The following is a 288,358-nucleotide window of genomic DNA, read 5'->3' as shown; positions in this document are numbered from 1 at the left end:
ATATGCAGTCAGCCCTCTGCATCTACAGATTCAACCAACCACAGATCAAATATGCTTCCAAATATACTTTGGAAAAAACAATAAAAATCACGATACAACAACAAAAAAATAAAAAATATATATAGTATAGCAACTATTTATATAGCATTTATATTGTATTAAGTATTATAAGAAATATGATTTAAATTATATAGAATGTGCCTAGGTTATATGAGGATGTACCTAGGTTATATATAAATGCCATGCCATTTTATATGAGGGATTTGAGCATCTGTGGATTTGGTACCTGCAGGGTGTCCTGGAACCAATCTCCTTCAGATACTGAGAGACTACTGTATATATGTATGTCATATACATATATATCAGATGCATATTTGTTCATATATATATCATATACATATATTATATACATATTTGTACATATATATATCATATACATATTTGTTGAACTCATCACCATCATATATATGTATATTTTCCCCCCCTCTATTCTCCCAATATAGTTACATTTTAATTGGGGGTTAGTTCACATTCAGTGTTTATAGTATTATTACTGTTCATCCTAATCTAAATGAGCAACTTTACCAATTTGATTCTAAGGCTTTTCTTCCATATTTTAACATCTCTGAAAACAGGATATGTCTTTCAATTGCTATTAGCCAGACAGTCATTGTAATATAGTTGTCATTGCATATGTACATGTTTGATCAAAACTACTGATAGTGTCATCACTTCAGTTAAGCTCATGCATGGTTGGCACTACACATGTTGAGTTTAATTGCCACGTAAAATATCTTCAAAAATAATGGGCATTAAAATAAGATGTTATCGTATACATAGGCAAACAACAAGAGAGCACTAATTTTTGTAGTAAATATTGTAGTAAATTTTGTAGTAAATATTTGATATTGGAGGAAAAATAGTAATTCAATATCTTTTCAATTATGCTTTTTTGCAAAGCATAATCAATGCTTTATGAAATCTAAGAAAAAAGATATTCACAAATAGATGAAACTATGTTATGTTGGTTAACGAGACTATAGAAAGGATTCCCTATTACAGCTAATGGAAATGAAGATAGGAAAATTCACCAAATTCCTCAGTATAGGTGGGAGAAATTTCAAAGCAACAAGAGACTGATGTGACTGACTCATCCATCACACCGTACTAACATTTAGTCATTGTGTCACTAGGTGATTGCCGAGATTTTTCTTACTTAGTGGCATTAATACATACAATCTTGGTGCATTTATAATTCAGGACATCTTAGAAGTCAACAAAATATGAAATTTAATATGCTATGTTTATAATAACTGTGTTGAGCACATTGTTTTCCTGGAGCAATTGTTATTTTTTATTTGGATTATTTTCTAAATGCAGATTATAAACTCACCCACAAAGTGTTCTCTAAAAGTATAAATCTTCTCTGAAAGAAGGTAAGCTCAGGAATACTCCCAGTTTCATCTGACTGGTTCTACGCTGCACCAGGTGCTCTGTAGGCCCACTGCACACCTGACATTCCAGAATCTTCCTTCACTGCATCCTAAGATATTTTTTTCTCCCTATCATATGTGTCTGAGGTGCCATGTCATTGCCCTCGATTTATTTCTTGGGATTACCACATCCTCTAGTTAGTTCCAGGAAAAGGAGCCACAGATATCACAATTTTTGAGACCTTGCATGTCAGAAAATATCTTTACTTTGAAGAATAGTTTTGCAGGAATAAAACTCCAGGCTGGAAATCATTTACCCTCAGAATTTTTTAAGACATTATTCCACTGTCTTCTAACTTCCAGCGTTACTATTGCTAACTCAGACACCATTCTAACATTCTATGTATGTGACTTAGTCCCTTTCCGCCTTCCTCTGAAAGCTTTACAATTTTCTCTTTCTGTCCAGTATGCAAAAATTATATGGTTAAATCTTATAATGTCCATTATGCTAGGCTCTTAGTGGATTCATTCAATTAGTAATGGGAAATTTCATGAATTGTTTCTCTGATGATTTCCATCCCTTCTCTGATGATTTCCACCCTATTTTCTCTTTCTGGAACTCCTATTATTGAAAAATAAAAATACCTAGACTGATCCTCTAAATTTTTAAAATATTTTCTATTTTATATCCTTGGCAAATTGTTCTATTTTATTGGAAATTTCCACCATTTAATCTTCCTCCTTACTTTTTCATTTTGATGAAATGTTAAATTCAATGGTTTTTAAATATTCTCTGAATGTTCTTCTTTTATAGCATCATGTTCTTGTTTCGTAAATATAATGATTCTCATATATTTCTGACACTAGTTTTTTCTTCACAGTTTTCTTCTCTCCACATGTTCTTTATTTTCTACAAATTTCTTTTCCTGTTGTTTGGTCTCTGTCTTTCCTGTTAGAGGCTTCCCTCCAATATAAACTAATCTGTTTATATTTTAAAATGGAGAACTAAAGAGCCGATTGGGAGTTGTGAAGGGATAAGTCTTCATGAGTAATGGACTTCACTCTCAGATTATTTTACTTGGCCTTTTCATCACTGGATCTTTTGCTATCATCACTGGATCTTTTGCTATCTTTTGCTATCTTTTGTGCTCTTGGATTAGTCTGATTCCTCAAAGAAGGGATTTCCAATCTTTTGCCTGGCATTTTGGGAGTCTGGAAAGGGAATGGAATTGGGTTCTCCTTTCTTACGGTGTAGACTTTTACCTGATCATCCTGTTTTTAGGAGGTTATCCCTACCCTCCACTACCCTCCACTGTGCTTGTGTCTCCCAGTCCAGAGACCCTTCGGTCCATGTCTCCAGAAAATAAATCCCTCTTTATGATATGGTATGGAGGAACAGAACAGGGGAGCCATTGCCCATCTACACAGCATGAGAATACTGACCTGGGCTTAACGGATTCTTTAAAAAACCCACCAACAATTCTCTGTTTTCTGCCCCATCTACATCTTCACTTTCAAAGGCACCTCCTCTTGCCAGTCCCTGAGCCTTTTGTGGTTCACAGGCTCAAATCAGATTGCTTCTGCAAATTTCCATCACAGGCTTTCAGTTTTCATGACTTGGAATTTGTCCATTGCCTTTCAGCTTCCAACATTTTGTTGCTGTTGTCATCTCCCCAGATGTGTTCTTTGTCCCTGAGAATTTATGCCTTTAAAAACACCTTTACTTTCATTTTAGTACAGCTTTGGGGAGGGAACTGTGGTATTCACACATGTTCGATTCATCAACTTGAGTTGAAAAGCCCCCATTAAACTGTGACATAAATACAATGTCTCTCTTGGAATCACCCATGTAATGGAATATGAAAGTGTTAGAAATAGGCTTCTATCATAAAAATTTGTTCAAACGACATCAGTGACACAGAAGTGTTGACATAAAAATGATGTTTATGTAAATGTTATTCTATATTCTGCTCTAGTCTCAGGAAAAGAAAGACATTCTCTATAGACGCAACACAGCATTTGTTTATACTGGCTAATAGCTAAGGAAAGAGGAAAAGCTTTTCCTCTTATGCATGACTCCTAAGGTTTAGTTCAGATTTTTCCATAACTAGACACAGCCAGTTTTCTGTCATTATCAAATGGAGAGAGGCCCTGAGAGAGAAACAGCAACCAAGGTGAGGAAGCTAAGTCTCAACAATAAATCCAAGTGGATTGGATTTAATCAACCCAAGCATGAGTTGGTTTGCATCACCTGGGTGACCTGGGCCCCATGGGGGGGGCACTGCAGAGCCCCTCCCCAGCAACCATGCCACCCTCCTGGGGCACGTGGCTCACAGGGCATGACCCCACCGGTATCTCCAAAGACGAAAGCAAGTCAAGGGAATCCCTTTGACTGACTGCCAACGCATGCCATTCTCCCAGCCACAGGAACTGGCACTAAGCTCAGATCACTTGTCTGATAATTGAAGGAGGGCATTCCTTTTCTTTGGGCACTTTCAAGAAAGCAAAACAGCCCAGCTATTTTTGTCAGACTCTCCAGGGCTGCAAAGAAAGGTAGCTTTGGGTTGAAGGTAATTTGGATGGCAGAGCAGAGAGGCAGGAAAAAACAAACAAAGAAACAAAACAACTAGATTCTTGATCAACAAACCCAGAAGCCTGGTCTATCTCTGTAATTTCTAATATATGCATCAATAAACTTCTTTATTTTTTAAAGTTAGGTTTAATTGGGTTCCTCTTTACTGATAAACCTTATCACATGCCTATACCGTCTAGATTGTCTACCACAATTATACAGTTTATCGTGGGGGGGAAAATGCCCCTGAGCTGGCCCACATTTACTCAATTTACTAAAAGAATGTTAAACTGGGTCCGAAATTAAAATCCAAACCTTACTGATATGATGCATTTTAGCACATGGGCTTATTTGCAGTTCAGTGAACTCCTTAATTTCGCCAGTTGTTTTATTAGATAAAATAACAAATATATTTGTATATCTTTTTCTAGAGACAGCATTTCCTTCTCTCTCAGTCTTTGCTTAATAGCAGCTCTGCTTGGGCATAACTTTTTTTTTGAGCAGAGTCTCACTTTGTTGCCCAGGCCAGAGTGAGTGACATCCACCTAGCTCACAGCAACCTCAAACTCCTGGGCTCAAGTGATCCTCCTGCCTCAGCCTCCCGAGTAGCTGGGACTACGGGCATGTGCCACCATGCCCGGCTACTTTTTTGTATATATATATTTATTAGTTGGTCAATTAATTTCTTTCTATTTTTAGTAGAGACGGGGTCGGGGGGGGGGTCCTCGCTCAGGCTGGTCTCGAACTCCTGACCTCAAGCAATCCACCCGCCTTGGCCTCCCAGAGTGCTAGGATTACAGGCGTGAGCCACCACGCCCTGCAAGAACTGTCAAGTCATAATCATTAGAAAAAGAGAAACTATCATATTCCAAAAAAAATTTGATTTTAATTCAGAAAATACTCACAGATGAGGATTATTCCCCCTGGGGAATCACTTGAAAGCATTTTTGAACTTTACTGTCCTAAAGATTGATATAGTATTGATTAAATAACACAAGGATAAAGCAGCTCAAAATATAGCTGTCTTAGTATCTGAATAATGCAGACATGGGTAGAAAATCAAACCCAGATAACTGGGGAAAATTAATATACTTTACAAATTTGTTTGATTGACTACCTTCAGTAATTTGGATAATTGTTGATTTTTCCTTTTATTTTGTGCAGTGTAATAGTTTTCTTAACAAAATGAGAAACATAACAAGTATAAATGCATAAAGCAATAATTCCAAGGGCATAGTCCTTAATACCCTTCTCTTCTCTATCGACACTCACTATCTTGGTCATCCTATTCAAGCTCCTGGCTTTACATACGATCAGCACACCAATGACGACCAGTTTTAAAGCTCTCGCCCTGACCTCTCTCTAATCTCAAGACTTCTGTATCCGGCCACCTTTATGACATCTCCATCTGGATGTCTAACAGCTCAACCTCATCATGTCCAAAACTGAACTCTTGATCTTCTCCCTCAAAACCCCACTCTACCCTATCTCGGTGTATAACAACTTCTTTTTTCCAGTGGCTCAGGATAAAAACATTGAGTCACCCTTTGACTCATCTCTTCCTCTCAAGCTCCACATCTGATTTATCAGTAAATCCCTCCTGCTGGCTCTACCATCAAAACAAATCCAGAATCTAATCACTTCTCTCCCTCACCAATTCTACCAGCCTGTGCTGAGTCACTCTCCATTGCAATAGGGCCCTAATGGAGACCCTGTTCCCACCTACAAGATTGTCCCCCTACATAATGGATCCTTTTAAATGTTAAGTCAGATCATGTCACTCTTCTGCTCAGAGTCATCCAGCGCCTTCTTGCTTTATTTAGCATGAAAACGAAAGCCTTCAGAGTGACCTCTATGGATTCATCCTCTGCTTCCTCTCTGACTCCGTATTCTTCTCCTCTTTCCCTGTTGCTTACTAAGCTCCAGCCACACTCCAAACATGCTCTCACTTTACCGTCGTCTTTCCCCTCTGTTCTCTTCCACCTTAATTCCAGGTGCCATGAGGTCATATTCAAATGAAACCTATCCTGGGGATTCTCTTTAAAATCACAAACCCTCTTTTCTGCAGCCACCTGCAGAATTTCCCACTATGGTGCTCTATTTTTCTACTTTTCCTTTCCTTTTTCTACTTTTCCTTTCTAACATTTTCTGCACTTTACTGAGCTATATTTGCTGTCTCTCTTTCCCACCAGAAGGTGCACACCATGAGTTCAGGGATCTTGGTTTACTCACTGGTATATCAGCACCTAGATCAGTACCTAGAACACAGCAAACAATCAATACACATTGGCTGACTCAATGGGAAAGGCAGATATATATATATATATATATATATATATGCCTTATTTGTTGATGACAAAAATAGAAGAATTCCAAGACTAAAATTAGACCTTTTTAACTTTTATAAAGGGATTTATAATTTGCATTATTTATTTTCTGTTGGATAGAAACTTGAATTTTTTTGAAAATATATACTAATGTATATAATACCTAGTACTAATGGAAAAACACTAATAAATAAGCTTTAGCAACCCATGCACCCACACATAACACCTGTCTCCAGATTTCAAAGCTTGCCTAGCACACCTCTCCCATTTGTCCCCACTTGGGGTGGTCCAGACAGACACATTGGCTCTATCCATGGCTGGGTCTTATTTTGAGATAAATAATTATTTTTCCTCTACTTTTTATACTAAAAATTTCAAAGTTAGAAAAAAGTATTAAAAAATAGTATCATATAATGAAGTTCTTTCTTATACCATTTACCTAGTTTTTAGATTTTTAATATTTTGCCGCATTTGCTTTCCTTTTCTTTCTCTCTCGCATATATTTTAAATTTTTCCTGAACAGTTTGATAGTAATTTGCTGATATCATGATATTTTACTCCTAAACAGTTCATTGAGCATCACTTAAGACCAAGGACATATTCCTATATAACAACAATAAACAGAAGAAGAAATTTAACATTGGCTGGGTGCGGTGGCTCACGCCTGTAATCCTAGCATCTGGGAGGCTGAGGCGGGCGGATTGCTTGAGGTCAGGAGTTCAAAACCAGCCTCAGCAAAAGCGAGACCCCCGTCTCTACTATAAATAGAAAGAAATTAATTGGCCAACTAATATATATAGAAAAAATCAGCCGGGCATGGTGGCACATTCCTGTAGTCCCAGCTACTGGGGAGGCTGAGGCAGCAGGATTGCTTGAGCCCAGGAGTTTGAGGTTGCTGTGAGCTAGGCTGATGCCACGGCACTCACTCTAGCCTGGGCAACAAAAGCAAGACTCTGTCTCAAAAAAAAAAAAGAAATTTAACATTAATATGCTTATCCAATATATAATCCATATTTGAATTTTCCTAATTTCCCAGTAATATTTTTTTTTTTTTTTGAGACAGAGTCTCGCTTTGTTGCCTAGGCTAGAATGAGTGCCGTGGCGTCAGCCTAGCTCACAGCAACCTCAAACTCCTGGGCTCAAGCAATCCTTCTGCCTCAGCCTCCCAAGTGGCTGGGACTACAGGCGTGCGCCACCATGCCCGGCTAATTTTTTGTATATATATTATTTGGCCAATTAATTTCTTTCTATTTATAGTAGAGACGGGGTCTCGCTCTTGCTCAGGCTGGTTTTGAACTCCTGACCTTGAGCAATCCGCCCGCCTCGGCCTCCCAGAGAGCTAGATTCCCAGTAATATTGTTTATAGCTTTGCTTTTGTTTTGTTTTTAAATATCTAGGGTCTAAACCATGAACAAAGAATCATATTTAGTTGTCATATTTCTAGAACATTTCTCCACTTGCTCCTCCTTCTCCTCATTAACTTTGCCTTCTCTTTCTTTGTCTGTCATGTCCAGGCCAACTGTTTCCTCATTACTAGATTAAGGCTAAAGATTTTCAGCAGAACCTCTACCCCAAAATTGGAGTTTTAATGCACACCTGAATAGCTGTAAAAGGAGAGGCAGTACAGCAAAGTGATTATAAGCCTCGTCTATGCAGCCAGAACTACCTGGGTTCGAATGTGTCTCTACCACTCATGCACTGTGAGAAATAATCAACACTTAGCAGCCCCTTGCCTCAGCCCCTCTGTTTCTAAGATGGGGGTCAACACACCCCGCACCCGACAGGGCTGTTGTGTGGAGTAAATAGGTTAATCTATGTGACGCACTCAGAATAGTACCTGGCATGTGGCAAACGCTTTGTAAGTGTTAGCTCTATTTATAGTTTTAAAACAACGTTGACTCATTTCTATTTGGTGGCTGAGATGGGGAGGGAATGTGGGGGGGGTGGCGAGAAACACAGGACTGAGCACAGAGCAACTGTCAGTGGCCTAGCTGGGAATTTTAATTGTATTATTATTGTTGTTTTAAAGCCCAGAGTGGTTTTGCCTCATCCCCTTTTGACAAACGACATTTATCGGATTCAAAAGGGGGAGGAAGGGTGGCCTTGCCAAGCTAGCCACAGGCAGGGCTCAGAGATGAGCTGTCTTGACCCGACACGCCTCTAGAGGGCAGCAGAGGCAGGCGCGGCTCTCAGGCTCCTTTGCAAGGGAACCCGCTTGAGTCACTCCCAAGCCATAAACAGGATGGCAGGTCAGCTTGACTCAGGAGACTAAATAGGTGTGTCACTGTGTTTACTTGGGGAAGATGAAGCAAATAACCACGAGTAACACTAGCATACATTATCTTTTCGGTAATAAAATCAATCTTAAATTGAACTGTTTCTGAAGACTAAATATATCACACTAATGTGCTCGCCACCCACAAGCCATGGTAACATGAGGCTCCCCAGATCTGGTTCCAGCAATGTAATTCTCAGCAAGCAGCTGAGTATTGAGGGCGACTTAGTGATGAAATTGCTGCCAGTGCCAGCTCCCCAGGGGCAGGGAGGACCGTCAGTTCTGTGCAGAGCAGAGAGTTCCTCTTCCCTGGCTGCCGTCTCTTACTCTTCCAAGTTTCCAAACACACATAAGAGTTTTCTACTTCACACCAACTCTCAGGCCATTTTGTAAATGTTTCTTGCCACCAGAACTCAAGTTTTCTTCCATAGTGTAGCTATTACTAAGGGTTGGATAAAAATTGTAAAATTACAGAGAATTCAGAAATAAACTACAGACGATTATTACAACTTTTTTTTTTTTTTTGAGACAGAGTCTCGCTTTGTTGCACAGGCTACAGTGAGTGCCGTGGCATCAGCCTAGCTCACAGCAACCTCAAACTCCTGGGCTCAAGCAATCCTCCTGCCTCAGCCTCCTGAGTAGCTGGGACTACAGGCATGCGCCACCATGCCCGGCTAATTTTTTTCTATATATATTAGTTGGCCAATTAATTTCTTTCTATTTTTAGTAGAGATGGGGTCTCACTCTTGCTCAGGCTGGTTTCGAACTCCTGACCTCGAGCAATCCGCCCGCCTCGGCCTCCCAGAGGGCTAGGATTACAGGCGTGAGCCACCGCGCCCGGCCTATTACAACATTTTTAGTACACTGTCTGCATTCCAGATGGGTAGCTGGGTAGCACAGGGTCATGGGTGAGAGCATGGAATCTGAAAGCTATAATCTGAGCTTGAATCCCAGCTCTGCAATTAACTAATTGTGTGCACTTGAACAATTTATTTAATCTCTCTGTGCCTCAGTTTCCTCTTCTGTAAAATGGAGACAATAACACTACCTTGTAGGGTTCATAGGAAACTTTAAAGAGTCAATATATGTAAAACTCTTAACAACAGTGCTTTGCACTTAGAAGTGCTGGTTTTTGTTATCTATTAATAGGATCTGGAAATCTTTTGTAAGCATGCAAGCCTTTTTTCCTCATTCTCTCCTCCTCAACGATCATGATGCACAGCAAAGATCAGGGCTAAATGTACCCACAGGGCATTATCCTCTGTAGGTAGAAGCAAAAAGGGAGCATTTGACCCCTTCACCCAAAATGCGTAGGAAGAAAACTGCACAACTTCTACATTTTCTACACTTTCCCTGAACGTGCTGTTCCTCTGTCTGGAGCCCTTCCCTTTCTCACAGCATCTTCTCCAAATCTGGATCAGACTTTCCTGATGCAGGTTGGGTTCCCACTTGTTTCTCGCTTGGTCTTTCCCTCTCCAACACAGCCATTCTAAGAACCTTGAGATTACTAAATCGGTCGCCCACAACTATGCCCAAACCTTCACTGTTTTTACCTAGTGAAAGCAACAGACAAATATCATACACATTTCCTTTGTTTAAAATTGAAAATCAAGGCTGGGCGTGGTGGCTCACGCCTGTAATCCTAGCACTCTGGGAGGCTGAGGCAGGCGATTGCTCGAGGTCAGGAGTTCCAAACCAGCCTGAGCAACAGCGAGACCCCGTCTCTACTAGAAATAGAAAGAAATTAATTGGCCAACTAATATACATAGAAAAAATTAGCCGGGCATGGTGGCGCATGCCTGTAGTCCCAGCTACTCGGGAGGCTGAGGCAGCAGGATTGCTTGAGCCCAGGAGTTTGAGGTTGCTGTGAGCTAGGCTGATGCCACAGCACTCACTCTAGCCTGGGCAACAAAGTGAGACTCTGTCTCAAAAAAAAAAAAAAAAAAAAAAAACTAAAAAAGAGTGGGGCAATTAAGAGGATGAGGATTAGAGAGAGAATCAGCTCAGCAATTTAAACTGAGGTTATCTCAGTGGAAAAATAGAATCTGTACAAATAAATCTTGTTAAGAAAGACTTATGGTATCACGTTTTTCTTTTTTTTTTAAGACAGAGTCTCACTTTGTTGCCTAGGCTAGAGTGAGTGCCGTGGCGTCAGCCTAGCTCACAGCAACCTCAAACTCCTGGGCTCAAGCGATCCTCCTGCCTCAGCCTCCCGAGTAGCTGGGACTACAGGCATGCACCACCATGCCCAGCTAATTTTTTCTCTATATATTAGTTGGCCAATTAATTTCTTTCTATCTATACTAGAGACGGGGTCTCACTCTTGCTCAGGCTGGTTTTGAACTCCTGACCTCGAGCAATCCGCCCGCCTGGGCCTCCCAGAGGGCGAAGATTACAGGCGTGATATGGTATCACTTTTTACATAAGTCTAGAGGATCTTGGCAGATCCATCAGTTAGAGCGGGTTGGGAGCGATACTTTCTTCAAGGGCTCCATTTTAATTTTTAGTCTGTTCTCCGAGCTTACCTTAGACTTGGGGAGCTGAAGCTTAGTTCAGCACATTATTAATGGATTTCATTTCAGACACACTTCCAGCATTTTTAGATACCTAATAAAATCAAATAGTGTATGCTACGAATATCTAGTTCCTTATGAAAATTGTAGAGAATGCATTGATAGCACCATAGCACACTGTAAAGATAAGATCTTGCCCAAAGTAACATAGTGTTTAAGCACATGGCTTTTGGAATCACACTGCAGGGTTTCAAATCCCAGATATTCCACTTAGGAGCTTTGAGATCTTGGGCAAGATTTGGTGGCCTCAGCTGTCACATAGTGATAATAATGGTACCCACCTGTAGCAGACTAAGCCAGTGTTTCAGACTCACCTATCAAACCAAGCTGCTGCTACCCCTGAGGGACTCTGGCCTGAGCTAGACCCTTGCTTGGCAGCCTCTCTTTCCCTGTCCTAATTTTCCTATCCTATTACTGGTCTCTCCCAGAACTACCTCATTGATACATCTCCTGCATTGGAACCTCATCCCAATGTCTGCTTCTGGGGACCTGGGAATTAACACTTAGCCCTTTTAGAGCTTGGAAAGAATGGACTGTGATCCTATACCTAAAGCACCTAGAACAATCCCTGCCATACAGTAGGTGCTATTTAAGTGTTAGCTACTGTCATTACCTGAAGTTGTACGTACATAAAGTATCAAGCAGAACCAAAGGAACTCTACAGGGACTTCAAACAAACGTAAACCACAAACATGCAAACTCTTGACAAATGTTGAGGGAACCGAATACTCCATTTAATTGCTTTAGTTCACATCACTGCTTGCACCCTTGGCCTTAATTACAGGGAATAAATGTCTCTGGCTGGGTTGTAATATGAAGAGGCTGCTACTGTACACTTCCACGAGACTCACCGCAGGCATTCGATTTAGTTAATAAGTATGGGTAGTGGAAGACTTGAGTGTTCTCTCTCCTATGTGCTTTTTTTTTTTTTTTTTTTTTTTTTAATAAGTGAAACTCTTTAGTTCGTCCTTTAACCGGGTTTCATAGAGTAGTTTCAAGGTTGCTTGTTTGAAGATAAGCAGCAGGAGTCTTAAGAACTTAATTTTAAGAAATTCAAAGAGCAAAGAATGCACTTTGTTCTTTGAGTTTCTTAAACCTATATTTCACATCCTTTCATAATAATTTGGCTTTTATGGATAAAATGTACACAAATCGCTTAGGAAAAAAGACATGCGAAATGACCTTGGGCGACCAAGTGCTTCTGTTTTTAAACAGCATGCACAGAGTATAATATTAAGATTTCTATATGGTAGCATTTCAAGCACATAGAGCTGTTCAGAAAGAGAATTTATTATTTCTTTATTTTTCAGTTCAAAAATAAAGGCAAAGAAACTTACTCATAGGATTTCTTTTTTTTAAGGTTTTCATTTATCGGTGTCTGGGGAAAAAAAAAACTGATATAGGCAAAATCCCAACATGATAATACCAGAACGAAAGTAATAGTGGCTGGGGAGAACTGCTAAGTGAATTATTATGATCCTGGGTCCTACAAAAATTATTCTTCTCTCTTTCTCTCATCTGACCCCACTACAGACTGGCTTTTGTCCACTTCACAGCACTTGAGCCATTAATGATCTCCTCCAGGCCAAATTGAATGTTCTCCCTTCTGTCCTTATTCACTTTAATCCATTTGTTGCCTTTGTTCGACTCAACCACTATCTTCCTCCTCCTCTATAAGCCTCTCTTCTCCTAATTTTGTCTGATCCTTTAGTATTTCTTTCCTTTTCAACTTTATTGTATATTTTAAAAATAAAAATGAAAATGATAATTAGAGAAGATGGGGAAAAAAAGAACCCAGTCCAAACACTATTATTTTATTGTATTTTTCCTCCGTTTTTTTTCTGAATGGTTTTTAGATATAATGAATAGGGTTTTTGTATCTTTCTTTTTCTGTTAAATTTTTTTAGTTATTTCACATGTTGCTGTAGAAGTCTTCATAACCTCCCTTCTTAATTCCTCTTAGTAATTTGCTCTCTTTCTCTTTCTTTGACTTTCTCCTCCTAATCTATTCTTTTTCCCCATGGGAATTCATTCCTCTGCAACCCCCAACAAATGAACTGATGAGCCAAAAACTATTTTAGATTCCACATTTTCCTCTTATGTTTAAGTTTCCCTTTTGTTCTAATGATATGAATGTTATTTAAAAAATAAAAATAAAAAGTCTCCAGTGTTCTCCACCAAAATAGTCATACCAAAATAACTACTTACTCTGGAAGTTAATCTGGCAATTTAGATCAAAGATGTGTTCTTCTGAAATACCCAAAACATATCTTTCCTCTAAATAATTCCCATGATTTTTCAGAGTCCCTAAAAAAGTAACAGGTAGATACAAACATTTACTTAATCATTTAATAGTAGTTTTTCAACAAGATTGATACTAGATTAGAGTTTTCCAAATTCTCTTCCAGATGAGTGAAATGTTAGTAGATACTCTATTTTTAAAAATGGGTGGTTCCATGATCAATAAAAGGTTGGGAAACCTTAAATTAAGCAAAATTGTAAAAGTTTCTTTACTGTCAGAATTCTCAGAGTCATTAAAATGTTCACCCCAGCACCTAGCATAGTTGGTACGTATTCAGTAAATATTCCCTGATTACATGAATGCACATTGTGAAGCTCCACAAAACAATACTACCTGGGACATTTCCCAAAAGATAAGCAGTTAATTTATTAGAGATAGTTAAACAACTATTTAAAAGATTGTTTAGACTGGTTAAAAATCTCAAGCAAATCCTAATGCTCATAAACTTGGGGTTGATTAAGCAAATTGAAGTGTGAGACTATGTAGCCATTGCAAATTATGATATAGGTCAATATTTATTGACATTAAAAGATGTCAATGACATTTGAAAAGAAGCAGATTATAGAACAGTATGAAATTTTGTATGTTATATCTCTAGATACATAGACCATATAAAGTTTATATATGTATAAGACAACATGGATAGATACATACCAAAATAGTAGTATAATGTAGTAATTATCTCTGGTTGGTGGGATTATATATGATTTTTACTTTGTATTTTATATTTTTATTATTGTTTATTATTGTTTTTATAATGAATATGTCTTATTTAGTTAGAAAAAACAAAGCTATTTCCATTTTAAATAAATAAATGAATATAAGCAGCATCAAGTAGAATTATACAGTACTTGGTGGCCATTGGTATAAAATTACAGATAATAAAGCAACTTTTTAGAAAGCTTTTCTGAGCTAAGCATTTTAACCACAAAATAATTTTTAAATAATCTATCTTGCTAATAGCATCAACAACAAAATTAAGGGTGAGACTTGTATCTTAGAGTCTACTTAACTTCTTTGCATTCAAATTCTCAAGGGTTACTTGGATATCTGAAGAAGAACAACTTGAACTTCCCTGAGCATCTTACAAGGAGAATAAAAAGAGCACCATGTCCAAGATTGGATTAGCTCTGCTCCTTGGTAGCTGTGACTGTAAACAGGATATGCAATGACTTTGGCCTCAGTTTCCTCAACTCTAGAATAAAGCTTGTGGACTAGATATGTAGGCTCCCTTTATCCAAAGTTTGATGATTTTATCTAAAATGTCTCATATTAGGTATGATGAATTTTTTCGAAATTAAATGAAATTGAGGGAGTAATATGCAATGAGTTAAATTATTCTTTCTGGTCTGTAAACATTATAATAAATAAATGTGCAAATAAATAAATGCATACATTTTTATATCAGTTTCATATAATGTATCAGGTTTTATAAATTTGTATACACTTTACCTAACAATTCTAATTGTAGGACTTAGTCTAATGAATTATCCATGAATATAAATAATTTCATTTAACTTGACAAAGATGCTTATTTCAACATAATAGGAAAAAGTTAGACAAGGAACTAGTTAAATAAATGACAGTACATTATAGAATATCACAATATGAAGCCACTAAAATAATGTAGAAAAGTATTTACTATTGGAGAGATTAGAACCTATTTTTAAGTTGAAAAAGCAGGTTATAAAACAGTTTGTACAATATAATCCTCTTTTTGCTGTAAATATATGTACATAAAGAAATGTATAGAAAGATCTACAACAAAAACTTTACGCTACTGTAGTAATCACTGGGTTTATATGTGTTTTCCAAACTTTGTAAAATTAATCTACATTGTTTATAGAACAATAAAATATCAGGGGCCTTGTGGATTTTTTCCATAGTGTGTTTCCTTAGCCCCCTGGATAACATAAATCAGTTATAGTCAAAGAAAAAAATATAATTCAATAAAACTACATCATTAAATGCTTGTTTAATATGGTAGTGTTAATAACACCGTCATCAAAGATGCCTAATCTCTTTTCCAAAAATAATGAAATAATGATAAGGACAGAAATGAATTATTTAATTGTCTTTAAAGAAATGATAGTTTTCTATTTAATTGCATGTCACCTTATATTTCTTGATCTACGGTAGTCTGGTATATTAAACAGTGTAGACATGCACTAGTGTCCATGATCAAGACCTAAAATAAATCAAGGTGTCATCATTCTGAGCATTTGGCATAAATTTATTTGAAGACTCAACAATCTGTGTTAAGGAATAACCCAGAGTAGTTGCTGTAACGACACTGTAACGCTATTCATAACATTCATGCCTCTACAAGTCAGAGACTAGTATGATGTTTTTTAAAAGGTGAGGGGATACAGAGAGGATTGGCAATTTGTATTTCGCCTAGAACGTTAAAAAGAATACCATCTACGGCCTCCATTGTTTAAGAAAAAAAAAAAAAAAAGATATGCTAACCTTGAAAATGCCTGATCTCAGATTTTTTTAAAAAGCCCTTTAAGATGAATCAGTTCAGCTTTATAAGTGGCACACTGTTCATGTTTTCTCATCTTTCTGCAGACAGGTGAAGACTTAAGCAGGCACTGGCACCTCTTCTTAAGAGGCACAGTTACAGAAAAGAGATCTCTGTAAGAAAACACCCCAAGACAAATAGACGCTGTGTATAGTTAGTCAAGCATCTAGAAAATTATTGGGAAAAAATGCAGAGGGAATAAGAAAGTGAGCTAGATATAACATTATTTTGGTGGGGCGAAGGCAGTTTTTTTGGTTGATGTTCATTTAAACAATAAAACATTAAAACTTAAATGACCTTAATGATCTTCCTTCCCATGTTTCCCAAACTTCATTCATGTCTTGTTTTTACAATTTTTGTCATATTTGCATAAAACCTTTACTATTATTTATGTGATATTGTTCAAGTCTCCATGAAAGGTAATAATAGTCTATGAAATCAGGAGTTTGATGGGCTAGCTGTACATTTAATCATTCCACCACCCAAAAGGACCCCACAAACACCCATCTAGTCTAACTTCCCTGTTTCACTGAGGAAATGTGTCAATCACATTAAGTAGTGTGTTCATGATCTTACAGGAAGAGGATGGCAGAGCAGTTGATGGATTTGAACAACAGCAGCAATGCACAGAGGCCTCTGTTTATAGCCCAATTGCCAGATTACTTATCTGTAAATTACATTTATAATTTCAAAGATGCAGGAAGTTACCTGTCTATCCTATCAGTGATTTTGCCTTTTTAAAAAAATTCTAATAGAGCTCAACACTCTGCCTCATATTTTCCCTTCATCCAACAAATATTGACCAAGCACCCACCTTGTACCAGGCATCGTCTGGGGCTACAGCAGTGAGCAAAGCAAACATCCTTGACCTCATGAGGTTTTCATTCTAGCAGATTTTTGCAGCGCTTTAAGTATATGTCATGTTTCCTCTTCTAAGAGTCTGAATTCCTAGAGGACAAGATCTGACTCCAATTTAATTTTGGCTTCTCCACGTAACCCAAGAAAGCATTTTATACAGTTAAATCAATAAATGACTGAATAATGAAGGAATGTGAAAGGTCTTCAGTCGGTTTATCCTTTGACCCTGAAAGCTACACTTACTAATCATTTTTTCTCCCACTTAATCTATATTTTTCAGTATTCTTTTGTCTGATTTCATTTTACAAAATGCTGAAGATATGAAAAGACAGAGATGTAGCCTGCATTAAAGGAAAACCAGCAATTGATGTGAGGGAAAAAATTTCATCTGCTGCATTCGCAGAGCTATTATTTCAGAAATACAAGCCAGCGAAATAAAAGCCTGAATTAAAAAAATTTCATAATCAGATAAAATATTTGCTTGACATCTCAGTACTTTCCAAATAATTTCCAATGGGCCAGTCACAGTGGCTCATGTCTGTAATCCCAGCACTTTGGGGGACTCAAATAATGATTTGGGTTTTCAATCAGCTGCATTTACAGATAATGTTGTATAAATTCATTTGTTATCAAGCAAACAAGAAATCCTCTTTTACCAGATTAAGAAAATGTGTTGGACCTACCTTAAATTCTAATTATTTCCCAAATAACAAACATTTAATGTTACTAATTGTTAACCCTTATTAAGGAAAAAAAAAAAAAACTAAGCCAAAAAAAGCCTCTTTGAAGTGTTGCAACAGCTCTCTTCTGAGATGACATCATTCGACCATGTTCAGCTTTCGCATGGATTTTTCCTCAATTCACAGTTATTTTTCAAATTTTTCCCTCCTGTGTTTTTCTTCTCTTTGCATATAAAAGAAATAAACTTTACTGATGTATTCAAATTTTATGTAAAGATGAAACCTATAAAAAAAAGGGTAGACTAAGGCTTTACGGGCTTCAAATATCACTTCTCACTTTTTTTGGTGGAACTTCTCTGCCCTCCAATAAAATCAGTGGGGATTTCACAGGAGGTACAAAGCCCCGAGAATCTGGCTTGATGGGGAGCTGCTCAAGGTCACCAGCCTTTGGAAGCAAAGTCAGATTCTGCACCCAGCCCTCCTCCTTCCGCCAAAATGACGCCACTGCCTCCCCCCAAATAAGAAAGCTGTCAGTTCTCAACAAGATGGAAATAGGCAAGACTTCTGAACTTTGTTCCATTCGGTACTTTAAAAAATTTTTTTGGATGGGGGAAAAATATAATGAGACTTTCTAGAGATAAAATCTTAAAAGCGTACATGTCTAGTTCAGGACCAAACAGCAGTGCTGGGGCTTTTTCTTACGTCTTTGTTGCCTCTTTATTCAATTTTTAGTATCTGGTCAGAGGTATTACATTGCCTGAATCATGAGGACAAAGTCAGCTTAAGCCTTTTCTTTTTTCTTTCTTTTTTAACCTCAAACACAAGAGAACACGGTGGGTAGTTTAAGAATTGATCAAATCCCGACCCTCAATGAGTTATTTATTCACGATTTCTTTGGCTTTCTTACTTCTCGCACTGATATAAATAGCTTCTTATTCTGGAAGAACTGTGCCTCTAGTGAAAATGCTGCAATGCAGCTTAGATGCTGGTGTTAGGACTGTCAATTATGCATTAGGGAATTTTGCTCTTGCTGCACTTCAGCCTAGAAGCAAAGGTTTATTTCTGTTGCAGTCCAGTGAAACGACAGAGCACTACTTGGGTGCCTTTTGACCCTGAGGCTGCATAGGTACTCCAAGCCAACACTTCCATTCTGTGATTAGGAAACTCTCATCACTATTAAAATTGTTTTTAACTACTTCAGAATAAAGATTCTGACCAATAAAGATATTGGTCTTTTTAAACTCTTCACAGATTCACTCCCTAGAACTGTTTATTCATTCTTTGGATTTGGTGTCAGAAAGTCTAGGAGCTAGGTCAAAAACATTACCAAAATCAAAGTGTACCACCCATCCAAACTTCATCAGTCCTTTCTGTACTTGAGGCACTCAGAAAATATTTCCAAATCTAACACATAACAAGTATCAAGCTATCCACTGAGATGACTATGAAATAAATACAACATACATGTTTCCCTTTGAAGATCTTTTTATTTATTTATTTTGAGACAGAGTCTCGCTTTGTTGCCCAGGCTAGGGTGAGTGCCGTGGCATCAGCATAGCTCACAGCAACCTCAAACTCCTGGGCTCAAGCAATCTTACTGCCTCAGCCTCCCGAGTAGCTGGGACTACAGGAATGTGCCACCATGCCCGGCTGATTTTTTCTCTATATATATTAGTTGGCCAATTAATTTCTTTCTATTTATAGTAGAGACAGGGTCTTGCTCTTGCTCAGGCTGGTTTCGAACTCCTGACCTCGAGCAATCCGCCCACCTCGGCCTCCCTGAGTGCTAGGATTACAGGCATGAGCCACCGCGCCAGGCCTGAAGATCTTTTAACATACACTGGGAGATACAGATAGATACGTACATATCTACATACATATATATGTATAAAAAGTTGATGGTTATATGCCAACAAGGTACAGAAAAGACTTACCTAGGAACTAGAAATTAGTATGGGAAGAAATGTTTAGAGAAGGCTTCTCAGAACAGACAGAATTCAAGCTGAGTAAGATACAAGTTGGGTTTTTAAAGTGAGAAAGGAGACCTTGGCCTTGACGAGACAGACGATAAAGGGCAACTGGAAGTTTCTCAACAAAAGTGTCATTATAAAGCAGTTATTTTAAGACAATGTGTTTGACAGCAGTTAACAAAGGCATATGGAATAGGGAGAGGCTGGAAAGATGAAACTCATCTATAAACTCCTGTATTTAAGAAACTGACAGTTTTCGTTTTGAGCCCTCATTTTCCGTGGGTGGTAAAAAGTGTCACCTCGGTTGGTTCCCTTAGGGTTGCCTGTTGCACGTGGCCGGCACCACGATGCTCGGGCATTGAGTGACTGATGGGGTGGGAACATCTCTGGTCCTTGGTCATCCGTCCACGGAGATCTCTGGGTGGTTGCCTGTTCTCATGCACAAGGGTGCTCCTACATGGTGTCTTAGTCTCTTCCAGCTGCTATAACAAAAGACCTCAGTTACTTCTCCTTATTTTGGGGAGCAAGATCAAGGCGCCAGCAGATTCGGAGTCTGGTGAGGGCCTGTTCCTCACATATATATAGCACCTCCTTGCTGCACCCTCACATTGTGGACGGGGCAACCAAGCTCCCTGGGGCCTCTTTCTCAGGGGCACTAATGCCATCAATGGATGAGGGCCCCACCCGCATGTTCTGATCACCTCCCAAAGGCCCCACCTCATAATGCTACCACCTTGGAAATTACGATTATGAATTTAGATCATGGCATATGGCTCGTTTGTCTACCTTAAGGCTCCCCTGGGTTGCATGGGAAATCACTCTCCTGCTTCCCATCAGAGGTGTCAGTCATTCCTCCTGCACATCCATTTCTATTACACAGGGATTTCGGGGGTCTCTGTGTCACTGGGATATAGTTCCCTCTCTTCCCAATCCCTTCAAATCAATAGGGATTTGATCAATTAGCTCTGTTACCCCCCTCACCCGGGGTTCAGTCTAGAAGGAGATGATGGTGCATGCCTCTTTCTCAGAGAAGTACCCCGACTTCTCTCTGGCTTTCCTTCCAGTTCTCTCTTACCCTAACCCTGGGTAATCTTTTCTGGGCAGAGGGAGTCCTTGCTCCTGCATCATCACGAATTTGCAATACTGGAGCCCTGGGTTCCCCGAGGCCTGAGGCTTTTGCAATCTAGAACCGTAGGCTTGTGAAGCCCAGGAGCCTTTTCGCTCCTATCCTGCAATATCCTTCTTCTCCAAGTCAGCGCCACTGACTGAATGGGAGGTAATGGTAAGGAGTAAAAGGAAAGGTAGAGCTGGATGCACTATCCTTGGCTAATTTCTCAAAGTATCACCCCACCAGTGCCAGTGGCCACAGCTGCTGGTGTCTCACTGGGTCATGTGCACCCCAAGTCCACTGGCTCTGAGCCAGCACAGCCACAGAAATTGCCCAAGGACTGTAGTCCTTGTGGCCCAACTGGCTTTGAATTTAGTCCAGGGCCCAGGCTGCTTTTTGTCATCCAGTGGTGGGGCTGGCAGGAACTCAGGCTTGGGGGCAGAGGAATTCTCTCTGGCTGGGCTGGTCCAAATGCTCCCTTTGTGAGCACCAGCAGCAGCATTCTGCCCCGCGCTGTGTTCCCCTGTGCCAGGGTGGCCCTGAGTTTCCATGCAAAGTCCCTCTCCCCCCATCACTTCACTCTCCCTCCTCCAGGCCCCCAGATTCTCTCTCCACTTGGTGTGCTGGCGAGGCACTGCCAGGGGACTTGGGGGTTGGCAGACAGTCTTGCATTTCCCATGGGAAATGCAAGACTGTCTGCCCTCTTCAGTGCTTGTTTCCTTGATATAACCTCAAAACCAGGTAGTAGGATCACTCATCTGATTTTTGTTCTCCTGAAGGCGCTTGCTGGTGTGGGTAGTTGTTGAATTATGTGTTTGTGCAGACAGACAATTGCTGAAAGTTTGTATTTGGCCATCTTGCTCTGCCCTGTCAGGTTCAAGTTATTTCACTTCTGTGATCCAGTGATCTTCTGTGATTCTGTGATCTTCTATAGAATGCCGTTGGGAGGATTAAATGAGAATAGATTTTAAAGGTATGTCTGGTATATAATGACAGCTATGAAAACATTTGTTAAATCCAAGAAAAGAAGTTCCCTGGATTGTCGAATTCTCTCCTAAGTCAGTGAATTTGTACCATTAGTGTCTTAAATCCATTTTGGGAGCCCCTGCCCCTTGGTCAATCTTTATTCTTCCTTCTAGAAGGAGCTAACACGTCAGATCCTCTGTGAAGCCTTTCTACTGCGCTTCGTTCATCCCCCATTCAAATTTCATCGTCCTGTAATGTGTATTAGTTTCAGTGGCTGCTGTGACAAATTACCACAGACCGGGGGGCTTGAAACAATGGAGATTTTAATAAAAGTTGAATAAATCATTGTTCTGGAGGCCAGAAGTCTGAAACTGGCAGCAAGCAGTGGGCTGAAATCAAGGTGTTAGCAGGGCCACCCTCCCTCCAGGGGCCGTAGGGGAAAGAAAGCTCTGTCCCAGCTATTAGTGGGTACTGGCATTCCAAATCATTCCAATCTCTGCCTTGATGGTCTTCTGTCTGTGTCAAATCTCCTCCTGCCTCTCTCATAAGAACACTTGTGACTGTACTGAGGGCCCACCTGGATAATCCAAGTCACCCTCACTATTACAAGATCTTTGATTTAACACAAAGAAGGTAACATAGGTTTCAGGGATATGACTACGGTCTATCACAATGGAAGCGCATAATATGTACTCAATAAATGAAATACATGTAGAGGAATTGCAATATAGGGTATAGGTCCTTTGCTCATGTTCATTGGTATTCTTTCTTTGCTAAGGTTTTATTTCCCCAGGCCAGACCTATTTTTTTCATGTGCTAATCTGTGGTTGGAAGGATATTTTACTCATGCATAAGATCAACCTCTAGGTTAGAGAAATTAAGCAAAGAGGGGCCTTTGTCATTTTAACACTTCTTTCCCTGAGTTTCAGTGAAAAAAAGTAACCAAAAAACTCCTTTCAAACTCTATTGCTTCCAAGTTATGGGGCAGAGGGAGTGGAAAAGGTCAATGGGCCCTGGCAGCTCAAAGACTTCTCTCATGGAATGTGAGAATGCAGAGTGGCCGAGTGACAAGAATGAGCTTCATGAAGAGCACTGTCATCGGTCTGCCCCAGCTGGCTTGTTGCCATTTCTTGGCTGTTTATTTTAAACACAGTTTTCTTCGTAATTTAAGTTCCTACCTTCCTATTGCTTCACTGACCATTTCTCTATCTCAAGTCACTTAAAGCCAGCACAGGGATTTGTCTGAAATGAGGCTGTTTCTTTTCTAGTGTTCTCAAATCAGTCACCTCTACCCTGGAGAAAGTCTTTTACAGACACTACTCATCTGGAAAGACAACTTAGCAGCTATGCTATTGGTTTTTTTTTTTTTTTTTTTTTTTTTTTTTTTTTTTTCTTAGCTATGGAAATCTTTCCCAGTGAAAAAGAACAAATAGTACTTGTAATTAAAAAAAAAAAAACAATACTCACACAATTAATCCTTGAAACAGCAAACTACTGTATTATAATTGCTTCTTTACTTCTATGTCAGTCTTTTCATCTTTGTGCTTGGTTAGAGGCCCCAGAAATCAGAATGTTAAAAAAAAACTAGAGTCCAAAAATGTATCCAAGATTTGCCTAGGTAGATGGGTATTCAGAAACTTCTAACAGGTTGAGAAAACTCTTTCTTTTACATGTAACTATCCACCTGTAACAAAACACAAATTGTCAGGGTCAATTTATCTAACACAGTAGTCTGGAACCTGTCAGCGGCTTTCCATTGCTCAAGTAAACTCCTTAGCCTGGCCAAGAGGATCTACTACTTCCAAACATCATCCGGAAAAACACTCTCCTTCCAGCTCTGTCCCTGTCATTCTGTCTTTCAGTCTTTTATAGATATGTCTTTCAAACAATGGAAGTTTACCCATGCTGTTCCCCCTGCTTAGAATGCTTGTCCTACCGCCTCTTCTCTTGGTTAGGTTCTATTCATCCTTTAGATTGTAGGCAAGACATTCCTCTCTCAGAAAAGCCTTTTCAGACTAGGTCAAATTCCCTAAGCTCTGCCTTAGCACTGGAGAACACTGACAGTTTGCATTTGTTTGTGTGATGATCCCATCAAGGTCTGCCTCCTGTACCAGACTGTTACAAAGCTCTGTGAGGGCAGGGGAGGAGGCAGTTTTTGTTATTATTACCAGTTCTTATCACTATCCCTGGAACACAACAAGCTTGTAATAAATAAAGTTTGAAGGAATACATCGAGGAATCTCAAGCTAGTTCTGCCCTTGCATTGTTAGGCAAGGTATTTAACTTCATGGAGTCTTGCCTTTCTCTTTAGTAAGAAAATGCCTCTTTCTTTCCAAAAATTCTAAGATATTTATGGCTCCTGTCTTGAACCTACAAGATAGATCAGGCTAAAGCTAGAAAACCAGCACTATCAGCTCTCTGCCTGCCTTACATCCTCCTACGTAGAAAAACTACATGGCTAGGCAAGAAATTAGAATTAACCCTTCACATCTCCCTCTTTCTCCCTGATGCCACTGCCTTGATCCAGCTTTCTTCACCTCTCCTTTAGGAAACTGCAAATTATTCCCTTAACCAGTAGTCGAGTTCTTTCTCTCCCTCCTCCAGTCTACCTGCAATGGTGCCAGAAGTACTCAGTCTAAAACACTGGACTGATCGTGGTACCCCACTGCTTCAACACTTTCAGTGGCTCCCCCACGGCCTCTGGGACAAAACTCACCTCTGGAGAAGATGCCCTTCCACAGATCCTGCCGTGAACTTCTGTCCTCTCCTCTGGAACCCACACTCTACTCAGAACTGCTAAGGGGGCCCCAACTACACACCCTTTGTAGTTCTCTCTGCCCAGAAAACTCTTCTTCCCTCTTCCATTCGCAAAGTCCTGTCCACCCTTCAGGCTAAGTTTGAATGTTATTCAATGCGACGCCTGCCTTGACAGTTCCCCAGGCTAAACTTGTCACTTACTGCCTGCACTGCCCCAGAACATTTTGTACAGGCCACCATAAGTACACTTATTCCAGTGAACTTGTGCTGGTCTGCAGCAGAACATTGTGGTTAGCAGCATGGGCCTCAAATTCAGACCGAATTTAAAATCAAATTCTGCAAGGTATTGTATGACCTTGGAAATCATTCTTCTTGATCTTAGTTTCCTAACGTTGAGAATGGGGAGCATGACACCTAACTCATTAGGCTGTTGCAAGGATTAAACAAGCTAATGTGTTTAATGACTTAGCAGGATGCCTGCTCCATAATGCTCAATAACTAATGGTAACTTATCAGACTCGAATGTGTCAAATGCAAGGACCTCAGGATATATTTTATCCATCTTTCTATCCCAGGTCTAGCACAGTCAATGCTTCTTAAAATGCAAAAATGGAATGGCATCCACATCCTTCTTAAAGAAGGGCCAGAGGCTTATTCATTTTGCTACTAATAAAGAAATTTTATTGGAGTGCCAAATGTTACACTGATCTAACGACACAATCCAAAGCATATTCATGTTTTCCTTTGCTAAACTAGTCCTGGAATTACAGGGGTAACACAGTTTGAGCTCATAGTTTAAAGTAGTGTTTTCTGCTAAATTATCACTTCACACTGAGTCTTTACTGCACGGACATCAATTTCAGTCTTTACATAATCCTATGTGAAACACAGATCGCATTCTTTCTCATATGAAAAGCAATAGCATGCATGTATATAGGGCTTATGTTTGGGGCTTTTAAGTGCTTTAAATCCTGTACGTGAGTCACAAAATGAAATGATTTTTCTGAGATCAGAGTTGGTGGGTGGTCAAGCCTATTAACACCACTGCAAATTCTAGCGCAGTGTTCGGGCCATCACTCTGGCCGCCGGTAAGAGTCTAAGTTCCTTGAAGGCAAGGTTATCTCCCGGTTCCTCTCGTCCTTCACAGCATGCACACTCTGCAAGCTGGGCTGAGCGCTGCACTTCCCCTTCCGTCCATGTCACTAACTTCCACTAGAGGAGCAGAGGACAAACTACGTTCACGCTAAAGCCTTGCACGGTTCAGAGACCTTTAACGTTGGGAAAGTACACTGTAACCCTCAGCACACCCAACTTTTCCACCCCGGTCCCTCCTCTGCCAGTTTCTCTCCGGTTGCCAGATCATAATTCCCTCCAGGGTCTGTGACAAGGACCTAAGAACACAGGGTTGAGAGACGTCTTTGCCCCCCTTCCGTAGGCCAAGGGTGGGTCCCCCTTCGAGCCGGGCCGACGGGCCCCCCGGCCCCCGGGCGACACGGCGCGGCCGGCGGCGGGGAGGACGGAGCGTCCGCGGGCTCCGTGGAGACGCCGCGGAGGCGCAGACGTCTCGCGCCCTCCTCGCGGGAGCCGCCGGGGCTGCAGCTCCTCGTGGCGGCCGAGCACACCGGAAACGGCCCCGAGCGCGTGCGGGGCGGCCGCCGAGGGTCCCGGCGCGGGGCGGGGCCGCGGGGTGTGTCCCCGTCCCCGGGGGCGCGCGAGGCCCGGGCGGGGCGCCGTCCCTTCCGGGGAGCGGGTGGCCGCCGCGTCCGCCGGGCGGCTTCCCACCCCGCCCCCCGCGGCTGGGGTGACGCGTCTCCAATAGCAGCTCGCCGGGAGCCGCAGCCCGGGGCTCCGCCGGCGCCGCGCGCCCCTCCGCGCGCCACCATGCGGGCCGAGGGCCACGGCGGCCTGGAGCGCTTCTGCAGCCCGGGCAAGGGCCGGGGGCTGCGGGCCCTGCAGCCCTTCCAGGTGGGGGACCTGCTCTTCTCCTGCCCGGCCTACGCCTGCGTGCTCACGGTGACCGAGCGGGGCAACCACTGCGAGGGCTGCTTCAGCAGGTAGGCGCGCGGGCGGCCGGGCGCGCGGGAGCCGGGCGCCGCCGGGGCTCGGGCCGCCGCGGCAGGAAGTGCGCGCGGGCGCGGGGTCCTAGCGCCGGCGGCGCGGCCGGGCGGGCGGGCGGGGAGGGGACCTGCCCGTGCGCCGCTGCCCCGCGCCGGGCCGCGCCACGTGCGCTGGGAAAGAAGAGCCAAGTTCCCGCCGCACGCCCCGCACGGCACGGTTTCAGAGTTGCTTGCGCAGGATGTGCACAGCCAGGAGGGCAGGGTCCTGCCCTCAGAGGGGGGCTCCGAGCCAGGCGCGTTCCAAACCTGGGCGCGCGCTGTCCACTCGGCGCATTGGCAGCAGGGCCCGAAATTTGGGCAGCCACAGTCTGTCACCTTTAATGTGTGCTTCCTGCGGTGTGTTCTATCCCGCACAGCCCAGCCCTGCCTCAGATCGGCCGTTTCCTTCAAGGAAGTTAATGACCTCATATGTCATGTTAAAGTACTAGAAGCCCCTCTTTCTTCTCGCTCTCTGCACTGGGTGTTTGGAGAGTGGGGCACAGGCCACACACCTGCGATTCCGAGCCTATCCCTGATTTGGGAGTAGGAAAAATGGTCGCTGGGGAGATTAGGTAAAATGTATGGTTGGCAACAGGATTTAATTGTAACATATCATATGTACATATGTCTATGTTCACATATATGACGTATAATATGTACTCACGCACCCAAACATAATTGTATCCTCAAGCCTTCTGACAGTTTCAGAGCTGAAAGGCACATTAGAAATCACCAAGCCAGTCCTATCTTCTTTCACTTTATGGATTAGAGAACTAAAGCCCAGAGAGGAAGAGTGGTTGTGTCTGTCCATTCACACCAATAGTTGAGGGAGGGAAGCCTGGCCTCATTCAGTTCTGTCCGTTTCCCACCTGGTCAGTTGCTCAGGAAATTTACTAAGGCGGGAGGCATGGCTTTGGCATTAGATTTATACCAGGCCTTCCCCTACTCACGGAGGAAGGGACTGGTGTCTGCTTTCTTTGAACCTCAGTTTCTTCATCTTTGAAATGGAAATTCCTGGGCTGGATTAGGCCTGTTTGAGGTCCTGCAGGTACCTTCTGACTACGGGTCTCAAGTCCAGCATACTTAATCTCCGAGACCTGCGTGCCTCATTCTACAATAAGACATAGCAAAAGAAGGGACAAAGGCTAAATATTATAGTAATCTTGCCCAGACTCCCTGCCAGAACTGTCTTCCGCTTAGGGGGACCTGGAAAGGAACTAGACACGGAATCATGCCGTGGGCAGCTTAAGGGCTGTATGTGATGTGGCTCTTTGAATTGGCGAGCCAAGAGCTAAAGGGTCATGGCACCACTTTGCAACGTTTGAGTGAAGTGAGCATTGGGTTTTCCCAAAGTTAAAAAGGCTGCTGTGACTGGTCCCTTGATCTTCTGAGCCTCGCTGTGGCTCGGAGTCTGCAGCAGCGTGGGTGTCTGCAGTGGCAGGAGCAAAGCAGGTCAGGCAGCACAGAAGGAGCCTCTGTCGGGGATCCTGGTGATTCCTGGAAGCCATCATCGTGTGAGAGGAGATCGGGGAAGCCAGGCGCATAGTAGGCACTCACATGGTAGTTGCTAGTCCTCTCGCAGTGAATTAAAGATCAAATTCCTCTGGGTTTAGACGGGAGAAGAGGAACTGAGAGATGCTTCTCTTTAGCTAATGTGAGTCTCCTAATTGTTTCTACTATGTGCACCCCAACCTTAGGGCATTAATGGATGGTCATGTGCAACTTCACAAATCATTCAGCTTCAGTTATTCTGCCATAGGTGAAAAAATTTGCTGCCCCCTCCCTTTTTTTTTTTTTTTTTTGGTATTTTTCTTATTGACATGCATTAATGTCACTAGCTGTTGCCTTAGGTCACTCATCAGGGCTTTTGCAATGGGGTGGTGCTACTGCGCGCACACACACCCCTTGTCTGTTTGGCTTAGGTGAACTTCTTTCAGCACTCATCATTCATTTCATCTCTCTCCCCAAAGAGTCATTTGAAATCAACTAAAACAATATTCAAGAAACAATAGCCGGGTGCGGTGGCTCGCGCCTGTAATCTTAGCACTCTGGGAGGCCGAGATGGGTGGATTGCTCAAGGTTGGGGGATCGAAACCAGCCTGAGCAAGAGCGAGACCCTGTCTCTACTAAAAATAGAAAGAAATTAATTGGTCAACTAAAAATATATATAGAAAAAATGAGCTGGGTATGGTGGCGCATGCCTGTAGTCCCAGCTACTCGGGAGGCTGAGGCAGAAGGATTGCTTGAGCCCAGGAGTTTGAGGTTGCTGTGAGCTAGGCTGACGCCACGGGAGTCTAGCTTGTGCAACAGAGTGAGACTCTGTCTCAAAAAAAAAATAGTCATGATACCCATGCAATTCGAGATATCTCTGTATTCCACTTTACGATTTCTGTTAAATCCGATTAATTTAAAATCAGTGTGCTTAGGTCATCATTCTGATAGATTCAGCACCACCAGTTCCTCTGTCAATGATTTGCATATGACCTAGGACAAATCATTCTGTCCAGCTGTGCCAGGGGACATATGTGTGCTTGCATATGCCTCCATGAGGCATCAAAGGAGTGGGAGTACAGTTCTGCAAATGTTGATGCATACAGATCAAAATCTGCCTCCTCCTGCATCACGCACCCAAAATAAAGCTACCCCCCTTCTTTTCTTTTGCCAGAAGTTTAATGTAAACAACATTGTTTAAGATAAATAAGCAACCCGAGATTTTTCTATGTCATATTAATTGTATCAGGATTTCATTTATTTTGAAGGAAAAAAAAAACTGATTTCTTCAGGAAGAAGTATATTCTATAAATTGAAAAATAATGGGAAATTTTCTTAAGTCTCCATAGAATGGGATTCTTATTGTTAGGGCAATTCAGGCACAGGTTTGTTTCTGGGAGTTTTAAATTTGCATCCCATTTCTCAGTGTGGTGGGTGACAGTTGGGCAGATGCGTACCTTGTCTTAGCTGCTAGAAGGCAGCTCCTAAAAATATAAATGTCTTCCAGTAGGGAACTGTCCCTATTAGACCTCTTAGATACATTTTATACACACACACACACACACACACGTAACACACAACACATGTATGTTTTGGCCATTTATCAACTATTGTGGCAGGGTGTTTTTAAAGATATGTGGGTATGTTTCAAACTGAGTATTGAACATATTTTAACGCTTAGTGTTATTTGCCTGGGAAAGGGAGAAATCTGTAACCCGGTGTTCCATCTGAATATTCATTCTGTGTGCACTTCCTCAGGTGGGCGGATGTCTCCCTTTTAATCTTTTATTCCCTTTGCTCCTGGGTCATTTAAGAGTGAGGATATTGTCTTTTCTTTGTTCTGAGTAGGGGGGAAAAGTAGGAAGGCCCACTTAGCCTCTTTGGAGCAGAGCTGTTAGAACCCAGTTTCAGGGAATTTGAATCATGCCAGGTTCACAGAGCGTGGTTGTTTTAAAAATTTAAATGTTTGCATGAGCCAAACACTGTGATGAAGATGTCCTGTTTTAGACATTATGAAGACTTTTTGCCTAATGTCCCCTAGATTTATTCTCTAGCAGTATTCGTCTTGTCTTTCCTCTTGTTTCACCAAACTGGCAGACCAATCTTTAATTGATCTTAGTCAGTATCGAGGGCCATGGGATCTTGATGCCGTTTTGCAAAAGTCCTCTGAATTAGCCCTCGTCCTGGCTTCCTGAAGTTGTACATGAGAAGGGGACATTGTCCCCAGGGCTGCTATGACTCCGGTTATTCTGAGAATGCTCTCTGAGAATTGTCTAGGGGGATAAATGGCTTCAGATGTTCTTAAATTGTCATGTTTTCTGAATAAAAAATTGGACACAGGCTCTAATAAGGGGTTCCGTCCTTCTTTTTGGGTGCATTTTTATAAAGCGGGTACTAAGGTTAAGATACATAGACAACAGATTTCCTCTAAAAAGTTACATGAAAGAATACAAAATTCAGCTTTCTTTCTATTAAGTAATAAGATATTGTTCTGTCACTTTTAACGTTTCAAAATTTCAAGTTTTCCACGTACAGGGATGCATCGCTTAACGACAACGATATGTTCTGAGAAATGCGTCGCTAAGCAGTTTCATCTCCGCGCGAAGGTCATAGAATGTGCTTATGCAAACCTAGGTGGTGTTGCTTCCTGCACACTTAGGCTATATGGTGTAGCCTGTTGCTCCCAGGCTGCAAACCTGTACAGCACGTTACTGTACTGAATATTGTATGCAGTTGTTAACATCATGGTAAGTATTTGTGTATCTACACATAGACAAGGCAAAAATATGCTGTTATAATCTTATGCGACTACCTGCCTGTGCGCTGTCATTGACTGAAACATTGCCATGTAGCACATGTCTGTATTTAACTAGAAACAGCAAAGCAGAGACTCTGCCACATTGACTGGGTTTGAATAATGGCCTTATGCCCTCCTGATGATTTGTCTTTGGGCCAGTTATCACTTAAATTCTCCCAAACTCCCAGGTTCTGTTATCTGTAAAATGTGCATACAAATACCCACCCCACCAAGCTAGGCCTGAGAATTAAACGCAGAGAGTTGAAGTCAAGTACTCAGCACGACTCTAGCCCATAGTAAGCTGTCAACATCAGCCTGGTCTCTGACTTGTACTTGTTTGGTGAACTCTGATGGCTAAATGTTTCTGGCTTAATTAAATTGCGCGATGGAATATTGTAAATTCAGGGACATTTTTATGGAGGTGGGGTTGGGGTGAGGAATACTGGGAAGGAGATACTGCAGATCTTTAGCCAGTGGAGTCACCATTTAGGTGGGTCGTTGACCAAGAGCTAAAGCAAGCGGTTCTCAACCTTGAGTCCCCCAAAGTAACAATGACTGTCTGGGATCAGTTGTTAGTATTTTTCAAAACCTAATGGAAATGATATAACCCAACTACACAGGTAAAGCTTCTCTGAAAAGAAGAGCCTTTTCCAACTCCAAAGTGCTTAGATGCTTTAATATTCTTTTAACAAGATTAAACAAGTATTTGTAGAGAGAAATGTAAGAAAACAGAAATTTTCACAGTGCTAGGATTCGTGGCTCCCCTCTGCTTTTTACCTTCAACACGGTTGTTTCAGCTGCAGCAAGGAGCCGTCTTAAAGAGACTTCAAATGTGCCAGGTGCCGTAACACGCATATTTTTCATATGCGGAGAAACATAATTTCTGTTCCAGCTTATAGGGGCTCAGTGACCAAGCTACACGTTTGGAAACGATTTCAGATGAAAGAGACAGACTAGCAGCAGGATATCCTGAAGTGAAATTCAAACCCTGGTGAGTTAAAACCACCATCTAACACCTTTCCCTCCCAAAAGCAATTGCTCAGAATCCTCTCACTCAAAAAAATCTGAAGATCCCATATAAAATGACATTTCTTTAAATCATATCGCTTTTCGCAGCTCATAAAGTATTTCCAGATACATTCTTATTTTGATCCTTCTAAGGATGGCTGGTATATGCAGGGCCTTATTCCATTTTACCTAGAAAGAAACCGAGTATTGGAAAAGTTAAGCAGTTTTCTTGAATTTCATACCTTTCTTTTTTTTTTTTTTTTGTCAAATATTTATTAAGTGCTTTCTACCGGCCAGGCTCTGTGACCTCAGGGTTGGAGCTAAATCTTCTTATTCCTGTGACTTTCCTTCCTGAACCCCTTCTAACCTTAACCTACCTTGTGGTTTACCCAGGCATTTAATCCTACTCAGACCTACTGTTTGGTTCCCTGGGGACTTAATGGGTCTCAAATATCTCCTAGAGTGAATATAATTTATAATTACCTCCTTTCTGTCCAGTCCCAAACAGATAAATCAACCAACTAATACGTTGTTTCTAAAAGTTTAAAAAATAATTTATTCTGCAGGGTTTGACCTGTATCTTATGTTAATATGGACTCAGACATATTGATTTTATTATAATGCTTTGTAATTTGTGTAAGAGCTACATATATTCATTTGTATGTATCAATTATTACATAATAAAGTGTAAAAATAAATAAGGCTTGGTCCTTTTCTACTTCATTTGGATGTTTTAGGCTTACGTCTTTGGACTTAATATCCCCTTTCTTTTTCCTGTCAGTGTAAAAACTGTGTAATAATAATTTTATGCACTTTATTTTTGCCTTCCAAAGAGGTACTCCATCTTTATAAGCATCCTTTATAGACTTAAATGACTAAATTCACTTCTCCCACCCCACACACCTTTTTTTTTGGACCTCAGGTGTACAGTTGAGGGAGTCATATTTCTAAGTTGAAAGACATGCTTTTATCTGGCATGTGCAAGACCTTTTTGTTTTTTTTTTTGTTTTTTGTTTTTTTTGGAGACAGAGTCTCACTTTGTTGTCCAGGCTAGAGTGCGTGCCGTGGCGTCAGCCTGGCTCACAGCAACCTCAGACTCCTGGGCTCAAGCAATCCTCCTGCCTCAGCCTCCCAAGTAGCTGGGACTACAGGCATACGCCACCATGCCCGGCTAATTTTTTATATATATTTTCAGTTGGCCGATTAATTTCTTTCTATTTATAGTAGAGACAGGGTCTCACTCTTGCTCAGGCTGGTTTCGAACTCCTGACCTTGAGCGATCCTCCCACCTTGGCCTCCCAGAGAGCTAGGATTACAGGTATGAGCCACCCTAGCTGGCCAAGGCCATTTGATTTTTTTAAATGTTCCTTCTAATTTCTTGTTTTTATCACAGATAGTCTCTCTATGGAGTTGGCTACACATGTTTGAATACACACATACATATATATGTGTGTGTGTGTGTGTGTGTGTGTGTGTATGTATATTCATATATGCCCAGAAGATCACCAGGGACTAGACAGACCTAGAACCAGGGCACCCGATTGTACTCTGTGGATTCAGAACTTGAGCAGATTTCTGTAGCTCTGTCGGAGGTGGGGGCCCTCCACTCTGGCCCTTTCCCCCTGGCAACCGGCCTATTCTGGGACTGAAGGGAGGCAGGGCACCGTCGAGGTCTCCTTCCCCTCTCAGGGACTTGCATTGTCAGCCCACCCACATCCCCGACCCTCACATCTTTGGATTTCCAGCAAATCTGCAGTAGTTTAGGGGTGCAGTCCGCTGGCAGGGAATTGACTGAAGTATCTGCCTTTTCAGGGGTTGAACCCGCGACCTTGGCCTCATTAGAGCTCTAACCAGTCACAAAGCGCACACCTCACTTTGTGTAACTTCTGCTGACTCGGGCCTGCCACCCTCCGAGGCTTCCTTTTCAATTGCAAAGGCGTTCACACCTACACAATAGAACAGAAGGAAATCAGATCTCTTCAAGACTTCTCTGAACGACAGAAATATGCAATTTAGCAGGAAAATAATACAAAAAAAAAAAAAAAAGTCTCGAAGGTTCAGGAAACAACTTGTCTTTCTAGCCCATGCCTTCCCCGAGAATCCAGCTGTGCCTCTCAGATTCTTCTTCAATCAGAAATTTAAAAATAGTGTGGCACTTCTTGTGCTAATTTGTTAACATATAATTTGGTGACTTGTTCATGAAGTGGAAGGTTTCAGATGACTAAGGAGAAGTATTGCATGTATATTATTAAAATGGATGGAGTTAGCTTTTATAGGAAAGAGATCTGAAAATTCATAAGTGCTTATCTTGGGCAAGTTCATAGTCCCTAGAGACCAAAATGAACACTTTCTGTAGTACCTAAGACACTGTTGTGTATCAGCTACTGCACTGAGATGCACAAGGTGTGTTGGTGCCCAGGGGATACAGAGTCGCCATGGAGCAGAGGGCAAACAAGGACAACCCACTGGAGAAGTGAATTTCACGCCAGTCCTTGAAGACATGGGCATATCCTGGGGGAGGGACTGAGAAAGAAACTCTGGCTTTCCAAAAGATGCAGCTTTTCATCCAAGCCAAACAAAAACCTCAAGGATTTTAGATCTTGGCACTTGAATTATGTTGAAATCTGTGTTCTCTTCCATCTATGAGGCCCCAGACAGATTCTTCAGGGACGTGGGTACTGGCTCATATTTTGGTGATTTTTCTCACTGTGGTGGTGAAACACTTGTTTGTGTAGGAAACACCTGCCCATTTGCCATCTGAAAAATCTCTTGTCAATTCTGCCAATCTGTATAGTAACCGTGACAATTGCTGTTCACGGTAATAACCTTGCATGTTCTTAAAATCTCAGCAGTAAAAGCCATTTAATTATGAGTGGATAGTAAACTTTTTAAGGGTAAGAATTGTATTTTTTTAACTTATTCACAAAATATTTCTATTTATGGTGCACTTATTTGGCTCTGTATTTCTGGAAAACAACTGTGAAGAAAAGGAACAAACATGCCTACCACCATGGAGCTTATTTTCCAGTAGTTTTTATTCGTCTTTATTTTACCCTCAGTACCTTGAACTTTGCAAGATTTCACCAGATGTTGTGTAGAAGGCAGTAAGATTTAGGGGTTCCTTCCTTCCTTCCTTCCTTCCTTCCTTCCTTCCTTCCTTCCTTCCTTCCTTCCTTCCTTCCTTCCTTCCTTCCTCCCTCCCTCCCTCCCTCCCTCCCTCCCTCCCTCCCTCCCTCCCTTCCTCCCTTCCTTCTATCCTTCCTTCCCACTTTGTTGTCCAGGCTAGAGTAAGTGCTGTGGCGTCAGCCTAGCTCACAGCAACCTCAAACTCCTGGGCTCAAGCGATCCTCCTGCCTTAGCCTCCCAAGTAGCTAGGACTACAGGCATGCACCACCATGCCCGGCTGATTTTTTTTTTCTATATATTTTAGTTGGCCAATTAATTTCTTTCTATTTTTAGTAGAGCTGGGGTATCTCTCTTGCTCAGGCTGGTTTTGAACTCCTGATCTTGAGCGATCCTCCCACCTCGGCCTCCCAGAGTGCTAGGATTACAGGCGTGAGCCACCTCACCTGGCCTCTTTCTTTCTTTTATTCAGTTGAAAACTGGTAGTCCATGAATGCCAGGAAGAACATTCTGTCAACCAGACTGTTTAACCATGTTGGGACTAAGAAAATGACACCCCAGGGTTTGGCGCTTTGGCAACACTGACACGTGGAACTGAGGAGCTTTGGAAGGGCCTTAGAAGCAAAGTCTCTCTGACCAGACCCTCTTCTGCCCTCCTGTCTCCTGCTCCATTTTGGTCCCTCAAGACAGGTCGTAGAAACTAGAACTCCTCTTCCACTAGTCGGGTCATGGAAACTACAAATAGTGCCCTAAGCTTCCTGCGCCTTTCTATGTAGCAGCTGGCCATGAATTCTCTGGCCTTCCCTGTCTGATAGTAGGTCATAAGACCCCCATTCTAGAAGGGGTCCTGCCCCATGTCCAGGAGGAAGGAATGCCGCACAGAGAGATCAAGAAGAATCTGAACAGACAAGTCTTGCTGCCCCCCCCATCTATTATCATTAGTTCATACCTTTTTGTCTATTCTTCATCAAACCTGAGCATAAAAATAGACAGTTTTCCCTGAGTCTTTGGGTCTTCATTCTGATGACTCCCATGTCAAGTAAAACTTTGCATAAATTTGTTGCTCTTTTCTCTTGTTAATATATCTTTTGTTACAGGAGTGTCAGCTGTGACCCTTAGGACGGATGAGAAAAAGGGTCACGTCTTTTTGCCCCTACAGCCCCAACACCCTGTCTCATGACTTGTACAAACTAAGAGAGAGCTTCAGGCAGGTCATACTTAGGGCAAATGAAATGACAGCACTCGTACACTGTGTTAAATAGCAGCAGCTCTGGGCAGACATCTTTTGGAAGTTAATGGCATGTAGCCTATCCATACACGTGAGTAAATACCTCTAAATATCACTCTTTAAAAACCCTGTAGGATTTTTTTCAACTTAAAAACATTCAGGTTAACAAAAAATTAGGGATTGAAAAACAATCTACTTATTTTGTCCAATATTTTTTAATAAGGATTTTTATTTTATTTTTTATTTATTTTTTTGAGACAAGAGTCTCACTTTGTTGCCCAGGCTAGAGTGAGTGCCGTGGCGTCAGCCTAGCTCACAGCAACCTCAAACTCCCGGGTTCAAGCGATCTTCCTGCCTCAGACTCCCAAGTAACTGGGACTACAGGCATGCGGCACCATGCCCGGCTAATTTTTTCTGTATATATTAGTTAGCTAATGAATTTCTTTCTATTTGTAGTAGAGACAGGGTCTCGCTCTTGCTCAGGCTAGTTTCGAACTCCTGACCTCGAGCAATCCGCCCAGCTCGGCCTCCCAGAGTGCTAGGATTACAGGCGTGAGCCACTGCGCCCTGCCTATTTTGTCCAATATTTAATTGATTTCTGGACATGTTCCAATTTTACAAGACACCCAGCTACTAAGTATTTGGTAGATATACAGAGGGGGAAGGAAGCCCACCTTCACCTTCTCTGTCTTTGAATCTGAGAATGGCCCTGATCAATTCCATTGCAGAGTCAGGGCTTCCTGATGGGTAAACCCTCAAGCTAAGCCTCAGCAGCTGTGTCTGAGTCCAGCTTGCCCTGCCAGGTGAGTTTCTGGCCGTCCTAAATTGCTTGTAGTGATGCACACGGTCATGCACACATGCGCACACCTACAAGCCCCTTCTCTTGTTCATTTGTCACCTAGAATGCTTTTCTCTGCAATATTTCCTTCCTTATCCTTGGCCTTCTTCCCAGGTAAGGCCTTACCCTAAGTTAGTTCATACTCAAGAAAGTTCCAAGGCCGGGCGGAGTGGCTCGCACCTGTAATCCTAACACTCTGGGAGGCCGAGGCTGGAGGATCGCTCAAGGTCAGGAGTTGGAAACCAGCCTGAGCAAGAGCGAGACCCCGTCTCTACTATAAATAGAAAGAAATTAATTGGCCAACTAAAAATACATAGAAAAAATTAGCCTGGCATGGTGGCACATGCCTGTAGTCCCAGCTACTCGGGAGGCTGAGGCAACAGGATTGCTTGAGCCCAGGAGTTTGAGGTTGCTGTGAGCTAGGCTGCTGCCACAAAACTCACTCTAGTCTGGGCAACAGAGTGAGACTCAGTCTCAAAAAAAAAAAAAAAAAAAAACTCCAGCTCAAATTGCATCTTTGATGAAGCTTCTTCTTAACTACTTCAGTCCACAAATCTCTTCATTTATTTACTACTTTACATTTATTTTACAATAGTTCACTATTTACATATATTGAACATCCTAGTATTTGAGGCATTGTGCTGTAGCCATGAGGTTTCAAAGACAACTAAGACAAAATCCTCAGTAAGTGCTGTCATCCTAGCTTCTGTGTCTTCAAAGAGCTCAGTCCTAGGCATAGCTTCCTATTCTCAATTCCATGTCATCTGGGCCATTTGGATGCTGAATCATTTTGCCTGATATTTATATTTGCCTCTGTCACGTAGGCAGGGCTTATTTCCCCAAATAGCTCTTTTTTTTTTTTTTTAACAAAAATATCATATTCCAGAGCCTAGCACAGTACATTGTGCATGGAAAATAGTACTTTTTTTAAATAGAAATTACTTGGCTATGGTAGATTAGTGTATCTTCTTACTGCCTCATGTGCAAAGTTTTATAGTATAAAAAATGTTCTTTATTCAGCAATACAAATGAACCCATAAGGATTGAAAGAAAAATGTTCAGTCTGTTTAAACAGTATCTGTTAAGGTCAAGTTCTCACAGTAAAGTTTCTCAATTGCAGTAATTCTCCTAAACAAATAGGTAATTCAATTTTTTATTATTTGTCTACAGGAAAATAAACCGAGGGGATGAAAGAGTGTAAACTCTTTAAAATTCTCCTGTAAGCATTTAAAAGGTACATTTTCCTATATGTGAGATTCAGAGCAGTCAGTCTGGTCAGGAGTTAATTTGGATCTGACCATCTTTGGGGAAATCACATTTAGCATTAGGTTATAAAGGGATTTTTACCGTGATTTTTTTCTACTCTTTGGACAGAATGTTGAAGGGAGGAATATTGTTAGGAGTATTTTAAGTTTTAAAGTAAGTTTTAAAATTATAGTATTTTGTTTTATTAAAATAGTTTAATTATAACTATTATAATAAAACAAAGTAATATACTTACTTTGGTTTTGTCATCTTTTCCTTGATATTTAATCATGTATGCTGTACAACAGTCATAGGGGAATTTAATATATCAGTATTCTTTACAAAGTACTAATGATAACATCTATCATTTACTGTACTATTGGAAGAAGTGATGGATATTATTTATTATCAGTTCCTTTACAAGAGAGCTGAGTAAAAAGAAAGGCATTAGTTTAGTTGTTTCTTTTGTTTTGACTTCTCCATCAGAAGGCATTAGAGAAGTAAAGAGAAAAGTAGCAAGGGAGTATCATTCTGATCTTGCACAAAAGTCAAGACAGTATTTTCAGAAGAAAATGTGAAATTTCCAAAGTGCATACATTCATTCTTTGAGAGAGCTTTAGCTGTTAGAGGGGGTTGTGCAGGGCCTACAAGATGAGGTTTGGATATAGGTGTCATTCAGTGTCTGAGAAGAGTAATTTAATGCTCACTGTTCCATAGACGAAATATCTCACTCCTATATTCATAGGCTAAATGATTTTTTTTTTCCTTCTAAGGCAAAGGTAAATTTCGTCTTGGCTAGAGGCTGCATGAAAACAAATCCATGTCATCATTTTATTACAAGTTCAGCCATCATTAGCGCGGCCACCAAGCCCAGCTTCCTCTTTGCAAATCACAGCTCCAATTCCAACAGTTGGGAAAAACCTATTAGTTGCTACCTTACTGCCCTAAATATTTCCTGCCTCCCCTCGAGGAGGACGTGGGCTCAAACTTTTAACAAGCCTCAGAACAAAGCCTGGTGGGACGGGGAAGGTTCAACACAGCTCTGGGAAGAAGCCCCCGGCTACGCGTGGGTCCCGGTTCACTGTTACATTGTGGATTAAAGTGATGATGCATGGAGCATCTTTCGCGATTACACAAAAACCTGTAGCCTGGGTATTATCCTTGTCCCCTGACCAGGGTTATAATAGGGTTCGGCCACAATTCCTCCAATTTTTATTTCTCTTAAACAAGACTGGAGGCCTTGCTAGTGTAACCAACCCTCGCTGGGTAGGAGGCTAACTTTGTTTCTGGTTGTCTTATTTCAACCTAGGGTGAAGTTACATTGCGCTGCTGGGCTTTTTTTCCTTTCTCTTTTTCATTTGGCTGGGGCTGCCTCTGTTCAACAGAGCATCCTTGTCACTTCTTCTGTCCCCGTTAGTTAAAAGTAATTGTTATTGCAAACCCCCTCTATGCCAGTGTCATTTTCTTTCATGGTGCAACCCACTAAGCATTCATTTCAGCAGCGGAAAGTAGGGAGCTTACAGAATCCAATCCTTTTTATCTAGCCCAACAGCACCTGCGGCAATGCATTAACTAGCAGGAGTTGTTAATTACATTTCTAACTTGTTGATCTTCATGGTTTGCGATTCTTAAAAGCAAGGAAATTAATCACTGTGTGTGTCTCCTCCAGTAGGAAATGACAGGAGCATGTGTCTTCTAAGTTCTGTTCCAGTCACTAATAATCAAATAACTTGCGTTTTCCTGTAACATTTCTTTTCCCCCTTTGTGGCTAGAACCATTTCTTAAGTTCAAAGAGCCCTTCTATTCACAGCAGGGTAGATATTTGTCTGTAAAACAAAAGCTTTAGAAACATAAACCCTCTAGCTGTGAGTCCAAGTGAGACTGTACTGAAGGTATTTCAATAGCTGACATCACTTAAAGAAAAAAAAAAAAAAACAAAGGCACAGAGACTAATTAAAAGTGTAGTGGTAGTACCCAACATTTATTCAATATTTACAGTGTTCCACGCAGCGTATTAAATGCTTCGCTTGTATAGTCTCATTTAACTTTCGTAGCAAACCTACGAGGGAGAAACTATGTCTTTATTTTACAGTGGAAGAAACTGAGGCTCAGAAAGGATTAATTACTTACTCAAGATCACGTGGCATATCAAGCACGAGAAAGACAAAAGGATTTCAGATAGGGGAGATGGGAAGAGTAACTCATCATATTCATCCTAAATTGTGAAACAGGAATTAGAAAGGAGCAGAAAGCAAGCTTAAAACTTGCACCTGGCTTCTAGAATACTTTCTGGCATAGTTAGAGAATTCATGTCAACCACTTTTTTCTTACTTAAGCATGCATCATCAAGGTGGCCAAACAACCTAATACATCCTGTGTGTGAAGAATCTCAGAACAATCTAAACAATCTACCTTGCCAAGCCCTTCGACACTATACAACAACTTCTGCACCAACAAAGCCACTCGGCCCGAATGTATTACCATAAGCCTGTGGCTCTGCATTCTGGAAGCACATGAGACTCTCCTGAGGAGTTCTAAATGTCCCAGTGCCCCAGCCCAACACATACCAGCCAAGTGAGAATTGATGGGTTCCCTGTCCCTGGCAGCCAGGATTGGGAACCACTGGGAGAGGTTATTAGTGACTCACTTTTAACTTTCCTTTTATTTCCAATTCCTTTTGGGTTATTTCAGTTCTTGTTGAGAGGGAAATTTTGTTTTCTTTATTTTGTACAATCTTTCCCCAAACCTCCTGGACAATTCAGATCAGGTTCTTTTGCAAATGAAAGATTTACGACTGTGTCCCTTGTAGGGACGGAGTTTATTCCAAATGCCTTGTATATCCCTCCAGTGAAAATGGATAGCCCATATGAAGTTTCTCTCTGGCTATAACTCCTACGTCAGCAGTAGTCAAACACTCACAGGATCTTTCTCTCTTTCTCTCTCTCTGTCTCTGTCTCTCAAGCACACACACACACACACACACACACACACACACACACACACACACACACACACACACTCTGCAGGGCCCAGCTCAGCAAATTTTAGTTTGTGTTTCAGCCATGAGACTTATGCAGAGTTTATATCTCTCCCTGGCTATGGAACGAACGGAAGCATGTATCTGGATAATTTAAACAGAGCTCCCTGCCCACCCCCACCCTACCTCATCTAGAATTGCTTCTACCAAAATAGCTCGAAGTAGATTCTCATGTTATTTACCATCAGTATCAGAAGCTATCAAAAACTGTTAGCTTTTTCCCTTCCCTACTCCGAAGGCAGGTGGGCTCAGGAGGATCTATGTTATGAAAATTTGCATTTAACAAAGTAGTTGATTCAACAAGCATGAATATAGCAATATCTGCCCTCCAGCCAGGCAGGGCTTTGAGTTTTTAGGGAAAAATGCAGCTAGAGGTTCCTAGAGGACATGATCTGGCTTGGACTCTCCCGGTGTCTGTCTGAAAAACAGGTAGGTTCACCATTCTCAGTGGGAGGAAGGAACCTTCTTTGCATGAAATCAACACAACATCAGCCTTTGTTTCCTTCCAATCTATTTCTAGTGAAATGGATTCCTATGTCACAGTTGGTTGAGACCACCCTCTTTGTGGGAACTCCCATTCCCCAAATCCCATTTTGAAAGATGGTCCTGGGTCCCCTCCGTATGGCATCTTTTGAGGCTAAGTGACATTGGTGGGTCCCCACTGGAGCTGGGACATAGACAGACCAGAGTAAAGAATGCCTCTACTTCGGTTTTGTTATTTCCATTAGCTTATGCAGATATACAGGTGATTTTTGCTGTGTGTAGTCTGTCCTCCTGGACAGTCGTCGTGGTACTCAGAGAAGGATGCTCTTGCATTGTGAGGACAAAATGTGTGAATTCAGATTCTGCCACCTATTTGCTGAGTGACCACATTGGATTCGTTATTTCACCTCTAGGATCCACATTATCTTCATTTGAAAAATAGGAATAATAATAACTTCTTCATTGACCTTATGGGACTCTCGAGATAGATGAGCAGTTTTCAGACTTTTTGGTGTCAGGGTCCCTCTATGCTCTTAAAAATTATGGAGAACCGCAAAGCCCTTTGATTCATATGGGTTATACCTGTCAATATTTACCATATTTGCAATTAAAACAGAAAATTATATTCATTTTAAAATGACAACAACCATTCTGTTAATTTTTTAAATGAGAAATATTTTCAAAGACAAAAGAATTGGTGAGAATAGTGGTGGTGTTTTATGTTTTTGCAAGTCTCTTTGGTGTCTGGATTTATAGAAGACAGCTGGATTTGCAGATATGCTTCTGAATTCAGTCTGTGGTGTGTGTTGTTTCAGTTGCAGTATATGGCAAAAATAAAGCTTCACACAGATATGTAATTGGAAAGGGAAGAATATTTTGATAGTCTTTTCACTTAAATGTGGATAATTTTATTTGATTCAACACTAAACCTTGACAAGTATCTTAAAAGGTAGTTTTGATGTGCAATGTGAAGCCATATTAGTGAACTCTGTGTACTCTCTTACATTAAAATCCGTTGGATTATCTTGCACTTTGAATGACTCTTTTAGCCATGCATAACTTTAAACACATCATACATTGGTCATTTGGAAAATATTAGATCACTACATTGTATAGATCTTCTAAAAGCTGACCCATTTCATCAAACCATATCAAAAAAATCACAATTGTTAATATCACCACCAGTCTCATCAGGAAGGTCTTAAGTATTGAGAAGCTGTGAAGCTCAGGATGCCAGATACATGCTTTCCAAAATTCAAATTTCTGCTTGGAAGCTCAAATATTATCAGTGGCAACAAATAAATGTTTTCTTGGAAGCGACAGGCTCACTTAATTTATTTCAATAATATATCTGAAGTGGGCACAGTGGCACATGCCTATATAGTCCCAGCTACTTGGGAGGCTGAGGCAGGAGGATCACTTGAGCCCAGGAGTTAGAGGCTACAGTGAGCTATGCTTGGGCCATTGCACTCCAGCCTGGGTGACAGAGCGAGACCTCATCTCTAAAATAATAATAATAATATATCCACCAAATGCTCAAGTCTGAATAGCCACAGTTTGTCTAAAGCTATTCTTTCAAGTAAAAAAACAGTATTCCAAGAAAAAAAAAATGACTAGTTTGGGTTGCACCAGTGATCACTCCAGTGCTTTTCCATGAGATAGCCGTTGGACTTGGACATAAAGCGGAAATAACCTTCTGCATTCTTCCCATTTCATAGTACAATGTCATAAAGACATGTATTTAAGAATTGAGATTTAATAAAATTAATATTTGTTACTGCTTCATCGGGGACATTCTTACGGGAGACTGACTTTCTGCCCGCTTCACTGTGAGTTCGTTGCAGGGAAGAATACAGTGACTCCTTGGTCACTTTGGTGCCACTGCTTTGATTAGTGCTCAGGGACCTTCACACCTTCTGCGGTGCCGATGTCAAGACAATGGGGAAAAGAAGGAAATAATGGTCTTAGTATTATTTCGAAAATAGTTTTGGCCTCCCCAACTCCCTGAAAGAGTCTCCAGGACCCCAGCAGTCTGCAGACCCCAACTTGAGAACCACTGAGATAGACAGTAGAAATGACGTGACATAGCACCAACACCGAGAAGCTAGCCTTTTCTTCCTGTTCTTCACGGTGTATGGCCTGTAGACTTGGTGACTAGCTGGTCCAAGTGAAGGCTGGCCTCTGGGAGATTTATTGTTCTGATGAAATCCCGCTAGAGTTCTCTCCTAGTTCCCTAGAGCCCAATTGCCTTTTCTGTCCCTGGGCTGTTAGTGGAATTAAACAAGCCTTGGTTTCTGGTTCACTTTGCTGCCAGCTTCTGTATGAGACCTGTATTATCCTTGCTTTTTTGTATGTTGTGGAACTAATCTATATATAATATATATATATATATACATATATATATATTTTTTAGGCAAAGTCTTACTCTTTTGCCCAGGCTAGAGTGCCATGGCATCTGCCTAGCTCACAGCAACCTCCAACTCCTGGGCTCAAGCGATCCTCCTGCCTCAGCCTCCCGAGTAGCTGGGACTACAGGCATGCGCCACCATGCCCAGCTAATTTTTTCTATATATTTTTAGTTGGCCAATTAATTTCTTTCTATTTTTAGTAGAGACGGGGGTCTCACTCTTGCCCGGGCTGGTTTCGAACTCCGAACCTTGAGTGATCCTCCCGCCTCTGCCTCCCAGAGTCAGTCCTAAGATTACAGGTGTGAGCCACTGAACCTGGCCTGAATATATTTTTAAATGTGGTAATTTCCTAATCTTTTACATTAGGGGGTCTTAACACTAACTTCAGAGGCTCTTCGGTGGTCCGTGTGTGTGAGCCCTTGAAATTTTACAAACAGACTTTTCTGATGTTTCTTTGGGGATAGGGGAGAAGGTGGGTTGTGAGGGAAGGTTAATAGCTTCAGTCAAGTTCTCAAAGAGGTCTGTGACCCGCTGTCTTGCAAAAACAAATATTTAAAAGACAGTTTTCATGTTGACATTCTTATGGGGTGGCATCTCCCCATGCAGTACCCCTTGTCTGATGCACCTCATTTTGGAAAGAAGTTTGGAAGCTTCCCTCCCTGGCTCTGCTCATCCTTGCTTATGCCCCAGGGCTATTTCTTCACAGTCCTAGTCCTCTAGCCCTTGCTGGTTGTCGCTTAGCAGTTGTTCTTGAGTGCACCTCCTGGGAAAGTGGGAACTGAGCCTCCCGTTTCCCTCATATCCCAAAATGCAGAGTTGGAGCTGGATCCCTTCAGAGGGTGGTGGGTATTTCAGGCCAGAGACTACACGCGGCTAAATTAGGGGGTTCCTTCTTGAACTGTTGCAATATGCAAACTCGGAATGTTTATTTATGCCTCCACCCCAAGATGTGTCTTTCTCCCACACATTTCTTCCAAGTCTGCTTCTTGGAATCCGAGTGCTGTCATGAAAGCTGCAAGGCAGTCTGTTTAGCTCCAACAGTAGCATTTTGGGAAGACTTTCTGGGTTCCGTGGGAGGAGTGTGGTGACTACCACTTGCCTACGAGAAGCAGCGGAGGATTCTGCGGCGTGACAATATGTATCTCCTGGGCTGCCAGCCCCGCCGCCTGCACCCCGCTCTTCGTGTCAGCTCTGCTGGGCTGCGGGGGAGGGGCGGAGAGGTGGCACCAGGTGGCCCCGCAGCAGTGCGGGGGTGGGGGGGGGGACGGACACCCCTGCACCCCCAGGAGTCAGGCAAGTCAGGCAGCTGGCTTCCGCGTGGTGGGTTCGAGAATGCGAAGGCCAGGCCTACGGATCGTGCTCCGACTTAAACAATGCAGTTGTTCCTCACTTCAAAAAAAGTTAAAAGAGTTTTGTAGTGTGTGGCCTAATTCAGCGGTTTTGCAGCTTTTGAAAGAGCTTTGGCTCGTCTCACACGATACATCACGCCTGCCCCGAGCGGCTGGGAAGCAACAATTTCCCCGTCCTTTATGGGAAGCAGGAAAATGATATAGCAACGGACAAGTTGCATTGACCTCATTATGAAGAGTCACTAAATAGTACACTGACAAAACAGGTGTGTATACCAATCAGCTCCAACGGTATTGTGTCCAAGAATCTGTTCTCCACGTGCTAGGCTGGGTTATTTTTAAACAGCTTGCAGTTTATCGGAGGTTTGGATAGTGCTGGCATGCTAACTTCCATCTGCATTTCTTGCAATCTGTAAGTAGTGAGAATTGTCACTCATATTGTGTGTTGAACAGTGTGGTTGTACCCCAATACTCCATCTTCATGGGGTCAAACCTACACTGCGGTTTTGTTGATTTCTGTGCCTCTTTGGCACTTGAGAAGATCAGAACATAAGAGCCTTTGACTTGCCCCACAATGCTGACTAGAGTAGCGCAGATGATGTCGACAGCCGACTGTCCCCAGGGTCCCTGAGTCGGGGCGGTTGTCCCTCCTGCTTGGGACAGCACCCTCCACAATGGTGGGGCTTGGTAAACGTTGGCGCACGTGCCGTTGGGCTCACTCGCTCCCCCTCAAGGTCGAATCTGGTCCACGTGCCCCTCGGGAGAATGCTCCTTGTCGGTGGGAGAGTAAAGGTGAGGGGGACCTTGGCTCTGCTTTCCAACCAGATGGCTTTTGTGCTTGCATGACAAAATGTGCAGCTTCACGTCTCTGTGCCTCTCGCCACTACAGTGCCCTTTCTGTTTTTAAGGAAAGAAGGATTGTCCAAATGTGGAAGATGCAAGCAGGCATTTTACTGCAATGCGGACTGTCAGGTAGGTGCCGGGCCAGCTGGCAGGGAGGGCCGGCTCTGAAGGAGGTGGGGCAAGGTGGCACGAGGCAGCTCTGAAGTCCTCTTCCTTGTCGCGGTGTTCCCAGGAGGCCCCCCCCCCCCCGCAGCCGGAGCTGGGAAGCTCAGTTGTGGCGCAGGGTACGGCTGAATACCCTTGTGTGCGTGCTGCCCCGGGCCCGACAGGCAGCCGGGGGTTGGGAGTCACAGTGTGGGGCCACATACAAGGAGGAGGGGAAGCAGGAAGGACAAGGGGAAACCATGTTAGCTACAGGCAGGGATACTAGCAAGGTTGAGCGTTTGCCCCCAAGAATCCCAGCAACAGATGGAAAATACACAGATGACAAATAAAGAATATTAAAATGCTGTCTTTACATTTTTTAAATTTTTACTGTTGTGGGTCTGTGTTTTTTTTTTTTTTTTTTTTGAGACAGAGTCTCACTTTGTTGCCCAGGCTAGAGTGAGTGCCAAGGCGTCAGCCTCGCTCACAGCAACCTCAAAGTGCTGGGCTTAGGCGATCCTCCTGCCTCAGCCTCCCGAGTAGCTGGGACTACAGGCATGCGCCACCATGCCCGGCCAATTTTTTCTATATATATTAGTTGGCCAATTAATTTCTTTCTATTTATAGTAGAGACGGGGTCTCGCTCTTGCTCAGGCTGGTTTCGAACTCCTGACCTTGAGCAATCCGCCTGCCTTGGCCTCCCAGAGAGCTAGAATTACAGGCATGAGCCACCGCGCTTGGCCTGGGTCTGTGTTTTTACGAATCTGTATAGCAGGCTACACCCCAGTCTTGGACTGTTTGAACCCAGTCTGATTGCAGCTAGACTCAGGTGAGCCCCGGCCCAGCCTCTGGGTAGCTGCTCTGAATGACCAGTGCCGCAGAAGCAGTGGTCTTTACTATGCTAGTGTGCATTATGAATTTCTAAGTCTTCTTATTTGACCCCTGCATACCCTCCCTGGCATTTTTTTTTTAAGGGAACCTGTTAATACGCCTTAGGGAAATGCTGAGACTATGAAAAGGTGGCTCTGAGGGACAGGGAGGATTTTCTCCACCTCTGCACCTCTTTATGTCGTTATTTTTTCTTCCTGTATGTGGTGTCATCCTGCCCCTGCCTCCCAGTCCCATCCCTCCCAGTCCCTTTGGCCTGCTGCTGATCACCCACTGTTTCATTCTTGTTCTTTCTCACCTCCCTATGCCGTGGGCTCTGGAAGGCCTCGGAGAGCATGGTTTAGCAGTGGGAGAGACTGCTAAGCTGGTGTCTCATCTGACCGGAGCACTCCGGTGACACTGGCTTGGGAAGCAGGGACTCTGCCTCGGCTCTGAAGACCCCACGCCAGACCCCTCCCCTGTGCCCCCACGGCACAGGCTGTGAGCCCGCAGGGCAGTGGGGACATAAACAGGGCTTGTCATTGAGTTTTCGGGGAAGGTGCCTTCTTTTGAAGAGGAGACTTCATACGTTGCTCCTCCTACCAGTTGTGGGTAGAGTAGTCGGTGCAGAATAGCGATCAGCAGGCCCCGGGAAGCCTGCGGTTTGGTTCCAGGCCTGCCAGATACGTTAGCTGCTTCTAGACGTTCGCTAAACACGTCTAGAAAAACTCACTTATTCCCTTCTGGTTCTTCAGCAAGGCAAGCACAGTAAATCGCATGCCATTCAGGTAATAGAACATGGAACAGTGGGAGGACACGGCTCCAGGGGCAGGCCCCGGCTCTGCTCCTTACTAGCTTTTGAGGTTGGCAAGTCGCAAGGTGTCTCTGAGTCTCAGTGTCTTCGAGTGTGAACTGAGGACAGTGGCGCCCATCTCGGGGAGTTACGGGCCACACGATGTGATAGATAGGAAAGTTCCATCTCAGCTGCCACCCTGTTTACAGGGGTTGCGGGGCTGGTATAAACAATAATGTTACAGTCCACGGAAAGTTGAATTTGTATAATTCGGGCCAGACCGAAGCCTGGCTTTATGCAAAGAATAAAATAAACAGAATACTTTTGATTTGAGGCACTTGCTTTTTCAGCCCAATAGAATGGCTGGATTCCAAGAACTTGAGGGCAGTAATGGTGCCATCGTGTGAGTGACACTGATTACCCTCTGAGTCCCCGTGAACGGCTGATTAATGAGGACCACCAGAGTGAGTGAGTGCCGAGTTAGTGCCAACTCTCCTGAGCGCACCGCTCAGCTCTCTTCCCTTGGGCCTTGCTAGGTGGCACTATCTTGATGAATTGTCATGTTCCCAGTTGGGATTTTGAGGTGCCCGTTATGGTTCCTCTGTCCCCAGGACCTCATCTCCCAGACGTGCAGACTCGGAGACCTCGTTTGTGAGCTGTGCGGTGAGGGGTGTCCTCCCTTGGAAGGGGGACTCACATTAACCAAATACCCCAACCTGGATGTCCCAGAACGTCAGGTTATTACTCTGCAGCAAGGAGGTGGACAGTCTGTGGATGCTCCCCATGAAGACATGCTATAGGGGCTCACAACATAGTAAGAACATTTCTTGGGGATCAAGGAACCCCATCCTTGGAGACAGTTATGGGATTCAGCTGTTCAGAGGCTGCAGGCCAAGAGAGCCTGCTGTGTGTAGACTGGAGTTGGAGAGTTTTCCCTGCTACTCACTCAGTTCCTGGGCAAGGAGCACCTTGAACCCTGGGGAGCACTTTTGCAATTCTATTCTTCTATGCAGAAGTTAAATTACCTGGCGCCCAAAGTACCCTCCTAGGAGGCAAAGCTATCAGTTGTTTCTAGAGGTGACAGGTTGGATTTAACCCTTAAGTTTCATTTTTGTTTCTTCTATCTCCCATTGCTGAAGGAAGAGGCAGATGGCCATTAAGGTTTTTCACCCTTTAGTATGAAGAACTAAATAAGCGTGGGACACTAGTGTATTATGATGAGAGAGAACGGGCATAAAGGCTTAATAAAAGGAAGTGCCTATAAATAAAGGCTGGTACAAGTGCTTCATATGGGAACTCATCAGGGAGGAATCTGGGGCCTTTGCTCCAGGGAACAGTGTATTCAGGGTTCGGCTTCAGGGAATGGTTGGGTGGGATCCAAGCGGAGGCCCTGCTAAAGGATAAAGCATGGTGCAAAACAAGGGCAGCAATGAGGAGGGTCATTGAGCCATTCTCCACCTAAGAAAGCATGGCCCCAGCGGCTTTTGCCTTCTTCAGAGGTGGAGCTCATGCCCCCGGAGTCACCAGGTGGTCAGTGCCACACAGCAGATGGTGCAGTTGTGCAGTTGGCATGGAGACTATCAAGTCCAACCTGTCTGTAGATAAGAAAACAGTGTCCCAAGTGGTTGGGTGACCTTTCCAAAGTCCAACGGTGGCAGAACCAGGATAAGACTTTAAAGACTGCTTGGGGGTGGGTGGGTGGTGGCTTTCACAATCCTTTGCAACAATGTGCTTGGGAGACCTGAGGGCCCTCCAGGAGAGGAGACTCTGTGGGAATGTGTCAGAGAAAGAGAAGAGGTCTTTAATGGATGAGAAAGGGAAGGGCGTCCATTGTTGTCTTGGCCAGAAACCTCTCCACGAGCACTAAGGCACATTGCTTCCTGAGAGTTTCCTCTTTCCACGGAGTAAAGCATTTCGGGGGACCCTAGGCACTGTGTCTAATCTCCCCAGTCCTCCTCCATCTGCAGTGCTTTGGGATTTTGCTCTATTTGACACAGTTTGGTTCTATCTTCTCCCATGTATATCACACTTGACTCAGCATGATGGTGCCGGAGGAAAGATTTTAATTGCTGTTGCATGAAAGGGTAATGGGAGGAAATATAAAAGAAACAGAATTTCCTTTTTAGTTAGGTGTGTTATTTGGTAACCTGTATGTATGTGTTAATGAACCCTATTTATTTTTATAAATATGCCTGGAAAGCGAAGTATATTATTCATTCACTTAGGGTTTCTTCATTACATTGTACCATGATAGTTTCAAGTGAATGGTTTTTAGAAAGTTATTAGTTAGAGCAATCATTGTGTAGCAGAACGTTCTAGGGTATATTTCTTGACTTTAATGAATATAGGGGAAAACAAAACCTCTTTGTGTTTTGTAAATGGAGGTGGGGGAGTGACAATGGTTTTGCAAGTAGGAAGGGATTTTCAAAATGTGTGTGAGGAGCATGTGGGAAAATTCTAGACTTTTGTCATTGACTAGAAGATAACTGAAGGATAGAAAATGTCTAATCAATGCTTGTCAGACCCTGTTATGGGTGATTAGCGAATGGGGCCAGAGTCCAATCCTGGTTAAATTTGCTCTGGTCACCCATAGGAAGCATCTTAAAATTTGGGCCACTCTTATTATTATTATTTTTTCTAAATGCTTAACTTCACCAGTAGGAAAAAACTGAGTGCCTCTCATCACTCTTTTATTGAGAATGCATAAAAATGTCCCAGTGGTGGTGGGTCAGCACTGTCAGTCATCTTTGTGTAGGGTAGTCAGCATCCACCTGGGTGCTTTTGCCTTCTCCCTCTCAGAGCTGTGGTAGTGGAAGGCAGCAGTCCTGTGACATCTTGCCCCTCTTCCACATTTTAAGAAATCACATGTGAATGTGTACAAGTAGGCTGTGTTTGTTTTGAAAGCTCCACTAGAACCACAGAGACACCAGATACCGAAGGAGGTTTCATCTTGGCAATCCAGTCTCTTACCCAAGGCAATATAGCATTTGCTCAGCAGAAAACAGGGTACTGTGACAATCACTCTTTTCTTCCAGCCTTGGAAGTGCTGGTGCACCATGAGACCATTTTGCAACTCTTTATGCATCTTTAAGCATTTTATGAATGCTTACACAGATATGAAAATCAGGCACAGCAGTTATTATCTTGGCTGCAAATGAATTAGATGTTTAAAAAGAGGATCATCAGTACAAAAACTCCCATAACTTACTCTTATATAGATTTGATTGCTTAAGTTTATTACATAAACAATCTGTGCTCACTAAAGAAAAATCGGAAAGTACAGACTAAAAGAACAGAACAAGTATTCATGACCTTATCCCTAGAGAGAAAACACTAGTAACATACACTTTGGTGTTAGATGTGTCTTTCTGAATCCTTTCCATGCATGTGTATGTCTACTATTTTTTGAAAAATGGGATCCTAGTTTACATAAAATTTTATAAGGATTGCACCAGGGCAGGACTTCTTGAATTTTAAAGAAAAATACTGGGAAAAGTTTTAGAGAAACCAATAATGTTTTTAAAAAGCATGAAGAGTTGCAAAATCACTGTGTGTACAACAAAAAAACTGCCGATATCCCAAAACAAAACAGTTAAAAACATTCATTGCTACTTCTTAGGTTAGCCTAATTTTTTTTTTTTTTCAATTTTTTCCAGTCTGGTTGTTTATAATTTCTTAGGAGCAAAAATTAGGGCAGTTGCCTTTGTCAGCTAAGATATGTGGACCATCTCTATTCTAGAAGAGAGTTTCATTGTATCAAAATATGCTCAAAACCTGTCATTTCTACTAGATGCTATTGACCTTCCTTTTTACATTTTTTTTTTTAAGAATTAAAGCTGAGAAGTACCATTGTGGTACATCTCTGCCTTTTCTCCTTGAATCCATGTCTCTCACCACCTTCAGAAAAGAAAGCGAAGCTTATTATTATTATGATAAATGTTCCCTTATGAAACTTACATGATTCTGCATTTCCTCGTTGTTATCCAGATATATCCGATTTAACTGCCGTGTGTGGGACTGTATCTAGTTATAGGTGCTCTTACTTTTATCCTGTGTTCTGACATGGTCATAGACTTCTTAAAGTCGAAAACTTTATCTCCTGACCTTGCCTCTAGGGTCAGTTGTGGGTCTCCTCAAATGAATGAATGAATGAACGAATGAATGAATGAACAATCACCCTTTGTTGAGAGTTCACTAGGTGTCAGGCGCTGTTGTAAGTGCTTCTTGTGGAGTAGCTTAGTGGATCCTTTGTGTCTGCATGAATGCCTGATTATTCCTATTTGGTCCAGATTTGTTGGTAGTCAGTCTTCAAGCTTTGTATCTGATTATCACTGTTGGAAGGTGTAAAATCTTAAGACTCAGAATTCTGGAGCTGCTAAGTAACTGGGGGATCATGTTGTTGACAGCCAAGGAGACAGGCGCAAAGGGATTAAAGAGTCCTGCGTAAGGTCAATTAGCTGCCTCGCTGGAGAGCAGGGACAAGAATGCAGGGACTTCCCTGAGTCACAGGCCAGTGTCCCCATGGCCCTCCTAGTTGACAGCACTGTGCTCTCCTCCCAGAGCCTTCCTTGTAGTTAGATTCTCTTCCCTTTGAGGACACTTACATCAATAAATGTCAACATTATGTATTATGTATAGTAACACCGGTTTTAAAATCAATGACATCAATGACATATAACACATTGATTATATTAATAAGCAATACACAAATTATATTAATAAATGTGAATATCTAGCTTCTTTCTCCCAGGAGTTCATTGTTGTTGGTAAACACCAAAGAACCCCCACCTACAGTTCAGAAAACCAATAGCTTAAAGGCCCATCCAGAAAACCAATAGCTTAAAGGCCCATGCAGGACAGAGATCCGGTCTTAACTTGGGCTTCTTTCTTTCAGAATTCCTGGGGTCATAGTGGGCAGTTGTCTGTGGTTGTTAATTACCCGTCTGTCCCCAGCTGGCGGCCCCCATTGCCCCCCAGATGTCCCGAGGGCCTGCTCTGTCTTTTCCTCTTTGCTCTGCAGCGAGGAGGGCACAGATTAGCCTGCAGGGAGCCGGACCCACCTGTTCCCACCTCTTTTTCTTCATCACCATGCTCTCTCGTTTTAGACTTTGGCTAAAAACAGATCCTCTTCTCCCCTGAGCGTACCTTGTCATTTCTGTCTCTCCCTGCTGTCAGTTATATTCGGCACGGTGTTATTTAACTCTGCGGAACATCTTGGCGCAGAACTTGAGCTAAGGGGCTGCGCCACATACTGCATTCTTCGTTGGGTGACGTTGTGTGCTTCCTGCTTGGGACCGAAGTGGAGGGAAGGGGACAGAGACATCTTCCTTCCACAGTCTATGAGAGTGCCTAGTAAAGTTCAGGTACTGTCGTAGGTTCTGGGCTACAGCTATAAATAAAACAGGCTAAGTTCCTTTATTTTAGTAAAGGGAGACCAATAGTGTAGTAAACAACAACAACAAAACACTAATAGATATGTAATAGATCAGGTGGTGAGAAGTACCAGGAAGAAGTAGAAAGCAAGGAAAGGGAGAGTGATGGGAAAGCGCTGTCTTTGGCAGGGTGACCACAGCAGGTGTCTTGAGAAGGTGACTTAGCAGCAGAGGCCGGAGGGGCGGAAGGAGGGAGAAAGCTCTGTGCGTCTCGGAGAAAGAGGGTGCTAGGCAGGAAAGAGAGCAAGAGAAAGGCCTCGAGGCAGAGCACGGCTGCTCTCTGGAGTGTTCCCTGTGGGGCCAGGGCAGACCCAGGCTTGTAGCTGGAAGGCAGCGGCGAGAGACGTGGGGGCTGCACGGGGTGGCCAGGTGGGGAGGTCAGAAGTGATCAGCATCTAGGGGGCAGAGAGGGAGGATTTGCCAGACTCCAGGTCTCTGGCCTGAGCGTCTAGAAGAACCGACTTGGCCATTGTCTGAGCTGGGGAGGGCTGGGGCTAGAGCAGGACAGTACCCACTTCCACTGTGACAGAGACGGTGTCTTGGGGCTCCCACCAGTAGAGAGAGCTCTGATACTTCCCATCTAAAAAAAAAAAATCCCTTCAACCCATCATCCCTCCAAGCCCGTGCCCTTTTCTCCCAGTTTCCGTGTCTCCTCTCATTCTCTCTCAAATCCACTCCCAGCGGCCTCTCTCCCATTCACTCCACCAAAATGATTCCCGTCAAAGTCAGTGAGCCTTCTGTGACACCAAGTGGCTTCTTGGTGTGTCACACAAAGCCTGTCTTCAGCACTCACTTCCTCCCTAGTCCTCAAAGTACTTTCTTCCCTTGGCCTCCAGAACACCCTGTGTCCTTCTCTTCCCTCCACCTTCCCCTCTCCCGGGATGGCATCTGTGCCCCTCCAGGGTGTAGAAACAGGTCACCCCTCTCCCCGGGGCATAAAAGCTTCAAGACGCAGGATAGCAAGGAGCACAGTTGTTTTAGCAAATGAATCTTTGGGAAGTCTGTTTCCTAAACATCCCCAATAGTTGCCCTTGACAAAACCCTCATTTGGGCTTTAAAAAGAATTTTTTTTTTTAAATCATCTGCGAAAGGGGCCTAGTTGCTGTATAAGTCACCTCTCCCGTATTCGCCCTGCTGGGAGAACAGAGCCCGGGCAGAACTTGGAGGTAGCAGAGCCAGATTGATGGCTGGTACCCAAATTGCTCAGCCCTGCAACTTGACAACTTGCACAGAGGATGGAAAATGTGTTGTTTGGAATAATGAGGACCTGCAAAAGGCCATGAGATACTTGATTAAAACAAAACAAAACAAAAAAACCCAAGCAAATTTTCACATCTAAACAACCTTGACCAGGCCTGAGTCAAGGTTATGCAATCGTATCTATCTTAAAAGATGTTTTTATCTCTAGCATTTGTGAGCATCCTCGTGTTTTCCAAAAGGAAACATATTTCACTTGACCTTAACTAGGGGGACTTACTGCATCCTCTCTTCTCACACTGTATTCCAGTGAGTGTGGTGTTTTTAATAAATTTTTTTTTTTTAATCTTCCCAGAAAGAAGATTGGCCCATGCACAAGCTGGAATGTTCTCCCATGGTTGTGTTTGGGGAAAACTGGAATCCCTCAGAGACTGTAAGACTAACAGCAAGGATTCTGGCCAAACAGGTGAGGAAGTGGGATCACGTTCAAGTGCACTTTATTTTTATTTTGCTCTTAAAGGTCAGAAAGATGAGTAACTGACTTGTCTCTCAGTGAACTTCCTTAGACTCCCATTTCCTGTCGTATCCATATGGACAGGGGGGTAGGGAAAATACTCCAGGCACAGTCTGGTTTGCTGTATGCCCTGTGCAGTTCACAGACTGCTTACCTTAGACCAGGAACACAGTGACAGCTGTGCAACTCTGAGCTTTTTGTGAGACAGGTTCACATAGGAAAGCACAGCTTGAAAAACCTGACTGAAAATAATGAGAGCTTCCTGGGGATCCAGGCTGGCCTGAGCAGCATTGAGAGTTTTCCCTCTTTCCATTCTGACATAGGGAGTGCACCGTGTTCCCCTTTCTTCTGCAATATCCTGTTCTCCTGTGTCTTTTTCTTGCCTGTGCATAGACAGGCAAGGAATTGGATGGAACCACCAGTATGCAAAGAAGAGGAAGAGTGGAAAAATAGAAACAGAGGAAAGGGGGTGGGCCAAGACAGTCAAAAAGGGGGGACGGAGGGAAGAAAGAGGTGCTCCTCATGGGAACAGAGGATGCCAAGACTGACTGTTGTCACCCTTGCTTGGTCAGTCCTTCTTGATTGCATGATAATTAGACACCTGATCTCTGAAGGCCCAAACTATAAAGAGGATAGGAAAACACCACAGGACCTGTCCTTGTAACCCAGTGACATAGGCAGAGTGGAGCTTAGAATGCGTATGTCCACGGAGGCCTTGATTGTCCACGTGGGTAAAGAAGTTGGTGGCAAGACCTCTGGTCTGGAAATCTTTTAATGCTGAAATTTTATCCACGTCTACCATAGGCCTACTAGACGCCCCTCCAACCTTAAAATTTTCCTATGTCTTTATCTAGGCCAAATGTGATTACAATGAGTAGCCCCCGAGCGAGTTAGGATCCAGGTCCGTGTAAACAGGAGTAGAACATTTCCGAACTCTGAGGTCATCCTCCCACTCCGTTCAGCTTGGGTCGGGTGCCTGCCGAAATGCCACCTCGCCTGCTCGGATTAACCAAAGCCATTCAGAGGCTGCCCGTGGAGGGAGACTGAAAAATCGGAATTGTTTTCCTTTAGAGAAGGTTTTAACTTTTGGATCCTTAATAACAGTTACCTTTAAACCGATGCAGAGCAGTTGGGCTCCCAAGACAGGATGGGAGGAGACAGTGTGACTGGGTGAGGTGCCCGGGTCAGTAAGCTGTCACATTCGATCTGTACACATCTTGGGAGGACGGGTGACCAATTTGCTAGTTTATTCTTTTTCCCTCCTGACTTATTGATGCTACTTATAGTGTTGTGTTGTGAGTTCAGAAGAAGCTGGTATACTTTCTGAATGAAAAGCTCTCTCTCCCAGGCGAGATGACTTATTAATCTTATAGGAATGCATCCTGTGAATGGAAGATTTCTGCTCTGAAAAAGAACTATTGAAATATTTTGGCACCAGGAGGGTAGTCTGAAGTCTGTGATGAGTTTATTCTAGTTTCATTCAACTTTTTATTATAATTACTACTACTACTAATAGTGTATTAAATGAAAGTTACCTGCCCATCTTTTCATCTCCATGGGAGTTGATGATTAAAAAAACAGACCATTTGTATTCTAGTAGCTTGCAAAGGATTAGGGGAGACAGGCTACCAAACTACCAAGGGGAAGCTTAACATGTTAACTAGGGAGGTGAGAGCGCCCTGCTAGACCACCTGTATCCCCAAATTGAATAGCCAGATTACAAAGACATGGCCTCAGGCCAGCTCCTGAGCTCTGCCTTTGAACTCTTGTCAACACCAAGTTTATTCATGTTCTCAAAGCCTAGCGGGTTTACTATTGTTAGCTCCTCTTGGGGTGTCTAGAACAAAGCCGGCAACACGTTTAAAGTGAATCTGGGCTCACAGATTCAACCAAAAGTGTTCTTTTTGAAACACAGAATTTGAGATCATTTTAGCCTATGCTTAAAGAAAGTGTAAAATGGATGGGGGGTTTGATTTTTGTTCCTTTTTAGAAGGAGAAATAATAAATAGGATGATTTGTCTGTAGACTCGGTCCTTTTAAGTAAGGGGCTCTAGAAAGTTGTTTTCTGGCCCTGTTCTTTCCCATAACAAGCATTTTTGAGCCTACTGTGTGCACGGTACCATTGGGTATTTGGAACACGGCAGATATTTTAAAAAGCTCTTTAAAAGAGTCTTTTGGATTTGGATGTTAGTGAGCCTGAGCTGGGGGCTCCTTGGGTAGTAGCTTTCTTTACTTCCTTGGGGATTGTAGCTCTCTCTTCATAGTGATGTGAAAGTAAAAGCACTACTGTTTACGCGGGTTGTTAAAATCTGTTATCTGTGTGATTTCTCCCCCAATTACTAGAAAATCCACCCAGAGAGAACACCATCAGAAAAACTGTTAGCCGTGAAGGAGTTTGAATCACGTAAGTCTTTCTGTGACCAGCCGGGCAGCTCTTTCAGCCACGGGTTCAATGTGGATTAGGGAGAATTGAAGAAAGGACGAGAGATCCCTTGTGCTCTTGGTGGGGCTGATGGCTTTTTAATTACTAGTTTTTATTTTGACGTGTGTACCGTTTTGAAAAACGCTTTTTACCTTTTTCTCTTAGTCGACAGGATTATTAGGGACTACGTAGGGGAGGTAGGAAGTCACAAGATGGATTATTGTATCCTAAGCTATCTCCCGCTGCCTCTGCTGGGCCTGCTGAATATTTCCGCATCTTTGCTGAATTGCAGAGCCTTGGACAGCTGGTGTCCTCACCGAAAGGTGTTTCATCAGGGGGCTGTCCAGTTGCTTGACCATGACACACTTTCCGGGGCCAACTGGGGGCCCTTGACTATACTGAGGCTGGTTTGGAGTCATTGCCACTCATTCCTGATGTCACTGCTAATGGTCAGGTGAAATCTCCCATCCTAAGTGACTTCCAGGTTTCCAAGGAAGAGAAGAAAGAAAGGGCGTGCTTGCTTTCCCTAGCGTTTGTCAGGCAGAGAGAGGGAGGAGTTGGGTTTCTTTTTCCTCTCCTGAGTCAGAAAAAGGGTGTAGCTGGAAATCCAGACTTTTCTACAGGGTAAATACTGGACTATGTATCCACAGATCTGGAGAAGTTAGACAATGAGAAGAAGGATTTGATTCAGAGTGACATTGCTGCTCTCCATCACTTCTACTCCAGGCACCTGGAATTCCCCGACAATGACAGCCTCGTAGTATTGTTTGCACAGGTAAGGATGCCATGGGCAGGTGACACTTAGCCTGGCCTTTCCCTCCCCAGCACCCTCCCCCAGCTCACACTCAGTGAAGATGAATGGAAACTGAACGATGGCACCTACCTGACCACAAGGCTGTGGACCAGTTGGACCCTGCGTTGCCATAGCCTTGGTGGGTGACCTTGAGCAGATCAAGGTCCTCTGTGCGCTGGCCCTCGTTAATGGGTGGAGTGTGTAGGAAATCACCTCTGCCTCTGTCGCACAAAGAGTTCATGAAAACAAAGGGGTCACCAGTGCCCTGGTACTCTGGCACACTTTAAGCTCTTTGCAAAGAAAAGACCATTTGAAGTTCCTACATTAAATTTTACTTTTCTTAAACCTTCTAGTCCGACAGGAAATGTCCTTCTATCCGTGGTGGTTTTTTACTCCTACACTGGCAAGAGCGTTGCATTGATAAAACAGAAGTGCATACAGGTGTTCTGGAGAAGGAGACCTGCTCTGATGGCCCGAGGAGGGCCACCGAGAGGAGCCCAAGTGGGTCTAGGTGCAAGAAGCCTTTCCTGATAGTCGCTAAGAAATCTTGTTTAGAGAAGCCTTGGTTTACCAAAATCGGATATAATAAAAAAGATTCGAGAGGCTTCTACACCATAGCAACCCGAGAGTGATTAAAGCATTGGAAATGAGGCCACTGGGCAAGGCAGAGGCTTGGGCATCGTTGGGACAAAAGAAGAAAGGTCCAGCCATGCTTCAGGCCAGGCACTGTCTTCCCGTTATTGCAGGGGTGGCTCTTCCTTGCTGACTTGCTAGACTGGATTTTTCTCTTTTCAGTTTTCCTTTACAAGCTGGGAAATCTAGTTGAAGGTGACTTTCCCCAGAGAGAGAATGACTATTATATAATTCGGCTTTATGGCTGCATATAGCTATGTCCCCTGGCCAGAGCCTTCAGTGTCTAGATATGTATAAGAGATACATCGAAACTTCCATGGTTTTTGTCTTAGAATAGAGTGAGCATCACCTATACACCCTCTACTCAGTAACTCCATTTGCAGGAATCTGTGCTAAGGAAATCATCAGAGATTATAGACAGAGATTTACCTACCAGTTGTTTATTGTAGGATTCTTTTAAAAGCCAAAGGAAAGAAGGAAAAAGGAAGGAGGAAAGGGAGGAAGGGACAAAGAGGAGGAGGGAAAGGCAAAAAAGGGGGAAGGAGGAAAAAGGAAATACTACAAATGGTCAGCAGTAGGAGTTTGGTTAAATAAATTATGGTATAGGCATTTAATTGAAGGTTATGTAGCCTTTATAAGTTACATTTCAAAGACTGTCTAAGGATGTGGGAAGATATTGATGATATAACATTAAGTATAAAAGCAGGATGAAAAATGTATATAATATGAAAATACACATACCATAACTTAAAAATTAAGTAGAAGTTCACAAATAGTTGTCTTCTGAGTTGTGGGAAGATTTTGCTTTTTTTTTCTGGTTGATATTTTGGATTTTCTATAATGAGCATGTGTAACTTAAAAAAATACTAAATAGAATAAAAAGGTAAAAAACATACATTTAAAAAATTACACATATAAAAGAAGCGAGTCTTTTGTCATTCCTATCGATTCTAACCCCTCAAGTGAACCACTGTTAATAATTTGATAATTTGATGAATTCCTTTATAAACTTTGTTTATTTAGATATATTTCAATTATATGACTATCATAATCAGAAAAGTATTCTATTACCTTTTTTTTTTTTTTTTTGAGGCAGAGTCTCACTTTGTTGCCCAGGCTAGAGTGAGTGCCGTGGCATCAGCCTAGCTCACAGCAACCTCAATCTCCTGGGCTCAGCTATCCTACTGCCTCAGTCTCCCGAGTAGCTGGGACTACAGGCATGCGCCACCATGCTCAGCTAATTTTTTGTATATATATATTTTTAGTTGGTCAATTAATTTCTTTCTATTTTTGGTAGAGACAGGGTCTCGCTCAGGCTGGTTTCGAACTCCTGACCTTGAGCAATCCGCCCGCCTCAGCCTCCCAAAGTGCTAGGATTACAGGCGTGAGCCACTGCGCCCGGCTCTATTACTTTTAAAAAGAGGAAATGAGTTCAAGTTATGAGTGTTAAGGAAAGATTGAAAAATCTTCCTGATTTTCATATTATATTCTGGATTTATACCATACTTCCCTGAGCATCCTGAGGTAATGGGGTTGGTTGGCATTGGAAAGTTGAAAAATTGACTTCTCTTTAATTTTTTGAAAAACTGGATACACAATTTTTCTTTTTCTGGACTAGATGAGACATGGTTATATGAGAAAGCAGAGACATGAAATAAAGTATCTACTCTTCACTTCTGGTTAGGACAAAAGATAACTTTTCTTCTAGCAGTAATCCATGCCAATAGGATTTCTCAGTGTTGATGTGGTAGATATGGGACAATGTTTTCATGACACAGAATCAAAGCACTTGATCTCACAAATAGAAGTACATTTGTGGTGGAGTAATGACTGAGTGTTTGAAATTTGGAATGACTCAAAAAATCCAGGATATTCGTGTACCTTTAAAAAAAGTATATATACACACATACACATATACATATAACTATAGGTAATGCTTTTACAGACTTTATATTTATCGAATTAGTTATCTACTCTGAGATTGTATGTGTACACACAAACATACACACATACTTTTCTCCTATGTAGATTTGAAAAGTTTGGTATCCTCGCTTAATGTTCCCCAAAAAATGCTGAAGCAAAAATGAAAAGCGCTGCTGAAGCCCCATGTCACCCACTAGTGCCACCTCTCAGCCTCTCAGCTGCAAGTCTGCTGTTCCATCCTCTAAGCCTTCCTCTGCATGGTCCGTGGGAGGCTGTTGTGGATTAAGTTGTGGCCCAGCAGCCGCTGGCAGTGGAAGGTGACTGCACTTTTCTGACAGCATCATGGTGCATTTTAATCACCGGCAACCTCTGCACGGCTGGGAAGCGTATTTTTGCTGTGCAGTCTACATCTAGTCTAAATGCTAATTATAAGAACAGCTTTCGCAAGGCACTTACCGCCTGATTTGACTTGAAAAAAAAAAGGACTATGGCCCATGCATTTTTCTTAACATGCAAGTTCACTTTTCTTCCCTAGGGATATTTCGGAGGGGAGGGAAAGCTGGCAGGAAAATTGCTATGCAATTTGGCTTAAACACCATCACCGCCTCCCCAAAAGGAGCAGTAATGACTCTTTAGCTCCTGGGAGCCTTAGCTTATGAAGAAACACACACATACACACGCTTCCACAGCGAGAGGAGGAGGAGAAGGGACTGGAGAGACTGATAGTCACGCAGTATTCAAGCCTGAAGGAGTCTGAGGCCATAGATTGGTCTGATTGGGCTTGCTGCAGACAAGACGCTCAAAGCAAAGAAGCGAGAATCCTGCCTCCCAGCGTAGTCAGGAGCTGTCTGTCCCTAGGTCCGTTTTGAAATTTGTTGCTAAATTCTCTCATTCATCCTTTCATTCTGCAAACATTTGTGGTCCTTTGTGGGTACCAGACACTCCTGAGGCATGTTAGGATCCAGCCTGGGATTATGCATAGATCATTAAGAACCTAGTAAAGTGCGGGCCACAGGGCATGCTCTAGCACGTTTTGTTGAATGAATGAAAACCTTCATTGACTTGTATCTAATGTTGGTTGATGGTCATTGGTTAATGGTTGTTGGTTTTAACGTCCCTGTGGTGGAATTGGTCAGGGTACTTGGAGTTGGCAGAAAAATTAGTATGCTAGTCTTCTTCGACTTAGAAATGCCCAAGCCCGCAGGATTTCAAAGGCCATGTATTGTTTTCCTAACCCATGGGACTCTCCCGTTTTCCTGTTTCTGTTTTGAATTGTAAATACTTCAAGTCAAACCCATTATGGCCCTTATTTCTGTGTGCACCAAGCTCTCCAAGCCTTTGCCATTGGCCCTCTAATTTTAAGTAAAATTGCCACCTTAACGTTCAGTAGATCTGACCAATTTTAGAAGAAACATGGTATAGTGTGGACAAACCAGACTTTGCTGTCAGATGTCCAGTCTGAATTCTGACTCCTGCCACTCACTGCTTCTATGTCCTTGAACAAATCACTTAATTATGGAAGCTCCCCAAGCCTCAGTTTCCACATCTATAAAGTAGGTTGCTACAGAGATGCTGGAGTGATACTGCAGATTTATGAGATGGTAACTGTGCAGTATCTAGCACGGTGCCTGGCCCAGAGCCAGTGCTCAGAGGATGCTGGTTTTATGAAGCCCATCTGTTGGGCTTTATAGAATTAGAATTATAGCAGGGGGTGTCTCCAGCTATGGAAGAGAGTGGGGTGAACCATTCAGTGTGGCTGCTTCACCGACAGAGCCTGCAAAGCACTGTGGGTCGAGCAGGCCCTCAGCCTTTGTTACCAACTGGCTTTGTGACTTTGGCTAAGCCACCGCACCTCTCTGACCTCAGTTTCATTATCTAAAGAGTGAAGAGACTGGCCGGGCACGGTGGCTCATGCCTGTAATCCTAGCAGTCTGGGAGGCCGAGGGGGGAGGATTGCTTGAGGTCAGGAGTTCAAAACCAGCCTCAGCAAGAGCGAGACCCTGTCTCTACTATAAATAGAAAGATTAATTGGCCAACTAATATATATAGAAAAAGTTAGCCGGGCATGGTGGCGCATGCCTGTAGTCCCAGCTACTTGGGAGGCTGAGGCAGTAGGATCGCTTGAGCCCAGGAGTTTGAGGTTGCTGTGAGCTAGGCTGACGCCATAGCACTCACTCTAGCCTGGGCAACAAAGCTAGACTGTCTCAAAAAAAAAAAAAAAAAAAAAAAAGTGAAGAGACTGAGTTTTCTTCTGGTTCTGAAATTTTAGATGCATATGAAGAACACCCACTGGATTGTCTCCCAATAGACTGGATGTTCTTTGAGGCCACAGATTTCGGCTGCTTATCTTTCTGTGCATAGAGCCCGGCACACAGCTTTCTCAATAAATGTCTGTGGAAAGAATGCATTTACAGAACAGTACAGAAACTGGGCACGTATAGTCCTCATTTGCAGCCTGCTTCCTCTAAGTTAAGACTCCCTGAATGGTGAGCGTTGCCCTTGGTATTTTTCAATACAGCATTTCTTCTAAAGGATGAGAAAGTGGCCAGCAGTTGGATTTGGCTGAGACATGAAAGGCAAGTTCCTAGTCCCTTAGCTCCAGGCCGTCCATCCCTCTGCCTCTCAAGTGGCAGGACAGCCATCGGATTAGATGAATCAGCGTTTTATTAGTAATATTTATCTCCTTACCTTACGAGGCTTTGGAGGAAGTGATTCCTTTCTTTAAAGACAGAGGGTCCCAGTGATGGGCTCGAGACCACACAACAAAGCGGTGACATAACTGGGCTCAGATTCGAGGCATCCTAACTCCCCCGTGGAAATAGGCAGACTTGAGTCCATGGAGCTTGGGGTTCTGTGATTTTCTTGGGCTACTGTTATTTAGTTGATAGGTAGGCTACACTAAGGAGTGCTTCACCCCTAACAGTTCTGCTTTTATTTATGTACACATGGGACTGAAAAATAAATTTTTTTAAACAAAAGATACCATGGCCAAAATAAAGGGGTTAAAACCACTAAAACCAGAACATTTTCCAAGTTAATTTGTTAAATGTTAAAATTTAAAAAATGATCTGTATCCAGAGAGAAGCTTTAGCTCATGTTTTTTTCTTTCTTTCTCCCCCTTTCTCACCGCAGGTTAACTGTAATGGCTTCACAATTGAAGACGAAGAGCTGTCGCATTTGGGATCAGCGATATTTCCAGAGTGGGCTGAGTTTGACTTCGTTTCCTTCCTTTTTACTTATTTAACACTAATTTGATTTTTTATTTGATTTTTAAATAGCCTACCTAACTGCATGTGACAGACATGAAACTCCAAGTGAATTAAAACAGCTTTTTAATCTGCCAGATTTCAAAATATTTCCCCTACAATTTAAGGATCCGAAGGTAGTAGTTAAGAGAACAGTTGCTTGTTAAGTCCTGCTAGGCAGAGAGCTGTTATTAAAGAATATTTTATAGTGTGTATAGAAGGAACAGCCCATGCCCTGCTGAGAAATTTGCTTTCTGCATCTCTGTGGTTATAGAAATCTTCGGGTTTCTTAAGCTCAAAGTGAAACATTAATTGCCAGCCAGAAATTGGCCATAGGCTTGTGTGGAGAATATATGAGCTGCTTCTCCATCTGTCCTTTTTGAAAAATACCGGAAACAGCACCATTCGGAGGGAGACTATGCTAAAGTAGTGAACTAGAGAAAAATTTCCAAGAACTGTATGTAGCATTTTTCTCTCTGCTTCGGGATGACTCGGGTGATTCGACAGAGGCTAGCCACTTGACAAATGGAGATCTCTCTAGATCTGACTTGAATAGCAAAGAATGGCTTTGCCATTGTGCCTCTAATGGAGTGCGTTGTCTTGAAAATGCTTCAGTCCCCTGATATCAAGCCCTCGCTTCACGGGTAGAGCCAAGGAACCCTTCCTGTGTCCCTGTCTGAATTAATCCACATTGTAGATTAGTTCCATCTAGAGAGAGGTTGCTTAATGTATACTACAGGGGTCTTTGGCTTTAGGTTGAAGTACAGGTGGGAAGCCCTTAACGACTCCTGTCTCATGCGCAGCTGTCTCAGGCTTACTTGAACGAGAGAGACAAGAAAGTTTACTCAAGTGACATTACTGTCCTCGAGGCCAAAACGGTGTCATCTGCAGTTTGAATTCGAACAGTGAGAAAAGAAGCTTTTTTTGGGGAGAGGCTCTTTTAGACTTTTACCCTTGGGAAAGGGAAGAAGAAAAAGAGAAAAGGGCGCATTGGACCCTCAGAAGAGGCTCGTGTTGACACCTTCAGAACTGAAATGAACTCTGGAGTGTCTCTGTTCTCTGTGTCTTAAAGACTAAAAGGAAGATTAAAAGTGGTATCGTTTGAGGTTTCACCTTTTTTTCAGCGGTTGCCAAGAGAATTAGGATACCGAGAACATGAGTTGTTTTAGGTTCTTTGCCTGAGTGCATGTCCCCCATCTCCATGAAAAAGATATCCAAAGGTCTGTCTGGAAGGGAATTCTTTACTACTTTTTCTGCACGATGGCTCTAGAAATCTGCTTTTCTTTTGCTGCACCGACCCGCTGGGCGCATTTGTTTATCAGATTTCCTAGGGCCCGATTCCCTGTGCAATCGCTCGCCAGGAAGCGGGAGGGCCTCGGTGCGGGGCGGAGGTGGCCCTCCCCAAGGACGAGAGCAGGAAGTGGCTGCGTGTTTGTCCGGGGCACAAGGCCAACCGCACACTCCGCTCAGGCCTCCAGCTGCCGGGAGGTGGAGGAGGGCCACTCCCCCGTGGCCACGGCAAACCCGGAGCAGCTCGTCCTCACCAGGCTTCGAAGCCCCTTTTGCTTTTTTGTATTCTCGGTGGGGCAAGCAGGAAGACGGGTTGTGGCCTCTGAAAAGTCAGGCGGGTGACACTGGCCACCAGAGCAGTGATATACACGTCTGCAGGTGCCCATAGGAGAGCATGAGCCCCAGTTTCCGGGCAGTTTTAATTGGGGGAAAAAAAAAATCCCTTTGGGCTGAAATCATATCGGCATTGTGATTTCAAAGGCAGCATTTTCAGAGATCAAGCACTTTTTCCCTGTAGTTTAGAAATTTCTGTTCTCAGAACTTTGACCTTGATATAATCAGAAAGCTCAAAGCACCTCGCATAGGTGAATCTCTCTCTCTCTCTCCTTCTCGCTGTCCCTGAAAAGCAGACAGTGAGCAGCAGGAGCGGTAATGTCCCAATTTTCCAGATGAGGAAATTGAGGTGCAGAGAAAGGCAGGCGTCTCTGGGTCTCTCGGGGGACCACACGCCCTCCCTCCCGTAGGAAGCTGGCATTTCTCAACATCTGAAGAAAGCATGTGAGAAATAATCCACTAATACAAAAAGCTGCTTGAAAATGACAACCCATTTGTCTTTGACAGTGTATATGGGAGTGGCAGTTAGCTGGGGGTTCTCAGAGCTGCGTCTATCAGTAGGGAATATCTGTAGCATTTGTTGTTGTTTTTATTGTGTTTTTTGTTTTGGGCTTAGATAGCACTGTTTTGGATTGTGGGTTTCGCTCTTCAATGCGGTTAAAGTTTTAGATGTTGGATAGGATTATAAATGCATGCAGAACAACCTCTTAGAATATGCTGGCCAACTATTAGACTTTTTTTTTTTTTTTTGAGACAGAGTCTCACTTTGTTGCCCAGGCTAGAGTGAGTGCCGTGGCGTCAGCCTGGCTCACAGCAACCTCAAACTCCTGGGCTCAAGCAATCCTCCTGCCTCAGCCTCCCGGACAGCTGGGACTACAGGCATGCGCCACCATGCCCGGCTAATTTTTATATATATATATATATTAGTTGGCCAATTAATTTCTTTCTATTTATAGTAGAGACGGGGTCTCGCTCTTGCTCAGGCTGGTTTCGAACTCCTGACCTTGAGCAATCCGCCCGCCTTGGTCTCCCAGAGAGCTAGGATTACAGGCTTGAGCCACCGTGCCTGGCCTAGACTTTTTTTTTAATGTCTTGCAAAGATCCAGTTCCTTTAACATAGCAAAATAGTAGCCAGGGAGACTAAACAGTGTGTCAACCTCATTTAAGAAAACTGGGTTTTTCTCTTCTGCTTGACAGTGTTGCACTGATGAATCATAGCTGTTGCCCCAATGTCATTGTGACCTACAAAGGGACGCTGGCAGAAGTAAGAGCCGTGCAGGAAATCAACCCAGGAGAGGAGGTGAGTTCCGTGGCACAGGTGGCCGTGACATTGAGCTTTAACACAGCTCTTTTAAAACGCAGTGTAGACGGATCCACACAGTGTCGGTTGACAGTGACACTAGCTGTGGATGTTTCCAGGGGTCAGGCTGTACCTGCGGCTTGGAGTCCCACACTTTGGGGCTGCCCCCTGGTGCTTACCGTTTCCATCTTTGGTCAGGAAGAAACGGGACAGAATAAAATTGAGTTCAGCTCCTCACAATCATTTATAGAGAGTGAGAGTGAAAGGAGACGGTCTGTGTATTTCTAGTGCCGAACAATTCAGTGTGAGGGGTTTTTACTGCCTGTTCCTTTCCCTGCAAACGATGCAAAGTGAAAGAGAACAAGCAACCCGGCAGTGGCTGCAGAGTGACCGATCCAAGTGGCACTCCAGCCTCCGTGTCGTGCCCATTGCACATCTGAACTTGGGGCTGGAGGTTGCTTTGTAGGAGTGTCACACAGTGGCCAGCTGTCGGCGCCGGTAGGAGAAGCAGCGGCAGTCTGTGGCCCTCCCCGGCGGAGGGATGTGGAGGGAACCAGGTGTTCCGTCACCTGCCCAGCGATCGTCCTTTCCTTTCCCTGTGATTCCGTCACTGCCTTGTAAGACGGGTCATCTCAGAAAAGCTGGCCTGGTGAACTGCCGTGCTCTTGAGTCAATCTCTAGTAAGACACATGAAGTTTTAGGAACTGTAATCACACATTTCAGGTTAAATTCCAGTTTAATAATTTGGAATGCTTTTTTTAAAAGATGCATGTCCAGATATTTAAAATTGTTCATCTGTGTGCCAAATGGTAGATGCTTCGATCTCTCTGGAAGGTGTTACCTAGTCCACAGCTGCACTGGGAACGGAGGCCTCCCTACCCCTGGCCAAGTCTGCCGTGACGAGGGGACGTCCCTCTGGGGCCGGGCGTCTAGGTGTCCTGATGCCTCTCGGAGCCTGGCCTGACGCCGCTTGCTGAAAGGGACAGTTGCGGTCAGTCCGAGCGTGGTCACCAGGCCCCAGCGCTCCGCAGGCTGACTGGACAGAGGAGAGATTTGTCACCCAGACTGGCTCCGTCTGGGCCTCGAGCAGTGGCACTGGAGTGGCCTTTGTCGCCATCTTCTGGAACCTTCTGTGTGTTGCACTGTGTGTCCCTCAGTCCTGTGGGAGAGATCAGGCAGGCTCTTGTCCCGAGAGGCCGGGCAGGGCTGGCCGCTGCTTCCCTGAGCCCTCGTGTCGTCACACGTCTCAAACACGGTCACCTCGCTCGGGAAAAGTCAGTGCTTTGGGGGTTCCTTGCCCTTCGGGGTACCAAGGATCCCGTCCCCCGCTGTTGGAGTGAGCCACGACGCGTCGCGTCCTGTCCTGTCCGTGGATCCGGGAGAGCCCCGCGCCTGTTCCTCCCCCGCCTGCCTGGCGGCGCCCGCGGTCACTGGCATGCCGGCCGCGCAGTGACACCCATCTGTTCGGTCAGACGTTCGCCTGATCATGGGACGAGCAGCCAGCGCTGTCCCAGCGAGTGCGATGATGGACATCCACATGCTGGCCTCCTCCATATGCTCCCCGTCTTGGTTGCCGACCCCGGTAGGAAAGGCAAGGACGGGGGACCCTGCAGCCAGAGGCGAGCCTGTCCCTGTCCCCCGGGTCAGGCAGCAGCCCCGTGTGCCCTGAAAGCTGGGTGTCCTTTCCGCTGCCTTCGGACCCACTCAGGCTGCTGGTCCCAGCCTGCGGGCTGAGCCGCTTGCTCTGTCGCCGGCTGAGGTGGGAAGATCAGCGGCGGCAGTCTGTGTACACTCGTGCCCGGCCCCGCACGTACCCAGCAGTGACGGCCACCAGAGCATCTTGAAATAAAACAGGCTAAAGAAAGGCCAGGGGCCGGGCGCGGTGGCGCACGCCTGTAATCCTAGCACTCTGGGAGGCTGAGACGGGCAGATTGCTCGAGATCAGGAGTTCGAAACCATGCTGAGCAGGAGCGAGACCCCATCTCTACTATAAATGGAAAGAAATTAATTGGCTAACTAATATATATAGAAAAAAATTAGCCGGGCATGGTGGTGCATGCCTGTAGTCCCAGCTACTTGGGAGGCTGAGGCAAGAGGATCGCTTGCGCCCAGGAGATTGAGGTTGCTGTGAGCTAGGCTGATGCCATAGCACTCACTCTAGCCTGGGCAACAAAGTGAGACTCTGTCTCAAAAAAAAAAAAAAAAGAAAAGAAAGGCCAGGCAGGGACAGCACAAGCCCGACCCTGAGGATGAGTTGAATCTTTGTCCAGTGGACCTTTGCTTTTGCCTCGGGGACCAAGGCGTCTACCGCTGGGACTAATCCCCAGCTTGCTGTCTTCGCAGGGGAAGGAGGAAGGGATCCTTTCAACCCCCCAGGTTCCTGTTTCAGGGACTCCTTGATTCCACGGACTCTTTCTCTTCACCAGGAGGAGGTGGACAGTAGGCGGTGGCTGCTCAGTTTAGGAATTCAGCGCGTTAAACAGGGCCCTCCCCAGCTGCGGCACTGCTTGTCCCCCGTCCCTGCAAGGGGACCGCCACAGGTGACTGCAGAGCCACAGCGCCACCAGGCTCGAGTTTACCTGCAGCAGACTGACGCTTCACCTTTTTACACCCCGTAGGTTTTCACCAGCTACATTGACCTCCTGTACCCGACAGAGGATAGGAACGACCGGTTAAGAGACTCTTATTTCTTTACCTGCGAGTGCCAGGAGTGCACCACCAAAGACAAGGTAAGGATGCTGATCCCAGGACCTGTCTGCTGAATGAGCTTCTCTGACGAACTGTCTTCTCCTTTGGTATTTTTAACCCTTTAAACCCACCATACCAAGACAGCCAGAAGGAATCCAGTTTGACAGAGTCTCTGTTCAAACCTGCTCCTTGTAGCCCATGAAAACATTTCATTCAATTGCACTGTACAAATAAGAGAAGGATTGGCCACATTACTGTTTCTTTTTTTTTTTTTTTTTTTTTTTTTGAGACAGAGTCTCTTTGTTGTCCAGGCTAGAGTGAGTGCCGTGGCTGCAGCCCAGCTCACAGCAACCTCAAACTCCTGGGCTCAAGCGATCCTCCTGCCTCAGCCTCCCGAGTAGCTGGGACTACAGGCATGTGCCACCATGCCTGGCTAATTTTTTCTATATATATTAGTTGGGCAATTAATTTCTTTCTATTTATAGTAGAGACGGGGTCTCGCCCTTGCTCAGGCTGGTTTCGAACTCCTGACCTTGAGCAATCCGCCCGCCTCGGCCTCCCAGAGTGCTAGGATTACAGGCGTGAGCCACCGTGCCCGGCCTCACATTACTGTTTCTTAAAAAGAAATGACTGCTCAAAAGAAAGAGAGAAGGAAAAAGAATTTAAAGAATTTTCAGGCTTTCTCACCTGTTCACCAGAATATATGGAAGTTTCCTTGGCGTGGCCCAAATTGTTGTTTTGGCTACGCCAGCCCTCCTCATTTTATCCTCTTGATTCATAGGTGTGTGAATATACGTATCAAACACACTCTGGGTTAAGGATTGTCTAGAAAATTAACGTAATTGTTTTTGTTTCTATAAAAAGGCAGTGGAGTATTGAATTTCTTTTAGATCCATTGCCTGATTTCCTTTCATTCTTCTGTAACCTTAAAAAAGGGCAAGCCTGTCCCTTTGCATGGGAATGTGTGTTATTTAAGAGGTTTTCCCACCACTGTGGTTTCCATGGGAGGTAACTTCTTACACCTGTGTGGACATTTCCTTCAGGATAAGGCCAAGGTGGAAATCCGAAAACTCAACGACCCTCCGAAGGCAGAAGCCATCCGGGACATGGTCAGATATGCACGCAATGTCATCGAGGAGTTCCGGAGGGCCAAGCACTATAAATATATCCTTTACAACTGTTCGGGCAGTTTGTCAATCGCTCTCCAACAAGACATGGTGGGAAGTGGGGAAGAGGAGCAGGAGAGGGGTGGGTTTAAGATTCTGAATATTGAAGGAGGAATGTCCTCTGGTAAAAAAATGTATGAAGATGCTCACCACCCAGGATGTGGTATTAATGCTGTCAAAAGTTGTATGATGTTGTTCTTTCTTGTCTCCCCTTATTTGACTGGTTTGGCTCCATGTGGTGGAAGGCTGAGAACAGAACCCTGAAGGCCCTCCCGTGTTGGGTATTTTACTTGGGGCAAAACACAGTGCCAAGAGCCTTGCTGATTTCAACTCTCTTCACAAGGACACACTGAGTGGGCGCTGTTGTCATTCTCACGTAGCAGATGAAGAAACAGACTCATAGATATCAAGTAATTTGAAACCCAAAGGACACAGCTGATGGTGGTAGATCTAGGATTTTGCCCAAGCTTTATTATCAGAATCCATGTTCTTACCGCTACATGGTAGCATTTTCTTGGGAGCTGAAAAGGGGTTTGATTTGAACCCTAAAGGGTAGAACCAGTGTAAACCAGTGAGAGGAAATTAGAGAAAGGCACTTGCTTCTCAACATAAGAAAGAACTTTGCGGCCGGGCGCGGTGGCTCACGCCTGTAATCCTAGCACTATGGGAGGCTGAGGCAGGCGGATTGCTCGAGGTCAGGAGTTCGGAACCAGCCTGAGTGAGACCCCGTCTTTACTAAAAATAAAAAGAAATTAATTGACCAACTAAAAATAAATATACAAAAAATTAGCCAGGCATGGTGGCACATGCCTGTGGTCCCAGCTACTCGGGAGGCTGAAGCAGGAGGATTGCTTGAGCCCAGGAGTTTGAGGTTGCTGTGAGCTAGGCTGATGCCACGGCACTCACTCTAGCCTGGGCAACAGAGTGAGACTCTGTCTCAAAAAAAAACAAAAAAACCAGAACTTTGCTATAGTAGGAGCTGTGCTCAGGGTCCCAGCTTGGGTGAGGATTGGGACTTAATTAGAAGACCGAGGATTTGTGACTCTAATGCACAGCGTTTATTTGTGTCAGAACTGCGGGCATATACCCTGTGGCTGACATTCTTTAGTTTTATTCAGCAGTTGAGTTCATCAGGTTTCCTCGGTTTGTTTCTTCGAGAAAAATGCCATTCCTTTCCCTTTTGCTTGGCTTTCTGCCGTTTACTTTTTCAAGGGGTGAGGGTCTGAGCGGAGCAGACAAGAATGACTCCTTGAACCATGTCTGGGGAAGTCACCCCGAAGCCTGGGCCCCATCCGCCTTTTCCTTGACTCCACGGCACCCCCTAGTGAGCTGCTGGAGATCTGTGAGCTCAGCCAGGAGAAGATGAGCTCGGTGTTCGAGGACAGCAACGTGTACATGTTGCACATGATGTACCAGGCCATGGGTGTCTGCCTGTACATGCAGGACTGGGAAGGAGCCCTGCGATACGGACAGAAAATCATTAAGCCCTACAGGTGATTGCAATGGCTGTTCTGATCCTCCTAGCACTGCATGGACTCTGGGAGTTGGGAATACATGCAGTAGCCGCGCTGTCGTCTTCCTGTCCCGTGTTGGAACATGCCTAGAACAGCTGACTCTTCTCTGCACCTGCATCTGGAGGTACAGGCACAGGCCCGGGGCACTGCTCCCCCGAGTCAGGCCTGTTCTCCCCACCACCCCGAGGAGGCAGGTTGAGGTTATGCTGGGGCAAGGCCCCTCCCAGGCCCCACCCAGGGCCCACCCATATCCATAGTAGTTAATTCAGGCTAGTATCAGAAAGCCACCACTTTGCTTCTTTTCCCGCCCACGTTTCCAAGTTTAAATGGCACCTACGAATCGCTAAGTGGTCGTCTCAGAAACTCTGCTTTTCATCGTGACCCACACCATCCCCTTCTTTCGCTTTGTCACTTGCAGCCCCGGTTTGCAAACGGGGAAACTCAGGGACCGGTGGTTATCTAATATCCTCCCACCCCAGGTTTGAAAAAAACAAGTTGATACTTAATATGTAGTAATAATGAATGTTAGCTGCAGGCAAGTGTTCTGTCTGAGAAGGTTATTAAACCTTCACGTGGTGACAGAAGGAAGTCGTGATGTCTTCTGGCTCTGACGAGCCACTTCAGGGCTGGGACGGTCTAGATCAGATCACCGGGGCACTTGTTAAAGGCATCGACTTTATGCATTTGCGGGCTCTGCCCAAGACCAAGTGGACCGGTAGATCAGAATCTCTGGGCATTGGACCCGGAAATGCCTGCGTTCCAGAAGCACCCAGGTGTTTCTCAGGAGTTTGAGAAAGCCCTCAGTGCCCCTTCAGGTTCTGAGTTTGGATACTGTAAAGTTCATCTGGTCTGAATGTCCAAGGCCCGGTCCGCCCTCCACTTACCCCACTGTGCCCTGATCGACCAGCAGGGGGAGCCCAAGGGGAAGCCAGCTCTTAGCACCTGCGCTTGGAAACAGAATTTGTTAATTTGGAGATGATCTCCAAGCCTTCCCTTCCTCCTGGAGTGGGGGAGAAGGTCCTCTCGGTTCATGCACGCTTCCCTGTGTGAGCTCTGTAAGGAGACAAACAGACAGACAGACAGACGGCATTCCAGCCTTGTGGGGGTTCTCCCAGCGGGGCCCTGCTGTGCAGGAGCCTTCCTGAGCTCAGGGAGCCCCTCCAGGGTGCCCAGCCCTGGCCTTCCATGGGGCCGGTCCCTGGGCATCTCCCAGGCAGCGTGTGGCCTCCTGCCAGGAGCATGGCCAGCAAGTGTCTCCTTCGGACTGACTTACAGGATAGACAGGGTGGCGCAGCCCAGCGTGGACACGGACACCTCCTACCCAAATAAACATGCACACTCTCTCACCCAGGAGTTGCTGCTTGGGCCCTGTTCGTAGGAAAACGGCTCTTGCCTAGGCAATCCCATGCGTCAGCCTTCACTTAAAACCTGGGAGGGAACACCTATGGCACAATAGAGAAAGATGTCTCAAAAAGAAATGGACATTCTTCAGAGAGCTTATCCTTTTGCTAAACCAACTCATATTGTAGGGTGGGGAAAAAAAACAGGTCTTAAAACACAATGGGGTGTGTGTGTGTGTGTGTGTGTGTGCACGTGCAAAAGTGCCCTTTCTACTGTGAGGTGACAGGCCTGATCACTGTCCTCTTCCGTGGGGCATTTACTTGAAAAGGTGTTTTCCCAGGCCTTACTTTGGGTACTCCTGAAATAGAAATATCCAGACTGGGATTGGATGTTGTATTTACAAATGTCTTTGTATAGGATTTCTCCTGGGGTTTTTTAGAAACACACAAACTGCACACTGCTGAGCAGGGTCTAGCGACCGGGCAGTGCTGAGCCGTCCCCACGACCCCGCCCCGCGCTCCGCCCGCTGCCGTAGAGACGCGGGCCACGCGCCCGGCAGCCCGGGGTCACTGCGGCCAGCCCTCGGGAATGCTCCGCACCTGTGACCAGGTGGCCTGTGGTCTCTTGTCTTCTTCCACAGCAAGCATTATCCTTTGTACTCGCTCAACGTCGCCTCCATGTGGTTGAAGCTGGGAAGGCTGTACATGGGCCTGGAGCACAGAGCCGCAGGAGAGAAGGCCCTGAAGAAGGTACGTCTGCGGCTCCGGGTTGGGGTCCCGGTGGCCGGACGGCCCCCTTAGCTCGCCTCCTTCATGCCCAGTAGGCTGAGGGGCTGAAATGGTGGAGGGTGACCAGCTGTCACCCACCCTGTGGTCGCAGGGCCGGCAGGGGTGGGGTCGGCAGTGGGGGGAGTGGGTAGTTGAGCCTGTGCCCTGCTTACGTCCAGCCCGGCTGTAAGGACGGGGGCGTGCACAGCAGCAGGGCTGGCCGGGAGAAGGGGGCACTGCCCGTCGCCTCGTGACGCCATGGAAGGGGACGGAGGCCACTGTCGAGCCAGCCTCCCAGCGGCCCTTTAGGATCTAGAATTGCCATGCCCGACTGTGGTGAAATCCAGGAAGTCGGGTATGGGGAGTCGCTGGAAGTTAGGATCGTGCATTTGCTGCCTCCAGAGTGCACGTGATCATCGTCACAGCTCGTGGAGCGCCAGTCCCACACGAAGACCCTCTTGTCTCGGCTTCAATTCTCACAAAAGTGAGATAGCCCGTGGTGATGCGGACAGGGAGGTGCGAGCAGGTTGAGCGAGTGACGGGCCCAGGGTGCGTGCTGGCGCCTTGTTCCGGCGCGGGGGCTTTCTGCGTTGAAAGCCTCAGTTCCTCCACGTGTGCGCTGAGCAAAGCTGGAGGCGCCGGGTCCCTGGGCAACATTTGCACAGAGCGTTTGAGGGCTGCCCCACGTGCACTGCCAGCGGGCCGGGCCCCGCCCCTTGCATGGTACCCTAGCGCAGGACCGTCATCCTGCATGTCGGTTCTCACTGCCCTTCATGTGGAAGTTGACAGTCAATCCGGTGTCATTTGGGGGACAGTCCTGTTTGTAAACGTGGGGGCCATGGACTCGGCCTGCAGGCCTGATCACTCCACATTCCCTGAAGCATCCCGATAGATTGTTCCAGAAGGTTTGGAGTAAGTCCCCACATCCCAAATGGAAGGCTCAGGGCCCAGCCAGGCTAGAAGTGAGAACGCGCAGCAACACTTGGTTTTAAACCACAGAGTCTGTCTTCTAAGATAACATTTCCCTGTCGTCTTAGGTTGGAGGGAAAAGTAACCAGTAAGGTCACAGTTGCAAAGTGCTGGCAGGTAATGAACAGATCAGGGAAGGCTGCAGCAGATCTGAGCAAGGAACGTGAGTCTGGACGTTCATGCAGAGGGAAAGGGCGGGTGTCTGAACCGTAGTGAAGGCGTGCGCTGTTGCTTGGCCTCCCTTCTGTTGGTTTGAAATCTAGGAGGAACATGTTTAATAGAAAGGAATGCCTGTCATAGTCACAGGTCATCAGAAATACTCCCTGTTTGGGAAGTAACTTAAGTTTTTCTATCTGAGTAATACAGTTGAATTAAAAAGAACAAATACATCCTTAAAAAAATTAGATTTGATATATATTTCCTATAGCCATGCACTATTTGAAACACTTTGTGCATTAACAAGTGAGAAGTAGGTATTATTGCAGTTTTACAGATGGGGGAAATTAGACACAGAGTGGTTAAGTAAATTGCCTAAGCACATGCAGCTAAGAAATTATTGAGCCCCTGGAAATGCAATCACTTTATTATACTGCATCCCTATAAAGTCACCTTATTAAGTATGTTCCCTCTTAGCATCCCCCCCTCCCCCCCCCCCCCCCCCCCCCCGTGAAACCTGCACCTGCTTGTAAGTTTTTTAGGGTATATATTAAAAGGAAAGAATCACCAGCCAGGGCAATAGTGAGACCCTGTCTTTACAAAAACTACAGAAACTAGCTGGTGTGGTGGTATGTGCCTGTGGTCCCAGCTACTCGGGAGGCTGAGGCAAGAGGATCACTTGAGCCAGGACTTTGAGGTTGCGGTGAGCTATGATCATGCCACAGCACTCTAGCCTGGGCAACAGAGGGAGACCCTGTCTTAAAAAAAAAAAGAAAGAAAGAATGCACTTTTTAAACAGGAAAGATGGTTTAGCCATGTCTTCCAGATTAGTACTGTAAACTAAAATCAAGGTAGGTTTGATGTAGAGTTGACCGGGGACTTTTCTTTTACAGTATTACCTGTTTTCTTGGTTGATCATAGTCAAATTAGTTCTTAAAGCATTTTTGACTGAAATACCTAGAACCCTGGGGCAAAAGAGTGTCATGAAATCAGTTTCTCTACTTCATCCCTCCAGCTACTACCTGGCTATTTTGACAGAATTTTCTTCTCAGCCATAGAGACTGGGTGACTAGTTGGTTACCAGATAATCTTGTCTCTTTTTTTAAAAAAGGCAGATTACAGAGAAGAACATAGGCTCGAAAAGCCGGTTTGCATCCTGCGCCTTAAAGCAGAGAGGTTGAACTTGAACGAAAGCAGGGTGGAGGTGGGCGGGGATTCTCTTCCAGGTGCTCACCCTGTATTTGTCTCGCTCTTTCCTAGGCCATTGCAATCATGGAAGTGGCTCATGGCAAAGACCATCCATATATCTCTGAGATCAAACAGGAAATTGAAAGCCACTGAACCTATGCAACATTTCAGTTTTCATTTAAATACTTAGCAGAAAAACCATAAAGAAGTTGGCTATTTCAAATCGTGCACATCACTCCAGCATTTCTGTAAAATAATAGGAATGAAAACACTATTGCACTTCAGCCTTGCACATGCCACACTCTGAGGTTGGTCTTAATCTTGAACTTTAATACCAGATTAATCTTGAATGCTTTTGTTTGCCTAAGAGATAACGGCATGGTTTCATATGTAATATACTTTGGACAGATAAGAGTTTTAAAAAATGCAATTATTTTTCCCTTCATGCCTCTTGTAATGCTCTGAACAAACTTGAATGATGAAAGAGAATAAAAGAGATAACCGTATTTGAGGTTTGTGTCTTCTTCTGTTTGTGGGCAAGATTTCTAAGTGGTGGGGTCTTGGAGTGGACGTGACACCTGTTTTCCATAAGTCACTGAGCCCAGGTTTCCTCCCTGGGAGTGGGGTCAGGCAACCACTTTATTCTGCAGTTGCTTTCATGAGACAGCACCCATGCAGGACGAAAATGGGAAGAAAGGGGAAAGGTGCAAGATGGAAAGAAAAGTCTCCATGGTGGAGACTTCACGAACATTCACAGGGCCTGCGTGCCCCTCCCAGGTGGGACAGTATTTCCAATCTTCTGTCTGGTGCCTGGTGTCCCTTCCACATATAAAGGTGCTTAGTGCATGCTCTGCTTTCTTGGCCTTTCCCCCCCCCCCCATCCCTCTGAAAGCAGAACTTTCCATCTCTCATTCTGTTGATGATTCTGTGTCGTACTCTCCTTTTTTGGGAAGACTCCAGGGTGAGCTTGAGAAGGAAAAAAATTTTTCCTTACCAACCGACCCTGTGTTGTTGAGCAAACACTGATCCCTGCCCACCAGCCTTCCGCGAGCCGGCAGCCGGGACGGCGGCAACCTGGGGGATTGTTTGTTAGCAACGGCTGCACAGAGCGACGCAGCTCGCACTCCTGAGCTCAGGGCTGTTTCTCCTAGGAAAGTGTCTTGTCGTCCAAAGAGAGGAACTTCCCCACTGGCTAACAAGTAAAGGCTGTTGGAGTTTACACGTCAATTAACGTGATCTGAAAACAGCTGGAATAGCTGTACGCCTGGCGTTTGTCTCCCTTTCTCATCTGTACACATGTGCACACACACACGTACATACACACACACACCCCTTTCATGCACAGTTTACTGCACACAAGGGGATTTAGCAGGTAGAATACGTTCTCTTGTCCAGTGGGACACTGATTGAACATCAACTACTGAATATGTGCCGATCATTAAATTCAACCATTGGCTATTGGTGATTAATTCAATCTCCAGCTCTTGACTCTTCCCCCGAGGTTGGGGAGTAGAGGCTGAGTAGAGTTCTAAGCTTCTGATCAAGGCTTGGTCTTTTTGGAGACCAGTCCCCACCCTGAAGCTATCTAGGGTCCCACCAAGAGTCACCTCCTTAGAGCGAAAGAGGCTGCCATCACCCATGTCACTCAGGAAGTTCCAAGAGTTTTAGGAGTTGTATCCCAGGACCAGGGACAAAGGCCAAATATCTTTCCGTGATGCCACAGGGCATCCCCTTGTCTTTGACCCACAGAACCCTCAAAGCATGAGAGTTATGACAGTTTATTTAAAGTTCCTGGCACATTTTCAGATTCCCATGCAGTCACTGATAGTCTAGTCCAGGGGTCCGCAAACTACGGCCCGAGGGCCACCTGTGGCCCGCCGAGGACATTTATCCGGCCCACCGGGTGTTTGTGCCGCCGCTGCCTGTCCTGCTTAACAGCCGACTCATCCCCGGCCCACAGTGCGCATGTGTGGAATGTGCCCGCACTCTCCAACGGTCTAAGGGACAGTGAACTGGCCCCTGTTTAAAAAGTTTGAGGACCCCTGGTCTACTCTACTGTCATGTTGCTTGAAAATGTCTCCCAGGCTGAGGTCACTGAGGTTTGTGGGCTTCCATGTGGTTTTGTCAGGTTCAAATGCAAGAGTGATTGCTGCAAGATAGGTCCTCACCTTTTCAGCTAAGAGACAATATCGTCCCTTTCTCTGAGCCTTTTCCAAGATCTTATTGTAATACTGGATTTTCCTTATTCCCTAACTCATTTACTCATTCCTTTGCCTTCAGCTACTATTCCTCCTTCCCTCCGTTCATACCCAAACTTTTTCTACCACTGGAAGAGACATTAGGTTCCACCACTGCGCTGGTCTAGATCACGGGCAACAGTGCTAGTCTAGCAGCCCCAGCCCCCAACCTCCCAGTTCGCATCCATTGGATGGGATGGGATCCCACAGGTGCAAAACTGGTGGGCTCTTTCTGCCCCTAGGCAGCATATCTGCACTCACTGTTAACACTAATTTTGCCAGATGGGATAGGATGAAAGCCCAGCCCACCCCATCAGGCCCTTAGGAATTCTGAAATAAAGGTTTAAAAATACAGTTCAGTTTCTGCCTTAGGAATCATCCCTGCTTCCCACACTTGGAGTCGCAGCCCTTGTCTCCAGGCTGCCAGCCTGGCTGTTCCTTCTGGAATAACCTGCTGTTATCCCTGTCTGTATCAGGTATTGTCATGCCTTCTACAGTGAGCTCTTGACTAACCCAAACATGCTCTTCCATTCTGTAGCACTCAACACCAAAGACACGACCCCTAAATTAGTCACTCTCACAATCCATTTTAGTAAAGATTTTTCAGGAAGCTGGTGATACTGATCCACAAATGAGGCAACTCTTTCACACCCGATTTCAATGGTTTCTTGGTGTTGCCTCTCCCCGTCTCCCACATAGACCACCTTCTTGGTGCCTGGAGGTCCCAGAGGTACTCTCTGTTGTCCCTGCATAATTCTACCCTTTGAGGGCAGCTTCGAGGCTAGTGGCCAAAGCTCAGACTGACCAAAATCAGAATCCATCCGGCACTCTCACTTCGTTTCATATTAGCTATTCCAGATAGCAAAGCCCAAGGGATGATATATTTTGCTTTTTTCTCATTAGTTGTCATTTCCTTATGCATCCAGGGAACCAGTTCCTCAGGAGTTAGATCCAACTCTAAATTCCATTAGTGACTTTCACATTTAGTCCCTGATCACTTAGTCCATGTGACCACCCAGGAATCGAAGTTTCTGTACCACCCACCCTTTCATCCTTTCTCTTTCCAAACCACTTTTCCATTAGCTAGGGCCATTCCAGTGAATCCCACATTCTCTGACACCAAATATCAGGTTCTTTCAAATCCCATCTGTGTGTATTTTTTTTTTCTCCCACCAACCAGTTTTGAACTCTTTGGAGCCAACTTTGTGTCCTGTAATTCAGTTCAACTCTGACGCTAACACCTAGAGTTAGTGTCACAATGCATAGGTTTAAGGACCCAGTCCCACAAGACTGCCCTCACTTCAGATGACAGTCACAAGTGTCAGGTTCCCAGGTGACCCACACTTCTGTCTGACCTGCCTACAAAGTCACGGGGTTCCCAATGACACACACCCTCCCCTTGTTTCACGTTCAGTAATTTTCTGGAAAGGCTCACAAAACTCTGCAAAACACTTTACTATCTATTACTGGCTTATTATAATATAAAGAATACAAACGAACAGGCAGATGAAGAGGTACAGAGGGTGAGCATAGGGTGACATCTGGAAGCGTCTGGAGCACAGGAGCTTCTGTTCCCATGGAGTTGTGGGGTGCCACTCTTCTTGCATGTGGATGTGCTCGCCAACACACAAGATCTCCAGACTCCATTGCTGTTTTGTTTTGCATTGTTATTTTTAAAGACAGGGGCTCGCTATGATGCTCAGCCTGGACCTGAACTCCTGGGTTCAAGCGATCCTCCTGCTTCAGCCTCCCAAGTTGCTGGGACTACAGGCATGCATGCCACCACACTCATCTTTGAAACTCATTGTTTAGGAGTTTTTATGGAGGTTCCATTGCATAGGCCATGATGGGTTAAATCATTGAGCGTTGGTGATAACTCAATTCCCAGGCCCTCTTCCTTCCCCAGAGGTTGGGGGTAGGGTTGAGAGTTCTAAGCTTCTAATCAAGGGCTGGTCTTTCTGCAGACCAACTCCCATCCTGAAGCTGTCTAGGGGCCTGCCAACAGTTGCCTCATTAGAACAAAGGAGGCTTCTATCACCCTCATTACAAAATTCCAAGGGTTTTAGGTGCTGTATGCCAGGAACTGGGGACAAAGACCAAGTATCTTTCCATAACACCACAATGGCCACTGCCCATTTTGCTATTTGTTCATGTCTTTCATAATAATTTATGAGCTCAATGTATATTGTGGTATTAGCTCTTTGTCATGTATTAAAAATATATTTTTTACTCTGGCTGTCCATTAACTTTACCATTTATGACACTTGCTATACAAATACAGATCGTTTTCATCCTTAAATGAAGAAAAGAAATAAAACTATTTTTAAGTCTTTGATCTATCTGGAATTGTTTAATAAGGTATTCTATTGTACTCTAATAACTTTAATTTTCAAAATTGCTAGCCATTTATGCTAGCATCATTTACTGAATGATTTATTTTCCCTTGCTGATTTGAAATAGTGCTGTTATCATTCCCCTAATTCTTTGGTTTATTTCTGCGTATTTCATGCCATTGAGTTGTCTATTCTCGTGCCAGCAGAATATTCCTTTAATTATTGTTGCATTGCAAAACTTTTATTATACACTAGGGCTAATTCTTCTGTGTTCCCTTGAATTTTTCTGACGATCTTCCCATGTTTAACCACCCAAAGTATCTTTAGAATCATTTAGACAAGTGCCCCCCCCCCTTGGCCTTTTCTTACCTTACCCAAAGTGCTGTTGTGATTTTTATGGGACTTGCATTGGAGTTACTGGTATACAGAGAAGTGACCTCTTCATGAGTCTCCCTACTCAAGAATGTGGTCAGTTTTGTCTTGAGTTTTGCTTCAGGAGGTCTTTATGTTTACACAAGTCTTACACATTCTTAATTCCTAGATTTTGTTTTCTTTAGCTGTTACAAATTCTTCTTTTCCCATTATATTTCTTATTATAACTGGTAAGTCTGGTGAGTTTTCCCCATTTGTTATTAAAAAAAATATAAAATCACATAGACACGTTTGATCCTGTTGTCATGTTATTGTATATTGGTGTGTTCCTTGTTACTGTTTCTAATATCTATCTTTAGTATTGGGGGAGTTTTTTTCTCTGTTTCTGTTTTAAAATTTTCTTCCCCAGCTCTGCAAGAGCTACAAGAAATAGTGTATTTGGAAACAAATAGGTCTCCTAGTGGTCACTCTTTTATTTCTAAGTTACATGATTTGATCTCTACTTTTTCTGTCAACAAAAGAAAACGGTCTATTTTACTCATGAATGAGAAAACAAATCAGTGTACCTATTCTCCTGCCATTCTACATTTCTCTCCAACAATTGGCATATTTTATTCTTTTGAAACATTACATAGTCTTTTTTTCAAGAATTATCATCGTTGTGTTGCCCCAGTCGCCATATACATTTATTTATAGTTTTAATGAGATGTGCTTGCCATCTCTCACTCCAGATTAGCTTCCAGTATTCTCACTTTTATGATGTGACACTAGCTGGGACCTCTGGTAGTCAAATGTCCCCTTGTGTGGTGACAGAGGCAGTTCAAGGGTTACTGGTAGAGTTGTTACATTCACCTGCTACTTTACCAAAGATACATAAAGTGTCCACCCACATTACGGGGGGCTCACTGTGTATGTGCTATGGCAGATACTGGGTGAACATCTGGGACAGGGCAGCAACCTTAAACCTTTGCACTGGGATGTCGAATGTGACTCAACACGGTTAGCATCAGCAGCAGCAAGAGAAAAAAGCAAGCGAGTGCAAAGGGTTAAACCTAGAGGTGGGATGAGCAGTTAAAAAGCTGAGAAGACAAAAGCAAGAATTTGGGTTTTCTCTAGCAGCCTGGTGCCTGCCTTTTCTGCATCAACAGTTTGGTACCTGAACAAATGACAGTGGTGACAGGTGAGGGGGGCCTTGGAGCTTAATGAGGGCTATCACTCATTGCATTTTGTGAAAAAGACCCATTTCTATGTACCCTTCACTGGATTCGCCTAGTGATCACAACCTTTCAGGTTTCTTCCAACCATGAGAACTTAACTGAAGCTTCAGTATGATCGGATTATGTGGGACTAAAAAGTGGGTAGCAATAAATGGGCTTTAGAAAATTAAGATAGTAGGCACTTTTGCCTAGGAAAATAATCCTAAAAGTAAGAGATATAATAAGTGCTTTCAACTAATGCAAAAATATATACAGTAAAGAGTTAGAAGACATGTTTTCTCTGAAAAAAAAAATGGTTTATTGCATGTGGAAATCAATAGATATCTTTTACAAAAAAAAGGTTAGAATAAAGATCTCACATTTGTAAAGGCACATATTGAAACATTTTACAGCAACGACAGGGGCAGTGAGAATATCAACTCAGACCAATATCTAAATAAGACTTTATAAAAACAGATAGGAAACAGTGCAAAAAATACTGTCAAAGTCAGTTTTATACACTCCTCATCACTGCGTATAAAACTGGCAAGCATAAGCTTATTTACTGATATAAAATAGCACATAGAATAGCATGCATAGTTTTATTTAAGGCTTTTAATATTATTAAATCGATAGGGAGTCTATACCAAAGTACAGTTGACATGAATATTGATAAAGTCACTCCCCAACTTAGGGAATGTCCTAGAAACCTCTCATCCCTCTCCCCCCCCATTTACAACTGCAGTTTGGTAGTTAAGAGATTGGGCTTCCATCTTGCAAGGAAGAAACTGTATTCTCAGGATCCCAAGTGCCAACCTGGAATGGATTTCTTACGGCAACAATGTAACAGGTGGTGGTTAAATTTCTAGGTCAGCCCACAAAAGCCAACCAGATCTGACTGACAGAGCCCTACACCTTTCGGCTGTGTTGGAGGGTCAGTCCGCTTCTGTGGGCTGATCCAGCAACCTCAAGAACAAACTGATTTTCTAAGTCTGGGACTTGTCTGTGCATCGTTTCAAAACAAAACCTATTCAACGTCAATTGTTTTGAACGATACCAAAAGTCACAACATTTTACAAAAACACAGAACAAGGAAAGCATCAAAAAATACTGAATGAAGTAGCACAAAAACAGTCCAGTGAAACAAACTAGGTTAGTTTGATGTAACCTAAGTTACATAAGGCTATACATTTAATAGTCATCTGCATATGTAAACCTTTTCTTTTCTTTTTCCCATTTAGGAATATCTTCTAGCAGGTTAGTTGAATATTGAAGGGACAAAGGACATAGACAGGAAATCATCTCTAATGAAGAGTAACTTTATGTTTGAAAAGATAAAGTTAATGGATTTTTTAAGATTCCAAACAGTGGCAAGAAGGTTCAAAGGAAACTGCAATAAAATTTTACAGTGTTCAAGTGTCGGGGAAAGAAAAGGGCTCTCTGATTTGCAGCCTTCCGTTTTAGGGAGCTGGGAGGCCCCCCGAGAGACACAGGGAATGCCAGGCTCTGAGGGCCATCCTAGCTAAACTCAAAGCAGCATTCCTGAGATGTTAGCAAAAGGTTCCACCCCAAGGCACAAAAAGATCCCGACCCAATCTTTTCAACTTTATCCTCAGGATGAGATGGAATCTGTTTCCATGGAGGAGGAAGTTGAAGAAGAAAAAAAAAGAGGGTAACTTACATACAGATGGAATGGACAGCTTACCCTACTTCTTCCTAGGCAGCCCAGCCCAGAGGTTTACCTGTTTCACCAGAACCCTTAGGGAACGTGGCCCAGCAGGAAGAAGCTGGAAACAACTTAGTCTTGAGTACATGTTATGAAGCCAAGTGTAGCCCCTGTGAATCTACATAAATTCACCTTGAAATAAATAATGAAATAAATACTCCTGCAATCACTGTTTTAAACAGAACCGATATTATCTTCCCTTTCATTTCTTCTAGTGCTGAGTGACAGTTTGTATCAGCAAGGGAGCAAAACAGTAGTTACGTGCAGCTTCCTGGTGGCTGAGTTTTCCGGCTATTTTCATTCTAGTTATTTTCTTTTGCCAGGTCTTATTCCTTGAAATGCTATATGCATCTTTTTAAAACTTAAAATTTCCTAATTACATAATTTGGTAAGGTTTAAACTAGTGACTCTCTATGACTAGATTTAATTCTCTTTGTAGGGGTTGCACAAACAGGGTAGGTAAAGAAAAGAGAAAGTGTGCTGTTGAGAGTTGACCCATAAAGCAAATGAAGACACGGGACGAGTCGGCAGAGCCCTAAGTGACTGAGCGGCTCTGGGAACGAAGACAGGGTTGTCACAGAACGGCTCCGTCCATTCCCCCCAACAAGGCAAGGAATGCTATAGCCACTGTATGTGCCTTCCTCCCGGTTTTTGTGCCCTGGTTATAAATGTGACTTGCCGTAAGGAGAAGACGCTCTCTAGCAGCCCCGAGGTCACAGGCGAGAGGAATCAGAGCGCGCAGGAGCTGGGTTGCAAACTCTGAGAGCCACGCGGGCAAGCAGAACCCTCCCCGGACAAGGCTGCCGGGCAAGGAAGGGCACCAGTGGCGGGCGAGGGCAGACGGTGCAGGAAAACCAGGCAAATACGATAAACCAGGCGTCACAACCCATCACAAGCATCAAGCCCCAACTCAGCAGTGAGGACACAGCGTAAAACCCAAGCCAGGGTAGGCCGGGCGCGGTGGCTCACGCCTGTAATCCTAGTGCTCTGGGAGGCCGAGGCAGGTGGATTGCTTGAGGTCGGGAGTTCGAAACCAGCCTGAGTGAGACCCCGTCTCTACTAAAAATAGAAAAATTAATTGATCAACTAAAAATATATATACAAAAAATTAGCAGGGCATGGTGGCACATGCCTGTAGTCCCAGCTACTCGGGAGGCTGAGGCAGGAGGATCGCTTGAGCCCAGGAGATTGAAGTTGATGTGAACTAGGCTGATGCCATGGCACTCATTCTCTCACTCTAGCCTGGGCAACAAAGTGAGACTCTGTCTCAAAAAAAAACAAGGGTGAAACAGATCCCAACACTGTAGGCATCTTTCCCGGGGGGGGGGGGGGGCTTCCTAGTCTCCATCACTCTGATATTATAGAAAGGGAAGGAGAAGGTAGGAGATGTTCCAGAGTTCAGAAAATCATTTGTGAATCAAAGAACATTTAGATAGCAACTTCAGTGCTGATCTGAAAACCCTTCCTCTTCTTCTCCTCTTTAAAGCTCCTCTCTGGGCAAGCTTACAGCACTTACGGAAAAGAATGATCCCAATGGCCCAAAGCATGGCAGGAGCAGCGGTGACTTTCTATGCGGATGCCTGTCATAGTTGGGCTGCCCAGCAGCTCCAGCCCTCCTGCCTTATAACTCAATGTCCTTGAATTTATTTTTAACGCGGGGAGGCTGAACAGAGCTCTGAGCAGTAGGACCTGAAGCACACCCTCCCCTTTACCGGACCAAGCAATAATACCTTTTCCAGTCTATGAAATCGACTGATGACAGATATTTAATGCCAGGTTCGTGGACATTTTAATAGGGAACTTCTTAGTTTGGCCTGGAGAAAGAAGATGTAGCTATATTAAGCCAGACAAGATCATAAAGGTGGCCTTCTGGATAAAAATTCTCACCTACCTTGAGTTTATAATGAAAACACAAAAGCTGAGAGTAGGCAGGATGAAGGTTGAGTATTGACTGGGCAAACAGGTGGTTGAGTTTCACGGAACCACCCGAACAGCAGTGACTTTGGACAACACATTTGGGTTGGCAGGAGTTGATCACCTGCACCGTCACATTTTTCCCGGGCCAAGTTGCTGCCACTTTTGACAGAAGCATTAGTGAGATCTTTTGCCCCCAAATGTCTTAGAAGCTGCGGTTAAGGCAAGAACCATTCCGCTCCCTTGCTCAGAGCTCACGGGAATTGCCAAATGCTTAAAAACTTTAACATCTTAGAACTTTATTTCCATCGTACAGGGCCAACTAGGATTATTTCCATTCTATGGGGCCAACTAGTTTATCTACCATAAAGCTGTAGGGCCAGGGGAAAATCGGTGTGGTTTCCATGGGAGTCCCAAATTGCTCCCTTTATAGGCAACGCTGGATGCGTTGTTATTCTGCTCACGAAAAGAAATCACTAGATAAGAGCATGATAAGTATCTGTTCAAACCCATGGCAATGAAACAAAACACAGCAGCAGCAGAATCCCTGGTAAGACATGGGGAAGCTGAATTATCAAGAAGGGCCAATGTGAGAACCCAACCGTGATTACGTGGTGCTTCTGGAAATGCCTCACTCTAAGAGCCGGAGAGAGTTATTCCTGACATGGAGAATGAATGATGGATAGATCATCACCAACAAGGGCCAAACTCAATGCCATCCCTTGAATCTGTGTTCCCTGGCACACATCTCGGGATGCCCCGTACTCTCTCCTGCTCGCCTCAAAGGATTGACATATCTTCCCCTAATGAACATCAGTAACTGTACAGCCGTCCCTTGATTATCTACAGGGTACTGGTTCCAGGACCCCTTTGGATACCAAACTCTTATATAAAATGGTGCAGTAATTTGCATATAACCCATGTGCATCCTCCTATATAATTTATTTTTTTATTTTTCATTTTTTTTTTTAGACAGAGTCTCGTTCTGTTGCCCTGGCTAGAGTGCTGTGGTGTCAGCCTAGCTCACAGCAACCTCAAATTCCTGGGCTCAAGCGATCCTCCTGCCTCAGCCTCCCGAGTAGCTGGGACTACAGGCATGCGCCACCATGTCCGGCTAATTTTTTCTGTATATTTTTAGTTGTCCAACTAATTTCTATTTTTAGTAGAGAAAGGGTCTCGCTCTTGCTCAGGCTGGTCTTGAACTCCTGAGCTCAAACGATCCACCCGCCTCAGCCTCCCAGAGTGCTAGGATTACAGGAGTGAGTGCCCAGCCCTCCTATCTACTTTAAATCATTTCTAGATTACTTAAAACCCCTAAAAGAATGCCTACACATCACTTCATTTGCACGAGTTCAACGTAGTACTCAGCAAGCGGCAAATTCCATTTGCTTTTTAGAACTCTGTGGAGAATTTTTTTTTTCTCTGAATATTTTTGGTCTGCAGTTAGTTGAACCCATGGATGAAGAAGCCACGGATATGGAGGGCTGACTGTACTCGTTTTTACTATTAACCACCACCGGAAGCTAGAGAGAGAGATTGTTTTTTTGACTGAGGACACGTTGGGGACCCATATATTATGTTCTACAATGAGGCCAAGGTCAGCTAATGCAGACTGTACCCCAAGAAAGGACGGCTGCTCAAGACCCCACAGCCATGTGCCTGCCAATCAAGCCAGCCTGTCAGAGCCAACAGTGCACTGTCACCTCTGTGACTTCTAAGCCCCAGAAGGCAGCCCACTCAGAAAGTGAGGCAATGGTAGCTTAAGAAGGTAGCAGGTTCCTAAAAAGAGCCAGGTTGCCCACTGCAAATGCTTCCATGCCCATTCTGGTGTTGGGATCCATACTATATCAGGGGGAAGAAAGAAACTGTACATATTAGGTTGATCCACAGGAACCTTCTATATATATGGTCAGCTGTTGGAAATTCCATATGGGTAAGCCTATATTAAGCTGGAAAAGAAAAGAAATGTAGTCATCTGGATAAAAATGCTGACCTACTATCCTCACCAGAATGGGTGTTTTTTTTGTTTTAGTTTTTTTTTTTTTGTAAACAAGGTCTCACTATGTTGCCCAGAAAGCAGTGCAGTGGTGTCATCACAGCTCACTGTAACCTTGAACTCCTTGATCCTCCTGCCTCTGCCTCCCAGGTAGCTGGGACAACATACAGGTGTACGCCAGGACGCCCTGCTAATTTTTTAAATCTTTTGTAGAGAGGGGTCTCACTCTTGCTCAGACTGCTCTAGAACTCCTGTCAGCTTATAACTGACAAGCAAAAGCTGAGACAAGGCAGGACAGGGGCTAAGAATTGGCCTGGGGTAAAATCCCACAGGGCCCGTGCCCAGCAGAGTCTACACAGACCCTGCAGCATTCAGGCTGAAGGAGGAAGGGTTCCAGAGAGAGCCCAGTGACACTTATGCAAACAATGACAGTTTAATTATAATTTAAAAGGTAGTTCCTTTTTTTAAATTGAGAACCACAAAGACTGTAAAATTCTCTCAACTTAACTTCCCCCAAAGGCTTATTACTCAAAGATTGCAAAAGAAATATCAGTGTTGGACATCTTTCTTTAATATGGTAAATCTTCCCTTACTTCCTATCCAAGGAAAGGGGTGTGTATAAATGTCAATGATATCTGTAAATGCTACCATTGGCGCTCACTAGGGGTGGTATCTCCTTAGAACACAAGGAAACCAAAGAGAGTTCAGCAGGACACACCTCTGAACTGTCCGCCAGCAGGTTCATCTCATCTCCAGGATGAAGATGTCAAATTCAGCCCCATGATCCAGGGACCACAGTAAATAAGGATGAACACCTTGGGTCAGTGTATCCAAATGTGTGCAGGCAAAGGAAACAAAACAGTTCAACTGGAAAACCTCAAAACCAGAGGCCGGAAAATGTTTGATGACTTTGTTGTGTGATGGTATCTTTTTTTTTTTTTCCCCTTCCATTTTTAATTTTCTCCCTTCGAATTCAAACTGCAGCCACAGACGCTGACAGCTCTAGCTTCAGACTGGATACAACATGGGAAAATCATTCCAAAAGCTCTAACTAGGTAACTAATTTAATACACTTTGCTTCAAGGTTTATTTGTTGGCTTGCTTCCCAGATACGAAGCATCTCTGAGCAATTATTATGCAGATGCCACTGAAAGGACTTTAAATGGCTGCTGCTAATTTAACAGGAGCTATGTTGGCATTTACCGGAGATGTGAAAAAGAATGCAAAACGCACTACAAAAACCAAAAGCGTTTGTCTTTAAAAATGAGGTATGTGGAATAACTTTTCAATGTTTTCCTTTGGGTTTCAATACAAACTTTGGCTAGGAAGTTGGATAGTTAACCTGCTTCCTCCCTGCATTGTGTGCACTGACGAACATTCCCATAGCAAGCAGTGGGAACAGTGGATGAGTTAAAAGGAAGCCCATGAGTGATGAGCTCAAAGAGATACCAGATCTACGTGCTGCCCACATGAGACATTTAACAGCTCCCGTGCCGGTGCTCAGAAATGACAGATAAATAGTGATGTTCTTCATTGTGCAATAAACCAGTAACGGAGACCAATCGTTAAAACGTCCCTTATAGAACATCCCAAGGATGAAAAAAATCTCTACGGAAAGAAAACAAACACCTTTTTGCCTGCTGATGAGCTTCTCATAGTAACAGTTAGAGGCTCTATTCCACTGAACATAGATGTGATACTCATGGTTTTCTTCTCAGAACGCACACCAAAATTCTAGAATCTACAAAGCTCAGCTGAAGTCCTACTTCTTGACCGATTCTTCACACCCTGAAGTAGGAGAGAGAGAAAGAGGAAGTCCTCCATCCTTAGATATTCTGAGTCTAAATACAGAGTACAACCAGACCACCGCTGGCCAGATGTGAGACTGGGTTGATTCATATTCACAAGTAGTTAATGGGGACTCTACTTCGGTATCTATCTGTCGGTATGTGGTGACAGGAAGTCACAAAGGTGAGCTCTTCCTGGTTGATGTGATGCCATACCTTCTTTGTCTTTTTAGCTCAAGGAGGAAAAAAAAGCAGTAATGGAACAATCATTAAAAAGTTGTAGGCCGGGTGAGGTGGCTCACGCCTGTAATCCTAGCTCTCTGGGAGGCCCAGGCGGGCAGATTGCTCAAGGTCGGGAGTTCGAAACCAGCCAGAGAGAGACTCCACCTCTACTATAAATAGAAAGAAATTAATTGGCCAACTAATATATATACAAAAAATTAGCCGGGCATGGTGGCGCATGCCTGTAGTCCCAGCTACTCAGGAGGCTGAGGCAGCTGGATTGCTTGAGCCCAGGAGTTTGAGGTTGCTGTGAGCTAGGCTGATGCCACGGCACTCACTCTAGCCTGGGCAACAAAGTGAGACTCTGTCTAAAAAAAAAAAAAAAAAAAAAAAAACTACATGTAAAAAGGAAATTTTCCAAAAATTCAGTGAACGAGAAAATGTGCAGAATATGATTTATTGTGTATTAACCAAAGAAATTCAGGCTGGGCACAGTGGCTCACACCTGTAATCCCAGCACTTTGGGAGGCCAAGGCAGGAATACTGCTTGAGGCCAGCCTGGGCAAGATTGAGACCCAGCCTCAATGAAAAATAAAAAAATTAGTTGGGCATGGCAGCATGCGCCTGTAGTCCCAGTTACTCGGGAGGCTGAGGCAGGAGGATTGCTTGAGCCCAGGAGTTTGAGGCTGCTGTGAGCTATGATGATGCCACTGCACTCTAGCCTGGGTGAAAGAGTAAGACTCTGTCTCAAAAAAGAAAAAAAAAAAAAAAAATAAGAAGGACACCAACCAATGAAATCATAAGAAGAAACTAAGAAATAAGCTTCAAATTGAGGGTAGTGAACACCAGAACTGACCAGAGAGTAGGTTATATGGAGAAAAGGAAGGAAGCAAAGGACTTTGTGAGTGACAGATTCTACCATCTTTCATCAGTAGGCCAAGATCTGGACTACAGGTTTCTGAGTGGGATGAATTCTGCTTCTGCAGGCCAAAACCTAAAGAAGACACCAGCACAGGGCGGGGGTCACACTTTGTGTGGCTCCTGGACAGGGCCCCTCTGCCTAAGTGCCAAACAGCTCCCATAAATCATCCTCCCCAAGTGCTTCCTTTGTACATTTCCCATGACTTAGTGACTGGCGGAAAGATGGAACACACCCAGCCCTTCGACCTTGGGTCTCCGTCCAGCACACACATCTTATTTAACACATTAACTGCCGTGTGAGTTGTATTTAACTCACGCTAGTGTTGAGCCCGGGGCCTCATGAAGCATACGTTTACTCACGTGTCTCTTCACCTTGTGAACGGTGAGAACTATTTTTCAAGTTGCATATAACTCATGCACAGAATAAAAAATAATACATTTTTCATTAAATTAGAAAGGATCATTTTGTTTTCAAAGTTTGTATTCTATTTTTATAATAAAACACCGTGGCCCTCAGGAAAAAAAAATTTTTTTCTAGCATGGCAGTCAATGTGTTAAATGAGACCCTATTATCAAGGCCCTGCCTGACTCCTTTCTCTTCCCACTCTGGTCAACTACCCTGTCTCAATCAGGCAAGAGGCTGAGCTGCACCAATGGACTGGCCCACGCCTCAATGCCACCAGATGTGGGGGAGGGGGGTCTATGGTGCAAATGGAGAGAAGTAGCAAATACCCAGGGGACAGTCCCAGCAGGAATGCACAAGCTCCAGAGGCCAGAGAAAGGAGCGGTCAAGAAACATACAGCACAGAGCTCCTCTTGCAGCCCGAAAGATGGTAATCCTGGCATTGTAAAGGGAACATTTTTTCTTTAGCTGTTGCTGTCTTTAACTCAAGTTTGGGGGGTGAAGTCAGGGTGGGGCAGGGGGAGAGGAGGGAAAAGAGGTTACTAAAATGGGGCAGAAAGGAAGAAGACAGGAAACCAGCTGTCCATCAAGCTCATGAGCCCCCATATATAAGAGAATAGTGTTTTTTTTTTCCTTCAGGAAAGAGTCCTGGCCCCTTTTCTTTACATTTCCGGATGCATTCATTTTCTTGCCATCTTTGATTTGGACATCAGCAATGAAGCCGATTAATTTCAGGGGTGGTTACAAATCTGGCTGCAACTTCATTAGAGATGGGTTCCCTTATGCCTCTGTCCCCAAAACGATCCACCACCACCACCGGGCAACCTTCCCTACTTACTGACAAATTACAATGCAGATCAGTCAAAATGTGGTTCAGGTGAGAAAGCACATTAGCGCGAAAACCGCATCAGAATAATTCACAAAAGTTATTCCGAAGGGGGAAAAAATAAATTATCTCATATAAAATAATACATGGGTTGTGTGAATCATCTGGGCTCCTGCTTTCAAGAGAGCCGTGGCCTGCCTGGCGCCAGCCCCCTGCCGGGGGAGCGGGTGCTGTCCGGAGCATCCCCTCCTCCGTGAGCTTAAATGAGTCTGGAGTTTTGGAGGAACTGGATGAGGACCTGGTAGACGAACTTGTACTGGGCGATGGTCTGGATCATGAACATCCTCTGCTCCCGGAGGAGCCTCAGCATCATGGGCACTTCCACCTTCTGCAAGAGAAGAGAAAAAAGCACAGGCTCCTGAGACCAGAAGCTTCGCCGGGCCACGCCCCCCACGCAGGAGTGGGCATCCATCCACCCGCGGCCCGTGCCCGGCAGAGGAGGACTCTGTCCCTGCTAGTTTCTGTGAATCCAAGAGTCTCAACCAGCAACTGGAAAAGCTGGTCACCAAGTGTCGGTGGTGTGCCCTTTTAGACACGGCCCAGTCTGCTGGACAAGACCGGGAGGCTGGAGTTAAACCCGACGGGGACTGGGACTCTCGACGCCACTACAACCCAGTGATGGGACTGAAGGCATCTGGGGAGTCTTAGTTTCCTCATGTGTAAAATAAGGATAAGAATGCTGTCTTCAGACAGCAGTGTGGCCTTGCCCGAGTCAGTTACGTTTCCAATAACATTTCCAATAACTATTTCCAATAAGTAGTACCCACCTTGCAGGATCGAAGGATGAAACGCATGTAAAGCATTTAGCACACAGTGAGTGCTCGATAAATATGACTCCTTATTCCTTTGTTAACATTGATAAATATGTTACTAATGCAATTATATTCCTCCTGCTATCTCACAGGGTTGCGGTCATGATCAAGTGAGATAATTTATGTGTAAGGCTTTAAAACATCGAAGCACAGTTTCTGAACACCGGTCACATCTGGAGTGTAAACCTTTAACTGAAAACATCTTGAGTGTTAAATGAGATTGCCTATATGTGAATTATTTGAAAATACATAACTGTCATCCATGGGAGGAAATTAACATGGTGGGTTGCAGGTGCTTGGACAGACCAGAGGCTCTGTCGGTGTCTCCTCGCCCTTACCGTGTCTGTCCCTCCCGGGCCAGCAGCACACGCGTGGCTGAAGTACCTCCACTCCACTGAGGCCATGGTGGCCTTGGGACATTCACTCTGCTCTGGGAGCTTTCGACCCAGAGCAGTTATCAAGGGCTGAGCAAGCATTTAAAGTCAAATAATAAGAACCTAGCTGCACGCCTTCCTTCGTCATCTTCAAACCTTGAAAAATAACTTCGGCTATTTCCAAATTCTGGGAAGCTATCATACAACACGTGCCATCCCTAATAGTTGCTCTTTTCCAAAACCGACTAAGAAATGCACACCAAAGACTTAACAGGGACAAAGTCAAAGTCCCTTGGTAATAAGAGAAAAAAGGGCACGTGAATCTTCGAACTATGAGCCAAAATATGGAGCCCAGATTATAACAAGTAGGTGTTTGCCTAAATTATACTCCAAAGGGACAAGCATTGTGATATAAACGTAGAGCCACCTAATAATGAACTTAACACCATGTCTGATGAGCATTGCTCTGTGCTAGGCACTGAAGACACACGGATGGAGGGAGTGAGGCTGCTCTTCTCCCATACTGGCCAAAGGCTTTAGCAGAGAGAGGCAGGATCACACAAGAGTTAAGAACAACAGGCTCTGGGTCAGCTTTCGTCTGCTGAATCTCAGCTCCCCACTTCCTGGCTGTGGGACATAGGCACATTATACTTCATGTCCCTGTGACTCAGTTTCTCTTCTGTTATACAAGGGTACTAACGGGACCTATCTCACGGTGCTATTGCGAAGGCTACTTGAGTTCACACTGCAAGCCTCTTAGAAGAGTACTTATACATGATAAACACAAAACACAGGTTAGCTGTTATTATTTTTTATCATTTATCACCACCACTACCCCACCCCCATTACCTCTACCTCCTCATCCACTATGGTCAGCTCCATCTCAGTAACCTACCAGACTCAGTCCAAATGACAGCATGGTATTGTCTGATATGGAGCAGTTTGGAGACAAGGCAAAGAAGGTTCCCCTGGTCCTCAATGCAAGGGTCCCAGCTGCCTTAAAGATTCACGCCCACGGGCTCTGCTGTTAACTGTCCCTAACCCAAAGAGGCAGTGACACTTGCTCAGTCTTGCCTGTAAGACATGCTCTCCTCCTCACTCTAGGAAGGAGAGAGAACTTACTCAGAAAAGCAGCAAGATCGAGACATCTGCTCACTTTGGCTAGGGTGAACCTGACCTTGTGTAATTAGCTATAGCAAGGGCAGACAGCTTCATCCAGGCGACCAAGAGTTTACCGCAAATCACAAAACCAGTGACTTCTGAAAAACTGGATGGGCCTTAAAACATTCCAGCTAACACTCAGTGACCAAACGTGCTGGGCCTTTTGGAGCAGCCTGGGACAGCTGTCCCCTCCAATCCTACCTCACAGCCACCAACCTCGCCGCAAGCATCTTCGTTTCATTGTCCTGCTCAACTTCTCTGTGTTTAGAATGAGACTAAGAGGGAAGAACCCGAGAAAAAGAAAAGCCCTTTCACTACAAAATTACAACTGCATTAATTACAGACAAAAATACAAAGTATACCGAATCCAGAAGCTGTGGAAAGAAGGCAGGGAAGTTTTGGACAGGAGAAAAGCAAGGACACATACTTTCATATTTATTTGTCAAAATCTTTGTTTAACACACAAATAAACTAAACATGTCTCCCACTCTCCTCCTGAAATGGGAGCTTGAATCTTATAAGCCAGGCCTGCGAGAGCATCAGAACGAAGCAGAGAATTCCACCACCACCCCCAACCACTTACCAACAGCAACCATGGGAAATGGTGCAGATAAGGCTGGCTATATTTGTGCTGGGGTAAGGGAAGTGAAAAATATGAGTCATCTTGCTATCTTTGAATATCAATGGGAACAGAAGTTCTTTTTGGACTGACCACGTCCCGGCAGAGAACGTTCTGGCGTGCAGTTGGGCATTGAGGAAATCCGCTATGTTTGGACACACGCAGAAAACTGAACCAATCTGAGCCTTCACTAAGTGCACAGGCGGCCCTGCTGGCCAAATCCCTCGCTCAGACCGTGCTGGCTGTGATATGTGTCCCCTGTGTTCTACCACCTGGTGTTCAGTGGGCCCCCACGTTGGCACCTTGCTGAGACTGAGCCCCCCATGGGTCCCTGAAGAGCTCAAGGACCACCTTTCATGTCAGGTGAGAGGGACAGAAAGGCTTCTTGAGTTGAAAAGGGGTAAAGGGGAGCAAAGGAAGAATGAAGAAAAGAAAGGGAATTTGGTGACAGAAATGACACGAGAGGGAGGAAAAGACAACTAAAGTGGGGAGGTGAAGAGGAGGGCCTCCTTCCTCCCTAGAACCACCAGCGTGAGCTCAGATAGGCACGAGCCGGGTGCAGACTGACCCCCCTTCCCCTTATTCTGTTCTTCCTAGCTCTGGGTGGACTGGGATTGGTGGCAAGTTACTCATTGTACTAGACACCTCTCATAGTAACAGGGCACAGGAAAGCAAACCCACAAGAAATCCCATAGACAGGCAACAATGGCTGGCTAACTTTTGGGAAAAAAATGAAAGTATGAGAAAAAGTAATAAAATTTAATAAAAAGAAAATAAAAGAAAAAAAAAAAGAAATCCCATATGGGACGAAATGGTCAAAACTAAGAAGACAGTGAACTTTCTGTTATGTAATCTCAACTGATTCCATGATGAGCATTTTGCTCAAGTTTTGTTTTTTGTCTTTCTGTTTTTTAACATTAGGCTACCGCTGGGATAGACCTTCTTCTACGTTTTCGCAGCATAAACATTCCCATGCACAGACTGAAAAGTTTCCAAAGTTAACTTTTTATAGGCAAGGGTGTTTTTAAAAGCCTTTGAACATGTTTAAACTTAGCATTTATTGTTTTCCCGGAAGTTTCAATAGGACAAACTTCACAGGGGGGCAGGGGGGGGTATGGAATCTGATTTTCAAACCATTGACGCTATTGAGTAAATACATGCATTAGCATATAAATTCCTCCAGACAACTGCATTACGACATCCTGTAATTTAAAAACTACCAAACTACTACAGAAGTTTCTTTTAATTTTCCAAGCAAAATAATTTGGCAACTGTACAAGAACCAAATTGCATTTGGTATGTGGAGATAAAGACAGGAAATATTAATAACTCTGGACCAGGATGTGGAAGAACCTGCTTCTTGCCTCGGTACGCTGCTTAAGAGCCGTGTGGCATAAGACAACTCACAGAACTGTGTCTGGGCCTCAGTTTCCTCATCTGTAAAACAGGCCATTTGCACAGCTCCTCTGCATGGCTGCTATGAGGACCAACCAATGAAAAGAAGAAGGGGAAAGCCCTTTAAAATAAAAACAGGACTCACAACCCTACAGCCCAATGCAAACAGAAGGAAGAAGAACTAACTATCCTGTAGCCTTTGGCTGCTGTTTGTGTCATCGACACAAAATCAAGAGTCTCTAAGAGCAACTTCCTGGGCGGGCGAGGTGGCTCACGCCTGTAATTCTAGCACTCTGGGAGGCCAAGGCAGGCAGATTGCTCGAAGTCAGGAGTTCAAAACCAACCTGAGCAAGAGCGAGACCCCGTCTCTACTATAAATAGAAAAGAAATTAACTGGCCAACTAACATACATAGAAAAAATTAGCCAGGTATGGTGGCACATGCCTGTAGTCCCAGCTACTCGGGAGGCTGAGGCAGGAGGATTGCTTGAGCCCAGGAGTTTGAGGTTGCTGTGAGCTAGGCTGACGCCACGGCACTCACCCTAGCCTGGGCAACAAAGCGAGACTCTGTCCCACAAAAAAAAAAAAAAAAAGAATAACTTCCTAACCTTACCATAGCAGCAAAGGAAAGCCACGCAGCCCGTGGACACGAGCTCAGTGGTAGCCACTTTTGCAGGGAGAAGCGCTAAGGCGGTAGACAAAGCACAGATGGGGGACGGTCGTGTGCGTGCAGTATCCACCCTGCTCGGCTACGCCACGCGGTCACCGGTCCACATAAGCAAACAACCCCCCTTCAAATAAAAACCTGACTCTTGAAGACTGAAAACCATTTTCCAAGTAGACACATTTTCGCGGAGGACTTACTCCAAAACACACATCCCAGAAATGCCAGGCACAGCTAAAGCTATCTGGGACCAAATAACTCACCATGGAAAATGACCCACAACGAAACCGGACTGCCTACAAAATGCTGTGGACTTCTGGAAGTAGACGCCAACGAGAGTCAAATTTCCTAACTGATTTCTCCTGCACACTCTCAGTTCTTCTGCTATGTTATCTGGGTATCTACGTGGAGCAGGGAGAGGCCAGAGATAAGCAAGGTCGTAAATGTCACAGTTGCAACGAGGAACCAGGGCTCTGGGAAACTCTGGTCAGGGGGAGAGGAAATTAATCGCTGAAAACGAAAGGGCACCGGCAAAGGTTTGGCCTGGGCACAGGTGTGTCCCCAACGTGGAGTTTTCAGAAAGACCAGAAGGACTCACTTCATTATGCTCCAGGCAGTAGATCATGAGCTCAGAGAGAATGACCACACCGGTTCTTCCCACCCCGGCACTGCAGTGGACGACGATGGGAGGGTGCTGGTTTGTGGTGCCTTCCAGCATGCTGTTGGTATGGCGACGGACCGACTGGATCTCCTCCAAGTAGGCTGCGGGACAAAATGCAAATCGTGTCACCGAAGTCCTACATGGCTTTGCATGCATGCGTGTGCACGCGCGTGTGTGTGCGAGGTGGGTGTGTGTGTGTGTGTGATGGTGAATCATTTATTATTATTATTATTTTTTAATGAATCATTTTTTTAAAGTGACAATAATTTATAGTTCTTACAAGACACTAATGATTTGGCTGGTACCCACTGTACACTCCCGGATGCAGAGAGGACCAGCTGGGAGTCAATTAGTCCATGGGAGAATTTGTTCTTTAAATTAAATAGTTCTTTTTTTCAAAAAAAAAAAAAAAATTAAATTCTGTTTTCCCCTCTGCAAATCCCTAAGTCCCCCAAGCAGATGATTCTAGACATTACTTACAGCAATTCCTACTATTAACAGACTGGGATCAGAACAACAGCTAAGTCCCCTTGAAACGCCCGCCTGTCAGAGCCAATTTCTGGTGGGGAGAGAGCGTCCATCTGCCCCTTCTTTCTTCCCCTCGCCGATGAGCGAATGTCAACCGAGGCTTGACTTCGGTTTTGGATTTTAAAGTAGACTCTGGGGACCCTGCTCTTCGGCATGGATTCCAGGGGGTTATGCGAGTGACTCAAGATAAGCCCCCCTTCTGGAGGCGCCGTGCCTGGGAGGTGGAGGGGGTCGCCCTGTCCCCCCGCCCGCCCCCTCCCTTCCAACATCTGCCTCGCTCGGCAGGGCTGAGCAGGGGCTGTGCACAACGCCAACTGGGCACAAAAGAAAAATTACAGGATACAAGCCCGGATGACTTTTTTCCATAGCCATGACAAAAAAAAAAAAAAAAAGTATATAAATGTAATTCTCAGATAGTCCCCCAAAAAAACCAGCAAAAGTTAATCAGCAATTTAGATTTTGCAGTAGCTCAGGGGAGAAACAGGTTTAAAGGTTCTTGAGGCTTGGAGAACCTCCTCCTAATGCAACGGTTTAAACAAGGCTAATAGGGGGAAATGCTTAAGTTGTTAAAGAGAAAAATGCATTCGAACCATTCCATTAATTTAAAAGCATTTGTTAATATGCTTTTAATAAGTCGCCGTGCTTTCCTTGATAACCTTATCTAATTACACAATAATCTGAAGTCGTTGACCAAATAAGCAAACTATTACTACAATGAAGAGGACTACTAGTAGTAATAATAGTACTATTAGCAGTACTCATAGCAGTACCATGAGTAGCAGTAATGTAAAATGAAATGGAACAAAACAAGATGATCCCCTGAGATGAATAGAGTAGTTACTATTGGTAACCAAGAGAAAAATACATTCAAACCATTCCATTAATTTAAAAGCATTTGTTAATATGCTTTTAATAAGCCACCATGCTTTCCTTGATAACCTTATCTAATTACACAATAATCTGAAGTCGTTGACCAAATAAGCAAACTATTACTACAATGAAGAGGACTACTAGTAGTAATAATAGTACTATCAGCAGTACTCATAGCAGTATTACAAGTAGCATTAACGTAAAATGAAATGGAACAAAACAAAAAAGAAAGACGATACCCTAAGATGAATAGAGTAGTTACTATTGGTAACCAAGATGATAAATACTGTGCACGGAATTCTTTTTACAGTTTTTCTGCAAGGGAAAAGGCATTAGGCAACTGAGTATTCTGCCTGGTAAAAGGCAATGTTCACATACAAGAGACAGCTTTACTTGAGCCAAATTTAAGAAGAAAAATAAAAGGAATGTTGGGCAATACAGCAGATGCCACTTTCAAATGGAGTTTTTCATGTAGTGCAGAGAAACTGGATTCAAATGGATGCTTCCTCTGTCAACCATATTAACATAGTTCCTCAAGCTGTAGCTCCAAGGAGACTTCTGGAGTGTGGGAGACAATCTGGCTTAGGTAGCCTGCATCCAGGTAATCTAATTTAAACATGTGCAAAAATCTTTAAAACCTAGAAGAAATGAACAGCCAACATTTCTAAGGCCCTGAGTAGCACACTTGTGTTGAGTTTCCTAAAAAAATGTAACTTAAATAAATTCCGTTCTTTAAAAAATTCTCTCTGTATTTTTTAGTAATTTAGACTGGCTTCCCCTAAATTGGTTCTGATTTAAAACATCTGACATGCAAGATGAAAAGTGTTCTGGAGAAAAATGGTTGTCATGGTTGCCCCAAAATGTGAATGTACTGAATGCCCCTGAACTGTACACTGAAAAATGGTTAAGACAGTAAATTTCATGTTTTATAATAAAAAAAATTGGAAAAAAATTAAAAAAAAAATACACTTGACTATACTTTTAGACACCTTATAAACTCAATCTTTCATCAGAGCTGTTAGTCAATCTATAAACCGATTCACTTTTATTGTTTCCATTTGCTGCTGCCTGGAGAAAATTTAAGTAAGTCAATTAACAAAAGATTAGCTGAAAGGATTAAAAAGAACAGTTAGAAGGAAGGGAAGTTTTGCAAAGGCCTCTGCCCTCCTTATTAATATTCTGAGCTACAGATAACTGGCCATTTGACCTCAGACAAATCACTTGATCTCTCTGGCTCTTGCTCGAGATCCTTTGGGTCTAACCATCTTCCTGTTGTTCTCCATTTTGAGTGTCCAGCCCCTCAAGAACCATCGTCACTGTCATAGAAATGAAATACTTGTATCAGGAAGAAGTAATCATTACGATCTTTGGTTAGAACTTGTAAATCACTATCTTTCAGGTCTTGAAAACCTATTCTTCTCTCTCTCTCCCCCACTTCTCCCATTTTAAATGAATAATCGCAATAAAATCAAGGTTTTGACATCATCCAAGGTGTGGATGACAGTCCCTTCGTGGTGGTCACAGGGCTTCTGCTAGCAAGCACAGATCTGCAGGGAGACCTGGGGACTCCTTCCCAGTTGGGCCAGTAAGGGATTTGGCTGGGCATGGTGGCTCACACGGCTATAATCCTAGAGCTCTGGGAGGCCGAGATGGAAGGATCATTTGAGCTCAGGAGTTCAAGACCAGCCTGAGCAAGACCAAGACCCTCTACTAAAAAAAATAGAAAGAAATTAGCTGGACAACTAAAAACATATTTAAAAAAAAATGAGCCGGGCATGGTGGTGCATGTCTATAGTCCCAGGTACTCGGGAGGCTGAGGCAGGAGGATTGCTTGAGCCCAGGAGTTTGAGGTTGCTGTGAGCTAGGCTGACGCCACGGCACTCACTCTAGCCTGGGCAACAAAGCGAGACTCTGTCTCAAAAAAAAAAAAAAAAAAAAGTTATTTTTAAATGTTATGTTTCTACATTTTAAAAATTATTGTAACAGAACACATGACATAAAATTTACCATTTTAACCATTTTTAAGTATATAGTTCAGTGGCATTAAGTATACTCAGAATGCTGCACTACCATCACTACTATCCATGTCCAAAACTTTTTCATTTTCCCAAATAGAAACATCGTTGGTACTGTTGTACCCATTAACAGTAACTCCCCATTGCCATGTTAGCCCCTGGTAACGTCTCATCTACTTCTGCCTCTCTGAATTTGCCTGTTCTAGGTACCTCGTATCAGTGGAATCACATAATATTTGTCCTTTTGTGACCAGATTATTTCATTCAGCATATGTCCTCAAGGTCCATCTATATGGTAGCAAGTGTCAGTATAGTCACTGATTAAATGAGTAGCTAAAGGCAGAACCAATTAGTTTATCACAGTCTTAGCTTATTTGCATAAAAGTTATACAGAATATAAAAAGTGACACGTATTATTAGTCTTCTCTGTTCTACATAGTAACAAAGAGACATATACTTCAATGTTATAATACTTTTGCCACTTAAGAGACACCATCTTCTCTTTTCATTTCATCTCCAATGGACTGAAAGTTAATGCAGTTGGTAAAATGTAATCTGGCAAAACACAGGCTGGGAAGAAAACACTTACACAGAAATCCTTGGACATCTTCTGGGCAGCCATGATCTGGCCAGTCGGTATATTGCAAATGCCACACCGTTCTTTCCTGACCAGACAAAAGGTGCTTGACCTTTAAGCCTGTGGTTGCATAGCAACCAGAATCTGTTCGGAACTTTGTGGTGACCTTGAACTTGCCGTAGGTGGCCGAGCTGTGCTTGGAACCCAGTTTGGGCCAGTATCGGTGGCTTTTGGTTCGTCCGCCCTCCTAAAGCACACACAAAAGCAAAACGGGAAATAAGTCGGGGGGAAGAAGCTCTCACCTTCTTAATCCTAAAATCTGGAGACAGAAGAAAACACAAATAGCTTCTAAATCACTAAAACCCAGTAGCACTGTGCAGTGTCTATCACGGGGTAGATCCTACACATTTTAGCTGAGACCAATCGTAAGATTTACAATAAAAGCTACATCGGTGGAAAATGTAAAAGATTCACTACTGAGGTGCAATTGAATATCAGAAGGAAGAGCAAGTGCAAAGTCCATAGGCAGGAACAAGCTTGGTGCCTTCAAGGAACAAATAAATGTCTTCAGGGTGGCTGAAATTTGGCACATGAAGGGGCAGCTTAGGTAGGAGAGGAGGTCGGGAAGGCCTCCCAGTCCGTGGTAGGGAGTTTGGATTTCACTCCACAGACAAGGGAAGCAAGCCATAGCTTTTAAGCCAGAGGGCAACAGATGCTGATAATCATTCTAGGCCACGCCTGTCCTTTCTGACGCTCAGCCCAGAGCCCCTCGTATAACACACTGAATACCGACACCGCCTCTATCATCTAATGCCACTCTCACCTTTTTCAGCCTGACCAATTTTTTTCAGTTCAACCCACAACCAAACCAGAACATCTGGTTATAGAACCATTCTTTCTCCCTGAATTTTATAATCTTTTCCGAGGCTATGCATGCCCTCAACCATTTACAAAATGTCTATGTTCACCTTCTGCACAGTTTTGGAGTCACAGGAGTGGAGGGGGCGAGTGTGGAGGATGTGGGTGCGGGGAGGAGCACGTGGGGGGAGAGAGAAGGAACACCGCGCATGCAGACCCGCGGTGGTGGGGACATGCCCTGGGAACCCTAAAGGCCAGCCCATTTGGAAAGCAATGTGTTTTGGGGGAATACAAATCATCGTGCCCAGATTTATTGGCTTCATTGGGTTTCTTTAAGTTTGAAGCACACCTGTGCATTTCTTTACCAATCCTGCAAAAGTGGCTTTACCCGAGGGTCTGGATTTACATTCCTGCTGAGTGTCTAAGTCGGCTATGGAGTTTAAGAGATTCCAAGTCCCTGCCTGACCCACAGGTCACTAGACTCTACTTTGTCTGGACAAGGCTGGCCCCTTCTTCTCACTTGGGTCTCGCCTCAAATGCCACCTCCTCAGAGGGCCTCGACTGTCACCCAATCTAAAGTAGCCCCCCACTCCAACCCCGCCATTCTCTTTCCTGTCACCTTGCTCTGTTTCCTCCGTGGCACTTAACTGCTATCTGAAATTATTTTATGTGTTCACCTTTTACGGTCCCTCCCACGAGGATGTAAGTGTCATGGGGACAGGGACAGTGCCTGTCTCCTTCACCACATGTCCCTGAGGTCAGCATGGATGGCACACTGCATTTAGTTGAAGGAAACCCTTGGCAATCATGTGATGCAGATAAGGTGATAAATCTATAAATCGAGGGGCTTTAAAGGAGGATTTATTCTTCTTGTTTGGGGAAGGTCAAACAAAAGGTCAGCCCAGGGAAATGCAACTGCCTTTAAAGAGCTTCAAGTCCCTTTTGCCTCTGTCTTCTAAGGGACTGTTCTGGAAAGATCAACTGCTCAGCACAGTCGTGAAGGGAATATGATTCTTCCCCCAATTAACTCTGTTCCCAACCCCTTTACCAGTTAGGAAAGGGGGACTACAATACCATGGACATTGGCAAAACACATGAAGCTGGTGCCTTAAATGACTTTAAAACATAAGCTGGAATTGAATGAAAGGAACAAAAAGCAGGTGGTTAAAAAACATTTTGAGAATGCAACAAGAGAAGAAACAACAATAATTCTTCCCCCCAAAGACAGGAAGCTCAGAAGCTGAATGGAGCTCTGTGCCAGTTTTTATAACGCCGCGTAGAGTTCTCCAGTTACAACAGAAAAACTGTGTTTGGTTTGGCAAAAGAAGAAAAAGATGTATTTTTTTTCTCTTCCCCAAAGAATAAAAGGTCTCTCCAGGAACAACAGCTCCTGGTCCCTTTTCAGCTGATAAGCACGGTGGCATGTGGAACTTGCGTGCCCAGGGTTGAGGATCTGTGTCGACTCACCCGGAGCAGTCTGAGCTTCTCAAATTCCGGTGGAAAGATCACTGTTTTGTTTGGCATGCAAAGTCAGCCGGCTGCACTAAAGTTTGGTTGTGTGTTGTTTTGTTTTCATTTGAGTGCATGGAGATCCAAGGAAAAGAGTTAAAAGCCAGATGAAAACGGGAGGAGAAAAAGGCACAACAATAAATTATCTCGGGGGGGGGGGGAGGGGGAGGGGGAGGGGGGGGCGGGGGAGGGGGGGAACCTACCTGAAAGTAAGAAGAGAAAACAGATGCATGCCAAAGAGAAAAGGGTTTTCAGAGAAACAGCACCGAAGGAAGGAGCATGAGGCTGCAAAGTTGCCAACACAAAGCCCATCTTCCGGTCACCTTTAACCCCGGGAAAAGGATGCTGAGTGGGCGGTTCCCCTTACCTCTTCTGCGGTGACCATGGCGATCACGTTCACTCCCTGCTCCCACACCATCTGCCAGAAGTCGTGGCACGTGTGCGGCAGGGGCCCCTGGGTGGCTATGTAGTGCCATTCTGCCCCACCAACCACCACCTGGAAACCAAGCAAAGCATCGGTAAATGAACCCCAAGTCCAAGACACACAATTACCTGCTGACTGCACCTCCATTTGCATCTATCTGAAAACCTTGGATAGTATTCTGGGGGCCAAATGGTTAGTGCAATTAAGAAAACCCCTGAGACTGTAGATGGCTAGTGACATATTATCACTTGAAAACACTTTTTGCCACTTAATCCTATTAAAATATTTACCCGATCTTTTTTTCTTGTCTGCAACTCATAGTATGTGCAAACTCATATGCATTAAAATACATGTGTATATGCATATATATACACATGCACAATATTAAATGAACATGTACACGTATACTTAAGATTTGTTACAAAAATAGTAGTTATGCTTACTATGTGCAACGCCCTTTGATACTTTCCATTCTTTTCTCTATTCTAGTCTATTTCATTAAAACATACACACATACACAAGTGGTCATGACCACTAAATTGATTTCACACTCCATCGCTGTGTTGTGATTTATACTTTGAAAACAGTGCTCCATGGCAACAGTAAAAAAATCCACCATGGATAAACATCCTCTTTGGAGCGGTATCTTGCTCCTGCTGACCTGATATAAAATGTCATAAACCTCCCCTGTCATTGCTACTCTGTGGTGCCACCTTCGGCAGAGATGTTATGAATGCACATATCAATAGTACATGATATTTTATCAATAACTTCAACTTGTACACTACCCACAGCACCCAACTGAACTACGGAGTCATGAGATGATTTTGGATAATAAAACCAGTACTCCACATAGCTCAGGGTGATCGCGGGAGGATAATTCTTTTTTTTTTTTTTTGAGACAGAGTCTTACTCTGTTGCCCAGGCTAGAGTGCCGTGGCATCAGCCCAGCTCACAGCAACCTCAAACTCCTGGGCTCAAGCAATCCTCCTGCCTAAGCCTCCCGAGTAGCTGGGACTACAGGTATATGCCACCATACCTGGCTAATTTTTTCTATATGTATTTTTAGTTGGTCAATTAATTTCTTTCTATCTTTGGTAGAGACGGGGTCTCACTCTTGCTCAGGCTGGTTTTGAACTCCTGACCTTGAGCAATCTGCCCGCCTCGGCCTCCCAGAGAGCTAGGATTACAGGCGTGAGCCACTGCACCCGGCCTCAGGAGGATAATTCTGTAGCTATAAATTATAGCAGCAGAGAATCATAGAGAAGAAGTTGTACCCAAAGTGCTGAAGGTCATGCTATCAAGGTGAAACGGTGGCCTTTGGAGGAATTCTTTCTCTTCTCCTTCCTATACTTGCCTTGATATTGCAAAGTCAGGCCCCTTACACAACCGTGCAATGCAGATCTCTAGAGAGTTCTAGGAGCAATGAAGTGATCATTGTTTGAAACTTTTTTTCCCTCATTTATTTTATGGAACTATATACACTAACTTGATTCAAAACAATGTCAGTTATTGTCTCATTACACGAGACATGTTTAGGTCAAAGCTGGCGAGAAAAATCCATTTTCCAAGTACTGGTGGGAGATAACATTCATACATTTGCTGGCTAGGAGTTTGGTTTATCCGTGGAATTGTGATTTTAGACATTAGCCTCTCTGGCACCCAACATATAGGAACCATAAATACTTCCAGAGAATGCTGTTGCCTGGGGCCTTCCAGCAAATTCCAAGTATTGACAGGAGGGCATTAAAAAAGGCATTAAAACACAACAACCAGCGCTACTGAGGTAGATTTCACAGATGTGATTCCACCTCTGGAGCAAATAAATCTCTGTTCTCTGTTAACAGCTGCTTGGAACCCGGGAGGAAAACATTGGCAAAATATACGGCTCTATTCCAAAAACACAAGGACAAGTTCTCGCAAGCTCTATGGGTCTATTAAATGCACCCATGTCTAACCCGGATCCACAGGATAAAATGTGGGCCTCAGAGAATATTCAGGAAGGGAATGCCTCTGGCTTAACAATACCCAGTGGGCACCGTTTACGCAGAGTGACAGCTTTTTCCGGAGAGCAGATGGAAAATGGTGGAGGAGACTCGGCCAAAAGAAGAAGATAGCATAACACTGCTATGTAAGATTTCCAGAGACGCTCTATCAAGCAGCAGCTGTGGGATCGGCATCTTTATTGGACTACATTATTTTGGTCATTATTTAATCACCTAAACAAAGCCTACGAGAAACACCATCGCCAGTTTACTCAAGAGTTTCCTGGGGTTCGTTTCTTGCTTTAGTTCTCACTCTCAAAAATAAGAGTAAAAATGAGCAGTATGATCTATCGTGGTTGTTCTTTCCTATTTCTTTTGGCAGTACTTTCTAATGATTAAAATATAAATATATATGGTTATCTATGCTCTGTGTACAAACACACTATGCCCAACCATGGTATCCTTCTCATATTCTGTATCAAAATTGGTTTTAACCGATACCCAAGCCTAGATACCTAACTATACTGCAGGGGCTGCTCAAAGGAATATACTAATAATTCTGCTACAGTTTCTTTCCTATTTCCAGTGAGCAAAGAAAATAATTCTGGACCAGGCCAGAAACAGGTTTCTAAGGCTACTGATCACAATGGACTATCAATGTGAAACTTGTCTTTTTTTTTTTTTTTTTGAGACAGAGTCTCGCTTTGTTGCCCAGGCTAGAGTGAGTGCCGTGGCGTCAGCCTAGCTCACAGCAACCTCAAACTCCTGGGCTCGAGTGATCCTTCTGCCTCAGCCTCCCGGGTAGCTGTGACTACAGGCATGCGCCACCATGCCCAGCTAATTTTTTATATATATATCAGTTGGCCAATTAATTTCTATTTATAGTAGAGACGGGGTCTCGCTCTTGCTCAGGCTGGTTTTGAACTCCTGACCTTGAGCAATCCGCCCGCCTCGGCCTCCCAAGAGCTAGGATTACAGGCGTGAGCCATAGCGCCCGGCCTGAAACTTGTCTTATTTAAAAACTTCCTGGCCAGGCGCGGTGGCTCACGCCTGTAATCCTAGCACTCTGGGAGGCCGAGGCAGGCTGATTGCTCGAGATCAGGAGTTCAAAACCAGCCTGAGCGAGACGCCGTCTCTACTAAAAATAGAAAGAAATTAACTGACCAACTAAAAAATATATATACAAAAAAAAATTAGCCAGGCATGGTGGCGCATGCCTATAGTCCCAGCTACTTTGAAGGGCTGAGGCAGGAGGATTGCTTGAGCCCAGGAGACTGAGGTTGCTGTGAGCTAGGCTGACACCACGGCACTCACTCTAGCCTGGGCAACAAGTGAGACTCTGTCTCAAAAAAAAAAAAAAAAAATTTAATTAAAAAAAAATAAATAAAAACTTCCTGTGACAATTGCTTTAACATTAGTATATGAAGAAATGCTCCCACTTCAGAGTTCGAAGCAAATGGTGACATTCTAAACGTGGATGTTCTGTTCTTAGGGACACTGAAGAGGGTAAGCTATTTAGGAAACACTGAACTGTATGTACACATGTTTCCATAACTACATTTTAACTGGGAAGAGCTAAGAAATACTGAGATCTGAAGGTCTGAAGTATCTGAAATATTAACAAAAACTTAACCATACGAATTCATCGCCTAACGTGGCAAATCTTGTAGTCTCAGTTTATAGTTTCAGGGTAAATTATAGCAACTCTTGTAAATATCACGCAAACTTGGGGCTTCAGCTGCAAACTGCATAGCCCGTAGTATTACCAGGGAGAAACTACAGTCTCTGTTGCTATTGAACATGATAAAAAAAACTTCAACGACTGTAATATATAACACCTGTGACTTCCAAAGTCTTGTCACCTGCTAATTACAAACTGAAAAAGACAATTCTTGTTTCTCCCGTGAGTTTAAGGGAGAGTTGTAGCCCACAGAGAAGAAAAAGTTAAAGCCTGTGAAATGAGCAAACTTCAGAAAACGCTGAGCTGAGGTTTTTCCTGAGGCTGCTAGACTTCCTTCTCTCTGCAGTGATAGACAAGCCCTTCTACTCCAATAAGAAAAGCACAGGGGTTCAAAAACATCCCCTGAGGGTCTGGGGACCGGCCAAGAGGGCACAGTGGCAGCCCATACACTGTTTTCTCCCTGCATTTTTACCTTCAACCCAGCAACCTTCCGACATGCTCGCCTTCTTACCTTGATATGGGAGGCATTAATGTATCCTGTGTTATTTTCTTTGGTTGGTATCAGCTCCACCCGGTTCTCCTCGTAGGGGACAACTTCTCGGATCCGGCTGCGCTCGGAGTTTTCGGGCAGAGCTGCGGTGCTGAAAATGCCATTCGCCTTTTTCTTTGGGATTTGCTCATATTCCGTGAACACCATTCCCTCTTCTAGCTTCTTCTTCAGGGTTCTGAACTGCAGCAGAAATTGACCTTCAGCTATCTGAGGTATGTTATCCCAAAACTCCAATGAAACGACCAGATTTCTTTACATATTTACAGTGATAATATTATCACTGTAGGGGTTCCAGGATGTACAAGCAATACTTGATTATGTGGGCTCATCATTAACCATATCGCTAATGTCTCTTAACTGGTAACCATTTTCCTTCTCACTCATACTATAAGTAGAACAAATCTTTAAGAACTGGCAGGAGTTTATATTACAAAAAAAAAAAATCAATATTTTTGCTATTAACGCCTCTGTTTAAAGTCCTAATGATAAGGAGACTGTTAATCGTAATTATCCAAACATCATTTTCTCCATATACATAGCTGTTTTTACTGAGCTAAACGTTAAGATGATAACTGATCCCCAGTTCTACAGCTCTGAGGATGAAATCCCCCCTCACATCCCCCCTTTCTGGCCAAACCACTAATTACAATAATATGGTATTAATTGGATTAAATGATCCCTCTAAATTCCCTTCTGGCTCTAAAAGCCTTCTAATACTAGATACAGGCCAGCAGAAATGGGACACCCTAAAGTCATTACCACTCTATTAGTTTTATACAACCTATTCATTGACCTTCCGACAGCAATTTCAGAAACTAACGGAACACCTTTCTTCACCTCTAAAACATTACCATGCAACTCTTTCTGCTTTTCAAAACCAAAGGTCTCACAATGTGTTCTCCTAATAATTATGAATCAGTCACATTTTATGGCCATATAAGGGGAATGCATATTAGGAGAACTCTATAAATGCATGGATAAAAATATTCTGTAAGAAGTGGTAAGTGTTCACAAAAATCATAGAAATTGAGAGCTACAGCAGTTGTTTAACTTCCTCCTTTAAACTTGCAAAAAAAAAAAAAGAAAGAAAGAAAAGAAAGAAAGAGAAAGAAAGAAAGAAAGAAAGAAAGAAAGAAAGAAAGAAAGAAAGAAAGAAAGAAAGAAAGAAAGAAAGAAAGAAAGAAAGAAAGAAAGAAAGAAAGAAAGAAATGGGCAGGCCCAAAGAAATCGAGTGACTTGACCGACTCATCTGGCTTGTCAAGGGCTGGTTGTTTTAAGCAAGCAACAATCCCACCAACTTGACAAAGTGGGAAGACGAAAATGAAGAAACATTAGATGTTGGAAAGGATGAATTAAATATAACATGGACCAGATCTTTCTAACCTCAAATTGAAGAATCGATGCATGCAACAAACCTTAGTGCTGGCATGTTTGGGCAAGGAGGGCTGCTTTGGGATGCTGAGACCACAGAGAATGAATCACGCTTGACAAGTTTAGCACTCACCCTGTCGTCCATGGGAACGCGTGTGGCATCAACACGACTCTCTTCTCGCCCCGAGACCCGAGCCACCGAGAGCCCATTCAACGCCGCCAACATCAGCGGCCTCTTCTGCACCTCCAGGCCTGCCATCTTCTGCTTCTCTAGATTCTTGTGGCAAGAAAAGGCACGTTCTTCATTGTTTATAATGCCAGGAGAATGTTGGAATGTGTTTTAATCTCCCCAAACCTGCAACTCCCCAGCCAAAGAATGCAGACAATCACCCTAAGCGGGGCGAAATTCAAACACAGCCTTCCCGGTATTCCCACTGTACCCGTGCGAGCCAGTTCCTACAGGACTCCTGAGCTTTTACTTTTAATTAATGCATTCATTAGCTAGATAGGTAAATAAATAAATTAAGAAAAAAAAAGACTTCCTACAAATACACTTTGCCATAGGGCTCAAAAAAATAATAATAAAAAATTACATGCAATGCAGTTTAGCAAGCTAAGGGCTGAAGGAAGATGGGACAAGGACAAGAGAAACCGTTACAGGAACCATCTAATCCCATCACAGTTGATGCACCTTTCTGCAAGGTCCATGGTGCAAAACTTGCAAAACAGTTTGTGTTGACTGAGAGATCAACACAACACACAACACAGGTGGTGGTTTTTGGTTTTTAAAAAAATTTTTTTTGAGACAGTCTCACTTTGTTGCCCAGGCTAGAGTGAGTGCCGTGGCGTCAGCCTAGCTCACAGCAACCTCAAACTCCTGGGCTCCAGTGATCCTTCTGCCTCAGCCTCCCGGGTAGCTGGGACTACAGGCATGCGCCACCATGCCCGGCTAATTTTTTATATATATATCAGTTGGCCAATTAATTTCTTTCTATTTATAGTAGAGACGGGGTCTCGCTCTTGCTCAGGCTGGTTTTGAACTCCTGACCTCGAGTAATCCGCCCGCCTCGGCCTCCCAAGAGCTAGGATTACAGGCGTGAGCCACAGCGCCCGGCCTCAGAGTGTAACATTTTGACCCAAACTGAAGTGCAACCAATTTGCAGATTCATTTGACTGCCACAAATGAAGGGGACATCTTACCCTGGGTTTCTTTTTAAGGCTCTATAATTTATAAATTTACCCCCCAGGAAGAAGTCCTGAGGCAGCCATCACACACGGTTAGCGGATTATTCTAACTGTGGAGGAGGGGGCTGGGCTACACCCTTCCATGGGTCTCATGGTCACCACAGTGTCCCCTACAATCAGCATGGGGCCTTAGTGAGTGACGCTGCCAATAGGGGGTTTGTTCCAATGACAGGGCTAACCCATCGCACAAACCAAAGGAGAGGCTCAAAGTAAGAAAACTGCTCATGGACTTGTAGGCAAAAGGTGTAATACTCTCAATGGCCTTGGTTTCTCAATTCCAGGTATTACAGTGAGGGGTGGAGGTCTGGATTTAAATTTTTGATTTTTATTTGTTTGTTGGCTTATACTTTTTGTGAGAGAGACTCCCTTCCTTTTTTAGTTGGGACTCTATTTCCCTCCTCTCTGAAGGGAGGCAGTAACTCTGGGAAAATGGTCCTGGGTCCCTTTTGACAGTGTCTGCTTTCTTTCCACCTACACTGCAAGGTGGCCCTCACTGGGCCTGAGACAAAAACAATCTAACTTGTAGGATTATTGCCTACTCAGCGAACAGTGAAACCCAGTGATAATTCAAACTATGTCTCTCAGCTTCTTCTCACTCACCCTATTAGCTTTTTGTTACCACAGATAAAAAAACTAATGACTCGAAAATCTGATCTGGCTTTTTCTCCTCACTGCATCTGACTTCTGGTGAGGGGGCTACAAGCAGTGCAGTGTCTTCAAGGCAGCAGCAGGAGCCGGAAGGAGGAACCATAAAGGCAGTAGGGCCACAATCATCCAACCAACAGACAAGTGGCTACAAATTACGAAGAGGTAAACCTTCCCAGAGGGAAGGTTTCTAGAGGGCCCCAGGATGGCTGTCCCCTCATCCATGCCCATCACTCCACAAACGGTGCCCACGGTGAGGAGGGCAGAGAAGTATCTGAGACGTGGGGATGCTGCTTAGACCACGGGCTGAGTCGGAGAGTCATCCTGAGCTCAGAGCCACTGGCCCTGTCACCATCTTGCAATGGCCCTGGCCCTCTGGCTCACCAAAGAACTTCCTCATCTTCCTCTAGGGTCTGCTCTTGTCCTTAAGCTCCTGAGTGTGTGTGTGTGTATAGGTATATATATATATGTGTGTGTGTGTATGTATGTATATATATATATGGGATTTGGGAAAAAAAATTATGGGGAAAATGAAATAGAAATGGAAAATGAAATAGAAATTACTTTCCTGAACTAAAAGCTAATGGACGGCCGGGCGCAGTGGCTCACGCCTGTAATCCTAGCTCTCTGGGAGGCCGAGGTGTGCGGATCGCTTGAGTTCAGGAGTTCAAAACCAACCTGAGCAAGAGTGAGACCCCCGTCTCTACTATAAATAGAAAGAAATTAATTGGCCAGCTAATATATATAGAAAAAATTACCCAGGCATGGTGGCACATGCCTGTAGTGCCAGCTACTCGGGAGGTTGAGGCAGCAGGATTGCTTGAGCCCAGGAGATTGAGGTTGCTGTGAGCTAGGCTGACGCCATGGCACTCACTCTAGCCTGGGCAACAAAGTGAGACTCTGTCTCAAAAAAAACACAAAGCTTATGGATAAAATTTGCTAACCACTATTATCCACATGGATGAAAAGGAATAGCATATGCAAAAAAAACAACAGCGAAGGCCCCCTTGCTCCTCTGTGATAATTCAAGGAGCTGTAAGTAGGGACCAGTGCCATGACTTTGCCCATGGGCTGTTTGTTTCAGATGGGTAACAAGAGGGATGACTATGACCCAAACAAGGCTCTGGGACCATGTGGAAATCATTAAGAATCAAGTTGGCAGTGGAAACAGCTAAGCTGAATGCTTAGACCGATAGGTTCTTGATGCTAATATGTTGCTTTTAAGAGGCCTGGGGCCAAGAAGTGTTGAAAAATCCTTTTCTACCGATGAATGACATTTTTCCACACTGGGAAAGCTCTCCCCCAGCAGCGTCCACCCACACGTTTCCCTCCATCCCAGCCAAGGGCTTTCTTTGCTAGAGGCGCAGGTACATCTTTCATAATTTCCCTTTAGGAGTGCAAAAAGTAGACAAAGTCACGTCTATATAAAAACTCTTAACGCTTTCCTGAACTAAAACGGTTGAGGACAGCCAAAACTATGAGGCTGAGAATGGAGAATGTACTCAAGGTTTTTCAAAAGCAACAAAGTTGCTACAGATTGGATTTCTGAACCCAGGAACTTGGCTTGCTTAACTGTGGCCTCCACTGTTCTTTCCAGGCTGATTCCCAATGAGGTGAGGAAGACCTATGCGTGAAGGGGGGCTAATGAACCCCATCAAGGCAAATGTTATGACTGTCTTGGAGTTCCTAAAATAAGGCCCGGCTACCTTATGGTACAGCTGTTGTGAATGAAGAAGAAGTCAATCTGCATTTGATTAGCTGTAATTAAATGATTTTTTTTTAAGGCAGTGAAAATTTCCAGGAAATTAGCAATGGAGATTTTAAAAAGTTGCAACAATCCAACAACTTTCTAATTGGTAAAAGACAGATTTGCTTTGTTGCTCTATAGGTACATCTCTTCTTACCTGCACAGCCTCACTCTAATGACATAACTGCCCCCCCCTCCAGATTGCTTTTTCTTTTTTTAAGAGACAGGGTCTCACTATGTTGCCCAGGTTGGAGTGCAGTGGCTAATCACAGGCATGATCATAGCACACTACACACTTAAACTCCTGGCCTGAAGTATCCTCCTGCCTCAGCCTCCCAGGTAGCTGGGACTACAGTCATGTGCCAGTGTACCCTGCTGGGGACAATGTTGAAGATGGGTTACTCATGTCTCACGTTAGGATGTACCTTCAAATATAGCAATAAGCATGCATGTATGCATATGCATGTGTATATACATGTGTGTAAATTTCTGATAGAATAAATTCAACAGGAATTAAAGCTCAGTGGTAAACTTTTTGAGTTACAAATCCAATGGCTATCATTTTCTTGCATTTGTGTTACACATCTATTGAAAGAAAATCTGAAACTAAAGCTAGACATACCCCAGTCCAGACAATACTGGCCAACTATCTTGACATTTGGATCTAAACAGAAAGCTGCACAGGGATATTGCTCTTTTAATATCTAATGGGGAGGGGGAAAGCTTTCCCCGAAGAAAACAAAACGCTAAGAGATGCAGGGAGGCGAACTCCTAGCAGCTCACACAATTGGGAGTTTCAGCCGTGAATAAACAGCGAAATGCAGGCTGAGGCATGACCTCACCACCACACCAAGTATACCTATTCGCAGCCACGAACAAGAATGACAGATTTATCTGACAGGGTAAAAACCAACATTCTGTGAAATAAAATACCACCTGTTTAAATGCCCAGGAATCCTCTAAACACCTACCACATGCCCTGAATAAGCCTTGCTCAGTGCCTAAAGCACGTGAGCTTTCTTTCACACCAGAAACCCCCAGGACGAGGGGACACTCACCCTAATCATCATCTCCCTCTCTATGATGCTGTCCTCCAGGGAGAACATCTCGGACACGGGTCTCTCCTTCACTGGCTCCTTTTTGACCCGCTCCTTCACGCTGGTCAGGTCGGGCTCAGAGATGGACGGGCCGAGCGCGGCCCCATTGACGGCGGGCGGGTCGGCGCGTGGCGCGCCGGTGGCCTTGGCCGGCCCGTGCCGCAGCCCCCGGGCCCTGGCCACGGCGGGGGGCAGGCTGGGCTGGTCCTGCCGGAGCGCCCCGTTGCTCACGCTCTTCCTGGGGCCGGGGTACTCGGGCGGGGGCTTGTTGGGGATGCGCGCCAAGGCTGCCTGCAGCTGGGCGCTGTACTCCGCCTTGTCGCGCAGCGCGGGGACCCGGGCCGCCGCCTCGGGGGCCGCTGCCGCCTCCTCCTCCTCCTCGCTCTCACTGCTGTGGATCAGCATGGTGGCGTCGGAGAAGGTCTTCTTGTGGTGATACTGGGGCGGCGGGGGCGCCTCGTGGCCGCCGGGGCCCTCCTCGGGCGGCAGGCCGTGCCCCCGCAGCGTGCCGCGGCGCGCCATGGGCAGGTGGAGGGACTTGAGCGTCATGGCCTCCATGCCGCGCACCATGCTGCTCATCACCTCCAGGCTGTGGCGCTTGTGGGCCGCGCCGTGGTGCTTGGTGGCCGTGAGCGGCTCGCTCACCTCCTGGAGGGACTGGTGCACCACGGGGGAGCTGTCCTCCTGGAAGGTCTTCACCGACAGCTGCACCTTGCGCGTCACCAGGTCCGGGCTACTGCCGCTGGCGTACTTGTGGCGGTGGCTGGCCAGGTCCGGCGTGCTGGTGGCAGGGCGCGGCCGTGGGTAGGGCGGCGGCGGCCTGAACAGATAGTTCTTGAGCATGTGGGCCGTGCTGTAGGGGTGGCCGCCTTGCAGCTGCATGTTGGCCAGCTCCGGGGTGCTCACCGTGTGCGAGATGGCACTGGCCCCCGGCCTGCTGGGCGCCGCGGCGCTCTTGGGGTTCGCGTGGTCGGAGGGGCTGACCGGTTTGCCGCCGTAGCCTCCCTGCGGCCCGTAGGGGCCGGTGTAGGGGTGTCTCTCCCGCATCTCGGGCTGGCTGTACACCAGCTCCCCCGGCTGGTTGTAGGCGTGCGTGTTGAGGATGTTGAGGTTCCGCAGGGACTGGCTCTGGCTGTCCGCGTGCACCACCCCCCTCTTCATCTGCCGCATCACCGTCTCGTAGTCGGGCGTGGGCCTGTAGGAGGGCACGATGATGGCGCTGTGCCGGTGGCTGGGGATGTAGTCGGCCCGCATGATGTCGCTCCCGGGGATGCTGAGGTTGGAGGACACGGGGGAGGCCTGCAGGAAGCTCTGCGAGCAGCTCAGGGAGTTGACGCTGTGGACGCTGCACACGCTGCCGTTGGTGACCGTGCCGTTCACGTAGTTCAAGTCCAGGCTGTTGTGGGAGTTGCAATACAAGGCTTCCTCGTTCCCGTGGAAAATGCTGTCTACGGGAAGTCAAACAAAGGCACGTGAGCCGCCAAGCCATCCCGCCCCGATGAAGTTCGTCCTCACGCTCACGAGTTTGATTTTTAATTTAAATAAAGCCACAAAAAGTGAAACCCTCCTAGTCTCCACCCATGTGTTCCACAGAAAAGCCGTGACTATCTCGGGGGAGATGGCAGAACACAGGAAGAACACGGTAAAGCAGACTGAAAAGCAAAAGGAAACCAAGACAAAGAAAGGAATGCACACGTGGAGTCAGTCACGTGTCGCCTGGGTAGGTTCTCGATTTTGCCACGAGATTTGAAGTCAGACACCAATACTGGCCCTCTCGTGCTGGGGAGACCTGGATTTCTGTGCGGGGTTCAGCAAGGAGGCTGGATATTTGGGCCAGGAAGTCAAGAACTTTAATAGGGCGACGGATTCAAAGTACTGAGCACTCGGAGCTGCTCTTCCTGATAACAGTGGAAGAGGTCCTTTCACCCGAGGGAGCGCTGAGCATTTGTAAAGAAACAGGGCAGGGCTGGGCGCAGTGGCTCATGCCTGTAATCCTAGCACTCTGGGAGGCTGAGGCAGGAGGATCGCTCAAGGTCAGGAGTTTGAAACCAGCCTGAACAAGAGCAAGACCCTGTCTCTACCAAAAATAGAAAGAAATTAATTGGCCAAGTAAAAATATATATAGAAAAAATTAACCAGGCATGGTGGCGCATGCCTGTAGTCCCAGCTACTGGGGAGGCTGAGGCAGGAGGATAGCCTGAGCCCAGGAGTTTGAGGTTGCTGTGAGCTAGGCTGACGCCACGGCACTCTGACCTGGACAACACAGTGAGACTCTGTCTCAAAAAAAAAAAAAAGAAACAGGACAAATGATGCAGCCGGGACGTCGGCATGCCTAGCTCGTTCTGAGCAGCAAACAATGAACGGCAAAATTAGAATCAAGAGTTCTTTTTGGCCATTTCTGAAATCCTCCTTTAGATCTGGTTTCATCATTGAGGTCAATTCAAGTAAAAATTAATTATGGTTTAAAGAAGTACCGAGAGAGATAAACAGTAGATTTATAAAGTCAGGCCTAGTCTAGGTGTCCAGCGCTCCTTTAAAACACAAATACACCTGCCCTGAGGAAGGAAACTTTTTGCCAAAACACTTTTCTGTGGCCAAAATACCATGTTTCCCCAAAAATAAGACCTACCCATAAAGTAAGCCCTAGCAGGATTTCTAAGCATTTGCGCAATAGAAGCCCTACCCTGATAATAAGACCTAGTGGTGGGCATGGCTACGCAGCACAACTGAACAACCCATGCATTTCGTCCCGGAGCAGGAAAGAAGACAAGCAGCCCTTCTCATCCACCCCATGAGAGCTCTATTGCTCCACATGAGAGATTGGGGCCAATGGTTCTACAGGAAATAGAGTCACAAGAAATTCAGGATGGAATTCTGGGTTTGGAGAGGTATGATGATGTTCCAGAAGAAGATGACTTGAATAAATGTAGACTGTTGTACTGTACTTAAAACAAATAATGCATGCCCTGAAAATAAGCCCTAGGGTGTCTTCTTGAGGAAAAATAAATATAAGACTCTGTCTTATTTTCAAGGAAACACGGTATATTCATTTTCACGCTATAGATTTAAGCTGGGCAAAGCAGAGGAAGACAAAGTCAGAAAAGGAGAAAAACAGAAAAGGTGACTGAAAATATTCAACTGCCTGAAAAGGAAGAGTGTGGACAAAGATCTGATCAGATGAGATAGGCAAAAAAAAACTAGAACAGAGAGATGAACGCTTTGCAATTTATCCACCTTTCATGGGGTTTGCTGCCTTCCCATAGAAGGAGGGTGACTTTGCTACTCTGTTTATAAAAAGTACTATTTCATTAAATTAAATGGTCTTGATTGTCTTAGTTTTCATGCTCATACTTTTATAACACAGAGGTCCCAAAATAGCCAGGAATTGATAACATAGAAACTAATTCTCTACTTAATATATTGTCAACATCCAAGGTTTTCTATCATCTCGATTTTTTTGAGATTCAGTTAGTTAGTATAAAATGACTAAGAGATACTGATTTTCATATCCAAGCGCCATGATTAACCTCTCTGTATCCCAGTTTCTATATATGCAAAACAGAAAACAGTAACAGTAGTACCCATAGGTTTATTATGAGGATTAAATGAGACGATATACAGTGAGTACTTAGAACAGTGTCATAATTGCTCTATCAATGTTCACTGTCATCACGGTCATTGTTATTACTATTGGAATGGGCTTTTGCACACATTTTGCATGGGAGATGTTACGGGAGAGAAAGAGGAGCACAAGAGATTTCCTTTATAAGCAACATGCAAGAGTACTGAGAAAGGGACTGGAGGGAGAGGTGAGAAAACCAGCTAAAAGAGCTGAGGTTGTGCATTTCTCCCACTTTTTTCTGGACGCCTGTATTCACTGTCCCCATGAAAAACTCACTGACCTGCTTATAAGCTTTATGACAGCGGCCATGAAAGTGAAGTGCATTCATCTGGGCTGTGCTGTCACCCTCTCCTCTATGCTTACTTACGAAAGGGAGGAGAAAGAACGTGCTTGCTCTGCCTTGGCCCCGACTCCCTGAGCAGCCCACTCTGGGGACATTTTCCTCCTAATGGTAACCAACACTTGAGGCCTTTCACAAATCAAAGCTGCTGGCTACTGTCATTCAGACAATGACAAAGTTAGAATGAAAGCATTACTGTCATCTTTAAAAAAAAAAAAAAAAAAGCCCTCCTTACTGCTCCCTGGCATTCACCTTTTTGTCTTAAGAAGGGAGGATGGCGAGCCAGTTACCTTGGGAGGTGTGCGTTTCCGAGTAGTGCTCACCGCACTGGACGTGCACGGGCGGCAGGATGTACGGCTGCTGCCGGGGCTGAAACAGAAAACACAGTAGAAGTGGGGTGGCCTGGGCAGAGACGCCTGTTACTCACCCAGAGAGCCAGCCGGAGCCCATGGCAGTCCCCACCACCATAGCACCAGGGAGGCAGGGGGCAGCCGCCCTCCCTGCCACCCCTCCGACCCACCCCTCTCCTACACATCTATACCCTCAGCTCATTGCTAAATTTGGGGCTGAAAGAAACGACAAGGAGGAAATGCAGTTGGGTCAAGAGCAGAAAGAATCCGGCCAGGCGTGGTGGCTCACACTTGTAATCCTAGCACTCTGGGAAGCCGAGGCGGGTGGATGGCTCAAGGTCAGGAGTTCGAAAACCAGCCTGAGCAAGAGCGAGATCCCCGTCTCTACTAAAAATAGAAAGATATTAATTGGCCAACTAAAAATATATAGAAAAAATTAGCCAGGCATGGTGGTACATGCCTATAGTCCCAGCTACTCGGGAGGCTGAGGCAGGAGGATTACTCGAGCCCAGGAGTTTGAGGTTGCTGTGAGCTAGGCTGATGCCACGGCACTCACTCTAGCCTGGGCAACAGAGTGAGACTCTGCCTCAAAAAAAATTAAAATAAAATCAGAAAGAATCAAAAGACTGAATCCTGTTATCCATTATGTTCTAATACACCTGCAAAGGTCTCTATGCCTTCCTTCACAAGAATAACTTAGAACAGGTACATTATTATAAGTCATCGAAGAAATGAGAGTGAGGGGGACACGTGTTTTGTTCTTCTCAAAATTCTACTCACCAGCTCCTACCCACCAGCGCAGCTGTGCCTACGACCCAGGTTCATGGCTCCACATCACCCTCAAATGGGAATGCAGCTAGTGTTAAGCTGGGCCCAGTGGCAACTAATATAAATACCTAAAATGTGACCTTCAATGAGCGTGTGGTTCTCCAGACCACTTATGGACCCACCCCACTGGAAAGGCTCTGGCAGAGAGTCAAGTTCAACCATCTACCCCTTCACCCTCATGGCAGAGCCTTTTCCATTAGTCTCCTAAACTCGGCCATCTACACCCCAACCCGAATAACTTCCTGCTGCAGAAGACAGTAAAACTTTTAGAGGGGAAAAAAAAATACTTCGATGAATTACATATTTGAACAAAAGAAATATGACAATTCACCAAGGTGATCAAAAAGCAAGTTATTGGCCGGGCGCTGTGGCTCACACCTGTAATCCTAGCTCTTGGGAGGCCGAGGTGGGTGGATTGCTCAAGGTCAGGAGTTCGAAACCAGCCTGAGCAAGAGTGAGACCCCGTCTCTACTATAAATAGAAAGAAATTAATTGGCCAACTGATATATATATAAAAAAATTAGCCGGGCATGGTGGCGCATGCCTGTAGTCCCAGCTACCTGGGAGGCTGAGGCAGAAGGATCACTCGAGCCCAGGAGTTTGAGGTTGCTGTGAGCGAGGCTGACGCCACGGCACTCACTCTAGCCTGGGCAACAAAGCGAGACTCTGTCTCAAAAAAAAAAAGCAAGTTATTTAAACCTCAGTAGGTCTCAGCTTCCTGCCCGTCAAACCAAACTCCTCCCTGCCCCTACCTCAAGCATTATCCATTTTATTTCTATATTGGGGTTGCAGATAAGAGTTTGTTTGAAAAAGTTTTGATGTGGGAAGAAAAAAAAAACCCTCAAGTTTGTAAGCCACTAAACAACACGATCTCTTATATTTCTCTTGGCCTTTCAGGTATTATTTTAAAGGTTACTGTTTTACCAGAGAAGCAACTGAGATCAAACCAAGAAACTGAAAACCAGCAGGGGTCAGACTTTCTCAGCATCCCTCAGTAGAAAAAGAGCACTAGCCAGAGATATTTATCTCTGATATTTAAATAACTCACTTATCTTCTCTGCTACAAACAATGCTTGGGCATCAAGAGGGCGAATAAAGAAGGCACCAAAAGCAATGGATCCCCAAATTAAAAGGAACCAAGAGAATAGAAATAAAGAATCGAAATTAATCTAAGAAAGTAGTTCAGGGTACCAAAGAAAAAGTGCTAAATCAGTTCTAAATATCCCCATGTCTCCCTCTGCCTGATTTTTGAGTTGCAATTTAAAAATATTTTTCCTTTTCTTGGCAATATATAATTCAACTCAATTTTTCCAGAGCAGGACAGCCAGTTTTAAGGGTTTAGAAACAAATAGTGTGGAGGGAGTTGTACAAGGGAAGAGAAATACATGGCAAGGCAAATTTGGTTTACTGCCTTTTCTTGCTCTTCTTAAAAAAAAAAAAATCTTAATAAGTGACTAGTTATGAACTGGCATAAGTGTATAGGCAAAGGACAGTAACAGCTAACCCTCTGAACACCATTTCAGGATTATATTATTTATTTCATTTTTTTTGTATATTCTAATATACCATTCCATTTCTTTCCAGATTTGCTGATACAGGAACAAATTATATAATAGATGCCATATAATACAGGCAGCAGGCAGGCAAGAGAAAAATAGCACTAGGCAGTCCTGTTTCTCAGCAAGGAAGCCAAGAAGCAGTGTTCTCTGGTCTTACTCTCATTCACCGTAAAAAACTCTGGGTGAAACAGGTGAAACCTAAAGGGTGGGGACAGAGGAAAGTTTCCTGCAGACTGTCTTCACCCAAATAAAACAGGCAAGCCTCTGCATCTTCTTTAGGTAACCAGGACAAGACCAGACCACGTGGGAGCCTTTAAACATTTTGCTTGCCATGGTGTTTCATCGACATAAACGACAAAGTATCTCACTAATCAAGACAGTCTGACCCTAAAACAAGGAAAGGGAAGATAATACTAATAATGGGGAAAAATAAAGAAACCAGCACCATGAACAAATCTACCGGCGTTCTGAGGGAAAGCCAGGGCAAAGGGCCACGTGGGAAATATTATGCATCATATTGAGAGTAACAATAATCGCATGGACACCTCAGGAATCATATTATATGATAATGTAATGGCTCAACTCAAGAATTCTAGGAGTCCATGTCTATGTATTTTCCAGAAAAAAAAAAAAATTTCTCAAAAGTTTTCTTTTAAAAGACAAGCTAAAGGCATGCTATGGGGCGGTGGTCCCCAGTCTTTTTGGCACCAGGGACTGGTTTTATGGAAGACAATTTTTCCACGGATTGGAGTGGGAGAGAACTCAGGCAGTGATGCATGGCCCGGTTCCTAACAGGCCAGGGACTGGTGCCTGGCCGCAGCCTGGGCATTGGGAACCAACCATAGCTATAGGGCATACATTGTATATGAAGAAAAATTCAGTTGTATTCTATCAACTTGAAGGAAATGTTCATCAAGAAAAATTTAAAAATCATATGTCTGCTTTGATTTTGTGTAAAGAACTATGAGCTAAGACAAGCAGAACTATGAGCTAAAACTTTAAAGGAAACCAACTCTTCACATCTTTCTACTATATTATCCTGAGTAATCCTCAAAAGAAAACATAGCTAAAGATAGAACATATGTATTGATATTAGAACTGTGTTGCCTTATTCACACAATGAGGACAACAGTTAACAAAAACAGCAGCAGCTAAGGCTAGGTAGAAAAGTGGGGCCAATTAAAATCTTGTTGACTAATTAAAGCCTTAAAATTTAGAAAATGTGCATTGATTTTCCCCATTGGATACTCTAGCTGAGACCACCAACTAGACTCATTCGACTTTTGCTCATTTAAAAAGCATCTTCTGACTAGTTTATTAAGCTCTATCTATGGCAGTGAATACAAAAGAATTTGTGGAGCTTATAACTGAAGACACACCTTCACACAACAACCAGAACAGAGGAGCAAGTGGATAAAAACAAAGCACAGGTTGTACGTATGCTGAAGGACCATGGTCTCGTTGGCCTGGAATAAAGGGGTAAACCTTAAGCCGTGGTTAGAGTCATGATGGACGTGGGTGGGTATAAGAAACAAGGGGACAAAATGGGTGGCAGAACACCTGCTTGGCAGAACGATGTTCTTCTGTGTTCTCTCTCAAGATCTCACCTGGTCATGATTGCCCTAAGTCATCTCTCCTCTCAAATTAATAACAAAGAATTCTCAACAGTCAGACCACCTGATGGCTGAAGATTCTATACATACCAGAGAGGACCGGCTCCAGGTGGGCTGGCGTCTGATGGGGGGTGGAGAATTTGACTGTCTACATGAAAAGTTGAAATAATGAGAATGGTCATTGTTATTCATCAGATACAAAAAGACCAGATAGACAAGGGAGAGAGAGGAGAGGAAAATAAACAAGACTGGTTAAGACTTACACCAAACATAAACATTGCTTACTTCTGGATGGTGATGCTAAGAACAACTTTGATTTCCTTTCTTTTTCTTTTTCTTTTCAAAATGTTTGGAAAATATAATAATTTTATAATAGGTTTCACAAAGTAATATTAAAAGAGTAAGGCTTATTTCTTAGAAGGATTAGGAGGGAAATAAGCAAGACTGAAAAATATCACCTTTACATGAATTTTTAAATATTGTACTCTTGTGTATGTGTAAAATCTTTCATAATTAAAAAAATGCAAAAAAAAACATTTTTAAAATGCTTCCAGTCCAATGAAAATCCAAAATAGATAAAATATTTGAGTTTGACCATGTAAAGATACTTTTGATTAATATATTTTACAAATATTTATCTGATCAGATGCTTTCCAGACTGAGAACATAGATTTTTTTCTTTTTACTGTGGAGGTAAAAATCAACTAGAAGTATTATCGAATTCTCAAGAACTGAAATCAAAGTTGCTTTTCAGCAATGGTTCCCAAATGCCATAATAATGTTTTCCCTAGTTCTCAGTGTCATCAATTAAAAAAACAAACTCCTCTTCCCCAAAACCAGGACCATATAAACTTTTCATCAAACTAAAGCTCTTCAACTTAAAGGACTCTCCATAATCTGAGATTTCATCCTTCTTACATTTTTGGTGATACCTTTTCTTTCATGAAATGATGGAGATAATATAGTTATGTTGGATTTTTAAAATGATTGGCTAAATATACAATCTTTCAGATGTATGTTAAACACACTCCCCCCATTTTTGGTCCTATGTCAAGAAGTCCAGGAACCACTCCCTGGGGCTAAACCTCCTGATGACAAAGGGTAGCTCTGCAGGAGCAGAAAACCTAGTGATGGTCTTTTAGAGGCCAGAGAGTAAAGCCCTCCAGAGAAGGGCGCTGGTAGGGTAATGCTAGTTTTGTAAGGTTCTAGAAGAATATGCAGGTCTTAACATAGTGCTGAGCCTCTGAAACTGTACAGAAGAGTGAATGTGAGTGTGAGAGTCTGTGTGTGTGTGTTTGTGTATTTTTAGAGAGTGTGCCCCAAGTTTTAATCAGATAAGAAGCTAGAAACCTTTCATACCGTGTTAGGAAGAAGAAAGGAATGGTTATGATAGAAACAGAAATGAAAAACAATTTCTTCTTAAATTTCAGTCTCATATGTGATGTTCTCACTCATATGGGAAGAAAAGACAAGAGAAATATAAACACTCAGTAAGTTTTACAGTAAAACCACCGGCTGAGAAATGGCTCTTCTCCAACAGTTTTTTTTATTCGCCCTACAACAGATTTTTAGCCACCCTACTATAGAATTCTTGCTAACGTCAAAGACACCCCCACAAGTCAAAAGCAACAGCGGAGCAGAACTGCACGTACACAACCTATAGGGAATCTGCTCGAAAGAATGGCGCGTGGGGTTGCACAAGAGAATAATCTAGAAGAAAGATGCGGCTGCCTACCGTGCCACTCCTTGCTCAGCCCTTCCTCTCTGATTTATATTTGCAAACTTTGCTGGTAGAGCGAATACTGTGAGTTAGACGTTCAGGCCCTGACAGTGACTAATTGCAGCGACTGGTTTGAAAGAGCTTGGAGGAAAAAAGTCTGCCATGACCTGGGGGGCTCCGGGTACAAAGCAGCCGCGTTCTTCAGCGGGAACTGCTCTAGGACAATACTCTGCATACTCTTGCATGGGTCCACGGTGGGAGTGGAAAGGCAGTTCCTTCTCTTGCATTTACAAGCCCGGAGCTCTTTGAAACAAAATTAGACACATTGGGCGCCCAAACGGCTGAACGCACTCCGCTCGGGAATGCCTTTTGAAGGCAACCGAGGCAAAGAACCCACGGGAGACTGAGCCCCAGCACGCTGCATCTGAGGTCAGGCCTCGTTGAAGCGCCCTCATCACACTCCCCTTTATCACTCTTTATTTCCAAATTAAATTAAAAAAAAAAATACACACGGATCTGTGACTTCTATGAGGGTCTCTTCCAAATCGGCCTCTAATTACCCTGGCCTCTCATCTGCAGTCAGGGGACCTGACCCAGGAGCGCACACAGGGTTAGCCAACTGTGTGAGCCGAACGGGGCTGAGGATGACAGGAGCTCCTTCCCTTTCAAGTTGGCTCGTCACTCCGTCACCCGCTTCTGAACACGCTCCGCACCTGACACGAAGGGGCACCCTGGCAAATTGGGAACCGGTCGGCTCCTCCAAACTCATAGCAGAGGCTTGGAAAGGCACTAACGCCGCCCAACCCACCCAGGCAGTCGAGCACACGCAGTCAATTTGTGAGTCATTTTCCCTCTAGGCGCACAGACTACACGCTAGACAGTCTTCATCATTAAAGTTCTTTCATTCCTGCCCAGGTTTAAGGTTACTTCCTTTAGCCTCTACGAGGAACAAGGAAAAAGAGTGAACGGATACAGGCATCTATACGACATGCCTAGAGCATGTGCATGTCATCTGACAAAGCCATGTAGTTGAGAGGGTGGACTAAATGTTTACTCACTCCGTGCAGATTTTGTTTTGTTTGTAAAACTTGTGCCGTGTGACAAACAGTCGGGAGATGTACTTGGCATTTTCGATGTCATCCTTAAAAAGAAGAGACAGAGAAATAAAATGAACACTTGTTTGACTACATGTACATATCATTAAGATTCCTCTGAGCTGGGGGACAAGTCCCTTCCTCCCTTCGTCTCTCAAGCACAAAAGTGACACCCTGGGCCAGCAAGCAAACCAACCTGCCGAATGGCAGCAACAGCCATGCCTACGAAGTCTACCAAAGAATGGCAGAAAATGCTGTCTGCTAAGGAACCCTTCAATGTCCAAAGTGCTGGGGTTACACCGATGAACTGGCGTGCCTGTACATAATTCCAGATCAAGTGCTTTAAAAATAAACAACTGAATCAAGGCAGAGCGTAGGATAAACAGCAGACATCATTAAATGTCTGAGGCGCTGAGATGCACAAATGGCCTTGGCGCTGGGGGAGGCAGTCAACAGAAGGTCAGTCACCCAGCTGCCTTCAGATTAAGCTTGGGCTGCGGTGGGGAAGAAAATGCAGGTCAGCCAGCAGAAGCAGAGGCAGTGCAACAGACTCAGGGGCTACGCGATGAGGGCTGTAAGCAGAGCGCAGAGGAACACGGCACGCCAGACAACATGACCCATCCCACACAAGGCGGCTGGGAGAAATGCAAAGTTCAGAGTCAAAAGCCAGCTTGGAAACCTGGTGTTTTGAACGTGGTATTTCACCACTGCTATCCCGAAACGAGTAATGACAGCATCGGGCAAATACGCAAAAGTATTTCTTCAACAGAATATTGATTCTCTCAAGATATGGACAGCAAGAAAAGGACACGAGCTGAAAAGCCCGACAGTGAGCTGCTTGTTGGCCCCACCTGCCGCCCACGTTGCTTACCGTGTGAAAGAGGGCAGTCTCTTCCTTGTTGACGAGCTCCACGAGAATGGCTGACTTGTTGTGAGTGATATTCCCAATATCATTCCACCTGGTCAAAAGAAATGCAACTGTGTCTGCCCGCAGATGGCAGACACAAACCGGCATAGGAGGTCGTCTGCTACTGTCGAGCTTCACTTTACAAATTAGGATTTAACTACTTTTCAAAAAGCTAAATATTCCTTCTCTCAAAGGAGAGAAGAAAATGCAACACGTATTCAAAGACCTAAAAATTCTACATAAACGTCCAGATACTGCTGTTCACAAGTATAGGTTCTCTTATGAGCAGCAAGGAGGAAAATCTGCAAAGGACTTTCGCTGCCTTTTCTCCCCCTCCATTTCCAAACTGACAAAACATTTCCCATGACCCCCACTTTTTAATGATGGAGCAGCACAGATTATTAAAAAGTTGTGTATTTCCAGGAATCTAGGCCGAAGAAGTCACATATTCTGTGTTGCAATGTGCATGACAGGTTAATTATGTCATCTTGAAAAAAAATGCCTAGGGGCTATTTTTTTTTTTTTTTTTTTGAGACAGAGTCTCGCTTTGTTGCCCAGGCTAGAGTGAGTGCCGTGGCGTCAGCCTAGCTCACAGCAACCTCAAACTCCTGGGCTCAAGCGATCCTCCTGCCTCAGCCTCCCTAGGGACTATTTAATGTGCCTACATGTTTGTGATCTAACGTAAGCACAGAGAAAAAACAGGCTTTCCTTCCCTGTTCTCCTGGAGACCTTATCTAAAATGAGCTACAACAAAATCTGCACTGGACAAGTTCTACCCAGAGCCAATTTCCAACCCTCTGTAACCACCACCTCCCCTGCGCTCAGTGCCCTGACCCTGCCCATTGCTACTCTGCTCCATCACGTACCTGCTTGTTACATTTCCAGCACCCCCTGCCTGGATAATTACTCTGAGACTCAGCTCAGGAGTCACCTTCCCTAGAAGCCCTTTCTCATCCCCCACTACCCACATGCGAGAAGAACCCACTGTCCTCCTCTGTCGGTCACCTCGTTGTATTTCAATTTTTACTGCTGTGACTAGATCTCTAACTAGACCAAACTAGAACACAAGCTCCACACCCTGCGTAGGGTTCCACTCTCTTGATCTCTGTATTGCAAACACTGAGCCATGTACCTGGCATAGAGCACTCCATAAATGTCTGTGGGAAGAATGAACAGTAATAACATTGCCTGTCATCTGTACAGAGTACGATACTTGTATCAACTGTCTAAGGCAGAAAAGACAGCTGTTTTTGCTCCTTCTTTAAAGAGGAGGCAATTTAGACACAAATGAGTGCCTGATGCAGCCACATTCACTCTGTTCATCAGGGATGGATGAGTTCTTTACCTGGAGTTTCCAGACTTTCTGCCAGTCACCTGTGCATTACACCAGTCCCAGATGTTTGGGTTTTGTGTGTGTGTGTGTGTGTGTGTGTGTGTGTGTGTGAGTGAGAGAGAGACAGAGTCTCGCTTTGTTGCCCAGGCTAGAGTGAGTGCTGTGGCATCAGCTTAGCTCACAGCAACCTCCAACTCCTGGGCTCAAGCAATCCTCCTGCCTCAGCCTCCCGAGTAGCAGGGACTACAGGCATGCGCCACCATGCCCGGCTAATTTTTTCTATATAGATTAGTTGGCCAATTAATTTTTCTATTTATAGTAGAGATGGGGTCTCGCTCTTGCTCAGGCTGGTTTTGAACTCCTGACCTCCAGCAATCCGCCCGCCTTGGCCTCCCAGAGTGCTAGGATTACAGGCGTGAGCCACTGCGCCCAGCCGTGTCCCAGATGTTTTTAAGACCATCTGCTGGTACAATGCACTCCACCCGGCTAGCTGCCCAACTTTCAGCTCTACCAGATTAGATCTACAAGGACTCATGGCTACATGCTCCTCAGTGAAGGTCTCTAGATAAGAGATATTTGGTTTCCTCTGGCTCCATTCCTTCAAAAATCAACTGCCAAAACCTTAGATACACTCGGTGCCCCACAAGGTGATTTCACCCAGTGGCCTAATGAACACGACACTAGAAGTAAATTCCCATCTTGTAGGGGGTTTCAAGATAAATGAAAAGGTCTGGAGGCAGCTCCTAAGAAAACTGAGCAAAACAGTGAGAGGCTTATGCCCATCAAACTTGTAAATTGCTATCTTCTTCTATTTCACCTCGATAGCTGGTATTAACCCTTTGCACTCAGATGTTGAGTGTGACTTGACACGTTTAGCAAAAATTATAGAGATTAAAATTATTCTTTAAATGTATCAATAATTTGAAATATAAAAAAAATCCAAATAAATAAGTTTGTATGAAAAGAAACTCCAGTTTTTTATTCTACTGCCCCGCTTTGTAAAATCTGGGGTATTTAAAAAATTAAATCCCAAGTAGAATAAAGGAATTGAGGGGAAAAAAGCAAGCGAGTGCAAAGGGTTAAGACTTGTTTGCTTCTCTTCTGTAGGCTTGAGGAGAAACATCGATTTAACTATATGGACAAAAATGCCTAGATAACTTTGAATGGACATAAAGATTTACAGTTACAACTCTGCACACATTTACATGTTTTATTCAGTTAATTTACACTCTGTGGCAGGTACATGGAGGTGACGCCACATCCAAAAGTCAAAAAGTTCATTCTATAGACCCAAAGATCTCTTGTCTCCACTCTGCTCCATAATGTCTCTAGCCGAAGAGCAAGGAAAAAAAATCATAAAAATAATGGCAGGGTGGGGACCTAGGGAAGTAAAGGCCAACCAAGAAGCTTTTGGTTGGAAACCCGTCTCAAAATGACCCGCAGTGACTGCCGATCCAGACAGTACATGGCTGGCCGAGATTCATTTCTAGAAGGCGAGCCGTGCTTGCCTCTGAGAGCTGCCTGTGGTCATCTGACCTGGATGCACAGCTTTTCCTATAAATAATGAGCCATACTGCCCTTGTAAATGAAAGCGGGCACACGGTGTTTCAGATCACTGACATGATGATGGAATCTATGGGCATCAATGCAAAGCAAGCGTGTTGACACGTAACGGGGGGCGGGGGGGACTTCCACATCCTACACCAGTACTACTCCTGGTAGAAGGTTAAAATGTCAAAAGAATTAAAAAGTATCAAAGCCCTCTAATTTATCATAATGAAGTGATTGCGTTTTCAAAACACACTTTTTCAAATGATCATCTTTTGTTAATATAAAAATTAGTCTGCACTCTCGTGGCACGTGCGTGTGGTTAGGCAGAGGGTACAAGACAATGGAAAGAAGCCAATTTGGATTTAATGACTGACTGGAAAGCTGGTTTCCAACCAGACTCATGGAGTTTAGTTCCACTCTTCTGACTCAGTGGGGTTCAACATGTATTTCCTGGAGTCAGGTGGGAAGAAAGGATTTCCTCTCTCCCATCAGGCCTCTAGGAAAAGTGAGATGAATTTCTCCGTAACTTCTTAAATCCTGCAGAGGGCTGACCTTATCCGAGTTGAGAAGAGCTCAACTCTGATCCACGGTCTGGCTCTTAACTCATGTGGGTAACCTTAACGCTCAGCGTGGTTTTCTAGAGTCCCTCAAGAGGAAAAAGGAAAAAGAAAAAAAAAAAAGGCAAATAAGACTACCTGTATATTACTGCTTGTCTTCCAATTCTGTTTCTCACGAAAATCCCCATAAAGAAAATGCCAAGATGCACACTGTTTCCATGATTGTCCTGCATAAGATCAACAAAAGATACTTGTGATGACCCACGTTCGCTGTAGCACTATTCACAATAGCCAAGACAGGGAATCAACCTAAGTGTCCAGCACAGATGAATGGATAAACAAAATGTGGTTTATGTGCACAATGGAATACTATGCAGGCTTAAAAAAGGAAAAGGAATTCTGTCATTTGTCGCAGCATGGATGGAGTCGGTGAACATTGTAAGTGAAATAAAGCCAGGCACAGAAAGACAAACACCACGTGGTCTCACTTATATGTAGGATCTAAAACAACTGAACTCGTAGAGGTGGAGAATATAATGGTGGTTACCAGCGGGCTGGGGAGCGGGAAGAATGGGGAGATGATGGTCAAAGGACACAAAGCCTCGTTGGGAGGAATAAGTTCAAGAAATCTATTGTATATCATGGTGACGATAATAACAATGTATTCTTGAAAATCGCCAAGAGTAAATTTTAAGTGTTCTCACTCTAAAAAAATAAAACCAAACCAAGTATGTGGCATAATACGTATATTATTTAGCCCAATTTATATATGTATTTCATAACATTTTGTACACCATAAATATGCATTTTTGTCAATTAAAAAACTGATTTTTTTAAAAAAAATATTTGCGATGAAAGAGATCACCAATGGTGTTTTTTTTTGTTTGTTTGTTTTTGAGATAGAGTCTCACTTTGTTGCCCAGGCTAGAGTGCCGTGGCATCAGCCTAGCTCACAGCAACCTCAAACTCCTGGGCTCAAGCAATCCTTCTGCCTCAGCCTCCCGAGTAGCTGGGACTACAGGCACGCGCCACCATGCCCGGCTAATTTTTTCTGTATATTTTTAGCTGCCCAATTAACTTCTATTTTTGGTAGAGATGGGGTCTCACTTTTGCTCAGGCTGGTCTCCAACTCCAGAGCTCAAACGATCCACTTGCCTTGGCCTCCCAGAGTGCTAGGATTACAGGCGTGAGCCACCACGCCCAGCCTTCACCCTACCCTGTTTCTCACTGTAAGTGGAAGGAATCACAGACAGCCTCAGGGCAAGGAGGCAACCAGCTGCATGGGGGCCAGGATCTCAAAGAACTCACCCACTGTGCGTCCTAATGAATTGTTTACATATATACACATTTTTTCCTCAATTTGTCACAACATATTTCCAGTTTAAAAGTGAATTTTAGGATTTTCTCAGATCTGTTGACCATTTGGATTTTCTCTTTCATGAATATCTATTAAATTATTCTTTTTTTTACCTTACCAAAGTTTTTGTTGTTTAAATCAAAGTTACATATGCACATGGTTTGAAGAGTTGGATATTCTTCAGGGCTTCCCTAAAGGGAGCCGACAGCAGACCTGGCCACACCTCCCCCTCTCCCCAGAGGTAGCAACTTGCACCTCCTAAAGCCCTAGCAGGTGTCTCTTTATTGCCACTGTGCATGGCCCTTTCAGTGGAGAACCACGTGTTCCTTAGTGCGGGGATATTTTCTCAAATTACTACCTCCTGTTTTCTTGGTTCACTCTGTTTACAACTCCCATTATGCAGATGTTGGGCATCCTGAACAGGGTCCATCTCCTGCCCCTCTTCCCATTACTTTAGGTTTTTTTTCTGGTGAGATTTTATCTAACCTGTCTACTACGTTTTCCATTTCTGCTATCATACATTTAATTTCTGAAAGTTCTTTTTTCATTTTCTAAATGTCCTCTTTTTATAAGCAACTTATTCCTTTAAGGAGGTAATTTTTTAAATTTCTGAGACTCCTTGGAAGGTATTTTAAGCAGGTGGCTCTCCCTGCAGAGTCTCTGCACCTTCCAGGCCACTTTGTGTTCATCGTGGGGGTCTCTGTCATTCCTACTGGGGTACTGGGTAGGGAGTCTGGGCAGTTCACATTCGAGGGTGGGATGCTAAACGCTGGTTGGGAGCTTCGTGAGCACAGGAGAGGTTTGGGGATGTCACTGTCAGGTGATCTGCAGGGACCTCTTTTGGGGAATCCCAGATGACTTTATCTTCAGTCTGGTCTCTTGGTTGAGTCAGGTGCTTCCAATCTCCTGCCCCAGACAGCATAACCTGCTGGCTGCCAGGTTCTGAGAGTGGAGTGGGAATAAGACCCAACATTGAGCAGATGTTTGATCACTCGGTCCCTGGAGTGAAGTCCTGTTTTCCCTGGGGGGGGGGAGGTTCTCTTCCTGAAGCAAGAGGGGGCCAGGCACAACTAGGACTGAGATGGAAAGGAAGGACTTCTCCATTCCCTAGAATACTTGACCCCATTTAGGAAACCTTAAGTCCCTTCTCAGTGACCTCTTCTCAACCCACCCACAAAGTTTACATTAGAAGATGAGTCTTCAAAGAGAAACAGAGAAAGGGTAAGTTCACTGCTGGTGGCAAAGCAGAAAGAGTGTTAAGAGCAAAAGAACTGGATAAGGACAAAGAGAATGGTCTTAGGGATAGGAGAAATTGAAAAGGTAAGTTACAGAAGTTAAACGTGGGAAAAGAACACAGGCGATAGAAAGAGAAAGGAAAATGCTGCAGAAAAACTTCCCTGGGCACTTTGCCAGTGGATCTATAGTGATGGGGGATTCAGGGAAAGTTGTTTGGTAGGGTGGGGCGTTGGAAAAACACAGAAGAGATGCTCCAGGTTGCCACTCCACCCAGTATGCCAGGGACAGTGCACTGGTCAAACCTTAAGGGCTCTACGTCCAATCTTGCAACAGATCAAGGTTCCAGTCTCTGTCTTACCCATCCAGGAAGCACCCTCCCCGACATCCATGTGCTCTGACAATACAGGATGACTCGGGTAGCAGGGCACACCTGCCAGGAAATGGATTGGTATTCTTCTTGTCTTGAAAATTTGTGCAGAACCACTCATGGAAAAGCCCACACTAAATAGAAGTGTTCTTCCACAGGGTGTATCAGAGCTTTCACTTTATTTGATCAATAACGTCCCATACCAACCCAAAGGGACTTTCCCTGCATACTTTCCTGTCTGCTTTTTCACTTGTCTCAGAGCTGATCACGCCACCACCCCCACTAGTACTGCCACTCCCACCCTCATCCTTGGGTCGCCAGGCGTCATGTGCTCTGTAGGTGGCCACCTGAGTCATGAACGGATACACGAGGAAAAAGCCAGCTGCATGGCTCAGCTACACCCTCCCAGCAATGAGTCAGCAGCGCCTGTCTTCCCACTCAGAGGAAGGTATAATATTCCCCTTGGTCCCACTAGAACATCCTAAAAAGTACATCAGAACCAAGCATAGCAGATTTCAGCGTTCCCTCACAATTGCTCCAATTTCCCATAGTTCAGAAATACTAAAAACAACATAAACAAATCGCCACCACAACAAAATCCCCAACTTCCAGGGATAGAGAAGTCAGTTTTCTAGAAGTGGAGAAAAGTTTACTCTGATTTTTCAATGACCCAAAATATCATGACTATATATGGGCTGCTGAAATGTAAGTGGGATGCAGATGGCTTCATAAGGCATTATTGCAAGGAAAATGGATTACAACCCTATGAAGGGCAGCCATTAGAGAAGCAAAAGAAAATTAAACAAATCTAAAAAAGAGCCATTTAGCCCTTTTTGCAAGCTGCGGCCACCCTGCTCGCTTCTCCTTGATGCACATGGGCAGTTCTCATTAAGGCAAATTGCAGACGTGCAACAGAGGGGGAACCGAACACTTATAAAACAGCCAGTGGAGCTAGTCTGGAGTGAAATGTTTGCATCGAAATTGCAGGCGTCTCCCAAATCGCTGAAATGTGCCATTTGCTTTAGGTTTCTGACAAAACTCCATTTTTTGTAAAGTTGGTCATCGGAGAACAGAAAACGAGTTTGCATTATGGGCTCAGCTCTATAAATGACCATGAGCCATGACCCACCCTTCCCAACCACACCTACTTCAGGAGGTGGAGTTGGTGCAAAGGATGTGATATGCTATAACGGTGTCCCAGGCATAGTTTCTTGCAAAAACACCAAAGGGACTGGAAAACCACCGTGGAGGGCCCTACATAGCTGGAGAAATAAAATATAACTGCAGGCAAGAAATGTTTCATTCTACCTCACAAATAATTATCCCTGTATCAGCTCAATGAAGAGAAAAGAGAATAAGCAAGGGGAGGAAAACTACTGGCTAGAGTCTTGATGAACGCACATATGGCTTTAGCTACTTGTCCTGCTGTGCGACTGGACCCGAGCCTTGATACCTCCATGGCGCTGAATGGGCTGGTGCAAGGTACTCGCTTAGATGGTGGTCTTAGAACGAGCTACACTGCTGAAGACCATGGAAAGCTTCAAGATTTCGTAGTTAAGAGAAAGCATTTGTTTTCCCTAAAGTAAACTGGACTTGCCAACTAATGGCACGTAGCAATAAGAAGGCCAAGCCATTCTGGCCCGCCGCTATCAAGACTGGTTTTCCAAATGCCCGTGCCGTTCTGAGAAGGCTAAAAGCAAGGACGGGGCACAGCACGTTACCTTCACAGGGAAGATTTCCTGTCCAAACCCATCCAAACGTTCCACTTCGTTGATGTACATAAGCTCGGCTTCGGCTGGCAGGATTCCACTAAAATCAAAATAGCATCAAAGGAGGAAATGGTTAGGGACAGCCAGCGGAAGCGCCTACCCTGCCGATGGCAAATTCCAGGGCTGTGGTTTCGCGCTGGCTTCTGGGAAGAGCAATCATCGCCCAACTGTGAGGGTACAGTGTGTTACTAAGTAATTCATTAACATCTTCCCCAGTTGCCTTTTACTCAACGGGGAATAATACGAGGAAGGTAAAGCACTGAATTAAGAGCCACGGCCCAATAAAGACTAAATAATTCTCCCAGACGACCCTGTGAATAATGCTGCCCGCTTTAAAATGAAGTGATTTTGCTCCTACCTGGGAGAAATCACAACTTAAAAAAAGGAAAAATTAAAAAAAAAAAAAAAAAGAAAAGAAAAGGTTTCTTATAATACAAGGACAATATTTTTGGGAGTCAAGTGGCCACGGTGTAAGAGAGCCTGGGATCATTGCAAAGATCGTCTGATGTAGGACAGGGAAGTGTCTGTTTTCCACTGGTACAAATCGGCCTGAAGTGGCTCTGATATCAAAGCTCTCGGTGCTTCCTTAAGTCAAAGTCTCCCTCCTTTTCCCACTTTGTCGCCCAAGGCAGCACTTTAGGTCTTCACTCTCTGCACAGGCTGCCCGGATGGGAGGGCAGTGATCAAGGTCACACACACCCGTCTCCAAAGTATAGAACTGAGTCAGATGGTGGAAGAAACACAACTATGTGCACTCGAGCCAGGAACGGGGGTAGGAAGACAAATGCCTCCTGCCCCGTGGACACCGGACAGCTGCTGGCCAGGCTGCCCTCCACCTGCCTTACCTGTGGGCTTTGTGTTCCTGGGCTACCTTCTGGGTCAGCTCCTCCAGAACAGCCTCCTCCAGGGCCAAATCCTGTAAGTACGGAAAGCACTTAAGGTCAAGACTATGTGGGCATTTTGCTATCTCACTTGCAAACCTTAAAATCTCCCTTGTCCAGAAGATGTTCCTCATTAGCCTCATGTCCTCATCTCTCCTTTACTCCTGCAGAATTAAAGGCTGTCATTTTCAGGACTGAGTTATGATCGGGTTACAGGCCAGTGAGTTTCCAGGCCGTCGCCCCTTCAAAAGTTGGGCCTGGGAAGGGACGTGCAAGGTTTCTTTGTCCACCTGCACAATTCCAGGAAACTGAAGCCAGAGCAGACTCATTCCGATGTGACTTTATGGTCAGGCAAACAGAGGAGGCCATTAACAGCTGAAATGTCAAGAGAGCGCTGTGAGACAATAGGGACGTAAATCACCAGTTAGTGAACTGACCAACAGTGAATCAACCAACTGAATCACGGGGCCCTGGGACCAGGGACTCTTCCTAACTCTCCTTCAGCGACACCACGGTGGGAGGATTTACAACATAGTAAAACAGAAATCAGGGCTTGTTAGACATTTTTCCAGCGAAGCGCTACTTGGGATGGCAAGATGGCGTCTGGAGAAATAAATCCAAGGTGAGGAGACCAAGGCAGTTCTTGAGAGGCTGATGGATGTAGTGACTCTAGGACTTGTCCCATTTCTTTGGTGACCTGGTAAGGCCTGGAGTGGGTCAGGCCACCGGGCCAGCTGCCTCTAGCTTTCCCAGGCAGCAGATTCCACATACCCCAGACAGGTAAGCACCAAGGTGGGCACAGGTGGGCACCGTCTTCCTCTGAGCTCCAGAGAAGACGTCACGAGGGACGCTGAGCTATGGGTTGGGGACTGATGTTTTGGTGCAAATCATACTAAGTGCCTCATTCCCTTGATTCTAAAATTCTAGTTATATGCAGATTCACCTCCAATGTAACAACTTTTCGTGGATGAAACACTTGTCCTCAAAAATGGATATCTAAAAACTGTCAGAAACACGCCATCTCAAATCATCGAAATGTGAAAAGCCAGTAATTTTTAGAACTGGAAAATGAGGATGCAACTATGTACTGACATTCTATAGTTCTGCCGGTCCTGCTAACTCTGCAGTTCATGAGAGACCTCAGGGAAGACGAAGTGACTTATGGCCGCTCTTTTTCTTCATCAGGTGTTAAAACTGATTAATTTGTTGTTTTCCACATAGCCATGCACATAAATGACTCTAGTCTATGAGAGGAAGAAAATGCAACACTTTCAGTTTTAGGTCGTGGAGTAACAAAGATAGCACGTGGCTCAGAAACTGAGCTATGTGTACATATCTAAGTACTGAGTTGTAGTAATAACCTGACATTAATTTTCAAAAGCTGATGAAAGGCAAGTGGCAACAGGATAAAATAAAGATAAGTGAAGATCAAAAAGTGTTCCATTAAACCTCTGCATCCTACTTTTAAAAAAGAAAAAGCCCAGAGGTACTCCTCTGCTATTGTACTCAGCTCAGCCACCTTGGTCTGCGTCTGGGGCCTCCCTCAGGTATGTGTCCTGCCAGGGAGGCATGCAAGAGTGGCCCCGTGCGAATGAAAAATGGCAGCGTGCATGCCTGTACACAGCCACGCACCTGTGGAGCGTCCTGTGTACTTGACTTTGTTCTTTTCTCTGCCGAAGAAATGCCGTTTAACAAATTCAGTTGCTTTATGAGATCAAACACAGCCATTCATCCTATCTTCCCTCCCCCGCCAAAGGAATGCATTCTTCTCTTTGAAAGCTCTTGTGGAACCAAGCAGAAAGTTTACAACCTTCCATGGCTCCCCACTGCCTACTCAGTTAGGTCAACACCTGGGCCTGGCATTCGGGCCATTCTTCAAGGTGACTCAGACTTCCCTTGGAGAACCGATCTCCTACGGGCCAAAGGGCTCGGGTAAACTCCTCTTAACACAACTCCTGCTTTTACACCCCCATTCACACTCACGCCCGCCCCTCCTGGAAGAACCGTTGTCCAGTCCCACTGCACAGTGTGAAATGTCACAGCATCCTTCAGGGCCTGTCTCTGCTACGATTTTCCCCATGGGGCTGTCCTATCCCCTAAGCTGGATGCAAACCTTTCTTTCTCTTGACTAGCAAGAGCTCTCCTGCTCCGAGTATGTCTCCTAGAGCCCTCCTCACCGTCTGCCCACCGCATTGCTTACACAGTTGTGTGTATACTCATCCTTTATCCCTGTCTCCCTCCCTCCGTGAGATTACAGGCCCTGAGGGCAGCAATTCCTCCTCATACCACAGGGCTCTTGTGTAATGACAGCTTGTAAGTTCTCAATATATAGTAAATGATCAATAAATGCTCACGGAACTGAACTCATGATGCAACGTGTAAGTTTCATACCATCCAACAAGAGTTTTTAATCGCGCAACGCTGGTTAACGATCACTCATACCTTCCGCCTGTGCTCTGTCTGAGTGATGTTACCAGGAAAGCAGACTACTCAACATCCTTATGTTTGCATAAGATAGAGACATAATAACAACACAACTAAGTAAAGTTATTGAGCATTTACCACGTGCCAAGTACAAAACATGCATTATTCTCCTTTAATGCTTACAATGAGACTAGGCTTGTTACCCACATTTTTAGACGAGAAGACTCAGGCTTAGCAAGGTTAAATAACTTGCCCGCAGTGGGGTACCCAGTAAGGGCACAGCCAGAACAAGGACACAGCACTGCTCGGCAACAGGGCCATGAAATTTCCAACCACAGGCCACGGATATGGCAGGGGTGAGGGCGATGAGTGTAGACAGCCGATGGCAAAAGCCTAGCAACGAATATTCACGACTCAGATACACACGATGACAACAATCAGCTTCTGCCATACCACTGCCAGCACTGTCCTTTCTGGGATGATGGAAATGCTCCCTGTCTGAGCTTTCTCACGTACTAGTCAATCAACACACGTGGCTACGGGGTACTTCATCTGCAGCCGATGCAACGGAGGAACTGCATTTTTAATTTTATGTAACTTTAATTAATTTAAATTTGAATGTAAATATCTACAGATGGCTGGCGGCTACCATCCTCAAGACAGCAATTTTAGAGCCAAGAATAACAATGTCAATATTTGTCTGTCCAATGGTGAGATTTACGAAGTCTATGCTGTTTAAGGACCCGATGTGCCTAGGTAGAAACAGTCTCATTCTGAAAGAGACACACAAAATAACTCCTTCAATCCTCCATAGCACTTTAACCTGTCAAAGTGTTTTATCATCTATAAACATACAAACACCATGCTGGTAATCACCTTTGAAAACTGGTACCCAAGGCTGGTCTCTTCCTAAAGGCAATGTGATAACGGCCTTTCATGAGAATAAGGTAAAAAAAAAAAATGCGGGTAGTTATCGGTCCTCCATTATCAGACACTCTATTTGACACAAACATGCGCACCCACTAAAATCCTAAGGTTTGAGCTTTATTTTTCTCCCACCAAGCACACTGGAAAACATCGTGACTTCTGAGATGTTGATTCAAGTGCACTGACACTAAGCCCTAGGAAGAAGTTCTCTAAGTCACGTGCTAATCTCTGAATGAGGTTCGAGTTAATGGGTAGAACTAGTAAAGTAAGTATAAAGACAGCAGGCACAGCAGAGAATATTGCTGTTTTCCTTTTAGGGAAGAAAAATAAGGATAGAGCTATTCATGGAAAGTCAGAGACTTGTATTAATACTATTTCTCCGGCTTCTAAGAACAAAGTAAGCTTTGGACTAATATGGATTTATCTCACGCACTAACATAGATAATTCCAACCTTACTTATACTAGTCTCTCAAAACTTAAAACCTTTGTCATCAGACATTCCACTTTCTCCCAGATGCAACAGCTGGTTAAGATGTTGAGTTTTGCCTATTTTGTTTTTAAAATATCTTTTGCTTTGTTTTCTTGTTTTTAGCTCATTGCCAACACCTATATGATATCTCCTGCCCAAATCACCAAAACAGATTCCCAGTTGACCTCCTCCTACAAATAGTCTCACTGCTCAAATCCAGCAGTTCCCCAAGTGTGGGGCTGGCAGCACCCTGGAAGGAGACCACCATGCTAATTCTAATTCCTCAGAAAAACTCAGTCTCATCTGCCACGATTCCCTTCCAGCACCCCTGAGCCACTCAAACTGGCCAGATGCCACATTCCCAAACACCCAGGCCACCGTGCCCCTGCTGCTTTTCTCCCTGCCCAGATCATTCCTTGCTCCTACTTCCCTGCCTGGTAGAATCCCGCCCATCCTTTAAGGCACAGTTTCCACTCCACTAGTCTTTCAGCCTTCCCTGACCCCCCCACCCCACCCCCTCCTAGCACACGTGACCTCTCGCCACATAAAATCCTGATCGTACTTTATTACACTTGGCTTTGCATTCTGATTTTGCAAACTTCCTATTTACCCAACCTCACTGTAGTCTCCGTGCAAATAAGCACCATGTCTCATACAATTTCATCCCCTGGGTGCTAGTTACCCAGGTCAGTGCTTGGGGCAAAACAGTTGATCAAAAAATAAATAAATAAATAAGTGGCAGTCATAATTTCTAAAACCAAAGCCAAAATGTTGGCTGGTTATAGCTCTTCTCTAAAATGACTTTTTAAAATGTTTTACACTCCTTTCTCATGGAAACTCTTCTCATTTATCCTGAAGCTACCCACCCACCAACCAACCAATGAAAATTCTCCAGGGCTTAAAATCTAGCCTCATCTAGGAAGCAGCAGTTTTCTTCATTGATTCTTTCTACGAACTTTTCTGAGCACAGACTATGTGCCAGACAACGATGGACAAGACAGGACCACAGAGCTGACGTTCTGGCAGACAGTAACACATACGTAAGAATGAACAATTTCAGATGCAGAAGTACACACACAAAAGGTGATATAACAGGAAGTGGTTGACGGGGTATATCAGATAGGTGGTCAGAGAAAAGGAAGACCTCTCTGAGGAGGTGATATTTGAGTCAAGACCCAAATGACACAAATATCTGGGGTACAGTATTTTAGGCAGAGGAAGCCCAAGTACAAAGGCTCTAAACAGCCCGGACGCGGTGGCTCACGCCTGTAATCCTAGCACTCTGGGAGGCCAAGGCGGGAGGATCGCTCAAGGTCAGGACTTCGAAACTAGCCTGAGCAAGAGAGAGACCCCGTCTCTACTAAAAATAGAAAGAAATTAATTGGCCAAATAAAATATATAGAAAAAATTGGCTGGGCATGGTGGCACATGCCTATAGTCCCAGCTACTCAGGAGGCTGAGGCAGGAGGGTTGATTGAGCCTAGGAGTTTGAGGTTGCTGTGAGCTAGGCTGATGCCACGGCACTCTAGCCAGAGCAACAAGAGTGAGACTCTGTCTCTAAAAAAAAAAAAAATCTGGGGTACACTATTCCAGGTAGAGGAATCCCAAGTACAAAGGCTCTGAACAGCTCAGCATGTTCAGAAAGGAAGAGAGCCAGCACACCATGGGTAGTGAGAGGACCATGGAGGGACGGGAAGGTAGTGGCAGGGAAGTGCCTTTTAAAAAATTTTTAATTCAGAAATAATAATTATACATATTTATGGGGTGCCATGTGATGTTTAAATACATGTATACATTGTGGAATGAGAAAATTGGGTTAATTAACATATCTATTGCCTTACATACTTATTATTTCTTTATGGTTAAAAACATTTAAAATCAGGCCGGGCGCGGTGGCTCACGCTTGTAATCCTAGCACTCTGGGAGACCGAGGCGGGCGGATTGCTCAAGGTCAGGAGTTCAAAACCAGCCTGAGTGAGACCCCGTCTCTACTATAAAAATAGAAAGAAATTAATAGGCCAACTAACATATATATATAAAAAATTAGCCTGGCATGGTGGCTCATGCCTGTAGTCCCAGCAACTCGGGAGGCTGAGGCAGTAGGATTGCTTAAGCCCAGGAGTTTGAGGTTGCTGTGAGCTAGGCTGACGCCACGGCACTCACTCTAGCCTAGGCAAGAAAGCGAGACTCTGTCTCAAAAAAACAAAAAAACAAAAAAACAAAAAAACATTTAAAATCAATTCTTTTCGCAATTGTAAAATATATCTTTTTTTTTTTTTTGAGATGAGATCACACTCTGTCTCCAGGCTGCAGTGCAGTGGCACAATCATAGCTACTTGGAGCCAGGAACTCCTGGGCTCAATGATCCTCTTAGCCTCAGCCTCCCGAGTAGCTGAGACTACACACCTGCGACCATGCCCAGCTTATATAATTATTAATATAGCCACCTTGTTGTACAATAAGTCACCAGAACTTACTCCTCCTGTCTAACTGAAACTCTGCCCCATTTGACCAATTCCCCTTTCTCTGCCCCCCTACCCCTCCCCTCAGTCTCTGGTAACCACCATTCTACTCCTCTACTTCTACGAATTTGACTTTTTTTGATTTTATATATAAATGACATTGTGCTATATTTGTCTTTCTGTGCCTGGCTCATTTCACTTGGTATACTGTCCTCTACATTCATCCAGGTTGTTACCAATTATAGAATTTCATTCTTTTTTAAGGTTGAATGATATTCCGTCATGTATATGTATCACATTTTTCAATCCATTCATCTGCTGATGAGCACTTAGGTTGTTTCCGTATCTTGGCTACTGTGAAAAATGATGCAATGAACACGGGAGTGAAGATGTCCCTTCAACATACTGATTTCAATTCTTTTGGATATAAACCTAGTACTGGGATTGCTGGCTCAAACAGTAATTCTATATTTAGTTTTTTGAGGGACCACCGTATGGAGACCACCGTTCTCCAAATATTGCTGCATTTATTTACATTCCCACCAGCCATGTACAAGGGGGTTCCTTTTCTCCATTTCCTTGACAACACTTGTTATCGTTCGTCTTTTTGATTAATAGCCATTTCTAATGGGTGTGAGGCGAGATCTCACTGTGGTTTTCATTGCCATTTCCCTAATGATAGTGATGTTGACTACTTTTCATATACTTGTTTGCCCTTTTGTTTGTCTTCTTTTGAGAAATGTCTATTCGGGTCCTTTGCCCATTTTTTAATAGGGTTATTTGTTTTCTTATTACTGAGTAGACTGAGTTCCTTATATGTTTTGAGCCCCTTATCTGATGTATGATTTGCAAATATTTTCTCCCAATCTGTGGGTTGTCTCTTCACTCTGTTAATTGTTTTCCTTTGCTCTACAGAAGCTTTTTAGTTTTATTGCAATTCCATTTGTCTATTTTTTCTTTTGTTGCCTGTGCTTTTGGGGTCATATGCAAGAAATCATTGCCCAGACCAATGTTGTGTAGCTTTTCCCCTAAGTTTTGTTCTGGTTATTTTATAGTTTCAGGCATGCCTTTAATCCATTTTGAGTTATATAATGTTCAAGATAAGGGCCCATTTCATTCCTCTGCATGTGGATAGCCACTTTCCCCAGGATAATTGATTAAAGACACTGCCCTTTCCCCATTGTGTGGTTTTGGCCTCTCTGTGGAAAAATCAATTGACCATAGATGTGTCAGTTTATTTCTGGGCTCTTTATCCTGGTCCACTCATTGGTCAATGTGCCTATTTTTTTGCCAGTACCATGCTGTATTAATTAATATAGCTTTGAAATATAGTTTGAAGTCAAGTAGTATGATGCATTTAGCATTGTTCCTTTTGTTCAAGGTTGCTTTGACTATTTGGGGTCTTTTGTGGTTCCATACAAATTTTAGGATTGTTTTTCCTATTTCTTTTTTTTTTGAGACAGAGTCTCACTTTGTTGCCCAGGCTAGAGTGAGTGCCGTGGTGTCAGCCTAGCTCACAGCAACCTCAATCTCCTGTGCTCAAGCAATCCTGCTGCCTCAGCCTCCCGAGTAGCTGGGACTACAGGCATGCGCCACCATGCCCGTCTAATTTTTTCCTATATATTTTAGTTGGCCAATTGATTTCTTTCTATTTATAGTAAAGACAGGGTCTTGCTCTTGCTCAGGTTGGTTTCGAACTCCTAGCTCAAACGATCCACCTGCCTCGGCCTCCCAGAGTGCTAGGATTACAGGCGTGAGCCACTGCACCCGGCCTGTTTTTCCTATTTCTGTGAAGAAAGACACAGAGATTTTGATAGGAATTGCATTAAGTCTATAGATTGCTTTGGGTAGACATTTTAATAATATTCATTCTTTCAATTCATGAACATGGGATATCTTTCCATTTGTACCATCTTCAATTTCTTTTGTTAACATTTTCTAGTTTTCAGCATACAGATCTTTCATTTCATTTGTTAAATTTACTCCTAAGTATTTTATTTTCTTTATGCTACTGTCAATGGGATTGTTTTCTGCCATCTCTTACCACTTTTATTCAACACAGTACTGGAAATGCTAGTCAGAGCAATTAGGCAAGAAAAAAATAAAAAGCATCCTAATAGGAAAAGAAGAAGTGAAATTATCTCTGTTGGATGATGACATTATCATATATAAAGGAAACCCTAAAGCCTCCATCAAAAACCTGTTAGAACTGATATATAAATTTAGTAAAGTTGCAAGTTACAAAATCAACATACAAAAATCAGTAGCATTTCTATACAGTAACAAGGAACTATATGAAAAAGAAACTAGGGAAGCATCTTGAGGCAGAAGAAGACATCTTTACTTTCTCAATGTGTTTTATAAAACTTAACCCAACTTTATAAATGCATGCACTCCCCCCTCCCCCCGGAATATGTGTACGTAAAATCCTCTGAGCTTTTCAAAGGAAAGAATCAAATGCCCAAAGAAAATTAATTACGAAAAAGGAAATTATACTTACCATAGGAAACAATACATACTCTCTGAGGAAATCTTGAGAATCAAACTGATGATAATCTCCAAAATCAGCTGAGAAGAAAAGGAGGCAGAAGGGTAGTGTTTATTACATGAAATTAAAGATGGATTAAAACATGCTAAACTTATCACCACATTTATTCTTCCCACTTCATCCTGTTTTTGCACTATTATTAAATAAAAATAGTGCCAAAATGTGTTTGGTATGGTTACCACTTTTACCTAGCAATATGATAAATGTCAACATGTAATCACCAACACACAATTTTTTTAGGAAGAACAGGGGGATTTGGAAACGATTCTAAAGGCTATTTAAAAAATTTTAAACAAACCTTTGTTCGTTAAATATACATCAATTCGTATCTTAGGAATATCTGCCAAGGGGACTTTTTAACTCAAGGTTAATTTGGAACACTGAAGAGCCAAACCCATGTGCATCTTTTCATATATTTGCAGCTGGAAATTCCCACTATAAATCACCCTTGGCAAGCAACCTCGAAAATCTTTACACCTCCTAAACAACTTCACATGTTACAAGTTGCCAAAAATTCTGTTCTGTCCTGTTTTCATCTCACGATGGTATGTTTGAGCACATGCAAGATGAATACAGAGAGGCTCTGTTACAAATATAGAAGTGTTTCGCTTCTTATCTCACTTGCTCCCACAAAAACTAAATCTGCATGAAAATTTGACTTCATATAAATGATTTAGTATCAGATAGAAATGGGTTCAGGTATCCTTAAGGTAATGATAAATATAGAATGGGAGGATACACACACAAATACATGCAACACACACACCCAGGCCAATGTTAAGAAGTTGCTGAGAAGGTAAACATCAACTTACAAACTCAGCACATAACTAATTACCAATTAGGTGCGATATACAGGAACAGCAAAAATCACTCACCCTGCCTATTTTCAAGTTCAATCATAGGCTACCACATTCCATCACAACTTATATTTCTGTTGCTGTGTCTTTCTAATGATCCGATAAAGGTTCTCAAAAAAAAAAGTTATTTTAAAAATAGTACAGCTAGAGGAGAGGAGGTTTCATCAGACTGAAGGACCCAATGAAAAAAAGAATAAGTCACCAACTTCCTCCAGGGTCCTCCAATACCCAGGATACCAATAATAAGCCTAATGACTGACTAGAGGGAGGAAAAAGAATAAAGACAATAAACAAAGAAAGCTTTTTAAAAGGAAAAAGACCCAATTTGAAGTTGTGGGTCATGCTGGATCACCTCTCTCCTCTATTAACAGTGTCTTCCCCATTATTTCCATGATGCTTCTAGTGATTTTTCTGCCATAACTGGCCATTGTTTCGTCCCCTCTGGTCTTTAAGTAGACAGATGTGATGCATCAGATTTTGCCTATTTCCATCCACAGAGTAACACAGGAGCTAACTGTACAGGAACTGTCTGTCTAACAGGAACTGCTAAACCACTAACACCCAGGAATGAAGGAGGTTAAAGAAAAGCTGCCTCTTCAGACTTCAGTCCAAAGTGTGGGACGGAAAGTCAGTTCACAGTTTCTAAAACAGCAGTCCACACTGCGAGAACTCAGCTGCTGGCAGGCTTACCATTGGATATTAGCAGATTTTCAAGAAAATAATGACAGAAAGGGAAAATCTCTTTTCAAAAATTATATTACCATCTTCTTATTTTCAATACAACGGAAGGCAGTTAAGCCACCACCCAATAAACAGTAATGTATAAAACACGAAGTGCCCACACACAACAATTTCGAGAAGGTGAGAAATGGCTGTCTGATCAATTTAAACAGGACAGGCTGAAAGATCAATTTAGCCCAATACGCATTTGTTGTTACAGAGATTTTAATCTGCCTCTGTAACTGCACTGGAATAAATTATACTGTAATGTTTAAAGCTATCATACTTGAAGCTGTCGTGACGGTCACACATTCGCTGCATCAAGCCACACAACATGACCACATTGTGCAGCAGAGTAATTATGAGAAAATGTTCCACAAACCCTGAAATGTAGCCTTAAATAAAGGCAGGATAAAAGCTGCTATTTCTTCAAAATCAAACCGTAATTATGCAAGCATGGGCAGTTTGCAAACAGGCTTTGGGAAATCTACCATCCTGCCACCAAAAATCACTAACTTTGCATTTTTCATGCAAGATATCTTGAAGTGAAAAGGGAGCATTACTAAGCGGGATCATTGACGTGAATCTGACTTTTTACTCTGAGAGGCTCACAACGCCGTAATCAAACAGAAAAGGGACGTTCACACCCTGGTCTTACCTTGCACAGCTAAGCCTGCGAGTCGAATCACCTGTTCCACCGTGCACCGTAATCGCCCTTCAAGCACGTCTTTTTTGACTTGCAGGTAATACTGATATCTGTTCGTGGGAAAAGAGGACAAACAACCTTAAAAACACATACTTGGAATATATTCCAACCACGCAGATGTCTCTAGACGTAAAACCCTGTGTACACAGCAGGATATGCAGGTGAGGCTGATAAAGGTCATCTCTATAAAAGATGGAAAGTGACCTCTGCCTGTGTTTATCTTTGTTTGATGTAGCAGGTGCCACATCCCGTTCATTCTGAGCTTGAAAGCATTCTCATCAAGTCCCTTATTTGCTGGCCAGCGGGATGAACCACTGATAAGGACCGGTTCTTCATAACAGAGATCAAGAATGAAAATGCTCTCCTATACCTGGACACCTACAACAATAGGACTGCCAAAGCCACACTCAACAGTGTGTGTCAGTGAAAAAAATTCTAGAAACACATCATCTTTCAAATGCAAAAGTTTGGTAGGGCAGAACATGGAGAGGTCAAATAATCTAGAATTCTGCTACAAAACAAACAGGATAAAGCTTTTCAGAGCCAGGCTTCACCTTACACGCCTCTGACTCATAAAAATCTAATCAGGCCGGGTTCACACCTGTAATCCTAGCTCTTGGGAGGCTGAGGCGGGCGGATTGCTCAAGGTCAGGAGTTCAAAACCAGCCTGAGCAAGAGCGAGACCCCGTCTCTACTATAAATAGAAAGAAATTAATTGGCCAACTGATATATATATGTAAAAAATTAGCTGGGCATGGTGGCGCATGCCTGTAGTCCCAGCTACCTGGGAGGCTGAGGCAGAAGGATCGCTGGAGCCCAGGAGTTTGAGGTTGCTGTGAGCTAGGCTGACGCCATGGCACTCACTCTAGCCTGGGCAACAAAGCAAGACTCTGTCTCAAAAAAAAAAAAAAATCTAATCAGATGCAACTGTGCAACGTGAAGTACATTCTCAAACCAGCCAAGTGCAGATGGACAGAATGTCCATCAGGTCTCAGACTAGACCACCGTTCCCAACAGCCAATCCACTGTATGGAGGATTTCCTTGCTGATACGACAGAATTTTCTTAGAATGATAAATAATTAGAATTACCCAAACATTCAGATATCTCCTCGCTCCAGACTTTCACTTCCTGGGACTCCTTCAACCACACTCTTAACACACAGTCACCACTGCAACGAGGTCACACTTTTCTAGCATTTATTCCTGACAAACGGCTCCTGGTAACCACAACTCTCTAACGTAACTGGGGGGACACAGAGGTGACCCAAAGCCCAACTAACTCTCCTGGAGAGAGGCAACCAGCGCCAAGAGCCAATCATCGCTGGCTCTTCCCATGACAGCACGGGCATGGTTACGTTTCAACCCCACGCCTGTTTGAGGGAAGGAACTGGGCTCTCTGCACACTCTAGCAGAGACCCCTACTTCTCCCCTCTTGGGTCTACTGGGCAGGATAAACACAGCATGTCACTCTTCGGTGAGAAAATCTCATACTCAAATCAGAAGGGCAAACGCTGGGAGTTACTTAAAAATCCTTTTGGAAGGCCGGGCGCGGTGGCTCACGTCTGTAATCCTAGTACTCTGGGAGGCTGAGGCGGGTGGATGGCTCGAGGTCAGGAGTTCGAAACCAGCCCGAGCAAGAGCGAGACCCCCGTCTCTACTATAAATAAAAAAAGAAATTAATTGGCCAACTAAGATATATAGAAAAAAATTAGCCGGGCATGGTGGCGCATGCCTGTAGTCCCAGCTACTCGGGAGGCTGAGGCAGGAGGATTGCTTGAGCCCAGGAGATTGAGGTTGCTGTGAGCTAGGCTGACGCCACGGCACTCACTCCAGCCTGGGAAACAAAGCGAGACTCTGTCTCAAAAAAAAAAATCCTTTTGGGTCAAACTTAATATAGAATAGAATAATCACTTTTTTTTTCCTACCCTCGTTGTTCTATCATTCACGGGAGAAATTCACAATCATTGTACAGGTTCTATTCCCCGATCAGTAATTTTACTTCCTGCTCACATCATTTGACTAAATGAATGAATGTGTATCAAAGCGTCTTCCAGCGATTTTTAGAAATTAAGTCCCTGATAGGCACAGAAAACCTTTGTGCCCATCTGTCTGACCTGGGGCCACTCACCACTCTGAGGGCAGTGGACACGGCTCGCCTGTCACATTCCACCCCCAGACCCCGTGAGCCCTCTAAGTCCCAACAAGCAGGAACACAGGCTACAGATAAGAGCTTGCAGTCAACACTGAAAGATGAACTTACATGAACTATTTAACAGTTCCACCAACTATTTAAAGATTGCTTTGACGGAGAACAAATATGCATCAATGAGAACACTACGCAGGATAAAGACTCAAGAAGATATTTCTGGGAGATCACCTTTTGTTTATAGCCAATTTACAACACTGACCAAAAAACTGATTTAAAAAACTAACAACGTCAATGAAATCTCATGTAATTTCTAGCTGGCCTGGCATGGAAATAAACTGGGAAGTGAGGAGTTGGCTTTAAAAAAAAAAAAAAAAAAAAAAAGAACTTGTGGTTAAAAGTCTTTTGCTGGTAGTGAAGTGGCATTTCTACTGGAGTTAGATGTGCACAAGCTAATAAGGAGGAGACGTTGGGTAGGGTCATTTAAAAAACTCTGTGAAATCAAAGGTACTCTATGCATGTGTGTGTTTATTTAGGAAGTTCTGGGTAATGACATATGAAGGTAGGAATAGGGGAAGTCACGACCTGCCCCTTCATTCTTCCTAGGAGAGAATCAGAGAACATGAAAATATTTTTTGAAGCAGCGATTTTATATGAATTTCCTAAAACATTACAAGAGTAAATCAGAATATCCAAGACGAAAGAATTCTAAATGGCTACAGTAAAACATGCCACACGAGTATCTTCTAGCTTCCTTTTTTCCCCAGCTTACTATATAGCAGGTACCGAGCTCGGGTGTATTTTCAAACGTTTCACTCGAGGTGCATGGGCGTTACAGAAGGGTGGTCCCATGCGTTCCTACGGTCCCAGGGCCTGCCGTCTGCCTGCGTGTCTCCCATCCCAAGGGAAATAGGAGCCGAGAGCACGTCTGCACAGGGAGGTTCCATGGTTTCATCCAGCAAATCAGGGTCTCCAACAAAAGTGCCTTCCACTAGCACCTTTGCTTTAAGAAGGGTGAGCCCCGTCAATCACAAGCAAACCTCAGGGTTTTATGGCCTTATTTAAAATAAGTAATTGATGCATGTTTACAAACTCATCTGATGATACATACATAGTATTAGTTCACTTCCTGGGAGACAGCTCAGTTCCAATTTTTCCTCGAACACCCGCCTTGTTTTCTGGGCCAATTCTCAAGGAAATGGTACAAGATCCACACATCCGTGCAGGTAACCTTCTCTTCAACAGACTTTAGGAATTCCCTACAAGCTTTGTATGGAAGATCTTTTGTTTATAAACCTATTCAGTTCTCAGATAGGAGGAACCTAGGCAAGTAAAGGGGTCCCTGAGTTATCAAAACCTCTTTTAAGTGCCCAGACTTCACTGTGAAAATAACACATCTCTGAAGAGGAACCACGTGGAATCTGAAGATCACATTTTGAAAACTGGGGGAATAAGAGCAAAAGAGTGATGAGGAAAATTATCCTCACTCTCTTGCCCCACTGTGCCTTTCTCTTCACTAAAGTTAAAGGGTATCAAAAACACAAACAAACAGAAAAGCCTGACATAATCCAAAAGCAGAATCTCAGGATAGGAAGGAAATATAAAGTTTATTAAAGAACAGGGACAGCAGGATTCTCAAAGCATAACAACAACAACAACAACAACAACAAAAAAAAAAAAAACAAAAAACGAAATCTCAAGGTAGGAAAGGCTGGGTGAGGTTCGCCTATTCCTACTCATTACACAGTGTCTGAATCTCTCCTACATACCATTCATTCCTCCCCGTCTTGTGTGGTTCTGACTTATTTGCTGCTCCTACAAGCCAGGGAGACAGATGGGTACTTTAACCTATCACTATTGTTATCATGAACTTCTTGTGAACATACCTCAGCTAGATGCCCAGGGGCATGTTGGAGGGCACTAAAGAACATTCTCTGCTTCACAGCTTTGCACATCCTCTCTGATCACTGTGGTCATGCTTCTCCAGTGCCCTATCTAAGGCAGAGGTCCCCAACCTTTTTGGCACCAGGGACCAGTTTCATGGAAGATAATTTTTCTACCGATGGGGGCGGGTGGGGAATGGTTTCAGACCAATTCTCATAAGGAGTGAGCAACCTAGACCCCTCAGATGCACAGTTAATGATAGGGTTTGCGCTCCTACGAGAATCTAATGCCCCCGCTGATCTGGCAGGAGGGGGAGCTCAGGCGGAGATGCGAAGGATGGGGAGCGGCTGTAAACACAGATGAAGCTTCGCTCACTCACCAGCTGCTCGCCTCCTGCTGTGCAGCCCGGTTCCTAACAGGCCACAGGCTGATATTGGTCCATGGCCTGGTGGTTTGATCTAAGGGTTCAATGTTTAAGAACCAAGGAGTAAAACATTAGAAAAGGTGTTATCCTGGCATTATCTGCCAGAGCTAGAGCCCTTTTACATGTCAACCCGGAGGTGAAAATGATCGCGGAAGATTATGAACCGATACCTTTGGGAACAGACCGCCAAGCAATTAATCCACGGGATCTAGCAAAACAGTAGTTCAAGTTTTTCTTTCAACTTTAATCTACAGATATCACTTCTATAAAGTGATATGAGCAAGTTGTATTTACAGATCCATCCCCGTCCTAGAAACACTGAGTCACAATCCACTAGCAAGGAATACCAAGACTGTTCCTGGTCATTCAGGTTGGGCGTAAGCTTGTGTGCCGGGATATAAACCCAAGGAGCTGGAGGAAGCAGTGTTCTCTCCTGGAGACCGTCCAGACTACAAGAGAATCTGAACAGCCACAATGAGATGGTGCCGCTACCACACGAGACTGTGGCTATTACTACATGAGATCGCAGAAATGAGAACAGCGTTCACACCGCTTTGGAAATTGGTTGGTACGCTTTTGCTAAATAGCACTTTTATAAAATATAATAATTCTAACCAAATTTGACAACTAAATTGGGCAATATAGGAGCTGAAAACCTATTTCTAGAATGCTCGGTTTTTGCTTTTTTTTTTTTTTTTATTAGCGATTCAGCTACAACAGCCGTAAAATAAAACAGTGAATCCTATTTTGGAAACATGCAATTTCATGGAAGTACACTCCACCCTGTCACAGCTCTGGGTGGAGGGGAAAAGAAAAAAAAAAAAAAAAAAAAACATTCCTTGTGCCAGGAAAGTAAGTATTTGCCAACTTTCCAAAGAGATCCTCTTTGAAAACCCAAGCTCACAAGGAAAATTTTAAAATATTTTTCATATTCAAAGACCTGGAAATAGTCCATCTGACTACTGAGGCCCAATGAATGGTTTTAGGTTAGGATTCTGCTCTCCCTCTAAGAATTAGTGATCGTAACTATTGAATACAGGTAATTTTTTTTTTTAACAATTTTTACTTTTGCTTTTAAAGGAAAGATTAATTTTTTGATTAAAGGCAGGTTTCCCTGTGTGAAATAGAAAAGCCTTCCTGATACTCAGTGCTATTCAACATTACAACTGAAAAAGTTGACAGATGCCATGAACTTGAGTCTGGGGGCCTCATTCATTTGGAATGTTCCCCTCCAATGGCAAGAAAATAAATGACTTTTCCAAGTCACTTCCTCCCCGAAGATTTTGAAAAGAAAGTTTTAGAAAATGCCACACTGGGTCAAATCAATAGAGCATTCAGTACTTCTGACAGAGGTATCAAAGAACTCTTTCAAAATTATAGCCCATAACATTATCCTCAATGTCCACAGATGCATTGCTAAGATCTTTAAGCTTCCTCTTCGATTCATGTATGAGGAATTTATCCAAGCACTTCCGCAACTGCATTTTACTGGCAGGTCTGTTCATTCTCCTCGGAGTGAGCATGTCCATGTGGCATTCTGAAAAGTATGGACTGTAGGACCACAGAACCACAAATAAGGCACAAGGAACTCAGAGGCTGGGTGCATGTTGCTTTTAAAATATTTCTCCCAACCCTCCCCACAAGTGAAATCTTTGTTCCAAGTCCAGTTGAGCAGACATGTCCGGTTAAATGGCGAAAGCCTTAGGGTCTGATGATGTTGGTCATAATCCCACCCAAGGATGCAACAGCCTCAGCGTAAATCATAGGATGGTGGGTAGGAGGAGTGTAGACCCTTATTACTGTCCCAGATGACCGCTGCTGGTAGGGTCCCCTCCAATAGGGTCACTCACACCTGCATACCTCATGACCCCTGTGCCTGGCTTTGGGACAGCGAAATGGGAGTGGAAATCATTGTTGCTCCAAAGCAGAAGTGTTCAGATCCAGTGCCCACTTCCCCATCTCTGCTTTTCCCTTTGCCCTGTGACCCGCAGTGTCCAGGTAGGGTCTGCAGCTGAGTTTAGCCTGAGCCCTGGCAAAGGTGGCAGGGAGCAGAGCCCCAGACAACCCACGGCGGACAGGTAAGGCGAGCAAGAGACGAGCCTTTGTTTATGAAAGCCACAGAAACTTGGGAATCATAGATCATTGTAGCGTGATTGAGCCTAAGCTACTTAATAAGGGAAGCGTTTTCAAAAACCCAAGTCCGACCCTTTCATTTTTTGGAGGAGGAAACTGTGTTGAGGGAGGAGTATGACTCGCCCAGGGAAACACTACTTATTAAAGGCAAGGCCAGAACCAGACCAGAGCCTGGACAACCACAGAGGTGACGAGGGCAGGATCCGCTTCCCTGCCATTCCCGGCAAGCCATCAATTTCACTGAAGTCTAAAAATAAAAACAAAACAAACAAAAAGATACCACTACGCGGAGATTTTTATGATCCCATGTTTCTAAGGAAGGGCTCTGATAACCAGCTCTCCCCCACCTCCGATTAGATAGTCTATGCCACAGCCTACAAGACAAACACTGAAATGAGAAGCTTTTCTACAAACTCTTATGACAGGACATGTTTCATGCCATGGGCCATGAATTGTCCAGATCTGTTTTTTTTTTTTCTCCTAGCAGCAGCCTCTGGGATATTTCACTTTCCTCCCCCAGAGGTAGAAGGAAGGGAAAGAAGACTGAGCTATGCATTTTAACTACCTGTTAACAACTTTATAAGCAGCACAGAAGGATTAAAGTAAAATCTGTAGATCGGGGTCTCTGACTGTGAGCTCCCACTCCGAAAGGGGCTATGTCCTGCAACAGGTAGAAACTGGACCCTTCAGTGTATTTCTAAATGCAGATTCTCTTGTACAAAAAAAAAATGCAGTTCATTATCAGTGTCACGCTGCACAAGTCTTTACGGACCCTTGCATTGAGTAGTTTCCACATTATGGATCATAAAAAAACTTATCCAAACTTAATTCTGTTGCTACACCACATGAAGTTGTATGAATAGCGCACATCACCCATGCATTACCCTTTCTACCCCCAATGCCCAGGGAAGTCTGGAAGAGAAATAAAATGTTCTTTCACAGTTAAAAAACAGGTTAGCAAGAGAACTCTGCACGGTGTCACTACCAACCTGTGGTATCACTATTATCATCATCTGGCTGCTGACTGCCCTTTCTTCCTCTAGAGTTCAAGTTCAGTCACACCCATCTGCATGGTCAGTAGGGAGGTGACAATTTGGAGAGAAGGGCCATCGCTAAAGTCCTCAGTTTCTGAAGTCTTTCCATAAAACTCCTGGGGTGGTGGACCAGAGAGAAAAAGACCGATAGCTTTGTCATTGCTATTATTCAGAGCAGTGTAAGACTTACAATGCATGCCCTTTCCTCACAAGAAAACTTCCTTTGCAACTAGCAGTACCACAAGAACCTTGCCAGAACGTACTGGAACCCAATTCTCCCAGGACAGTGCAGCGTGTACCAAAGCGCCAGACAGCACTGCTTTGGTGATGTTATATTGTGCAAATAGGAAACAAATGTAAAAAAAGTTTCTCTACTATAAAAGACAAAAGAGAGGGACTGAGAACAAGTTGTCCTAGAATTCTGGGGTGCAGGAAAGCAAAAGAGAATGTAATTTTAAATCTCAGATGGACAGAGATAGGGACAGGAGAGAAACAGCACATTCCATCCATTCCGAAGGGTGTTCACAGCTGTAAACCCAGATAATGGACAGGGTGGCCCACGCTGTTCTCCGCCTGCCAGGACCAGATAAACAGTATGTACACAGGCATGCGACCAGATAAACCTGAATGCCTCCCTCCCTCTGTCCCTCTATCCTCAAAACCCTCCAGAAGAATGTCAGTTTATGAGGACTGAAGGATAATAACGTGTTTCGTACCTGACCCAGGCACTATCTAAAAGCTTTTACACTTAATGAGTGTTTGAGTTGACAGTCAATTAAAACTCTGCACTTTCTAACAGACTACAAAGTCGATGCTTCTGCAACTATGCAAAATTGAAATGACCCCAAAGGAAAAAAAAAAAAAAAAGGAAAAAGCTAAAGCTAAAACTCTGACAAAGATAACCTTAAAAGGGAAGGTTTTTCTTCTAGGCTTTTTCACTCTACAAGCTAACACACGTACATGCATGAACGTAGAAATATACGCATCTACACAAAGACATACACACAAGATTTTCTTGGCAAAAGTTCAAGTCTAGACGCTTTCAACATTCACTGATCAATAAATACCCTGGTTTTGCCAGAAACACCTAACTTCTTACGGAGACTCCTCAAGGTTCAATGAGTCAAAGGATTGCAATTCTTTCCCAAAAAGGACAATGTTTGTTTCAATGCGCACAAACACATACAGGCCTTAATACGGGTGAAAAAAGGCCAATGATAGCAAGGGATTGCAAAAGAGAAAGGCATGCCACAACCTGATCCTTGCTTTTTGCTCTTGAACTCTTGCATTAATTATAACAAATTACAGGGACTCCAAGTACTGTTTATAAGTACAATAAATTCCCTAATAATAGCCTATAATTTAAACAGAGGTTCTGTTTAAAAGAGAAAAACTCATTTTCTGCCACATATCACAGAGGGAGAGAGAATATTCTGACACCATTTCTTTCTTTCCCATTTTATGCTACCAAGTACAGATTCCTTTACAGCAAGCACACACACAGAACTTAAAGGAGCCAGACAGGGCTACTTGCTGTGAGCCGTGATGACCCAAACTAGGAAAACGTGACAACAGAACTAGAAATACTTAGCCTCAAAAGAAAATAGAGTGCTAATGTGTTTGATGTTAAAATAAAAATTTGAGTCTATTTTGATCAGTCTTAAAAATCTCCAATGACTTGGAAAACAGTTTTGCAGTTCCTCAAAAAGTTAAACATAGAATTACCACATGACCTAGCAATTACACTCCCAGGTATATACCAAGAAAACTGAAAACACATGTCCACACAAAGGCTTGCACATGAACACCAGCATCATTCGCAAAAGCCAAAAGGAGACAACAACCCCAATGCCCAGCAACTGATGAACAGATAAACAAAATGTGGTCTATCTATACAATGGAATATTATTTACTCGTAAACAGGAATGGAGTATTGGTGCATGTCACAACACGGGTGAACTCTGAGACACTGTGCTAAGTGAAACAGGCCGCACACAAAGGGCCACATCTTGCCTGATTCCATTTATTAATATATGAAATGTCTAGAATAGGCAAATCCATAGAGAAAGAAAATAGATGAATGGTTGCCACAGACTGGGTGAAGGGAAGGACAGGGCGTGAGTGCTCATGTCTGGAAATCAGACAGTGGCAATAGCTGAACAACACTGTTAATACACTAAAAACCACTGAATCGTATACTTGAAGTTGGATAACATGGTATATGAATTTTATCTCAAAAAAAAAAAAAAAAAAAGAAGAAGAAGAAGAAGAAGAAGAATAGAACACCCAATGACCCTAATCAGGAAAATGTCCAAACATCAGGCTCTTCATAATCTGGTCAAAACCACTCTTTTTCTAACTTCGCATCTCTCACCACACACCCTATACTTGAGCTATGATAAGCTTACAGAGCTTCCCGACAGCTGCCACGTGCTCTCCTGCCTCCTTGCCTACCCTCGTCCATCTGCACAATGACCTACCCACCCATCAATGCTTCAATGAAACCGATCTCCTCTGCTAAAGCTTCCCAAGCCCTCTCGACAAGGCAGAGGACCCTTTTGGTAGCACCCCCAATATTCCCACCCCCCAGGTCCCTCCTGCACAGGAACCTGTATCTCCCCCACTCCACAGGGACCTCCTCGCAGACCACGGAACACCAGCACCTGGCGCTAAACATATGAAGGTTTCCGAGTAGATGATACACTAACAGAGAGACAGAGACAGACAAAAGAAATTAGGGAGGCCAATTAATCACCCTATACTGAGTGAGCTCAGTAGATGTTATTTCCATGGCGTGAAAGAGCACCAAAAAGATTCAGAAGCATAATCCATCACATAGTAAGCAGGAAGTCTTAAGATACTTGTCTTTATGCAAAGGGCAAAAATACTGCTTCAGTGTGGACTGTTTGTTTATTTGTAAATGATGGAACCAGCTCTCTGAACTACCAAGCAGCAATGAAGACACTCAGGGATGTCCCTTGATCCAGGGACCAAGAGCATTCAATAAACCCTCACGAGGGCAAAAGGAGCACAAATCAGAGAGTATCCAGGCTCCGCGCTGATGAGCCAGCCAAAACCACTTCTCTTCACTGCAGCTGTCAAACATGGAGCCGTATGCCTCTTACACTAGTAATAAATATGTCTTGACTCATCGGCCCAAAATACACACCTGCCTGCCCTGAAAATCATGTGTTCATACTATTACCTACAATTCCACTGTGGGAGAGAGGGAGCTTAAATTACATCTGGGAGCTGGGTGAGTCAACTGCCCAAAGATTTGTCTTCCTGGTAAAGAGCCAGGTTCCTGGCTAAGAAGTCTGCATAATATTCCTGAAATTTTGGTGAGCTAGCAGATTGGAAGAGCAATAACTGTTGTTAGCAGTATGCCCGGACTGAAGGATAAAATACATAAAAATCAACGAATATGGGGCAAGAGGATCGTCTCTGCAGGTGGACGCGAGTTCTTCCTTAGAATCCCTAATTAAAGGTAGCTCCTACCTTTTCACAAGCGAGCGACTGCTAAAAGATGTCAATTCTCTGTGGATGAAGTAATGTCCCAGAAATGAGTAGGAAATACTGACTGCAGGCTTAATAAAATGTCTGATAAACGAATGAGGCAATGGAAGTAGTTAATTCATTATATGTCCCTAGAGACCGTGATAAAAATAGAAAAATGTAGAAATTCCCAGCCCATATGAAGTCATATGGCTAGGCACATTGCTGGTGACCACAGAACTCAGTGTGGACGAAGGCGAATGAGAAGACCACTGGGTACTAGGACTCTATCTTCTCCAACTCAGTTTCCTACCATCAGAGCAGGACAAGCATGAGCATGAGGCCTTCTTCAGCTCTTATAAATGGAATGTGCTGGTCTACCAACTCTCACACACCTGGCTGGACCACCTCTCTTTGTTCTACACAGTAGATGACCCTAGACTGGTAGTTGCACAAAAAGCATTATGATTATTTACTGACTCAGGGAAACCCAGTAGGTAAAAAGAATGCTTTTTTGGAAGTTAGCCTGTCAAACAGTTGGCATAAAAACAATACTCAGCAGCAAAACAAAAAACCAACATCACCTAAACTACAGGTATTACATAATACAAAGCCTTTCCCCATCAATGAATTGGAATCATTCATTTCACCATCTGTGTTCCCCATTACGTTTTGCAACTCTAACATGGTATTGTGATCAGGCAATTTGTTTAATTTGTGTATCCATTTTTGCCTCCTCTGCTATTTTATAAGCTTACTTTGTTCATCTTTGTATTTCCTCCCAAAAATCTAGCACACAGTAGGTCTCTACTGCACATTTACACTAGAGCAGGGCATCATTACAGCCACAGATGATGTGGCCTTATTTAAAAGACAGTCGATTACAAACTGGCTGAAAGAAACTTCTCGTTGTTCCTAGAGTACTCTGAAAGAAATAATAAAAGCACACTACATGTCTACCAAGTGCTTTGGAAGACTTGTCTATATCACTGGAATTTTAATTAATTTCTCTAGATATTAAGAAATCAGAGCATTTGAATAGCTACATTAACAATGACAGTACTTTACATTTGTGGGGTTGTTTTCTAATAAGAGTTTTCATGTGTAGTATTTCCTATCATTTCATATTCAACCCCACCCTGCAAGACAGCCATCATGCTTCCCATTCACCTGAGAGGAAATGGAGGCTCAGGCAGGTTGACTGCTCAGTCTTCTGATTTTATAGTCAAATGCTCTTTCAACATTGTGCCGGATTGGTGTAATCCGGAATAGTATGTAGTTTCTAAAAGTCTGGAGCATGAAGCCTCAAGAAAAAAAGAGGTGGGTAGGGGAAAAGGAAGGAAGAGAAAAAACTAAAGAAGATTATAAACATTGTGCATTATAAACAAGAGGTGGGTAGGGGAAAAGGAAGGAAGAGAAAAATACTAAAGAAGATTATAAACACATCATGACAAGAATCCACTGACCATTTGCTGAATTTTTAATGCTGGAAATGAATCATTTTCTTCTGCAGAATCTTCAAAAGCGGCTCAAGATATCAAATGTGGCAACAACTGCCAAAGATAAAATGCCAAACCGGCAAACATCTCACTGCCCAAGAATCTACTATCTTCCTATGCTGTGATTTCTGCCAAAACTGTGTTTCATTATTTTCAAGCATGGAAATGTCTCTCTATAATTCTTCCTTTCAAATCCCTTTTGAAGCTCTAGGATTAAAGGAGGAGATACTTCACTTGTTAAATGCAATTTTAAAATAATTTTGGATGTCCCTTCTTCTTTTAGAGTTTTAGTTTTCTAACTGCCTCGGTTTCTGCAAGACCATCTTTTATAAACCCTGATACATAGTAAACTTTAAAGCAGAAACTGTAATTTCCTAGAGAAAAAAATGACACAAAGTTAAGGGACTACACACAGATAGAAGGAAACCTTTTGTTTAGGACATGGGGACAGGGGTGGGGGATTATCAAGCAGAGACGTGTGATTCCTAATCACAGAAAATTCCTGTTTTCTTCCATTCCTTGGAAGTGGGCTGCTATAAGAGCATTCCTCCTTTTCCTCCTAGGTTTAAGAACTTAAAACTATCTCATTAGAAACCAGAACAGGAGCACATTAAAAGTCTCTTTAGGAACCAAGAACTCACGGGGAAGGAAACTCAGGGAGGATGCCAGTTTGGGGCAGTTAGCAGCTACAACTGGGTTCTCACACTGTGGGCATAAGGCCACTTTCAAAGAAGTGGACTCCTCCAGAAAAGCAGCAGCAAGTAGGTACTCAAATTCCCCCTTAAACAAAAACCTCAGCAGGCTTCTCTTTAAAAATTATGACTGCAGAAAATACATGGACTTCTGTATTTTGTTAATTTGTTCATGAAGCCAACACAAAATCTATAGATTAGAAATCATTATAAAAGCTGTCAAAAGTCTATCAGTATAATGATTTCTTATCCTCTTATAGCATTTTTGTTAAAAAAAAAAAAGTAAACCAACTTAGACCCCATTTGCCAGTAAAAATGTTAGAAATGTGTAAGTAAATATATTCAATTATTTATTTATTCATCCACTCAACAAAATCTTAAAGAGGACCTACTACATGCCAGGAGTTATTTTAGGCAGTTAGAGATACAGCAGTGAACTAAACAAACCCAGTCTCTACTCTTGTCCATGGAGCTCACGTTCTAGCTGGGAAGACAAGCAATTATCAAGTAAATAAATATTAAGTCCACTGAGAACAAAGCAGGTGAGAGATAGAGAGAGCAACAAGGTGGGAGGTGGGCAAGAAAGGTCTGTGATAAAATGAGCTTCAAGCAAAGATCTAAAAGAAATAAGGTGTTGGCCATGTGGATATTCTAAGCAGAGGGAACAGCAATGTGGTATATGTATACCATGGATTACTACTCAGCTTTAAGAAACAACGGTGATATAGCACCTCTTGTATTTTCCTGGATGGAGCTGGAACCCATTCTACTAAGTGAAGTATCTCAAGAATGGAAAAACAAGCACCACATGTACTCACCAGCAAATTGGTATTAATGGATCAACACCTCAGTGGACATATAGGAATAACATTTATCGGGTGTCGGGCAGGTGGGAGGGGGGAGGAGGGGATGGGTATATACAAACACAATGAGTGAGATGTGCAACGTTTGGGGGATGGTCACGCTTGAGGGCTCTGACTCGAGGGGTGCGGGTGGGGGGGCATGGGTAATACATGTAACCTTAACACTTGTACCCCTATAATACGCTAAAATAATAATAATAAAAAAAAGACCCACGGGAGAGCTGGCAGGGGTGTGCTCATGAATGGCCAAGAGACCAGCATAGCAAAGACTGGGCAAGAAGACCAATCCTAGGGATGACAAGGAAAAGCAAGCAGCGGGTGGTCCAATTCATCTAAGCTCAATGATCCCCTGGTAAAACACAGTGAGGATTCTGACTCTCATAAGATGGCAAGCCAGAGGAAGGCGCTGAGTAAAGGAGCTACAGAAACTGACACACATGTGAAGAGCTGGTACTGGCTGCTGTACAGACACTAGACCATACAGGCCAGTTGGAAGTGGAGGAACCGCACAGGATGAATGGCAGCAGACTGGATAGCGCAGTGGCAGCAGCAGTGGACACAGAAGGAAGTAGCCAGAATCTGGACATATTTTGAAGGTTCGATATGGGGTAGAGGAGAAAGAGAGAATTCAAGTACGACTATGACATTTTTGGCCTGAGCAACTAAAATAAAACTTCCAGTTTTTGGAAACTGACAGGATGCCCTTTAAAATAGATTTGGGGGAAATGGATTTAACTATTTGTTTAAAAAATACCATACCCTCATTATCTTTCACTACTAAGATCCGCAAGTTCAAAATAGGCATCAAACCACACCAGTCAAATATTTCATCTAATTTTTTAAAGAGGGGGAGCATCTTTGATATAATAATGGATTCTCTCTCTCTCTCTCTCTCTCTCTTTTTTTAATCATTCTTCTTCCTCTTCCTCTGTCCTCCAAATGTTCTGTCTCCCATTTCTGTAAAAGAAATATCTTTACCAAATGAAGTTCACACATATTTCTATCAGTTTTCTATGATCTGAATTTTGAGTTCAGCTCAAGAGTGGCAAGGAGACCAGCGTGGCAAATGTGGGGTGACCAGGACAAGTGCTAGGGGACCAGAAATGCTCTTGGGAACACATCTCATCCATGACCCAGGGACTGCCTATATCTAAGATTTTTCAGCCTTACAATTTATTTTGCAGATAGTAATAAAAATTTTGGAAAAGTACTGGGTTAAACCAGTATATGCACACTCAGCAGAAATGGGTACGTTCAAAGCCCTGTGCAAGACTGTCCACAGAACATGAGAAATGTTCGCAGTAGCACAGTTCAGCTCCTAATAGCTCTCAAACGCAAACAATCCAAATGTTTTTCAACAGTATAATGGGTAAATTGTAATATTCCTATAATGGCATAGTATGCATCAATGAAAATGAACAATCTCTGACTATATGCAACAATATGGATAACTTGCACAAAATGTTGATCAAACACATCGAAGAGCACGTACTATCTTATTCTACCTAAAAAGTAAAACTAACATACAGTGTTAGAATTCAGGATCATGGTCACCCTTTGGGGACAGACACTGAAAGAGCACAAAGAGGGATTCTGAGTCTCTGGCGATGCTCTGATTCTTGACCTAGGGCCTACTTACATGAGTATGTTCACTTTGCAAAATGCATTGAGCTGTATACGCTTTTGATTTTTACACTTGTCTGTATGTGTTACACTTTCACGAAAAGCTTATCTTGAAAAATGACTGTTGGCATAGAGGTGACAATTTGACTCCAAGTGGAAACATGCACCAGGCAGAGGTGGAGCTTGAAGGAACTGTCAGGGCCCAGTGCAACAAATGCTATAAGGAAGAAGGGCTCCTGGCGACAAATTTTCAATTTGTGCCAGTGAAAGAATCTTGGAGGCACTTATAGAAAAACGAGGTCTTTGGGGAAGGACTTAAAAGTCAAGAGAAGGCAGCAGCAGGATGGGAATAGTCCATCACTGTCTACCTTTTTGCTCCCTACGAGGACTGACTGAGATAGAGAATTCAAAATGCTGTGAGCAGAGGTTGAGTGACAAACAGCTGTCACCACCACCCCGAGGAATCTGAAGCAAGAATGTAAGAACAAGCAGAAGGGCTCCGTAAACTCAAACCTGTTAAGAAAAGGGCTATATTATGTGTATGTTTCCAGGACCTTGCACACAGCAAATATCCACTATATGAATGAATGAGTATCTTTTGTCGGCAGGAAATCAAGAATCAGATACTGGTAAGTGGTACAAAATTAAGACACATCTGTCAAAAATTACTTCTAAAGGCTGAAGATGATTAAGCTCTATCACAGACAAAATCTAAAGAGAGAAAAATTTAGAAGGTCGTCAGAGTTCCAGTAAAGTGGGAGATTGGCAGGTGAAAAAGAAGTAGGCCAGAGATGAGAGGAGGTGAAAGTCAACAAAGGAGAAAAGAGGGAAAGGGTTTGGAGGAGTGGACTTTCCTTGTCTAATGTTGTCTAGAAGTGAGAAAAGGACACTAGTTTGGGGATGGAGGTGTCCTTTGATAAGCTTCAAGAGGCAAATGTGAGCAAAATCAATGATGGACACAAGTTTTTCAAGGACTCAAGAAGAAACAGAAGAACAAAAATAAGTAAAACGGAAACAACAAATAAGTAAACGGAAAGCAAGCCAAAAAGGATGAGGGTGGGGGTGACCCAGACACCCAATGGTAATTTAATAATAATTAGAAAGCATAAAGGTTATGAAATAAATATTTTTCAGTAATTTTTAATATAGAAAAAGCAAATAGAAGGTTAAAAATAGAAAACAGGAAATCTATGAGATATTAAAGATATTTGAAAATTACATAAAACTGGGTCACCCTGGAAAAAGTGTCGAGGATAGAGAAAAAAAGGTAGAAGGATTGGCCTTAGAGCAGAACATGGACAGTTGATCCTTGAGCTGGGCAAAGGTGGGAAACTAAGGCAGTCACTGGGACGTGTTAAGTGGCACTAAATAAAAACACGCTGATTCAGGACGCCAGGAGTGGGGTATAAGAACTTCCATTTTTTTTTTTAGATGCCACAGGCAACTCTGAATCATGCAGTCCAAGGACCACATTCAAAGAACCAACGGGCCTCCAATTACTTGGTTTTATTTTTAAATAACTGTCACTCTACCAAGAGTCCATCATCTCCTTAAATAATCTTTCATTGAAATCTGCTTTTTTTTTTGTTCGGACTGCACCTTCTTCAAGTTACAATTACTGCGAGATTAGCATCGGGTCAGCCTGGCCCACCCATTGGCGGTCAACCTGGCTTCCCTGTCCTGAACAGCTGCTCCGGCCACCTGGGAAGCTGAGAGCCAGACCCACCTTACCCTGTGTCCTCGCCCGAGCTTGATCACCTTAGCAGCCTCCCCGCACTCCGCACAGGACACGCGACCAGCCTAGACCCTCTGTAGGGCATCTCAGCAGCCCTCCTACGGGGCTGGGGTGGGGGCAGGAAACCTCCTACGGAAATACACGTTTATAACACCACGAAACCTTTGCTTAAATTATTTCTTGCAACTCCACCTTTGAGAATTGCCTGAGAGAACAAGGGACACATTTGAAGTATCTTCAATGACACCAAATCCATTGTCTTTGGGGAATAATTCTGATTTCCGGAACTCATGAGTCAGTACCAAATTTACACTCAATAGAGTTTCTGGTAAAGCAAAGTTTATAGTGACTTGGTTTTTACTAATCATCAATAACGCACTAAGCCTCATGGTGGCACTCTAATGGCTCAACGTGGCTAGGCTGAACTACATTTTCTAGAATGTTCTTTCCGAATGTTTCTGGTTAGTGGGGGCCACAGAGTCTACTGCCAGGTGACTGATACCTGCATGGCTTCCTGAAAGATGCAGCAGTTTTACCTTCTAGTACATCATCTTTATTTAAAAAACCAAACATTATTTGAATACCTACGATGTGCAGAGTGCAGTGATAGGTGCTTTCTAGACTAATTCTTAACAATAGCTAAGCTAGCATCGTCTCCCGATCGATTCTAAACAATGGACACTGAATTCTGCGGGGGTTCATAGGGCCTGACCAAGCAATAAATACCTGAGAATGAGGTCTTCAAGTCTATTCTCCTTCTACTATAGCAGAATTTTGTTTCTGTAACTATGTTTAATTTCCCAACTATTATTTTCCTTGAAGATTAAACCAAAATACTAGTTCTCTGCTCATTCAGGAATTATTCAAAATATACAACAAAACTCCAACAGATATATAACTTGCATTCAAATTTTCCAATCAGTATCCTCACCAATAATACCCATCTTTTCACAGTGGGTCATATTTATTTTCGGGATCCACATTTCTAGCCTTTTCAAGTTTTCCCTAGACCTATGGGTTTCTCACTTTTGTCCTCCTAAACATCTTTTCTACCTTCTTTAAAACATTTATGCTGGCCAAAACCATTTGCTCCTAACATTGCTTCATTGCCATGATTTTCTTTTCTCTTTTCTTTTCTTTCTTTCTTTTTTCTTTTTTTTTGAGATAGAGTCTCACTCTGTTGCCCAGGCTAGAGTGTGAGCCTAGTTCACAGCAACCTCAAACTCCTGGGCTCAAGCGATCCTCCTGCCTCAGCCTCCCGAGTAGCTGGGACTACAGGCATGTGCCACCATGCCCAGCTAATTTTTTCTATATATTTTTATAGTTGGCCAATTAATTTCTATTTTTTTTTTTAGTAGAGACAGGGTCTTACTCTTACTCAGACCTGGTTGTGAACTCCTGACGTTGAGTGATCCTCCTGCCTCGGTTTCCCAGAGTGCTAGGATTCCAGGCATGAGCCACCGAACCCGGTCTCCAAGATTTTCTATTTAAAGTATCGTATGTCTGACATGCACTGCAGCTAAACTTACGTTGAATCTGCTGCGCTTTGTTCTGAATAACGGTAACTCATTTTTACGCTGGCAGCAAACATCAGGAGAACCGTCTACAACTCACTCTCCCCAGCTGCGAGCACACAAGACTGACAGGCTGACCTTGAAAGAGAGTGCGGTGGGTGGCTGTGAACGGAAACATGTCGCAACATGTCCCACTATGATTACCCCTCCTCTGCGTTTTGCAAACTATACCAAAAAGCAGTATCATTATTTCAAGAGTCACACCTGGAAACTAGACACTGGCTGACACCTTTCTACTGTTTATTTCCAATGTCTGGATTTCCCGCCTTTCTAAAGGATTGAGTGTCATCTGAAAGCTTGGCACTTTCACTATGTGCCCAGGGCTGGAGATCAACTGATAAAAATGTTAAATAAAACCCATCCTCCTCCCAATCTCTACATAATGCTCGTTATTTAAAGAACTCCATTCAAAGAAGTGCCTGTTTGCCTCTACCCTCTTTGTTTCCTCTGTCTAAACTACTTCCTCCCCTTTGACCAAACTCATCCACTCCAACTCCACAGTGTGTCCTGGCAGCTCGGGGTAGGGGTGGAGAGGATTGGCAAAGGCTTTTTGAAAGTTTAAATAAATCCTATCTAAGGGCTTCCCAATGCCAGCACGCTTGGTTCCCCTAAAACCATCCCTGAACCAACCTAAGAGAGCCAGGTTTCTGTCATTGCACAGCTGTGAGACCATGAGCAAGGTCCCATAATCGGTGGGATTTCACACTTAGATATAAAACTCTATCATTCTGGTCAAACCTGAGCTGTCTTGATAGAAGGCAAATTGTTCTTTCTCTAACAGGCTATGTTGGTTTAAGATCTGGGTGATCACTTGGTACCCTTCCCTATGCATGAACCTTTTGTGGGTAATCAGAGATCGGGCAGATATTGTAAGCAGTAAAGAGGGGAAATCCGAACATCGTGAGCCATGTCTCTGCAACAGGAAGCACACAGGGACACAGAATCTAGAACCTTGGAGTGATCCTTCCATAGAAACGATGGTTTCAAATGAGCACTTAAGGGAAATTATACTCTCACACTCCGCTCAACCAACTATAGTCTCTTGTAGGCAGGTGGAGAGTCAAGACAGCTGGACATTGAATGGCAAAAAAAAAACCATCTGGGCCCATGGGGAAGTATGGGTTAACCCAAGCATTGAGAAGCACTTCAAGTGACATGCAAAGGGCTGGTGTCAGCAGTCAGGACCTAACTCCTGTAGGGCCAAAACAGGTCACACAGAGGTGCAGATGTTGCTGACCCTTAACACCCTGGGGAACTGGGCCCAGCTAGACACTACGCCTCTCTGTAAGGCAGCCCAATTCGATTCTTTCAAAAATGATCCCGGTGAAACAAACCTCTGGGCTTTGTTTCTAGACCAGAATCAGACCTCAGAGTACCAGCTTACAATCTCTGAGCTTACTGGTACTTCGACACCTGGAGTTCTTTGCTGGCACTTCAGCAGAGAAACTAAATTCCCTGTTACTTTTGGCAAAGCTGGTGAAGGGAGGCGTGGCCGGCTTAATTTCTCTGGCAAAGTAATGTAAAGGATTCGTTCTAGGTGACAACCAAAATCTCCGCTTGTTAGGAATAAAACTTCTGCTAGTTAAAAAAACAAACATTCCTTTTTCGGGGAGTAACAATGGTGCCCGATTCATAGTGTTCTAGTGAAAAAGATGATTATCTAAGGTACTTAGCACAGCACCTTGTACATAAATAGCAGCCTTATTATTTAACAGCAGCACCTTATTATTTAAGGTACTTAGCATAGCACCTTGTACATAAATAGCAGCCACTATCATTATTACTACTGTTACACTGCATCCAGCAGTGGAATGCAAACCATTCCTTCACAGCACTACATCCTCAGTCTTTCTAGAACCTGCAGCTGCTCAGACACCAGGAGTCTGTTTAATGTGTGGACACAGGGCATCCGTCACCTCCCTCCTCCCTCCCCACCCACTCCATTCCAGTTTAATGTCCTCACACCGATATTCCAGGAAAAAGGTAGGGCAAACAATTCTAAAACAGCTACTCCTTGTGCCTCCCTCCACACCAAGATTTTTTCAAAATCTATTTTTGAAATTTTACACACCATTCCCAATCTCATCCATTCTAATGATAACCCTTATAAATCCTTTATAAGGAAGTGGATGTCTTTAAAAAATAATTCAGAAAGCACAGCCTGCATGCTTTGACATGACAAAACACCTCTCCTCGTAGCTTTGTTTTTCCCCTTTCTCCACCCCTTCGTTAAAGGTAAACACTGCAGTGTGGCATCATCCTATTCTACTCAGCTTCTGGAAAAACAGAATATTTTAACACGTTAATCCATGCTTTATTACAAACCTTTACTTTTCACAGGTTGCCCAATCTGTCTCAGTTGTGCAATGTAACACAATAAAGAATGATCTCGAATGAATGAATGAATGAACAAATGTATCTTTGAAAATCAAGGAATTCACGAAGGATAAAATCAATTCTCTGCTTAAGAAATTAAGCTATTTTCAAAACGGCTCAACAGAAGCATTATTTTTGTTTGCTTTTAAGATGTTCCAAACACGAGCCTCAAATACTAATAAACACATGTTAACTATATGTGATAAAACCTGTGATAATAAAATTATCACTTTAAAGACAAGGTTTTTTTCTTTGAGGAATATCATACAGATTGAATATCCCTCATCCAAAATGCCAGGAACCAGAGTGTTTTGGATTTTGGAATATTTACATTATATACTTAGCCTGTAGGGCGTCCGTCATCCACAAATCAGAACTCCAAAATGCTCCAACGAGCATTTTTTTTAAGTGTCACAACAGTGCTCCAAAAGGTTTGGATTTGGGAACATTTCAGATTTTGAATTTTTGAATTAAGGATGTTCAACCTGTACTTATTTTCCGCAAACTGTGCTTTACTAATGGTTAAATCATACATATAACCATATCTTGCTTTATAAAGAGTCCTAGTTAAATGTTTCAAATGCATTAAAGAACACTAACATTACATGAAGACTCCTTTTGAAATATGAATGATGCCTCTGATTTATTTCCTTTAGAAATTCTGATTTTCCTCTTCATTATAGGATACTTACGATGAATAATAAATCATGCCAAGTGATATTACTCAAGAACACTGATTTATTAACTTGCTTTTTGTTCCCAAAAGGGAATGAATATCAGAGAAACACCTAGATTATGTTTAAAGTTAGGTTAACATCATTTTGTAGTGGCAGTGAGGTGCCTCAATAGCTATACCTGCATATCTTGCAAACACTACTTTTTTCTTAAGAGTGGGGGGAAAAAAACCAAGAAGCAACTCCACACATTTGGAAAACTTATATGATGAAACAGGCACCTACAGTATACTCTGGATTTAATTAAGAAAAGTATAAACTTTCTTAAGACAGAGTCATCTTTTTCAGAGGAAATCTTAATTAAGAATCAAGACAAGCAAATCAATTAGCTTCCCTAAAAGAAACTAAACTGGCTTTCCACCATCCCCTAATCTCTGCGAGGATTTCCCAGTGACTCAGGTCCAGGAGCAGAAATGGTTACCAGGGTTACACTTCTGTTTTCATATTTGCATAGATGGTACAAATTTCATTTTTGTTCCCCAGAGGAATTTTTAAATTTACTTTTTCTCTCCGATCACACCCGTAACAGCAGACTCAGATCCACCCATGCCCAAGAGCAAATCACAAGGTAACAACAAAACAAGCAGAGGTGGAAGAACAGAGAGGGACGAATGAGGAAAAGGCAGTGGTCCTGGGCAGGGCAGGCTATTTAATTTGCAGAGTCTAGTGCAAAGAGAAAATGCAGGGTCTGTTGTTCAAAAATTAAGGATTTCAAGATGGCAAAGGCAGTTAACCGAGCGTGGGACCCTTCTGTGCTCGAGGCCCTGCCCAACTGAACAGGTCCCAGACTCGTGAAGCTGGCCCAGGTCCTGGGAGACACTTGCCCTGGGTTTCACCAAAGCAGTGACAAAGCCTTTTCCAGGAAGTAACTAAGGTCAGCAATGTAAGCTTTCAGGACAAATTCAAATAAATCTCCAGTAAATCAAATACATGGAAATGAAATAAAAAGCTGCCTGGAGACAGAGCTCTTTGGTGGGTGTGGAGGCTGAAGGAGTTGAGACCTGTTCATTATTAAACTCCTACTGACTACCAAAATGGCAAGGAACGGGTACTTAATAAAGGTTGAAATGCAAAACAATGCATATGACAACATTTTAATCAACGAATCTCCTTTTGGGAAAGCAATTCTTCCCTCCAAGGCTGCTCTGTTTGTCAGAGACAAATATCTTCCTCTCTCATCTCATCGCACATTATAATAACCGCACAGAATATTTGAAGTTCGATTCCAGTATCGACTGCATCTTAAAATATCTAAAATATCTGGTAGAAACAACTCCATTGTGAATAATCAACAGAAAGAGAACAAGTTCCCATTCACCAGCTCGAGCTGGCCAGGAGAAGGATTTGCCATTCTCAGCAAATTGTATTATCCACACGGAATTCATGCTGAATCTTAAATCTGACTTGAAGGGAGTCCCTATTTCCCAGCCCAGGGGTAAACTTTAAATATCCATTAAAATGACATTTCCAAATAATAAAAGAACTGAAAGAACCGGAGGAACAAAATAAAGGGTGTTGTAAAAGGAAGTGGAAATATTACCATAATTAGAGCTTTTAAAAGAGACACTTTAAACACTGGTTGAACACTAACTTGCTTACAATAGCACACAGGCAGACTGTAAGAGTCTAAACAGCATTGGTATTTACAAGAAAGAAAAGGTGAAGAAAGCTTCTTGTAAGGTCATTGGAACTACTTCCGGAAACCTAGTTTAAAAAACATACACCCACAAACAAAAGACCATTTTCACCCTTACAGGGATATAGATCTTCACCCACCTAATCCGCTTAGCCATCAATATACCATGGACCCAAAAGTGTAACTAGAAAAAGAGGACCCCCATATCACAGTCTCAAAATGTAATAACCTAACTCACTTGTCATTCATCATCACACAAAAAAATGTACTTACCCTCTTTCTGGTACCTAAACAGCACAGCGTTAAACGTGGGCATTTATTCTCAGTTGGCTGAAAGACTTGCCCAGTTAGTTTTTCCTAGGCAGGAACTACCTTTAACACTGAAGAATGCCCATACAAGCCCATACAAAGATGAAGTATTTTAAAAATCCTTGGTCATAATTGCTAGGCAGTTTTACCCAGCTAACTAGAATACAGTCTCATAACCTAGCACTTTGGAGGATTTAGGAGGTGTGCAGGCACAGTGATCCTAAAAGTAGGGAAGCCCCACGGTGGCTGAGAAACTCAGAAAACACAGAAGCAGCACCCTCTAGACCAGGCATCCTCAAACTACGGCCACATGCGGGCCGCCTAGCACATTTATCCAGCCCTCCGGGTGTTTTTGCCACCGCTGCCTGTCCTGCTTAGCAGCCGACTCGTCCCGGGCCCGCAGTGCGCACTCTCCAACGGTCTGAGGGACAGTGAACTGGCCCCTTGTTTAAAAAGTTTGAGGACCCCTGCTCTCGACAGAGGGTACCTGGAACATGTCCCATGGAGCTGGAGTCTCCTCCAGATGGACAACAGCGGACTGAGACTGCCATTGGCAAGTGGCACGATGACACTGGCTACCTATGTTAATCCCGCAGCGTGTTCACCATTAACAGGGTGGATGGCCCCACCTGAAAAGGCAAGCTAAAAAGAAGTCCTGGGAAGGGAGGAGATGCTATCTGACCTCATCAGGACAATCAGAAGCCGCTTTGCACTATGCAAACATACCACTGGACGGCGAGTAATGCAAAGACAAACACGTTTTGGTAAAAAGAAGAAGGACCCAGAATTTAAAATATTAGAAACCATGAGTATACTCGGCAACTTCAAGTTTGAGACCTTAATTCACTCTTCAAAAATGACTTTTCCTTTTAAAAGTTTTCTCCTTAATATTGAAAAATCAAAGAGGGACTCCCTTGCCCAAGGAAGACTTGGAAAAACCCCAGACCTAAACTAAAAGCAGTGATCTTGGCCGGCAGTTGCCTGGCTTCCCCTGGCTATTATTAAGTATCCTTCTGTTTGACTAAGAATTTCTCCACCTCTCACAAACCATCTTTTTTTTCTTTCAGTGTCCAGAAAAATCTGAAAACCATGTGTTTATAATGAGCCTGTTGCTATGCAAATCATTAAAACACATTACAAAAATCTTTCCTTTGAGTCAGGAGAACATAACGGGGGAAGTTGAACTGCCAGCAAAAGTCCCTCTGCTGAACAGAAAAGTGGGCAAAAAGGAATATGAGAAGCAAAGCAAAAATGGAAAAAATTATGGTGGTCCCATCCCTTGAGTCATTTTAGCCAACAGGGGAAAACAAACATTTTTAAAGCCCCGAGGTAATATATCTTACAGTTTGGAGTGGGGTTAACAAATTTAGTGGTTCTTAATCTCTTTAATTCCTATGGTTTCATGACTCACTCCCATCTGTCTACTAGTGAGTCCTTCTTTTCACCAGTTTTTTCACACTTCTGTAATAACATCAAGGGATTTCTTTTTTTCTCCCCTTTTTATTTGTACTTCTGTGTGTACTCTCCTTTTAATATCTTTTGTCTTTTCATCCAATCTTCACCTCAAGGTAGGGCCTGAATTGTCCATTTCTTCTCCAACACGATCATGGTATCTTTCCCTGACTTAAGAAGAGACCTGCTTCCTCCTAAAGTCACATCTAGCGGATGAGACACATGTCAAATTAATGTCAAAAAAGCATTGCTTTCCAACGTTCTAATTCAAATCAATTTGGACTTGATAATTTTAATGAAGGTATTCGCTTTATTAAACAGTTTGCAATCAATATCATTCTCAAATTTTTGTTGTGTTGTTCTGGATATACTATTAACCTACAAGTTTCCAAGGATGGGATTGTCTGGGGACACGAAATGAAATAAATACCTTTTAAATATATCTTCCTCTTACCCCTATGTGTTCCTATATATATGTGTGCGTGTGTATGCATGTGTGTGTATATGTGTCCCTATATATATGAGTGTGTACATGTGTGTGTATGTAAAGTCATATGAGTTTACATACACACACCCCAAAAACCCAGGGTATTAATCTAGACTAATGCTTTAGAACCTGTTTCACTCTCAAGCAGAAGTAGCCAAACCATTGCAAACATGTGTTGGGTGAAAACAAGTTTGGTTGGCTACAGACAAAGGCTTATTTTTTAAGCACAGATGGTTGAATGGTTGCCTCCTCCAACCGGTTGCCTGCAAATGAAAGACAGATTTCTGTTTCTAATCTATGCAAATATCTTCCTCTGCAGGGCATCACAAAGACTAACTGTTTTGTGTCCCATCCTGCAGATCCCAGGTGCTCGCAGAGATGCCAAAGCCCATCTCCACCTGAGATGCCTGGTAACTCAGATACCAGTCTGATGACTGGAGAGTTAGTCATTAACCCGCTCCTAATGAACACTGTTGGGGCCTTCTGTGAAACATTCCTCTGGAATCCTGCCCCACCGCCACTGCTTCCCCTCTTGGCTGCTCTGCCTGGAAGGCAGTTTCAATACACAGTATGGACTTCAGATGCTTCTAAAACCTCCCAAGAAGGCCCAGATTCCCAAAGGCTCCTAACGACTGTTAGTAGCATTCTTCGCCTTGTGTTCGGTTCATCTATTCATGTCTGACACCAAACTCATAAAACTTGATCATTAAAAAAATATTATTCTGTGCAAACCACATCTCCTTTCTACTCCAGGCCCTACACCTACACCCCATGGTGTGTCTCGATGAATCACACCTGGGTCGTTGTTGGTGGCCCTCGACCTTCCCAAGTACGCGTAATTCCCCTTTTCATTTCCTTCTATCAACTTTCCTTTCTATACTTACAACACTTCTTTCTCTAATTTCTCCATCTCCCCAGCTTAAGTCTTTCACTTGATCTGACACCCCTTGGCACATTCCAGCTTGAGGGCCCCTTGGGGGCAACAAAAATTTCCGTGACACCGAAGCACATACCCAACTTCTCAACGCTAATCCAGCTCCCAACTTTCAACAGCCTTTGCCATGAAGAGCAGGTTATACCTGAAATCTGCATAGTTTAGTTCCAATGTTTAAGTCTAAAAACGTCTTTTCAAAGTTTTAAAATTTTTTCTTTGTTAGTGTTTCTGACCAAATTGACAGTGACAGGGTTTGCTTCAAAATCCTGTGTTGGAAAACACTTCTCTTCCTCCTTATTAACCTTTATCTTAAATGAACCAGGCTAACTGAGCAAAAAGAAATTCTTTAAAAAAAGGAAATTAGTCCTTCCTGGTCCCCACGCTTAATCACCACCACCACTAAAACATCTCACACTCTATGCCTCGGAGATTTAAAGACCTGTTGTTTCAATTTATGAATGCAAATATTGATAGTCAAATAATGCAGCTTGAAGTTTACTTACCTAGAAAAATCTAAAAACTGGAAAGAGTTTTAGAGGTTAACTATTTCATGGATTCCCTAGTTTGGATAAATATCAGAACAACCACCAGAGTAGTACTGTTTATTTTAAATACATCCTCTTGATCCACAGCCCTAGACACTACAATTCAGACTTCTGGTATGGTTCTAGTGTCCATATTTATAATAGATGCTCTTGTAAGTATGACACGGCAGCCCCTGGTCTGTTTGAGAACCAATGATCTGTTCCAACACCCTACACAATATGGCGGCCTCCTCTACGGCGCACCCCCAGGCTACCTGGCCTACGTGACAACATTTAGAGACCCGCGCTCTCACCCTTTTATGTCTTGTTGTTCCATTTTCTATATGGCTTTTAGTTACACGGAGACTGTGCTCCTATGTTGAGCCAAAATCTTTCAACTCCTTGAAACTTCACGTACTGGAGGCTCTAACTTTGTGCTCCAGAGCTAACACAGAATTCCTCCTCCTACGAAAGTCCTCAAATATCTAAAGGCAGCTATTGTGCCCCTAACAAGACTCCATTTTTCCAAGCTTAAACAACCCTTCTCCTTTGACTTCATACAGCACAGTTTCCGAGTTCCTCTCCATTCCAACTACTCTCCCACAATAACAGGCTTTACGGAGTTAAGTCAGTTTAATTCATGAATGCAAATATTGGAGTTAAGTCTAAGAGGTAACAACACTTCATTTTTCTTACGGACTCGACTTTTCTCAATATGCACTAATTTCCAGTCCGTGCTTCACCCTCGCCACTCATCTCGCATTTAATGGTCCGAGAGCCAAGAATCAGCAAGTACTTATTAACCCAATGCTGTCTTCCTAACACTGCGTCAGGTACCCAAGGAGGATTTAAAAGCCAGCGGAAATTGTCCCATTCTGAGGAGTTAATAATTTCTTACACAGGAAGGACTCGGATAACTGAAATAACTTGAAAACAGTGCACGACAGAATGCAAAAGAGCCCTTTATGTGAGTATGGCATGAAAGAACAAACACCAGGTTTTCAGGGTCAGGCTGTGAGCCAACTCGTGGCCTCTGCCTGCAGACGCACTATCTATGTAACAGCAGCTTTTAATTTAAAAAATATATATTTATTTATCACCATAAAGTGTATGACAAAATTTCAAGAAGTGTATCCTTATTTCGGAAATCTAAAATCTAGAAAACACACAAGTGAGAATCAAGTCGAATACTGTTCCTCCTTCAAGCATGCCGGTGGCATTGCTTCCCAAGCACCCTGAATGCCAAGATCTGAGTAGAAGGTGAAGAGCAGAGACGGCTGATGTGATTCCCTTTCCTACCGCAAAGATCCATTGGATGAGGAGAGACTCCCCAGGGATTTTAATGGAGAAACTCTGATCGATAAGTGAACTATACTGACACCAACAAAAATTGACTTGTTTCATTTGCTGAATCCATACTTTATGAACCGATACAAATCCCTCACTTACAGAGGTGGGGGGAAAACATCACCTAAAGGATGACAGGTGATTTCTCTGAGTTAACCCTTTGCACTCGGATGTCGAGTGTGACTCGACACGGTTAGCAAAAATTATAGAGATTAAAATTACTCTTTGAATGTATCGATAATTTGAAATATAAAAAAAAAATCCAAATAAATAAGTTTGTATGAAAAGAAACTCCAGTTTTTTATTCTACTGCTGCGCTTTGTAAAATCTGGGGTATTTAAAAAATTAAATCCTGAATAGAATAAAGGAATGGAGAAAAAAAGCAAGCGAGTGCAAAGGGTTAAAAGCAGCCTATGAGCAACTGGGTAGGACCAATGCCCAGGTGTCTCTCTACTGCTGCCTCCTCCTCTCCTCTTATGTGACAAAGGACAATCAAAACTCTTGCTCTCTCAACACTGTCCTCCTTAATTTTACTTCCAACTTGAGTTACCTTTCCAATTCTCAAATATAAAGTTTGATGGTACTTTGTGTTTGGGGATATTTTGAGGAAAAGAGTAGACAAAACAGTATAGGTGAATAATTTTTTTTTTATTAAATTCTAGCATACCTAATTTAACCTACAGTCTCCAACTAATATTTCTCTGCCACCAGACACGAAATGCTGCCTGGTTCAGGATCACTGCTGCCTTACCAGCTTGACAGGGGACTGCTGGGGTTATAGCTACATGGATTCAACCAAAACGCTAGAACTGCAGAGCAGGCCGGGCGCGGCGGCTCACGCCTGTAATCCTAGCACTCTGGGAGGCCGAGGCAGGCAGATCGCTCGAGGTCAGGAGTTCGAAACCAGCCTGAGCGAGACCCCGTCTCTACTAAAAATAGAAAGAAATTAACTGACCAACTAAAAATATATGTACAAAAAATTAGCCGGGCATGGTGGCGCATGCCTGTAGTCCCAGCTACTCGGGAAGCTGAGGCAGCAGGATTGCTTGAGCCCAGGAGTTGGAGGCTGCTGTGAGCTAGGCTGACGCCATGGCACTCACTCTAGCTTGGGCAACAAAGTGAGGCTCTGTCTTATAAATAAATAAAGTGAGGCTCTGTCTTATAAATAAATAAATAAATAAAAAAATAAAATAAAATAAAATAAAATAAAATAAAATAAAATAAAATAAAATAAAATAAAGCCACAAAGCAAACAGTAAATAATCCGCAACTGTCGCCCCCCCCCCAAGTACACATACCCCCACCCACACACACCCTACATCAAGTAGCTCATCTACTTCACTGGAAGCTCCACAGTTGGTCCACACCCTTATACGGAACACAGGAGGAAAATGCACCTACCTTGTGGCCTCCTGCTGAAGCCATGACACATTTGGCACATAGAACATGACTCCGAAGAAGAGCAGAGGCTCATTAGCGAATTTGTCCAGATGTTTCTTCAGGGGTTTCTCCAGCTCCACCCATCGTGCTTGCTGGCTCTTGCTGAGAAACCAAAGGCCAAAGTAGTGCGTCTAGATAAAAGGGTAAATAAAATAGCATCAGTTGCTGCTTCCCACAAGCACCCCAAGACCACACAGGCAGCAAGACTCCAGCACCTTGTGTCACCTCCGCTTCCCCAGCCCATCCACAAGGCTCCAGCTTTTACATTCTGACTTTGGGACAAATTAAAAGAAACCCCATCCACACAATACCGTAACCTACGTTGAGTATCTAGACGCAGTATTCATACCCACCCACTTGCTGCTGTTTGTGTCTGTGAGCACCCGTGCACCTATGTTAGGTAAGGGGAGTCATGCAGGGTGGGGGGACTGGGCTGACTTTCTGAGATCTGAAGCCTGACTCGCCCGCGTGCCTTCCACAAGCCTCAGGATCTCACGTGGAGCACGCTGGCAAAAGTCAACACAGTTCTCGCACCTGCAGCAGAGTAACTTATTACTCAACACCTAAGACAGAACTTTCTGCCAGCTAAAAGCTTCCGCATTGCAGAATATTTTCACACAGTACTGTATTTTCACACAGTACCAGATTGCAACCGAAGATTTTTTTTTTCCCCTCACTCTTTGTCAGCGGTAGTGAAGTATTACACTTTAAACAGCATCGCTCTCTACCATTTTATTATACATGAACTGCAGCAAATCTCTCCCCCATCTAGCTTTGAGAGGGGAAGGAGCTCCCCTTCGCAGCTGCCACAGGAGCCCCTGGTGGCTGTTCTTGGCAGATTATGGTGGGATTTGATAGATGAAAGTAAGATTTTTCACCCTTAGACTTGAAGCCGCAACCAGTTTAGTTTTGAACAACATGCTAAATGATTAAAACAGGTACTTTTATGCACCCAATCCTGTCTTTATATTAATTCATGCTAGGATTGCAGGATTAGCACAACAATCACCAAAAAAAAAAAAAAAAAAATAGATGGCTGCTTTTGAAGCTTCTTTTATATTTCAATTACAGCCTAGAATGGTTTACAGCACACCTGGAAATCTGCCTTCAAAAGAAGGTTTTTGTTGCAATGTTTGATTTCCAAAGGCAATCTTACACTGACGTTCCCGCTCCAGCTGGCTACCCCTTCGACATCACCCCAGATCAATCCCTACCAAACCCAACCAAAGTCTCCAGTGAAGCAGTGGCTCTGACTTTACTAGAATACCAGACGTGTCCTTGCCTACATAAAGCTGCAGACCCAGATGCTTTAAAGCAGGCGTCCTCAAACTGCGGCCCTCGGGCCACATGCGGCCCGCTGAGGACATTTATCCGGCCTGCCGGGTGTTTTTGCCGCCGCTGCCTGTCCTGCTTAGCAGCCGACTCGTCCCGGGCCCACAGTGCGCATGTGTGGAATGTGCGCCGCCCTCTCCAACGGTCTGAGGGACAGTGGACTGGCCCCCTGTTTAAAAAGTTCGAGGACCCCTGCTTTAAAGGATATTTTAAATGGATTTACTTTCAGATGGGAGGAATTATTTCATCAGCTTTCCTCCACGATGTTCCAAAGGGCAAGTTCCCATCAGCAATCTATGCATTTCTTGAGCAACAAAAAGGCCAACAACCAAAGCCAAGGTTATACCAAACAACTTAGATGAACTTGCTTGAGCGAATCCTGACCCTGTTGCTCATTTCCTAGCCTTGGCAGTGCACTAGCTGTGCTGACTGTGATGGCGCAGAAGAAATGAAATGCGGATGAACAGAAAGAAAACAGCCTTCAAAGTCAGTTCATCTCCCAAGCCTCCCAGAGTTACCAAGTTACCAAGCCTCCCAGACTTGCAGAGATTTCTCAACTGCAAAATGGGGAGGATGATTGCAACTAGTAAATGCAAAGCAGGCAAGCCTCGTGAAGCTTTTTCATCAGGGCTACTGGCATCCCTATCAACACCCTCGAACTAGACAACAGAGGTTATCTGGAAGTAAATGAGAAGAAGCAGGCAAAAGTAGAAGCTGGGGTATCTATCTATTAAGTAACAAATATTTTAAAAGTATAAGAAAAAAATAATCACAAAGCTGTGCTTTCCCTAAGATTTTCTTGAGAGTCTCACTATAGGTATTCAGGGACACTGAACATCACTCTCATGCTGTCCTTGGGGATCTATGACAGAGGCTTAAGCTAACGCTAAAATGAGGTGATCTGGGTACTCCATTCAACGAACTTGTCAGAAAAGGGTCCAAGGCGGTTCTGCATTACACTGATTTCCTTTATGGAGCTCAGTGCCGTATAAGGGTAGCCACTGTATTTTGGATGACTAGGAGTGAGTTTGCATACAATAAATTAGGGAATATATGTAAACTGTAATTTGTTATATTATTATTGTACTTGGAAAAGAGCCATTTTATAAGCATGAGTTGGGGGGGTTAAGCTTCATGATAGCTTAACAGGCTAACCATGATTTACTTTTTTTTTTTTTGAGACAGAGTCTCACTTTGTTGCTCAGGCTAGAGTGAGTGCCATGGAGTCAGCCTAGCTCACAGCAACCTCAAACTCCTGGGCTTAAGTGATCCTTCTGCCTCAGCCTCCCGAGTCGCTGGGACTACAGGCATGCGCCACCATGCCCGGCTAAATTTTTCTATATATATTAGTTGGCCAATTAATTTCTCTCTATTTATAGTGGAGACAGGGTCTCGCTCTTGCTCAGGCTGGTTTCGAACTCCTGACCTCAAGCAATCCGCCCGCCTTGGCCTACCAGAGTGCTGGGATTACAGGCGTGAGCCACCATGCCTGGCCCATGATTTACTTTTGACATTTGGGAGTTACTTTCGTGGTACATACTTCATTCAAAGTAGTAGCATTCAAATTACACAGAGTTCACAGTAATTGCATAAACATTCTACTATCGATTTTCAAAAAAAATTAAAATTCTTATTGCTCCTGTGCCTTGAAGGCTAATAGTCGAAATTTCCTTTTCTCATTCTCATCCATCCAGATCATTAAGCCAGGCCAGAACTCCTCCCCAGAAAACACCCAGAGGAAAAACATAAAATACACATACATGCAAATGCACGCACATGCACACAGACACTCCTGCACACACGTGCATATGCTGAAAAGAAAGCCGATGAGGTACAAGAGAAATAGTATTCAGTTAATAATCTTGACCCATACTTAAACTGATATGGCTCTAAATAACAAAGTAAATTGCTTCTAATAGAGAAACCTAATCCATGGCATAAGTTTTTTTTTGTTGCTATGATACTGCATCTTCCACAGGACACAGAATATTTCAGAGTGACTCACCATGCCACGATCCAGTGAAAAATTACACAGCTACTCAAGAAAAGGGGCTTCCCCGTGCAGGTGGAATTGGCAGGGGCAGATAATCTGGAGGACATAGTTTCAACCTACTCATGGCCACAATGTCCTAAGTTTAGAAGAAGTTCTGAATTCAGTTACCTAGCAGGAAGGAAAGTCCATTTACGAGATCCCCTTGCCCACACTGTGTTTTGAAGCTACACCCAAAGTAACCTCCATTGGCACCCTACTTGTCTCATTGTTCCTCTAGCTGTATCCCTACTCTGGAGGAGAAAGACCCTGCGCCTCAAAGTTCCTACCCTGCTCTCTTCAAGTTTACAACACAGCACAAGTTTATCCTGTCATGTCTGCACAGTGCCTCACAGGAAACGGAATCTGAGCCTAAGTGCTCATTGCAACTAACATGTGCACCAATCAACTTCCTGTGTATTGTCCAAGGGACTGTTAATCCCATCAAGCCCAGCTGAGACCACACCAGGCTGGTTCATAATTAACTTGCCAGTTGAAACTAGCTCAATTTCGGAAGCTGAGCTTCATTGCTAAACACTGCCACGTGGTTGAGGAAAATGGGGGGTGCCTGATTCCAAATAGAAACCACCTTCTCCATGACCAAGACAGGAGGAACTCATCGTAGTACCTGAATAAATGCCTGAAACATTTGTTTTGTTTATGTCTCAGGCTCCAAATGCAAGCCAGGCCCATTTAATCCTCATGATACTTCTGGGCAAGGTATAAATTCCATTTTATTTCTCTAGTTTTATTAAGAAAACGAGAGCCGACAACAGCTCTGTTGCCATGAGTTTTGCAATGAGTATATTGCAATGATGAGAATAGAAGACACAAGAACCAGCTCCCAGGGACAGAAACCACATCTCTGAACTAACTTCGAAAAATGCACGACGATGAAACAAAGTAGGGAAAGCCACATTGAAATGTCATCTTTATGTGAGTAGTTTCCCCATTTATTTGGTTCAACAGGGGAAGCATAAATTTATGCATGTACTCAAAAATCGCTAGTTTCATCAGTGGCAGATTGGTGTGTGGATACTGTAGTGTCAAAGTGTTCATCTTTTTTTTTTTTTTTTTGGTTTTTTGTTTTGTTTTGTTTTTCTGAGACAGAGTCTCACTTTGTTGCCCAGGCTAGAGTGAGTGCCGTGGCGTCAGCCTAGCTCACAGCAATCTCAATCTCTTGGGCTCAAGCAATCCTACTGCCTCAGCCTCTCAAGTAGCTGGGACTACAGGCATGGGCCACCATGCCCGGCTAATTTTTTCTCTATATATTAGTTGGCCAATTAATTTCTTTCTATTTATAGTAGAGACAGGGTCTCGCTCTTGCTCAGGTTGGTTTCGAACTCCTGACCTTGAGAAATCCACCCGCCTCGGCCTCCCAGAGTGCTAGGATTACAGGCGTGAGCCACCGTGCCCGGCCCAAAGTATTCATCTCTTGAGATAATGAAAAGATTCTAGGGAATGATGGTCCTGAAAAATAGTTTCAGGGGCAGGAGGGTATGGGAAATCTATGTACCTTCTGCTCAATCTTGCTGTGAACTTAAAACTGCTCTAAAGAAATAAAGTCTACTGAAAAAAATAGTGTGGGATGTTTTTCATTTGTTCATTTGTTAACTCCCACATTAGCTATTAGCAGGAAAAGATTTTTTTTTTGAGGGTTTTTTCCACTTTTGTGACCAATGGCATAGCTTTAATGCTATTTATAAGGGTTGTACACACAGTTTTGGCAATTATAAGGGATTAAACCCATGATCTTATCTCCAGCATTTTGAAGAGTTAATCACCTGGAAGCAAAAGTTTAAAATATCTTGCATTAAGTTGTAATGGGTTGCCTGTCTTACCCAGTATCTCAGTTGTAAATTAAGAAATAGTTGGTATGCCTCCACATAAAATATGAGTTACATACAAGCATGAAAATTTCACCAAGGCATGGAAAATACTTCAAAAGAGGACTAGAAGCAGACTCTGAAACTGCACTGCATGCAATTACATTCCAATGGCTTTGGAAAATAAACCACTGTACCTCAGTCGGATAACTATAAAAAACAACTTGTGTGTAATCAACCTCTACTCTGGGTAGGTCTGAGATTTCTATAACTGACACATCTATAATTAACAACTGCACCATCTTAATTTTCCTGGCCAATCTCTTCATAAAAGTACAGGAAAAGAAAGTGCAGAGTAACAGATCTAAGAAGCAAACCTCATAGCCAAGAAAAACCATTCTTCTGAGACTGTACAGCACACTTAGAAAATACAGAAAGATGAAGATCTACAAGACAAGACTGGGGAACATTTTACCCACAATCTCTAGACCTAGAAAATGGAAGCACAAATGCCAATACTTTCTAGGATTGAAATTAAGCTAATAAGATTTCACCTTATAATTTTTACAAAGACAAACAGCAATACAAAATTCAAAGAATGGAAATCTTCCCCCCAGCTGTCTACTTTTAGTAGATTCTTAATTGGTGTTGATTATTTCAATCCTCTGCAAATAATACATACACATAGATATGACTTAAGCAAGCTCTAAAATACAGCAGAATTCTACTATTACCTGGCAGGGCCAGGGAATGAGGTGTTCCATTTAGTGGAGAACCCCCAAAATCACACATAAGTTACTAACTGCCGAAAGATGAGCATAAAATTAAACCACAGAAATATCTTTAATGTTAGTTAACTTTTCTTTTATGATAGGAAATGCATGTGAAGATTCTATATCTTTATAATCTCTAGTCATTGTGAAAATAGCAAAATGTGGAAAATTTCTACTGTAGTGACAGCTTTAGATAAACAGCTCCTTGTAAAGATGAAAGTATAAATTTGCAAAAGACAAAGGAGATTAAGTTAAAGGACAACCAAATGATTATGGGTTTTTTGGTTTTATTTTGTTTTGTTTCCTAGGCTCCTTTAAAAACCAGGGCTCAAAGTCTATCCTTAGGAAAGACCCAAGAGTTATCAAATTTACCATTTTCCAGAACTCTGCATTTCTCAACAGCAGTTCTCTAGCTCAAATAGAGTTTAGCAGTGAAGAGAGTATCCTCAGGTACCTTGTTAAATCATTTATCCCTCCTTCTTTTGTTTTTAATGTTAAAAGCTGAGTCAAGGTTATTCCTAAAAGAAATCATTCTAGCATATTTTTACATTTTATTAGAATGCTTTATATTAACATTATTAACATGGTCCTTCTTGCCTTTCTTAGAACAGCGCTGTTTAATAAAGATATAATGTGAGGCACATATTTTAAATTTTCTACTCTAGCCTGGGCAACAAAGCAAGACTCTGTCTCAAAGAAACAAAAAAATAAATAAAAATAAATTTTCTAGTAGCTACATTTAAAAAGAACCAAAAGGTAAAATTACTTTTCATAAATTTTATTTAAAATGTTACATTCAAAATATCATTTCAACCTGTAATCAATATAAAAATAAAATTAATGCGATACTTTTTTTTTCATACAGTCTTCGAAATCTGATGTGTGTTTTACACTTACCACACATTTCAGTTGAAATGAGCCACATTTCATGTGCTCAACAGCGACATGTGCCTACCATATTGGACAGTACAATCTTAATAATAACTGTTTAAGGAATCGAAAGACTTTATTATTTTGGCTCAATATAAGTTCAGCGTTTCTAATAATTAAAGCCATCTAAAAATGGAATAAGCAGACTTATAAAAAGGTGGTAGCCCAGTCTCTAGAAGTGTCATGGCGGAGGCTGGAGAGTCTGAGTGGTACCTTGCGGAGGAGGCGGCCATATTGAGTACTTCCTGTGTGCCAGGCACCGTGGTACTGCGCCAACTTCGCAAAACTCTGAATCCTCCCAACAACTCGTAGAGATGGTGACTGTCACCAACTATCTAAGACTACATAGCTAGTAAGTGGCAGAGCCAGGATTCAAACTCAGGTAGTTTGGTCCCAGCTCACATTCCCAGACACTAAACTCTGCTGCCTCTCCATGAACTAACTTCTTTTTTAAACATGAGAATTAGTCATAAATAGTTTTAGCTATTTGTCTCTTAACAACCTAGGTCAGTGATTTTCAAACTAAGACCGGCCTCTAGATATCCCAACCTCCTCTGTAAATAGAACAGCTCCTGTTATCCGTCCATGTGCCATCTAAGATTTCATTTGGGGAAAAGGATTAAACCCATTGATCCAAAGATAACGATATTATCAGAATTCTGATTTTCTGAGCCTTGTATATCTCTTCAATGTCTTTCTTAATAGAGTTCCCAGCCAGAAACTCATGCCTAATTTTTTCCTGATCTTTAAAACAAATGAAGAAAAAAATTTGTTTCTAAGGAGTTCATTTTATATCCCCTTGCCAGGATTATTACTATATCCACTATATATTACTATATCTCAGTTGCACCTCTCCCTCTCGCCCTGTCCCTGCTCTTTTCTCTGTTGGGTTCTTGTCCTAACATGCAAGGTGATCATGTCACGCTCCTCCTAGGAGTCCTCTGATGCCTTTCTACATCAGAGTAGTGCTATATTCCCCCAAACAATTCAAAAGAGTACTTGCTAGAAGGCTAATTGTGAAACGCTTTGTGAAATGCTTTTTGCCTTCCTTTTACTATACAACTTAGGAGAGTGTTTCCCAAAGCATTTTATACCACCACCTCTGTTCTCCCACTGCACACCCCTGGGAACTAGAACAGTGACATCAAACCTGCCTGAGTTTGAACCACAACTCACAACTGGCCAGCCCAGCTGGCTGCAGGCAAGTCACCTTAAGCCAGGGGTCCTCAAACTTTTTAAACAGGGGGCCAGTTCACTGTCCCTCAGACCGTTGGAGGCCTGGACTATAGTTTTAAAAAAACTATGAACAAATTCCTATGCACACTGCACATATCTTCTTTTGAAGTAAAAAAAACAAACGGGCAAAAACACCCGCATGTGGCCCGTGGGCCGTAGTTTGAGGACGCCTGCCTTAAGCTGTGGTCTCCCCATCTGTAAAACGGGGACAACAAAAGTAGCCACATCACAGACTTGTTATGAGAATTAAATGACTTGATATATGGAAACTGTTCAGCACAGTATATGGTACATTAAAAGGCAGCGATTATTATAATTATTAATGTGACCTGGGTTAGGAACACCATCCTACAGGACCCAGTTAACACTCCCTAGCTGGACACACCAAACCGTTCAAAAGCAGACTCCAGCCTTCCTCTCTACAGTCTCCTCCTCTGCCCCCCTTTTATTGCCATGAGCCCTTCCACACACACCAACAGTTCAGTGCACCCTGAACTCTGCCCTTCCCTGAAAATTCCATGTTCTTTCCTGTTTCTGTACCTCGGCATGAGCTGTTCCCTTTGTTTCTTGTTTGTCCTGTTCTCTAAGCTCTAGGGTTGCTGGGAACAGAGACCTATCATATTCAACTTCCCCAGAGCTTGATTATGTTTGCTGACTACATGAACCAGGCCTGGGCTCTACTGAAGGCCAAGTTCAACAGCAGCACATCAGTGCATTTAAAACAGGTCTGGAAGAGCGAGACCCCGTCTCTACTAAAAATAGAAAGAAATCAATTGGCCACCTAAAAATATATAAAAAAAATTAGCCGGGCATGGTGGTGCATGCCTGTAGTCCCAGCTACTCGGGAGGCTGAGGCAGGAGGATCACTTGAGCCTGGGAGTTTGAGGTTGCTGTGAGCTAGGCTGATGCCACTGCACTCTAGCCTGGGCAACAGAGTGAGACTCTGTCTCAAAAAATAAATAAGTAAAATAAAAATAAAACAGGTCTGATTCTCAGACAGTCTACTGTACCATGTATATGTCATTATACATCTGTCCAAAATTATAGATGGTGCAATGCCAAGAGTGCACTCTAATGTAAACTCTGGGCCTTGGGTGACAATAATAACAACAAATGTTACCACTCTATGGAAGGATGTTAACAGTGGGAGAAGCTGTTCATGTAAGGAGAAATGAGGGTGTATGGAAAATCTGTATACCTTTCTCTCAATTTTGCTGTGAAACTAAAATTGCTCTAAAAAAATCAAAGCCTTTAAAGCAAAAATAAACTCTATTCAAAATTGTTCTTATAGGCCGGGCACGGTGGCTCACGCCTGTAATCCTAGCACTTTGGTAGGCCGAGGCGGGCGGATTGCTCAAGGTCAGGAGTTCGAAACCAGCCTGAGCGAGACCCCGTCTCTACCAAAAATAGAAATAAATTAATTGACCAACTAAAAATATATATATACAAAAAAATTAGCCGGGCATGGTGGCGCATGCCTGTAGTCCCAGCTACTCAGGAGGCTGAGGCAGTAGGATCGCTGAGCCCCGGAGATTGAGGTTGCTGTGAGCTAGGCTGACGCCACGGCACTCACTCTAGCCTGGGCAACAAAGTGAGACTCTGTCTCAAAAAAAAAAAAAAAAAAAATTGTTCTTATAAAGGTAAATGGCAAAAATAAATAATTAGTGTAAATCAAAAATTCAATCAAAATTATCTTTTAAAAAAGTCTGCCATATATCCTTTCTAAGATAAAGCTATTATAAAATGTAGGATACACACCACCTTAACTATTTCTAATGGCAAAGCCAAATGCCCAACATAATCTGGTTTCCAAGCCTTGACATGGATGAAACATTTTGCTATGTTTGAGATAGGTTTTCACCTTCTCGTCAAAGTATCATGAACTCTATTTGGAAAATGACCCAACTACAAAGTCGAGGTGTGAGGAGTAGACCATGTGCTCACCCCTTCTACTTTTGCATTTGAGGGGAGGATGCATTTCTCGTTGAGGTGTGTGCGTGCAAAGGAAGAGCAGGGTATTACTCTATTTTACCCATCAATTCAGGAGTATTTCTAGGATTGATTCACAAAAAGGCATATCTTCAATGTTATCTGTCATTTTTATGAAAGCATAAAAATTCAAAAAGAAAGAGATTTCCTCTAACGGGAATACACCCATTTAGGGCAAATAAAGTCAGCATCAAATGCAAACCCCACCTTACCAGTGGAACGTCAATCACACTACAACACACACTTTATAGGAGAATCTGGGTGGCACTGCTTCTTCCTTTGTGACAACGTAGTTATGGGATAATCCCAAGCTGACTTTTGCCCTCTCACTGAGAGAAACAATAGACTGTTGAGAGTAATTGTTAACCATCCGCATTATTAACCAGATACCCCTTGCCTTTCCCCGTGCACACTAGCTCTACCTGGTGATTCGCAGAGGTGCCTTCTCAGCCCCTAAGAATGGTGGCTGCTCTTTCACACCCTTGGCTCCTTGAAAATCCAGCTCCCCATGCTAAAGATGACCTTGCCTTCTTTACCACCTGCTGAACTCATACGTATCCCTCGAGTCCCGATTCAAAAAGTATAAAAGCTTTGTTCATCTTTCACTGAGTCGTTCTCTCCCGCTGGCAAGGCTACCCCGTTCAGTGGGCCAGACTGCACACTGCACAACTCTAAGGAGAGCCACTGCCTTTCAGGCCTGCCCCTGCGTTCTATTTTAGCACAGATCGCATTCAGTCTTAACTGTTTATTTAAAGGCTGGACTCCCCTACTGTTCTGTACGAGTCTTGAAGACAAAATTGTACCTTATTTTATTTTATTTTATTTTATTTTATTTTATTTTATTTTATTTTATTTTAAGACAGAGTCTCACTTGTTGCCCAAGCTAGAGTGAGTGCCGTGGTGTCAGCCTAGCTCACAGCAACCTCCAACTCCTGGGCTCAAGTGATCCTCCTGCCTCAGCCTCCCGAGTAGCTGGGACTACAGGCATGCGCCACCATGCCCGGCTAATTTTTTGTATATATATTAGTTGACCAATTAATTTCTTTCTATTTATAGTAGAGACAGGGGTCTTGCTCTTGCTCAGGCTGGTTTCGAACTCCTGACCTCGAGCAATCCGCCCGCCCTGGCCTCCCAGAGTGCTAGGATTACAGGCATGAGCCACTGCGCCCGGCCAAAATTGTACTTTATTTATCTTCGTAAATAACGCCAATGCTCAAGTCGGGGTTTCTCACAAAAGTCCCTTGTCCTGAATGTCTGTCAGGCTGAAAGCGGCAGGGCTTGCCTGTCATAAACCCCAGCACACTGCCCGGAGAGTCTCTTCTAAAGAGTAATGACACGACTGTCTACACAGTTCACCCCGGGTCTGCCTAAAAGTGGTCTCGCAGACAAAGCAAGGACAACTCGGGCCACGCGCAAGCTCAAAAGGGACGAAACCCCTGTTTTACAAGCTCCCACAAAAAGCCTCGCTGGTCACGCTCACTTTAAATGCTTTTTTCTCCTTGTCTTCTTTTCGAAGAGGAAAATATAGAAACAAACAAACAAAAAAAAGCGGCTGCATCCATCTGCACGTGGGCGTTTTCTCCTTGACACGCAGCCAGAATACCAGCCATCAGCTCCATTGTTTTAAAGAGAGAGAAAGAATGACTTTGGTCGGGAGAGTCTCTCGTTTTCAACTCCCTCCCCCAAAACCTCCCTCCTTCCTGGCTGAAACAAAGGGGGACTGCCACCCTGTGCCAGCTTTAGGTGCTGTCCTTACTTGTCGTGACATCGGCTCAGGTCCCCCATCCTCTGAAGGTTAAGATCACGCCCATGCTAAGAATAACAGGACTCTTACAAGCACGCTGCTTAGGCTGAAAAACACGCAGGTGCGCCAAGAAACAGATGGCCGGTTCCCTATGCACGCATGCATGCATGCATTCATTCATTCATTTAGAGACAGAGTCTCGCTTTGTTGCCCAGGCTAGAGTGAGTGCCGTGGCGTCAGCCTAGCTCACAGCAACCTCAGACTCCTGGGCTCAAGCGATCCTCCTGCCTCAGCCTCCCGAGTAGCTGGGACTGCAGGCGTGAGCAACCATGCCCGGCTAATTTTTTGTATATATATTTTTAGTTGGTCAATTAATTTCTATTTTTAGTAGAGATGGGCTCTTGCTCAGGCTGGTTTCGAACTCCTGACCCCGAGCAATCGTCCTGCCTCGGCCTCCCAGAGTGCTAGGATTACAGACGTGAGCCACCGCGCTCGGCTGGGGTCTCCCTTATACACCCAACACACACACACACACACACACACACACACACACACACACACACACACACACACACACACACACACACACACACACACACACACTGTCTGTCTGTCTGTCTGTCTGTCTGTCTGCCTGCCTGTCTCTCTTACCTCCCGCAACTCCAGCCTCTGGGCCACGGCCTCCAGGCACTCTTGCCCCGTGCTCTCCACCGACAGCGTGCACTCGATCACGTTGCTGTCCAGCAGGCGGATGCGAGTGACGAAGCAGTTCTTGCTCAGGACGTTGTAGCGCCGTGTCCGGCGGAGCTTCAGACCGAAAGGCATGGCTCCGTGGCCCTCAGACGCCGCCCTCCTGTCCTGGCGCACACGCCCCCGAGACGGCCTCAGCAGCTCCGTGACCGGATGTCGCCACTATCACCCGTGCTCCTGCAGGTAGCGAAAAGGGTGTCCATGCCCGCTGTGGCCCTCTGGAAGGTAGCTGCAGGCAGAGAAGAAACGGCACGGTCACCCACTGAAAGGGACACTGTGGACGGCATGGCGCGCACTGCACACGCGTGTGCACACCCCCTCCTGACAGATGAACACCCGCATTCGGTGACCTGCGAGCTCTGTAGCTCCTAAGTGTCCTGGCCACGTTACCTTAGAGGGGTGACATGATAAAAGCCACGTTTCAATGGAAGAAACGAAGGTCCGGAGAGATTATTAAACAACTCACTCGCAGATGCACAGTGTAAATAGCAAATCCAAATTCAAACTAATGTCCATGCAACTTCAGTTCACGTGCTATTTTCACTATAGACAATAGTATCTGTATCGTTTTTCAGTATATACAGTACTATCTGTATTGTATCTGCAATACAGTTTTTCAGTATATACAATACCATCTACTCAAGAAAACGCCAGGAGTAGAATTTGAACACTGGTGAGTTATTTCCTACAATACAGTTTTTCAGTATATACAATACTATCTACTCAAGAAAACACTAGGCGTAGAATTTGAACACTGGTGAGTTATTTTTTTTTTTTAATTTCTAGATACATCATTTCAACCTCATGAACAGTCCTGTGGTGTTGATTTCATTATACCTATTTTGCAGATGAAAAAAAAGTGAGGTTCAACGATTTAAGTGCCTTAATGAACTTAAAACTGGATCTTGCTCCGCCTCACTCTTTGCAACCCTGTTTCTTTACTTTTATAACATTATTTGCTTTTATTGTCATATTTTTTATTTTATAATTTACTTTATTTACTTAGAATGGATGATATGAAATGGTGGGAATACACATTTAATACAGTTAGCTGCTTTCCACTTGTTCAAAAAAAACGGAAATATATGAATTATTCAGTGCACTTAAAATCACAACTTTGTCCTTTTTTTTCAATAAATAGTTAGAAGTGGGGGACTACCTTATCATCCTGGTCCTTTATAAAATGCTTGATGCAAAAGCCATGTCACCCAACTACAGGCAATTTAACTTACTATTAACTGACACCCTGACATTCCACCAAATGAAAATGATGACATGATTGCCATGGAGAACACAAGAATAAAAATAACAAAAGTGGCTTTACCATTCCACCCAGAGCCAGCAATGCTCTTGCTGGGAGGCTCATTAAACTTATCTTTCAAAGCAGCCAGAAATGTCCAGAAAGCTCTGCCGTCTAAAGGTTCTGGTCTCCATTAAGCTCCAAGGACTATGTCCTGATCATGATCGTTTTGCTAACTTGAGTCCCTAACTCGGGCAATCCACCCAGACTTTATGCCCTTCATCCCTCTGCCGGCACAGAATTACCCCTGAGCCCCGTGACACTTGGATATACAAATAGGAGTAACCGTTCCTTGCAGGAATTCTTGAATTAATAAATAAAATGACTTCGATATTTATAAACCACCCCCTGCCAGTACCCGTGCCTCACGGAGGCTGTCAGGGCATAACCCTACAACACAGCAAAACACACTCCCCAGACTCCCACAGCAGGTCTTTGATACCTGCCCCTGGCACATTCCTTAACATGACAGGTATATGTTTTATGACGGCTTAAAATACATGTGCTAGAAACTCTGGCTTGGTAAAATATATTAACATTTCTAAATCACTTCGTGTTGGCACAGGATCGTGTTTACCTCCAAGATAGCCAATCTGATCTCTTGATATGTACACAAAAGATATGAGGGACTCACCCAAAAAGAAGTAGGGGGTGGGGGGAAGCCAACATTCATATACAGAGCGCTTAGGTGTTTACTACTCACAAATTCCTTTCAACTTATTAAAGCACAGGGCAGAAGATGCCAAGAGTCAATTCCTACATTAACCAGAGAGCCTCCAACAGAGAAAAATATTAATATTTGCTCTGTGGGCAGAAGCCACATCTCTAATCCTGGGCCAGGCACTCTACCTTTGGGTGTGTCTTACCATAAACACCTAGGAAAGAATGTGGCTGGCTTGGTACACATTTATCCCAACAAAAACAATCTCTACTGCATATTCTATGGGACACTAGTCACAATGCACAGCTAGTGAAACAAAAAGCAAACTTCACAACCATGTGTATAGATGATCACAGTATTTATAACAAACAAAAACACATAAACAGGGAAGACTAAGTTCAACAAAAGTATTATTTCAGGCAGGGCTACTTGATGATATCAAATAAAACTCTGCATATTTCTAAACTGTTCCAGCATTTTACAACTGCCTTATATTACTTTTGCAAATAAAAATTATTCTAAAGTCCACTCTCCACTGAAAATGGTGTGTCAGGAGCAATGTCTTTATATTCATGGCTAACAGATGATCTGGCAATATATCTCCCAGAAAATACCTAGTCTGAGTTTTAAAAAAACTTTCTAAATCTTCAATTTGCAAGAAACTTGCAAGATACAGAATTAACAAAAAAAGTTATAAGACAACTGGTCTGGTCCTTCTAAAAGTCAACATCATGCATGAAACAAAGAGAAGGAGGCCAACTGGATGGCCCTAGAATAAAAGAGGTACATAGGAATCAGGAAAACAAAATTGTGTATGTGAAACTTGATTAAATCCAGGTTTGAAAAAAAAATAGCTATAAAAGATTTAGTATACAATTAGGGAAATCTGAAAATAGAGAATAGAAATTAGATGATATTGACGTATTTTTGTTAATTTTCTTCGGTTTTTAATAATGGAATTGTGGTTATGTAGGAGAATGGTGTGAGGAGGTGTCAGTGGATATATTAGGGGTAAAAAAAGTCAAGATGACCGTAACTTACTTTCAAAAGGTTAAAAAACAATCTGTACATATGCAAACACATCTACAAACTAGAGAGTCGAAACAAATATGACAAAATGTTAACAGCTATCGAATCTAGGCAGTGGTATACAGATACTCACTGCACTGTTCTATTAGCTTTTCTGCAGACCTAAAAATGTTCATAATCAGAAGTTAAAAAGTGCAAGTACCAATAAACAAGCTCATGCCTATCCTTCGAGGCTCCATCTAAATGGTGCTGCCTCTTTCAATAGACTGCTCTGATTCTTACCATCAGATAATCTTTTCTGTCTGAACTCCCACGGTCATCTGTGCTTATTTTAACATATAAATCTAACTTATATTTAAAATATTAGCATATTTTGACTCTGAACTTCCCCAGAGCTAGAAACACATTTTTTTTAAAATCTCTAACATACACATCATTTACCTACATTAAAAGCTCATGACGTTTACACCCAAAACTTGCATAGCCATAGAGCTATGTTTCTGGAAAGAACTTCGGGCACTCGTTTAAGACATGCCTCACCTTCAGAGGAAGGGCTACGTCTACATTATCCCAGGTAAACAACCTCCTTGACACTAACCTGTAACAACACAGTTAGAGAAGATGATCTCTTAGTCCCTTTCCGTTTTAACATCTTAATAGTCTACGAATTAACCACTACTTTGAAGCTCTAAAAGAAGCCATAAGCAGATGTGTCAAAATTCCACCTTTTAACTATCCACACAGCCAAACAGCTCTGCCTCAAACATAACTCAGCTCCTCCCTGCTGTATTTTTTTCTTTAAACTGAGCCAGAAACATCTAGCCCTGCTGAATTTTATGCCCAATTCCTGTCCTTTGGCCTTAGAGCAGGGATTAAAATATCCCAACATAAAGTGGCCTTATGTGAGATCCACTCCAAGCATCTCCTTTCTGTTAACTGGTCTGGCTCCTGGCACCTTCCCAGCCTCCCGCATGCGGCTCTCTGGGGCCTCATCATAGTCACTGCATCACACGAACGTTATAAACCTAGAACTAAATGCCATATGCTCACAGAAAGGTCACATGTTTGTGACACCTGATTTTCCTGCTAAAAATTGCTTTTCAGAAGAGACAGAATTAGAGAGTCTTCGTTCTATTTACTATAAGATTCTTTTTAATAGAAAAAAAGAGAGACATATAGTAAGTATAGTTACTTATTTTTTAAGAAGAAGCTTTTTTATAATTTTTATTTAAAAATAAAAAGGCAAAGCATGACCCCAATGCAAATTGTGAACTCTGGGTGACAATGATGTGCTCACGTAGGTTCATCAGTTGTAACAAAGGTGCCGCTCTGGTCTGGGATGTTGATAGCAGAGAAGGCTGGGGTGGGGCTGGGGCTGGGGTTAATGTCTATTTAAAAAAATAAAATAAAAAGTCACTTAAAGTATATAATTTTATTTATCTACTCAAGACCATATCTAGTAGACAACATTAAGCTACAATTGTTGCCGAGACCCATTCACAGAAATTAAAGCAACTTTTCAAAAAGATATAGATGGGGAAATAATACTGATTCCTAATTTTTTTTTCCCATTTTTTTCTAATTTCAAATCCTCTTTTTCCTGGGTGCATTTTAGGAAGAAGAGTGTCATGGCATGAAAGAACTAGACTTTCGCCCTTTAGAGACTAGAGGAATTTGGAATATGAAGCACTGGGGGGAAATGACAGGGAAAGTGCCTCAAACTCCCTGAACTCTCTAGGCTCCCTGAACTCTTTCCAGGCTCTTTGTCTCAGTAAAGTGATTTGAAACTGAACGTTAAAGAGGCAAGACTGGGGAAAGAAGGCTGACTGGATTCAAGGAGGGAGAACCGCAGTGAAGCTGCGGAGTTCTAAGAACCAAGGTCTACTGTCAGGGAGAGAAACACGTGCGAGCCATTGCTCTAACCAGAGAGGTCTGGAGTGAATGGCAAATGACACATCTTCTCTCAGCCCTCAGTTTACTCATCTATAAAGATAACATCTACCCCACCTGTCTAGGAAAAGTAAATGAGAAGATGCTTCTAGTGAGCACTCAGTAGGCATGGGCACATTCCCTTCCTGGTCCTCTTATGGGATGCTAGGTTTGCTCAAAGGATAGCCAAGCGGTGAGTGGGGGACTTGAACACCTTACCATCTACCGTGGGGAAAGTCTTTTAAAAGGAAAACAGGCAAAGAGAACACAGAGTTTAACACGAAGCTGTGACAATCCCATGAGAAAACGGACCAAGGGCAAAAAGCTGAAGCATGCATTCTTCATGGTAGCCCAACCACTGCTACCTGGTTATCCCCCAAACTCGGACACCTGAAACACAAAGGAGACAATCATGGGACTAAGAGTCCCCTAAGAACCCATCCTCAGTGGGGAAGAAGATTCCTTATGTTGGCCAGTAAGATGTGGGTATACAGCCTAGCGTTGCCAGTTGTCCTTTTTTTTTTCTAGCGGAATATTGATCCCAAATTCCTCTGGCCTTATAACCCGTAAGGCTGTGTCTCTACAGCTTTCTGGCACCTCACAGCTCCTCTCATACTGGAGTGACTCCCCGACATGTTGCAGCTCCCCAATTAGAATCCTGAAAGGAAAGATCTGGCTTTGCGGCCTCCTATAATCATAAAATGGAGCTTTGTACATGGCAGGAAGCTAGAGAGATGTTGGTCACTGTGATGACAGAGAGAACGAATCCTGAGATAGTTTGAGTTTTTGACACTAACATGGGGCAGGAGTTGCCAGGGTGACCTCAACGACTCTTCAAATCATTCGAGGAATTTGGAGCCTTAGATGGGTCTGACTTTTCAGCCCTTTAAGACAGGGTTAAAGATTGGGTGTGGTAGTGTGTGCCTGTAATCCCAGCTAGTCAGGAGGCTGAGGCAGGAGGATCACTTGAGTCCAGGAGTTCAAGACCAGCCTGGGCAACATAGCAAGACCCTGTTCCCCCCATCCACCTCCCCACCCCCACTCAAAAAAAAGAGAGGGTTAAGCTATTGAGAGTGGCCATGAGAAGAAAGTTATTCAGCTCACTGGAGCTTTTCTAGTGGGAAAAATAGAACCGGATTTCCAAAAGAACATCCAAATTTTCCTTTGCCAGCTCTTGGGGTAGTAGTTTCACACACTAGAGAGAGAGTACATCCCATGCAAGTTCCTTATAAAAAAAACACAATGGAACAACTGATGGTGACAAAAAGTATTCTAGTGTGCCCAGGACTGCTGAAAGCAAATTGTTGGGTTATTTGCTCTGTAAACACTACACTTTTAAAGGCCTTTTTGTAGAATGTGCTACAGTGGAAGAAAACATATAGAAAAGCTTCAAAGTTGTTTCTAAAATTCACTCTTATGTAGTCAATCAGCCTCCTAAAATAAAAGCTCTAATACATAAGTTTCCATCTTTAACTATGTGCTATGGATTCCAGTATTTTGTACTCTCATTTTTAATTTAAAAAAACAAACAAACAAAAGTCAACGAGAAATATCAAAGTTAAAAACGCAAAGCAAAGACAGTTTTCTCATAACACAGAAAAGGTATAGAAAAGGTCATTTGGCTGATCAAAGAAGTTTTTAAATACAATGGGTAAAAAGTAAAGAGATCTTTCACAAATATCCACCAAATACACTGAGTTCCCTGCACAGTCTGTATTTAGTCTTCAATGAATTACCTGCACAGGGAAATGAAGACAGACATTCAAATCCAAATCCTCAACATGGTCACACTTTGTTTTTACTTCCCATGCTATGTTATGTATACTTGACTTTTTTTTTTTCCCACTAAAGGTAAGTTCTGAAATCACCAAGAGAAAACTGCTGTTCAGCTATATTCTACCCTTACCAACAGTCTCTGGAATTCTGTATCTTTACGACTCCCAAGCACACCTCACAGCACTATGGAACCTTGATATCGGTGTAAGAAAGGAAAAATTGATGCAACTAGTCCATCATGTGTATAAACCAACATAAGACACAGCTCAGTTTTGATAACTACTATGTCCTTTTCCTAATGAGAAGTTAAAAAGGAGCTGGGATTGGAGAGAATGGGAAAAATAATTTTGAAAATTGCTCCTCCGGTTTCCCCTTAAAGATGGGCAGAAAGGAAATTAGAGTTTTGTTTGCTGAAAAGTAGATTATTAGTTTCTTCTATCAGTTTTAGAGCTACATAGTGCCCAAATCATATCCCTACATTAAATTATTTTTAGCCAAGTTTTTGTACAAGGTTTAAGACAAAAACCCCCAATTTTAGTTGCTAAAGAAAATAACTGCAACAACAAAAGCTGTAAAAAAACATGTTTGATCCTTGCCATGTAAACAAAAGTGGGAAAAGATTAAAAAAAGAAGTATAAAAGAAAACTTAAAAAAAAAAGTTTGAAAAGTCCATTATCTTCCTCACTTTCCTCACTTGAAGTTTCTCACTTGAGTTCCTCACTTGAACTCACTTTCAAACATCCAGTGTTGAGATGAAAATTTGTCCCAAAACACATTTTCCAGCTTTCTTGTGCACTAACCACATAGAAGACCTTTAAAGCCTTTTTTTTATTTCAGCATATTATGGGGGTACAGATTTTCAGTTTTCAATAAATGCCCATTTTCCACCTCCCCTCACAAGTCTCAGTCTCCAGCATGACCATCCCCCAGATGGTGCACATCTCACTCATTATATATGTATATACCCGCCCCCCTGCCCCCTCCCACCTGCCCAATACCCTTTTACTGTAGTACCTATGTGACCACTTAGGTGCTGTTCAGTTAATACCAATTTGCTAGTGAGTATATGTGGTGTTTGTTTTTCCATTCTTGGGAAACTTTACTTAATAGTATGGGTTCCAGCTCTAACCAGGAAAATATAAGATGTGCTATATCACCATTGTTTCTTAGAGCTGAATAGTACTCCATGGTATACATATACCACATTTTATTAATCCACTCTTGGATTGATGGGCACTTGGGCTGTTTCCACAGCCTTGCAATTATGAATTGTGCTGCTATAAACATTCGAGTGCAGGTGTCTTTTTTGTAGAGTGTCATTGGATCTTTTGGGTAGATGCCCAGCAATGGGATTGCTGGATCAAATGGTAGAGTCACTTGTATCGCTTTAAGGTATCTCCATATTGCTTTCCACAGAGGTTGAACTAGTTTGCAGTCCCACCAGCAGTGTAGGAGTGTTCCTCTCTCTCTGCAACCACGCCAGCATTTATTGTTCAGAGACTTTTAAGCTATATTTGAAATTACAAGAGAGATTCCTGCTATATTACACCCATTTACAGTGTCACCTCACCTATATGAAAGATGGCCACACAGCAACCTCATCTACACAGAACACAGCTGAAAACCAAGAAATGGAGCCACTCAGCAGTCAAAGTTTCTTACAAGTTCCTCGACCTTGCTTCTTAGCCCTTAACAGATTTCAAAGAGACAAGGGGCTATGACAGACAAGCACACTGACATGAAATAAGGCAGTAAGGGAGGTGACAGGTAAACCATGAAAATCAGCACTCCACCGTATAGAAAGCTGTGTCCCCAATGCCCCATAGTAAAAAAAGGAACAATTAAATAATAGCCAGCATCATCATCTGCTTAAGAAGGCAGAAAACAAAATTCATTTTTAAATAAGTCCCATCCATAGTGGTTAAAAACAACAGCAAACATGCTCTTGAGAGGGTGGGGCCCCAATTACCTGGAATCTCTTTTCCCCTAAGTGGTGGTTCTCTACCCTGCACTTCTCAAATAGCAAACCAGCTCCATGAACTATCAGGGTGGGGTGGGGGTGCTGTAGGAGACAAGCCTCTGGGAGATTAAACTAGTTTGAAAAAGCCTCCCCCCAGCTTCCTGTTCAAAAAGATCATTTCCCCACCCTCTGGCTTTGAGGATGACTGCCTTGAGATTTCTAGAGACGTGACTTTTCCGCAAGAAGGAACATGCAACCATTTTCATTTTTGACCTTACCAAAACATTTCTCTTAAGGTATTCCGAGTACGTCTTGAATGTTTATGGATAAAATAATGCCTGGACTTTTACTTAAAAAATCACAGGAGTGGGGGGAATTAGGAGTGGGTACAGATCGGGCAATACTGCCATGGGTTGACAGTCCTTAAAGGTGGGGGACAGGTATGTCACGGGGCATACTATTCTCCCTCCAGTTTTGCATGGGTCTGAAATTTCCATGCAATTTGTTTTTAATAAAAAGTATTTCTCAAATGATACCTTGCACAGTCACCTGGTAAAATAGATAACAGTGCCTACTTTGTTACAGACAAAAGGGGGTCAGAATTTTCCCTCCCACCTCACTCCTCTATGCTTCCAAAATCCAACTTGCATTTAACTAGATCAAACTGACAAGCAACAGCTTTTTGCTTCGTTTTTTTTTTTTTTGAGAAAACGACAAGTTATTTAAAATGTAAAGAATAATCAATCTGGCATAAAGTGAGGGACGCTTGGCTGGCCCAGCTTGCATAATCAATTCCATCAGAACACCTGACTCCGGTTTCACTTCTCAAATGAGCTTTGACTATTCACGCCAGGAATGCTTTGTCCTAAGACACTCCACCCTCCTTTGAGAGACGTGGAATCTGCGACTCTCCAATTCCAGTTCCTTTTGCTGTCAGTATCTTCAGCCACAGCGATACATGTCCAGGAATGCAAGAGCTCATTACAGCCAGGAACCAGAATGGGAGGGAGATCCCCGCAAGTGTCAGAGCCCCGAGGAGATGATGAGGAACACCCACATTTATAAAGCAGACACAATGATGGGGGCACTCTGCTGACCATCATCTTCGTCATCTTCAAAAGCGCTGTGAGAAGTCTGTTCTTGTCATCCCATTTCACAGATGAGAGCACGGAGGCTAAGGAGGTGAAAGAGCTTGCCCAAGATCACACAGTGACTAAGGATAGTCAAATTCAGGACGCAGAGCTCCCTCTGACCCTGTGTTCTTACCCAGTGAACCATGCTGCTATTACACAGAAAGGTAGTTAAGAGCGATCACCTAGTGATATAAAACTAACAGTGACAACAGCAAGCAACCGCACTCCACAGGGACGGCTGTGACACACCGTCAGCAGCCTATCTTTGCTCACCCACGGTGGATGCCACTCACATATGGGCAGAGATGGACCCTGAATCTGGGACCCAATGTCAGCCCTTGCACGCTCTACCCAGAGGGCATGGTGGCAGAACCAGGGTCCTACCCCAGCACAGCACCCACCAGTGCCTCTTACCCAGACGACCCTCCACCTACTGCCCCTCTCTGTTGCAGAGTGGGAGAACCCGAGCATGTTGCACAGAACCTCTCCTTTAAAAACCGATTTGAAGGCCGGGCGTGGTGGCTCACGCCTGTAATCCTAGCTCTCTGGGAGGCCGAGGCGGGCGGATTGCTCGAGATCAGGAGTTCGAAACCAGCCTGAGCAAGAGCGAGACCCCGTCTCTACTATAAATAGAAAGAAATTAATTGGCCAACTAATATATATATGTATAAAAAAATTAGCCGGGCATGGTGGTGCATGCCTGTAGTCCCAGCTACTTGGGAGGCTGAGGCAGAAGGATTGCTTGAGCCAGGAGATTGAGGTTGCTGTGAGCTTGGCTGACGCCATGGCACTCACTCTAGCCTAGGCAACAAAGCAAGACTCTGTCTCAAAAAAAAAAAAAAAAAAAAAGATTTGAAAAACGCAACCACAAAAGCAGTTAGAGAGGTTTTCCAGCCTCGGCATATGGCTCACTCATCAAAGCAAAAGAAACTTGCTGAAGACAAAACACACCTTTAATTTGCTCATGCTTCTTCTCCTGCATGCTTGAGCCCTGCAGGAGCAGAACTGGCCAAGAGGGGCGCTCCGTGAGAGGCGGTTGCCTGGAACCCCCCTAAGCAAAGCTTTCCACACCTCCCTTTCCCCTATTTCCTTCCTGCTCCTGCCTGAGTGAGCCCCCTCCAACTTCCCTCTGGGGGCCGGGGTGTCACTTCCTATCCAAACATCAAGCAACGGTGGCCAAGTGACTCTGCCAACTCTGCACCACCGGGCTCTGAGCCTCCCACCTTGTTCACGGGTTCCTCTGCCCCAGCAGCGAGCCCCACCCAGATGCGGATTCACTTCCACGCATGAGCCACTCAACAAGCTGCACAACCACGACTTCACGTCTAACGTGGGGATGTTAACACCATCCACCACCCAGAGTCCTTAGGCAGATTAAATGAGTTAATAATACATAAATTCTCAACAGATGGCAAGCACTACTTATGTGTTTGTTCTCACTGCCATTATTATTGTTGCTATTATTGTTGCTGTACCCTGCAGGAAGCCCAAGGAAACACATTGACTGCTAAGTACCGCGGCCATAAAAACTTCTTCCCAACAAGCCAATAGTTACAGTGCAGAGGATTTAAGTTAAAGATATACGCCACAAGGACAAAACGTGAAAGCAAAACAAGCAACTACAGGGCCCACTGACTTGGGACCATGAGAGGTAGTGGGTTTCAGACATGTGACCACTCCGGTGACTCAGGAGTACAACCAAGCAGGTTCTAAAGTGTTAAAATAGGCAGGGCGCAGTGGCGCATGCCAGTAACCCTAACGCTCTGGGAGACCGAGGCGGGAGGATTGCTTGAGGTCAGGAGTTCGAGACCAGCCTGAGCAAGAGCAAGACCCTGTCTCTATCTACCAAAGACAGAAAAATTAGCCAGGCGTGGTGGTGCACACTTGTAGACTCAGCTACTCAGGAGCCTGAAGCAGGAGGATCACTTGAGTCCAGGAATTTGAGGTTGCGGTAAGCTATGATGATGCCACTCCACTCTAGCTGGGGTGACAAAGCAAGACTCCGTCTCAAAAAAAAAGGAAAAAAGAAAATAAAGTGTTATAATGCAATTGCTTCCTCAGTGCCAAAAAGCTGAATCACACGGGAGAAAGAATGAAAACAGGTATGAACTAGCGTCAGCTGTTAAAGAGTTGTATAATCTCAACTGATGTAATCAAGTGTTAATTACTAATGGGGGAAAGCAAAGCTTCTAAACCGAGATGGTCGTGCTACTTACTAAAGGTACACTACATGCACACACATGCACCATAAACTCACCACGACCGTCCTTTCTTCTCTCTGTCCTCTGCCTTGTAAAGACAAATATGACATATGCATACCCCGCAGGATTTAAGTGGGCACTTGGAACAACTTCTGTCATACTAAGTAGCTCTCAGTGACATTACAAAGAAAAAGAACCTGTCTACCATGAGCACAGTAACTTTGCTGTTGTAAAAACAATTTGTTAGCATACTGTCGTTCCTGTTACCATCGGTGACCTCAAAAGATTTGCTCAGCTGGTTGCATCAGCGCTGAGCAAGCCAGGGCCTCTGGGGACGAGATGCTGCATGTGGAGATGGCTCTGGCCCTGCCTGCAGCTCTGTAGGGTAGGCACCCATTAAGGAACAGGAGGGTAGATGTCAAGTGCTTCAGTGTGCAGGTGGGGCTCTCAGCTCTTAAACACTGAAAGACTTCTGGCCGAGCGCGATGGCTCATGCCTGTAATCCTAGCACTCTGGAAGGCCGAGGTGGGCGGATCACTCGAGGTCAGGAGTTCGAAACCAGCCTGAGCGAGACCCCACCTCTACTAAAAATATAAAGAAATTAATTGGCCAACTAAAAATATATATACAAAAAATTAGCCGGGCATGGTGGCGCATGCCTGTAGTCCCAGCTACTTGGGAGGCTGAGGCAGGAGGATCACTTGAGCCCAGGAGATTGAAGTTGCTGTGAGCTAGGCTGACGCCACGGCACTCACTCTAGCCTGGGCAACAAAGCGAGACTCTGTCTCAAAAAAAAAAAAACAAAAAACTGAAAGACTTCAACATGTAAGTACATTGTTTTTTGAGACAGAGTCTCACTCTGTCACCCCAGCTAGTATGCAGTGGCATCATCACACCTCACTGTAACCTCAAACTCCTGGACTCCATCTTCCTGCCTCAGCCTCCTGAGTAGCTGGGACAACCAGTGCACACCACCATGCCTGGCTAATTTTTTTCTACTTTTGGAGAAATGGGGTCTCACTCTTGCTCAGGATGGTCTCAAACTCCTGGCCTCAAGCAATCCTCCCACCTCGGGCTCCCTCAGTGCTAGGATTACAGGCATGAGCCACTGCGCCGGGCCCAACATGTACACTTTCTATCCAGTAAATACAAAATGCTACACAGAGTAAACCTAATTCGAGAGGCTTCCTTTGCTCTTCTGATGTATAGCTATGTTTCAGATTGCTAAGGATTCCAAACCTCTCTGCAAATAAACACCATTTGCTAATATTTGTGTACATAAGCAAAGAAATCCCTTGGGAAAATAAACACATACCTGTTCAATTAGGTTGTAAGAGGGCAGAATCCAGCAAAGTTTTGTACAGCTTTTGCAACCCCAAATCCCTTTGCACTATAATTAGCACACACTGTGACTCAGCAATGCCACTTTGGGGAAACTTTCATTAGAAATAAAAGCAACAAATCTTAAAGATATGCATAAGGATGTCACAGGAAACATCGCTTGTAGTAGAGGGTGGAGACTGGTGACATTCTAAGTACCCATAATACACAGTTCAAATACACTTTGGCATATCCACACTATCTAGGGTACTATACGGTTATTAAGAATTCATTAAATCTATGCTGACTCTGAGCAATGTTCATGGTGTGCTGCTAAGTAGGAAAAGCTACAGAGTAATATGTAAAGCAAAACCAAAGCAAAACCAGCCATCCTGTGTGTGAGCTTGGAGAAAGAGACAGCCAGGGTGCATTTCCATCCCCCAGAGAGATGAAAAGGAGGGGTAGAGAAGAAACATAGACTTTCTCTTTCATACACTCTTTGGATTATTAATGTTGTATTAGAAAAAAAATTTTTAGACCATTTAATAAGGTCCACCCCTCCTAAATGCTATATATAAGGCAATTTGGAAGACGTGTTCCTTCAGTAGTAGTAGTATAACAACAGCTTTACTTACCATTTCAGCTATGATGGCATTTAAATGATTTCTGTGTGCCAAGGATTGTGCTAAAGATGTTTGCAAGCATTATCTCATTTAATTGTCACAATCCCAATTTATAGGTAAAGAAAGTGAGGCTCTATAACCTGGCCAAAGTTCCAGAGCTCGATGCTCCAAAGCTCAGTCTTTTACCCTTAGGTCAATACTTCTGTAAGACTCCAATTCACAAATAATGTTTCGAACACTCTTCTGTTACCACGTGGCTTTCAGCATCATAAACAATCATCTATTGACTAAAAGCAAAATGTACAATGTAGTATATTTGCTTTCTAAAAAAAACCTGGGATCAAGCATTCCTTTTCAAAATTAGAAGCGATTAAAACCACTTGAGTGCTGGGACATGCATGCGTTTTCATTCTTTTGAATTACTGGGGTTAGAAATGTCACTCTTTTTCTACTTTAACTAAAAAATTTTAATAACCTTTAATATTTTCTGATTATAAATTCATTATAAGAATATTGGAAAGTATAGAAAATGAAAAGGAAAAAAAAATTGCCCATGTCACCACACAGAGAGAACCAATGTTAAAACTTTTGCAAATTTTATCCCACACTTTTAATTAAGTATATGTTTTAATCATTTCTATAATTGGGATTGTACTACCTTATATGCTATCTTTCATTATTTATGATTACTAAGTATTATTTGCCCCTGCTACTGAAAACTTCTCAAAAATTTTAAAGTGTTGCATAATATTCTACATATATTCTACCTATATATCTTCTACATACATATATTCATATACACATTCAGGTACATATACATATTCATATACATATGCATACATACACATATATTCTACCATTTATTTAACCATCCTCTATAGTTGAAATGTTAGGTTGGGTCTAATTGTTTGCTATTGTTCAAAGAGTTGCCTTTACCTCTGATTCCTTTTTTAGAGTAGATTCTTCAGAACTATTACCAAGTCAAAAGCTATACATTTTTAAAAGTCTCTTATTGCATACTCCTAAAATTGCTTCCCAAATTACTGCCAAATCCAGAAGCTATGACAAATGCCAAGACTTCCATTTCTTTACCTATCAAATGAGTGAATAATGAGTTTTCCTAAGAACTTCAATAAGAAGCTGCATAGTATGAGACAGAAAGGAATCACACTTAAGAGTCAAAAAACCCAAGCTCATGTTACAACATGTTTCTCTTATTGGGTTTACCTTAAGCGTAATTCCCCCAAGATGGCAGAAAAGCTTTAATAAAGGAAAAATTCAACCCAAAAAGAAAGACATCAAAGTCTCAGTGTCCTCGTGTGACAGGAGGTCTAAGAAGCAGAATGTCTCCCAATATCCAGCTTGCAATAGATAGAACTGTGGATCTCAGGCATGGCCCTGGGTATGATCAACCATCAAAAATGTCAACAATTCCTTCTCTCAATAGCTACAGTGTCATGTCACAGAACCTCAGCTTCAGAAGAAGCGGTCCCAACATCAGCTTCTGAGAAATGTAACCAAGCGGGAACTACCGGAAACACTACTTGGGCCAAACAGCAAATGACTATACATCCTTATATTTACATATCATTTCCTCAAAAACTATTATTCGCACAGCACATAACATTGATTGTGGTATTTCCCAAAGAACAAGAAGAGATACCCTCTCTGCCTACCAAGTCATCTGAAATTCAAGGTGAGGGTGAAAACACAAAGAGCTGCAGATACACCAGGCAGCTGGGAAGAGATCAGCCCAGACAGAGGAAGGGGCAAGAAAGAAACCAATGGATGAAAATTTATTTACAACCACCATCTGGAAAATGTTCTAGGGTTTAGGATAATCTACAAAAGGTGTGAAGTAAAAAAGAGAAAAGGGGATGGCAAAGGTATATATAATGGTTCAAAAAGAAAATAAGAGTTTGAATTATGGACAGGTTTGGGGTGAACATTATAGCCAAGCTCATTTTATTTCACATAAATGCAACATTTGAAATAGAAGCAATGGGAGTTCCAAACAAATACAGCACAAGAATAAAAATTTCAATATTCTGTTATGTTACTATTACGCATGATTTTTGAAAACTGCTCTATTTAATCAAACACTGGAGCCTTATGAAGTCATTAGTTTCCTTTTTTTTTAGACAGAGTCTCGCTTTGTTACCCAGGCTAGAGTGAGTGCTGTGGTGTCAGCCTAGCTCACAGCAACCTCAAACTCCTGGGCTCAAGCAATCATGCTGCCTCAGCCTCCCAAATAGCTGGGACTACAGGCATGTACCACCATGCCCAATTAATTTTTTCTATATATATTAGTTGGTCAATTAATTTCTTTCTATTTATAGTAGAGACGGGGTCTTGCTCTTGCTCAGGCTGGTTTCGAACTCCTGACCTCGAGCAATCCGCCCGCCTCAGCCTCCCAGAGTGCTAGGATTACAGGTGTGAGCCACCGTGCCCGGCCTAAAGTCATTAGTTTTCAAGGGGATTGCTGCACTTAAGTCAGATTCATAAATGAGGATCCTAATACAGCATTTAAAATAGGTAAGCATTGAAGAATGAAGATTTCTTTCTACTACCTGTGCATGGACACTCTCAAGTCAGAATAAACTCATTTGGGAAAAAATATAGTGGCACTTATTTATGTGCTTACATTAGAAGTTTTAGATGATGGCTAAACACACACAAAAACAACTGAAGGTGACCATATCTTAATAACTAATTCCAGTAACAATCTTCACTGTGTTAAAATTTTTTCTTTGTAAAATATACTTACTCTGCTATTTTTATGTTCTATTATGCTATTTGTATATTCTACTGCTAATTTTATCCATTTTCTCCTAAAATCTTTCACTCTCTTATCATGATATTTACTGCCTCATATTCTCCAACATGACTAATCCTACCTTTTTTATTAATAATTTTTCTTTTTAAGTACTATTTCTTCACCCTTTATCTCTATGGTTCTCTATTAACTCTAAATTCTCCTTGTCTTCTTTAAGTTGTAGTACTAATATGAGACAAGTTACCTTTACAACCTAACTCATAGAGGTGGGCTTATTATTTAACAGAAAACACAGAGCAGACAGGTTGGATTGTCCAATAAAATACGCAATTGAAGGAAAAGATCTCTCACTAGAGAAAGACTCCTCCCCTAAGGAAAAAAAAAAAGGTAAGCACATTGTCATATGTATCAGATATTGAAGAATAGAATAGGACAAAAGGAAAAAGATAACACAGAATGGGTTTAGAATACCTACATTTATTTAATTCCTTGCTCTGCCTGGCTACTTTAATCCAGTCAATCATTAGGAATTTGGAGCTAGAAGTTAAGAGATGGCTGAGCTGAAGTGGCAAAATATAAATATTTCCACCCTTTTCCCAATGGAAAAAAAAACCACTTCAGATGGATGAGGAGAACAAGACAGAGAGGCTCAAAGCTTCGTGTTGATGAAACAAGGGGATTTCAGAAACCTCACACCACAAAACACAAATACAGAAAGTAAAAACCTGGCAGAACAAGCTCAATTGGTCCTCTGTAAGTTTAACTTGAGAGGCGCAAGGTACCGGGTATTCTGTTTTGGAAGGGAAGTGGGTAAATTGTGGGTAGGGAAGGATTTGAAAACAGGAGAATTGTTTGGATGTCTTTATAAGGAAGTGTTACTCTTCCCAAAGCAGATGGGAACAGGAAATCAAAGGGTTCCAAGAGGGATGTCTTCAATCAGAGTGAGGGTAAGGGGGTGGAGGGGACTGAAGACCATGTAGAAAGTTATACGAGAGGCATTTCACAAAGCAGTTGGAGGTGCGTGGAAAGACAATCAGAAAGACAACCAAGGAGATTAAAGGGCGAGGCATTTGCTAAACTCAAGGAAAAACAAAAACATGGTCAACAAAAGAAACTGCCATCTACACACCACACTTGGCTTGGCAGTAAACAATACTTACAAAACAAATATACTGGATAGAAAGCAATGAACTGAGTCTAACTGGAGTATCAGTGCAGCTAATGACAATGGAAGGATGGTGGAGAGGAAGGTGGAGCATAAATGAGATCATGTCCCTCACCTCCCACCACCACCACCACCATCCTCGCTAATATCATCGCGTGCTTTCTGTGTTTTGTATTTTTATTCTGAGCACTTATAAGTGGGCCTCCTGTCTTTTCCAGCAGTCAGGAGGCTGCCACAAGACAAAAGACATCAACAAGCCTCCCAGACTCAGAAAAGACGAATGCTTCTCAGGGGAGGAAGACTCCCCTGGAAAGGCCTGGAGGCAGCCTTTGGAATTCTTCGGCAAGGGGGAAAAGAGGAACATTCTGAGTTCACGAAATCTGTGATAACCGCCTGGATCAAAGCCTCATTAGACAAAGGGTATGAAACTCTCTTTTATGTAATTATTGAGAATAGATGAATAAAGAAATGCTGATGGACACTGAGCTGGGAGAAGCAGACCTAAAGAGAAGTCCAAAATAGACTGACCTAGACCTCCAACTCCCCATCTCTACCACCGGAATAACAAAGAAGGCGAGTGTAACTACAAACATAGCTTCTGTACTGAGCCTAAATCCATGAAGAGGAACGACCATAGGGCTAAAGACATCCAGCCTCTTCTATTTAAGCAGTGATTCCTTGAGCCCAGAGTGCTTATTCATAGCACACATCAAATCAACTATGTTGGCTGGCTAAACAAATGAATGAGGAAAGAGAACTGAAGTTAAAGGATTATTCCAGAACAGTCTCTGGAGCCAGAGATGCCTGAATTCAAGTCCTGACCCCACCTCTCACTCATTTGACAAATCCTATTTAACCTTTCTTAAGCATGAGTGTCTCATCTATAAAATAAAGGCTAACAGTAGCATATAGCTCAAAAGTCTGTTCTGAGAGTTTAGATTTAGCAGCTTAGCTCAGTAAGTGCCACATAGTATATGTGCTAATAAATGTTAGCTACTAGTAATAAAGAATAGGTCAAAAGGCAACCCTCCTATAATAAACACTGTGCCTTGGTACCTACCTCCTCTTTCCCCTCCAATCCCATGGCTCTGGCCAAATACAAAGTCAGTTCCTCCCATAACATGGCATGAGGGCAGGAGAATCGAATCACTTCAACAACCAATCCAGGTCCCTTCTAGAGGTAAACATGTAAAGACCCTTTAGGTTTTTCTATAAAGCTATGAGGGGGAACATGTTTCACACATACCTTATATTTAATCTTTTCTCCCAAGACAAGCATTTCCCTGGGAACTAATGACCTAGCTCAGAATAAAGCAGTTGCTACATTAAATACTTACTTTTGACACAGCACTACTAGTAATTGTATCATGCTGATCACAGCAAAACTATAGTTAAAAATTGCATCTTAGCCAGGCACAGTGGCTCCCGCCTGTAATCCTAGCACTCTGGGAGGCTGAGATGGGAGGATCGTTTGGGCTCAGGAGTTCAAGACCAGCCTGAGCAAGAGTGAGACACTGTCTCTAGTAAAAAAAAAAAAAGAAAAATAGAAATTACCTGGACAACTTAAAAAAAAATGTGTGTGTGTGTGTGTGTGTATGAAATTAGCAGGCCATGGTGGCACATGCCTGTAGTCCCAGCTACCTGGGAGGCTGAGGCAGGAGGATCGCTTGAGCCCAGGAGTTTGAGGCTGCTGTGAGCTAGGCTGACGCCACCTCACTCTAGCCCAGGCAACACAGTGAGACTCTGCCTCAAAAAAAAAAAAAAAATATTGCATCTTTTCATGCCATATTCATCAAAACATATTTGGCTATAAATAAGACAACAGGAGTGCTGCCCATTTTGTATACATAAAGGAGAATACCATGGAAGAAGTCAGAATTCATAGTTAAATTTGTGCTGCTTAAAAAAAAATACAAATTACTTACTATGGTATAAACCCCCTCCCCAGTGGCATAGGCAAGATTTTTTAAATTACATTTCTTCAATAAGTTCTTAAAATCTACAGATGATAGTAATTATGTAGGACTGGGAATGGCCTGAGAAAACTCTAAAATCAAACTTCCTTTTATACGTTCTCACAGTGCTGCAATGAAACGTTAGTTCATGGACACAACTGCTGTGTAAGAGCTCTACAGTGGCTGCAGGCTGTCGGTGCTGCTAGGGCAGGCGTCCTCAAACTACGGCCCGTGGGCCACAGGCCACCTGCCTAGGACATTTATCCAGCACTCCGGGTGTTTTTGCCGCCGCTGCCTGTCCTGCTTAGCAGCCGACTCGTCCCGGGCCTGCAGTGCGCACTCTCCAACGGTCTCAGTGACAGTGAACTGGCCCCTTGTTTAAAAAGTTTGAGGGCCCCTGTGCTAGGGTATTCCAACTTTTATTCACTGGTCTTGATGAGGCACAGCTGGACCCTCCTCTAGGTTTATAATGAAAACTTCAGCGCCGAGTTGGTTTTGGAAAGAGACTATAGTATGAGATGGGGTCACAAGACAGACTTCCCCAAGAGTCTAGTTCATCTGTGTAGCCTGCCAGAGCAAACTTTTACCTTTTTCCTTCCATTCTTATTTTTTTTCTTATATCCTCCCCCATCAAAAAAAAAAAAAAAGGTTTATTTACTATACTAAATCTTGGTCTAAAAAAAAAAAAAAAAGAAAAGAAATATAAAAAAGAAAATAAATAAATATAAAGAAGAAAAAAAATGCAACAACTTGGATGAACCTAAAAAAAAATCTTGATCTAAAAACCCAGGTGTGGGCCCCTTTTTTTATGACAGAGGAGTTTGTTCATCTTTCTGTGGCAAATGTATCCTGCTTGTACTCTGTAAACCTTTATCTTGTTCTTGTTCTGTAAACCTATCTTGTCCTTCCCTCAATAAACTTTGTTTCACCCTAAACACACACATACACACACACACACACACATACACACACACACACACACACACACACACACAAGAAAACCAGGAGTGATATCTAGCAAGTATAACATTCACAATTACATCTAGATTACTCAGTCTATGCATTAAAACCTGATTTGCTTTTTCATTTTCAGACAGCCCATCCTAATTTCAAATGGAGGATTTTCTTTTCCTACCCAATACTCTACTTATTTCCACTCTGGGAAAGGATCTCATTTAAAAACATAGTATTCATTCATTCATTTCATGAAGACACATTTAATTGCAGGATACTCTGTGAAAAACTTCTGGAGAACATAAAAATGAGTAAAAGATTGCCCCTGTCCCCAAGAAGGCAGAAGAAATAAGACTTGTCCACAACCAGGGAGCTGAAATACAAGATGGATGGTTGTAAGGACCATAGGAAAATCAGCCTGAACTTTTGGCACCTGCAGATTCGGCATTTGTAAATTTGACTCCCACAGGTCCATAACATAATGAGTTACAAATGTGTTAAGACATACGTAAAACTGATTTACTTGCAATTGGTAGAGAATAGAAGACAGAGTAAAACAAGAAGTTAATCTTTTATACACAATTGTCATCTATCCACAGGAACAGCAGATCGATGAACATGATATAAGCTAACACAATGACCCAGGTCAGACTTCCTTTACATACAAGAGCTTTACATACAAGGTCACGTATACATGGTCAAAAGCTGCTCCACTCTGAAATATTGGCCTAATTATTATACTAGAAGGATCTTTACAGCACATATTCTTGTTGGCATCTGTCAAAGAAAATAAGAACAACTTCTAACGTTGTGGTCCCAAATTTACACGGACACATTCAAAGACAGACAACGAAAGCAATCACTGGCAGCACTCTACAAGCGTCCTGTCTCCTGTCTTTAGTGGCTTCCTTTTCTTCTTCCCCCTTCTCTCTTCTTTACCTGACACATTGGAGCAGTGGGCTTGTCATCAGCCCTATGACACAGGCTACTGTGCCCCGGGGTGACAGAGGTTGGTGATTCCTGCCATACGAACACACAATTGAATGTTTTCTGGTCAAAACAGGAACAAATCCCGGATATACTTCTTTTTACCTGGCTGAGTAGCCAACTTAAACTGCATGCTCTATTGTGTTCCACTGTTATCTAACTTTAAGAAGTTAGAACTGCTCTTTTTTTTCTGCAAGCGTGGAAAGAGGTACTAGGAAACTAGTCATATAAATGAAGCTCTTACGTGAACAAACCAGGGAGAACCAAAGCTAACAAATGGGAGTCTAACGGAAGAGTGGCTTCTAGTGACATTTCTAGGACCGAGGGTCACTACTGAGTTATTGAATGGGAGGGAGGGAAACAGAAGGAGAGAAGGTGGTTCTATTTTTTGACAAGATTCAAGGAAAAGAACAAAGTATAATTAGCAACACTGACCATGTGTCATCTTCACGACAAGTAAACTTAAGGGAAGGAGAGAAACATCTGAAAAGACCTGAAATTCCTCTTATTCGACTCATGAAACTAAACAGGTCTTAGAGATTGCTTAACATTAAATCAGCTTGGATCAAGAAGTAACTGTCTGGCCGGGCGCTGTGGCTCACGCCTGTAATCCTAGCTCTTGGGAGGCCGAGGCGGGCGGATTGCTCAAGGTCAGGAGTTCAAAACCAGCCTGAGCAAGAGCGAGACCCCGTCTCTACTATAAATAGAAAGAAATTAATTGGCCAACTGATATATATATAAAAAATTAGCCGGGCATGGTGGTGCATGCCTGTAGTCCCAGCTACTCGGGAGGCTGAGGCAGAAGGATCACTCAAGCCCAGGAGTTTGAGGTTGCTGTGAGCTAGACGCCAGGGCACTCACTCTAGCCTGGACAACAAAGCGAGACTCTGTCTCAAAAAAAAAAAAAAAAAAAAAAAAAAAGAAGTAACTGTCTGAGAACTCAGACCAGCATTAGCATTAAGACATATTTTCTCTTCTCTATCCCCAGAAAGGGATCGGAGACACACAAAGATACTCATTAAGGTAAAAAAAAAAAATCTAAAGACATTGTAATACAGCTTTGGGCTCTATTGTTAAGAGCTCATTGTTAAGAACTTGGGCTTTGAAATCAGTCCTGAATTTGAATATTATGTTTGAGTTTCTAATTGTAAAATCTTGAGCATACTCTTTAACCTCTCTGAGCCTTACTTTATTCCTCTGTAAGATGAAAATAATAACTATACTTGGTCAATGGAAGGATTAAATGAGATAATGCACATAAAGCAGTTTCCAGAGTACCTGATCCACAAATACATGCCTAATAAGTTATCTATTTATAGCTACAAGCATGAGAAACGTGGTAAAAAAAAAAAAAAAAAACTCAAAGAATAAAAAGATTTGAAAAATGATACTAAGAACTGAATTTAATTAAAATCTTCTGAAAAAAAAATACCATTAAGGTGAGGAATAACAATTGGTCAGAAAATCTGCAGCAATTCCAAAGAATCTAAGAAAGAAATAATATGCTATTAATTCACTCCGTGAGAAAAGGAATTTGGGCAGGACTGCAGTTGTCACATTAAGGTATGGCAGGAAAAAGCTTTTCTAAGTAGTCATCAAGGGCTATTTTAATATACTTTTCACAACACACAGATAAACAACACTTCATGTTTCTTTTCTAAACATAAAAATAAAACTCTTCTGGCATTCTTGGTCTTAGGCTTATGATGTGCTCAGTAATTTTCCATTTCAGTTTGTGTTCACAGATTTAGCAATATACTTCAGTTCTTAACAAAAGCATTTATACTCTGCCATATTTATTGCTTCTGCATAACTAGATCCCAGTGAACAAATGAGAAAGGTATCCCAGAGGAAATGTGGAATAATAGTGTGCAAAGTGTTCCTAGTGCAGAAGGTCACACTACGGAACATACTTTATAACTGTAACAGGATAGGGCTGGAAGCAGAGTTAGGCTTAGCCCAGCCCTGTCTAGGAAGCTCAGCCAAGGTCCCCAGGGCAAGGAATTCTAGTTACACCCGCACACTGACCAAACCCCTCGGGGAAAACACGTTACTGTTACCTGCCCCACTCCCAACACTTCAAACAGATTAGCAAATCATTGGCTTTCTGTTTCTTTTTTTAAGCAGCACCTTTATTTTCAAATGAAGTATTACAAATAAAAGCAGAACTGATTTGATGACACCTAAGTATCATTGATGACCCTCCTCCCAAGTCCTGGCATCCTTAAGAGGACCAGGGAACATTATTAGAAAAGACTTGGCTTGGTGGCTCACATCTGTAATTCTAGCACTCTGGGAGGCTGAGCAGGGAGAATTTCTTGAACACAGGAGTTCGAGACCAGCCTGAGTGACAGCAAGACCTGTCTCTACTAGAAACAGAAAACTTAGCCAGGTGTGGTGGCAGGTGCCTGTAGTCCCAGCTACTTGGGAGGCCGAGGCAGGAGGATTGCTTGAGCCTAGGAGTTTGAGGTTGCAGTGAGCTAGGCTAATGCCACTGCACTCTACCAGGGGTGAGAGAGCCAGACTGTCGCTGGAGGAAGAAAAAGACAAGACTTGAACTAAATGACAAATGGAGAGAGATTCGAAAAGTCCTGAAGAATAATTTATCTACCATCTGTGAATCTCCAGGATTTAGTTTTAATATGTAAGTTAATATACATTACACACAACTGCTTTGCTAAACCATAAAAATCCTATGCAAAAATATAGCAATTCTCCTGATTTAACTACAGGGAAAAAGGAATAGAACTCAATCAGTCATTCAATCTAGGTCCGTCTTTGTAAGAAAACAAAATTATAGAAGTGCTAGGAAAAAAAATAAGAAAATACATTATAAATTGGAAGATCTTTACTAAAATAACATCCAAAACTGAGAAATGATAAGATTCTATTAAATAATTTTAAACTCCTCTATAGCTAAAGATAATGTAAAGCTGGTTAGAAAACAACAACCTGGAAGAAAATACTTGCAACATATGTCCCAGGCAGTTAATATCAAAGAAGTCCTGATAATCAATAAGAAACTAGAAAAATGGACAATCTACAGCTGAGAAGCACACAGCTAGGAAACATATGAAGACATTCGACCTCACTAATTATCAAGAAAATGTAAATTAAACTTGTATAAGAGGCCATGTTTTTACCTATCAAGTAAAATTAAAGAGATTGGTCATTTCCAGGGCTGATGAGGGCATGGAGGTTATTATTTACCGGAATACACAAAGGTAAAATATTTTTAAGGGGGAAATTTGGCATTACCTGTCAAAATTTAAGTGTGCATGATCTAAAACCCAGTCCTTCCACTTCTAAGCTATGCTACAAGATTCTACATGCATCTGTGTAGATGTTCACTTCTGCATTATTTATAACAGGAAAAACCTGATACAGCTGGAAGCCTATGGAATCTGGTCCAAAGGTACAAATGTTTAAAAGAACTAGGTTGAGCTACACATATGCCCATGACAGGGACCTTATCACATATTACTGACTGGCAAAAGCAAGTGTATTTTGCTATGCATAGTATAATTTTGTTGCTAATTTCTTTTTTTCAAAACTTTCTCTACATTTCATATTATTATGTATAGACTGGCACAGGAAAAGTTCTGGAAGGACATACCGCAAATGGTCAATTGTTCCTAAGATGAAAAAAAGGAGAATATAAAACTACATCAGCATGTTGCTCTCCATTTAATTAGAAACATACACAAAGAAAAGGACAAAAGAAATGATGGCTGTGATTATGCATGGCTAGTAGGGTTCTGCATTATAAAATTTTCTATATTTCTTACATTTTCTACAATATTCATTATTCCTTTTATATTCAGAAAAATAATAAAAGTCATGCTTGAAATGTTATAAGGAAGTATTGGAGGAGGTTTTTAAAAACATGAGAAAATAATATTTTTTGAATGCTTTCATTTCAGTCACAAAAACTAAATAAAAATCATACGACAAAGCCAAGAGTTAAACCCCTCGTCCTTCCTCTTTCCATTCTAACACCATGATTCTCTTAACATGGCACACAAACATGACACTGTGCAGATTAATAAGAACATATCAATGAGTATAGGTGCAAACTGTTGTCCCAAATCAATAAGAACTAGAATAATTATAAAGGCTTCATGGAAGAAGGTGAGACTCGGCTAGATCTTAAAGAATTCACAGGGGCTATAAGAGAAAAAGAGAGGACATGAAACCAAATAGTCCCCAATAGGGTGACTCCTACAGTCACCCTATTATTCATATTTTCTCAATCTGATAGCTCTCCATGTTTGAAAACTGCCACATAAACATGTACCCTTCCAAAAAGAGGCTCAAATATGATTCCTCAATAACAAAATACATATTGAAATATATATCTAAATGCACACACACCCCTACTTATTATTTATCTAAAGATGTGTATTTTTTTTTTAATTCTCAAATTCCCATCCCCAAGAAAAAGCCTTCAAAGGCAATACTCTACAAGATGCCACAGTATATCACTGATGGTATAATTTCTGTAGCAAGCCATTTGTCAATATCTATTAAAATTACAAATGCCCATACCTTTAGACCCAGCAATTCCACCAACAGGAATTTATTTTAAGACTCATACATGTATGAAAAAATTCTTTGTAACTGCACAATCCGGAAGCAACCTAAACACTTCACCACCGACAGGATACATGGACAGTGTATCCAAGTAATAGAAAACTGAATGAGGAGGCTTACAGATCCGGAAATGAATGGCTTCCAAAATAAGAGACAATACTGGCATATAACCACAGACAGATCAGTAGAGACAGTATGTGGGAAAAGAAGACAGGGATATATATGCTGTATATATGCAAAATATCTCTGAAGAATATATTAAAAACTATCAACAGTTAGTCTCTGGGAGGGGAAGCTGGAGGCTATTGACAGAGGTGGAATAAAGACTTTTTACTGTATCCTCCTTTGTACTTTTTAAAATTTGCATCATGTTCATCTTTCACCCATCCAAACAAAAATAGAATTTGCATTTTAAATTTAACATATTTTATCACTGCCCTCAAAAGAAAACTTCAAAGCCAACACTTTACATAGTAAAATTATTTATGTGCATTCAGAAAGTTTGCCCAAGTTCACAAAACTGCAATATTTTTTTTTTAACGGTTAATCTCTCCACATAAAGTTGTTATTTCTAATTTAAGTATTTGGTTTTTTAAAAAAAAAAGCTGCCTAAGAGACAACTGCTAAAAAGAAAATAATACTCAGTTTTATGTCTCAAATACAGAAACCCTCTTCACATTTCAGGAAACTCAATTTCAAAAGCCATCACATTTCCTACAGGAACTCTTAGCCCTGTGACGCTTCTGTACCAATGGCTTAAAGAAAGTCTCATGGAAAAAAATCTTTCCCCATGAAAGAGGGGAAAGGGCAAACAGTTCTGCCTGTGAGAGTGTTTCTGGCAGCTCCTTGTGTGTGATACTTTTCTCATTCTAGGCAATGAATCACAATTCCAGTTTATGGCATTTCTGCTTTATACTTGATTCTAATTTGTCAATGAGGATATGCCCAAGAATCAAAGTTCTCTGCAGAATATTCTCCCCAAATACGTACGACATACCCACAATGTGTCCATATTACGGTATATTAGTGACAATTGGCAAAGACACTGGAAATAAAATCTTAGCAGCCCAGGACAGAGATGGACTCAGGTCACACAGATCCCAAATTAGGAGCCAAAGATCGCCTCCTTTCCCTTCCTAGACAATGCTGCCATTTCCTCTACAACGTCCCACGTCAATCCAAACTTTATTTAAACGACCGGCTTTCCCAGTTCTTCCACTCAATGTGGATTCAACTCTCTACTTGAGAGATCATATAATAATCAGATCCATCCTTTCAGCAACAAAGAAAGCCACCAATACCCCTCTCCTTAAATGACAAGTCTTTTATGGTTCCACATACAAGTGGCTCGAGACAACTGGCTTACTGAAAACAGTGCTGAAATCTCTCTTAAGAAGTACAACATCCTAAGGGTTCAGAACCACTGAGGGGCGGACAAGGAATCAATGCACCACGGGTCTCACCAGATTTTAATGGATAAAAGAGCCTTGACTTGGACAGGCACAGTGGCTCACGCCTGTAATCCTAGCACTCTGGGAGGCCGAGGCGGGCGGATCGCTCAAGGTCAGGAGTTCGAAACCAGCCTGAGCAAGAGCGAGACCCTGTCGTCTCTACTAAAAATAGAAAGAAATCAACTGGCCAACTAAACATATATAGAAAAAATTAGCCGGGCATGGTGGCGCATGCCTGTAGTCCCAGCTACTCAGGAGGCTGAGGCAGGAGGATCGCTTGCGCCCAAGAGTTTGAGGTTGCTGTGAGCTAGGCTGACGCCATGGCACTCTAGCCTGGGCAACAGAGTGAGACTCTGTCTCAAAAAAAAAAAAAAAAGGGGGCCTTGGCTCTCACAGAAGGGGATAATGGTATAATTTGTTACAAACTTTCTAAGGACTTCATAAAAAAGTCTGCAAGAAATCTGAAGCCAGCAGATGACTGTGCTGGCATGACAACATCTGCGGGACACTGGGAGCCTCAGGTTCCTCGGTCGTTAATATGAATTAAAGGCAGATTAATTCGGAAAGACAGTTGTGAGCATTAGAGGAAAGATTAAAAAAACAGGTGGTCCTTGGTAATTATTCATTACTGTTATAAACTATGTAGAAGTAGGACAATGAAAATATTCAGCATGCTCAACAGTAGCTTGAGAAAACTAAATACAGCGAAAGATAAAAACGTATTCTAAGTTGATGTGCTGTGCAACAGTTTTAACACCAAAGTGCAAGGAATAATGTGACAAACAGTGAAATGCATGCCTGGAACTTGGTAAAAATGTCAAAGCTGTCTTTTCATACTTTTAACAATATTACAGTGGGACCGTTATTAATTCATATGAGAGCTGGTTAAACATAGAAACTTAGTGGAAACATAGTATTTTATGAACGACAAAGGTATAAACTCCTTAAGAAGTAACCCTACACTTCTCTTATCCCTGTTGAATTTCTACCTAACACTGTGCCTGGAACGATAAACAATATCCAGGAGCTCAATAAACACCTGTTAAGGAAATGAATTGGCATCTCTGGGTGTAATATAGAGAAAAAGCAACCTAAATCCATTTTTCATGCCATAAACTCAATTAATTCCAAGAGTTTTTTTAAACCACCTTATGAGGTAAGATCACATTAAATATGTGCAACTTTTTGCATGTCACAGAACTAAACTCCAGAGCTTTCATAAAGATATTTTTCATCAATGGATGGTTGTTAAATAGGTTCTTCTTTGGGGTGGGGCAGACAAGGGCTGGGACCTCGGATTCCACCGTCTTCCTGATGTCAGCAGGGTCATTTTGAAAAAGTTTTGCCATGGTAGTTAAGAACCTAGGATTTAAGGCCGGGTGTGGTGGCTCACGCCTGTAATCCTAGCACTCTGAGAGGCTGAGGCGGGCGGATTGCTTAAGGTCAGGAGTTCGAAACCAGCCTGAGCAAGAGCAAGACCCCGTCTCTACTATAAATAGAAAGAAACTAATTGGCCAACTAACATATATATATATATATATAAAAAAATTAGCCGGGCATTGTGGTGCATGCCTGTAGTCCCAGCTACTCGGGAGGCTGAGGCAGCAGAATTGCTTGAGCCCAGGAGTTTGAGGTTGCTGTGAGCTAGGCTGATGCCACGGCACTCACTCTAGCCTGGGCAACAAAGCGAGAATTTGTCTCCACAAAAAAAAAAAAAAAAGAACCTAGGATTTAGAGACACAGAGACCTGTGTTCACTGCAGTTCTGTTCTTTTCTAGCCAGGCAATGATTTGCATTTTTAAACCTGTTTTCCCACGTGCAGAATAAGCCTCATACATCCTACAATACAACTCAATAGAGTGATAAGGATTAAACAAAAAAAAAAATATACACAAATAGCACTCAACATATAGTAGGCCTTGAAAAATACTTGTAATACTAACTAAACAATTTTGCAATTTCAAAGTTAAGAAAAAATGACAGGCACTTTAATTTACGCTTTGAGGGAAATACAGTGCCAAATGTTAAAAAATTGGAAGAACTTATCAAAACAAAAGTTGAGTGATTTGGTTACGTAAAAATATTCCATATTAAAATACAGGACAATAATGTTAAAACAACAATATCATGTGCAACGTTTGGGGGATGGTCATGCTTGAAGCTCTGACTCGAGGGGGGAGGGGGACATGGGCAATATATGTAACCTTAACATTTGTACCCCCATAATATGCTGAAATTAAAAAAAAATAAAAAGTAAAAAAAAAAAACCCAATATCAAAAAAACATATACACATAGAAAACATAAATGAAAGAGGGTTATTCTTATGTCAATTATTTCCACAGGATGTAACCAGATTTCCCTCAGTTTTTAAAGATAGTAGAAAAATTAAATGAAAAGTTGCTCAAATCTTTTAAAAAACCAATTAGTATTTATTATTTAAAATATACATTCAGTCTAACCCTATAAAAGTAGACCAAGTTATCTCAAAAGAAAATTCCAACCAAAAGGGTAAAATCCAATTCATTGAGGAATTCTGAGTTTTAAATTCAAATTGTGAAAATTACATTAGTATGCACTTGGAGAAATGTACCACTAAAAGTAACTTTAAATACAATTTTATTATAAATAATAACAATAATAGAATGGCAAGCACTATTTACTGTTCATTATGACGGATACTATTCTAGTACTTTATACAAACTAACTCATTAAATCTTCAAAAATAACCTCTAATGACATATAAGAGGTAATCTGACCTAAACATATGTTGAGTATTGGGGTTGAAGTAGGGAAAAACATTGACTTCTTATTTTAGACGTGGCATCTCTGAGGTAGCTCAGTAATCAGAAGGACTGAATCTTATTCAAACATCCCACAATTACGATGTCAGTCGATGAACAACTCTAGTCGGTGTAATTAGGGAAAATCCTGTGACATATTTAGCTGCAGGAAGAGAGCAGACTGACATCAGCAATATACGAGCCATTTTATTGTGTTTCTATCGGTTCGGCAGCAAACACACCTGATGCCACCTTCTTCGATAAGGGCTGCCTGATGTCTTTTTGTTTATTTATTTTAGATCAAAGGTGAGTCTCTGTGCTGCCACAGTAACAGCAAGCTTGGAGCAAATGCTGGGGCCTGGGACTCCGATCATTTTGTGCACAGAGCTTTCGTGTCGTGGAGAAGTATGAGAAACCATCAGAAAGCCCTGGTACCTTCCACAAAAGCACCTTTCCTGCGGAACTAGAACATGGTCATCAGCACGCTCCTCACTTCCCAATGCCTCCCCCACTAGTTACCAGAATGTGAAAAACTCACCTTAAGACTAAAGAAAAAGCCTTTCAATTTATATTACAGAACATTAAACAACTGCCACAGTCTCCCCTTCTGCCCTATCTCTGCAAAGATCTTCACACTGCACTTGGGGAGTCAGAAACACATCAAGAAGGTGACTCACGGCCAGGGCGAGGTGGCTCACGCCTGTAATCCTAAGCACTCTGGGAGGCAGAGGCGGGCGGATTGCTCAAGGTCAGGAGTTCAAAACCAGCCTGAGCAAGAGCAAGACCCCGTCTCTACTATAAAATAGAAAGAAATTAATTGGCCAAACTAAATATAAAAAAAAAAAATTAGCCGGGCATGGTGGCACATGCCTGTAGTCCCAGCTACTGGGGAGGCTGAGGCAGAAGGATTGCTTGAGCCCAGGAGTTTGAGGTTGCTGTGAGCTAGGCTGACGCCACGGCACTCACTCTAGCCTGGGCAACAAAGTGAGACTCTGTCTCAAAAAAAAAAAAAAAAAGAAGGTGATTCATGTAGCCAGACAGGGGAACTTTTCTGTCCTGGTTGCACCAAAGCACCTGGCCAGCCCCTGGCAGTGGCAGCCTCCTCCAACACCCTCTTCCCGGGAACCGACTCTGCACCAGATGCATCATTCTCTGCTCATCTTACAGCAAAGTCCTGGAAGCCTGTGCTCTTCCTGCAGTACCAAACCCCCCTCCTGCCCTCAATCACTGTCCCATAGCTGTCAGATCCAACCGGAAGCAAATAAATGACAGACACCAGAAACAGAAGTCCAGAGCGATGTTCCTGCCTCATCTCTGAATGGCAAGGCAGCACACCCATCAGCCACAGAATAAGACTAAGACACTTCCACTAAATTACAGATTGCCAAGGCGCCACCCTGCCAGGCCCAGGGGACACTATGGCGAATGAGTCATGGCACTGGCCTGGCTGAGCTTAACCGAAGGGAGACCAATCTCAGGGTAAGAGGCTGGGTCTGGAATTCTGAATCTGAACAAGTAGGACTGGCTTGGATCAGGAAAAAGTAACTACCTTAGTTTACGGGTATAAACTTGGTACTGCATAAAAGAAGGTGGAGGAAAATGAGGCATTTAGGTCGACCCAGCCCCTAGTTTGTCAATCAGAGGTCACACTCTCACCAAGGTAGGGAATATGGGGAAAGGGATGGGTTTAAGGAGAAGGCCAATGACTTGTGTTTAAGAATTCTCAGTTTAAGATAGGTGTGCTCAGTCACATGGAAAGATCTCAGCAAGCAGATAAAATGTGGGAGCCCCAAAGGGAGAAAGAGGCCTGAGTTACAGGCATGCTCAAGGTGGCAATCAGGGGCATGGCTGTCAACCCTGCCCAAGAAGACAGTGACAGGAGGACAGAGGATGAGATGCTAGAGGACACCTACATTCAGCAGGTGACCAGCAGAAGAACCCTCAAAGGACAGTGGAAGGGGAGGAAGAGGAACATCAAGGGCACTCGAGATGGTAATTCAGCTTCAAGGAGGAGGATTTGGTGCCTATCAAATTCCAAAAAAAGGTCAGATAAGGACCGAGAGCCATGCACGTGCCTACAGAGTGGTGGGGCTGCCAGTCAGGCTGCAGAGCTGAGGACCAGATGGGGGTGCAACCAGCCCTTAAACCTTCTTGAGAAGCTTAGCTACAAGGGAAAGAGGGGGAGCCTGTGGTCTCAAGGCCACACATGGCCCTCCAGATCCCCAAGTGCGGCACCTCGACCAAATCCAAATTTCACAGAAAAAAAAAAATTCCCTTTATTAAAAGGATTTGTTCTGTAAAAGTTGGATTCAGTCAAAAAAGACTGCACTCAAGGATCTAGAAGGCCAAGTGTGGCCTCAAGTCTGCAGGTTCCCCACCCCTTTCTTATGACTATTATTTTAAATTTAAGCATTTGTACCAAGCAGGAAATATGCCAACCCACACTGAACTGTCAGTTCCGAACAGATTTACAATGAAACCTAAGCCCAGAGATACAGACGAATTGACAGTGGCCACGTGAGCCAGCTTAGACAGCAGACAGATGACTGTGAAGGAAGGAAAGTAAGGACAATTCCTTAAGTAGGTTACTAAAGAAGGGAAACTAGGACCCCAATATCAAGTGCAGAATCATTAACACCATTAATAACAAACTTCTCAAAACCAGCAAGAAGAGCCAATTTTCAGCTAAGTTCTTTAGTTTTTTAATATAAAAACGACTTCTAATGTTAATAGAATGTTTTCTAAGTGGGCAAGAATGCCAAAAGCTTTAGCTGGGTGTGACAAATGGTAAACCTGAAATTGCATCTTCATGGCGGTGGCATTCTGCCCGCCAGCCAACACTGCTTAACCAGGGATGCAGGTGGCTCTCCGAGGAGTCAGCCACTGGATCACCCACACTGCACCCAGCCCAATGTGGCCCCTGAACAAGGAGGGAGATTTTCTTTGCTCCCTTTGTTTATTTTCATTATTGAATCATTTTCCAGTCCAGAAAACTGGTCCCCATAAATAAGAATGTCTCACTGTCACATGCAGCATAGCAGACCAAAGACACATCTGCTAACAAGAGCTCTGGTTTGGGGTTTTTTAAATTATTATTATTCATGTTTTGTACTAAGGAATGGATTCTAGCCACACAGCTGTATTCAACAGCAATCATTCTACTAGTCTCTAAAAGACGGCAAACTATTTATGGATACCACCTGCTTTCTTTGCAAGGCATGAGTCATAAAACTTCTGTGATATGTAAATTTTATTTGCAAAAGGAAAAAAAAAAAACATCACAGTCCCACAGACTTAAAAAAAAAAAAAAAAAAACCCATGAAAGGTATATGGTCTTAGTCAAAGGTAAGGAATGGTTAACCATTATTCATTCCGAGCAGTAAGTCTCATCAAAGATTAGGTGTATGTCTGGCATGTTGCAGGGGTTAACTATTAACCAACTGACTAACAACCTCCCCTCCCTACCAACCCTTCCCATCCCTCCGGGTCTGCAAGCCAGGAAGGCAGGAATGCCTTGCTTCCTGCAGATAGGATTAATCCTACAGCAATGCTTTATCGGCAAAGGACATGGCAGAAGTCAAGACCTCGACATACATACCTTTTTTCAATTAAACCTGAGTCAGTAGAGGTTCATCTTAGATTATTAAATCCTAGAATGAAATTTTCAAGCGACATATAAAACACCTTTTAATCCTGAAAACTACAAATCAGCTGTCACTGAGTTAAATTTACTTTTCTCTAGGATTTAAGGGTTTTAGACATTACTAGTATTTGCACCAGGTTGATCCAAGCAATTTTGTTTTGTTCCGGTCAGTACCAACTAAAGGAATACCTAGGAGATGTTACAGGGTCAGTTCCAGACCACTGCAATAAAACAAGTACCATGATAAAGCAAGTCAAATATATTTTTTTGGTTTCCCAGGGTACATAAAAGTTATGTGTATACTATACTATAATCCATTAAGTGTGCAATAGGATCACCTTTGAAAAAAACAATGTACATACCTTAATTAAAAAATACTTTATTAAGCTGTGGGCGGTGGCACATGCCTATGGTCCCAGCTACCGGGAAAGCTGTGTTAGGAGGATCACTTGAGCCCAAGAGTTTGACACTGCCGTGAACTATAATTGCATCAGTGAATAGCCACTGCACTCAAGCATGTGTGCACACATTTAAGACTCCAAAAGAGACTTGCTGCATGACCTCAATACCCTCATCTTTAGAAGGGGACTAAGAATTATGGAAAGGATTGTGCAAGGCAGAGAATCTGAGAGCCCCTAAACCCTGCATGATGATCAGAGCAGGTCTGGAGGAGTCAGTAAAAGTCACACACGAAGCAGAAGCCGTCTTAACTCTGTTCAGTCTCCTGGCAGCTCCCTTCCTCCGGTCAATCATAAACAAGCATCCTACTCCCTCCATGTCCAGTCACGAATCAATAGGACTAAGAGCAAAAAAAGAAATTCTCCCTCCTCCTACGTCTTCTAACTTAATCGAATGGCAACATGGCCATCTCTTCGATGCCCCTTTGACCAACTATCCATAATTCAGCAGAAAGATCCCCCCAGAAGCAGAAGGAAAGACAATGAAAATTTACACACTAATTAGTTTTTAAAAACTGAGTTCAGCATGCTCACTGCATTTTTAATCCCATAAAAGGGATTTTCCCTTTCATTTCCTTCTCCCAAGAAACGTCTCGCCATATCACTGCCTTTGGGAAAGTTACATTTGGCAAAATACAACTTTCCTGGCCAAACTGCAACTGGGCTGATATTCTCACTCACGTTTCCTTCTCTATCTGATAAAGGGCTTTGTACTCAGCTTCTCAAAGCATCTCTTAATACCTGAGTATAATTTCCTGAACTCCTCCTTCCAAAAACATAAAAGCAGGAAGTTCTCTTCCGCTCCACCCCATAGGAGCTAGATTCACCCCCCTCCACTTTATCCCACCACCCACCCCAGGTTCTCAAGAACTGTCTGCTCATACTGGCACGTGCACAAGTGACAAGCCCAATCCCAGGATAAGAATAAGTCACGTCCTCGTCCAGTTTCTTCACCCTTCCTTTTCTCACGGTAGGTCCCGCGGTACTGAAGGGGCAGGAATAATTTCTGCATGATGTTTTTGGCTTTGTTTCGGTTTGGTTCTTTCTTAATGCTGATGGTGTAAGAGGCCGATGTAACACACACAAATGGAAAAATAACTTATAGCCCCCTTCAGACCGACCTTTGCAAGGCCAGCAGTGACCACTGAAACACACTGCCGTCCCCCCACTGGAACATGTTTAAAAGAGTCATCAGTATGAAAAGCATGCCAGGCAGATATCACATGTGCCAGAGAGCCAGCATTCCCATAAAACAGATGGTTTACTAAGATGTGTTGACTTTCCTGCTGGACACCATTCTTGCCAGATTAGCACCAAGGCAAAACAAACACAAAATGTGGTTTGGCGATGTGTGTTTGAAGTTACCTATTAGTAAAAGCTTACCCAGGCAATACATATTGCTACCAGCACTGTAAATATTTATTTTCCTTGGGAACAGATTCAAAGGAAATAGAAAGGCAGTTTATGTTTGAAAAACACCGGATTAATTTTGATACAAGAAAAAAAAAACAACAAAAAACCTCAGAGAGACAGGCAGGTACTAAGCATCCCATCTAGGCAAACTCTAATCTTTCCAAATAGAAAAGGGACACGCATTCCTTTGTTACCGTCAGTCTGCAGGCAAGTCCCATTCTCCACCCTAAGCACTGGTTTCCTCCTGGCTTCTTGAATATGTCTTGAACTTTAAGGCATCTGCTCCCTGCTTTCTCACAACTCGAGTTCCCTCTCCCCTCTTGGAGACATTCCTTCTTGTCTTCCCACCAAATATGTCCTTATCCATCCTTCCAGGGCCAGCTATAGAGCCTCCTCTGCTAAGGTTGTCTCCAGCCATCCAGGCAAATGTAATCAGCCCCACCTCTAAGTCTTCACAATATCGTGTTAATATCATCTACAGAGCGAGAATCAACCCTGCATATCCACCTCCTGCTGCCCCAAAGGCAAGGCCACCTCCCTTTCCATGAAAGCACAGGACGTGTGCTCTCAAATTTTCCTCCTAAGTCCACTTTGTGTACGTCTTACAGAATGCATGATATGTCTTCCTTTCTGAAATAATTATTGCACCAAAACTTAAGGAACCTACATGGAGAAGGGAGAACCCTTCCTCGAGTACATCTCATCGGCACACCAACCGCCAAGGCTTACATTAGTTGAAGGCAAAGTCTATGTTGAATCTGAAGAAGCCTGAGGAGGTGCTGCTAGAATAACATGAAAGAATAGCAGAAGAGGCCAGGCGCAGTGGCTCAAGCCTGTAATCCTAGCACTCTGGGAGGCCGAGGTGGGCGGATTGCTCGAGGTCAGGAGTTCAAAACCAGCCTGAGCAAGAGAGAGATCCCGTCTCTACTGTAAATACAAAGAAATTAATTGGCCAACTAATATATATACAAAAAATTAGCCGGGCATGGTGGCGTGTGCCTGTAGTCCCAGCTACTCGGGAGGCTGAGGCAGCAGGATTGCTTGAGCCCAGGAGTTTGAGGTTGCTGTGAGCTCACGGCACTCACCCTGGCCTGGGCAACAAAGCGAGACTCTGTCTCAAAAAAAAAAAAAAAAAAAAAAAAGACTAGCACAAGAAAGAAATATTGGTTAACCATTTGCATCCAAAAAATTTTATCACAGCACTAACCAGAGGCGGTAAATGAAAATATGCAAGAACACACCAGCAAAGTGAAACTTACCTTTCTTCAGAGATGAAATGTAAAGGGGGAAAAAACTGGAGGCAGGGGAAGTGGGGAGGGAAAGAGATGGAACTTAAAATACAAGAGCTTATAATAAAGTCCTCTAAAGGAAGGACTTAAAATGTAAAAAACTTAGAAAATCCTCCAAAGAAGGAACTATGCTTTGGTATTGTTTTCATAACTCTTTCAGCAACCACCTCTACTTCACCTAGCACATGGGAAACAAGAAAAGTTTCTCAAAAAGATTAGACTGGGTACAACTAAAAATCCATCACTGATGGATTTCTCTGCCCAAGGATGAAATTGTTGTTTGGGGGTGGGGGGGGGGAAGAAAAGCAACATATCATGTAAAAATATCAGAGCTATTTCTACCCAACTAAAATATGACTCCAGCATATCCAAGCCACTACTCTCTATTCACCAGTACTAACAAAAGAGATGCCCTAGGTAGATCCAAAGGCGACCCTCTTTAGAATTTAATAAATTATTTCCCCAGAACAACAATATTTTATTTCGCACCTTTGTTCACTGAAGTCATCAAGCACATTAAATATGTTATATTGTACAAACTGTTCCAAATAGAAGCTCTTTTGTCTTAAACAGTATCATTCTTCATCGTCCATTGTGGTAAGATGATACATGTCACTAAGAATGAAACCGGTAGATAATGATCCAGTGATTTATTCACACAGAGAGGATGAGTCTTCCAAAATGAAGTTCCTGTGGGTTCTCTTGAGCCCAAGGATCGACTCCATCCAAAACCCCGTTGGACAGATGGGTGCATGGGGTCCAAGTGGGACAGAATAAGGAGGGAGCACAGTTACTCTATTTGTGCTACCTCTGAATATAACAGCTACTCATTTTAAGTAGAGTTATATTCAACTAAACTCAAACAACAGAAAGGTTAAATTAAAAAGCTACTCTAACAGCAAAATAACATAAATGGTAGCCTGAGAAAAATGTCCTAAGAATATCTGTTCTGTGTTCTGTTTAACAGTCCAGGTATGTTGGTTTTAAACTACTTCCCTAGATAATTGAATCAGTACTTTTAATCAAAACGAAAATACCTCTCAGTATTCAAGAGGTAAGCATGTTCCTACAGCAGCCATCAATTGCATTACTGCATCAAAGCCCTCACCACTCTCAAAATGACCCAACTGGGGGTCTGGTCCCCAATCCCCGTTTCCAACTGGGAGCACCTTATTCATTTCCTTAGTGCTTGCTGGTCGGTAATAAACTGAAGTCACTTCCTAATATACACTGATGTATTCCAGGGACATTTCAGATACTAAAGCACTCTTATTTGTGGTAATAAGCTAACACTACATTATTCTTACGTATGGACTCAAACCAATCCTGCCCAGACTTCTGCTAGGTGACTGAGATAAATTGTTTTTCTGGGAACATATTAAATGGAAGTTCCTTCAAATTAATCTGGATTATTAATATTCACAAAGAGTTTAACCCTCTGACCCTTTGAAATCTTTTATCCAAAATATTGAAAGGCAGAGCCATCAGGTATGAACTAAAGGCCTGTCTGCCCATCATGTGTTGTAGATGCAATGAGAAGACTGACAGCAGCCAAGCCTGCAGGGAGGAAGACCAGGGAAATGACTACTGACCCCAGAGCTTGCTATGTTGGCAGGACTTCTGGGGAGAAAACCTTATGGACCTCTGATCGAGAGGTGTTGTCCTCTTTCCTTCCTTTGATTCTCTATGAAATGCACCTAGCAACAATAAAAATGACACAACTGAGGTGGTTTTGGAATGCTTTTGTTTTAAGGCTGTGGTACGCAATGAAATCAAGCCATCAACTCCAGCACAACACAAAATAGCGAAAACACTAGGAATGATGGAAGGCTAAAGAAAAAGAACAGAAGAATTTTCAGCAAAACAGAATTCAAACGCTTGAGGATGCCTAGAACCTGTAAGGAAATGCCAAGTAGCTCAGCAGCAGGTGGGAACAGAATGGACCTAATTACATTCCTCGTCAATCCACCCATGACCACTGCACGGATGACCATCCTTTTGCAAATGGGAAGAGAGGCGCAGGTTTAATGCGATCTACAGGCCCCTTCTCGCCCCCACTTTTACTGTTCTGCATGCGCCATATACTTTCCACCATCACTTTGACTTGTTGAGTTTATTGGGATCGGTCTAGTGATTAAGGACGTTATAAATAAATACAAAACATTTCACCAGTTCACTCAAATGTTTTACTGCCTGACCTCCTGCTTGGAGGTTACACACAAGAGCCAATGAAAAGAATGTCATACGCATTCTTTTCTACCCACCTGGACTGAACTGTTATTTACCCCAGGCTGGTGTCTCTTTAAAGGGGCTAAAATTAGCCTTCCTTCTTTCTGTAACACAAGGGTAAATAAAACAGATTCACTATGGCTGCCACATCCACATGTCATGTCACAGAAGGAATTTCAGGGAAAGAGAGTCACCTGTTTTCCTAAGCAGAAAAATGAAATTTATCTTTGGAAATGACCAGGGTTTTTTGTTTTTGTTTTTTTTTTTTTTGTCATTGTTGTTTTTAAAAGCAGTTTCATGTAATTAAAACAAAAACATGTTTTGTTGGAAAGGCATGCATCAGTGAAAGGGCCATGGTACACATGGCATGTTGATTGCTCAAATAAAAAGACCTCTCATATAAATGTGTACACACCTATGTTGTTTTCATAAAGTATTTGACAGTCCCTTAGTTAGTAGCAGAAAGGACTTCTCCGCTACCAACTCTAACTCAGGTACAGAAGAGAGCTTTCTGCTATAACTGTACAAGTAAAACAGCAGATCCCTGACTTGGGAGAAAAAGATGGATAAATACTAAGCTGATGACAGTATAAACAAACACAAACAAGAAAGAGCAAGAGTTTGATAAGAAAAACCACTCATGGTAAGAAAATAAGCAGTTAGGAAAAATACGGGCGACACTGACCCAGCACATGTTTCCCCAATTATTTGTCAGAAAACACCTACTACAACCATGTTTCCTGAAATCTCTGTTTTTATTTTTACTTAACCTGGTAAGAAAATATAAATCAGAAGTTTCTTAGATCATTCTTTTTCACAACTATGAGAGATGTCATATCACAGGAATTAGAGCATCTTAAAGATTCAAAATAGCTTCAATGGGATATGGAAACTCACAGCCAGTTCAGGGATTGGTACAATCACTACACCAAGGTAAGCTGTAGATCAAACTAATATCTCCTTTTCAAAAACAATAGCTTGCAAAATGACCCACAAATAGCTAACTCAACTAACACAAATAATTACTATCTGTGTTCAGAAAAGGAACAAGTATGCCAGGCCAGGAGAATGTAAAGAATATACACGCAATACATGTTTTACAACAGGTCCTGAAATAAAATCGCTATCCTAATTACATTTAGTTTAAACCAGCATAAAAAAAATACTTAACATTCCCCTAGTCTAAACCAGATGGTGGTCAATGGAATCGGTTGCTGGGAAGTTGCGATGCGATGACTTCAGGCTACCTTAATAAAGGACAAGAAAAGTGTAAGTGGAAACCACCAGAGGGAAAAAAACACACTGCAAGTTTCACTCGTAAACAAAAGACAATCAATCGTGAAAATAAATGCCACAGTGTTTTTAAGGATTTAATGTACAACTTCATGTTTAATACTTCACAGAAGTTCAAGTCATGCGAATTACATTTAAAATGCTGGCAAGATAAAGCTGAGGAAAAAGGAGGCAGCCACTAGGCCTGGTTCCCTGCCTCCCCGCACCCCAAGACAGGGTCTTGCTATGTTGCCCAGCCTGCTCCTGAACTCCTGGGCTCCAGCAATCCTCCTGCCCCAGCCGTCCGAGTAGCTAGAACTCCAGGTGAATGCCTGGCTTATACTAGGCCTATTAAGTAGCCCGGAAACACCAACTCAAGATCTTCGGAAAATTGCAATGGTGATCAGGAGCTGACTACAGACAAAAACAATGAAAATTATTCTGACTTTTAAGACTCAATCATACTTAGTGAGGCACCTAAGATTACAGGAGATTAACATGCTATTCATTCTTGGGCAGTTTTTACATCGTCACAATACAGGAGGATCTACAGGGATAGGCCAACTCCATCTTTATGGAGGTAGTGCCCTTGACCTGACATTCAAAGGACAACACTCTTTCTCACAAGAACACATCTGCTTCCCCACTCTTCCCCGTATCTTTCCATTTTCCTTACACGCTCCTTATTGGTAGTTCTTCCTAAGCAAGGATGAGCCCAGAGTAATTATAATCACGGGCTGTATAATGACATTATGAGTCAATGACAGCACACAATGCAGTGGTCCCATAAGATTCTGATTCATATTTTTACTGTAGCTTTTCTATGTTTAGAAACACAAATACTTACTATTGTGTGACAATTTCCTACAATATTCAGGACAGTAACGTGCTGTACAGGTTTGCAGCCATCGAGCCTAGGTGTGTAGGAGGCTACACCATCTAGATCTAAGTACATTCCGTGGTATTCCCACAAGGAGGAAATTGCCTAATGACGCATTCCTCAGAATGGTTAAGTGACCACAGATTTGACAGCTGGGGGCCCTGAGGGCAGTTTTGGTGAACCTAGATTCTGGAATATTCCAGGGAAGCTGCCCCAGGAGCACTGGCCACTGCTACAAAGCCTGGAGCTCCCATTTCTGCTGGGGCTGACCAGGAGCAACATTGAGCACTGGGGCTAGAAATCTATATTTGCACTGAAATAGCCTTTGAAAGATTCTATAGATATGCTACATAAGAGGCAAAAGGGCTTTTCCCAGATAGCTGAGAATTTAAGCACCAATTTTAACACCATTGAATAGAAAACTCAACTCCTCATTTTGGGCTAATATACAAACTTCAAGAACCACTTTTTTAAATAAAATGGACCTATAAGGGGAAACAGTATGCATGTGTCAAGACAATAAAAGCAAAGAGGTGATTTGTATCAATAAAAAGCTAGAATGAGGCCGGGTGTGGTGGCTCACGCCTGTAATCCTAGCACTCTGGAAGGCCGAGGTGGGAGGATCACTCGAGGTCAGGAGTTCGAAACCAGCCTGAGCGAGACCCCACCTCTACTAAAAATATAAAGAAATTAATTGGCCAACTAAAAATATATATACAAAAAATTAGCCGGGCATGGTGGCACATGCCTGTAGTCCCAGCTACTTGGGAGGCTGAGGCAGGAGGATCGCTTGAGCCCAGGAGTTTGAGGTTGCTGTGAGCTAGGCTGACTCCACGGCACTCACTCTAGACTGGGCAACAAAGTGAGACTCTGTCTCAAAAAAAAAAAAAGCTAGAATGAAAAAAAAAAAGATTTTTGGTTAAATTAAAATCCAACTACTTAGAGGAGAAAGTAAGCAACATAAAAGGTGTGCTTTAAAAAAACATGAAAGGACTCCAAATACAACAGGATCAAAGGACAGACAACACGTGGGCTATGAGATCTATTTTCTCAGACTATTGGCTCTCTCCAAACAGCCCTGACATATCAGCCGTGACTCCCTGTTTGGAAACCCTTCTCTCCCCTCCCAACCTTCTCTTTTCTCTCTTGTCTATCATGTCCCGCTCTCTAGACTGGAGATTTTCAGCCCAGAATTTGAAACACCCCAAAGGGTCTCAAATGATTTCAAACTAAGTTATGAAACTCTCAAAACAAATCAATGGAGTCGGTGCATGCTATAAAGGAATCTGCAACAGAGGGTGTCAGGAAACCTAAAACCCTGCAGATGATGTTTTGCAATTCCCAAAAGGAAACAAATCACAGCTCAGGAGAGTCCAAAAAGGCACATAAATAAATATAACATACAGCCACCCCACGAACACTTTAAAAAGCTGCACAGAATCAGCGTTGCCATGCATTGAATGTCTCGGGAAGACGTGAAGATCCAAAAGACTCGAAGATTCTGCCGGCACCGTGACAGAAGGCAATGCTTTGCAGAGGGCAGCGCAAATACAACGGGATTATCTATCTTTTCCCACAGCATAGAGAAACTTCTGCTAAATTCCACTAATACTCTCACCCCGGTGACATCCAGTCTGATAGGGGCAACACCTACCTAAAATGACCTCAACTATCATGGTGAACCTCTGAAAATATAACCAAACAAAGTATTCATGTAAACAAATGCAAAAATAGGTCGGTCTACTGTGTAGCGCATAGCCCCATTTTTCATGGGAAGGGGCAGAGGTAAATGCCACTGAATCAGTCAAATAAAAGGAACTATCACTGCAAAACGAAAGTTTAAATTTACCATTTAGCAAATTTATGCTACTTGAATCTTTCCCTAGACAAAAATAAATTAGGCAAGTAATATTTTCTTCTGAGAAGAGTAACAGCCCAGAGGTTTCCTTTTGTGCTCTGTCTACAAATGCAACCGCAGAGGTAAAACGAGGTTTTCTAGAATTGGTACATTTGCAGAGAATTGTACAGCTGGGAAATCTCGGGAATTATATTCCACTGGATCAATTAACTCAGGATGAAGACAAGGAAACTGAGTCATGACTGGCTAAGTAACGTCCATAAAACCAAAGTAGCTAACAGAGTGGCAGACGCAGGACTCGGGTTTCTGAAATTCCACAGGCGTGCACTTTCCACTAGGCCACATGGGCGATCATGGGGGACGGTTGGAGGGTTTGCAAAAATCTGAAATGCACTTGGCCCATTACACATCTGCACAGAGTGGTTTCATCTTACATGGCCTAAGGGACTCTCCTGGAACAAGCTAGAGTCACTTCTAAAGGTGCCTGGATAGCTTTTTTAGACAACGAAGTGATTAGAATTAAGCTGGAGGTAGAGTGCACACACCCCAACAGTAATTCAAACACCACTGCAAAAGTTACTATTTGGTTTTCTAAAGGTCAGATAGTAAGTTTTGGAAAAAACAGCATATGAATGTATTCAATCACCAGTAAAATACACACTATAGGAGACTACCTTTAGAATCTGTTCAGTAAGGACTCAAGGTCCGCAGACAGCTAAAAACAATACACAGACAGATAGACAGACAGAGACAGACAGACAGACAGAGACAGAGAGAGCAAGCACACACGCTTTGGTGGAAAAGCAGCAATTCCTGGAGAGCCACAGCCAGAAACAAAACACAGCAATGAAAGGAACCCAAGATTACATGGGAGTACTGACTGACCCAAACACAAGACAGAAGAAGGGCTATTTTGATTGGCAAAGTGTTTGAAAATCCAGGTTTCATTTTTTTCAAGTCTGAGATGTATGGAAAAAATGACAAGAGATAGAAAAGAGGGGAAAGTAGAAAATCAGAGGAGAGGAGAAAGTAATGCAAGGGTAAAGAGAGTGGGTGATACAAGCAGGGAAAGGCGAGGAGAGGAGAGCTCTGGTCAAAACAGAAGAATTGGACCAGACGTTACAGGATATCTGGGGGTTTCTGTCTGGGTGAAGACAGGAGTTTCTATCTAACATACTGTTCTTTCACTCTGCCTGTTCCAGAACTTGATCTTACGAGTTCAACCAGGAGTGACCAATGCTGACTTGGACATTTATATCAAGAAGCCTAATTATGAAGAGGACTCAGGCATTCTCAACCCAAATGGACTAGTTTCTGGACAGATCAGTAAAGAATTCAAAAATTCCAAATAGGCCAGGTGGGGTGGCTCACACCTGTAACCTTAGCACTCTGGGAGGCCGAGGCGGACGATCATTTGAGGCCAGGATTTCAAGACCAGCCTAAACAACAGCGAGACCCCGTCTCTACAAAAAATAGAAAATTTAGCCAGTCTTGTTGGTGCACACTTGTAGTGCCAGCTACATGGGAGGCTGAGGCAGGAGGATCATTCAAGTCCAGGAGTTTGAGGTTACAGTGAGCTGTGATGATGGCACTGCACTGTAGCCCGGGCAACAGAGCAAGACCTTGTCTCAAAAAATCTGAATAAAGGGATCTTCATCACCCTAACTATTGTAATAAACAGTCATGCGGTTAAAACAGGGACTGGATTTCCTGGTGGAACAAAAATGCATGCTGAGGAATAGCTAGCCAAACACAATCAATCAAGTAGGAAAATCTAAAAGGCAGTAGTTAAGCTGAACTTGCAGTCTGTGGGCCAAATGCAGTCTGGTGGTTTTCTAATTTTTTTCTCTTCATAGATTTTTATTAAAAAACTATAAGGAACATTTAAAAATCAATAAGATATGCAGAAAAATGAATAGTTACAATATTGGAAATACTAACACTGAGAAGGCACTTCTCTCTGGAGCTCAATTAATCAAAATTTACTGAGCACCTATCATGGACCAAGAATGGAATAAAAGACCCTCACCTTCAAGTCATCAATATCTTAATAAATATTTAATATTAATTTATAAAACAAAACAATGACTAAATATGAGGCTTATAAATTATAAAATCTAGCTGTACATAAGTTGGGCAATCCTTGGAAGAGGAATTTCACCAAAAAAGAACATAAAAATGTATATATGATTTTCTTTTATGCATTAAATCTACTCTTTGGAATTCAACCCAAACGAATAATTTGAAGGAAGATACTATAAAGATGTTAATGACATTTCATTTATAGTAGCCCTCCCCAAAAAACCTGAAAATACCAAATAGTCAACAAATGAAAATTGTTAATTATAACACACTAACTCAATGAACTATATAAACATTAGAAATATACGAAGAAAATGTAGAAACAGGGAAAAGTGTGACTACAAAGAAAAATGAGAAGAAAAGCAGAATAAAAAGTCTCACAATACATTACTCTATTTGAATATTATTCTAAATACATGGCACCATTGCAATAATAGAAACTTTAGAAACAATATAAAAAACAGTGGATACACTCAGGTGATGGGGTAACTGGTATGAATATTCTTGAGATATTTTAAGAAGTAAAGTATGGTTGCTTTAAAAAATGGGTTTCAGTGTGAGATCCATGGCCTAGAAGTCAAAAAAATAGGTCCTAACCCATATGTCATGGACACCTGACCGAAAGCAGATGTTTGTGAAACCAAGGTCCTCAAAGTGGCAGAGTGAGGAGGCAGAAAATACAATGCATAGGTCACAGATAAGATGACTACCTGAAAAATGCATTTGTATTTGACAACAAAGCACACCAGCAAACCTGAGTGAGCTAAAAATGCTTTCCTTAGGGGATAAGCAAGGAGACATGGGAGAAATCAACACGGTTTGGGTCATTGTCCTTATAAATAACCCCTAACTCACAGACATCAACAAACATGTACTAATTACTTACTATAAGACACACAATGGATTATAAAGAACCACAAATCTGCCATATGTTTATTTTTTATTTTTTTATTTTTTATTTTTTGAGACAGAGTCTCGCTTTGTTGCCCAGGCTAGAGTGAGTGCCGTGGCGTCAGCCTAGCTCACAGCAACCTCAAACTCCTGGGCTCAAGCAATCCTTCTGCCTCAGCCTCCCGAGTAGCTGGGACTACAGGCATGCGCCACCATGCCCGGCTAATTTTTTCTATATATATTAGTTGGCCAATTAATTTATTGTATTTATAGTAGAGACAGGGTTCTGAGCTCTTGCTCAGGCTGGTTTCGAACTCCTGACCTCAAACAATCCGCCCGCCTCGGCCTCCCAGAGTGCTGGGATTACAGGTGTGAGCCACCGCGCCAGGCCTTCCCATATGTTTAAAAAAGCTATTCACTGCATTGAACATTCCACATTGGTGACGGACAAGCCCATTACTTAAGAAAAACAGAGTCGGATGAATGCAGGTATGTAAACTAGTCTAGTAATCACCAGGCATTCTTAGATCAACAACTACAACTGTCCACCTGCCAATCACCCATCAGGTTAGGCCACAGTGGGACAACTCACAGGCCAGGAGGGAGGAAAAAAGAAAGGGAAGGAAAATGCGACAGAAAAGACAAAAGTACTAGGGAGAGGACAGAATAACACTAACTGATTGGGGCAACAGGGTACAGTGTCCCATAGGTGATCAGTCCCAAAGCAAAGAGCTCTAAACGTATAATACATTTTACACCCTTAGCCTCAACCCTCCAAAAATAAAGAATTCAATGAAGCAGAACACATTGCAAAGATAAGCACTCCTTTTGTTGTCAAAACTATTAGCAGCTTAAGAAAACATTTACAGTGAGTATGACAACCTTTAAGAAGAGTGCAGTGGGTAAACTTCTTTGTATAAATTCAGCCAAGATATGTTACTATTCAATATAATATGTTACTATTCAATATAAACAAGCATCCTATTTTACTGAACTTATATTAAAGGCTTTTATCCTGTAATTAATTGGTTTCTTCTATGTCAATATAAAACAGCTTCATTCCTGTTTACTCTGAGCCTCAGCACCCAATCTTCCCAAAAGATTTACCTACTCAAAAATCAAAACTTTGAAAGATGGCAAGCCATTGATTTGTAAAAAAAAAAAAAAAAAAAAAAAAAAATCTGCACTGAATTCCAGGAAGAATGACATAAAATGAACTGAAATTGAAATAAAAATGCAACTCACTCTAGCCTGGACAACAAAGCGAAACTCTGTCTCAAAAAAAAAAAAAAAAAAATGCATTTCAGGAACAAAAATCTAAAAACTTCCATGGCAAATCTATTCAAATTCATTATTTCTTCAATGCTAATCCAAATCTTAATAATCACACCATTAATATTCCTTTTTTTTTTTTTTTTTTTTTTTTTTTTTTTTGAGACAGAGTCTCGCTTTGTTGTCCAGGCTAGAGTGAGTGCCGTGGCGTCAGCTTAGCTCACAGCAACCTCAAACTCCTGGGCTCCAGCGATCCTCCTGCCTCAGCCTCCCGAGTAGCTGGGACTACAGGCATGCGCCACCATGCTCGGCTAATTTTTTATATATATCAGTTGGCCAATTAATTTCTTTCTATTTATAGTAGAGACAGGGTCTCGCTCTTGCTCAGGCTGGTTTCGAACTCCTGACCTCGAGCAATCCGCCCGCCTCGGCCTCCCAGAGAGCTAGGATTACAGGCGTGAGCCACCGCGCCCGGCCTCATTAATATTCTTAATACTAACACTTTATAACATTGAGCAGCCAGGGACTACTACTGTTCAAACAAACTCTGGTTCATATACTGGTACTTGGTTCAGGCATCAACTTGCTTCTCCCACACTTGCACTTGCTTCCCACAGAGCTGTAATATTTCTTACAAGTTTTACCAGGCTGTGTCTCAAAACACAGAGAAAGGATTCCTTAGTTTGGAGGATTTTTGACATTCCTCCACTAAATGAGGTGGGAGGCATTTGCACCCTGATGGTAATTTCAAGATCCAACTATCATTTCCGAATCCCACCCCCACTTCCCATAACACACACACACACATACACACACACACACACAGTCTCTCTGCCTATTCTGCCAATGGGCTCTGGATCAAGTGGCTTGAAGAGTCCTCCTATGTGCCCTGCAAGTCTTCTTGCCCCTGCGTGTGAAGTCTCAGAATTTTGCATGAGGAAATATACCCGAGGATATTTATGGGTATGTCTAGACACCAGTGTTTCTAAGCAGAAGCCCAAGACAAGTGTAGCAGCAGGCAACATGACACCTGTAAAGTAAACCAAATGAGAGGATACAGTTGGTAATAAGAAGTTTTCATTTACAGTTTGCAGGGGAAAGCTGTAGGAAAGACTGGTTCTTATGTTTCAAGCAGTATTTTCTGCTATATAAACCATTTGGCAATAGGCGAATCTGAAAAGCATGGAATTAAAGCCATCCAATGGCAGGCAACAGGACACTAAACAAAATCCACCCCCCCCCAAGATTTTAAACTATGCAACAAAATTCAGCAATATGAGGACATTTGGCCATTTACCCAGTTCCGTAGTCATAATTACTATGATTTGAGTCAGATAAAAGTTATAAAACCTCACATGAACTATGTTTTATTACTTTTTAAAACTGTTTTAATATAAGGATAAAGATGTATTTAAGAAATAGTACACTGAGAAAAACATGGGGCCAAGAAAACAAAAAGGATGAAAATGAGTATTTTTTAACAATAACTTTCAGAAATCAGGAAAGGAAATTATAGGTGGCCTTCCTCTGTTTTATTCAACTTAATAGATGAATAACAATACAAGTTGTTCTAAAAATCTGTGTTTTAAAAGACAATTGTTCATAATTACAAAAACTAAAGTGTAAGCAATTATGAAACTAACAAAATGAAAACTGCAAAACTCAGCATTAGCAGGATATGAGGAAAGTTGTATACTTAAATACTGATGATGGCGCTATAAACTAATAGTCCTTTCAGGGGAGCAATCTGGCCATACGTAACAAAATCTACAAGTAATTCACATCCTCTGACCCATATAGCCTGCTTTGAGAACCATACCCTAAGGAAATACTCTCCAAGTAATATAAATATAATCTGTTCAATTATGTTTACAGCCATGCTATTTATAATTATTAAAACTGGAAATAACCCAAGTATCAAACCTCAAGAGAACAGTTCAATCAATTATTATAATAAATCATGGAATTACTGATCTCAAATCTTTGCTCCCTTCCTGGAATATATTCCACCCATTTCCCTGCGACTCGCTGTGAATCCTGTGAGATGAGTACAGGTCCCCAGCTTAATGATTTGGGGCTTGGCAATGGACTACACTTTGGCCAATGGGATGTGAACAGACAACCTAGCTTACACTTTTGCATAGCAGCTTTAAATGGAGTTAACATGCTCCTCACTAAGCTACTGCCCTCAGCCATGGGAACAGCATGTCCCAGATAGGGGCTGGGTCCCCGAATAAGAAGCCACCTGGAGCCCAACTGAGTCCAGTCAAGCCACCAAGAGCTGCAGCCCACCCACAGCACACGTAACATAGCTGAGAAATAAAAGGTTGTTTGTTGTAAGCCACTAAGATGTTAGAACCTTTTTTGGTACCATAATACAAACTAACAATAATACTTTCGCTGACAATAACTGGTTGTTAAAATATGACAAATTATATAATAGTTGATATAAGCAAATACATATTTGAAAAAAGCTTATGAAAAAGTAGGGAGATACCAATGACATCTATGGAAGGGAAGCCAACAGGCACCCAAAATTAATTAGGAATGCCATCATTCATAATATTTCCTTTTTCTCAATGAGGTGTGTGTTCATACGTCATCTACATCTATTCCCATATATCTTTGAATTCCCATTTAAGTGCCAACTTTTTATAAATATATTTTTCAACAATTCTACACATACCATACTCATAACAGAAATGTTCCTACTCAACATACTTTTTTTCTGCTTCACATGATGTAAGGATTAGGGGACACTATGGCAAAGGTGAATCTAGCGCAAGGGTTATTATTCAGCCTTTGAGTGCATGATTTGGGGTTCGACAATTCTTTTGTCAGACTATAAAGAAGGAAACTGTAAAAAAACAGACAAAAGCAAGAGTTAGGGGAAAGTATCTGCTGAGATTATCCACTTCCTCATCAAACATTGTGCAAAACCAAGATCTAAAAGACCCTAAGCTATCTGAAAATAAAGCCATGTTACCAAAGAATTTATCTTTATGACCTATGTTTGAAATTCCATTGCATATGTATGATTTAAGAATTACAAAAATGTTCATCATAACAATCAACCTCACTCATGGGAATTTATCCAAAAATAAATTCAAGGAAAAAACTACTAATGTGAATAATCCTCACTACCATCTTCTATGGAATAGTACGAAACAAAATGTATTTACTTTCAATAATTTTTTTAAAAATAGATTTATAGTATATCAATTATATGTAGACATACTAAACATATTAGTTATTAAGACCAGAAGTATGCAAAGCATGCAAATAGGTAAAAGTGTATATAAAACTAAAACTATGAAATTATGTCTGCACATGAATGTAGACAAGAGAAATATGAAAAAAAATTGTTACATAGCTTAGAATAGATTTGTGGGTAGACTTTCACCAATTTTTTAAATATACTGTTACACTGAGGGAAAAAAGGGCTAATATGCGTATATTTACAAAATCTGTACTCCCTATGAAATATAGCAATGCCTCTCATTTAAAAAGGAATCTGAAGTATGCTTTAAGTTTCTAAAAACAATTTGTTAAATGTCTTTCTAATTAAGATAACCTTGAGTTAGTAAATGGAGTATATTAAGCTTGATTTCATTTCTTGGTAACTTGAGGTCATTTTTTTAGAAACATCAATTATGGTGCTAAATCCGCTAATGCAAAGATGGTATCTTTCAGTACTGGGGAGAATGGGTACGCTTGGTCTACGCCAGTGAATAAAAGGACGACTCAGGGTCAGTTCTAGGTAATGTGGGTGTTTTGCCTTTGAGAAGTGAAGATACAGAGTGGTTACAAGTACAAGCTCTGGATTCACACCCAGATTTCACACCCAGCTCTGTCATTTACTACTATTGGCACACCAGTGGTGTACCATAGTAAACTAGTAGTTATATACTAGCTGTAGGACCTTGCGCAAGTTACTTGGTCTTCCTAAGCCATAGTTTTCTCATCTATAATAAGCCAATGATAGTGCTTACTACATGGGGTTGTTGTAAGGATCGAAAAAGATAATCCACTTAAAGTGCTGGACAAAGTACTTGCACAGGTACTAAATAAATGCCAGGTAACAGTAGTTTCTCTCATTCATCTATGGTGTCATCAGGCTTGCTTCTTTCTACAACAAATATAATAACTACTCTACTTTCTGTCTCTAACCACTTTCCCCCCAGTCCAATTAGGCATCACTGATGCCTAAGTGAGGTTCCTGGGGATAGCTTGATAACCATCTAAAACAGTGCTGCCCAGAAGAAATACAACGTGAACCATAAATGCAAGCCACACACGCGTAATTTTTAACTTGCTACTAGTAGTCACATATAAAAAGCAAATAGAGACAAGTGAAATTAATTTTGGTAATAGATTGAACTCAATATACCCCGAATATTATCATTTCAACATGTAGTCAATAAAAAAAATTATGATGAGGTATTTTACATTCTTTCTTTTCATACTAAGTCTTCAAAGTCCCATGGCAGCAAACGTCAACTCAAACTAGACACATTTTATATGCTGAATGGCCAGCCACCTGGTGCTAACGGCTACATTACTAGTTGCTGCTTCTTTTAAAGATTATGACCACAGAAAAACATCTCCACCTTCAAAAACAGCAAATTGCATTTATTAAACTGATGGATGGACAAAAGGGAAGGGAAGGGAAGGGAAGGGAAGGGAGGGGAGGGGAGGGGAGGGGAGGGGAGGGGAGGGGAGGGGAGGGGAGGGGAGGGGAGGAGGGGGGGGAGGGGGGGAGGGGAGGGAGGGGAGGGGAGGGGAGGGGAGGGGAGGGGAGGGGAGGGGAGGGGAGGGGAGGGGAGGGGAGGGAAGGGGAGGGGAGGGAAGGGAAGGGGAGGGAAGGGAAGGGAAGGGAAGGGAAGGGAAGGGAAGGGAAGGGAAGGGAAGGGAAGGGAAGGGAAGGGAAGGGAAGGGAAGGGAAGAGGAGGAAAAAGGGGAAAGGAAAAAGGGGAAAGGAAAAAGGGGAAAGGAAAAAGGGGAAAGGAAAAAGGGGAAAGGAAAAAGGGGAAAGGAAAAGGGAAAAAAAAAGAAAAGGGGGAGGGGGAGGGGGGAGGGGGAGGGGGAGGGAGAGGGGGAGGGGAGGGGGAGGGAGAGGGAGAGGGGGAGGGAGAGGGGGAGGGAGAGGGGGAGGGAGAGGGGGAGGGAGAGGGGGAGGGAGAAGGGAGAAGGGAGAAGGGAGAAGGGAGAAGGGAGAAGGGAGAAGGGAGAAGGGAGAAGGGAGAAGGGAGAAGGGAGAAGGGAGAAGGGAGAAGGGAGAAGGGAGAAGGGAGAAGGGAGAAAGGAGAAAGGAGAAAGGAGAAAAAAGATAACAGGAAGGAAAGAAAAGAAGGAACACGTGTACTTGCCCTGCAGGGACTCCTGAGCCTAATGCAGTGCTTAAGAACCTGGGCCGTGGAATCAGAGAGAACAGGAGGTGCAAATGCTACTTATTCCACTCACTACCTGTGCAACTGGAACAAATAATCTCTTTAACTCACATATTTCTCAAGGATAAACTATGGATAAAAATAACCCCTCTTTCAGAATGTTATGAGTTTAAAGGCTGCAGAAGAAAAGAGATCTCTTCTACATAAAGCTCTGCTTTGTAAAAGGCCAGAGGTGAGTGTGTGGAAAAGGGAAGAAGCAAATGCTGAGCAAATTAGCTTGACATAAGTAAAGAGGCCATAAGTGGAGAAAAACTGTTCACGCTATACTCACAATGCCTTTGTTACGTGCTCAATTACACAAAACAATTTAAACAGAGGCAACTATTAATAAAATAATTGCAATGGCATTCCTAAAGCCCTCAAAGGCTTACACACCTCCCCGGCCTGCTGCCTGCTGTTTGGCAGCATTATAAGCAAGCTGGGAGGAGGAGGGTGGATGGCCGAAATTTGTAGAATGAAGATTTTCCCGTAGTGTTATATTATCCATGTTTTCTGGCCTCAATAACACAGACCACAGAATATATCTGAATCTTTCTTTGAAGGATGAGGTTCCTGGGTGCCTCGAATTTAATCTGAACATTACTCTTACTGCACTGTAAACACACAAAATGAGAGTAAGTGTTTACTGCCCTTTAAACTTTTCCTGAAAGTTGGTTGCATAAATAAATTCCTGATATTTTCCTTGAAACTCCTGTGTTCTTAAAAAAAAAAGTCCAATTATTTAAAAAATTAAAGTTAGTTCTGGTCTGTTTTTTCTTCTTTTTTCTTTTTTTTCTGTTGGCTCCTTGATCTTGGATACTTTTTTTCTCTTTTTTTCTTAGTTCTAGTCTGATAATGAAGACTTTTAAGTGTTTAACTGTTGTAACAATCCAAGTCACTATACTGTCTAAATTATACAGTGAGTTTGGTAAATACACAAATATATCTTCTCTATTCCAGGTACTTTCTAAACCAAGTACCTCGAATAGGTATTCCATGTAATATTAGTGTCCTGTGAGATTTAAAGGTATTTCACAAAATAGAATTTGAAAAAAAAAAAAGATCCTTAGTAGAGGGCATAGCGGCTCATGCCTGTAATCCTAGCAAACTCACGAGGCTGAGGTGGGAAGATTGGTTGAGGCCAAGAGTTGGAGATCAACCTGGGCAACATAGCATGACACCAGCTCTAAAAAAAGATTTAAAAATTAGCTGGGCAGGGTGGCACACACCTCTAGTCCCAGCTACTCCGGAGGTTGAGGCAAGAGGATTGCTTGAGCCCAGGAGTTCAAGGCTGCAGTGAGCTGTGAGCACACCACTGCACTCTAGAGCCTGGGTAACAGAACAAGACCCTGTGTCCAAAAATAAAAAAATTAAAAAGATCCTTACTAAAATGAATTTAGCTCTGAAATGCTTTCATTTGCTACAGGACTTCTCAGAGTCTTTAATATACTAATGTATACTGCAAAGTGCTATGCTCAGTCATTATTACAATTTTACCAGTCTATGATGAGAAAAAATAACAATGTAAACCAAGAACCAAACGATGGGGAGATAGCCTGATCATCCTTGGAAATAATCATCCTTTGTAAACTTCTACACTGCGTTTCTGGCCTGATGTGCTGTGCACTATGCCTTTCTCCCTTTTCTCATACCTGAGAAAGATGTAGATTTTGAATACATACATGGTAATTAACCGATCAGAATCCTCTAAATGGAGATAATTTATTACAAAGGAAAAAGGGAAAGGTAGAAGGGGAAAGAGGAAGGGAAAGAGAAAATTTGTTTTAATAACTTACTAAATATCACTTCATATTCACAGGCAAAGCTAAAATTCCTAAACATATTCATAAGGATGAAGTGACACAAAAGCACACACTTGGATCTCACCTAGCACTCAGACCAAACAGCTGCTCAGCAAAAGTTCAGCACAAATTATTCTCTCCAGTCTTTATTTTTAGATGCCTCTTAAGCGAAACAATCATTTTCTAAAGAATATAATTAAGATCAGTAGGTGTCATTTCATTATTTTGGAATTTTAATTCATTTCACATCAGTTATGCTTTTTCCCCCCCTCATAAATCACATAATTATATAATATTCCATAACAAGTTTCTTACGTTTAAATAAAAGAATCTATATGCTCTTTTAAAAATACACACCAATTTAAAAAGCACAACGCACCCAGAATGTTAGTTAGCATAACCCATGGATTTAAACAAAGGGAGTCAATTAAAAGTCAGCCCCATTTTTCAAACGACAATTTGGAAACTTGCTTATGGCTCAAAAAATGTGCACTTCCTCATCGACGGCACGTTTCACAAAATGCATAATGAACAAGGCACATAATGAAATATCTGCCTAATAGATCCCGGTATTTCTTTGGCAGAAGGGAATGCTAATTGCCTCCTGGAGTCTTAAATGAAGCCTAATTGCTGGCTTGGGCTGTCACCACTAACCCTGGTAACAGACTGGTGCACCCTTCATAAACCTAATGCAGCATAATCCTCCTTCATTATGGTTATTAGGGCTCTGCAGTGGGACACGTCTGCTGCCACAAAAACAAACGATGCAGCCTCTGCTCTCAATGGACATGCCGCTTCTCCACCCTAGTGCAGGTGGCACTGATAGCGGAAGTCACTCCCTACAAGTGACTTGATACCATTTCACAGCCGAGAGCTATTTCCACACTTAGATTCGCACACGCCTGCGGACACCATACAGAAACCACAAACACACTCCCTGGTGATGGGGGAAAGGAGGGGAGAGGGAGCACAAATGGCTATTTAAAAAAAAATTTAAAAATCCACCACCCTAAAGCAAATGGGAAAAGCAGAAGAAATAGTATCTTAAAGAAATCACCTGTTTGAATTAGGAAATCCGTGTATAAATCCATTAGATTTACAATCAAAATTTCAGATACTGAGCCCAAAAGGATACTCCCTTCAATTTGTTTTGAAGTTTTTATGGACATGCTTTTAAAAAAAAAATTACTTCCATTAAAAATATTTATCTTACATCTACTACTCATCATTTCCCCAAACATTTACTGACCATCTATTCTGCATCAGGTGTCGAGAACAAATTTCGAAACATGTCCTCGAAAAGTTCACGACTTTGGTGAAAGAGGCAAACAAACAATTATAATACGCTGTGATGCATACCACGGCAAAGGGTGTGCACAGTACAACAGGAAGACAGATAAGGCAACAATGAATTATCCCTAATAATGAGAAGGGAATGTGAGATAAAACACCCCAAAAGATGTAAACATCATCCTAAGCACTAAAGAATGAGTAGGAGATTATGTGATCAGATATAAAAAGGAATTCAAGGGAGAAATAACAATAACAGCATGAGTCAACCCAACAAGGTGTCAACACTGAGAAATGTCTGGAGAAAGGTGACAGGAAGCCAGGGGAGGCTTAGGGGAGTGGCCAGACAAGGCTAGGAAGATAGGTGGGACCAAGAGCCACGCAGAGCCTTGAATGCTCTGCTAGAGAGTGTGCTCTTTTTTTTTTCTGAGCCAGAGTTTCACTTTGTTGCCCAGACTAGAGTGAGTGCCGTGGCGTCAGCCTAGCTCACAGCAACCTCAAACTCCTGGGTTCAAGCGATCCTCCTGCCTCAGCCTCCCAAATAGCTGGGACTACAGGCCCGTGCCACCATGCCTGGCTAATTTTTTTCTATATATATTAGTTGGCCAACTAATTTCTTTCTATTTATAATAGAGACGGGGTCTTGCTCTTGCTCAGGCTGGTTTCGAACTCCTGACCTCGAGCAATCCGCCCGCCTGGGCCTCCCAGAGTGCTAGGATTACAGGCGTGAGCCACCTCGCCCAGCCGAGAGTATGCTCTTAATCACGAGCAATTTGGTGAATTTTTAAAATTAAATATTTTATGTAATCCTAGCACTCTAGGAGGCGGAGGCAGGTGGACTGTTCAAGGTCAGGAGTTCGAAACCAGCCTGAGCAAGAGCGAGACCCCGTCTCTACTAAAAATAGAAACAAATTAATTGGCCAACTAATATATACAGAAAAAATTAGCCGGGCATGGTGGCGCATGCCTGTAGTTCCAGTTACTCAGGAGGCTGAGGCAGGAGGATCGCTTAAGCCCAGGAGTTTAAGGTTGCTATGAGCTGTGCTGACGCCAGGGCACTCTAGGCCGGGCAACAGAGTAAGACTCTGTCTCAAAAAAAAAAAAATTTAAATATTAGACCTAAGAGAGAATATAAGAAACATACATGCTCCTATCACCCAACTTAGGAAACAAAACAACATCACATCTCCATCGTCACCACCACCCCTACCTGCCCCCTCTGTATTTAGTGTTTATCCTTCTGGCATTTCCTTATACCTTTACTATCTACCTATCCATCCCTAAACAACATACAGTGGCAAGAAAGACTTTAAGCAGCAGAGTCAAGATATCAGTCGTGTCTTAGAAAACACTGTATTGCAGAAGGTGGACTGGCCCCAGCACTTGGGCAAGGGACAAGCCCGTTGTGACAGCTGTCTCCACTGAAGGACCGTCCTAATGAAGACAGAAGGGCACCTGAGCCTCACCCACAAGGCATTCCTGGGACACAAGGCAGCAGGCCTGAATGAACAATTCCAGGGGACCAAGTGCAGAAGAGAAGCGACAACCAGTGTGGAGGAGGCAGGTGGCAGTTCCGAGGCAGCTGAGGCTGACGGGCCAGCGAGGGGATGAGGCTGGGGAACCAGGCAGGACACACTAAGCACAGCGAGGTAAACATCAAGCACAGAATGGCAGGAGAGCCTGACCCGGAGGGAGAGCAGGGAAGGCTGCCCAGAGAAAGTGCTATTTAAGGAGGACTTTGAGGGATGGCTTCGATAGGCAACGATGAGTGTTAGGATTCTTGGGCAAGGAAACAGCAACGGCCATAGGTGGAAAATTACTGGGCCTGCTCAGGAAACACCTGCAGCTTGGCAGAACCCCGAGGATAACGGAACATAAATCTAAAGAAATCAGAGGACCACTTGGGGATTATTTTGCAGAGAACCTTAAATACCAAGCTGAAGTATATACGTAATTCATGACAAATTCACTTTCATAACCATGAAATCTGCCTTAATCCCTTTTACTTGAGACCGAAAATAATAGGGAGAGCCAATCTTGTGATTTTGGGGGGAAAACATCAATGATATCATCGCTGCTTATCAGAGTTCTGTAAGTAAAACAGGCTGTTTGGGTTATGAGCAGGCTGGCAAATGTCTTGGCAGTGTCCTGGAGTCTTGTCTCTCTCTCTCACTTTAAAACCTAATCACTTAGATTCTGAATAGCAAGGGATTCTGCCTTTTTTATAGAAAGTACAAAATAAAACAATGTATAGGAATGAAATTAAGCACATTCTAATCAATGTATCTAAACATGCAAAAACAACTTAGTTTTAGATCTTAACTCTCCAATGTTCCTCCTTCCTAATCTTTCTGTGATATTTATACTGCCTTGATTTACAATATTTCCTAGGTTTTAAAATGAAAGAAAAATTTTGTTTTTCAAGTATCGAAGTAAAGCAAAACATTAAGAACCACAGTATTAGTAACTTCAGAGGATAGCTTAATTTTTAAAAATCGCATACAAGTCATCGACAAGATGAAATTTTCCCAGAGCATAATAATTATTTATTAGAGGATAAATAATAGATTCCAAACTAGTCTGGGCTCTCAACCCTCAGGTAAGTATTTCAGAAATGCATTCATTCACTGATTCTATAAACACTTTTTAAAAATAAACTTCATTTCGTTATCTGCAAAGTGGCAATAATGACAGCATCATCTTGGCTAATGCTATCCAACCTCCATGGCATGAACTAAGATCCCTACCCAGAGAAGACAGGGAGATAAACAAGCATGATATGGTGAACTTACCAAGGTAGGTAAGTTCAAAGTGCTATAGGACTATAAAGAAAAGAATACCTAACTGGTAGTGGCAGGGAGTAGAATGAAGGCCAAGCTTTAGCGGAATGCATAGTGGCTACGCAGGCAGGAAGGGGAGAGGCCACTCAGGATGTGAATGTAACAACCAAGAGGGGAATTCAGCATCACCAAGTGTCAGGGGCACTGGCATAGACAGAGAGGAAGATCAGCAGACAGGGATGGGAAAGCAGTCAGGGGTAAAGAAGCAAAAGACTTTAAATATTTAATATTTAACAAAAACAGATTTTTTAAAAAATTTGTTTCCAAAAGTCCTTTTTGCAGTGCTGAAAGAATAGATGAAGAATATATGGAAGACAGTCTTTAATGCTTATCTTTGTCTATTTTCTGCTGCTGTAAGATAATACCACAGACTGAGTAATTTAGAAAGAACAGAGGTTTCTTTGGCTCACAGTTCTGGAGGCTGGGAAATCCAAGAACACGGTGCAGGCATTTGGCTCGGGTCCTCCCACGGCAGAAGGCGGAAGGAAGTGAGCACCTGAGACTGAGAAAGGCACCAGGGGCTGGACTCGCTTCGTAACAACCAACTCACCTGACATTAATCCCTTCATGAGGGCTCCTCCCAATCACCTCTTCAAGTTCCCACCTCTTCATACTGTAACAACAGCACTTCAATTTCAACGTAAGTTTCAGAGGGGACATTCAAACCATAGCAAAGCTCTTGGAACAATCCCAAGAGGCAGTTGGGGATGGAGGGAAAGGAGCAAATTGAAAATATTTTAGAGACTCCAACTCAAAGGACCTAACAACTGATGGGATTTGTTACTGGGGTTTGAGAAAAGAGGTTGGGGGGTGCAAAGAGAGAACGACACATGGAAGAAAACTCCACGTGCCTGGCTTGAGCAGCTCTTAATACATGGAGACATCACTGAGATTGGAAACACAAAAGCAGCAAACCTTGTGGCAAGAGACTGAAGACTTCAATTTGAGACACGTGGGATTTTTTTTTTTTTTTTTGGCATGTATATCAGCTACTCAGACACATATTTGAGTGTCTGGTAGCAAGCAGAGAGGTCTGGATTGGAGATGAGAGCCAAGCAAATCCACTGAAATGGAAACATCGAATTCATGCTCTGCATGGGCCTGGGTAGGGATAAGTGGCCGTTAATTGACACCCAGCCTCTCTGCAGCTCGAAAGCAACCAAGAACAGAATCATTCAAACCAATGCAGTGAAAAAGTGAAGTGAGCACCATGCCAAACCTGAGAAACAGGGGTGGGTGGCTGAAACAAGATTTCTTAGCCCAGTGGTTCTCAAAATGCACTTTGTAAGCACCAGGATCATCAGGGTCACCTGGGAACTCCTTGGAAATGGAAATTCTCAGGCCCACCTCAAACGTGGTGAATCAGAAACTGGGGTGGACATGGCAGACGCAACCTGGTTAACAAGCCCCTCCGGGTGATTCTGCCCCTCAGGTTGCGATCTACCCTCTTAGCTAATGTCCCAACTACTAGAGAGGAATGCAATGTGAAATAACCCCCAAAGGCAAATTTCCAAAGACTCAAGGAAATTAAGTATATGAGTAAACAAGGTTCACACAAAGATATGCAACAGGAACTTTTGCTAATTTTCAACGACAAGTAATTTTTCCCTGTGAGTTCAAAACCTGTAAGGCAAAGTAGATCTAGTCAGTGGCCCACAGAGTAAGGCATTCCTAACTTAGGAATGAAGTTCAACACTAAAATCACAAACATTACAAATGCAAAGGGGATATTCTACTACTTAAAGGATTCTACACCACCAAAGGATCCATCTGTATCTCATTTTCTCAGCAGAGTCCTCCCCATCGACTAACATCAAGCATTTATGGGATGGCCAACTAGGGTTACAGGCTCTCCAGATATGCAATAGTCCTCTGGGTCAAGGTAATTGACCAGGCTCAGGATGAAACTCTTGACCTAGCCCTAACTGAACCCCCTAAGAAACTGAGCCAAATCACTCACATATCCAATTTTACATGTTAAGATTGATCTAAGAATGGCTATGTTTTTTTCCCCAATAGCAAGAACAATGAAGAAAATCAAACAAAAGCTTGACAGCAGGGAGAAAGTCAAGAAATAGAGAAGCAACCGGAAGAAAATGAGGAAATTAAAACAATGTTAATACATGGTTTATAATCCAACCTAGACCCATAACCACCCTTATCACACAGAAAGGCACTTAGTCACAGTTACCTTTTATCCTCCTTCATCCACAAGCACTGCATCATACCCTTTAATTCAGAATTATAAATAATTCCAAGATTATTAATTTTCATAATCAGCATGCATGCAATGTATGGCAAAGGCATTGCTGGTCTGGTCAAGATGCATTTCCTCTTTCCTTCCACTGTAAAAATCCCAGTCAGAGCTGCATTTTTCCTAGGCTTTCTTCCCCTGACCCTGCAAAGGGGTAGAGTACCCTCAAATGACCTCAGGCCTACCTGCAATCCTGCATGCAAGATTTAACTAATTCTTAGCCATTCATTCTGCTTCAAGAATACCTATTACACACCTGTCCTTCTTTGAGTTGTCCCTTTCTTCTAACATCCCCCCTCCCCAAGGTTGATGTGAAGATCAATGAGTTAATGTTTGTCAGATACCTTAGACTTCTCAGATGAAAGGCAACATTAAAGTTCAAGCAACCAGTGGCTGGCATTACACTAGAGATGTTGCAGTTGACTCTTTATATTTGGGGTTCAAAGAAGGAAATAAACGCTGTAAAGATACATCAGCTAGTTTTTGCACTCTCATTAAAGGCAGGCAGAGTTAGCCTAACATTACCAGATTTCAACATTAAAAATACAAGGATCTTTATATAAATACACTGGACCCTGATTGTAAGAAGAAACATACAAGGAAAAAGATCTTTTTCTCTGCGTTTTTCTCAAAGGGTGGCTTTCTCTCCCCAAACTTCCCTACTGCCTGGTCATGTAACTCTCAGCCTCCCTGTGTAAAGGGTCACATGGCAGCTGCCAGCTAACATGTTTGCTTTGAGCCAGTAGACTTAAAAAAAAAAAAAAAAGTCAAAGACAAAGCTTTATGTGTATGTTGGCACACATGCGAATTCAGGCTGCTGGAAAAAAAAAATAACACACAAAGAGCACATTCATGGCCACATACAACTCCTTGAACATATAAATGGCCACCCTCCACCTACGCTGGGTGAAGTGCTGTATACCACACTACACGGAATTCTCCATAAATATCCCAGCAGGCTAGATGCTACTGGCTCCACCTTGCAGATGAAAAAATCGAGGCTCCGAAAGGCTAAAAAGTTCATCCAACATCACACAACTAAAAAAAAAAAAATGGCAAGCCTGGAATTCAAACCCAGCTATATTTCAAACTCTCAAATCTGGTCCCCTGCTGCTACATACTGGCAGCCAGGAAAAGCCACAGGATTTGCTACACACCCCTGTCTGACCACTCGAGCATTCCATAGGACACGGACAGGGGCAAGATAAATTAAATCAATTTAAATAAAATCAGTAAGGGGAGACCAACAGCTTATTTTAGGCATTAACTTGGAAACTCTTTCCTTACCAAAGCTTTTGTGTTTGTTTTTCCCTCATTCCTTAATTGGTTAATTAAGTATTACATCTTATCTCTTTCCCCTGCCTTATCTCTAACAAAGTGCACAGTGCTGATTTGAGGTTTAGAATGAATTTTAAAAACACACAGCACTTGGTGACTAAGTAGGTTCAAATACAAGAAGCTGATCAAATTCTCCTTCAAAAAGGACAAGTGTATAGAACCCAGGAAGGCTGTAATATGCAATCAAAGGGTTGATGTTTCCGTCTCTGAAGAAAATTTATTTATTTATTTGAGACAGAATCTCACTTTTGCCCGGGCTAGAGTGCCGTGGCGTCAGCCTAGCTCACAGCAACCTCAAACTCCTGGGCTCAAGCGATCCTCCTGCCTCAGCCTCCCGAGTAGCTGGGACTACAGGCATGTACTACCATGCCCAGCTAATTTTTTCTATATGTTTAGCTGTCCAATTAATTTCTTTCTATTTTTAGTAGAGACCAGGTCTCACTCTTGCTCAGGCTGGTCTCGAACTCCTGAGCTCAAACAATCAGAGCACCTCTGCCTCCCAGAGTGCTAGGATTACAGGCATGAGCCACCGAGACCCGCCTGTGGAGAAAATTTAAAGTCCTAATAAGGCAGGCAGGCATTGGGTCAAAATAAAAATTCTCTTAATTCTTGACATCTGGCTCATCCACTCAAGGCAAGTAAGAATTATTCTAAAAATTCTGATTTTTTTTTCTCTGAATTCTTTATGATTCTTCCATATTAAAATAGTCTCCATGTTTGTCCTATGAGAGCTGTCCATAGGACAGAGTATGCACAAGCCTGAATTACTTTAGCGTTAATAATAATTATGTATTTAAGCCAATGACGGAAACTACCTGGGATTACCAGGAAAGGGCTTCTCTCCAGCCATTTCTCTCATGCAGGTCCTGTAACTTCAGGAAAACTCCTGTCAAGGGGCTGTTCTTGAGATAAGATGCCAGTAGGGGGCTTGGATAAATACTCGAAAGTTGTAGGAAGTCAGTGTGTTCTTCCCACTCTGATATACTGGCCTGAGGTCACAAAAAGCTGGACACCTGCCACCTCAGCCAAGACTCAGCCACTATCAACAATACTACAACGCCACTTCAGCACAGCGAAGAGGCACCCTTGAAAGGCAAACTGGGTATAACACAAAACGCTGCTGTGCTATAAGGAACTTTTCTAGGCAGGGTTTGCTGAATCCTGGGCCATTAGGCTACAACGAGCTGCAAGAAGATGCAGTATACACCCGGTTTTCATAAAGTCTCAGAGAAAGGACCACCATTCCTTACTACCCTGCTAAAGCAATAATAATGACTTTTAAAAGTAGAGAATACCCTAAAAAAACATAGTGACACACAAATAAACCAGTTCTGCACATCATGGCCACCCATTCAGATTAGGCAAAAGGGCTATTCAAGGTGTCATTTCTATGCCACAAGCTTTTAACCCCATCACTATTTGATAACTTTCTAATGCAAAGTCAGTGAGGCTGTGGTATTATCATCACCTACTGCTGTCAAGAAGCTCTTGAAAAAGGAATCAATACTATTTTAATGAAACCCAGCATGGGCCGATTAAAATTTAGATAATCACACAACACAGTTGCTTGTGGAAGAAACAGCATCAGGCACTGAGGTGTGTCCAAAAAGGGAGACATTTGCTCCTCTGGAAGCTACCTGTGGTTCACATAAGTGGGTAATACACTTCTAGATTAATTTCTGATGGGGGGAGAAGGGGTAATTTCTGATGGTGGGGAGGGGTTAGGGTTACCAACCCTGCACCAACCTGGCCATAAATCTCCCCCTGGCCCCCTGATAGCTAGGTACAAACTTTCTCTCCTTTTCTGCACTCACTTTGCACCAGCTGTTTTGCTCTACCTAAAAGACACTCTGCTAATCACTCCTCTAGGTGAGCACCACCTGAATCGACCCTGTAAGTCCAGTGCACAGCTCACCTCCAGGACCAGGTCTCCCCGAGGCTCTCAAAGAAGCCCTCTTCCACTGCAAGTAATTCTTGATCAGCCTTTGGGTTTCCTCCACGAGGCTGTGGACTCCTGCACTGTGATCTTGTTTTAGCATCTTTCTATCAGCCCCTGTTCCTAGCAGAGCCGAAGCTCAACGCTGGGTCTGTCGAATGAATGAGTGAACCAATGCATTTCAAGAAATGAACACATCGGTGGAAACTCTGTTGTTAACTGTAGGATGCCGCCTGCAGTTTAGAGATTTCCTCACCATGAGCGAACCAATCCATTTCAAGAACTTAGCACAACGGTGGAAACTCTGTGACCGCAGGATGCGGCCCGCAGTTTAGAGATTCCTCACCTTCACCAAAAGCCTGTAACAGGCAGTCCCTCCGACAAACTGAAGTCAAAACCCTACAATCTCTGTAAACTGTAGGTGGGGATAGGGGAGGGTGACAGGAACCGAAGGAAGTGTGAGGGAGAGGAGATGGGGACAGAGCCACCTCGCTGTTCCCTCCAGAAGAGAAGGTGAAAAACCTACTTCCAAGTATTCAAATCCGAGATGTGGGGGTCACGTGGAGGTTGTTAATACTCAGAACTTTTTAAAGTTGGAAGTGGGGACCTGGTCTGAAATTATGTGACCACAGCTTTTCCCCCAGGAACCAGCTCGACCACCCAAGTAGGAGCCTAGACGCCCAGGAGTTCGGTGGCTCGGCTGGGGCCTAGAGGGAGGGCAGGAAAACTCCGACCCTCCCAGGATCCTGTCCCCTTGGGGTGCAGACGGGGCGTCCGGGAGTTGCATCCCCGCCACCGCGCCGCAGTGACCAAAACGTCGTTCCTCTTTCATCCTCCTTGCTCCCACGGTCTAGGTATCTCCAAGCTGCCCTTTCCCGGCCCTCTCTCGGTCCCCAAGCGCAGGAGGGAACGGGGAGAAGGGGGCGAGGGTGTGAGTTTAAGCACAAACTCCCCAGACGGCGCTCACGTCCCGGCTCGCGACCCGGACGAGCCGCGCGCCTCCCCGCGGGCAGCTCCCCGGAGCAAGAGCACCCCAGCGGCCCGGCCACCCCGCGCCCCGCCGCCCTGCCAGGCGTCCCGGGCCGCCGACTGCAAGTTGGCGCTGCCAGCGCCTGCCCGAGCCGTCCGCGAGGCGCCCGGGCGGCCCCGGCCTCGGGCCCGGCTCCGCCGCGGCGGACGGGGCTTACCTGCTCACATGGCCCCCGTCGCGTCCCGGAGCCCCGCGCGGAAAGGTGGTCCTGCGCGGCCGCGGAGCCCCAGGTCCCCACGGGACCGGCTGCAGTGGCTGGCGGCGCAGGGGCGGAGGGCAGGAGCCGGCGGAGGCGAGAGGGGAGGGAGGTTTCCGCCGCGACCGCGGCGCGGGAGGCGGCGCAGGGGCGCCCCGGAGGGGACGCGGGGAAGCACCTAAGCACCGGCGTGTCCCGCCCGAGGGGCGCCGGGCCCGGGAGGCCGGGAGAGGTGGGCGCGGGAGGACCGCCAGCGGCCACTCTGCGTGTGCTGCTCCCGGAGGACGCGCGCCCGCGGAGGCGGCAGCCGAGCGCGCAGGGGCGCAGCGCCCTGTCCCCGCGACTGCGCCGGCCGCGCTCGCCCGGCCGAGAGAAAGTTGGGACGAACTTCGAGGGGCCGGGAGAGCCAGAGCGGCAGGAAATGCGAGCGGCGGGGAGAGGAGGGAGGAAGGGGCCGTGCGGGTGGGAGGGGACGGAGCAGGCGCCGGCGGCCGCGCTCCCCCACCCCCGGGCCGGGCTCGGCGGCGCTGGGGGCCGGGAGGCGGGGGCAGCGCGGGGCGCGCGGCCGGGGGCGGGGAGGAATGCGGCCGGGAGGGCGCGCGCCCGCCGGGGGGGGGCGGGGGGGCGCGGGGACGCGCGCGGAGACGTGGAGCCCGAGCTCCCGGGCTGCGGGCGCGCGGTCCTCGGGGACGTCACGGCGCTGGAATCTGAGGAATGCCGGGCTGCGGGAGCCCCTTCTGCAGGCCCGGGAGAAGTCGCGCACTTTTAGTGGGGTAGCTTTGAAAAATGTTTTAAAAGGTGGGAGCTGAGGACGGGAGACGGGATGAAAGTCCCCGCAGTAGGAGCCGTGGTGGGAGTAAAGGCGAAGCGACCGCAGCCAGCTCAAGCCTGCGCGGCTCGCGCCCTGGGGCAGACTGCGGGAAGGAAAGGAAAATCCCACCTAGATTTCCGAGGACCTCGCCCACTCCGACCTAGCGCAAGGACAGGCCACTTATGTTGCGGGACCCTCCAAGCAGGACACTCCTGTGCAGCCACCACACAGGGCAAGACAGACCAGGAGAAAGTAAGGTGGCCTCGCCGCGTATGCAGTCTCAGATTCTCTCTCCCCAGAACGCCCAGACCTGCAGGTACTGGACCTAGTGTCTGAGCACCCTTCCCCCTTCATCCCTCCCCCCGCACCCCATTCCTCCCCTCCCCGCAAGGAATGGCAAACGCCGCCTGTGTGTGCTGAGAGTTGGAATCCGCCGTTTTCCCGGTTTGTTCCATGCCACAGGATCGCCCCACCCTGCCTGGGTAGGGAACTTCCTCAGCACTTTTGGAGGTGGAGTTAATGAGACGCAGCTGGTACTGGTACAATGGAAAAAGCTGGAAGCCAGGCAAGGGAACCTGAGTTTTAGGCTCTGCCCTGCTACTGACCGAGGAGTGATTGAGAAGTATCTCAGCCCCTGAGATCTAGGTTTCTGTAGCTGTAAAGTTCAAGGCTTTGCCTGCATTTCTGCTGGCCTTTGCATTGCTACAAGCAAGTCTTGGCATCTAATATCCCACCAGGACTCAAGTCTAGTCCTTCCAAGCGTTCTTGGGTTGAAAAGGGGCCTTGAAGTCATTGTCACAGAAGGGATTATTCCAAATTACAGCAGTCTCCGACAACTCGTGCAAAAATTTCCCGCCTTTTGGAGAAGAGAACTTGAAACCAAAAAGCAAACCCTTATTGTGCCCACCACGTGCAAATCTGTAGGGACTGACTTCTCTGAGCATTTGCCAAACTCCAGAACCGTAAAGAATTGAAGACGCTGGCTGGGCATGGTGGCTCACACCTGTAATCCTAGCACTCTGGGAGGCCAAGGCTGGTGGATTGCTCAAGATCAGGAGTTTGAGACCAGCCTGAGCAAGAGTGAGACCCCCCCATCTCTACCAAAAATAGAAAGAAGTTAATTGGACAGCTAAAAATATATACAAATACGAAAAAGAAAAATTAGCCGGGCATGATGGTGCATGCCTGTAGTCCCAGCTACCTGGGAGGCTGAGACAGGAGAATCGCTTGAGCCCAGGAGTTTTGAGGTTGCTGTGAGCTAGGCTGACGCCAGGGCACTCTAGCCCCCAAATTTCCCGCCTTTTGGAAAAGAGAACTCAAAACCAAAAAGCAAGCCCTTATTGTGCCCACCACGTGCAAATCTGTAGGGACTGACTTCTCTGAGGATTTGCCAAACTCTGTCTCAAAATAGAGCCAGACTCTATCTCAAAATAAAAACAAAATTAAAACAACAAAATAAAAGAATTAAAGACGCTAAGTACAATGCGAAGGGGATGGGGGGAAAAGGCGGAAAGGAAATCGCTGTGCGGACTTGCTGGTTTCCCAAAGAAAACACTAGGTATCGCCTTACTGTGTTCCAGGAAGTGTGTTAAACACTCTTTGAGCTCCTGTATCATCCCCATTCCTAGATGAAGAAAGTGAGGCATGAAGAAATTATGTATCTCACCAAGGGTCATACAGCTAGTAAGATATGATAATGGGCTGTAGTCTGTCCAGTCCAAAGTGCATGCTCTTAATCTCTTTGAGATATGACCAAAACTGGATTAGGAGTAAAGATAAAAAAATGCCTTCAGGTTCTCAATGTAATAAAACTCAGGCTTCTGCTCTTTCCCACTAGGTGGGAGCCCTCTTGGTGTCTTTTGAGGTGGAAAGGTGGTAACATGTGTATATTGTTGCTCTAAAGCAGGGGTCCTCAAACTTTTTAAACAGGGGGCCAGTTCACTGTCCCTCGGACCGTTGGAGGGCCGGACTATAGTTTAAAAAAAACTATGAACAAATTCCTATGCACACTGCACATACCTTATTTTGAAGTAAAAAAATAAATGGGCAAAAACGGGCATGTGGCCCGTGGGCCGTAGTTTGAGGACGCCTGCTCTAAAGTCACTATGATACCAAACACGACACAGGACCCTGAGGCTGTCGTGGCACAGAAGAAGGGGCAAAGGACTTGCATGCAGACATGAGAATTCCAGTTCTGCCTCTGATTAGCCATGTGATCCTGAGCAAGCCACTTCGCCTCTAAGCCAGAGTTTATTTTTTAATTGGAGTGTGACAGCAGACCGAGTTTGGTTGGGTTAGTTCATCTCTGAGGGCTTGCCCAGGTCTGAACTTGCATGAGCATAAACTCCTCCAGACAGATGGCATGCCTGTGGAGGAAGCTAAGCGATAAAGCCAATGAAAACAGCCCATGTTGCAGGGAGAGGTCTGTTTTCGCATTGCCTTCGGATCAAAATGAATGTTGAAACCCCAAGGAATGTCACTGAGTCTTCAATGGTAAGTAACGCTAAAATTTAGCACTAACCATGTGGACTCGTTTTTAAAATTTGAGTAATTTTACTTATAAGAAGAAAAGAATACATTATTAATTTAAAGCCTATAAAGTGCATGTGCCCAGCCACATGTCTTTTTCTTTAGAACAGATCACAGTAAGGCAATACAAATATGTTTTTAAATAGAAGGTACAACTTGAGGTTTAAAAAAAAAAAAAAAGCTTACATTCTCTGGATAAATATATAAAAGCTAGTCACAAGTTTCTTTCAAAAAAGAAAAAAGCAACCTGTTTCCTAAGTCTGTGTCACAATTCCCCTTACTCTGCATCAGGGTGAACAGGAGTTTGGTTAATGAGATTGGCCCTGAACGCATCACTACTCGTTTACTTTAAAGCTTTGCAATTTTAGGAACTTGTCGATGTTAAATTTCCCAAAGCAATATTTGGACTTCTAAGCCTGACTCAAACTATAAATACCAGAATCTCTTGGGCCTCCACGACTCCTCCCACCCCCACCCAGTATGTTCCTCTCATTAATGTATTTTATACCTTCAAAGACATCGAAATCACTGAAAGAACAAGGTCTCCAATCAAAGCAAACTGGAAAGTAAGCAGGCTTTGTTAAGAAAACTTTGATGATGTCTAGGGGCTTTCTGCAAATTTGAAAGTTATATTTATATACTGGGGCTGTCTGGAAAGTATCCAGCCATTGTTAATATAATAAGAATGGGTATGTGGCTGGATACTTTCTGGACAGCCCTTATCTATTGCCAGCCTAATTCCAATCCTAAAAGAATATTTGGCAGCTTAGAGTATTGGAGGGAAGTGGGGAGCTTTTTCAAAACACTCATCCTCTCTGAATCCCCTGCTCCTATATCTTATTCCCCAAGGCTAGGGTAGAGATGAGTTGGGGGGTATGTATGTATAATATTTTTAGACAATGTTTTATTGAGATACTATTCACATTCAGTAAAAACAAATCTTGAGTGTACATACAGCTTGAGGACTCTTTCATATGTATATGTCCATTTGACCAACAGGTCAGGAGACAGAAAATGTCTCATCACTTTGAGAAATTCCCCTGTGTGACTTTAGCCCCTCCTTGCTAATTTCTACCATTATAGATTTGTTTTGCTAATTCTCAAACTTCATATAAATGGGATCATATAATATTTCTATATATATATATATATAATATATGATGGGATCTGACTTCTTTAATGTTCTGAGATTCATGTTACTGAATGTATCAGGAGTCTATTCCTTTTTATTGCAGAGTAGATTTCATCATGCGAACATGTCACAGTTCGTTTTTCTAGACTCCTGTTGGTATACTGGGCAGGTATGTTTTGAAAACACTTCCCAAGTAATTCCATTATGCCTGTCCCTCCCCCCAATTCAGATCCACTGGCTTACAGAAAATATCATAAAATAAGCCTAGGTGGGAGGATGGCTTGAACCCAGGAGTTTAAGGCTACAGTCACCCATGATCATGCCACTGCACTCCAGCTTGGGTGACCGAGTGACCCTGTCTCTAAAAAAAAAAAAAAAGAAGAAATTCTAAGTGGATTCTTAAAATCATTATTCATAGGAAATAAAGTGATGCTATTGTAAGAAGTCAAGTCAGGCAGGACATTTCTGACTTAAAAAATCAAGAGATGGCCCTCTCCAATATATATATATTTTTTAAAGTCCTTTCTCACAAACTTCAGAAGAAAACTATTTGAAGCTGGGGTCTGTCTTTTCCTTCTCATAATGACAGTTGTTCAAACTAAAGAGGACAGTCCAGATGTGACCCTTTTGCTCACATTGTCACTGGTTGGTAATATTTGTAACTGCACTGCCCCACTGAACCTGTATCTTATTTGAAGGAAAAGCCTGAGAAAGCTGAATTCCAATCTTATGGGCCACTGACTCTTCTCCTTCTAGTAGTCCTAGATGCTAAATTTAAATAAAGCCCCGATAGGTGGCAATCCATCAGTTTGGTTTTCTTTTAGCCTTGGTTCTGGGCTTGGTGGGCTTTGTTTGTTTGGTTGGTTGGTTTTATTCAGTATAATTTAAACACCTAGATGAAGCTGTTGGCCAATAATAATGCAATCCAGACTCATGGTGTTAAAAAATGGATAGCCTTCCAGACCAATTACAAGTTCAGAGGTGGCTGGAAAATAAAACAAGCATGGGGGTGCATTTGTTTCCGACAGCAAAGGCTGTAGCCAGAACATGCTTCTCAGAGGTGTGGGATGTAAAAGGAATCTTCTGTTGTGATAAGTGACAAGGAACAACCTCCACTGGGGGAGGGAAGGATCAGGTGGTGGTTGGGGTGACTTTCTAAAGAACATGGCGACGACCCCTAGCCTGAAGGGGAACGATAGGGTAACCTACGGGTTGGGGCAGGCTGTGTAAGAGAGTCCAACAGCACTAAATCAAAACCTCCCCCACCCAAGACCTGGCTGCTTCCTGGCCGCCTCCCCTAGAATGAGGAGGTGACTCAGAATGTGACTGACTCTGAAACTTCAAACATGTCTGAGTGACTCCCACAGACCTGGGCAAAGGCAATTAGAGGACTGGTTTGGAATGACCACTGAGGATTGAAAGATACTTCCTGTGGCCGGCAGGGAAAAGGCAAGTTGCCCAGGACACTCCATTTTGAGGTGTGTCCTGCTACAACTATGTGGCAGCGGTGTCTCCTGATATCTTTAAGTCTTAGAAGCCAGAAAGAGTTTACTAACATCGGAAGGCACGTGCTGGACTTCACTCCGTGATTGGCACCTCTGATTTAGTGTGAAGTGCTGGACAAACATTTGCAAATGGTAGAAGAGAAACCGACTTTTTAGTGATGGGAAGATGCAAATGATCTGGCTGCCTCTCTCATCTTATTTCTAACTTATTTTCCTTGGCTCCCTCTGCCCCCATGATACTAGCATCTGCCATTTCTTGAACACGCCATGTATTCTCCCACTGCAGGACCTTTGCATGGACTATTCTCTCCACCCAAGAACTCCATTGCTTCCTCCAGATGTTCCACTCTCTTCATTCTGCCCATAGACCTTTCCTGATCACCCCATCCAAATAGCACCTATTCACACCCCATTCTCTATTCCTTTACCTTACTGTATTTTCCCTGCTACCATTTAGACTCCCTGACGTTACATGATCCATTTATATTTCTTTGTTGATCGCCCTTCTCCCCAGCTAGAAGCTCCATCAAAGTAGGGGGTTTTGTCTGTTGTGTTCACCCCTGTATCCCACTGCCTAAAGCCTAAAAGAGTCTCAACAAATATTTATTGAACGGTTGAATAAATAAGCTTTTTATTATTTTATGGGGGTCTATCGTCACATTAAAAGAAAACCTGCCAGTTATTCTCCTGTGCTCAGAATTCTACTGACATTGTGTTATTTAATCTTTATAACAACTCTGTGAGGCAGGTGTTACAGTCTCCATGTATAGATGAAGAAATTGAGGATTAGAGAGGAGTAACTTGTCGGATTTTGTGGCGATTTTTAGATTGTGGGTTGATGTGTTTTGTAGGTTTTGTGGGGTTTTTTTGTTTTGTTTTTTGAGACAGAGTCTCACTTTGTTGCCCAGGCTAGTGTGAGTGCCGTGGCGTCAGCCTAGCTCCCAGCAACCTCAGACTCCTGGGCTCAAGCAATCCTCCTGCCTCAGCCTCCCGAGTAGCTGGGACTACAGGCATGCGCCACCGTGCCCGGCTCATTTTTTCTATATAAGTTGGCCAATTAATTTATCTCTATTTATAGTAGAGATGGAGTCTTGCTGTTGCTCAGGCTGGTTTCGAACTCCTGACCTCAAGCAATCAGCCTGCCTCAGCCTCCCAGAGTGCTAGGATTACAGGCGTGAGCCACCGTACCCGGCCATATTTCATAGGTTTTGATATTTGTTTATTTGTTTGTTTTTTAGGATCTCATGGCACAGAGTTGAGACACCCAAACTTGTCCCTGCTGCTGACACCCTCTTTTCCTCAGTTCAAACATTACCTCTTCTGTCTATTTTATAATTTTTCCCCTTTTCTGCCCTATGCCTAACTGAATCCCCCTCCTCCAGACTGGCCTCCGATGTAGTGGAATTTGTGAACAGTTGCACAGCTCAACAGTATTTTTTAATTCTGTCTGCTTAAAAGTCCGTCATGTCAAAGAAGACCAAGAAACGCTGAAAGAAGAAAACAGATTTTTTTAATGAGGATTGGGAGTTGAAATATTATCTTGTTTCTGCTAAAGATAAAGATGATTTGCTTGCTTTTTGATATTGCAATATCAACATTAAAGAAATTCAGAGGAGACCAGACAGGAAGAGGAGGAGGAGACCAGACCAGAAGAAGAGGAGGAGAGCAGACTGGAAGAGGAAGAGGAGACAAGACCAGATGAGGAGACCAGACTGGAAGAGGAAGAGGAGATGAGACCAGACTAGGGTGAGGAGATGAGACAGTAAGAGGATGAGACCAGACCGGAAGAGGAGACCAGATGGGAAGAGGACAAGACCAGACCAGAAGAGGACATGGAGACCAGACTGGACAAGGGGATGAGACCAGACGAGAAAGAGTGTGCTAACTTCTTAATATGCAATCCCTCACTGAGACCTCATGATAGGTATTGTTCTTTACATTGTTTACAGATGAGGAATCTAAGGCTTAGAGAAGTTATATAATCTGCGCAAGGTAACACCTTACCTCATGAAACTGAGAGTCAAAACCAGGCCTGACTCCAAAGTCTCTGTGCTGTTAGCCATTATGCAAGTCAGATACCTTCTTTCTGCCTGCATGATGGTTCCCACAGCTTTCTACAAAGGTGTCCTCAGGCTGGCCCTGGGGCTGAGCCACAGCTACTGTCCTGGTAATTTCCAACCCCAGATTTTACTTTTACTGTGGATGGGGGGAGGGGCACAGTCTTGGGCTGGAGGGCAGAAATTGGGCTTCTTGTGCTGTTCCAGCTCTAGACACCAGAGAGTGAACTCTCAGCAGGCATCTCTTGCACTAGGCCTCACTTGCCCCATCAGTAACATGGGAAGAATCATCCTACTCCTGGTGCCTGCCAAAATTGCTCTTTTTTGAGGTCATATATGGAAGAAATCTGCACAAAGGATTAGCACTTATTAGACTATATATAGATCTAGTCTGCAACCTAAATTCCAGACTTAATTCCCAAAAGTTCCCAGCAAACTTGGAAAACTTCCAAAGGATGCTTACCTCCCTTTCCACATATCTGAAAGGTCTCCTCATCTTCATCTACCATAATCCTACCTGTCCAAAGGCCTAGTTCAAAGGCTTCATCCTAGAAGGTGTTTGTGGACAGCTATCCTTGAGGTGAACCATTTCTCCTACCTAATCTTTGGCTCTAAACACTTAAGACAGGCATAACTCCTAGCCTTACCATTCAGAGTGACCATAATGGGTTCAGTGAAGGGCCAGTAACTCAATTAAAAGCATTCAGAATTACTCCTAGGACTTTTGCTAGGACCATTGGCATAAAAAGCTCTGTTTTTGCTACAATTGGATGTAAACATGGAGCTGCGAGGGACTTTCACATGGAAAAAAAATTTCTGAGGATGAAGCCACCCAAGAGCAGGTTATAGAAATAGACCTAATCTAGAGGATAACATTTTTGGAAACCATTGGATCGGTAGATTCAGTTATTCCTGAAACTATTAAGAGAAGTAACCTGCCTGGGACAAATAAATTCTGTCCCCCGCCCACGTTCTTTTTTTCCTTTTAAATGAGGATTGGGAGTTGAAATATTATCTTGTTTCTGCTAAAGATAAAGATGATTTGCTTGCTTTTTGATATTGCAATATCAACATTAAAGAAATTCAGAGGAGACCAGACAGGAAGAGGAGGAGGAGACCAGACCGGAAGAGGAGGAGGAAACTAGACCGGAAGCTAGTTTTGTGTTGGATTTCCATAATGTAGAATTGAAAGATAGAGAACACATCCTCAATTTGTTTATGAATTTCAAGGGGCCAAAGGCATGATTTTTTTTAACTTTACATCTCTTAGCATGGTACCCGGTAAGAAAGAGAGTCCTTGAGGTGTGATGATTGAGTCATTCAATCTCGCTTTCCCTGAGCAGCTACAGGGAGCTGAGCTAAGCACTGGAACCACAAGGCATAATTAGACGTAGTCCTTGCCCTCAGGAAGTTCTGAATTTAGTACAAGGAGGGGGTATGAAAATGAGCACTTTATAATATAACCTGGGCTATAATAGAAATCTGGGCAAATTTTTGTGGGATTCCAGAGGGTTGGAGGTTTGGGGAGATGGGAAGTGGGAAGGCTCCTCAGAGGAGGTGACATCTGAGTCAAGTTCTTAAAGAATGAATAGAAGCTTCTAGGCAGAGAAGTGAGCATGGGAAAAAGGTGTCCCAGGGATGAGGTATTCCAGGTGGAGAGAAGATTATATATTAATAATTATAAAATTAATAATAATATCACCATCTCCTGTTCTTCCTGTGGCCTCTTCACAAGCTCCTTCCTCTTTCTTTTCCTCTGCTTCATCTATCAGTGGAACCATCATAGTGGTTCAGAGCACAGGCTCTGAGCTCTGAAAGATTTTGGTTCTGCCCAGATGGGGTGCTTCATGCCTGTAATCCCAGTGACTCGGGAGGCTAAGGCGGGAGGATCACTTGAGCCCAGGAGTTTAAGACCAGCCTGAGGAACATGGTAAGACCCCATCTCTATAAAAACAGAAAACTTAACCAGGCATGGTGGTGTGCTCCTGTAGTCCCAACTACTTGGGAGGCTGAGGCGGGAGAATCACTCGAGCCTGGGAGTTAAAGGATGCAGTGAGCTGTGATGATGCCACTGCATTCTAGCCTGGGCAACAGAGCAAGACTTTGTCTCAAACAAACAAACCAACAAAAAGATTTGGTTCTGCCACTTACTACACACATTACCTTGAGCAAAATCAATTACATGTTACAAATAAGGACAATAGTCCTCATTTGCCTTATAAGACTGTCAAGAACATTAAACAAAATTACAAAAAAAAAATTAATAAATAAGACTATAGGATCAGGCCAGGCACTGTGGCTCATGCCTGTAATCCTAGCACTTTGGGAGGCCAAGGCAGGAGGATTGCTTGAGGCCAGGAGTTCAAGACCAGGAGTTCAAGACCAGCATGAGCAAGAGTGACACCTCCCCCATCTCTACAAAAAAGTAGAAGATTAGCCAGGTGTGGTGGTGCTTGCCCGTCGTAGTCCCAGCTACTTGGGAGGCTGAGGCAGAAGGATCATTTGAGGCCAGGAGTATGAGGTTGCAGTGAGCTATGATGATGCCATTGCACTTACCCAGGGAGACAGAGAGAGACCTTGTCTGATTGAAAAATTAAAAAAATAAAAGACTGCAGCATCAGCTCCTGCCCGAGAGTTTCCAGGCCCCACAATCATGTAAGCCAATTCCTTGCTGTCAATTTCTTCACGTACACATATCATACTGGTTCCGTTTCTCCGTGGAACTCTGTCTGAAACAACCCTAGAGGCATTCCCGTCAAGATCAGAAGGAAGACAGAACTACCCACTCTTGCCTCTCTGTTAGGCAAGAAAAAGATCAAACAGTAAGAAGTGACCCACCAAGCAGTGAGCAATGGAAGAAGAGATGGGGCCAGGCTCAGCACCCCGTTTAAATCCAGAACCTCTAAAAAAAGGCAATGTCTTCATCTTTCTGGATAACGTGCACATGACACACTTCGAAAATGAGGGATTTAAAAGTAATGCTAAACGCTTGCTTAAAGCATGACGTGGAAACACAGTAATCTGTATTCAGCACTGGAGGAAGTGTGAATTGCTAGAGCCTCTTTTTTTTTTTTTTTTTTTTTTTTTGAGACAGAGTCTCACTCTGTTGCCTGGGCTAGAGTGCCGTGGCGTCAGCCTAGCTCACAGCAACCTCAATCTCCTGGGCTCAGCGATCCTACTGCCTCAGCCTCCTGAGTAGCTGGGACTACAGGCATGTGCCACCCTGCCCGGCTAAATTTTGTCTATATATTTTTAGTTGGCCAATTAATTTCTTTCTATTTTTTTAGTAGAGACGGGGGTCTCACTCTTGCTCAGGCTGGTCTCAAACTCCTGACCTTGAGCGATCCTCCCACCTCGGCCTCCCAGAGTGCTAGGATTACAGCTGTGAGCCACCGCACCCAGACTGCTATAGCCTCTTGAGGAAGAACTGTCTGGGGACTCCAGAGATACTTAATACTAAAATCCAGCAATTCCATTTCCAGATGGCTATGTTAAATAAATTTTTGTGCATGTGCAAAAAAAAAGAAATTCAATGCTCCTCAGCATTGTAACACTCATAAGGACCACAAATATTTTAAACTAGAGGGAGAGGTGCAAAAGGTTGCATTGCAGAAATTAAAAGATGAAAAGTAAAACCAAAGACAATTCATTCAAGCAGTAATAAGACCTGGAAATAATGCCCCTGAAGCAACTTACAATGTAGCTTATATACTCTGGGTAAAAAAGGGAAGCCATTCAGTGAAAGAATGCATTGTCGAAGTTGTAGGATGCTTAAAAGCCCCATTAACGTTTCAAAGTACAAACAACTGCCTCTTTCAAGGAGAACCATAACTGATCAGCAGCATGAATTAGCTTTCAACTGAACAGAACAACGTAATACTTCAAAAGGAAAAATATATTATTCAATAACTTTGGATGAATCAACTGATACTACTGACTTGATGTGGGTTTTATACTTCATTTGGGTCATAACAAGGTTTCCTTTGCTATAAAGAGCTACTTGCTTTGGGCACTCTTGCAAACAGTACACAGGAATAGATAATCTTTAATGACTTTCAAGATAAATGTCATGAAGTTGGACTGGATTTGATAAATGTAGTATGTACAGATAGTGCACCTTCCATGACAGGAAAACATGAAGGGTTTATTGCACAAATTAAAAAAATGTATTAACAGATACCGATGCTCTCGTTTTTCTTTTCATTGTATCTTGCATCAGCAAAATCTCTGTGCTAAAGGTCCTATCTATCTTGACATGTGACCTTATTTGTATTGTAATTCAAGTAAACTATAAAACAAAAAAGTCATTTCTGCTACTTACGAAGAAATTTGAACACTGCTTAGATATTAAGGAATTATTGTAAAATATTTGAGATGCAATAGCTGATTCTGTGTTTATATAAACATAAAGAGTCCTCTTCTTTTAGAGATGTACAAGGGATGCCCGGAAAGTACCCAGCCATTGTTAATATAACGAGAACATACTACAAGACTGGATATTTTCCAGGCAGCCCTCGTGTACCAAAATACTTATGGTTGAAATGTTATATGGCATCAGGAATTTGCTTCCAAATAATACAAGAGGTAGAAAATGGATGACAGTATCAATACAGCCAGTTTAGCAATGAGTTGATGATTACTGGAGCTGGGTGATGATTGTGGAGGAGTTCATTATACTATTCTATTTAATTGTATTTAAGTATGAAATAATAAATATTATAAAATAATGTACTCTCATTTCAAACAGTATTGAAGTATATAATTAAAAGATGGGTTGTCTGGTTTTGCATCCCATTGCTATCTTCACATTTCCTGGAGGTAATCACTTCAATTCTATACTGTGGGTCATTCTGCATTTTGGATGGGATATATGTGAGATTTTTTTTAAACGTCTGGATTTATATATACCAAACAATATGGGGAGAAAATGACATTTTCATTTGAACCAAATTTGGGATTTGAACTTGTCAGAATAAGTTCAAATACACCTCACTTTGGAGAAAACACAATATAAAAAATTTCAAACCTAGGAAGCAAATTTGTTTTGGGTTGAGTAGAAGTAATCTTTACTAAAAGTAATAGTCATAGGTATATAACTAAGGGCTCTTATAAATTATGAACACCACTACTGAGTCTGATTTTTACATTATGTTAAATTTATGTAACCTTTTTAAAAAATGTATATAACTTTTGAAGCACGCACACACTTTGTGGTTCCTGATCTGGATTTGAAGTCAGGAGGCCTGAGTCTTTATATACGAGTAACCTTTGCATGGGGCACAAAAATAACTGGTCAAGCCTGTCAATTTCTTTTTTTAACTATATGTTTCAGCTAGAATTGTTCCATTAAAATAGTGGATTAGTTAATGACAATAGATTTGTTTAGGAAATAGAAGGAAAGAAGAAAGAAAGAATAGAAGGAAAGCAAGCATAAAAATATAAATAGAAACTAAGTATTATATCACATCTACATGAACCTTATTTAAAAACAGAAACACTTAGTGTGCACACGGATCTTATTATTTTCTCTTCTGACAAGAAGCTGGAAGATGGATTTGTTGGGCCCTTCTGCATGCAGGGAACCACCTACTCCCACCCATCTGTTAAGCCAGCTCCATATGTTCTATAAAATCAATGTAATCTTTTTGTGAAAATCTCTCTAATTAAGAAGAGCATGTTTTCTACCTGATTTTTTCTGCAAACTCTTTATAAACACTTATATGATTATATTTGTGTAAAATTTAATGTATTATCACACGCAAATTAACATGGACTAATCTTAATAATTCTTTTCTATGCAAATAAGTTAACATTAATACAAATTCGAGAGCTCTTAAGAAGCCCCTGCTTTTTGCTAAGTGCTGATAATACACAGTTGAGTAAGACATGTTTGGGGTTGAGTTTTTTAAACATCTTCCACATTTAGACTGCAGCAGATCTTTGCTGTCATCTTTTGATACTTTCTTGTACTTCCTATAGCATTTTGAATGAAAACATGCTTTTTTGAAAAAGATGAAGAATGGGATTTTTTAAAATAGAATATTGGGAAAATGTTCAATAGCTAAGTTTTCTTGAAAGAGCATTATTACCACATTTTTCTGTCTTCTTTAAAAAAGAATTATTCAAATTAAATGATACTTGGCATAAGACTTCAACAAACATTATGACGTCATCAAATCATGAAAACAAGAATAAGATTTAAGGCCGGGCGCTGTGGCTCACGCCTGTAATCCTAGCTCTTGGGAGGCCGAGGCGGGTGGATTGCTCAAGGTCAGGAGTTCAAAACCAGCCTGAGCAAGAGCGAGACCCCATCTCTACTATAAATAGAAAGAAATTAATTGGCCAACTGATATATATATATAAAAATTAGCCGGGCATGGTGGCGCATGCCTGTAGTCCCAGCTACTCGGGAGGCTGAGGCAGAAGGATCACTCAAGCCCAGGAGATTGAGGTTGCTGTGAGCTAGGCTGACGCCACGGCACTCACTCTAGCCTGGACAACAAAGTGAGACTCTGTCTCAAAAAAAAAAAAAAAAAAAAGAATAAGATTTAACAAAAAGCAATCTTCAGTAGGAACACTGAGCACCATTTCTGGCTAAAATGGCATTTTGCTATAAAAACTATAAATGAAGGATATAAAGAATTCTAATTTCATAATTACTAAAATGTGAGAATCATACAAAGGAAGAAAACAGTGCTAAAATAAGGACCAAAAACTTTAAATGTAAATAGTAGCTGTTCTGCAAAGTGAGTTACATCTCTATCTATGTGTGTTTTACAGATGACTAAATACACACCTTTATTGATTTGCAGCCAGCAAATCTATTGGTACCAATTTTAGTGTAGAAAGCAAGTACTCTAGAAAAAAAAAAATTGAGAAACTCTATAGTTGTGAAGAATTAGTTATTTCTTAAACAAATTCCGTTACCAAGAAAATAAATGTTAATATAGGATTGTACGAAACTATCAGTTTCCTCAAACATGTGCAGAAATAAGTGAGTTATAAAAAAATTTGGCAGGGTAGAGATTTATGATTCATATATAAGAGACCCTCCACTTCAGCTGTTAGTAGCCTCTCTGTTGACACATAGTGAGCTCACCACCGTCTCAGCAAGAGTCTGTAAGGAGAGAAAGTGACATTTTCATTTGCACTGAAATTGGAATTCCATCAGAGTAGTTCAGCAGTGCCTCACTTTGGAGAAAGCCTAATGTAAAAATTCCGAACTTATGAAATAAATATGTTTGGGAGTGGTTTCTCACTCAAGGTAAATCACCACAGCTGTAAATGTAGGCACTTTTATATTATGTGCACCAGCACTCATTATATGTATGAATTCAATACACAAATTTTCACACACCCGTGATTTAGGATTTGGACTTGAGGGCAGACACACGAGATTATTGTAAGAACTGGCTGTGTGACACTACGATTCACTTGTAGGCCCTTATTTCCCAAACTATGCATTAAGGGGAATTGGCTTGAAGACTCTTTTAACTTTAAAATTGTACGATTCTCTCATTCCGCTATGATAAGCATTCTGCTACATTAATGAGGTTACAAGTTTATAGTTTCTTTATATGTTTCTTCTACAAATGTCCTATTTTGAAGAGCAGTAGTTTTGGCCAATACTCTAGGCACTACATCAGTAGTAGACTTTCCATTGTTCTAGAACTATGGCTACCTCACATCTGGATTTTTCAGGGCATAGCAATGAAAAAATAACCTTTCAGTCTCACAACACCAGCACAAAATTCTCCATAAGTACTGAAGTATTCTACAGCTAAAATATAATAATGGTTGTCTTTTCTAAAATCTCCAAAAAAATAATATTAACATATAATTTTTCTCAATTTCTTGTGTTTCTCCCATGCAATTTCCTAAATTTCTAATACCTATTACCACTTGTGGTAGTGGAGGATAACAGGATAAACATGTAAACAATGAACTTATAAATGGAGAAACCCAGAAGATCATTGACTTTTAGTTCATTAGTTTATTTATGCCTATAAGCTTATGGCTATAATTTTCTATTCCTATATAAGCTCTTGTCATTCATTAACTCAGCAACTGTATCTTGAACTTCTACTAGATAGATAGATAGATGATAGATAGATAGATGGCCTTGTGCAGGACACTGGTTACATGTGGATACAACCAGACAGGCTCATTGTCCCATGGAAGTTACAATCAATCGTGGCCATAAATGTTGAATAAATTATTATAGCAAAGAACATTATAAATTGAGCTAAATGAGCTAAATGTCATGAAGGAAAAAAAGAAGAAAAAAAGAAGCAGTATTAAGAGAAAGAATAAATCTTCTAACCCAGAACATTGGATATTTGAATCTTCAAAACAATTCATCTTTTGTATAAGCTGCCTCCTATAGATAAGGCATGGTCTCTGAAGTGTGCCTCACATCTTCCCACACTCTGCCAACACCCTGGGCCAAGCTCTCATCGTTTTCCACCTGAACCACTACAGTCGCCTTTTAAGGGTTTGTCCACCTCCATTCTTGGTCCCCTCCCCCTCCAATCTCTTCTCCATGAAGCAGCCATTTTTCTCCAGGTTAAAAAGCTTCCATGGCTTCCTACAGTGGTTTGAAAAACAAAGCCAAATATTTTAGTATGAGTCCTGCATGATCTCACCCCTGAAAACCTCTCCAACCTCATCTTGAGTCATTTCTCTTTCACGCACTATACCCAAGACATCCTGATTTCTTTCTCACGCCCTTATTTATGCCAAGCTCTTTCCTGTCACGGGGCCTTTGGGTATGCTTATCCCTCTGTAAGGGACATGGTCAGCCTCTACTTTTCACATAGTTGGCTTCTTGTCTATTGTTTCAGTTCCTGAAACATCAATTCCTCTGGCCTTCCTGATCACTCTCTGTATCAGGGCTCTCCAGACAAATGGAACCCGGATGGATGGATGGATGGATGGATGGATGGATGGATGGATGGATGGATGATAGATAGATAGATAGATAGATAGATAGATAGATAGATAGATAGAGGCATACACATTGTGGGTACTCACCAGTCTGAAGGCAGGCTGGAAGTTTTGGGGCAGGAGCTGATGCTGCAGTCTTGAGGCACAATTTCTTCTCTTCCTTGGGGAAATCTCAGTTTTGCTATTAAGGCATGTCAGCTGATTGGATGAGGCCCATCCACATTATCCAGGATAATCTCCTTAACTTGAAGTCAACTGCTGGTAGATGTTAACCAGATGTATAAAACACCTTCACAGCAACACCTAGATTAGTGTTTGATCGAATAAGTGAGTCCCATAACCTAGCCAAGGTGACACATAAAACTAGCCAGTCACACCCTGCTGGAAAGAGTCAACTCTTTTCAATCTCTATGTTGATGAAGTTGGCACATGCAACTTATTTCCTCATACCAGTGTCTTGATAAGGACCAAGAATACTTTCCTTATTACTGTTCACAGGGCTGGACTGAGACACTCTTGATAGGTGATAGAATTTCTGGGCTAAGGAATCGCTTCCATAAACTCCCCACATCCATTATCTTTCCAGCGTAAAACGTTGCCAGTTAGAGATAATATTTAAGCATTAAACACAGTCCAAATGTAAACTCCGCAAGTAGTAGTGACAGTTATCCTGTTTTTGGACATTCTAAGCAAGTAAGGAAAAGAAAAGGGGAAGATGAAGTTAGTCTAGTTCACAGTTTTGAGTCTGGCTCACCCTGCCTCACAGAAAACTACCTTCTCCAACTGCTTTTCGTTTTAGTCTCTACTATTTATATCTTTGCTTTAATTCCCTTCTTTCTCTTCACCATGGATTCCTATGACTCTGAATAGTCTTATATGAGGGCTGATTATTTCAGAATAATTAATGTCTGATGTTCCCCATGTTAGTATCCAGATGTGTTATTTAGTATTTGTGAATGCTGAAATTTTTCTTGCAAGAAAATAGTTTTTCTATAATGACTTTTAACAGTGACGCATTCTCCTTCTTATACAATAATAGGAAGAGTACATATTGTAAAATGACAGAGGAAACTATTATTTGAGAGAGATAGAGCCTCAATCGCTTTCTGGTGTAGGCAATAATTAATAGGCACATCCTACAGAAAGCAATGCAACAATCCCCCTTACCAAAGAATGGAAGGGAGAATGAAAATACAGATCACTAACCATTGTCATGTGACTTCTTCAGCCGTAATTATGATAAAGTTCCCAAACTCAGTAAGATCTGGGGTATTGACAAACTGGAAGCAGACCGAAACTAGTCGTGATTTTCATATTCATTCTCATCGGTATGAAGTGGCATCTACCTGCAAACTTTGCACAGTTAAGTCACGGAGAAAGACTAGCTTAGCTGTGGATCATAGGAGCCGCTTGCTTTGCCTCTTTCTTCTAGTACCAACCTTCCACCCGGCTGACTGAACACCTCGGGGGTGGGAGAAGGCAGGAGTGGGGACAGGATGTTATCTTCAATTTGGTCTATTTTGCTTTTCTTTAGAAGGACCAGTAGAAGGGAACAGAGGTTGAAATTAACGAGGTGGAAATGAGATTTGGAATTATCAGGGCATTTCAGTTATCTCTGCTCCCCCTTGCAGGTTGACTGCACTCAATTTCCTTTAGAATTCCCTAGGTAGAGAAGTCTATGCTCCTGAGAAAGAATTGCTTCTCTTTTATGGAAGCTCTATTCCCTGTATCCACTTCTATTATTTTTAAGGGAGATTTTAAAACTTAGCGAGGTCTAAATAGAAAAACATTTCTACTATTTGTTTCTTACAAAAAGTCTCTAAGACAATTTTTTTTTTTTGCTAGTAGGGAAAGGGTTTTCCCTGGTGTCTTTGCAACATGTTTCTGAAAAGTCCCTCTAGGTTATTTTTCTGCATGTGTCGCTCAGAGTAGAGCAATGCAAGTAACAGAATATACCCTCCGTGTGCTGATTTCTTCCCCGGTTCAGCCTGTCCCTGTTGGAGAAATAGCTTCCATTCTTTCAGATTGCTTTTAAATTCGAATGTCAGAGAACTGTGAAAACCAAATATGGGCTTAGGCTGATGTGCAGGGGATTGAGAAGTTGGAATGACACACGCCTGGGTGCAAGAGCGTTGAAAAGTCCATCAGTTATGTTCTGTGGGTACTGTAAACAATGATGAAATTCAGGTAGAGAGATCATAAAACTATTTTTTTTTTTTTTAAGAAAAAAGAAAAGTACAGCCAGGAAAGAAAAGACTGTCTCTAGTTAACCAACCGGCTCACAGCTTCTATCAAAAATAGTGAAAATTGTCGCAAGTGGGTGAGGGCTTACAGAAAGGAGAGGGTCATGTGAGTTGAGGTCTTTAATAGAGTAAGGCTTTTTGGAGGACCTGGGGCTGGGCCTGGGTGGAAGTGAAGGGCAGGATTCAAGAGAGGAGAGGGAAAGAGACTCCAAGCAGAGTTTGAAAGAGGGCCTAGGGTTGGCCTGAGCACAGTGGCAGCCATGGTGGGGAACTGAGGAAGACTTAGACGGTTCAGGTAGGGAACTGCCCTGCCCAAGGAAGGGGCTGCCTCAGAGGAGATGGTCATAAACCTTCTCTTCTGTGAGGGAGGGTCAGCTACAGGTCTCGGCAAGACTGGGTAGTGGCCTGCACTGGTTCTGTCAAGCAGAAAAGCCTTCATTAAGAGCTTTGGAATTGCCAAGGAAATGAGTCTCCAATTCAGCCGAATTAAAATTCAACTCCCCTTTTTCCTCTGTCCCTCAATCCCTTTCCCCTCTGTCCCCCAATCCCCACCACCTCGCTTCAAGATTCTGTTCTTTTGCCATCAGAGAAGAACAATTGCTGAAAGATAAATTGCTGAAAGATACATTCCAGAAATACCTCACATACACAAACAAACAAACAAAAAAAACAAATAAAAGAAAAAAAAATGCTGGAATAATGGGCTAGATAAGAAAAGGTTAACAATTTTTTCCAAGCAATTAATTTGGGTGTGCTATTTGTATAACTAGTGTTCTAGTATTCTCTTACTTTGTTTTCTACTTAAACTTCAAAGCAGACTCATAGCTACTCCATACAAGGACACATTCTGGAATTCTCTCTTTCTGTCTCTCTCTCACACACACACTCTCTCTCTCTCTCTCTCTCTCTCTCTCTCTCTCTCTCTCTCTCTCTCCGCCAGAGTTGCAACCTGTCTCTGTCACCCACAGTTTCTAGAAGGTTCTGACCTGGGGCCCATTCAATATAGCTCTATCGGGTGAAGGCAGTATAGAAAACCTAGCATTTGACTTCCAGCTCAGAATAAACATATGGCCATGTATATAAGCCACATAGGAAAATATAGAATTATATCACTTGAAAAAAAATCTGCTATTTCCACCAGGAAAAAACAAAAATTGTTTTGGTCCAAGAATCTTGCCATCTTCTTTTTCTTCCTCTCTTTCCCCTAACCTCTTCTTAATTCGTGTGAAATTTACCAAGAAGACCTCATGAGAATGTCTAAAAGTTTTCTAAGTTTGGTTCTCGATTATTCTGAGACACTCCTTTTTGAGATATATATGGGTGTGTGGGTCTTGGTTAGATATGATCTTTGCTCTAGCTCAGTCTGTGCTCTTCCTGATCTGTTATCTTCACGTGAAATCCAAATCTCTCAGAGGAAACCTTTTTTTTTTTTTTTTTCAAATAACACCTGGCCTGGCACTCACAAGCTTAAGGGCTCAAAGCCATGGCAGATTCTCCCACTATAAGAATCAAACCATTCATCGTCTGGCCTTCGGGCCTGCCAGCCAAGAAGGAACAGGAAGTTTGCTTGTGAGTTGCAGGAGGATGGAATGCAAAACTCCAAGCAGTTACTTGCTCTGGTTTTAAGTGTTGTCCTGGAAGAACAATGTGAACCTCTCTTCCAAATAGCATTCTAGTCAATAAATACCCACCTGGCACCTAGAGACTTTGAACCCACCCTAGTATGTACCCTTTACACGATATTTTAACACCATATTAGTTTTTCAAGCAAAGCTAATATGGGAACTACGGTACAAATTGCCCAGATTGCCCGGCTGATTAGGTTGCAATTTAAGACTGAGCAGATCAAATGTCCTCTCTAAAAACTCTTAGTAGGCATTTTCATGCTTTATGCATACCTCAGCCAGCTACTGGACAACGTTTCTCATGGGTCACACTCAAGTTTTAGTTTACCAATTTGCAGAGGGGCGTGGGTGGGGTGGCAGTTGGAGAGGAAGGGTCTGAGTTTACCGTGGTTAACACGTATGTGCATTTAGACTGTGTGCTTGCTGGCAATCCAATTTACTAGCTCATTTTCAAATCCTTTCTTGGAAAAGGAATTTGGATTACATAATCATGAAAAACAAACCTTTTGCCACCCAGCAAGAGCCAACACGTTACAGTACTCGACGGCCTAAGGTTATGAAGCCAGCACCCAGTTTCATGCACCGGGGCAAAGACTGGGAAAATTAAAATCTGCTAGTTTTGTTAAAATCATACCACTTAGTAGACATGACAATAGATAATTCACTCTTTCTAGAGTTGGCTCACAATACCTTAAGACTTTGGGCTGATTAAATAGGTGCTTGTTTACAGCTAATGAGGGCTGTATGATCATTAGCAACCTAGAAATCTATTAGAGCACTTCTTTAGATTAGTTCTTCTTAATAGAGAGACCACTTCGGCTATTCCCAGTTATCCTCAGTGTTCCTATTGAGTGCGTCTTCTGCTATGAAGATTTCCCAGATGCTGCACTGAGGGGTGACTGAAGTAATGAACTCTAATCTGGTGTAGCTGCCCACAAATGTAAATTGTCTATTAATTCAACTGAAAAATTCTTTTTCTTTTTGGAGACGAGTCTCACTCTGTTGCCTGAGCTAGAGTGCCATGGTGTCAGCCTAGCTCACAGCAACCTCAAACTCCTGGGCTCAAGCGATCCTTCTGCCTCAGCCTCCTGAGAAGCTGGGACTATAGCCGTGTGCCACCATGCCCGGCTAATTTTTTCTATATATAATTTTAGTTGTCTGGCTAATTTCTTTCTATTTTTTTAGTAAAGATGGGGTCTCGCTCTTGCTCAGGCTGGTCTTGAACTCCTGACCTCGAGCGATCCTCCCGCCTCGGCCTCCCAGAGTGCTAGGATTACAGGCGTGAGCCACCACGCCTGGCCTCAACTGAAGAATTCTTGTGTTCTAGGTTTTATAATTTGTCATCGCAGGTGGGCTTTGAGATAAGAGACTCTGAACTAAAATCTAATCTCTGCTGCCTGGGTTAAGAGCCATATACAGTCTCTGTCCTCAAAGTCCTGCTTCAGGTCCTCAAAGGAAATCTGTGATCATCAGCATGAGGCTGGATAGGTGGGCACACAGTAAGGGGCCTAACTCATCTTAGACAGGTAACCAAATAAGAAGGCTTTTCTGCCTCCAGCAAATCATTGACCTAAATTTCTATTTTCAACACAGAAGTGAAAAAAGAAAACAATCTGACTCATCCAATTAAGCAACAACCAAACCAGCCCATAACCTTTCCTGTGGCTAATATACCTTATACACTTACTCTGAAGTGTAAAAATCACCTTCATTTTTTTCCAGCAAAAATTACAGGTGATTAGATGATACAACCTGTCCAGAACAGTAAGTACCAATAGCTATCTTTTGTGTATTCGCCAGGTGACAGGGTGCTAAGAGCTTTACACAGATTATTTCGCATAATCCTCATAACAACCCTGTTAGGTGGATAAAGGTGAGAAGAGGTTGAGTAATTTGTCCAACAGCTCACAGCTGGTAAGTTGCAGTGTTGGGGCCTGTTCTTCAGTGTGATGCCCACACCTCTGGGTTGTGCTGCTTCCTGGTTATCAGATTACATAGGGACTGAGAAGGTAAGAGAAACACTCTTCAGCTGCTGTGATCAACAGGTCACTTTTATTTATTTATTTTTTTTTTTGAGACAGAGTCTCACTTTGTTGTCCAGGCTAGAGTGAGTGCCGTGGCGTCAGCCTAGCTCACAGCAACCTCAAACTCCTGGGCTCAAGCGATCCTCCTGCCTCAGCCTCCCAAGTAGCTGGGACTACAGACATGTGCCACCATGCCCGGCTAATTTTTTCTATATATATTAGTTGGCCAATTAATTTCTTTTTATTTATAGTAGAGACACGGTCTCGCTCTTGCTCAGGCTGGTTTCGAACTCCTGACCTCGAGCAATCTGCCCGCCTCGGCCTCCCGGAGTGCTAGGATTACAGGCGTGAGCCACCATGCCTGACCGACAGGTCACTTTTACATATACCGAACACATACCCTGTTTATATTTGACTATTTCATGAAATAATTGTTTTTCTCTTGGTAATTAAAGAATCATAGAATCATACACAAATCTGAAAAGTGTTTAACTGTTTTTTAAATACTAAAGTGTTCCTGTTGTCTGATTCTAGAATCCCAGCAGCAAGTCCTCCTGGAATGAGGCATAAGGAGTAATTTTATAGCCTTTATCTCCCCAGTATCTGGCCAGCTGATACCAACCAAGAGAGAAAAGCTAGGTCCCTTCAGTTACTCCTCTTTCTCCACCTTCCAACACATAAAAGAGACAGAAATAAAGTTTTCCCCAGTTTATTTGTGGTTCATTTGTACTTTACCTTGTCCACTGAGCTCTGGGCAGGGGCAAAAGGGAAATGGTTATGGTCCAACTTTTTCTTCCTCCTCCTCATCTGACCACTGTCTCTCACCAGATACCTGGGAGAATACAGTCAGATCGTTTTCCACTCGTTGGGGACCCTTTGATCTAGCACTCACAAATTCTACGTGTGTTTATGGAAAACATACTGCGTGTCTGACGTTTGAGCTAGGTGTTAAGTTTCAACGCTTAGCGTTTTTGATGGATACCCTGGCAGCTGGGGAGCTCTGAAGTCAGGCAGGCCCCACGTGCTGTTCAAATACTGCATCTACTACTCTCAAAATCGGGAGTAGATTTAGGGTTGGAAGGGTGAAGAAGCTGGAGTCAGGACTGCCCTGGAGACAAAGGGGAAAGAAGAGAATCATTGTAAGATATTTGTCTAGGGTTTTTCTGGGTTGAGAAGGGAGGAGTGGAACAGGAGGGAGTCACAGAAGTTGCTGTCTGTTTCTTTAGCGGCATGCTAAAGGTGAAGGGCACCTTTTCTGGAACCACAGCGGGGAGGCACAGCACTCATGACATTCCTTCCCCATGGCCACCCAGGCCTGTGCTAAACACACAGGAAGTGGAATTCATGTAAGAGACAGAGGAGACCAGCATCCCTGGCTTGTCTGGGCCTTTCTCAGTCTGAGCACTGAAAGTCTCAAGTCCCAGGAAACCCCTCTGTCCTGGGCATAGATATGGCAGATCAGTCACCCTAACTGCTCCTTAAAATTCAACAAGCTATACCTGTGCCACCTTGATGTGTAGGGTTGTACTTTGCTTAGAATCAGCTGAGACAGACTTAAAACATTACATTCTCTGATTTTTTTTTTCAATGTCTATACCCTAAAATAACAGCAAAAGAACCTCCACCCAAATCTATTTAAAAATATTCCAGAACTATTCTCACCAAATTTAGGGTATGATTTAACTGTTTGAGCACAAATTTGAGCTTACAATAAAGGGATCATGCAATTTACCTGTTGAATTAAGACATTTTTCTGAATTATTAAAAAATTATAATATTTATTAATTAACCAAGAGATTTTTTATATTGTTGGATCTATAAAATAGTTCCATTAAAAACCATTTTCAAAAATGCAAATATCTGTAAAAATATATAATTATATATATAAGCAAAATTATGAAATATTTATATTGATTATTTGGTTATAAAAATAACATAACAGAATAATTGGTACATACATTTGGGGGTTGTTTGTTTTTTTTTTTACTCAGTCAAATGTAGCAGTAAGGGTTGTGTACCAACTTCTTAGTGACATTAATGTTAATAAGTTCTGATAACACACTACCATCGGACCAACCTATTCATTATACTTTTGATTCAGTTTCTTAGCTGTGCTTTTTTATTAATACTCTGTTATTGAGATATTTTTACAGAGTATGTTTTTTTTAATATGGTCTTATTATTTTAATTTTTTTCCATAAATTTGCCACAATCCTTTTCAATTGGCTCTGTTCTATAGCTCATGGTATTTTCAGCTGAGAAATTACTCAGCTGAATTACTTCACTATGGTTAGGCTCATGGTAAGCTCAGAACATATTCTGCTAAATGGAGGACATTCTCAGTGCTATTCTTTTTATTTTCACAAATACCTTCTGTCTGCTTTCATTCAGAGTACATTTCTTTTCTTTTCTTTTTTTTTTTTTTGAGACAGAGTCTCACTTTGTTGCCCAGGCTAGAGTGAGTGCCATGGCGTTAGCCTAGCTCACAGCAACCTCAAACTCCTGGGCTCAAACGATCTTTCTGCTTCAGCCTCCCGAGTACCTGGGACTACAGGCATGTGCCACCGTGCCCGGCTAATTTTTTCTATATATACTAGTTGGCCAATTAATTTCTTTTTATTTATAGTTGAGACAGGGTCTCGATCTTTCTCATGCTGGTTTCGAACTCCTGACCTCGAGCAATCATCCCGCTTCGGCCTCCCAGAGTGGTAGGATTACAGGCATGAGCCACCATGCCTGGCCCAGAGAACATTTCTTTAACAAATACTTTCACAAGACAAAACTGGCCAGTAAGTTGTCTCTATTTATACTTCTTTAAAATATTTTGTAAATAGATGTCTCACAATTGTTAGTGTTTGTAATTTCATTCCATTCTGCTACAGAATATAAATTTATAAAATAAAAACAAGGAGTTTTATCAAAATATTACTCCACAAGTCTAGCTATTGTAAGGAACAATTATAGAATTTCAACATTATGTATTGGAAATTGATTAAGCTCTCTTTCTTTCTTCAACTCTTCCTTTGCTTTTATAGGATAAATTTCCATATCTCCTTGTTTCCAAGTTTTGTTTTTAATAATTGCAACTCTCTAAAAGCTTCTAGAACATTTCTGATTTATAGATTTCTTACTTGGCAAGAAATTTATTGACAAGAAATATAATGTGTGCACCATTAGAATTTATATTTATACAATTCTCACAAAGCAAATATTTTTATCTTTAATGGTAAAATTTTGTTGCTGAATTTGCAATAACAGACATGATAAGGTCAGATGAACTTTCAAAAGCTTTGAGTCCATGAATTGCATGAAAAAAATTGAACAATTATTGGAATTAATTTTTAATTTGGCATCTGGTCACACATTAAAACAGGAATCATTAGCTGTTTGCAGAGTTCTGTTAATTAAACCAAACACATTAACAGCTCTTTCTTCATATTTCATATCTGTCCAAGAAAATCTTAAAAGAACATCTAAGGTTTGCAGTAAATACTGGGGCCTCCTTAGCCTATTTATGTCTTCTGATTTCATTACTACAGGCCCCAGGGAGGTTGGTAAATGTCCACAAATATTTTATGCACTTTATATGTTCATCATCAACTTTACTAAGAAATGAAAATTCTGACTTAATTTTTCATGAAACATGCATGTTTTGTTTTGTTTTGTTTCTTGAGCTCTTTGCTGCTGAGAGAGTCCTTTGCAAAATTTTGGAAAAATGTTACCAAACAATAAAATAGTTGATTTACCTGTCTAATAAATGACAAAAACATTTTAGCAGGATGTTCACACCACTTTATGTAAGCTTTATGGGTAGGCATGCTTAATCTCCATTTCACATTCACCTAATTCCTGATTTCTCATGTTCCACACTGATTCCTACTCCTGGCAGCCTGGAAGCCCTGTGGTTTCATCATCTTGCAAGGCCCACCCAGGACCAAGGCACAAGTGACACATACACCAGCTGGCTGCGAGGGACAGCAGCAACCAACATTTCTCCCACATCCCTTGGGAGCAGAAGTTAGTCGTCTCAAGCCACCTGTATGCAACTGCACGTTGCTTTTTTCTCAGCTAGCATGCTGTAACTATTCTTTTATTTTATTTTATTATTTATTTATTTTAGCGTATTATGGGGGTACAAGTGTTAAGGTTACGTATATTGCCCATGCCCCCTTCCCCCTTCGAGTCAGAGCCTCAAGCATGACCATCCCCCAAATGTTGCACATCTCACTCATTGTGTTTGTATATACCCATCCTCTCCTCCCCCCCCCCACCTGCCCGATACCCGATAAATGTTATTCCTATACGTCCACTGAGGTGTTAATCTGTTAATACTAATTTGCTGGTGAGTACATGTGGTGCTTGTTTTTCCATTCTTGAGATACTTCACTTAGTAGAATGGGTTCCAGCTCTATCCAGGAATATACAAGAGGTGCTATATCATCATTGTTTCTTAAAGCTCAGTAGTATTCCATGGTATACATATACCACATTTTATTAATCCACTCATGAATTGATGGACATTTGGGTTGTTTCCACAGTTTTGCAATTGTGAATTGTGCTGCTATAAACATTTGAGTGCAGGTGTCTTTTTTGTAGAGTGTCATTTGATCTTTTGGGTAGGTGCCCAGTATTGGAATTGCTGGATCAAATGGTAGATCCACTTATATCAATTTAAGGTATCTCCATAATGCTTTCCACAGAGGTTGAACTAGTTTGCAGTCCCACCAGCAGTGTAGGAGTGTTCCTCTCTCTCTGCATCCATGCCAACATTTATTGTTTGGGGACTTTTTGATAAAGGCCATTCTCACTGGAGTTAAGTGATATCTTGTTGTGGTTTTGATTTGCATTTCCCTGATGATTAGAGATGTTGAACATTTTTTCATATGTTTGTTGGCCATTATTCTGTCTTCTTTTGAGAAGTTTCTATTCATGTCCTTTGCCCATTTTTTGATAGGGTTGTTTGATTTTTTTCTTGCTAATTTTCCTGTAGCTAACCTTAAAATGAAGGAGCTATTACCTGTGTCAAGAAAGGTTTAGGAAAAGCAAATGGGGTTATCACTGATAGTTCAGATGTAACCACTTGTTAAAAGTTGAACTTTGTTCATTGCACATATATTTCACACACTGCTAGAGAAGACCATGGTATAACATGGAAATACAAAGTAATCTACTAAACTGGCCCTGGCTTATTTTAATGCAACTGTTCTGTTTTCTTTCTTTTTTTTTTTTTTTTTGGAAGTAAGATAGCATTAATGCAACTACTAATAATAACATTTTGTTAAAACAACACGGCAACAACTCTGGGACACATGTTAAAGAGGGAGGTGTCAGGAAAATAGAGGTCAACCTGGCAGTCAGTGCACATTATATGTTGTGCACACAGATGCTTCATAAAATGGATATCTGTAATCTACTCCAAACCTATTACACCAGAACTAGGTGTAGCTTCAAATTAAGCTTTTCAAAAAATATTTCCATGTTACTCTTAGGGATACTAAAGTTTTATTCCTGGTTTAGGGAATTCCTTCACGTTTATTCCAAGATGTCACACCACTTGGTCACAGAGGTCAGGAGAACATGTACTGAACTCCATGGTTAATCTAATCCCTGGATCAAAACTGCAAATGACATAGAGACAAATTGATCTCTAGCTCAGACATGTAATGATAAAAACTGTTATCTTCTCCAGCAAACTTGTCTTGCAAGTTGAGAGGTTTATTTTCGGCTATATCGTCTTTTTGAAAACTTGGGCTTGCATAAGCAACTCCCTTTGAAGATCAAGTTTCCAGCCAAGGAAGGGAAAAATATAATAAACATTGATTTTAACACTTTGGAAGAAAGAAGCACTAGGAAAGCATTTTTCTTCCTAAGAATTGCTACTTAAATTTTAAAAATTCTAAATTATTTCACTTCGTTCATAAAAATTACTATTGCAAGAATCATAAAAATGTGTTTTAAATTTCTGTAAAGTAATAGACTCCAGAATGATGATGTTTTAGCTTTTAAAACTTTATTTATTTATTGCCATTAACTGGTTGTGTGAATTTTTAGAAATACAAATGACTCTTGAACAAGACAAGTTTTGAACTATGCTGGTCCACTTATTGTTGGACCAGCAACAATTATTTTTTTCAATAAATATATTGGAAAAATTTTTGGAAATTTGTGACAATTTCAAAAACCTTACAGACAAGGCCGGGTGCAGTGGCTAACACCTGTAATCCTAACACTCTGGGAGGCTGAGACGGGAGGATTGCTCAAGGTCAGGAGTTCGAGCGAGACCTCTGAGCAAGAGCGAGATCCCATCTGTACTATAAATAGAAAGAAATTAATTGGCCAACTAATATATATATATAGAAAATATTAGCCGGGCATGGTGGTGCATTCCTGTAGTCCCAGCTACTCAGGAGGCTGAGGCAGAAGGATTGCTTGAGCCCAGGAGTTTGAGGTTGCTGTGAGCTAGGCTGATGCCATGGCACTCACTCTAGCCTGGGCAACAAAGCGAGACTCTGTCTCAAAAAAAAAAAAAACCTTACAGACAAACCATGTAGCCTAGAAATACAAAAAAAAAAAAAAAGTATGTTATGAATGCATAAAATATATGAAGATACTAGTCTATTTTATCAGTTACTACCATAAAATATACATAAATCTGTTATGTAACAGTTAAAATGTATTAAAGCTTATGCATACAAACATTGACAGACTGCACATGGTGCCATTCCCAGTCAAGAGAAATGTAATCAATGTGCAGATGCAGTTTGAAATCATAGCTGCAAAAAATTAACTGGAGCATACACTGTACTGCTGTAATACTTTTGTAGCCACTTCCTGTTCCTATTGCAGTGGGCTCAAGTGTTTCCAGTACCCTCTTAAAATGCCACAAGATGTTAATTGTCCCAGTGAGCAGTTCGTCTTTCCAGTAAATTGTGTGTCACAGTAGTAAGTGATCTCTCGTGGTTCGCATGTATTTTTCATCATGTTTAGTGCAATACCATAAACCTTGAATGACACCATGGGACCCATATGGAAGTGCCACTAGTGATGCTGGAAGTGCTCCCAAGAAGCAGAGAAAGTCACGACATTACAAGAAAAAGTTGAATTGCTTGCTACGCACCATAGATTGACGTCTGCAGCTGCCATTGCCTGCCATTTCGGACAGACAATTCATCTTATAAACAGACGACATAAGCTTATGGCATCAGTAAATACAATATAGTGCTGTAAATGTATTTTCTCTTCCTAATGATTTTCTTAATACTATTTTCTTTTCTCTAGCTTACTTTATTGTAAGAATATAGTATATAATACATATAACACAAAATATGTGTTGATTGACTGTTTATGCTATTCGTAAGGCTCTGGGTGAACAGTAGGCAATTAGTAGTTAAGTTTTTGGGAAGTCAAAAGTTATATGCAGATTTTCGACTGTATAGGTCAGTGCTTCTAACCCCTTGTGTTAGAAGCAAGCATCAGCTGTATCTTAGTCTCACTGACTTCAGCTATAAAATGAGGATCTAGACTAAGAGATGTCCAATGTTCTTTATAATTTCCCAAATCCCTCTTTTATATCTTTTTTGAATGTTTGGAATTTTTTATCATGTGTATTATTTTTTTATGACCTTGTTAGTAAGAAAGATTATAGAAGCAATAAGATTATGTGCCATTATCTTTTCTTTTATTTTCCCTACTTTCAACAAGCAAATGTTATTCTAGAAAGAGAGTGAACAGGAATATTAGATATACCAAAGGAAAAGACAGAGAGGTAGAAAGAAGAGAAAATGCAGTGAGTCAGGGTGTGTGGGACGGTGGAGTTTATTTTGGAAGATTTTCTTAGGTATAGAGAATCACCTAGTGGTGGGAAAAGAAAAAACTTTTTAAAAGCTTAAGATCTTTTTTTCTTATGCTTCAGTTCCTATCATTGAGTAGTATTCATATGGTTTGTAATCTATTTATTTTAAAACATACAAAGATGTTGAATATTATTTTTGTAATCAACTTTATTTAAATTATACTAATATGTGTGAATTTTTAATATTTATCTCCAAGCCTTTCTTTCCTAGAGGGACTCAAAATCTTCTAATGTTAAGCTTTGAAAAATTAGTTCTTGTCCCAAAGAATGTGTTAAATTCATCATTCTATAGTCAAAAGAAGTCCAGATATGTGTAAAGCAAGCATGAAAGCATGACCATTATCTACCAGAAACCCCTGGTCTGGAACCACCAGTGTCAAGCAAATCTCATTATGATTACACTTTTAATTTCACAGGTAACTGACATTCCATCTCCATAACAGAAGATTTTGTAATATCTGGGACATCAAGATGGATTCTTCACTTGTCAAAAATAATACATCAAGTATACGGCACCTTCTGTTTAGTTTGGGTTCTTCCAGAAGCAAAGACCAAGATAGATTCAGTGGATGTAGTTTATTTGGGTGATGATTTCAGGAAGCAAAGTGGGGGAGCGCGGGGAGACAGGGAGGGAGGGAAAGTCAATGTGCGAGTGCAATATTTACCATTTGTTGCAGTGGGTACCAGGCGCTTGATTCTTCTGGATCTCTCACAATTGCCCATGTGAACGATGGCTCCTGACC

The 288,358-nt window shown here is 42.8% G+C and overlaps 2 protein-coding genes across 2 annotated transcripts; one reads left to right on the top strand and one right to left on the bottom strand.

Annotated features, from left to right (window-relative positions):
- The first annotated feature begins 26,032 nt into the window (after window positions 1–26,032).
- Window positions 26,033–77,472, top strand: SMYD2 (SET and MYND domain containing 2). The gene is made up of 12 exons (XM_020284419.2): window positions 26,033–26,399; window positions 46,357–46,420; window positions 55,080–55,190; window positions 57,582–57,642; window positions 58,311–58,435; window positions 64,142–64,209; window positions 67,075–67,177; window positions 69,796–69,906; window positions 70,909–71,029; window positions 72,350–72,524; window positions 74,527–74,635; window positions 77,039–77,472. The coding sequence occupies exons 1-12, from the start codon at window positions 26,227–26,229 to the stop codon at window positions 77,117–77,119; spliced, it is 1,302 nt and encodes a 433-aa protein (XP_020140008.2). The 5' UTR covers window positions 26,033–26,226; the 3' UTR covers window positions 77,120–77,472.
- Window positions 77,473–83,692: 6,220 nt separating this feature from the next.
- Window positions 83,693–257,330, bottom strand: PTPN14 (protein tyrosine phosphatase non-receptor type 14). Its single transcript, XM_020284420.2, has 19 exons — window positions 256,853–257,330; window positions 190,797–191,124; window positions 178,248–178,417; window positions 147,897–147,994; window positions 145,614–145,681; window positions 136,795–136,865; window positions 135,902–135,989; window positions 131,359–131,447; window positions 127,744–127,831; window positions 126,837–126,919; window positions 124,149–124,206; window positions 119,999–120,077; window positions 115,708–117,194; window positions 111,146–111,289; window positions 109,603–109,821; window positions 105,369–105,497; window positions 102,647–102,881; window positions 98,582–98,745; window positions 83,693–93,287 (listed from the first exon to the last, which is right to left on the bottom strand). The coding sequence occupies exons 2-19, from the start codon at window positions 190,968–190,970 to the stop codon at window positions 93,159–93,161; spliced, it is 3,573 nt and encodes a 1,190-aa protein (XP_020140009.2). The 5' UTR covers window positions 190,971–191,124; window positions 256,853–257,330; the 3' UTR covers window positions 83,693–93,158.
- Between the last annotated feature and the right edge of the window lie 31,028 nt (window positions 257,331–288,358).

This window comes from Microcebus murinus, chromosome 23 (genome assembly GCF_040939455.1).
Source record: "Microcebus murinus isolate Inina chromosome 23, M.murinus_Inina_mat1.0, whole genome shotgun sequence".
In the NCBI taxonomy this organism is placed as follows: Eukaryota; Metazoa; Chordata; class Mammalia; order Primates; family Cheirogaleidae; genus Microcebus; species Microcebus murinus.
The sequence above is the reverse complement of the archived record's forward strand: the minus strand, read 5'-3'. Positions and strand labels throughout refer to the sequence as shown.

Coding starts and splice junctions, on each gene's coding strand:
- SMYD2 (XM_020284419.2), top strand. CDS start 26,227: ATGCGGGCCGAGGGCCACGGCGGCCTGGAGCGCTTCTGCAGCCCGGGC. Junction 46,421..55,079: donor ACTGCAATGCGGACTGTCAG/GTAGGTGCCGGG, acceptor TAATCTTCCCAG/AAAGAAGATTGGCCCATGCA. Junction 55,191..57,581: donor CAAGGATTCTGGCCAAACAG/GTGAGGAAGTGG, acceptor CCCAATTACTAG/AAAATCCACCCAGAGAGAAC.
- PTPN14 (XM_020284420.2), bottom strand. CDS start 190,970: ATGCCTTTCGGTCTGAAGCTCCGCCGGACACGGCGCTACAACGTCCTG. Junction 136,866..145,613: donor AGTATGTATTGTTTCCTATG/GTAAGTATAATT, acceptor CCGTACTTACAG/GATTTGGCCCTGGAGGAGGC. Junction 98,746..102,646: donor AGATGTCCAAGGATTTCTGT/GTAAGTGTTTTC, acceptor TTTGTCCCGCAG/CCTACTTGGAGGAGATCCAG.